At 43.1% G+C, this 288,358-nt stretch overlaps 4 protein-coding genes across 11 annotated transcripts; 1 reads left to right on the top strand and 3 right to left on the bottom strand.

The window, feature by feature from the left end:
- Positions 1-53,817: 53,817 nt before the first annotated feature.
- CBY2 (chibby family member 2) lies at positions 53,818-54,777 on the bottom strand. Its single transcript, XM_030551209.1, has one exon. The coding sequence runs from the start codon at positions 54,775-54,777 to the stop codon at positions 53,818-53,820; it is 960 nt and encodes a 319-aa protein (XP_030407069.1).
- A 46,637-nt stretch (positions 54,778-101,414) lies between these two features.
- ERICH6B (glutamate rich 6B) lies at positions 101,415-167,533 on the top strand. Its single transcript, XM_030544853.1, has 14 exons — positions 101,415-101,796; positions 109,353-109,410; positions 113,719-113,828; positions 115,943-116,020; positions 123,764-123,862; positions 131,352-131,419; positions 146,936-147,037; positions 148,112-148,266; positions 150,348-150,412; positions 151,059-151,174; positions 154,823-154,911; positions 155,224-155,376; positions 165,597-165,825; positions 167,309-167,533. Exons 1-14 carry the CDS (start codon positions 101,415-101,417, stop codon positions 167,531-167,533), a joined length of 1,929 nt encoding a protein of 642 aa, XP_030400713.1.
- A 2,210-nt stretch (positions 167,534-169,743) lies between these two features.
- COG3 (component of oligomeric golgi complex 3) lies at positions 169,744-217,419 on the bottom strand. 4 transcript variants are annotated; one of them, XM_030565405.1, is made up of 23 exons: positions 217,174-217,419; positions 211,234-211,380; positions 208,495-208,556; positions 207,180-207,345; positions 204,880-204,954; positions 204,671-204,763; positions 204,236-204,361; positions 203,439-203,519; positions 202,444-202,487; positions 202,053-202,179; positions 201,507-201,598; positions 200,569-200,708; positions 198,261-198,418; positions 192,240-192,345; positions 190,108-190,232; positions 187,478-187,567; positions 182,981-183,101; positions 179,888-179,976; positions 179,643-179,777; positions 176,145-176,220; positions 174,424-174,551; positions 173,409-173,507; positions 169,744-171,997 (listed from the first exon to the last, which is right to left on the bottom strand). In XM_030565405.1, the coding sequence occupies exons 1-23, from the start codon at positions 217,330-217,332 to the stop codon at positions 171,968-171,970; spliced, it is 2,469 nt and encodes an 822-aa protein (XP_030421265.1). In that variant the 5' UTR covers positions 217,333-217,419; the 3' UTR covers positions 169,744-171,967. The 4 variants fall into 4 exon arrangements, with proteins under 4 accessions (XP_030421265.1, XP_030421254.1, XP_030421275.1 ...); XM_030565394.1 differs by having other exon boundaries at positions 198,261-198,421; positions 217,174-217,418; XM_030565415.1 differs by lacking the exon at positions 204,880-204,954 and having other exon boundaries at positions 198,261-198,421; positions 217,174-217,418.
- Positions 217,420-225,812: 8,393 nt separating this feature from the next.
- On the bottom strand, positions 225,813-251,312 carry SLC25A30 (solute carrier family 25 member 30). Of its 5 annotated transcripts, none has more exons than XM_030565443.1 (11): positions 251,194-251,312; positions 250,504-250,575; positions 249,287-249,368; positions 247,702-247,849; positions 246,153-246,247; positions 245,734-245,819; positions 242,759-242,854; positions 238,894-239,018; positions 235,232-235,370; positions 229,887-229,967; positions 225,813-228,904 (listed from the first exon to the last, which is right to left on the bottom strand). In XM_030565443.1, exons 3-11 carry the CDS (start codon positions 249,348-249,350, stop codon positions 228,863-228,865), a joined length of 876 nt encoding a protein of 291 aa, XP_030421303.1. In that variant the 5' UTR covers positions 249,351-249,368; positions 250,504-250,575; positions 251,194-251,312; the 3' UTR covers positions 225,813-228,862. The 5 variants fall into 5 exon arrangements, with proteins under 5 accessions (XP_030421303.1, XP_030421321.1, XP_030421312.1 ...); XM_030565461.1 differs by having other exon boundaries at positions 249,287-249,387; XM_030565452.1 differs by having other exon boundaries at positions 250,464-250,575.
- Positions 251,313-288,358: the final 37,046 nt, after the last annotated feature.

Genomic DNA, 288,358 nt, shown 5'->3' on the forward strand with positions numbered 1-288,358 from the left:
TCTGTTCCTGGTAGTAAGGTGAAATATTTTCTTTGGGACAGAGGCTCCTGCTTGGCCCATTTGTGGATGTCACTCATTAGCAACTTCATAGGAAGTGGGGGACTGAAGTTAGTATCCTTAAAATGGACCAACTTGCAGCTGTCCAAAGCTTTAAGACACTACACAAGAAGATGGCAAGCTCCAGCATGCAATACTCCATCAGACCTCAGCAGATGGTCTGTATAGAACATTGCATCATATGACTCACCACCTCTAGGAGCCATTATCACTATTTAAAGGCAGGGGGGAATCATAGACCTAATATCAAATGGCAGATCATATTTATCCCACAGTTATTGTTTATTAACAACAATAACAGCCATGATCATTTAACACTGATAATGAGGTGGAGACTAAAGCCCACAAACAAGTTGGGCCACATTGTGCTAGACACTATAAAAACATATAACAAATGGCAGTCCTTTACTCCAAAAGCTTATAGTCTAAGGGCATGTCGACATGCAGCTGGGAGCTTGCCCCCCAGCCTGGATAAACTATGGTCGCTCAAGCTAGCGCACTGGAAATAGTAGCGTGGACATTGTGGCACAGGTGGTGGTGTGTGTTAGCCACCTGAGTACAGACCCAGTGAGTTGGGTGGGCTTGTACTAGGGCAGCTGCAAGCTGCTATTTTTATTGTGTTCGCTCAAGCAGAGCTAGCACATACCATCTACCTGGATTGGAAGGCATGCAGGCAGCTGCAATGTAGACACACTCTAGAAGACATGCTTTGGCCTCTCATTATATAGAACAGGCACCGATGAGCCATTCATCCCTTAGATTACTCCGTCCACTGAAGAAAAACTCACTACCTCTACAGAGTATTCACTCCTCACTGATCCAGGGCCTGGAAATCTAACCTTTTAAATCAGATACCACCACCCAGCTGGATGTCATATTGAACCAAATTAAGTTATATTCTCATATCGCTCTCGAGAGTGACTGGCTTGCTAGAGGAAAACCAATCTGTCTCTAAAATCAAGGTATCTATAATTTATAATGAGGGCTTTCATTGTTTAACATTTATTTTCTCAAATATTCAAAGGGCATTTTTCAGAAAAGAAATCTAAAGCCCACAAAAGTTTCCAGGAGAAGTGTTGCAGTGTGATTGTGCTGTTGTGTTCCTGGCCCTCAGCTTCATGGCTTTCACTCATTAATACAGATTTTAAAGTGACAGCTGGAATATCTACCTGCAATATGAATATTTTTTCCTCCTACTTTACATTCCCCCCCCTTTTTCTATATAGCCTCCCTGCTCAAAAGTGTTCATAGGAAACCAAATGAGAGTAGTGTCATGAAAATTTGTGGGTTTTTCATAGAGCTATTATTCTGTGATAGCTCTTGATTCTGACCCATTTCTGGTACTGAATCAGCTCCAATACCCTGGACCTGAGGATCCCCAAATTTAAGGCAAGTTCAGATACAGATGTGGAGTTGAACTTTGTGTCTGACCACTGTTTATAGAAGGATAAACTAAAGGTACATCTTCACTTTGAAAAAAGATGTGTTCTTAGCTTGAGTGCACTAAGATTTTACCTCATGTTAGTTAAGACAAGGTAGTTTGTAATTTTCACATGTATTAGGTTGAGTGGGAGAACCTAGGGTTTACTTTGACCTACTAAGTCACATGAAAACTACAAACTGCCTTGTCATCACTAGCTGTTTACTCATGTTAGTTACCATGTGTCAATTAACTCAAGTTAAGAACACGCCTTGTTTCCTAGTAAAAACAATGCCAAAATCTCCAGATCCAAGTGCCCCTCTACCGATGGGAAAGTCTGGATTTGAACAGTCTGGCTCAGGCCCCACTCTGCTCATCCATAAAAATCAGTGGTGGAACCTTGCCTTTAATTTTTTCCTAATTCTGAGGTGAATACCAGGAAAATAATACTGAGCTACAGACATTCATTGACTCTTTACCTAGGATTTTATCCCAGCTAGTGGCACTGAAAATCAAAGAGAAGTCAAGATTTCCTCAACAGGCTCGGGCCTGCCATTCATAAGTGGATAGAAATGAAGTATGACTTCTAAAAAGGAAGTGTCAGTCTCAGTAATGGGGTCACAGTGGTACAGTGTAAACCGTAGCGTAGTTCTCTGCTTTAAGTGAATTCCGGTTGGAATGTGCTGGTTATATTTTAATGCACTAAAATGAAAGGAATTTCAGAGCAGCTTATTTTTTCTATGCACAGTTAAATATTCAGAACTGGAAACTGCTGCACATTTTCTTAAATAACAGTAATAAATAAATCATTGGCATATTGTGGATTTAAACTGGAGTCTCTAGCTCCTCAGGCAAATGATCTTTTACTGAACTTAAATATATCTATCTATCTATTTAGATAGATAGATAGCTCCACTAGCTTAAACCAGCCCAGACCTTTGTATGCTAAGGTAAAAGCATATGAACCTGATAATGAAATAGCTTTCTATTCTGGGCGGGGATGACAGAACGCAGAACAGGAGAGGTATAGCTGCTCCCCAAATTAATCATGGTTAATCTAAGTGGCTCCCTTTACATGGCTTCTTTTGGAGTAACCTGCTAAATAAAACTCAAATGTTTTCAGATTTGTATAGTATTCCCTGACATAGAAGGCATTCTAATTGATTCATTGTTCAAAATGTATGACCAACCCTTTGTGCCACAAAGTGAAGGTGAAGTGGACTATTTCAGTGGGAAAACAATGCTGCAGAAATCAGAAAATGTTGGCAAATAGAATCAGTGAAATTTGGTTTGCATGCATCCTTGAAATGGCCTTACTATAGGTTTTTATACCTCTCCTGTCATGGCTGAAAGGCAACCAGGGCTTGGTTTCACAAATGAGAACCTGGATTTTTCACTTCTGGAACTAATATTATACTAGAACACTCAGTGCTTCTAGCATACGTTCCATCCAAGGATCTCAAAACCCTTTGGAAGCTTTGATGAATTAAGCCTTACATATCTGAGAGGTAGATAACTATCCTTGTTTTAGTAATGAGTAAATTGAGGCTGAGCTAAGTCAGCCTTGTAAAATTCTATTTCCTCACTTGCCTAGGGTGAGAATATTTTTTTGACAAATGAGAAAAACAGCATTAGTGCCGCCCCCCCCATTATCGTGAGCCTTCATGGTGAAGGGTATTGTGATGGGTTGGATCACAGAAACCCCCTTGGGAGCTACCAACTGATGTGCCAGGACTACCTCTGCTCCTGTTTTCCCTGCCAGCTCAGGACCCCAACACCCTGTCTTGCTGAGTCAGACACTCCCATCTGCTCCAGCAAGGACCCAGGGTCTGACTTACTTGCCCCAAAGCTGCAGGCTTCACTGGAAGCAGCTCACAGAAGTGTGCTTGTCTTTAATACTCAGATGTCCAACTCCCAATGGGGTCTAAACCCAAATAAATCCGTTTTGCCCTGTATAAAGCTTATGCACAGTAAACTCATAATTTGCTCACCCTCTAGAACACTGATAGAGAGAGATACATGGCTGTTTGTTCCCCCAGGTATTAATGCATACTTTGAGTTAATTAATAAGTAAGAAGTCATTTTATTAAATACAGAAAGTAGGATTTAAGTGGTTCCAAGTAGTAACAGAGAGAACAAAGTAAGTTACCAAGCAAAATAAAATAAAATGTGCAAATCTATGTCTAATCAAACTGAATACAGATAAGATCCTCACCAGTTCCAGAATGCTCCCTTTTATAGACTAATCTCCTTTTAGCCTGGGTCCAGTAATCACTCACACATCTTTGTTCCAGTTTCTTCCAAGTATCCAGGGGCAGCTCCAGGCCCCAGCATACCAAGCGCGTGCTTGGGGCGGCATGCCACAGGGGGTGCTCTGCCAGTTGCCAGTCCACCAGTTCAGATCCGGTGGACCTCCCGCAGGCTTGCCTGCGGAGGATCCGCTGGTCCTGCGGCTTCGGTGGAGCAGCGGGACCAGAGGACCCTCCGCAGGCACGCCTGCGGGAGGTCCACCGAAGCCACGGGACCAGTGGACCCTCCGCAGACAGGCCTGCGGGAGGTCCACTGGAGCCATGGGACCAGCGACCAGCAGAGGGCCCCCCACGGCATGCTGCCCTGCTTGGGGCGGCGAAATGTCTAGAGCCGCCCCTGCAAGTATCCTGAGGGGGTGAAGAGGCTCCTTCTTTAGCCAGTTGAAGACAAAACGGAGGGGTCTCCCAGGGGTTTAAATAGACTTTCCCTTGTGGGTGAAGACCCCCTCCTCACTCTTATGCAAAGTCCAGCTCCAAGATGGAATTCTGGAGTCACTTGGGCAAGTCACATGTGCATGCATGACTCACAGAAGCCATTGTCCACATGCTATCCTGTATGTCTCCAGGAAGACTTTTTATGTGGATTGGAGCATTCCAAGATCCATTGCTCCCCAAGTGCTTCCTGATTGGGTATTTAACCCTGTGAATTCCTCCCTAAAGAAGCTGACCAAATGCCTCGCAAATCTTGCTTGATTTCTAAGCAAGTACACATCCAATATTTTTAATCTTAAGTACAAAGTGATATATGTGTACAAATAGGATGAATAGATACAGTAGACCATAACTTTTACAGAGATATGTTACATGGCACAGGCAGCACAAAACATATTCCAGTTATGTCATATTCCCATAAAGCATTATGGGGTACAGCGTCACAGGTACATGAGTAGAATTTGGGCCTAGCCTAGTAAATTTTCATGATACTCCTGTAAGGCTGGGCCAAATGAATTGCCCACAGTCAGATTAGAAAATGTAACTTCCTTTCCCTGCTCTAACCAACAGAATGCTACCTTAGGGTCTTCAGTAAGAGGACACTAGTCCTTTTAGCTCATCCCAACCCCCCATCCAGAATTAAGCCCACACCATATATATATATAGATGACTCTTTATAAGTCAATTAAGTCTCATCAGCCATTCATCTTGCTTTCAGAATAATGGGGGATCCTGCTCTGGGTGGCAAAATGTAGGATAGTTTTCTTCCTGTTGGAACATTACTTCGTAACATTACATTCCCTCCAAAATAAACACACAGAGAGCAATAAACAAACCAACAAAACCAGGAAAGAATATGAACTCTGGAATAAAATTTCTAATGATTTGCTTCAAAAAAAAAAGATAGATATCACTGCAGAGTGCCTCGCTCGTCATTTCTAAGGAGTGAAGCCTTGAGGGCCAGTATTGCAGCACTGGTTACCTTTCTGTGCATGTCATTCATGCTACAACACGCATACCATAAGAGCATGCATTGGCATCTGACAGCTTGTGTTAATGTGGGTTCTACTCCCAAAAATGACTGTCAAAATGACATCTCCTTACACAAGAGATCTGCTGCCTGTGTGTATTCAGAGACAGAGCTGTTTAATTTAGACACAAACAGAAGTTCTTACTACTTTTTAATCCAGTGAGCAGTACATACGCACCTCAGATAGGAGAAAGAGACCTGGCTCTCATATTCTGACACATGCATTGTTGAAAGAGTTGTTAGGGCAAAAGCCTGTCTTCAGTTATCATTGAAGACAACGGGGTACCACAGATGAAAGAAAGGCAACAATTTGAAGACATTAGGGATGCACACATATATCCAAAGGCATGATCTAACCTTCAGAAAGAATTGTTACATGACAGTAACTGTTCTCTGAATGTATTTGCTTCTGCAGAGGCACACAGTGGAAGCTGTGTTCTGTTGTATTAATTTTGATGTAATATGTGAGTTATAGACATTGGAGCTTGGGCTGGGGTTTACGTCTACATCATTATTGAACAGTCCAAACCCAAGCCCTGCAAGCCCAAGTCAGCGGCCTCAGGCCAGCCACAGGTGTCTAATTGTGGAGTAGACATACTCGAGGGAGCCAGCATCATGTTCTGCAAGCATCACCAGTAAGCACCCAGCCCACCATGAGTGATCCAGACTCCATAGACAATAGTTTGGGGGTCTCTATTCTAGAGCTTACCTCAAAGGAGAAAGATCTGAAAAACTCAGAACCTCAGACTTAGGAGCCCTTGAACCTGAGCCTCAAACCCATGCCTCCATGAGCCTTTCTTCCCTAACAGATCAGATTCCTTGTTTACAGACAAAAGGCTTGTCTTCACTGCCAAGTTAACTTGACTTACAACTTTGGTGTTACCCCTATCTTGAGTCCTGTTCACGCATAAAAATCCTTAAATTGAGTGTGATGGTACCTTTAATTCAATTTGACAGACTCATTAGAGAATGCAAGCTACAGCCTGAGTTAGCACAACTCATCAACTAATGTGACCATTCTGCAATATGGATGCAGCCTAGTGTCACTAGTTAGCCAGTAAAAACAGCAAAGAGTCCTGTGGCACCTTATAGACTAATAGACGTTTTGGAGCATGAGCTTTCGTGGGTGAATACCCACTTCGTATTCACCCACAAAAGCTCATGCTCCAAAACGTCTGTTAGTCTATAAGGTGCCACAGGACTCTTTGCTGCTTTTACAGATCCAGACTAACACGGCTACCCCTCTGATAGTTAGCCAGTGCCTTTTCACCATTCCCCCTGTGTGTCCAGAAGGGACGGACAAATTCTCTCACAATTCACTGAGGAAGAATTCATTGAGAGGCTTAGCTTACGCAGTGCAAAAAACCTTGGAATGTGCCCCCAAATGTCATAGTGCAACTCACAAGCGAGTGCAGTGCCACTGTGAACATAGCAGCTCAGGTGTGCCAATCTCAATTGAACTAGGCTAACTCGAAAGAAGTAACAAGCATATGTAACAGTGAAGACATAGTCACAGAAAAATTTAAGCACTGGTTCTAAGTAACTTGAATCCTGGATATATGCCAGGGGAATGCTCCATTTGCATCTTGGATTCTCCAAAACCTCTTCTTTATTAATGGGTGTGAGTCTCAGATGCCTTTCTTTGGTCCTGGATATAAAAGCACAACCATTAGATGAGTAAGTGCCCTTTAACCGAGCACTTTAAGCACTGGGCTGTTAGTCTGAAATGTACATTATAGTGGGATAAGAGGAACACCTATTAAACCTCTTAAATTTATGCTGTCTCTCAACCATGTCATGGGCTTGATGCTGGAATCACTTGGTGACATTCTGTGGCCTATGTTATGCACAAAGTCAGATTAGATTAACATAATGAACTCTAAAAACATAAACACTGTACACCTTAATAATGAAATTAAGGACTATACAACACATTATAAAAGGCAACATATTTTAGCAGAAAAGGCTAAAAAACCAAATCACCTAACCTTAACTGATGCAGGGAGAGATTTGGTTGTGTGGCTGCATAGGCTGGCAGAAAGAGAGAAAATGAAGATACTGAAATGTGAGACATGCATCCGACGAAGTGGGTATTCACCCACGAAAGCTTGTGCTCCAATACAGGACTCTTTGCTGCTTTTACAGATTCAGACTAACATGGTTACCCCTCTGATACTTGAGATGCAAGAGGCATTTTACACCCTCATTTCCAGAATGTGGTATTCCAAGGAGATGCACGCACACACACCCTTATCTATTTACAACTTTCAATGTGTTCTGTGGTCACATAGCAGGACAATAGACTCCTATATTGCAGATCAGGAGAGGTAACATCTTCAAGCAAATTCTTCATTACTGGTGATAATGCACAAGCAGGAACAACCACAGCCTGACTCTCAGATCCCAGTTTGAGTTTGCAGGGCTGGCAATTAAGCAAATCATCTTTTTACTACTCATCAGCTGAGCAAATTTATTAATGAAGAATGTCAATAAACATGGAACCCCATAGCTTCATTTTTACTATGTCACCTTTCACTTTAAATGATAAAGCATGATAGTGTCTGATGAAAGATTCACAGACTGAGCCAGCTCTGATATTTAATTTTTCTGAAGAAGGAATGATTCCTAAAAACATCTTGTAGGCTCCCATTTACATCACAGTTGGCCTGTAGATAACCACAGGCCTTCTGACCCCTCAACTGCATAAATGTTTGTCCGAAACTCCTCTCAGAAAAGACGGAATTCATTGTGGTGGACGAAGCATGCGATCATTTCTATTGCCACTAACATGTCTATTACTTGTTTCCCTACTATTTTCTCATAGTTAAAGATAGTGTTATTAGTCCTTCACTGAGGCATCAATTTTGTTTCTATTTTTATTGTGGACGGTTGGGATCTGAAAAGAGTCTTGGTGTTTCAGCCATTCTAACCTATCCCAGAGCAGTTTTATTTTAAGTATCTTCTAATTATTAGGTCCCCAATCCTAGCTCAGAACAGGTTTCCATTTCTATATTATAATTAGAGATGAATTAACTCTATAGAAGAACCAGCCCCAAATGTTCCCATTCCCTCAACCTAAACATCTGTCTTATGTTCAAATATGAGCATAGATGTTTCCTCTTCAGCGCCTCTCCGTTACCACATCCACTCCCTGACCCTATGTCCAGTCCCATTTCACCTGCATCCAATCCCTGGCCCACTTCCCAAGACCCTCTTTGGACCCCATCCCTAAAATACCAAGGTGCCCTAGTACAACCTCTTACCAGCTGTAAACAATCTCCTCATTGTTCCATCACAAGCAACTCTGGCCCCCAGACCAAGTCTCTCCCAGTTGCCAACCCAAACTTTTCTAATTTATCTATGAAAAGTACCCCACTGGTCATCCCTGACAGGCACTCCCAGCCTCCTTTCTTCTCCCAGTGGCTGAAACCCACTTGATTTGATTCCTCTAAGAAATGGACAGTCTGGTGTCCTCTCAGCTGCCAAAGGGCTTCCCATGTCAGAGGAATAGATCTCCAGTAATGAGGAAGCCTTAAAGGGCTTTCGTTTGTCTACCATGGGAAATGACATTGTGTTATAACACAGGGTAACTAACATGATATTAAACACTTTACCATCCGCTGTAGACAAGGACTGATGGATTTAAAATCAGCTGGTCATGGTTAGCCCTAGGCTTCGCTGTAGAAACAGCCCTTGTCTACATTGAGTGCTAACATATATTTAACAAAATCTCATTTCCCACTGGGCATACCAGTGCAGGGAATTCAAAAGCATGTGGCAATCTGAACACCTACGAAGTGGCCATGAGGCATGCTAGGACCTTCTCCTAATTCTTCAAAGGTAGAAAGAAAAGAGCCTTAATAACAGTAACAAAGGGCGTTTGGGCCTGGATCTGCAAAGGGCATTGGCAGTAGTGGATCAAAAGGGAATGGTTTGTAAAACAGGCACAAAGGATTCTGCAGTTTGCTTATGGTTCAGATAATAATTCAAATGCTTAGTTCGACCTCCAGATCTTCTGCAGTTTCTTCATCACTAAACATAATGAAGATATTTTCTGCACTCTACATTTTTTTTCCTTTCCAAGAATCATGAAATCATAAAAGATTAGGGTTGGAAGAGACCTCAGGAGGTCATCTAGTCCAACCCACTGCTCAAAGCAGAACCAACCCCAACTAAATCATCCCAGCCAGGGATTTGTAAAGCCAGGCCTTAAAAACCTCTAAGGATGGAGATTCCACCACCTCCCTAGGTAACCCATTCCAGTGCTTCATCACTCTCCAAGTGAAATAGTTTTTTTCTAATATCCAACCTAGACCTTCCCCACTGCAACTTGAGACCATTGCTTCTTGTTCTGTCATCTGCCACCACGGAGAACAGCCTAGTTCCATCCTCTTTGGAAACTCCCTTCAGATAGCTGAAGGCTGCTATCAAATCCCCCTTCACTCTTCTTTTCTGCAGACTAAATAAGATCAGTTCCCTCAGCCTCTCCTCATAAGTCATGTGTTCCACTCCCTAATAATTTTTGTTGCCCTCCGCTGGAATCTCTCCAATTTGTCCATATCCTTTCTGAAGTGGGGGCCATAAAACTAGGTGCCATACTCCAGATATGGCCTCATCAGTGTCAAATAAAGGAAAATAATCACTTCCCTCAATCTGTTGGCAATGCTCCTTCTAATGCAGCCCAATATGTTGTTAGCCTTCTTGGCAACAAGGGCACGCTGCTGACTCATAGCCAGCTTCTTGTTCACTGTAATCCCCAGGTCCTTTTCAGAAGAACTTCTGATTAGCCAGAGGGTCCCTAGTTTGTAGCAGTGCTTGCGATTCTTCCATCCTAAGTGCAGGACTCTGCACTTGTCCTTGTTGAACCTTATCAGATTTCTTTTGGCCCAGTCCTCCAATATATCTAGGTCACTCTGATCCTATTCCTACCCTCTAGCATATCTACCTCTCCCCCCCAGCTTAGTGCCATCCATGAACTTGCTGAGGCTGCAATCCATCCCATCATCTAGATCATTAATGAATATGTTGAACAAAATCAGCCCCAGGACCGACCCTTAGGGCACTCTGCTTAATACTGGCTGCCAACTAGACATTGAGACATTGATCACTACCCATTGAGCCCGAAGATCTAGCCAGCTTTCTATCCACCTTGTCGTCCATTCATCCAATCCATACTTTTTAAACTTGCTGTCAAGAATTCTTGGGAGACAAAATCAAAAGCTTTGCTAAAGTCAAGATATATCACATCCATCGCTTTCCCCATATCCACAGATCCAGTTTTCTCATCATAGAAGGCAATCAGGTTGGTCAGGCATGACTTGCCCTTGGTGAATCCATGTTGACTGTTCCTGATCATCTTCCTCTCCTCCAAGTGCTTCAAAATGGATTCCTTGAGGACCTGCTCCATGTTTTTTTCTGGGGACTGAGGTGAGGCTGTAGTTCCCCAGATTCTCCTTCTTCCCTTTTTTAAAGCTAGGCATCATATTTACCTTTTTCCAATTGTCCAAGACCTCCCCCAATTGCCATGAGTTTTCAAAGATAATGACTAATGGCTCTGCAATCACATCAGCCAATTCTCTCAGCACCCTCTGATGAATTGCATCAAGCACCATGGAACTGTGCATGTCCAGCTTTTCTAAATAGTTCTTAACCTGTTCTTTCACCACTGAGGACTGCTCAGTAAAGCAGTCTGAGCTGACCTTGTCTGGGAAGACCGAGACAAAAAAAAGCATTGAATACTTCAGTTTTTTTCACATCATCTGTCACTAGGTTTCCTCCCCCATTCAGTAAGGGTCCAATACTTTCCCTGACTTACTTCTTGTTACTAATATACCTGTAGAAACCCTTCTTGTCACTCTTTACATCCCTTGCTAGCTGCAACTCCATTTGTGCTTTGGCCTTCCTGATTACATCCCTGCATGCTCAAGCAATATCTTTATACTCCTCCCTAGCCATCTGTCCAAGTTTCCACTTCTTGTAAGCTTCCTTTTTGTGTTTAAGCTCACTGAAGATTTTTCTGTTAAGCCAAGCTGGTCGCCTGCCGTATTTTCTATTCTTTCTGCATTTTGGGATAGTTTGTTCCTGGCCCTCAATAAGGCTTCTTTAAAATACAGCCAGCTCTCCTGGACTCATCACCCCTACTCATATTAACCTCCCAGGGGATCCTGCCCATCCGTTCCCTGAGGGAGTCAAAGTCTGCTTTTCTGAAGTCCAGGGTCCATATCTGCTGCTCTCTTTTCTTCCTTTTGTCAGGATCCTGAACTTGACCATCTCATGGTCACTGCTGCCCAGATTGCCACCCACTTCTACTTCCCCTACCAATTCTTCCCTGTTTGTGAGCAGTAGGTCAAGAGGAGCATGGCCCCTACTTGGTTCCTCCAGCACTTGCACCAGGAAGTTGTCCCCAACACTCTCCAAAAACTTCCTGGGTTGTCTGTGCACAGCTGTATTGCTCTCCCAGCAGATGTTAGGGTGATTGAAGTCCCCCATGAGAACCAAGGCCTGGGATCTGTAAACTTCTGTTAGTTGTCTGAAGAAAGCCTCATCTACCTCATCCTCCTGGTCTGGTGGTCTATAGCAGATGCCCACCACGACATTATACTTGTTGCTTTCACCTCTAAACTTAACCGAAGTGAGCCTTTATTGCTATAGGATAGGAAAATAGCTATGGACCTGAATCCTTTTCTCTTTACACTGCCTAAAAATGGGCATGTTGTCAAAGACACTTATATAGCAAAGCACATAAGCACCTTAAGATATGCTTAAGAATTATTGATTTCAGTGGCACTTTAATGGGATTTAAGCAGGTGCTTAAGCCCGTTGCTGAATAGAGATGGACTTAAGCACATGCTTATAGTTAAGTATGGCCTTAATTAACCCCTGAGTTAGAAGTTCTGGGTCAGATCCTGAGGAGAATAAATGACATAGGAAAATATTAGAGATTTATTATATCTACATGAGTTCTAATATACACTAGGTTTAAAAGAAACAAAAGGAAGTATTTCTTCACACAACACACAGTCAACCTGTGGATCTCCTTGCCAGAGTATGTTGTGAAGGCCAAACTATAACAGGGTTCAAAAAAGAACTAGATAAATTCATAGAGGGTAGGTCCCTCAATGGGTATTAGCCAGGATGGGCAGGGATGGTGTCCATAGCCTCTGTTTGCCAGAAGCTGGGAATGGGTGATGGGATGGATCACTTGATGATTACCTGTTCTGTTCATTCCCTCTGGGGCACCTGGCATGGGCCATTGTTGGAAGACAGGATTCTGAGCTAGATGGACCTTTGGTCTGACCCAGTATGGCCAGTCTTATGTTCTTACATACTGTTTTCTCTCTACCAATGTCTGGAATATGCTTGTATTTGTTCAATTTTCTACTACCATCTTAAAATATTTTGTATTAATCTAATGTATTGTATTGTGAAAAACACTTTTTTCAGGATGCTATGATATTTCAGAGAGAGAATTGCTTAATCTGAACTGGGGTATATAATTTTCTAGAAATCCTTATAATGATGTATTACATGTAAGAGCAGTAATAAACCTTTCTATCTGTATCTGTAAAACATTTCACAATATCTGCCATGAAAAATAGCATTAAACCCTATTTGGTATTCTTTCCTTGTAACACTAGCTTGCATTGGAGGGCTATTTTTACGAACAGTGCATTGCATCACGAGATGGTGGGAATGAAATACTACGACAAAAAGAACAATTGCAACAGTGCACTGGCTGCAGAGCTTGACTTATGGTTCATTGTCCCCCACCTTTAATCTTCCCCTCATTTACTATCAGAATTAGATCTAAGAGAAAAGGGTCACCATCACCACTACAATAGATACAACCAAATCCCAGGTCCAAACACCCCCAAACTTTGGCTCATCCCTGTCGCTCTATCTCAGGCTGAACCAAAGCCTCTGATCCAACACCACATTCCCCACTTTTGGTGCAAGGGATTTCAAATTCCAGCTAGGGACCTCCGCTTTGCAGCTTGGGCCCTTTGGTAGCCAGATGCTAATTTTGGCTGAGTGTGTGGAAACAAAGAGAAAGGCAATACAATTCCTTAGCATTACAGAGCTTTTCCACATTTGATTATGAAGAAAGAAAAGGAGGCTGATCATTGTGGCTTGCTTGGTGTTCTTTCTGTCTCCCTGGGGCTGACAGGAGAATGCCCCTGGAATAGACTTCTGAAGCTATCAGATCAGTTGTCAAGAAAACCTTCATGGTTTAATTCTTTAATTTCAGGCTACTGTTAGTTATTTGCAAGATCAGGATTGGGCAGGAGTTCTAATCCTATTGCCTGTCAATTCACTTTAACCTCAATCTTTTTTTTACTTTCTTATTCCCAGAACCTGTTTCCTGCTTTCATGATGGCTGATAGAAATTGCCTTCAGTAGCCCTGAATGATCAAAACTGACCAGATTTGCACTGTGAATATTTATAATTTAGTGGTGCAGCCTCAGCTCACTCTTTAACCTAGGGTCCATGCTATAGTCCCAGCCACCATATGAATTACCAGGTCGTTACTACTTAATCCTAATAGAACCCGTCTTGGAGATGCACCGAGGGTATTTTACATAATTCAGCAAAACAGAGGAAGAAAATGTAGTTGCTTTGTACTGGAGGCACATTTAATTCGCTCACACACATACTCATGAAAATGGCACTAAAAGAGCACGAAGGGCCAAATTCTCTCCTTGAACATGTACATGAAGCGCACCCATTGATGTGAGTAACTGCAGATGGAACTGATCAATTGACATAGAACACAATAAAACAGAGGTGCCAGTCTTTACGATACTGAGGGTTACTTAGGCAACATGCTGAGAGTTTGATGGCCAGACCTAATTTGTACACATAGATATTTACATACAGGTTTTAATAAAAAATAAACATGCACAACCATGATGTTTGCTTTGCACTCATATCTTCTTTGGCAGACAAATAACAATTGTTTGTTGGTTCAATTAATCCATAATTAAACAAAACCAAATAAAACAAAGCTATTACAGAGAATTAGCTGACTTGGGCTATGGCTGGCTAGAATCCTTAGACTTATAGGCTATACCTCTATATGCAGGGCTTCTGATTTTTGTTTTAACCAGTAAATAAATTGGTTGTTTAGCCAATAAACATCAGCAAAACACCAGAAAAGGTTAATTATATTTAAGGGCTTGTCTACATGGAGCAGTAATGCAGACTATGTGGGTGTGATTTCTGAAGTTCACTAATGTGTTGTAGAATAATTGGTCCATGTAGATCCTGCTGGTATGCACCAAAGGTTACCTAGTGCGCTTTAACAGAGTGCTGTTTCAAGCAGTACTATGTTAATGTGCACTAGGGACATTACAAAGAGATTACTCATTACAGTATATACTACTGTAATGAGTAATAGATATATTATAGATATAATTCATTACCATATATACAAAAAGACAGACCTGAAAAAAACTGATTTTTGGACATCTACATAAAAGTAAAAAATTGCTAAAAATACCCCTCCATAACATTAATAAACCCTGAAAGACAAAAGTCCTATCTATACTGTAACAAATTAATGGCTGCCTAGAACGTCACAGGTGTCACTATGCTACACAGCATCGCTACCCAGACTTCAGAGTGATAACAGGGATGAAACTGAGATCCTTCCACTTATATAGCAGTCTTCTATCACTTCAGAGTCTCTGTTAGCTATGGAACCCACATCACTGGAGGTTTTTAAGAACAGGTCAGACAAACACCTGTTAGGGATGGTCTTGGTTTCCTCAACTCTGCCTCACTGCAGGGGGCTGGAGCTGATGACCTCTTGAGGCCCCTTCCAGCCCTACATTTCTGTGAGTTCTATGATTAACAGTATAGGGTATATTGCTAACACAGAGAAAGACCGGGGTATCATACAGGAAGATCTAGATGACCTTGTAAACTGGAGTAATAGTAATAGGATGAAATTTAATAGTGAAAAGTGCAAGGTCATGCATTTAGGGATTAATAACAAGAATTTTGGTTATAAATTGGGGACACATCAGTTGGAAGTAACAGAAGAGAAGGACCTCGGAGTATTGGTTGATCGCAGGATGACTATGAGCAGCCAATATGATATGGTCGTTAAAAAAGCTAGTGCAGTTTTGGGATGCATCAGGTGAGCTATTTCCAGTAAAGATAGGGAGATGTTAGTACCATTATACAAGGCGCTGGTGAGACCTCATCTGGAATATGATGTGCAGTTCTGGTATCCCATATTTAAGAAGGATGAATTCAAACTGGAACAGATACAGAGAAGGGCTACTACGATGATCTGAGGAATGGAAAACCTGTCTTATGAAAGGAGACTCAAAGAGCTTGACTTGTTTAGCCTAATCAAAAGAAGGCTGAGGGGAGATACGATTGCTCTTTATAAATATATCACAGGGATAAATATCAGGGAAGGAGAGGAATTATTTAAGCTTAGTACCAATGTGGACACAAGAACAAATGGATATAAACTGGACATTAGGAAGTTTAGACTTGAAATTAGACGAAGGTTTCTAACCATTAGAGGAGTGAAGTTCTGGAACAGCCTTCCAAGGGGAGTAGTGGGAGCAAAAGACATATCTTGCTTCAAGACTAAGCTTGATAAGTTTATGGAGAGGATGGTATGATGGGATAGCCTAATTTTGGCAATTTAATTCATCTTTGAATATTATCAGGTAAATATGCCCAATGGTCTGTGATGGGATGTTAGATGGGGTGGGATCTGAGTTACTACAGAGAATTCTTTCTTGGGTGCTGGCTGGTGAGTCTTGCCCACGTGCTCAGGGTTTAACTCATCACCATATTTGGAGTTGGGAAGGAATTTTCCTCCAGGGCAGATTGGCAGAAGCCCTGGAGATTTTTTGCCTTCCTCTGCAGCATGGGTCGGGTCACTTGCTGGAGAATTCTCTGCACCTTGAGGTCTTTAAACCACAATTTAAGGACTTCAATAACTCAGACGTAGGTTAGGGATTTGTTACAGGGGTGGGTGGGTGAGATTCTGTGGCCTGCATTGTGCAGGGGGTCAGACTAGATGGTCGTAATGGTCCCTTCTGACCTTAAAGTCTACGAGTCTATGCATAGTTGAGCAGGTCTGCTTCTGTCCAATAGAGGTCAGTGGTGCACATACACACTAGGCAGTTTCTGCCCATACTGTCTAAGATACAGCATGATAGAGGGTGTCTGTTGGCTGCATTATTGGACTCCAGGAACCTTTTGGTCTCTGTTCCATGAAGCAGGGAGTTAAGAGTTAAACTTATGAGCTGTCCTGGTAGATGAATGGGAGCATCATAACTGGAACGGAGGCTAACGTGGGGTGAGTAAAGAAATGTGATGAACCTCAGTTCTCTGATAGGGATGCAAATCTCTAGGAAAAACAAAGCATAAAACTTGAACCCCAGACACATCAGCCATGAAGTTGCTATCCCCTTGTGCCTACACGTGAGTTTCATGCTAAGGGAATTAACCGCTCATTGAACAAGGGGATTCATGCCTGTAACAGCTGACACTGATGGAGGAGTTACCATGTGAACTCCCTGTGCAGCATTGGTGGGAGTTAGTGTAACCCTCCCATGAAGCACTGGGTGGAGAGGATTTCACATGAAGGCCCTTGCTTTACGTTTTCTAGCATAACCTTAGGCCCAGTCCAGCAAGGTTGCACCTTGCAGGATTGATCAATCCTGTAATGGCAAGTAGGAGGAATGAATTGATTTTTGTTGGTTGGTTGGCTGGTTTTCCCCCACTTCCCCCTCTAATTAATACACAGATGGCTGTGGAGCAATTGTCAGTTTGCAAATGAAAATGTAGTGCCATAGAACGCTGAGGCAGTACTAAAAATGTACTTTGTGGATTGAAATGCTGCCAGGGGACTAAAAGGCAGCATGCACTTACTATAATACAGTCTCTCCACATGCACAGTGAGACCATGGGCTAAAAATAACCAGGAATGCTAATGAAAGTAGCTACAAAGGCGCTGTGTGGCCCACTTTTAGAACCATCTTTTTAAAAAAATGTGACGGTTTAAAAGGTTGTTTCATTTTCTTTTTTCTACTGTTTAACGTGTCCAGCAACTTGATGGAGTTTTTTTAGAAAAAAAAGTGTTAATGGAGGAAGGAAAGTACCTACAAACAGGAAGGTTTTTTATTATTACTACTTTAATGTGATTAGTAGAATCTGGGCCCAGTCTGTTTGCTAATGATACTGGGATAGCACATTATAAATATTAAGGGTAAGATTTCAACACTGCCAAAGACTAGAGCTCTGGACAGCCATTTCTCATTCAAAATGAATGGGAATGAGATGGCCAAATCCCCAAGGCAGTTTTCCCACCCAGTTAATCCTCAAAAACCTGTGAGGTAGGTTTTGTTATTTCCATTTTACAGATGTGGATACTGAGGCTATGTGTACATTATGGGGGTTCTCTCATTTCTATAAGGTAATCCACCCTTTGACCTAGCACTGTGTATACCAGCGGTTAAGTTAGCATAGCTATGTCTGTCAAGGATGTGGGTTTTTTCACATCCATGAGGGCTGTAGGTAAGTTTTCAGCGTAGACAAACCCTGAGATGTTATGGGCTGACATTTGCAAGGTAGGATTACTAAAGTTAGGGGCTTGTGCAACTGGCTCTGGCCCACCGTTTTAGCAGACATATAAAAAAATAATTTAAAATAAAAATTATCTTCTTGGCTGAGGTCTTGTAAGGCATATTTCAGCCAGGAGAGAAGTTTGCACTGGATCCCATTTACATTGAAGTCAGTGGCAAAACTCCCATTAGCTTCCGTGGTACAGGATGGGGCCTTTCCAATGACAATGATGAAATGGGTAGGTTCTACTGGAATAGGACTGGCACAACCTTAGCTATAAATTATAGATGTCAGTGTCTGCAATCAAGATTTTTCTCTCCGCTCTAAACAAAAAGGCTACATTTTGTAGTTTTTCCCCTTTAAAAGAAAGCCAACTACCTGCCTATTAGCAGCCTCTAACTATGGACCTTAAAGTATACAACAAACCATAGTTCTCACACACGTACTTGTGCCCTGGAAATGCTGCTCAAGGATGTAATGAATCAGGTATTGTCTCCTAATGCTCCCATAAGCAAAGCCACACAAATGGTAATTAATGCATCAGATCATGCCATGACTAAACTGTGAAAAGAAAGCACTGCAACAGCAGCAGGAGTCAGATTTGTGTTCGCTTTGAGATCAACTTTTTTTGTTTTGTTTTTTGTTACCTTAAGAACTGGAGACCAACTATTCCACATTATAAAAGATTTATTTGCCTCCTTTCCTGAGTTTCAGGTCATAATGGAGCTTTGTTATCTTTAATAGATTCATGTAGTCCTTCCCTAGTGCCTTGTCAAATAATAATACATACAAAGCAATAAAAGGAAAAAGAGAAAAAAAACCAAACCAAAATATCTCATAAGTCCAGACTGGAGTGGATGTGTGAAGGGGGAAAGTGTTTATTGCCCTGTCCTGAGCAGAATGAAATAATGTATGTACCATCTACATGCAAATGCATTTTTCATTTATGTAATAAACTGCATCCTTGTATAATTTAGCCAGACACTGGAGCTGGAAGGACAACACTGCTAATCTTCAAAAATCAACCATGCCTTTTCAAAAGGGATTTTGTCTTTCTACGAATTGATCAAACTTGACAAGTAATTTCAACCTAATGTTCACGGCTACCCTCCTCCCTCCTAGCCATCTGTAGGTGAGAAATCCTATTTTCTGGTAGTGACAAGGTAATAGGGAAGGCTTCAGACATCTGTAAAAGAGGGAAGAAGTGGTTTTTTCCGTAGCTACAGACAAAAACGAAATGTATTCAGAAGGAAATGAGTGGGTTTCTTTTCAAAGGAATGATACATTCCTTCTTTCTGTGTCTGTCCATTTGGTCTCTGACTTTTGAAGCTGTCAGGCTAATGAAAAGTAGTTAGAAATTAAAATGTCTCTGGATTTAAAATACAATGGTAGAAATGCTCCTCCAATGGCATTTCCTTGTTCTCATTAACAAATACAGTAAAGTTCAGAATACGTCCATTCTAACAACTTACTGCATCAATGAAAACTGAATTACAGGCAAAGAGACTGAATTTAAACTCAATTTAATTCAAGACTTATTATAAAAACTGCTTTAACTGAATGTGATTCAGTCCTATACCAAACAATAGCAGAGAAATTGGAAAAAGGAGACTTATCGCCTTTCATCCAGGGTCACAAACATGAGTGAGATTAAGCAAAAGCAATTGCACAGTTGCAAGGCTATCTAGTGAATTCTGTTTTCTTTGAGAAAGTATAATGCTAATATGCTAGGGACCAGAGACACCCACTTCTCTCAGGCTGCTGTCAATTGTTCTAGTGCTGCAAAGCAGCCAATGTATCTGGTCCCTAACATTCACTGGCCGGGGTTATGCAGTATTCAATGTGTACAATCAATATAAATAATTAAATCTTGATGTCTTTACTCCCTCTTTACTTGAAACCCCTATGTGGATGCTGTGGCCTCTTCCTGGCCCACCCCACCTCTTCTTTCCAGAGATCTGGCACAGGGATTTTTTCCATGGGAAGTAGGGATTGCACAGACAGACTAACAGAATCACTAGAGGTGAATGAATAGTTTAGTCTCCTATGTCCATTCTGTGTATGGAGTATGGAGAGACTGAAATCTGGGCTGCTGATCAGGAGCCAGGGGGCTGAGAGGTTGCTTTTCTGTATAACTTCGGCCCTTTTGATTTTGCAATCTCATTACATATTATTATTTAATATCCTTTAGGCAAAAGGTACTAATGTATTGCATGTCAAGTTGCCTGATGAAATGCATCCTAGAACACTCAAGGAACTGGCTGAGAAGATATCTGAGCCATTAGTGATTATCTTTGAAAAGCCACGGAAGATGGGAGAGATTCCAGAGGACTGGAAAATGGCACATATAGGGCCAATCTATAAAAAGGGGAATAAGGACAACCCAGAGAATTACAGATCAGTCAGCTTAACTTCAGTCCCTGGAAAGACAATGGAGCAAATAATCAGGCAATCAATTTGCAAAAACCTAGAAGATAATACGGTGAAAAGTAACAGTCAGCATGGATTTATCAAGAACAAATCATGTCACACCATCCTAATAGGAACCTGCCTGGTTCCAAAATCTGCTACTGCTCAGCAAAGGGGCAACAATGCATATACTAGAGTAGCTCCCAGGGGCTATCCTCAGGCTAAGTGCCTCACAGTGTTAGGTGCAGTACAAACACATAGGAAAACGCAGTCCCTTTGTGTTAGGTCACAGCTTTCGATGCATTTCTACATAACCTCAGATGTGTATCAGGGATGCATTCTTGCCTTGGCACTATTCTGTCAAGCTATCAACTGGATATTAGGACTTGTCACTCCACACATTGGAATCAAGGTTGGTGAACAAGTGTTTTCCAAACAAGACTACACTGATGATGCTGCCCTGTTTGTGGAGAAATTAGAGAAATTCAGCCCCGCTCTCCAAGGTCTCCAAGACACTGAGGTGGAATGTCTCATGGCAGAAATCCAAGGTCCAGCACCTCAGAGCTGGGGCACCAGAATGCTCACTGCAAGTGGGGTCATGTACCATGAAGAGCACTGACCATTTCATCTACCTAGGCTGCAAGCACTGCTCAAGTGGTCACAGCAAACTGGACATTCTTCGATGAACAGGTCTCACCACCTCCTGCATGAAGTCCATGTCTTGCTAATGGATGCAAAAATGTCTTTGTGCTGGGACAAAGTTCAGGCTCTATCAAACCTGTGTACTACCTGTATTGCTATAAGGATCAGAAACCTGGACTCTCTTGTAGACTGGCTTAGAGCAGCTAGAGACATTCCATATGTACTGTTAGCACCAAATCCTGAGCACAAAGTGGTTTGACTTTGCAAGATACGTCACCGTCTTGCAGAGATGTGTCTTTCTTTCAGTTGCACACTGTATTCAAAAGCAGCATTGCAGGCTCTTCGGCCATGTTGCCAGGATGGACAAGACACACCAGCACATTGTGCTCTCAAACCTCCATCGATGCGTGAAGGGGTTCACGCCTTGACCCCTACCTCCCACAAGGTCATCCCAGAGATTCGTGGAGTTGAGGGATTGAGCTAGATCTGGGACCTTAACTGCATGATGCCCGTGGCAATACCATTAACCATGGTTACTCTTGCTGGTGCAACAGTCTCCAGTAGACCATGCATGTATGATGATGATGTTCCAAACAGCTTATAATCAAAGGCCCAGATTCTCAAATGTACAACATTTGAGTGCAACCTGCATGTGCACAGAGCCTCATCTACATGGGGACTGACCACACATTGTAAATTGTAGGATCCAGGCCTAAGAAATGAATGGTAAGTCTGCCTTTTGGGGTGTGATCCTGCGAAGTGGTGAGCATGCACAATTCTCACTGAGGTGACTGGGAGTACTCTGTTATAAAGCAAAATAAAGGGGCAACAGAAATTACTAGAAATATGTTTCTGCCTTATGATCTACCTCCCTTTCCTCTTTAATCAGAGTGGGGCAGGTTGGAGCCGCACATGTTTTGTGATGCTCCAGGCTTAGGGGGGTTTTATAGCTAGAAACTGGTTTCTGCTGTTATATGAGGACAGCTGGTTTCAGTGGGAACTTGTTCAGGCTTGGAGCTGAGGCCTGGCCCAACATGAGTAATTAACACATGGAGGGAGGCCTCATTTTCTGGAAGATAGAATTAGGGATGTAAATGAATCAAGTTGAAAACAGAATGTTTGTGCTAAATAAGATAAGTAAATAGGTCAGTAGGCTAAGAAGACAGAATGTCTGAGCCAACTAAGACAAGAAGGAGAACACGCAGGGAACTATTTGCTATGAACTAGATAACAAGGAACAAAATAGGTTAGGAATGTAGAAATGAGGTAAAGAGGAAGTCGAATCATGGACAGTGCATGGACAGTGCTTGCTGCATGGGATTGGTTCCTGCAAAGTAACCAAGCCAATCCAAAAATGTGTGATACAATGTATAGTAAAAGCAATGAGATGTTTAGTATAACTTTGGAGGTGTGATGTACCCTGCAGCCATCTCCACTGCATTTGAGTCTGATCAACTCAGTATAGCACTGCCATATGCCAAATAAAGATACCTGAGTGTGAAGGCTGGAGTCACACTGAATTCTTGGGCGGCTGAGTAAAAAGAGGGCTCAGAGGAAATCCCAACAAGACTTTCATCCTTGGACCAGATGGACTGAAATTTCTTTGATACCGTAGTGTCTAGGACAAGATCATTCCATGATATTTTCTGGTCACTAGAACAGGAATTGAAACAGGAGTGCAATCTTTATTATTTGGATCAGATTAGATGGGAACAGCCGTCCCAATGGTCCACAGAAAATGTTCCTTAATTAAATTTCCAAATCTTCTGGAAAATTGTGAGGGGAAACTTTATTATGTTCTGAACTGAGAGACACCAGCTGAAATTACTACAAATTTTCATAAAGTCATAAAAGCCTGGAAGTATCAGTGAGATGGGATTCAATCAAATGCTCATCATTATTCTGAGGAATAGGGGTACATGGAGTGGCCAGAATAATCCAAACTAGATAATGAAATTTCCTTTGGCTCTTCTGATTAAACTGCAAATCCATAACTCTAACCCTAATCCCTCTGTGCAAAGTGAAGATTAGATGGGGTCTCAGCATCGATAACTCTGTCTTCCTCTTAGGTTACATGTTAAATTTCCGTCTCCTCCCAGGAGACAGAACACGTGGATTTTGCTTTTTCTCTCATACTATTTAGAAAGGTATAAGAAAGTGAACATTACTGATTGCATAATAATTTGAATAATAGTGCAGGCTTCCTCTGTGTTCCTGGATTACTGTATTTGTTTACAGGATGCACATACACATCTTGAAAGGATGGATGAATGAAGGTATTTCAAGTCCTCAGGGTCACTATATTTTTCATTATGTTAAGGCAGAAAGTGAAGTCCTGCTTTTATTTATACCAATGTAAGTCTCCATGTAACTCCACTGACCACACTAGATTAGCTCCAGATTTACATCAGCGTTGGTGCAAATGGAGTTTGGCTCAATAACGCCCTGCATTTTGCAACATTTCTCCACCCTCCCACCAATCTTTGATCATTGGGAGCATCTTTAAAATGGAATTGCTTCTTTCATGAGCTAAACACTCTGGGCCTGATTCTGATGCTGTTCCAGCCCTGATGTAGCAAGACATTTAAGCATGCGAGAAGCCCCACTAATTGCAGAGTGAGTGCTGCCTTGCTTCAAGTTCAGTACATGCTTAAATTCTTTGCTTGCCTGGAGCCTTACAGTGGTTTTCCATTGGTGTAACTCCATTAAACCCCTACTGAAATTACTCCTGGATTGCACTGGACTGAGATCAGAATCGGGCCTGTCAGGGTTCTTCAGGCAGCCAACAACATAATCACATAATTCAATTAACAAATTGACTCAACTTCCACCTATGTCAATGAGTTTTCCCATTGACTTTTCCAGGAGTCGAATCATACCCTTTAAGATGTGTACTGAGGGTACATTTCCCCCGTTTAGCATTTCAAACTGTTTCATTTGCTTTGTGGTATCGGAGGAAGGGGCTGTTATTATGAAGAGAGAGACTGAGTTTCAGAGGGGTAAACTGGGATTTGGGAGGGAGCCCACTCATCAAGTGGAGGATTGTATGTCACAGAGTTGATGTAATCAGTGTGTAGGGGCAGAGGGTCTTAGCTGCATTGCCCTTGTAGAAACTTCTGCTGACAGGTCTAACAAGCAAGTTCCAAAGAGAGTCATTCACATGAATGCTTGTCCTACCAGCTGGTGAAAGGGTGCTGCAATGGGGCAGCTCCCAGTGGAACTGAGAGACGAAGAGAAAAGAAAACAAAGAAGAGAGAAAGAATTGGCCATTTGACTGCATCCACTTAACACATTTTTTGTCAGCCAGATACTGATTTTGCTCAGTAATAATATTTTAGTGCCATTTTGTTTCTAAATATATGACAACTTTGAAAACAGGTCGGAACCCTGCTGATGTCTTTACTGTATGTTCCTGGGAAGAATACAAAGCATAATAATTATTATTTATTTTGCACAGCATAGCTGTGTTTCTGGATTTTTTTCTCATTAAGAGCACAGACATACGAGTGCATATTTCAGAGCTATTAATATGATGGGTGATGTTAATGGAAATATAATAGAGTGAGATGCTTTTAAAAATACCAGATTTCGCAGAGTCAGAAAAAAGACATTAATGAAATTTTAATGAGAAAGTCAGCTTGCAGGATTTTTACAAGTAACGATTAGTCTTATTCCATATTCAGTCTGAATAATTTTGTCACTCGTGTCTTGTGTTTGACAGATGTTTATTAATAGGATGAACAATGCACTAGAGACTGGACGGTGATTTTTCTGAAAGAGAAACAAAAATTATGGGTTATTAAATGTCTGCTTTGACTAAGATATTACATACACACGCATGCATGGGCACACAAATACCCATACACACATTTCAGTAGGTTCCTAGCTTGCTATCAGATGATCTATACCTTTTCCATTAAATCTCTGGCATGTGACACAAGCAAGGGGGATTTTCATAGCTTTTAAAAAGTAAGGGGCTGAACTATAATGATAAAACTTACCTGGAGTTTTTCAAGGTGCTTTACAGACATTAACTGACAAATTCAGGCAAGTATTGCAATGAACCAGCTCTCTGTGTGTACATATCACTTCTCTCTACTGGACAGCTGGAAAGAGCTGGCAAGCTCTCCTTTAACTCAACTGATAAAGGGAGATGGTTTTAGAGTAGGACGATCTGAGTTTTATCCTTACAGTTGCTGTGAAGTTCTCAGTATCCAAACCATACAGCGTAACGAAAAGCTAAATAATTTGCTATCACATTATTACCCCCATGTTATATGGGGGTAACTGAGGCAGAGAGGTTTCACTGACCCAAGATGAAAGAGGGAGCCAGTGTTACTGTGTGGAACTTAAGTTCTAAAGGTCTTGCTGCCAGTCCTCTATCAGACCACACCTCCCTCTAGCCCCCTATACTACTTTTTAAATCAATTGGTCAAAAAGCTGTATGACAATAGTTAAAAGTAGTGAAAACAATGGAAATCTTATGTCAGCTTGAAAAGAGACAGATTTCTAGATATTCCTTGAGCACAATGCCCAGAAGATCTTCCCACATGGCCCCCGTCCTGCAGCCCTTATACCAATGTAATTTCTACTGAAGTCAGTAAGGGCCAGATTCTCTGGTCTGTTAATGATAGTTTGCACTACTGGAGAAAGCCAGTAGAGAATTCCCCTTGTGTGAGAGAACTCTCTGCTGACATAAAGCCTCCTGCACCAGCCACCCCGTCACCCCTGTATCGGATTAATAGATTAGTAAATTTTAAGGCCAGAAGGGACCAGCATAATCATCTAGTCTGAGCTCCTGCGGGGGAAAAAGGCCCATGCAATTTCACCCAGTAATTCTTGCATCGAGCCCCAAATTCGTTGCTGAGCTGGAGCATATCTTTCAGAAAGACATCCAATCACTCAGAGTTTTGCCGGCGAGACGATGAAGTACTCAGGTGTGATGTTGCTATGGGGATCTGCTTTCGGCATAGGTCATTCTTGCTAGCATTCATAAGCTCTGTCAAACTTTAATGTGTTAATTTCATGCTCAGTATTCTCCCAAATTGCTACTGTTTATTCAGAGAAATGATACAGGTTTAAGTATATTTTGCTCGTGTACTTGGCAGGCCAGAGCCCAGATAATAAGCTTACATTTTATCTCTGTTTTTACTTGACTTTTTCTTTTTTATGTTTTTCCATTTTGGATTTCAAAGGGTTAATGTGAAAATTGGAAGCCAGTCTTCATGCCTGCACTGCAATGACTATAATACACCAAGATAGGTCTGGCCACGTTGAGACTGTAACACACACGAAATCAAGTAGACACCCCTGACGTGTGGAAGTCGGGACAGTGGCTAGCTGTCATTTTATTTCCCCACCCCCTATTTATTTAGTCATTTGTTTTTGTTTGTTTTCCAACATACTGTGAAATTTAAACTTAAAGTTCCATTCTGAGGGGAAAGGGAGAGATGCTATAATGTAGCCAAGCTGCTGGGGCAGCAGGGAAACCCATAGCAAGGATATAGTTTGGCATCTGCCCTTTAAACTAGACTATATTATTCCAAAAGGTGTGCAGTATTGTAAGTAACCTCTAGTGCCATTTCCAATATTGCTTCAGGCTTGGTTGCTTGCAGCTTAATTTCACCAGCTAACTTCTAGCATATTAGGAAATAACACTGCAGACATGGATCACAAAGAAAATATTTTCCTTGTCAGCAGTAGCCTCAGACATGAAAGTTGATTAAAATTGTGGGGTCCTCACGGGCCCCTAATTTTCAGTGCATGCAGAATCAAAAGCTGATTAAACACACATCCTTGAAACACAATGATGTTCATGTTGTTTTCCTGTTAGAGTTTTGTTTTTTACTAAATCTCATAGGATTTCATTTTAGCCAAATAATATCATTCTCTTAGGTAACACAGATGAAATGGACTAATTTAAATCCTCATTACATTATATTACATTTCCCTAGCTGAGTTCTTTGTGGTGCTTAGACTGGTTTGCTTTGGGGTCCGATTCAGCAAAGCACTCAAATATTTGCGCAGTAGATTTGGAAGAGTAGTATGGGCTGAGCATAAGGCATGAAGCCAGGAACACGTATATGTTTATATCAGCTGTTACCTGTAACAGTTTTCAACACTGATTCTAAGATATTTTCAAGATAGGGCATATTTTGCTGATGTAAAGCCAATTACTCTTTTCTGCAGGCTTCTGCAAGGCATAGAAATAGTGATGACTAGACATTTTCTGACAATTTTTAACAGAAGATTGGGGTTTTCAACTAAACAGAAAAGCCCAGGAAGTATCTGCTCTCCTCAAACATTTCAACCAAAACCCAAAATGTTTTCATTTTTTTTAATTAAAAATAAAAATTTTCCTCAAATTAAAAAAACAAGCAAACCATTTTCTGACCAGCTCTATACACAACCTCATTACTTCTCTACTCCCCTAAAAATTGAGGATAATAATACTAACTTGGCTATTTCACAGGATTAACTAGTGTTTGTAACATGCTGTGCAGACGAAAAGTTCGGTGTCAGTGTTATTAAGCACAATTTTTAAAAGACTGTTCTTTATCAGAAGCCTAATGGCTGCACTATGGCTAAAAGCAATCACATAAATGAGTCATGGTATTTTTCTGTCTTGTGTAACCTCCATGAAAATTACTCTTTAGGAAGGCATACATTGATCACTCCAAGAGACCTTAAACAAGGAATTTCACGCTGGAATAAACTTGGGGAAAGTTAAGCAAGAGCAATTAACTTGAGTATTAATTGTCCCTCTTCCCCTTCCTATTACTTCAGATATCTGTGTTTGAATAAGAAGATTTTTGTGTCAATTTCTCCACCCTGATCCAACAATGAAGTCATAAACCCGTGTTTGTGGAATTACAATCTATTACCATGTAAGTGATTTGATGTCACAGAAGTTATCATTAAGTTCATTGTCAGGGCAGGGAGGAAAGGGACAACCCCTGATTTTAATCAAATATATGTGTATCGTCATTATAAGCTGATCTTGGAAGGGATATGTTAGCGGCCTAAGCATCAGGTGGCTGATCTGTAATGTATGAATACTGTGTGTGACCTGGTTATTGGGCTAGTTACTTGTATGGTTATATTGCGTTATTGAAATGTTTACTGCACACACATGTTGATTTAGTTATTAGCAGGACTGTTAGGAAACTAGTAGGAAGGCAACATAACAATTCCAGATAAGCAACCTCCCGGTAAACATGGTGGGGGGAGAGGGCCACATAGTTCCTGAACTATTAACTGGGAGGATGATCCTTCCAGGCTCCAGCCTAAGGGCTTGTCTACATCAGAAAGTTGCAGCGCTGGTGAGGGAGTTACAGCGCTGCAACTTTGAGAGTGTCCACATCTGCAGGGCATCACCAGCGCTGCAACTCCCTGTTTGCAGCGCTGGCCGTACTCCCGTTTTGTCTCGGGTGTAGAGGATCCAGCGCTGGTGATCCAGCGCTGGTAATGCAATGTAGACACTCACCAGCGCTTTTCTTGACCTCCGTGGAAGGAGGAAGCCTCTGGTAATCAAGCTGGTTTCCTTTCCCGGTTTGCTCTCTCGGTCCCGGAGCCAGCCAGCAAACCGCGGGGAAGGAGACCTGCTTGCTCGGGGTTCCGGGACCGAGAGAGCAAACCGGGAACGCCGCGGTTTGCTCTCTCGGTCCCGGAGCCAGCCAGCAAACCGCGGGGAAGGAGACCTGCTTGCTCGGGGTTCCGGGACCGAGAGAGCAAACCGGGAACGCCGCGGTTTGCTCTCTCGGTCCCGGAGCCAGCCAGCAAACCGCGGGGAAGGAGACCTGCTTGCTCGGGGTTCCGGGACCGAGAGAGCAAACCGGGAAAGGAAACCAGCTTCGCCGCGGTTTGCTCTCTCGGTCCCGGAACCCCGAGCAAGCAGGTCTCCTTCCCCGCGGTTTGCTGGCTGGCTCCGGGACCGAGAGAGCAAACCGCGGCGTTCCCGGTTTGCTCTCTCGGTCCCGGAACCCCGAGCAAGCAGGTCTCCTTCCCCGCGGTTTGCTGGCTGGCTCCGGGACCGAGAGAGCAAACCGCGGCGTTCCCAGTTTGCTCTCTCGGTCCCGGAACCCCGAGCAAGCAGGTCTCCTTCCCCGCGGTTTGCTGGCTGGCTCCGGGACCGAGAGAGCAAACCGCGGCGAAGCTGGTTTCCTTTCCCGGTTTGCTCTCTCGGTCCCGGAACCCCCCTTGAAGCCGCCCAACAGCGCTGCAGTGTGGCCACATCTAACACCACTTGCAGCGCTGGTTGCTGTAAGTGTGGCCACTCTGCAGCGCTGGCCCTATACAGCTGTACTAATACAGCTGTAACAACCAGCGCTGCAAAATTTTAGATGTAGACATGGCCTAAGTTACAGGACTTATTTTACCAAAGCTGTGAGCCAGATGCTCAAAAGGATACTAATCAGTGAAAAAGCTACTCTCTAGAGAGAGGGGAGAAGCAGTCACCAGGGAGCTGTTTGCAGAGAACAGTCTGAAGAGAGACAGACACTGCCAGTCTGTCTAAATGCATCTGTTGTCTCTTGTCATGTACTTCAGTTGTACATGATAACATGACAAGTTATCTCTAGCTTGCCTGCATATATATACCTGCCCCTGGAAATTTCCACTACATGCATCTGACGAAGTGGGTATTCACCCATGAAAGCTTATGCTCCAAAACGTCTGTTAGTCTATAAGGTGCCACAGGATTATTTGCTGTTTTTACAGATCTAGACTAATACGGCTACCCTTTTAAAACTTCAGTTGTAAGCTCTTTTGGCAGGGACCATCTTTTGTTCTGTGTTTGTATGGCACCCAGTAGAGTGTGGTCCTGGTCCATGAACTGGGATCTCTAGGTGCTATTGTACTAATAATTCTTTGCATTGGTTTTACTGCAGAGGACATGAGGGATTGTACCACACTGGAGCCATTCTGTTTAGGTGACTGAGGTGAGGAACTGTCCCCAACTGAGGTGTCAATAGAGGAGGGTTAGGAACAAACTGATAAATTCAACAATAAGAAGTCACCTGGATGACATGCTATTCACCCGAGAGTTCTGAAGATACTCAAATATGAAATTGTAGAACTACTAACTGTCTATGTAACCTATTGCTTAAATCAGCCTCTGTATCAGGTGACTGGTTGTCAGGGTTCCCTCCCCACTCTGAATTCTGGGATACAGATGTGGAGACCTGCATGAAAGACCCCCTAAGCTTATTTCTACCAGCTTAGGTAAAAAACTTCCCCAAGGCACAAATCCTTCCTTGCCCTTGGATGAGTACTGCTGCCACTACCAAGTGAGTTAGACAAAGATTCAGGAAAAGGATCATTTGGAGCTCCTTTTCCCCCAAAATATCCCCCCAACCCCTTCACTCCTTTTCCTGGGGAGGCTTGAGAATAATCTACCCACCAGATAGGTAAACAAGGTGAGCACAGACCAGACCCCTGGGTTTTTAGGACACTAAAAACCAGTCAGATTCTTAAAAAACAGAACTTTATTATGAAGAAAAAAAAGTAAAAGAAGTACCTCTGTAAAATGAGGATGGAAGGTAATTTTACAGGGTAATAATATTTAAAACACTGAGAGTTCCCCTCTAAGCAAAACTTCAAAGTTACAAAAACAAGGATAAACCTCCCTCTTAGCACAGGGAAAATTCACAAGCTAAAACAAAAGATAATCTAACACATTTTCTTGCTATTTCTGTAATATTAGAGGTATAATTTCATTAGGACCTGGATTACTTGCTTCGTCTCTCTCTTTGTCTCAGAGAGCACCCACACAGAGCACAAAGCAAAAACCTTCCCCCTTAGATTTGAAAGTATCTTCTCCCCTTATTGGTCCTTTTGGTCAGGTGTCAACCAGGTTATTTAAGCTTCTTAACCCTTTACAGGTAAAGGAGGGATTTTATGTTACCCTTAGCTGTATGTTCATGACACTGGTGTATACCTAAGGTGATTCCGATTTTTGAAAAAGGTTCCACAGGTGATCCAGAAGTCATAGGCTGGTAAGCCTGACTTCAGTACTGGGCAAATTGGTTGAAACTATACAAAAGAACAGAATTATCAGAGACATAGATGAACATGATATGTTGGGCAAGAGTTAACACAGCTTTTGTAAAGGGAAATCATGCCTCACCTGGTTCTTTGAGAGGGTCAACAAACATGGACAAGAGTGATCCAGTGGGTATAGTGTACTTAGACTTTCAGAAAGCCTTTGACAAAGTCACTCACCAAAGGCTTTTAAGCAAAATAGGCAATTATGGGAAGAGAGAAAGTCCTCTCATCAATCAGTAACTGGTTAAAATATTGGACACAAGGGTAGGAATAAATGGTCAGTTTTCACAGTGGAGAGAGGTCAATAGTGGGGTCCTCCAAGGATCTGTACAGAGAGCAGCATTATACAAAATATTCATAAATGATCTGGGAAAAGGGATAAACAGGGAGATGGCGTAGTTTGCAGACAACACAAAATTACTCAAAATAGTTAAGTCCAAAGCTGATTACAAAGAGTTACAAAGGGATCTCACAAAACTGGGTGACTGGCAGATGAAATTCAGTGTTGATAAATGCAAAGTAATGCACATTGTAAGCCATAACCCCAACTATACATACAAAATGATGATATCTCAATTAGCTATTGGAACTCATGAAAGATCTTGGAGTCATTGTGGATAGTTCTCTGAAAACATTCCCTCAACATGCAGTAGCAGTCAAAAAGCTAATTGAATGTTAGGAACCATTAGGAAAGGAATAGATAATAAGATAGAAAATATCATAATGTCACTGTATAAATCCATGGTATGTCCACTCCTGGAACATTGCATGCAGTTCTGGTTGCCCCATCTCAAAAAAGATACATTAGAATTGGAAAAAGTACAGAGCAACAAAAATTATTAGGAATATAGAACAGCTTCAATATGAGGAGAGATTAAAAAGACTGTGTTCACCTTGGAAAAGAAACAAATAAAGTGGAATATGATAACAGTCGATCATAAATGGTGTGCAGAAAGTGAATGAGGAAGTGTTATTTACCCTTTCACAAAACACATGAACCAGAGGTCACCCAATTAAATTAATAGGCGTCAGCATTAAAAGCAAACATAAGGAGGTACTTCACACAATGCAGTTAACTTGTGGAACTGATTGCCAGGGGATGTTGTGAAGGCCAAGAGTATAACAGGGTTCAAAAAATTGTTAAATAAGTTCGTGGAGGATATGTCCATCCCTGGCTATTAGCCAAGATAGTCATGGATGCAGCCCCATACTCTGGGTATCCTAAAACTCTGACTGCAAGAAGCTGTAAGTGGACATCAAGGGATGGATTACTTAACAACTGCTCTGTTCTGTTATTTCCCTGTGAACCATCTGGCAGTGGCCACTGTCAGAAGGTCCAGTATGGCTATTCTTATGTTCTTAAGAGGGGACAAAGATAGAGCTAGCCCTGTAACAGTGACCTTGACCTCCTTGAAACCATAGCCTCTCATCATAATTGGATTAAATCAGAAGTTCCTTCTGAAGAAATAGATAATGTGAGTATTGTGTATGAGACTTCTGTATGTGATCTTAATAAGGGCCTGTCTGCACAATGTGTGATTTCAACAATAGGGGCTCTCACCATGTCCTTGACCAACACTTTTCCTCCCTGCAGCATCCTGTGACTTGATGTTGCTTTTTACTTGAGAGAGAGCTGCAGGCCAGTGGTTCCCAATCTTGCTTTCCTTGAGGTCAACAGGTAATCTCATATAGAAATCAAAAGGTGTAGGATCAGAGGTATGGCATTCTTAGGATTCAGAAAGAAAGGCACTTAAATGTTATATAAAGGACTTACGTTTAAGTGTGATGTACTTCAAGGGTTTCCCTATAATATGGAGATATACCTATCTCATTGAACTGAATCCAGTCCCCTGCCTTCACTAGCAGGACCAAGTACTGATTTTGCCCCAGATTCCTTAATGGCCCCTTCAAGGATTGAACTCACAAACCTGGGTTTAGTAGACCATTGCTCAAAGCATTGAGCTATCCCTCTTCCACAAGAAAGCCCACGCTTCCTAAATGAAATTCTTCTTTAAATGGAAAAGTAAGTCTACTACATGTTACAATAGCAAAAATCAAGGGTTAAAATTTCTAAAGGGCTGAACTCTGGCCTCTCTTTTTGCAGGTGTAATTTTTGCCTGCAAAATTTGAACTTGCAAAATGAACTGTGGGTGCCTGTCTCAATATTTGCACCTCGAACTATGCAATTTACTCTTTCAACTAGTTAGAGGCTTCATTGCTCTGATTTGTGCCTGCAATTCAATTCCAGATGCAAAGTGTATGTGCAAAATGAGAGGCTGACCTTCTGAATATTAGGCCCTAAATTACTCCCAGCTTCTCTTGCATTTAATTTCACATTTAGGATAAAATAGATATGGAACTCTGCTCATTACCATAATATATAATCATGGATAACTCACCCCTTTAGATCTCTGAATGAGCTGACATGTAGTCTTTCTGCATTCCAACGAAATGGCATCTCCATCATAATACAAGGAGAGGAAGGGAGAGATGAGTGGAGTAGCCAACCAAATCAGGAAAAGCAAGCTGCTAAATTGAGTGCTTTCTCATCTAATGCATTTAAGTCATTCTCAATAAAGCTTGCCAACGATCCCTGTCCTTTGTGCTGAAAGACTACAGCAGCATCCAGTTAGAATAATGTGCATCTCCTGAAATCCTAGTTTAGAAAGATGTTCATTCTAAACAACCGGGATCATGTTATGGCTTTTGAAAGGTGCCGTGGGATGTCAATGGCCTCACAGCTGCCCAGGGGGTGTCTCCAAAAATAATCTATCAGTCTAGAAAACTTAGCAAAGTGGCACAGGCAAAAAAACAAAAACAAAAAACAGCAACAAAAAAATCCTGATAATTCCCTTATTTTGATTTGTTTTTGAGACATTTTGGAAGCAATCTTTGAAATCTCAATGATATGTTGTAAAGAAGACCCAACTCCTGCAACACATACTCCGATGTGTAATCCTTACTCACACTAGTAGTTCTACTTGCCTCAACAAGACTGTTTGCCTGAGTAAGTATGAACCACTGACTGCAGGTATTAAATTGTATTTATTTCCAAGAAGAACCTGGTTTTCTTACTGACTTTAGTAGCTAGTGTCTGTGTCAGCTAGCAATATTCTGTATTTACAGCTTGGACAGAGCTAAAATTGCAGAAGCTGTCTGGCAAGATTGCGTGAGTGGCTTAGTCCTTTGCTCTCTTTCCCCATGGCTCATCAACTCCAATATTGGGGCAAATGAGGTGAGTGGAATCTAGAATAAGGGTTTTGCTCACGTGTTGTATTTTACATATCGTGTGTCATGCTGCTAGAAAGGCCAGGAAACTCAGGTCCTTTCAGTCTATGGGAGAAAGTGAGTTCTGGAGTCAAGGGCCCTCCATTGAACAGACCCCATCCACAGCTCCAGATATGCAAACCTAGGGACAATCAGATCAGGCACCCCAGCTGACAACAACTGCTGAGCACAGCCTTCTTTACTGTAGCGTTCTATTAATTTTAATAAATGGGCCCAGAGAATCAAAGGTGTTAACATGACCATGTCACTGCACAACAGTAACAGTTTTAAACCAGATTTGGGGTTCCAATTGCAGAGACTCAGCCTGCTTAGTACTATAGCAAACACCTTTAAAAATCCTTTTAACCTTTTATTAAAGATGCAGAAAGAGAAGGAAAACCAGTTAAAACATTTGAAATGTCAAGTATTAACTCAGGCTTCCATTTTAACAATATCTGTTGCCGTTAGCTGTACAATATTTTTAGAAGATACAAGCCCTTTTGACTGGTGTTTAGATGGTATTAAAGACGGTAATAACTCTCCTTTTTCAGTGGGGGCAGAAGAGAAAGAGTTAGTTGAGCTGGGCTGGAGCTGTTGTTGTTAAAGTCTCAGCCCACTTTCCTTAAAGACAAAACAACAAACACACAAAAGTGAAGACAAAAAGAACAGCAAAGAGAGAAAATGCAGTTTCTGTCTCTGGTGTTGACTCTGTCTACACTGCAGAGTTAGGTCGACGTAAGACAGCTTATGTCGGCCTAACTCTGTAAGAATCTACAGTGCAACGTTACTCCCGCCAATGTAAGTTGCCCATTACACCGACCTAATAACGTCACCTTTGCAAGAAGCACAGCAATTAAGTCGATGTAGTTAGGGCAATGCAGTGTCTGTGTAGACACTGTGTTACTCACATTGCCTGTTGGCTGTCAGCTCCCGCACGTAGCGGGGCTGACAGCTCAGGGCAAGGGGCTCCAGCTATGAGGGGATGACAGCTCAGGGGTGGGGCGGCTCCAGATGTGACCCCCTCCCCCTCCATGCATGGCTGACAGTTCCAGCTGTCAGCTCCAGGGCAGGGGTAGGTCCCAGCTGTGAGCCCTGTGTGCGGCTGACAGCTCAGGCTGTCAGCCCTCCCCCTTAAGTCGGTGCAAGCACTCGTAGTGTGGACACACACTACCAGCAGAAGGAGAATAGTGAACATGAACAGCAGCTGTAGGTTGACCTAACTTAGGTTGACTCAATTTTGTAGTGTAGACAAGGCCTTACTTGCAGCCTCCCTGCTGGAGAAATGCAGGCACAGCATCAGGCAGTTTAGGGCATTGCTTTGTGCTACCTTTCTGGTCACAGGCTTACAGCAGTGTTGCAAAATATATAGTCTTGGCTGGCTAGACCCGAGTTTGATTAGACAGAAGGCAAAAGGAGAAGAAAGAGAAGTGATAAGGTGGGGAAAGATAAGGGGACACATAGGGATGATGGTGACAGAAACCAAAGTTTCACATCCCAGGTGATGTTCAGGATTCAGCAGAGGATAGTGGAGAATTTTTATGCAGTCAGAACTGTTTTTTGTTTAGAAAATGTCAAAACAACTATTTGACTTTTCCTTTCAAAGCAATATTTCATTTAAAATGTAGCTACATCTTGTTGATTACTGATTACTCTCGCCCCTTGCTCCACCAATATGGCCACCAGGTGCCCGTTATCTACCGGGTAATGAGCGTTGGGGTAGGGCGGAGGTTCGATCACTGGATGCCCTGGGGGGGGTGTCAAGTCCCCACGGGTAGCGACGGAGAGCACGCAAGCAATCACTCTTAGTGTTTAAGAGTATAAGGGTTTATTAAATGAATCACAGATAATGATAAGGGAAAACACGATCAGTTACATCTGGGGCTTACAACACACTACCAAAGCAAATAATACAAATACTGCAATTACAAATAAAAGCTGGCCCTGGTATTTTTCTAAATCCCAATAGTTATCTAAATCATTCCAGGGGTTAGTAGGAGTAATATTGGTGCTATTAGTAATCATAAGTGCAGCAACTAATTTCCCTAAACAAATTGTGAGGCTCAACTGATCCCCCTTGCTTTTGAGATTTCCTGGTCAACGGGTTTCCCCTAGCAGGAGTCTCAGGGCGGCTAGAATCAGTCTTTGCCTCTTATCTATCAGTACAGAATACTTAACAGCTAATTATACTTACACATACAAACCACGAAAGTTTCATTACGGCCAGCAACCGGTTAGGCTTCAGGAAACGCGTGAGCCGAGAGAGCGTCCAAGGTGATCAGGCCTGGATACGGTTTCGACAGGAATTCGGGGGCTCTCTGCCCGTCCCCGGGAGGGGACCGGCAATATATAGTAAATTTGTCGTCATAGTTTGTGATAAGCCAATTGAGGGGTTGCGAGTGACATATGCCCATACAAGGGAGGCAGACGGGCTTTAACATCTTTACTCAGGAAGCAACCGTCGCGAGGGGAACTGTGTCTCTTCAGGCTGGCTAACCACAAGGCTGCTTTTCCTGTTGCAAGTTCTGCTTTCAGAGCAGCTATATGACAGTTCTGAGGGCTGGGGGAAAAATCCGTTGGGGGGTGGAGGCCGGAGCACCCGTAGTCTGGCCCTGGGGCCCCACTTGGGGGTCAAACACATCTGTTTAAAAAACAAATTTAACACGGTTAAAAAAAAACCACCCAAAACCATAAAAAACCCAAATGTATTTCAAATCAAACAAATTGTTTGGTTCAAAATTATTTTTCTTAAAATGTGTGTGTGTGGAAACTGAAAAGCGACAGTTTTGGTTTGACTCAAAAAAGACTTTTTTTTTCAATTCAACCTCAGAACCAAAAACTCAGTTATTTGCTCAACTCTAATCCTGAATTCTAACCCAATTATGAAAATGACTTTTATGTGTCCTGGGGCAAATCATTTAACCCTTTTTATGCCTCAGTTTCCTCATCTGCAAAATCGGGACAATATTTGTTAGGAATAGTTCATTAATATTTTCAAAGCATTGTACAAACATTAGGAGCTAAATACACCATCTAGATTTACTCTATAATTACTGGGGATCAGAATCTAAAACACAGTGTGACATACACTCTTTTGGACCAACAATTATACCCTATAATGCACACACTTAGTCCTGAAATTGGCCTATTTCAAGTGGTGCTGGTTTGCACAAAGGGCACAGATTTCAAAAAGGGCATGTTCACTATGATTTAAGAGGTTTATATTGAATAGCAGAGCATGGCAAAATTGTAGGAAAGTCTGATGATAGCTGAAAGAGCTAACAGCTGAAAGAGTCAAAATTCCTTTCCTGGATTGCTCCATCACAGCTATGGATTGCCTTTCAGGCCTTGTCTATACTACAGAGTTTTGTCAACAAAACTGTGGAGGTGTATAAACTACAATGTCACTTTTGGTGACAAAATAAAACCACCCCCATGGGAGACATAAGGCATTTTGAGCAAAACTTTGGTTGACAAAGTACCAGTGTAGACACCGCGCTTGATTTTATTGCTTTAATTGGCCTCCCAGAGGTGCCCCACGATGCCCATCCTGACTGCTCTGGTCAGCAGTTTGAATTCCACTGCCCCGCAGCCAGATAAACAACCATCCGCCCCTCCCATTTTAAAGCCTCAGGAATTTTAAAAATTCCATTTCCTGTGTGCTGGGTGTGGAGAGGTCTCGTCACATCTTACCAGGTGACCACGGTGGCTTCATGCAGCAAATGCTCTCACGCTTAGACCGCTGCGGATCTGCTGGATCTGCTGAGTATTGGGGAGAGGAGGCTGTGCAGTCCCAGTGGCACTTGAGCCATAGGAATTTGGATACCTACGGGCAGGTTTCTCGAGGCTTGTGTGAAAAGGGCTATAATTGGAACATGCTGCAGCGCAGAGCGAAGATAAAGGAGCTGAAGCAGGTGTACCATAAGGGAAGGGAGACAAACTTGGTGCTGCGCCCAAGACTTGCCGGTTCTATAAGAAGCTGGATGCTATCCTCATTGGAGACCCCACTTCCACTGCCAAGAGCCCTGTGGATACTTCGGTGGTCCTGGAAGCAGCAGAAAGACGACCTGACCCAGAGGACAAAGTCATTGATGAAGAGGTGGAGTTAGATGACGATGTTGAGTCCACAGCTGGGTCGCCCGGTGAGGCAGGCAGCCAGGAACTCTTCACCACTCCAAAGGTACCTAGCCAGTCTCAGCAGTTACTCTCCAGTGAGCAAAAAGCAGTAGAGGGGACACCTGGTAAGTGGCTGTGGTTTGTGTAGTGCGGAGTTGGGTTCAGGGTATAGAAATGTATAGGACTGGCTGTGTTTCTGTGTATCAGACATTTCTCTGTGCAGTTAATCAGTACGGTGGAACAGGGTGTTGATGCACGCTGAAATCACATGGGAATCCTCCAGAGAGATCTTTAGGAAACGTTCCTCTGCCGAAGGTTCCTTAGCAGAACTGCTTTGTTCCTCCCACCATTGTAGGAAACTTTCCCGTGCCACTCAGCAATCACTTGTGCAGGGACTAAAGCAGCACACAGGCGAGCAGCATAAGGACCAGAGTGGAATGCACAAGTGTGTAGTAGATGTGCCCTGGCTTCCCTGCTTACCCTTAGCAGTGAGAGATCTGCTGCAATGACCCTCGACTGTGGAAAAGTGTGGGTAAATTTTAGAATTTTTTCCCTAGTCAGCAGTACTGTAACCCTTACAGCATGCTCTTTTCCACATGTAGAGCACCCCCACCCCCCCGAAGCCAACACTCACTATGCTTTGGATGTTCACCAAGATGTGCGCTTGCCAAGGGTCAGTGAGAAAGTGATGTTATGCTACCAGAAGTGTATTTTACTGAAATGTTTCAATGCTGTGCGTGAACTTAACAATCATGCTTCTGTACATTGTTTCTTGTGCTTCTGCAGATGTGATCTTGAGAGACACCGTACATGCACTGGAAGAGTGTCTCTGTCAGATAAAAAAGTGCCCAAGCAAAGAAGACATGTTCTGGGAGGTACTGGAGTTCTCCAGTGCAGAGAAAAGGGAACGTAGAAAGTGGAGAAAAGCCAAAAGGCAGGACAGAAAAGAAAATCAGAAGTTCATTAAGGATGCTACTGTGCAGATGATTAAAGTCATGGAGGAGCAAACGCAGATGCTGAAGTCCTTAATAATGCTGCAGACTGAGCAGATGCATGCCCTCCCTCCCCTGAAGCACATTCAGAACTCTTTTCTGTGCCCCCCTTCCTCAAACTCCAAACGCACATTCCTTTCCATTTTCCGGAAGTTCTCGGTTTCCTGTTCACTCCACCCGTCTTTGACAACTTTCAAAATGATAGCTGGCCCCACACACAGTTGTGAAAGTCTGCTCTTCCCTGGTATCTCCTTTCCCACCAAGCATGTTTGTGTGTGTGTGTGTGTGTTGTTTTTTCTGAAATAAAAGTAACATTTTTGAACGATAACTAATCTTCATTTGTGTCCTACAAATTGAGATAGCAGGCACTACCAAGACAGGCAGTTTAATCATTTGCTAACTGGAATTTAAGGCCCTGAATGTCATCATTATTTCCCAGGAAAACTACATGTACTGTAACATTGCAGCACCAATCACAGAGATATACATTACTGGTTCTCATTTTCAAAGTGTTGCCTCAAAGCATCCTTGATTCAAATTGCCCCCCTCTGGGCTCCTGTAATATCCCTGATATCTGGCTGCTCAAAAGGAGCAGCCAGATGGTCTACCTCAGCATTCCACCTCTAAGCAAACCTTTCACCTTTAGCTTCGCAAAGATTATGCAACATACAACACACAACTATGGCCATGGGTATATCACCCTCATTGAGGTCTAACCTGCCATAAAGGCATCACCAGCGCACCTTTAATCTTCCAAAGGCACATTCCATGGTTGTTGAACCGCTACTTACTGCTGTCCAGGTGTCCCGTGTAAGGATTCATGAGCCATGGTTGTAAGGGGAATGCCAGGTCTCCCAGGATCACTATGGGCATTTCAACATCCCTCACTGTAATCTTCTGGTCTGGAAAGAAAGTCCCTGCTTGCAGCTTTCTATACAGACCGGTGTTCCTGAAGATGCATGTGTCATGCACCTTCCTAGACCACTCCGCATTAATGTCAGTGAAATGCCCATAGTGATCCACAAGCACCTGCAACATCATGGAGAAGTACCCCTTCCTATTGATGTACTCCATCGCAAGGTGGTCTGATGCCAAAATTGGAATGTGTGCGCCATCTATCACCCCTCACAGTTAGGGAAACCTAATTCTGCAAAGCCATCCGCTATTTCATGCACATTTCCCAGGCATGGTCCTCCATCACAGGATGCAATTAATTGCCCTGCAGATTTGTATTAATGCAGCCCAATGGTTGACTTCCCAACTTGAAACTGATTCATGACCGACCAGTAGCAGTCTGGAGCCGCAAGCTTCCACACTGCGATTGCTACACACTTCTCTACTGATAGAGCAGCTCTCATTCTGTTACCCTTGAGCCACAGTGCTGGATCGAGCTCCACACACTGTTCAAGGAAGGTGGCTTTCCACTTCCAAAAGTTCTGTTGCCACTCCTAGTCATCTCAAACCTGCATGACAATGCAATCCCACCATTCAGTGCTTGTTTCCTGAGCCCAAAAGCGACTTGTGCAGCTGTTCAGTGACTGCAAAAAGCAATCTAAAGTTGCGCCTATCCATATCACACACCAGGTCAGGCAACTGGGTGTCTTGTTCATTTAGGAACTTGGTGATTTACTGCACTGCCATTCACAATGTGCTAATGACAGTTATCAGAGCACAAGAGAGCAGTGCAGGATCCATCCCTCCAGATGCTGGGATGCACAGCAAACAAGGGCCATTGAAATACATTGCAAAAGAAAGACAGAAGCCCATGGAATGCTGGGACAGAAAACAATGCATCAAGGGTCACTGAGCCTGGTCCCAAGATGCGCTGTGATCTGCTCTACCTTCCCACAACACCTAGTGGCAGAAGGTGTCAAGCTGCATTGTGGGATAGGTACAATCGATGATAGTGCCCCAACTGAGGATGCACTCTGAAGACAGAGGGAGCGAATGTGAACATGCAATACCAATTTTTATTATAGTGCTTTTTGAGTGTCAACATAACTTTTGCTGACAAAACTCTGTAGTGCAAACAAGGCCTTACTGTGGGCTAGGAGAAATGTCCCAATGTAGGATGTAGCCCTTGGTAATATCTCTTCTACATTGTATTGGGAACTAAAATAGTACCACTAGATCTTCCCTCATGACATTAAAGTAAATTTAAGAGCTTGTTTCTGATTTCTGTTTCTGATGTAAATTCAGAGTAACTCCACTAAATCAGCATAAATGAAATCCAGTCTAGCCCAGATGAGCTCCTTTGTCAAATGCTCATTTGTGGTGCCCATGAACTCCTTTGTTATTTAAAATTAAGACAAGAATAGCTTTGGGTTACGAGTACTTGAACCTTTTTTCTTCTCCAAGAGTAGTTTAGGAAACACAACTTGTTCTCATCATTTTATTCCTGATCTCTGTAATCTTTTACAATTTTGGCAGTGGAAAGCAAAATAGACCAGAAAAAGATTACTATTCAGAAATAAGCTGTTGAAATAAAATGCCATTAAGCAAAAAAGCTTGCAGATAATTTAGTGCTGACCTCCTCATCAGCTGAAGGGCTTTTTTTATTTTTAAGTGAATTCATGAACTATAATTATTGATCTGTGACAGCAATCAGAGAACGCATTTTGTGCTATACAAACAGCAAAGCCACAAATGGAATCATTGCCTGTCTTAAAAAATCAGAAAGCTTTTTGTTCAAAATAAATATTATAGCCTTCTTGCTATTTTAAGAATTTGTTCCACACTTTGTACTTTAACAATCTAATACCACCCCCCTTTCACTATTTGTGGTATATTCACATCTGCCACAACAATGTAGTTTTTGAAAATGTCTTACCTGACTTTTAACAGATGGATGTTAATGGGATATTTATTTACAGAATAAAATTAAATCAAAGCTGAATCTTAATGTGTAATTTACATAATCAGCTTTGTTCTGAGCTGATGAGCTGTTTTCCCCAACACTTGGGACCCTTCAGTCACAGCTGCATCAAAGAAACAGCCACTGAGAATGGAGATTAAACAATTTCCTAAAGCTAGAAGTCTTGATGAGAATCTATTATTCCATATTAGAATCCCATAATTTCTCCAGACACTGCCACAGGATCAAAGATGTATGTTAGAGCTCTGGCATAGCCCAGAATCAAAAGAAAGAGATGTTCAATTTGCATTTTGAAAACATTTCTGTCATTTATAATGTTGTAAAAATGGATAGTTCTGAGTGTTTGCATTATAACATCTTTGCCCCAACACCAAAACCTCCACCCCCTATTAACCCAGAGGCATGGAAGCTTTAAAAGAGCAAACATGAATATGTTTGCAATTATTTTGACAGGTTTGGTTACGATATTTAGGCATATACAAACATGCAGCCCAATCTGTTACCATTGAAGTCAGAGGGAATTTTGTGATTGCTTTCAATGGGAGCAAGATCAGACCAATAGGTCTGAATATGGAATGGGTTTCACACAGGCATATCTATAATCCCACAGGTATAGTGGAAGAAATGAGTATATGCAACTTCTATAAACATTTAGAACCAGATTTTTATCTAAATGTGTGGTAACTTCATTAGCTACAGTACGGTTATTCTGAATTTGCACTAGAGTATCTGATATCAGAATCATCAGCCTGTCTGAGGCACACTGAATGCTTGAAGTTCTGGTAAGTTATCTACTAGGGTGGGAAGGATGGTCTACTGGGGTGGGCCTTGGCTTAATCACCATTGAGTCTCAATTCCCCATCTGTAAAATAAGGTTAGTACTTCCCTTCCTCGCAGGGGTTTTGAGAGGCTAAATATTTTAAAGATTGTCAGGTGCTCAAATGCTATGGTAATGGGGCACACATAAGTAGATAGACATCTGTTTAAAACGGTCTCTCTATGTAAATTTTTATACAAATAATTCATAGTTAAGAATTCCTGACTCACCTTCTCTGCATTTCTCTGGACATTACCTATGTATGAGAATAATATCATGAATACCATGGAATAGGGAAGTCTGCTTTAGAACCAGAATCTCACAGACAGAGGAAAGTTACTAGTTACACCCCGCAGTTCAGCAAGGTACTTACGCACATGCATAGCTTTACGATTATTATGCATAGCTTTATGCATTGAGTCCACTGAACTCAATGGGACTATTCACGTGCTCAAGTATCTTATGGGTGGCTCAGATTCTGAGAGCCCCTACAATGGAAGGAGATAGTGAATAGTGACCTAACAACAGAATTTATTTCATATGGCCTGATCCTGCTCCCACTGAAATTAATGACAAAACTCTCAGTTACTTAAAAGAGAGCAGAAGCAGGCCGGTCTAAAGGGAGGGCCAAAGAGCCTTGAACATACTTTTAGCTGTCATTTCCCCTCTGCTGTGAGGCAGCTGGAAAGAAGATGTATGTGTGTTTTCAGGGAGATGCATAAAAAGACGATCTGAGTAACATCTGAATGAAGAATCCATAGCAGACCATCCTATAAGAACACGAAACTCAGGACTCATACCTAGCCCTGCTATTGTCAATAATCTAGTTTACAAAAAGTTAGCCTTTCAAACAGCTAAGAGAGTGATGGTGACCTACTGTCTCCTGGCTTTCCAAAAGTGTTACACAAGATGAACAGTGGAAAAAATAAGGTGCTAATCAGCTACAATATGAACAGGCAAACAGATATATTTTCTCTCTGTAAAGAGTAAATTGCACAGATAAGTATCATATCAGCACACTTCAGAAAAGGACAGCTATTATATCAGCTTCCAGGAACATTCAAATCAATAAGCAACTTAGGCACCATTAAAATGAAAAAAAATAAAAATACCCACAATTTTCCCCAAGCCTGCTTTAGTCTTATCAATGAGCTGTTCCTACAAATATCTGTCTTTACGTGGACCGTTACATCATTCTTCCATTCACATGATTAGCAAACTAAAGGCATTGCAGCTCCTGCATTCTCCTCAGCCTTCCCTACCTTATGGTAAACAAGAAGGGAGACAAGATGGAGCCCTGAGGAACACATGTTAGCACCACTAGGTGAAGAACAATTGTTTAGCATCACTAGCTGTGAACATTCACCATGGCAGGAATGGGTGCCATCCAAGAGTTGCCTCACCCACTCCTGTAAGTCAGCAAAACCACACAATTAACAAAATTGACTACAGCTGATTGACTTACTGACATGAACACTGATCTTTGTCCATCAGCAGGAAGAGACACTCTGTTAAATGTCTGTCAAGGTGTAACGATGTGGTTCTGGCGAGACCCAATTGAGAGTGCCAATTCAAAACACATTGCTTAAAACAGGGCAGTTACAGCCCAAGGCTGGGGCTTTTCCACCTCTAAGGCAAACCAAACCAGCCAGACAAAGAGGACTTTGGTCTCACCCCGCTGGCTAACCACAAGTCACACAAGCAATTCCCTTAGACACTCCAGTTTCACCACCGGTGCCACTCATTATGGGAGGAAATGGTTATGAAAACCAATACTCCAGTAAAAGAAAGAAGGTTCTCTTGATCCCAAAGGACCAAGCCCCAGACCCAGGTCAATATACAAATCTGATTTTACCCACAAATCACACTGTTGCCAATCCTTTAGAATCTAAAATCTAAAGGTTTATTCATAAAGGAAAAAAGATATAGATGAGAGCAAGAATTGGTTAAATGGAATCAATTACATACAATAATGGCAAAGTCTTGGTTCAGGCTTGTAGCAGAGATAGAATAAACTGCAGTTTCAAATCAAGTCTCTGGAGTACATCCACAGCTGGGATGGGTCATTCAGTCCTTTGTGTAGAGCTTCCGTTTGTAGCAAAGTCCCTCCAGAGGTAAGCAGGACTGAAGACCAGATGGAGATGAGGCATCAGCCTTTTATAATCTTTTCCAGGTGTAAGAACACCTCTTTGTTCTTACTGTGGACAATTACAGCCAAATGGAGTCTGGAGTCACATGGGCAAGTCCCTGCATACTTTGCTGAGTTACAAGGCATATCTGCCTTCTGTCAATGGGTCAATTGTATAGTTTATGGTTCTTAACGGGCCCTCAAGCAGGCTAGACAAAGCTGACACCAACTTGCCAGGGATGTCACCCAGAAGCATAGCATAAGTTTGAAATACAGACAGTATAGAGCTAATATGCATAACTTCAACTACAAAAATGATATATACATACAGAGAGCATAATCATAACCAGCCACCCATAACCTTGTCTTAGACACCTCATTTGACCCCCTTTATACAAGATTTGGTGCCACTACAGGACCTTGGTTGCAATCATGTTCTATATGGTCCCAGTTCAAGTCAATAATGTGACACCAGGTTTTTACCTTGATAGCTGAGGATCAAAGGGTCTTGAGACATCTTGGTACTTGGGGAGCTAGTGCACCACAAACTTCTCTGTAATCTTAACCAAAGAGAGAAGAATAGTCACTGAACAATAGTTATTCAGACTGTCAGAAGCAAGCACTGGTTCCGAGAGCAAAGGCTGCACAACAGCTTCCTTAAAACAAGCTGCCCTCCCTCTTCCCCTGAGTCCCGCCCCACCCGCACCTATTTTCAAAATACACAAATGATTTCCACCAGCAATGGACACAGTCATTCCCGACAGGCCTTCATCAGCCAAGCAGGACACAGAGCCAAAGAACTGGTCATGGGATGAAAGGGTTCAACACCTCTAATACCTCCTGTAGTAAGAGGAGGCCCTGAGATATAAACCTTGGTATCAGAGGCCAGGTATGAGGCCTAAGGCCTGAACTAAAGTAATGATCAAGACTTTGCTAACATAAAGCAAAGTTAAGCTGTGAGCCAGAGGCAGGCCCTGCTCACAGAAGCTGGCAAGGAAAGGGCTGATGCTGCAAGAAGATACGTACCTAAAAGGTACTGAACACTAGAGATCAGAACATTCACATACTTGTACATTCACACAGATAACTGTCCCTGCCTGCAGGTATATGGGATCTTGGGGAGCAATTACCACACAGGTGGGGTGCAAAATAAACTTTATTAAGAAAATGCAAAAACAGGGAAAATTTAATAGTGAGGGGTATGGGGTTTGTTAAGGTAGGCAATTGGGGAGGGAGTTCTTTTAGTATAGTATAGGGGGTTTCAATAGTGGGGTACAATACAGTTGGTAACCAACTAACACTGAAGTATAAATGTAAGAGGTAGCTAACAATTTCTAGGTAAAGGGTGTGTCACAGCAGCATATAACCAACTAACAGTTATGGGTAAAATGTGTTAAATAACCAACAACTCTAGGTAAAAATGTGTCACAGTGGTGTAAATATAAAATGTGAGGTGTGTGAGAGAGAAAAAGGGTAACCAATGGGGTTTTATGCTAGACTTCAGTAATACAATTGAGGTTTGGCAGCAGTAGGAGCGGGGTGAACACGTGGGGGAAGGGATTAAAAGAGGGAGAGAGAGAGAGAAAGGCAGTGGTAGAGGAATGAGGTTAGGTGATGGGGGAAGAGGAGCACGTGGTGGAGCAGAAACCAAAGATAGAGGCGCTACAGAGGGAGATTTAAGCTCAGGGAGACACAGAGAGCAGACAGGCTGCAAGTTTAAACAGCAGAGAGACTGCAATGAGTGACTGGGGAGCTTGGGGGGGGGATTGGGGCAGTGGGAAGACAAATTCAAATAGTAAAAACCTTATCTATCCCCTAACTTAATCAAACTTATATAAAATGACAAGCAGCTACAGAATACAACCAGGCAATGATTTTCTAAACTTATCTTAACCAACAATTAGGCAACACAACAAATATCACAGAAACTTACAAGCTCTACAATCTTAACAAACTATGACTTATTAAATTTAAAAAAAAAAACAAGACCTATGGTGCACCTTATGCTATGGGGAGGTTACAGAGGGCAGAGCGGTATGTATCCAGGACCCAGCTCCCAAGGAAGCCAAGGGATGGTGGCTACAGCGGTGGATACAGCTGAAAGCAGAGAGCCCCAAGGCAAAGCCCACAGGAGCAGAGCTTAGCAGTGGCAAAGAGCCCTGTAGTTTAAGAGAGGTTTTAAGACACAGACCAAGGTTTAGCTTGAGTCTGTGTGCTGGGAAAACAGAGCCAGCAGCTAAAATAATAAAATAAAAATATAGAAAGTTTTACAGAGGGATTCTTACCAGTCCCCAAGGCAGCAGCAAAGGCAGAAGCAGCAGCAACATCAGAAGAGGCAAGGAGGGTTCGGTACAGTCTCAATAATCAGGAGATCTCTCAGGTAGCAATTCGTTCTTCGTGGGGGGGGGGGTTCAAAAACGGGGGTACGCTCAAAAATAAAACGAGAGCGGAGAAAGGACCCCCCAGAACCCCTGGCTGATCAGACCAGGCAGCAATGCAGGAACCTTTCTGAGGTGTGTTTCAAAAATGTCTGGTTTTAAAGGCAAACTTGGGCAGTTTCCCACCAGTAATCCTGATAGGCTTCCTCTGTCACAGGGGAGCGGGCACAGGGGAAAAACTGAAGGTAAGCCCAGAGACATGCCTGGACATAGTTCTGTGCAATACGTGACTCAAGAGCACATGAGACTATGACTCATGCCCAGGATCTTAAAACCACAATAGGCCTTGCAGCTCTGGACATTGCCTACCCTACACCAAGCCCAGGTTCAACGAGGTGATAACAGGACTAACCCTTTGAAAAGGGCAGTGGTCCCACTTAGCATGCAGCACAAGTGGCCATCCCTTTGAGAAGGGCAATGGCTCTTGTTAAACAACTTAAGGGGCCCTCCCTTTGAGAAGGGCAGTGGCCCTGGTAAACAACTTAACAGCCAGGGAAGGGCGGCCACAGGAGAACAGAAAACAAAATGGAGTCTGGGGAAACAAAATGGAATAGGGGAATAGCTGTAACGGACAATAACAAGGAACAGACTGACCCATCCCAATGACAGGGGCAAAAGGGTAATATGATGGATAGAGTTGTTTTGTTCAAGCCACGAGGCACTTTCTCGTAGTATGCCCTGAGCTAGAGTAAAAATCTACAGGGAACTGCCATTGTGTCCATACGACAATGGGCTCAGCTCAGTCAGTGGCGGGACTTTCCACTGCCCCCTCGGCTGGACAAAGACACTGCCCCAAGGATGCATTCTTATACACAGGTACAAACAAGTTATACATCACTCCTGACGTATTGAGGTGCAACCCTTCTACATAGCAAGGTACAACCCCTCTACATAGTAAGGTGCCGCCTCTCACCTTGTACATGTTGGTTTGAACAAAACAACTCTATCCATCATATTACCCTTTTGCCCTTGTCATTGGGTTGGGTCAGCCTGTTCCTTGTTATCTGTGTGGAATGTACAAGTATGTGAATGTTCTGATCTCTAGTGTTCAGTACCTTTTAAGTACGTATCTTCTTGCAGCATCAGCCCTTTCCTTGCCAGCTTCTGTGAGCAGGGCCTGCCTCTGGCTCACAGCTTAACTTTGCTTTATGTTAGCAAAGTCTTTTCCATTACTTTAGTTCAGGCCTTAGGCCTCATACCAGGCCTCTGATACCAAAATTTATATCTCATGGCCTCCTCTTACTACACCTCCATGTAATGGACCAGGGTATAAGCAGTCTAGCCTAGCAGTCACAGCTGGGCTGAAGCCCACAAGTCAAGGAGGGCCTTGAGGCAGTAGTCAGTAAGCAGGAATTGGAGTAATCACTAGAGCCAGGATCACTAAGCAAGAGTCAGACTCAGGTCAAGGTCAGAGAGCAGAGAAGTAGTTACCAGGCTGGAATCAAGAGGCAAGGGTCAGAGTCAGACTGGGGTCACAGACTGGAGATCAGAAAGCAAGGTGCAGTCTGGAGTCACAGCAGGCCAGAAATCTGTGTTGTTGCCAAGACAACTTCGTGGGGTAGCCTCCTGGGTGAAATAATGTGGCTGTCACTCTGGACCCTTCAGGTGGTACTTCCTGCAGTGCCTAATCTCCTTAGATACAACTCTGCATGGGCTCAGGCTGGTGATGTGGGAATGTCAGTTGTCTCAGGTTCTAGTTCCATGGATCTTTACACTCAGAGCATTGCCAACCTAAACTACCATTTTTCCCTCCTGGTCCTGCCCTGCATCAATGAGTACTGACATTCCTGCCTGAATCCACTGTAAAGCAAAGGAATAACCTTTTTTCACAATGGAGGAACTTGACTCAGCCACAGAATGAAGTTAGATTAGATCAACCAAGCTGTTCACCACAAAAAACAAATCCACTGCCTGAGATTTATTACGTAAGGTAACAAGCTGACCTGCAATCTCCCGCTCCTTGTGTTAAGTTTCCTTGCATTTCAGAATCTGATAAAGAAATCCTTCCACTCAAGTCTTTCCATGGACTTATCAAACTAAAAATCTTATGGATATCTGAACTTCAGCATTTTCTTTTCCTTCTGTTTGTTCTGTTTCAGAATGAGTCAGTTTCTGACACCTTGGTGTGAGACACATATATGAGAAACTGGTAAAGAATCACAGAAAAAGAGTCATTTTTTTTCTAACACTGAACAAAGAACTTTATAAAAATATGAAAAAAAATATTAACTTTAAAACTTCTCTGTCTCCGCTTCACTCTAGAGCTTCTGCCTTCAACCTTCCCCAGCCCCCGCTGTGACCTGGCTTCCTGCTAGAGTTTTAAAAAACATTATTCATACTCAGAGACACCAAAATATAAATAATAAAGAAAGAAATAAGGCGCGAGAGAAAGAACGAGCAAGCAGAGAGTGAGTGTCTCTGAGGAGACATAGACATAAACATGATCCTCAGTGTGCAAATGAGGTGTTTAGCTACATGCTCCCCTTTTTAGATATGCTACTGTCACTAGGCAGGAGCAACCTGGTGGCTCATCCTCATTAAAACTGGATGATTTCCCAGTCCCTCCCCTCACTTTTTACCTGGCAATTATATGTGTAAAACTGCATACAGGATTTGGCTCTGCAAAATGCAGGTATCTTCAACCATGAGGTAATTTTCCTCTCAACATTTAGATGTCCTAAAAGAGAAAGCTGATGCTCTATCCTTAGTACTTTGAAATAAACAGTTATTACTGGTATTTGGCCAGGTGTTATCTGAGCAGAATATGAGGTGAAAGATCATTCATCCTTTCAGTAATTTGATGGTTAATCATTTAGAGACTTATAAACTGTAGTGACAAGATGTTTCTCAGGCCACCCTGCAAGATGTAACTCTTGCTGTGACCTTTCCTTTTCTCTATAATGACGCTACCTTCAATTACATTGCAGAAACCCTCTTGCTGCTGTCTTGTTAGATTATCTAAAGGTTTCAATGTTCTGTCTGAAAGATTTTGCCAAATTGCTGTGCATCACAGGAGTCCGAGAGAGAGAGAGAAATACATTTCCAGGTTTTCTAGTCATGCCAGTTGTGAGACTAGGTCCAGTTTTCAAACATGGAGGTTTTGTTTGGATGCCCAAATCCTGTATGTCAATAACTCAAATTGGCAATTGGATACATAAAATGGGCATTTACACACCAAAGTGCTAGTTTGAGATGTGGGATTTGAAATCCAGCTAAACATATTCTGAAGACTTGGGGTGAAGGAGTTCACACTCCTTGTGGCTGTTCTAGGGCTCAGCTCTTGGCAGGTCTGGCACCCTTTTCTATCAGTTACTCAAACTGTGACCCCTCTCTTTCGCTTCATAATTCAGGGTGTTTCCTCTTTGTGACTCAACCATATTGTTAGTTCACTCTATAGTCCTCCCCTTCAGGGGTTACAAAGTCTCTCTGGACCAGCTCTCTGGTAGGATCTCCAGTGCTCCTATGCCATTTCCCAGTGGCTGCCAGGGGAACCAAGGCCTGTCCTCTACACTAGGCTCAAGCCCACAGACCCTATAACAAGCAGCCAAGGTCTGCACAGGCCTACCCCTTGCTGCTGTTTCCTTGGGCTTCTTCCTACCTAGCCCTCTCGGGCTTCCTTTCCCCACAACTCCTCTGGGGTTGACCTTTCTTCCAGGGCTAGAATCCCAGGGCTTATTCTCCCTCTTAGGTTTTCTCCTCCTGTCCTCTCTGGTCTCAGAGAGAGACTACAGACACTCCCCCTGCAGCCCCTTTCTGCAGCAAACTTCCTGGCTTTATAATCCCCGCCCCTCAGGGACTTCTGCAGCTGGCAGGTGTGATGGACCCCAGGGCTGCCTGATCTTAGGCAGCGCTGGAGCCAGCAGCACCCCCCTCCAACAACAGTGGTGGTCCTGGATCATCCCCCTCACCAGCTGTGGTAGAAGTCCCGGGCCACCCCCCACCAACAGCAGCAGCGCAGTCCCAAGCTGCCCCTCGACAGCAGCAGCTGCCACGATCCCAGGCTGACAGGGCTGCTTCCTGCCAGTAGCAGCTGCAGCTGCTGCAGTTCTGGGCTGGCAGGGCAGTCCCTTGTCAGCAACAATGGTGGCAGTCCCATGCCATCCTCCCAATCCATCCCCAGCACCAGCCGGACTCCCAGAGCCCCAAGAAAGAATGGGCACCTTGAAGCCCCCATCTTGATCACCAGCGGGCACCCTGGAACCCTCCACCCCCAGTACCAGCAGGTGCCCCAGAGGGTCTCGCTACCATACCAGCCGGTGCCCCAGAACTTCCCCTTCAGAACAGCAGCTGCATCCCCGAAGTCCTGCAGAACACCAAAGACTTCGGAGTATATAGTACAAGTCATGGACAGGTGACTGGGCCGTGAATTTTTGTTTATTGCCTGTGACCTGATCATGACTTTTACTAAAAATACTCATGACTAAATCTTAGCCTTAATGATAAGAGATAGAAATGGCATCCTTGTCATTACAATTGTCATGGCACTTCTCACAAGAAAAGGAATATTAGGTGTGAAGGCTAATTGTATTCCGAATACCTAGATCTCTCTTGCCTCTGTTTGTATATGGGAAGAGGCGGAGAAGAATGACTGAAACTTTTCTGCAAACATATAATTGAATTCTGAATAATTTTTGACTTTATGCATTTGCCAGTCTTTTCTTCACTTCTCCACAAATGTGCGAGTTTTCTGATTTTTTGTTGTTGTTGCATAATTTGCTTAAATGTGATGCCTAGCTTGTACACAATGAACAGCTCAGTCAGCTTTAGATATAGATCTTCTTCACTTCTTGTCCTGAACTATTAGGATAGTTTGAGAGCCCTTCTCCTCTTGCTCCTCACAGAAGATTGCATCAGAGACAAGGTTCATTTACCATATCAGTTCTTATAAAACTTTTTCCTCTAAAGAATCATATCATCCTGATATACTTTGGATATAGCACTGTTAGTCATTCAGGAACAGAATTATCCATTATCTGTACCTGCTGCTTTTAAAATGTCTAACTTTAGTAGCTGCTGTTTAACATCCTCCCAAGATACTAATGGACTGAAAAGAGTGTTATCATCATTATATATTAAGACTATAACATCTATTTTTTCCTAAAAACAGAACAGAAATATTTATTGGATACTTGTGCCTTTTCTGCATTATTTATAATTCTGCCACTTCCATTAAGTAATGAACCAATATCATTGTCAGGATTCTTTTTGCTCCTAATACACTTTAAAAATGCCTTCTGGTTGTCCTTAAATCTGCACTTGTCCTTAAATCTGCTTGCCACTGATTTCTCCTAGCGTCCCTTTGCTTCCCTTATCAATATTTTATCATTCCTAGGTTCTGATATATATTCATTACTATCATCGTCCTTTTTTTTCATTTTTTTAGCTGCCTTTCCTTCCCCTCTAAACCAGATTTTTTATTTTTTTTTTTATCAGTACAAACTACTTCCTTGATTATGAGATTGTGACTTTTGGGGTATCTAGAAAAGTGTTGTTAAACAATTCTCAATTATAATTCACATTTTTCTGATTAATTTTTTCCTCCCAGCTGATTTGGCTCATAATTGTTTTATATATATATATTTACTGGTTTTGACTTTATTCTGTTAGAATATTATAAATATGATCAAGTCATAATCACTTGTACCTATGTTACCATTAATTTTTAGTTCTGTGACCCATTCTTCAATCAATCAAGATGAGGTCTTAGATAGAATTCCTTTGTGTTGGATGGAACTTGAGTTAGGAAATCATCATCTATAATATATAGAAATTCTTGGAAGGGCCCTGATTTTCAGAAAGTGTTGAGCAGTCATCTTCTATAAAACAAGACTCTTTAAGGCATCTCATGTTAGACACCCAGAATCATAAGCCACGTTTAGGCCTTATTATTTATCCTTAGAATTACAGTTTTTTTTAAAAAAAATCACTTGGTTAGTAATCCTATGATCTCCTAAGAGTTAAAATCTATCAATCCTTAGCGAATGAAATTTTTGCTTATGTGAGGCTAGGAAATATGGCTGACACAGCAACTCCATGACACACACCAATAGGCATGTTATCACAGGAGGAAACAAGAAGATAAAATAAAGCAATACATGCAAGTCTCAGAATAAAGCAATATTCCCCCAATCTGTTTTTTTCTGAATCTCCACCAGGACTTTATTAGAAATGAGGAGACAGCTTTTTCATCAAATGCGATCTAGCAAGTCTTTAGCACCAAGCTGCACATTTCTTCTTGCTGATACTCATTTACCAGCACCTGTCTGGCTTCCTCATCTCATTACACTGCACAGGAGAAAAGGCATTGAGCTCCTTTTGCAGTATTTCCATCCTGGTCATAATCTCTGACACTGTGCCTTTCACTACAGTTAGCTGCAGTTTCAACTTATTGTTCTCTTCCCAGAAGACTTTGTTCTCTTCCTGAAGAACCTGGATTGCCTTTTTCTCTTCCAGAAGAGTCTGGTTCTCTTTTAGCAGGGCCTGGAGGGTTTGGTTTAGCTTTTGGACAGCCTGGAGAACCACATTTTCCTCCTGGATGCCTGGGGCAGCCTTATTCTCCTCCTGAACTGGGACAGCTTTGCTTTCTTCCCAGATGTCCTGGACAGAATTACTCTTTTTCTGGAGGGCTGAGCCAGCTTTGCTCTCCTCTTGGATTGGGTTGGCTTTGCTGTCCTCCTGTAAGGCAGGGACATCATCCTTGCTCTCCTCGATTGGAGTGGCTTTGGTCTCCTTCTGGAAGACTGGGACAGCTTGGGTCTCCTCCCGGAGTACCTGTAAAGCCATATTCTTTTCGCGAACAACCTGAAGGGCCTTGTTCTCTTGGCTGACCTGAAAGCCTATGTTCCTTTCTCGGAAGATGGGGAAGGGCTTGTTCTCCTGGAGAACCTGCTGGAGGGTCTCATCATAAATGACCTGGATAGCTTTGTTCTGTGTCCGGAGGCACTGGAGAGTTTTGTTCTCCTCCCGGAGGGCCTTGTTTTCAATCCGGAGGGCCTTGTTCTCTTCCCAGAGTGCTTTGTTCTCCTCCCAGAGAGTCCAGGCATTCTGCATCTTCTTGTTGTAATGTTTCTGTTGGGAAGCAAAAGGTGGCTGATTATAGGTCTCACTCACCCATTTGCCATCTACAAAGACAAATGTCTCATCACTTAGCTTGACCCGTGGGGGAATGTGATCCATATCTGGTTCTACCCGTTGCATCTGGTGATTCATCAGATCAAAAGTAAACGTGGGCTGACTTAGCGAAGTGAAGAAGTCTGCGTGAAAAGATTTTCTTCAATAATTATATAGTAGACTGTTTTCCTTAGCAAGGAGTAGATAGAACGAGGTCTGTGGAAAGGCTCAGTCAGGACTGCTGGAATATGGAATATAAATAAACAAGATTAGTTACGAAGTTCAAAGACAGAACTGAACTCAATTGACAAGAAATAAGTGAATTCTCAAAGTCTGTTCATTGATCAGCCTCTATCAGAATGGGTGTGTTGTCTGAAAACAATTTTTCAGACACTGGCAAAACTAACACTACTATATCTACCAGCTTTTTTGTGCACAATACAGCTTCATCCTGAGCATAGTTAAGGGGCTAAAAGACAAGTCTCTAGCTCCTTATGCTATTTCATCCCCAGCCTATTCACAAGCAAATGCGTTATCAGATGTTATAGGTTTAGGTCCAATTTTCAAAAGTACCTTAGCGGGTTAGATGTCTGACTTCTATTGATATCGGTGGGAGTCAGGCACCTAACTTGCTCAGTGGGCTTTTCAAAAGCAGCTGTCTGCATTTTTATGCACCTAAATACCTTTGAAAATTCAGTCCTTGGTGCAGAAATTACTAGGTGAATTTCTGTGGCCTGTATTATGCAGGAGGTGAGACTGAATAAAAAAAATGTATAAATCTCTGAAGATTTAGAGCACAGAATGATACAACATGCACACACAAAATGACAAAAAAACGAACAAAAAACACAGCACTGAACCACAGCACTGGCTTCTGGTTTTTCATAGATGATCCTCTTGCATGTTCTGCCACCATCTCAAAAATAGTCATTCTAAAAAAGAATTCCTTATGTTTCCTTCCGATCCCTCTTCATTCTGTTCCTTTGTCTGGATCCATTGGCAGTGCTACCGGTCTTCCTGTCCCCCAGACTTACAGTTTCGGTATTATATTTGACTCTTTAGCTTCCCCTCTCCCCAATTCTTGTTTTTTGCTAATAAGTCCTATTGCTTCTTTCTTTTTCACATAACCAAAACCCGTTTCCTTACTGCTCCCACTGCTTGACCACAACTTAAGCACAGAAACTTCAGACAGTCTTCTCCACCTCTTACTTTTCCTCCTTCACTTGGATCAAATTTTGCTGCTCATGTCACCTTCCTCTTGCAACCCTCCTTGTATCCATCAGCTGGCTTCCTGTCAGTTACTGCATCCAATTCAGCCTATTCAGCTCATGTGCAGGACCCTTGTCTGCCTCTAAGGTGCTACGAACACTTTTGGCAAAAGATACTTAACTATATTAATAAACTCTTTCTCCTCACCTTCAAACCCATATAATATCTCACCTCCCCACACCTCTGTCCTCATTTTCAACTTTGACTCCTCCATCTGTGCACTCTTCCCAGTCTGCTCAGTCCTTCTCTTCTACTCTCCTTTGCATCTTCTAGCAGGTTGTCTCATGTGTTGCCAGACAGCTTCTCTCTTGATTCCTTCAAATTCCTCTGTGAAACCCACTTCTTCTAGGGACACTCCCTACCTTCTTCTAGTCTCCAAAACCTCAGCACCTCCTCCTGAGGAACTTTTCATCTTATCTTATAAGCCATTTGGAGCAGGGAACATCTCTGTGTATGTTTGTAAGCAACATATGGAGCAAGGACTCACCCAGTCTGGCTTAAGGCCCATCTGCTGTATCAGTTTACCTTCCATTTCACAAGTGGAGCTCTGTATTAACGCAGATTTCACAAAGCACTCTGGCCAAGATTTTCAAAAGTGAAAGCCTAGAATTAGGTGTTTAGCTCCATATTTAGGCATCAGATATATAAATGGCCTCATTTTCAGAACTGCTCTACTCTCACAAATGCCATCAAAGTCAATAGGAGCTAGGGCTGCTCGGCACCTCTGAAATCCTGGCTCATTTCTATTTCAGTGCCTGCATGTGGATTCAGGACCTAATGTTAAGCATCCAAGTTTGAAAATGTTGGCCCTGGCTGTGTCCCTTTCCAGGAAGTTTCTAAAAATCACACCTACCGCACTGAGTTCTCTTTGCAATCCAGAAAAAGAAAATATGCTCATTTCTAGCTTTTCAGTGGTCCATACTGCTGCTTCCAGTGGGAATTGAGATCAGCAAAATTACTCCTCCAGCAGCAATACAAACTTGGCATAATTTTTGAGAAAGAGCCCAGAGCGTGTCACCCTGGTCAAACCTGAGCTGTGGGACTAGTCATGTCTGGGTATTGCCAAGAAAATTCCCAGCACAACTTTTCATCATTTTGACTTATGTCTGGGAAGAGTGAGTTAACCCACTTTTTATGGAGAGGTGTTATTGTAGGCTTTAAAAACTGTACTTCAGCTAATTCTGACATAATTCTACTAGGCTTTACATTGTTGTTAACTGAAGCAATATAACTGCTCGTGATACTGTCTGGGAATCAAAAGATCATAATAATTTAGCTTCTTTCACATAATCTCTGTTAACTCTTTCCCCTCCCCCCCACTTGTTTCTCCTTCACTAAGACTATTTACAATTACCTCATAAATTACTGGAGTTCCTTTGACTTCTGAGGCTGCACCCTCTTTTTTCCAATAAGTTCCTGAATCTATTACTAATTCATGTCTTTTCTATATATTACTTAATTTTCTTAACTTTGTACACGCCTCGATTTTCTTACTTAACCTCTTGTGTGCCTCAGCTAAGAGTTGAGTCTCTGCTTTTTGTCTAACTGATCATTTAATAAGAATGCAGTGATCTCAATATCAGAGAGCAAAGATGGGGTCATTGATTCATGGCTAATTATCTCTAGTGTAGCATAAACACGTTATCAAAGTCCAGGGTGGATTCTCCATCTCTGACCATTTTTAAATCATGATCAGATCTTTTTCTAAAAGATCTGATCTAGGAATTATTTGGGGTAAATTCTATGGCCTGTATTATACAGGAGGGCATCTTAGATTACAATGATCCATCCTGGCCTTGGAATCTAAGAATCTGCTATATATACTAAGCCTCCAAGTCAAATTCACTGTTATTCTCTCTGTCTCTCTCTGTGTCATTGATTGAGATTTGAAAAGAGATTGACATTTTCCAATCAGTGATATCCAATCAGTAACTCCATGGAAATCAAGGTAAAACTGGAGTAACACAGTGGTAAATCAGTCCTATGTAAAATGAGATTTGAAAAGAGATTGACAGAGAAGAGATTGAACAGAAAAATGAGTAATGACCAAAAAAAGAGATTGACCAGAGTAATGTCAAGTGATGAACCACACCCATCTTTTCTCTCTTGCAGAGGCCTTTTAATTTCTCTTAATCTCAGTTATTATTTTCATTTAGGTCTAGATTAAACAATCCTGTAAGCAGTTTGGGGGTACAGTTTGCATGAGCAAAGCTATCTAAAATCAAGTTGAATAGTATTCTTCAGTAGTAGTAGGTACATCTGCTCACCTCTGTTTAAAAGATAATAAGTTTAGCAATGTCCTGTTTCTTTTCTCTTTATCTTCTCCAAACACACAGTTGGTTTATAACTATAGTGCATCCAATGCTGAGGCCCAATGCCAGAAGCTGCCTCAGCCTCTCCCTCCTCAAAACTGATTTTCAACATGGCCAGAGACAGGACCATGGTTTTCAAACTGAGGCATGTAACATGAAGGAAATGTGTCAGCCCCATTATGACATAGACACAGTATCCAAGCACATCCAGAGTAACAGCACAATTGATGTAAGTGAAAAGCATCTGCTCCCCACGCTTGTTAGACTTCAGTAGGATCTCAAGTGTTTCCCATCAAAAGTTTCCCAATACTGTACTGTATTCCCACAACTTAATCTCCATTGTTCCCACTACAATCTCTGAAGATTATGGTTTTTTTTCCCAGATCTGTATGTGGATTTTTTTTAAATAGAAGATACCTCTTTTTCCTTATAACAAGTAGCTCATTCTCAAGCTCCTTCCTGAATCAAGTCCTTCTTCTGTCTTCCATCCTCACGTATGATCTTAGAAGCAGTTCAAATGAATTCTTTTTCCAGTACTTTGTTTTTAGAGAACATGATTTGTTCCATCCCAGAAATTAGGTTCCCTGCTGAACTGATACTGAAATTAACAAAATAACTTCCTCTTATCCGGTATGAGACCTGGAGTAATTTTCCAAAACTAATGTTGAGGTTGGTGGGTTTTGAGTTGTTGGTTTTTTTACTACAAATTAAAAGAGCTAGGATATCACCGAATCCTGTTAATAAGACAATAGACCGCAGAGAGTATCTGGGCAATAAAGTTAATGTCATTATCCAAAGCAGCTATTCGCACTTTCACATCTTTCCATTATTAATGATCTCTTCCTACTTCTTATTTGCTGCATCTTTAAAAGTAGAATAAAGTGTTTTCTAATTCGAATGTTCCTAAATCACAAACACTACAGTTAATTTCTTCTCAGGTGACAATATTAAACTTAACCTTAGCTCTAAGGTAATTGTGATTCTTTTGGGAAGTTCGAGGTAAACCCATTCAGCTATTTTTGAGTTATGCAAGGATGATAAACCTAGGCATACAAATTCTCACTGTAATTTTTTCCCCCATTTCTATTTAATCTCAGACAACACTAAAGCATTACTAGTCACTATGGCAACTCCCTTGAGAGCATTCTGTTTACTTTCTAATTCAAGTATTCTACAATGGAGAGCAGGAAAATCAGTTTCTTGCAGGGAGTTTGTCCTCTGATAGAAGGGGATTGAAGTTTGGTTACTGGTGGAAGGGAGCTTTAGGAAAGGTGATTGTTGAACTGGTGATCCTCCTCAACTCCTGGAGAACCAAGGGGGTGCAATATACTAAAGCAGACCTGGGTAGAAAAGCTTAAGGGCTCAGTAATTTATTGGAGCCAAAGTTAGTGAAGATCAGACCAATCCAGTAATAAATACTGATCAAAAGAGAAAAATCTGATTATTCCAGAGTAAAGTCTGTGGTTTATGTTTATTTTTCTATATCATATTTTCCTGCCTTTATTAATATCTGTACAAACTGGTGTGAATGAATCGTTCTTTATGCTACCCCAGGATTTAAGGCTTGATCCACACCAGACAAAAGTCCGCGGAAAGACTGATACATACTTCAATGGGCTTTGCATCAGCTCCAGAACTGGTTAATTGGGGGAGGTACAGCAAGGTATTTGTAGCGTATTTTGTCTGTGTTCATGGCATGCTAATTGATCAGAAAGAGTTACCGGGGATATCAAAGAATTCCTTCTGCTCTGAAAAAGACACAAGTGAATTGGGATGGCAGTGTATAAATTAGGGCTGTAAATTCATTGCAGTTAACTCAGTAATTATCTCAAAACAAATTAATCACAATTAAAAAAATCAATCAAGATTACTCTCAGTTTTGATTGCACAGTTAGTACTAAATGTTGTTACCTTTTCTTGAATATTCCATTATTTTGCAACATCCAAGAAATCCTCTACACGTTTCAGCATACAGTCTCTCTTCAAAATGCTTTACTGTTAAAGCAAACGACTGCAGTGTCCATGTAGTATCAGTCAGGTGTGCTGTGACTCCAAGATAGCTGTGATCGCTCAAAGATGTCCAGTCAAAGCATCAGCTAGTGCATTTTTCAGAAGCTCCAACTTTGTACTCTTCTCATTGTGAGCATAGGTGCTGATTTTTGATTTTGCCAATGGGTACCCCATCCCAGCTCCACCCCCTCCCTTGAGGCCCTGCCGAACTTTGCCGCCCAGGTTCTGCACCCATTGTGCCACCTCCCCCTAGGCCCTGTCCCCTGAGCACCTCCTACCCTTCTCTTGCTCCCTTCTGCCTCTTCCTGCCTTAAGGGCAAGATGTGTGTGTTTGGGGATGGGGGGGGGACTCTGCCTGTTTGGAGGGGCTGCCCACCTGCCCAGTCCCAGCCCCATGACTAGCCCAAAGCTGCCCACCCAGACTGTCTCCCCGCAGCTCCCTGCAGCCAGTCCAGAAGCTGCCTGCCTGCCTTGTTTCCCCCAGCCCCCTGTGATCAGCTGAGAAGCTGCCTATGCCTCTGCTTGCCCACCCCTCATCAACCGGGCTCCCTCTTCCCTGGAAAAAGAATCACCTGCTTGCAGTGGGAGCTGAGTTGGGAGATGGAGTAGCCACACACACTGGGAAACAACTGATTGGCTGGATGGGAAACAGCTGATTGGCTTCAGTGCAGCAAATAGCTGATAGGGGCTGTTTAAGCAATATATATGATTGGTAGCTGAGCACACATTTTTTTTTCCAGGGGTGCTCCAGCTCCAAAGCACCCATGGAGTCAGCACCTATGGTTGTGATGGTTTAGTCTTCCTGTATAGGCTCCCCCTTTACCAAAAGTTTCCCCAGTTCTGAATAAATCTAAACTCCTCCTCCCTACACTATTGTCTCATCCACGCATTGAGACCCTGTAGTTCTGTCTGTCTAACTGGCCCTGTGTGTGGAGCTGGAAGTATTTCAGAGAATGCTACCATGGAGGTCCTGGACTTCAGTCTCTTATCTAGCAGCCTAAATTTGGCCTCCAGGACATCTCTCCTATCCTTCCCCATATCAGTGGTACCTACATGTACCATAACCACCAGCTCCTCCCCAGCACTACCCATAAGTCTATCTAGATGTCATAGGAGATGCATAACCTTCACACGAGGCAGGCAAGTCACCATGTGTTTCTCCCAGTCATCGCAAACCCAGCTATCTATGTTTCTAATAATCGAATCCCCCATAACTATTACTTGTCTCTTCCTAATAACTGGAGTTCCCTCCCTCAGAGAGGTATCCTCAGAGTGAAAAGATACCACATCATCATCTGGAAGGAGGGTCCCAACTCTGTGATAATTTCCCTCCGCTCCTGGTGGATGTTCTTCTACCTGAGACTTTCATCCTCTGCAAAAGCACAGAGGCTGAAAGATGAGACTTTCCAGGACACTCCCAGTCTATGTACTTCTCTGTCTCCCTTATCTCCTCCAGTTCAACCACTTTGGTCTCCAAAGCCTGTACATGATCTCTGAGGGCCAGGAGCTCCTTGCCCCAAATGCACACATACACCATCTGCCCATAGGCCAGGCAATCATACATACTGCAGTGGGTCCAACAAACTGGATAGCCCCCACGCTGTTGCTGGACATCTGCCTGTATCCTCATTTTACTCCTGCAGCTGGTTCCTTTGTTGATGTTTTGTTTGCATCAGAGAGTGTTTTTGGATTTTATGATTGTCATAACATTTCTTCCCAGATCTGGACCTTAGCGTCCAAAATATGGATGTTAGCAAGAAAACCTCCAAGCTTAGTTACCAGCTTGGGCCTGGTAATTGCTGCCACCAGCCAGGAATTATACAGTGCCTAGCTCACTGTGGTCTCCCCAAAACCTTCCCTGGGGGACCCCAAGTCTCAGATTCCTTGAGTCTCACAACAAAGGGGAATAAACCATTTCCCTTCCCCCTCTTCCCCTCCAGGTGTTCCCTCCCTAGGTTCCTGGAGAGATATACAGAAGCAAGCTCCGTGAATCTAAACAAAGGGATTCCACCCTCCCTGCTTCAAGTCCTTGAACCACCAGTACCGAGAGATCTAATCTCTCTTCCCCCTCACCCAGAGGGTATGCAAAGTCAGGCTTAGTAAATCTAACACAAAGAGATTTTCCCCCTGACTTCTTCCTCCCACCAATCCCCTGGTGAGCTGCAGACTCAATTCCCTGGAGTCCCCACTAAAGAAAAACTCCAACAGGTCTTAAAAAGAAAGCTTTATATAAAAAAGAAAGCAAAAGGACATAAAATGGTTTCTGTATTAAGGTGACAATATACAGGGTCAATTGCTTAAAAGAAAAATGAATAAACGACCTTATCCAAAAAGAATACACTCCAGCAACTACACACATGTAAATACAAAAAAAAAACAATATAAACCTTTTGTCTTACTATCCTTGTACTTACAACTTGGAAACAGAAGATTAGAAAGCCTGGAGATAGAAAAATCACTCTCAGAGCCGAGAGGGCACAGACCCAAGACAAAGAACAAAGAACTCACACCCAAAACTTCCCTCCACCCAGATTTGAAAAAGTCTTGTTTCCTGATTGGTCCTCTGGTCAAGTGTTGTTTGTTACCCCTTTCCAGGTGAAAGAGACATTAACCCTTAGCTATCTGTTTATGACAATGATCAAGTACTGTTAAGTGTACTCAACTTCCCCGCAAACACCCCCTCTACAAACTCCCTTGCAAAACTCCCCTGTTTGCTAGCTCCTCTGGTCACTTAGGGGTGCCTGCTTTAAAGCCCTGACTCCTGGTTAAGGGTTGATGGGTGCTAAAGGACATAGGGATCAAAGCCTCTTTAAGAAGCTTTTAGCCTTCCCTAGCACTCCGCTAGGCTCAGCACATGGTACCCCAAACAAACAGACCACACGATCTATTTCAGTCAAGCAGCAAGCACACCACAAACACACGCATTGCTGACAACAAACATACCCCAAGGGTCAAGTCATCATTCCTCCTTCACCTTGAGAACTCCTCGTAAAACTCAGAGCTCCTCTCTCTCCCTCGCATTTATCTCTCTGAAGTATTTATAGAGAACAATCATACCCCCACCCCAGCCTTCATTTGCTTATCCTAAACAAGCCAAGATACTTATGTCTCCTCCTGTAAGGCTACGTCCAGACTACCCGCCGTATCGGCGGGTTAAAATCGATTGCTCGGGGATCGATATATCGCATCTCATCTAGACGCGATATATCGATCCTCGAGCGCGCTTATATCGATTCTGGAACTCCATCAACCCCAACGGAGTTCCGGAATCGACAGGGAGAGCCGCAAACATCGATCCCGCACGGTGAGGATGGGTGAGTAATCCGATCTTAGATATTCGACTTCAGCTATGTTATTCACGTAGCTGAAGTTGCGTATCTAAGATCGATTTCCCCCCGTAGTGTGGACCAGCCCTAAGACAATTTTTCCATTCCTCTGATGATCCTTGCAGCTCTTCTCTAACCTGCTCCAATTTCAAATCATCTTTGTTAAACTTGGGAGATCAGAATTGCTCGCGGTATTGCAGATGAGGTGTGGTAATAACACTTCCCCATCTCTGGGAGAAATATCATAGCTGATGCATCCTATTAGTCAATTAGACTTTTTCAGAGCTGTATCACATTGGCAGCTTATAGTCATCAACCAGTACATCCAGGTTTCACTCAATCTATGTCACTCGCAAATGAGAACTCCCCATGACCTCTCCCTTTCCACTAGCACTATAAATAGAGGATTAAATCACAGAACAATTGACGTGTTATAATTTAAATGAGCTAATCCCACTCCAAAACACCAGGAAACTAGAATCCTGAACCCAAAACCATCTCGGTGGCAGAAAAGTGGGAAACCCAAAGACAGAGTTGAATAGGTTTTATTTTAAGTGCAGATATGTTAAAAAAAATGAAAAACTCCATTTCTAAGTAAGGTACCTTCCTGTCTTTTGTAAAGGGGTTGGGGTCAGATGACTGAGTTACTGCTCTGGGCCTTTTCTGCTGCTCCCAGGCACCAATGCAAGAGAAGGACCTGACACGGCCACGGGCCCAGCAGGTTTGCGCCAGCCAGGACTCAAACGCAGCTCGCAGGAATGGGAATCCTGCATGATGCCTCTACACCACTGGCAGCCTACTTTTCCTAAGGCGTCTCATCCTGTGTCAGGCGGCCAGCATCAGCCGATCAAAGGAGAGCTGGTGCCTAGGGCTGGCCTTTGAGGTGGCTGAGCAGTTAAGGCAATAGACTGCTAATCCATTGTGCTCTGCAAGTGTGGGTTTGAGTCCCACCTTTGTCATCACCCTTCCCTTCCCATTTTGGCTACAGAGTCCTTCCTCCCAGCAACTTCTGCCCGTTGCCGCCCAGGAGACTCCTATAACAAAGAAGAGAAGCCCACCTGCCAGGAAAGTGGATCCTTGTGCCAAAAGAGAAGGGGCTCACTGGTCTGAGGACACAAGTTCCAGACCAGTTCAGCATAGCCTGACGCACTATACTTTCGATCTGGATCTTAACGGTGTCCCGGAACGTTTCCTTGAAAAACTGAGACCTCCCCTATCCTTGCTATTCTTGCCCGCTGCTGTACGCCCCCAGTGTGTATGAAGAGTTCTGGCTAGAGGCTGGAATGGTGACTGCAACGTCTTGAAGCCAGGTGTGTCATGGGGAGACAGGAAAAGAGGTCTGCCCTAGGCAAAGGAAACTGTTTGCATCTCTGAGCAGCCCGCTCGTCAGGCAGAGAGAATCAAGGGTCACTGACGTAGGAGGTAGAGAAAGCTCTCAAGCTAACAAGCAGAAGAAGAGAAGAGAGCGTGGTGTCTCCACCCAGCAGGAGCGAGAAGCTTTGGGTCTGGGTTTCGCTTTACATTGCCAAGACTGACTGGTCTAGAAAGACGGGGGTCTGAACGTCAAGTCACAAAGAATTGACTCAACTGATTGTATCAGATAGTACTGAGGGTATTGCGCAAGGACTTTTCTGGAAGCCTCTCACACACACTGGTGATGAATATCCTGGTGAAATGGAGGTCTTAACACTAGCTGAGGAATTAGGAAGACTCCCTGATCTTCTGCTTTACAGTCTGGGAGCAAAGCAAGGGAGAAGCAGGCTTTCCCCCAAACAGGAGGGAAGGCAGCTAGCTCCCTGTCTCCAAAGAAATGGAGTAAGGGGGGAGCAAAAGCCAGGGAAGCCTTATTTCCATAGAAATCAGCAGGGGTGTGTGAAAATGTTTTATGTGTACTATGGCTTTACACATCTTTTGGAAATTTCAGTGTTTGTGTTGTTACATCCCAGATCTTATACTCAAAGCAACAAATACACAACTGCGCTATCAGGTGTATGTAAATCAGACATGAAAATTAAACTCCTTAGAGTTTCTTTCTCTTTAGTCTTCAGGTGGGAATGACTTTTACTTCCTAGCAAGTTGGCCTTGGTTAATATTCCCTTCAGTCATTGATCTTTATTTTAATCATGAGTGGGGAAAATAGATAATATATTCATGTTTATTATCTTTCTATGCCCTCAGCATCTCTTGAGTGATGACTTGTCTCACCTTCTGCCTGCTGCACCACAGCCTCTTTTGAGGGCTGGGTGCCCCCAGGAGACTAGAGTTGGAGCAGCCCCTGTACATCCTCAGGTAGGGGTTGCAGTTCTGTCTGGACTGCACAAAGGCTGCACAAGTTGTCTGACATTTAAATGCTGTTCTTTGTTACTTAAATGGGGTCCTCTGACCAGAACTGTGAAAACTGTGATCAGAAGGAAGTAGCTGAGATTCTCAGAGTTCAAGGCACACAATGCATATATAGGGTCTAACTGAGACATGCCTGAACCTCACTGAAGCACACCCACTTACAGCAGTTCTGAATTTGGCCCACATTCTGAATACAAGGATCCTTCCTAAGAAGCAACCAGGGCTGGCAGAACAGGTATCAGTGGGTTGATGAGGAATGTCATCAGTTCCAGTTTTGATTGACGTTGAGAAAATTGAGGTTTCAGCTTATTAAAAAACCCCTAATAGTGATTTATGTGAGCCTCGACATTCTAAATTTTAAAATCATCCATCCTCTCTATTAATTATCCATTAGCTACTTCTTAATTAAAATGGAACACTTATCAAACAACATGTGATGGCCACACAATACTAATTTAATTCATTATCAAACCAATTCCAGAAATAATAAGGACCAGGTTTACTAAAATCTAACAATTTAGTTTTATCCAAGCGATAAAGCTGACTGAGCTAAAGAGGCCTTAAAATTTAGTCTCAGTAGAATTTACTAGACAACATACTATAAACAGTGCTACTCTAATATTGTTAAGCAAAGAAACATGAAGAGAAACATTACAAACCTATGGAAGTACTGAAATAGCACAATTAAATGAGAACACATGATGGAAACCTCTCAAAAAAGAGACACCTGTTATTTAGATGAACAAGCACTTTTAATTCTAGTATCTCCTGATTTTTGAGTTTAACTTTGCAACCTTAACATGCTTTTAAAGTAGGGTTTGTTTTGGTTTTTTAAATGTAATTTCCTACATTTTGGGAAAAGCAAAATGAAAAAACAGATATTCCATCATATGACACCCACATAGGTTTAGACCCTTTAGAACCACAGCCAGACCTCTACCACGTCAGGTAACAGGGTAGCTGGTAGCAATAGTAGACTGTTGTCCTTTATATGAAATAGCATAATAGAGGAAGGAGATGACAGTTTACCAATGGGTTTCACAGCTATTTGCTAACCGCAGAGGAATGTTCAGAGTCAGGAATCAATTGGGTTCAATTCCAAGTTCTGGAAGGGAGTGTTATCCAGTAGATATAGACCCTGCTGCTCTGTCCCCATGGCCTGTCCCCTTCATCACCACCACCACCCCACTGCCTATCCTCATTCTCTCCCTCCAGCTTCTGTCCCCTTTGATGCTATCTACTCATCTTCCATCCCCTACTCCTGTTCTGTCACCTCACCTCTCTGCTCTTCACCCCTCTACATTTGAGTCGGGCCACATGGAGTGCCTGGCATGCCTGCTGTGCAGACGGAGCAGTTAGAACATCAGAGAAACAGCCTCCCTACTCTCAGTTGCAGTGACTGGTACCGCAGCTTGAGTATTCTGCCTCCCAGAGGAACAACTGCAGGGGCAATCCTGCTCAGTGCCTGCAGCTCCAGGATGGAGCATGCTTGGAAGCTCTATGGGGATGGTACATGCCAAATCTAGTCAGTATGTAGGAGCTGTGTGGGGCTGGAGCATCCTCTGTATAGACGGAATTTACCATGTGCTGAATGAGAGTTGGACAGATTTTCACACACCTAATAAAAATTACATCTCTGACACTAGGGCAACCCCCTACCAAATTATAAATTTCTGCTCCAGGGTATGGAGATGCTAGAGCATCTCAATGGAACAACTGAAATTTTTTTAGCACGGTCAAACAACATATTGTTCTCTAACATCACACTTGGAAATGGCTGAGCTATTTTAGTTGATATGGAAAAAAAAATCAGCCTGAGGCAAACTTCAGGCCTGGTAAATCTCAGCCCAAACGATTAAAGTTTTTGGCAAAGTTTCAAGCAACTGAACACAGAGAGTTATGATGGAAATTGTTAGGCAATCTGATCTATAAGCAATCTGATCTACATCTGATCTACCAGCTCCACCTACACTGAAATGAATTGGCCACGATTTCAGTTCTCTTTAACTTACATGAGAATATGAACGTATCTCCCTAATCTCATGTGATGCTTTGGTTTTTGTTCTGTGTCCATCCCCTTTTTGAAATAAATTGCCAAAATGGAGGTATATTAATTTCTTACAGGTATTGTTATTAAAGTATGCGGAGTGATACATGCTCACCAGTGCCTTTTGAAACACTGTTGTATCGTGCCAATACTGAAAAACATGGTGTTTCTTCCATAGTTCACAAGATACTGGTACATTTCATGGCCATAATCATTTCCAATGTCTGGGGCACTCCATATTATGGGGTATATGTGGAGGAGGGTCCCTCTTTCTCTGTTTTCATCTCCTTCAACCTCTGCCTTAGGATCTAACCTATGTAGGATCTGATTCCTCGTTGCCTCATTTATCACCTTGTCCTTCCTCTGACTCCACGTTTCTCTCCATGCTGTCTCCTACTCCTCGAATAGCTTATTTATACTGCACAGGCCAAATGGCCACTATCTTATCCTTCAGCAAATTACTGAACAGACTCTTATTCTGAGACGCATTCATGCTGCAATGGGCACATCCCATTCTGTAATATTCCATTCTGTTTTGTAAAGTGCTTGTAACAGCATCATTATCAAAGTATCTGAGAGAATTTCCCCATCTGTTTTTCACTATACTAGTATAGGCCAGATATTCAGAAGACCTCAAGTGCCATATAAGCAGGGAAATCTCTAATAAGAGGTCACAGATAATCCTGGCAGTGCCAACAGTGTGTAGTAGAGCAACAGGTGGCATTGCTGCCTCTATAAAATGCTACAGATGCCTAAAGACATGGTAAATGTAAGCCTCCATCAAAAAAGCCTGTGCCCAACTACAAGCTATAGAGGCATGCAGTTGCCCTTACAGAAGTAACTCTGGAAAGGCAGAGAAACTATTCCATTCCATCCACATCTGTTGCCCTCTCATTGCAATTTCTGCACTGAATGTAGCACATGGTTTTCCTGGATGATAGGGTAGGACTGGAACCATACACATCTTTCCTACTAATTCAATCACGGTGCAGGTGATTCAGCAATGCAACATGTGTACAGTTGGCCCTGATCCTTAACTGAGGCTGCTAGCTGCTAGTACGATATAAATTAATCATTAATAATAAGAGTATAGGTCTTTTGGGGCAGATAACTATTGCCTACTGCTAGATGGTATCATGTATGTTTGCAGTGCCAGATACGTGAATAACAACACAGTCAAAATGAATATAGAATCACAACAAAAATCAAATTATGGGGTAGAGCTAATGTGAGATGATTCCAAACTCTTCAGCTGTCATGGGTTTACCCCCTGATTGCCTTTTTAATACTTGCATTGGTTTGATGAGGCCAAAGTATACCTTGTTCCAATGAATGCAGTTCTAACGCCTGTTCAGCCCATGCTTCAGACTGCTTGAAAATTCTTTCTTGAGTCCCATGGTGATGCTTTTTTAATGGCATGCAGGAAAAATAGAGAGATTTCAACAATATGAGAATAAACATTTGGGCCCCAGTTACCATTGTCAGCAGTCGCACCAGCAATTTTGGACATATTATCTAATCCTGAAGAAGGCTTTGCAGCCAGAAAAGCTGCAGTTCTTAGTCATTTCCTTCGATCTTTAATTTATTAAGTTTAACTATTGACACCTATGGCCCAGATCCCCAAAGGTATATATGCTCCTAACTTCCATTGATTTCATCTTTCATTCACCTTTGAGGATCTTGCCCTACGTAACTAGAGGTTGCAAAAGGAATATTTTATAAATGGAATGTAGTAATTGCAACTCCTACTAAACTACTTATAGAACATCGATACAAAATACCCACCCCACTTGGGTGACACTCAGAAAAAAAACTGGAGCTCGAATAACAGGAGGCAAACTATACAATGAGCTAGAAATAGGTTAAATAGTTTTCACATGCAGCAGGAGGAAATCATTAACATTAATGTAGTTATAAAGCAACATCTGCTGGCATAATCTAGCAAACCTTCACTTACTACCAATTAACACTCAAATAATAAAAAATTTCCCACTTCCCTCCCCACAAGCAATAACGTATTCTGATAAGCATTATTAATTATAATGGACCTGATTCTGCTATCCTTTCTCACCTTACTCCATGAGCAGCCTCACCAGTGGCACTTTTTACATAGTCAGATATATCTCAACGTACGTAAAGGTGGAAGAAGTGACCCCTATAATCTATTGTCCTTGTTGTTTCTTACCCCTCCAATAGAGAAACTGCACATACAACATCTACAAAACCAAAATCTCATTGTGATAAATAAAAACAATTCATTGAAGAAGTTTCATTATTTTTTCCTTTGATGACTCAGGCCCAAATTCCTGACCAGGCAAGCAAAGGTTAAGGAAAAGAGTTTGCATGAGGAAACTATGTGAGGGGTTGGAAGAGAAAGAATCCTCACTCCACCAGCTAGTGTGAGCAGATAGCAAGTGTGAAAAATCGGGACAGGGGCTAATAGGCATCTATATAAGATAAAGCCCTAAATATCGGGAGTGTCCCTGTAAAATTAGGACATCTGGTTACCCTCCCCGCAGCTAACAATATAACTTCTCTTTCACTTGTCCGGTTATGAAGCTGGGATGTGAAAGCTACTAGAGTATATGGAGTGAGTAATAGAGCTGACCTGCTGTAGCTCCTAAGCTCTGTGGCCAAATGGATTCATGCTGTGCAGGACCCACTGGCCCCCCCTGACATTCCCACATTGTTTCCTCTGCACAAACTATGGAGTCCCATCATGGTGATCTTCTCCACAGCATGAAAGCTCTGCCAAGAGACCCTGTGCAGTGATTTCTCTTGCTTTGACCCTAGGGTGACCAGATGTCCTGAATTTACAGGGACAGTCCCTATTTTGGAGTCTTTTTCTTATATAGGCTCCTATTACCCCCCACCCCCATCCCAATTTTTCACAGATTCTGTCTGGTCACCCTATTTGGCCCCCTAGTGCAGCAGACCCATAACTGTGAAGCTCCTTTTAGCCATGGAAGTGTGCTCAGGATTTGGACTTTAGCTTTAGTGTGCAATGGAAAGAGACAGTGCTGTGATCAAATGTACCATGTATTCACACCCTACACACTATTGTAATAATCTTTGTACAAAATATGCCTTGTGAGGTATCATTTGAAAACCAATATCTTACTTGTCAATAATAGAATGATGAAATGTGTGTAGTAACATGATATGTAAAATTATAAATGTAAGCGAAAATTAGGTCTGAAATGTACTAACCAGATAAGTCAGGGTAAACTAGTTTCTCAAAGACAAAGGACTAGTTGATGCCTCTATCAGGTGTCATCAAGCTGATGGGCAATCACCTCTCAAATGGCCATTCTTTTTGGCAAGGAAGGGGAGCAGGAACAGATCTGCATCTTAGCAAAGTATTGTGAGGCACTACAGGTTGCAGGGCAAGACTGATACAGCCCCTCACTGGCCCGGAGTGCACCCCGGAAGCTCTACCAAGTCCCTCTCTGCAGGGGCCTCCATTGCTTTGGTCCCCTACTATAACTCTGAAGCTGCTTTTAGCCACATAAGTGTCCTCAGGATTTGGACTTTTGTATGCAATGGAAAGAGACAGTGCTATGTGGATTACAGTGCTACACGGATTTAAAAAGTGGCCCTTAAATGTCTGGAATATCAAAGCAAAGTGTGTTTGTAGCCTCAACACAGATACTAGCAGATTGTCCACATTAGAAACTATCAGACATTACTTATCAACAACATTAGTAACCTGTAACAGTCAGAACAGGGCATGATAGAAATAGACCTAATCACCTTTCACCTGAAAAAAATGCTACTTTATCTCATACAGTTTGTAGGAAGAAGCAAAGCAATAGGAATATATTGGGTCACAGTGGTTATGAAAATAATGTAAATGATCATTCTTATTACTATTTAACATTGATATTGTGATAGTGCCTAAAGGCCAGCCAGGTCAGGGACCCACTGTGGCAGACGTTGTATAAACATATAGTAAATGATAGTTTTTCATGATCCACGTGGAATTTTGCCATTTCCTATCTTGTAACTGGAAAATTATGTCTGCACAAACATATATTTTTGTATGAACAGTTTATTATTGATGGACTATTTTTATTGCAGTAGTTCCTGGGAGCCTCTGCATGGACCAGGACCCTATTGTGCTAGATGGTGGATAACACAGAGAAAAAAGACAGTCCCTGTCCCAGAGAGCTTACACAGAATAATAAGTTAGCATCCAAAGTCACACAGAATGCATTGTTACCAACATTTTTCTTCTGAAAGGATGTTCAGCTACTTACATGTGTGCATTACTTTCATATTTATAGACATGGTTAAACTGATTCACAAATAGTGGTTGCCAAAACTTCAGCAGTTTTGGCAGGGCACCTTCATCTTTGTTGCCATGCCTGATAGATCAAAAATATCATTATCATCTGTACTGTACAGTCTCATTGTCAGAGTTCAGTATTGCTGACCCTAAGCATAGTCATGAGTCAGCCTGCCCCAAAATCATGAAATTGTGATAAATGAATAAATAATTGTTTCTTTTTTTTTGTCTTCTGGTTTCTGAGTCATATTTTTGCTTTTCTTCACAACCATGAAGGGTAGTAACTTACTTTTTTTATGGTTTTCTTAAAACCACATGATTCCAGGATCTGGGGCTTCAAATAAATCACCATGAGAGTTGTTGAGAGATAAAGTCAGAAGAGTTGACAGTACTGAAAGTTGTACTAGAAGGTATGTGAAGATGTAGAAAATGATTGCCTCTGTCTTGCATGTCAGATTTATAACTTTGGTATGAATTGATGAGCCTGTTTTCTGTAACTTTCCTTCTAAAATGGTACTTTACTTTATAAGCGAGCTAAAAGCCATTGATATATTAATGGAAAATTCCTTCCAGCAAGAAAGCAAAGGGCTGTCCTGTTTTGAAAGGGACTCTGTAAAAATGTCACCATGGACTTCCACATTTCCTGTGTCTCAATGGGTCATGTATTAAAGTTGCTCCATTTGCAAGTAAAAGAGAAAAAAATCAATTTTTTTTCTTTTGAAAAACATTTATTTTTATTTTCTCTATTTCATCAGGAATAAAAATATGACTGGTTAAATGACAAGCTTCTGGGAATACAAACAAGCATTTGGGAAGAGTTGTAACAGAGGAGAGAAATTGGTGAGCAATCAGAATTTTGTTAACAGTTCTGTTGATGAGCCAGAATGGAACACACCTCACTCTTCCCAACTCCACACTCTCAGGAAAAGGGACTGACAGCTGTCTGTATGCCAGCTCTGTGTATGGAAGACGGGTGCAGATGCGTTCTGGAACAGTGGTAAAGAGTGGCTGGGGAGAACTATCATGGCAAGGCCTGATTGGCAGATACAAAGTGGTTCACAGTGTCTTTTGACCAGCCCCCAAATTAGAGTCTATTCAGCTAGGTGCTGAGCCCCTTCACCTCCCATTAAAGTGACCAGAAGTTGAAGGTGTTCTGCACTTCAAAGGATCAGCCCCCCTGAGTAATTTGCAGACATGAAGGAAAGCAACTCAAGCTGATGCTCAGGGGCATACATCAAGGAAAAGGATTAGGCCCTTGTAGTGAGGCCTGGAGGACATTTTCCAAGAGGAAATAAATTGGTGAAATCTGGCACATTCCAAAACAAACAAATTGCACAAAGGAAAATGCTTCACAAGTATCTTTAAGGCAGATTCTCTTCCTTCTTCTCTTCCTGCCTTGAAAACTCTCACCACCAAAATTCCATATTATTCATCATCCTCCCAAAAGTCCACCTTCCCCTCCTCACAAAAACGTCAGTCTTTCATTCTCCTTCCCCCAAATCCCACCACTACACCTTTCAGCTCTCAAATGTCACTCACTTTCTCTCTTCCCCAAGAAAGATTTTGTCTGTCTCACCTCCCAGAGCTCGCTCTCTCTCTCTTTCGCGCGCTCTCTCTCACACACACACACACACACATTGTAATATTTCCTTTTCGTTGACTCTTTCATATATATTTGAAAATAAAGCAACAAGCATTTATATATATATGTGTGTATATATATATGTGTATGTATATATATGTGTGTATATATGTGTGTGTGTATATATATATATATATTGCTAACAGTATATATAATTCCCAGATAGCTGTGAATTGCCATGAAGAAAATAGTGCAGTTTTAACTGCACAGCTTCCGAACTCTTCTTTCACCATCAATGAAGTTGAGAAAGTTTCCTTGCTAAAACTTCTAAACGGCTCCCTTACAAAGTGGGGAGGGATAGCTCAGTGGTTTGAGCATCGGCTTGCTAAACCCAGGCTCGTGAGTGCAATCTCTGAGGGGGCCATCTGGGACAAAATCAGTACTTGGTCCTGCTTGTAAAGGCGGGGGCCTGGACTTGATGACCCTTCAGAGTCCCTTCCAGCTCTATGAGATAGGTATACGTCCATATAGTAGATCTCATATTCCCATTTAAAAACAGCAACATTCTCTGCTTAGGAAGTCTGTCTACAACAAATATAAAAAATCATGCCTTTCTCACAAGGGCCTGTGTGATTTGCTGTAATATTATGACATAAGATCAGTGAGCTCCTTTTTTTGAGTTTGATTTCTTTCTTTTTTCCTTGCTGACATTTCTGTCATCTGCAGGCTAGCTAGTTTGGAGCGGGTTGGTCATCTGGGAGGCTGGGACTGTAAATATGTCTGAAATGAAATCCGATGGTTCTAGGCCAACATGTCTAACTTCAGTAACCATTCAACCCAAGGATCTAGAGTAGAAACAGCTGAGTGCTCTGAGATGGGATTTTCATCCAGTTTTGCCCAAGTGAGACTGTCTGTACTGTGTGTAAGAGTAAGTATAAAGTTATTTGTACGACAGGATGTAACATTAGCATGGGACTGATTATGCTAATATTATGCCAGTGCAAACTAGAGGTTTTAGAAGTCTGAGCAAGTTCAGACTGAGCTGGGTGCTTCTGACATTAATAAAAGTGCTCTGCCTTCCCTCCTGACAAACCTGCCTCCTCCTGGGTGCTTATTAAATCCACTTGATTTGCAAGGAACCATGACAGAAACACAGAGGCTGAGGAGACATTTTTAAAGTGCATGTTGAGAAATTTCTGTGTGGCTGTCCCAGCAGTATCTTAAGTCTGTAAGGCTTTTACATGGAGCAGAAGGAAGTTAAAGAGGATTTGGTACAGATGATAGATCAATTGTAACTGGACTGCAACACCAGAAAATACATTACTTACTCAGGAGAGACTTTTGGGTTTTATGTGTAACCAGGGGCAATAGGAACCAATTTATGTCTATCTGACTTAAAACTCAAAAGTGAATTTGAGGTACAACTTCTTAACAAAATAATAGGCAGATAGATGGAATAGGAAATCACTGTATCAAGTGCAAAGTACTCTATGAAGCTGATTTAATTTAACATGAGCCATAGGCACTAGTGGAGCCAGTGAACAAAGTGCAATGCAGTTTTGATTTTAAGGGCTAGAGTCAAAGCCCACTGAAATCAACTGGGTTATTTCCATTGACTTCAATGAGTGTACAATCAAGCCCTAAATGACTCAATATCAAATGAGCATCTATTTCATGTGGTACCATTTCCAAAAGAGAAAATTAGAAACTGGCGAGGCTGACTGCCACCTATGACTTCTATGGTTGAGACTATTAAATTGTGCAAATAGACTCTCTTTTCAGTTACCTGACCCCGTCTCCATTTTTCTCTTGAGGCTTGTCCTCTCTTGCACCTGCCCCTGTTTTACTCATGTGTACAACACCTAGCAAAACGGGACCCTGCTCCCCAATGGGGGGCCTGTAGGTGCTACTGCAAAGAAGAAGAGGAAATGAAAGAAAACAAAATCGTTTCTAACAGGCAGCATTTCCTGTGTAATAAATGTGCTTGAGAAGGTGAGCCAAGAAATTGCTCAGAATTTGGCCAGATGTACCATTTACGATACACAGTTGAAGCCAAGAGCATTCGTGTACTCTTTGATCACCAAGGCCGTGATGCAGATCTCTTGGTAGGCACAGTGATTGAAAAGGAAACTGCTTCCAATTGGAAAATACAAGTAAACATTCATGGCAAGCAAAATTGTTTTCTTTCAACTCCAAACTTGAATCTAGTTTGTTTAAAGGGAAATACTTAATACTGTAACTAAGGCCACTTACAGTAACCTAAACCAAACCTTGGTTCATGTTCAACATATGTAATATCAGTAAATAGCAAGGGACACAACTTTTTCTTAAAAACAATAGTATCACTAAGGAACTTTCCAGATATGAAAGGCAGATGTGCCACCTGTGGTTGAACTGAATCCCTGCCTAGCCATAAGGTTTGTTAAAAAATGCTTTAATGTAAATACCCATAGTAGCATACATATATAAAATAACTGGTACACATAGTTATATTTCATTATAAAGACACTTATTCATATGATTTTATGGAAAACATCGATAGAACATTGTACAACTATATCTGGGCAAACTACATCGTGCTAATTGTTTTCACCGGGAAGAAATGAAGCACCTGCAGCATCTCATATTTTATGTCAGAACTTGTGGTAATGCCCACATCAATCAGGTTGTCAAAGCCTTTTATTGCCCTTTCAGGGATAATTCTAACTTGAGACCTCTGTTATCTCAAGGAGAAACAGAATCCTTGATACATAATTTTGTCATCCTCTTTCTCAACTACTGCTCTTTTCTCGTCTTTGATCTTCCCACTAACTATATCATTTTCAGCTGCTTCAGAATCCCACAGCAGGGCTACTCATTAGAGGTGTCAAGATTACATTATACCTCTTCTGAGAGATTTCCACTGGTTTCCAAATGATCTTTAAAAACTTTAAGGTGGTTTACCTACAAGTTTCCTCTTAGTTAGGTGTCACCAGTATCTTTGTATGCCCTACATCAAGCTCCATACATTTTTGTCTCATTCAGAGAACATACCAGTCTGATCTTTGCATTTAACACTTGAACATTTGAGGAGCCCTCTTTTGCTATTTATGTTCATTGTCTCTTCTGAGTCTCTGGCAACAAGCCTAACATTTATTAATTATTTTTGGGAGAGGAGAGAGACAAGGGCTGCCATATTACAAGGATTTTTAGTTTTATTTTCGTGACAATACACAATGGCTGGAGTTTAAAGTTAACACTATATTGCCAACTCCATATGGCAGAAAGTCACCGGACCAACCGTGAAAAGTCGCTACATGTAACTATTTAAGCACTCAAGAGGAGCAAAAAATGTCACTAAAAAAAATTTCCAGAGAATTCAACAAAGAATTATATATACATATGTTTGTGCATGCGCCCAGGCAAGTTTAGTCACAAAATCGTTCACAAGGAGCTCAATAGTGCTAATAAAATATTTTCCCTGCTCTTCTTTTTTTTTTAAATAAAAACTGATATAAAAATTTTATTAAAGCTAACGTTAAAAAAATTATATAATACGTAGGTTGGGGAAAGAGTGTCTGTATATCTGGGCATAGGAGAGGAAAAGAAGTTCATGGAGGCTAATTAAATACCTTGCTAAAGCCAGGTGCACTTTGGAGACAGCAGCACATTAGCCAGGGCTTGTTCTTTCTCACTACTCTGTAGTAGTTAGCACACCCTATGATGCAGGGAAAGATGGCTAATGAAATGGGCAGGGCCGGGGAGGCAGGTTAGCCAGCGAGGAGAGCTGCACGGATGAAAGGTGGGGTGGGATGAGACAGGGCCATGTGCCTCCATGGGGAAGGGACACTGTGCCTCCATGGGGAAGGGACACTGTGCCTCCAGGGAGGAAGCCCAAAGTGTTCCTGGTGTTAGCAAAGTATTTAATTAGACTCCGCTAACTTATTTTTCTCACCTGCAGATTATAGTGATCTCAGCCTAAGAAGCCCTGGAATGTGATTCCTTTCCAAGACATGCTCAGTTGAGACGTAATGACATTGACTTGGTGTGCAAAAGAAAGTAGTAAGAAATGGAATGGATTTTATTAACACTATCAAGCTGCACATGCATGATTTTGTGACTGCACATATTGGTGACTTCTTTCTCTGAATGTCCTTGTAATTGGCAGTGAAAGTTGCTAGATTTGCCACTGGTCACTTTGACACTTATTTTCTCACTAGGGAAACCAAAAAGTCTCCAAATCTAATAGCTAAACTGGCAACGCAATTTTTAAATTCAACTATAATTTGGATTGCATTGAATAAGGACAGAAGTTAACTGAGAAAGAGAAACTGGTGGAGTCTACTGCCCCTCAAAAGATCATTATCCACGATATAAGTTCTACAGATTCATTTGAAAGAGATGCGATGGCCTTGCCTACACTGAAATTTGTAAGGAAACTTCCAACCATTTCTTTGAGCAGGATTACATGACCTGAGGACTAAAAAATTAGCGGTCAGTTTAAGCAGTGCCCCTATTACTGCAATGGTGGGAGATGTCCCTAAAATTCTCAGCGGTCTAGACAATGCTGTAGATGATGGAGTGCTGTCTGTACTGACATAAAGTGAGATATCAGGCTGTGACATGTTGTGGAATATTTACGTCTTGTAAGAATTTTGTAGAACTTTGAATTATGAAATACCTGCGGTGTTTGTATGAAGGACATTATGTACACAACAGATATTGTATAAAGATGACCATAACCCACTTTAAGTTTAGTTTCAGCAAAAGCTACAAAAAGAGATTCCAATGTCTTCTGAATCTCACTGCAAACAGGCTCCCAGAGCAGTTGTAAAGGGACAAAAATTATATGAATTCCAACATATTTGTTCAGTCAATGTAGTGAATTTTTGATATGCCTCATCATTTTTTTCCCTATGCAAACTGCAGGCCTGTCAGTTCTCACACTCTTTACTGTATTCTGTATCTGTTCTTCACAATCATCACTAGAGTTTTCTGTTCATACTAGAAAGATTAAAAGGAAAACCACACAAGAATATAGGAAGGAACTGTCAGCTGTGTAATATGATTGATTAGTTGTTATATAATTAACAGAAAAGAATACTGCTTTAAACTGTATAATGACAGGTTTCAGAGTAGCAGCCGTGTTAGTCTGTATCCACAAAAAGAACAGGAGTACTTGTGGCACCTTAGAGACTAACACATTCATTTGAGCATGAGCTTTTGTGGGCTACAGCCCACTTCATTGGATGCATAGACTGGAACATACAGCTGACTTGAAGGTATATATCGTCCCCAAATGTGAAATAGTTGTGGATGAGGACAAAGTCAGCGGCACTGCTATGGGTACCCACATGGCCCCACAGTATGCCAACATTTTTATGGCTGACTTAGAACAACGCTTCCTTAGCTCTCGACTCCTAACGTCTCTACTCTACTTGCACTACATTGATGACATCATCATCTGGGCCCATGGAAAAGAAGCCCTCAAAGAATTCCACCACGATTTTAACAATTTCCATCCGACCATCAACCTCAGCCTAGACCAATCCATACAAGTGGTCCATTTCCTAGACAATACTGTGCTTATAAGCAATGGTTACATAAACACCACCCTATAATGGAAACCTACTGACCGCTATACTTACCTACATGCCTCCAACTTCTATCCAGGACACACCACACAATCCATTGTCTACAGCCAAGCTCTAAGATACAACCGCATTTGCTCCAATTCCTCAGACAGAGACAAACACCTACAAGATCTCTGTCAAGTATTCTTAAAACTACAATACCCACCTGGGAAAGTGAGGAAGCAGATTGACAGAGCAAGATGGGTACCCAGAAATCACCTACTACAGGACTGGCCTAATAAGGAAAATAACATAACGCCACTAGCCATCACTTACAGCCCTCAACTAAAACCTCTCCTGCGCATCATCAAAGATCTACAACCTATCCTGAAAGATGATCCCTCACTCTCAAAGATCTTGGGAGACAGACCAGTCCTCACTTACACACCGCCCCACAACCTGAAGCAAATACTCACTAGCAGCCGCACACCATACAACATAAACACTAACTCAGGAACCTATCCTTGCAACAGAGCCCAATGCCAACTCTGTCCACATATCTATTCAAATGACACCATCATAGGACCTAATCACATCAGCCACACTATCAGGGGCTTGTTCACCTGCACATCTACCAATGTGATATATGTCATCATGTGCTAGTAATGCCCCTCTGCCATATACATTGGCCAAACCAGACAGTCTCTATTCAAAATAATAAATGGACACAAATCTGACATCAGGAATCATCACATTCAAAAGCCAGTGGGAGAACACTTCAACCTCTCTAACCACTCAGTGACAGACTTGAAGGTGGCAATTTTACAACAAAAAAACTTCAAAAACAGACTCCAAAGAGAGACTGCTGAACTTGAATTAATATGCAAATTAAATACAATTAACTTAGGTTTGAACAGAAACTGGGAATGGTTGGGCCATTACACTAATTGAATCTATTTCCCTATGTTAAATATCCTCACACCTTCTATGGGCCATCTTGATTAACACTTGATTATCACTTTTTCTCCTGCTGATGATAGCTCATCTCAATTGATTGGCCTCTTACAGTTGGTATGGCTACTTCCACTTTTCATGTCCTCTGTATGTATAAATATCTCCCGTCTGTGTGTTCCAGTCTTTGCATCTGATGAAGTAGGCTGTAGCCCATGAAAGCTTATGCTTAAATAAATCTGTTAGCCTCTATGGTGCCAGTACTCCTGTTCTTTAATCTGTATATGTAGTGTGCTAATAAAAATACTCTAGTTCATTTGTCTCTTTGAATGAATCCAGCTTAAGTTTTTGATTCAATTTCATGTTCTGAATCTGTGGTAGCTAAGTAATATGCGACCCCTGATTTCTTCCTTCCACATATTCATGAGCTGTTTGGTTCTTCTGAATGATTGAATCACAAATTGTTACTATTCATTAGAGATAGCCAGAATTTTTTTTAAGGGTTTGACATTTCAGTGAAATATAGAAAGAAATTCTGGAGAATTTTTTTCTAGGATTTTTTATAACAGCTCAGTAGCTCAAAGTTTCAGAAAGTTATGAGCAACTGGGAATCAGGTATTAGGTAAAATCCTGGCCCCATTGCAGTCAATGACAAAACTCCTATTGACTTCAATGGAGCCAGGATTTCACAGAGTGGAAACATTTTGGTAACCTCTACTATATTTGTTACTATGCATTCAAAGAAATGCAAAGAGGCTTTCACTTGTGTGCAGTCTAATGATCAGAGGCGAAATTCTGCTGTCCATTATGCAGCAGTGTAAATCCCGAGTAAATCCATAAACAGCTCCAGTGCAGTTACTCTAGACTTCCCTGGTGTTCATGAGAACCAAATTTTGCCCAAGAAATTATATTTGACTACATTTTGCAATAAATTCCATCCTGATTTAGAGTCCAATTCTTCACTCAAGCTAAACTCCCTCGTGAATGAGCAATGACAAGATTTCAGAGGTAATCTGCTGTTCAGTACTTAAGCAACATTATTTTCACCTCTGAGGTTTCAAAAGCCACAGGGGTTATTTTCAGGGCCTCGTATATTAAAAAAATGCTAAACCAAAAGTTCTGCCAGCCATGGAACTTGATTGGATTTGGACAAATAATGTAGCTTTTTGGAGTCATCCAGACTGTAGATCATTTTTTCCCCATGTAATCATGACTGTGGGGATGTAAATCATGAGAATTACAATAGAAAGACGATGAATGTGCACCACAGGAACTCACACTTCAATCCACTCTTGGATCATCACTGCAGAAAGTCATTTCCCTTAGTTGTGTTTCCCTTTTTACAGACCCACTGGAGTGTGTTGTCTGTGATGAGATGCTAATGTGCCCCATTTTTCTTTGTTTTGTATCAAAAAATGCTTTTTTTCCTTTTAACTGTAAAATAATGCCTTCTAATTGTCTTTGCTTTAAAGTTTTCCTATCAGTTTTCTATTCACTTAAGATCGTGTTCTTAATAATTGGATGTGAAGCAAGATCTGGTATGTAAGTATAAAGTCTACAAGGGTTTGGGATTTCAATTCTCTCAATATTTATGTTTAGCATTAAACACTTCATGCAAAAATAATGACTTTGGCTCCAGGGGTTTCCCTCCATTATCTCAAAAACTGTCCTTACATATGCTCCAGGACCTCTATCTAAATATAAAAGGGGATTAGGGTGTAAGTGCAGTAAACTCTGTTTTAGATCAAATAGGAGAAGCTGAGATCTCTCTGATCTCTTTGCCTGCTTACTGAATACTCTTAAGGTTTCCTCCTTTCAGTTATCATTGGAAGATAACAACTGACCTTTTTCTAAAGGGAAATTGAAGTCAATTATACATATTTTTAAAAAACCTACATCAGGGAGCCCTAAATTCTTCTCTCCCCAAAACCACATCTTGAACTGAAATTCCAAGCCCTCTCAACCTTGTTAAAAGTGCATCATAATCTTTTCTAACAATTTTGCTATACATAACTTGATGGTCTAGAAGTTTGACTTTAACAAGTCCTCCATGATGTCAGATTAAAATCTTCAACTGGCATGGGGGAAGAAGTCCTGGGTGCTGGAGTAGGTAAAGGGATGCAAGCTACTCCAGTACTACACTGTCTCCAACTGTCCTCTTATCAATTTTAACTCCTTCAGACTTGCAAAGGTCAAATCCACTGACATTTTGTTCAATTTCTATTGCTATTTCACAAAGAGAAAAGCAAGGATGTGCTGGCAAGCCGAAGGGCACGTAGAGCACTGGGCTTTGCTGCAAACATGGCATTATGGCCATTGACCTTATCACATTTAGTTATTGTCATTTTTCTCATTTCAACACCCAGAATAACAGAAAATAAGAAAAATTTTTCCTCGTAAATTACTTAAGGTCACCCTATTGGGCCACCCCATAAGAATAATAGCAAAGATGAAAAATACCCTTCTAAGTAACATATAGGGCTCAGGACCAATGAAAAGCCAGAACTGCCAGTGAGATCTATGAAGCAAAAAACTCCAGGAAAGTGCAACAGAGTTCTTAGTCACACCTGTCCACATAAGCACTAGACTCTAAAACAGCTGTCTCTTTCAATGCAGTTTATAGAATCATAGAATATCAGGGTTGGAAGAGACCTCAGGAGGTCATCTAGTCCAACCCCCTACTCAAAGCAGGACCAACCCCAGCTAAATCATCCTACCAGGGCTTTGTCAAGCCGAGCCTTAAAAACCTCTAAGGATGGAGATTCCACCACCTCCCTAGGTAACCCATTCCAGTGCTTCACCACCCTCCTAGTGAAATAGTGTTTCCTGATATCCAACCTAGGCCTTCCCCACTTCAACTTGAGACCATTGCTCCTTGTTCTATCTGCCACCACTCCAAACAGCCTAGTTCCATCCTCTTGGGAGCTCCCCTTCAGGTAGTTGAAGGTTGCTGTTGTCAGATGCTACCGGTGTGGTGCTCTGCTCTGTTCAATGTTGATATCACTTGGCTGCATTCGTGTGTTCCCTCTGTGTGCTATCCCAGCTCTTCAAAGATAGCTGACACAGGAGACCCGAAGAGAACCCCCAATGACCACAGAGTCTAATAAGGTACGAAGGCACGTCAGCCAGGTTTATTGCTGTATTGGACACAATGATAGTTCCCCCTAGATTGTTACTCTACAGGGCATACTACGAGAAAGTGCCCTTTGGCAATGGACTTGGCTCAGTCAGTGGCGGGACTTTCCACTGCCCCCTCGGCCGGACAAAGACACCTCCCCAGGCATGCATTCTTATACACAGCTACAAACAAGCTACACATCACTCCTGATGTATGAGGTGCAACCCCTCTACATAGTAAGGTGCTGCCTCTCACCTTGTACATGTTGGTTCGAACAAAACAACTCTATCCATCACATTAGCCTTTTGCCCCTGTGGTAGAATATTAGGGTTGGAAGGGACCTCAAGAAGTCATCTAATACAACCCCCTGCTCAAAGCAGGACCAATCCCCAGATTTTTTACCCTAGTTCCCCAAATGGCCCCCTCAAGGATTGAATTCACAACCTTGGGTTTAGCAGGCCATTGCTCAAACCACTGGGTTATCCCTCCCCCTTGTGATTGGGATGGGTTAGCCTGTTCCTTGTTATCTGTATGGAGTGTACAAGTATGCAAATGTTCTGATATCTAGTGTTCAGTACCTTTAGATACTTCTCTTTCTGCAGCATCAGCCCTTTCCTTGCCAGCTTCTGTGAGCAGGGCCCGCCTCTGGCTCACAGCTTAACTTTGCTTTATGCTAGCAAAATCTTGACCATTACTTTAGTTCAGGCCTCATACCGGGCCTTTGATACCAAGGTTTATATCTCAGGGCCTCCTCTTACTACAGTTGCTATCAAATCCTCTTTCACTCTTCTCTTCTGCAAACTAAATAAGCCCAGTTCTCTCAGCCTCTCCTCATAAGTCATGTGTCCCAGCCCCCTAATCATTTTTGTTGCCCTTCACTGGACTCTCTCCAATTTGTCCACACCTCTTCTGTAGTGGGGGACCCAAAACTAGATGCAATACTCCAGGTGTGGCCTCACCAGTGCTGAATAGAGGGGAATAATCACTTCCCTCAATCTGCTGGCAATGCTCCTACTAATACAACTCAATATGCTATTGGCCTTCTTGGCAGCAAGGGCACACTGTTGACTCATATCCAGCTTCCTGTCCACTGTAATCCCCAGGTCCTTTTCTGCAGAACTTCCGCTTAGTCTGTAGCGGTGCATGGGATTCTTCCATCCTAAGTGCAGAACTCTGCACTTGTCCTTGTTGAACCTCATCAGATTTCTTTTGGCCAAATCCTCCAATTTGTCTAGGTCACTCTCAACCCTATTCCTACCTTCCAGTGTATCTGTTTCTCCCCCCAGCTCCGTATCATCTGCAAACTTGCTGAGGGTGCAATCCCTCCTGCCATCCAGATCATTAATGAAGATGTTGAACAAAACCAGCCCCAGGACCAATCCCTGGGGCACTTCGCTTGATACCAGCTGCCAACTAGAGAGTTTCTCTCTTCTTTATGAAGAAACATCTGAGTGATGCTGTGATGATGCGGTTCTGGAGGGACCTAACTGAGAGTGCCAATTCAGGATCAATTGCTCAAACAGGGCAGTCACAGCCTAAGGCTGGGGTTTTTCCACCTCTAAGGTAAACCAAACCAGCCAGACAAAAATGACTTCGGTTTCACCCCACTGGCCAACCACAAGTCACACAAGCAATTTCCTTAGACATTCCAGTCTCCCAGCATCACCACCAGTCCCACATGTCCTGGGGAAGAATGGTTATGAAAACCAACACCCCAATGAAAGAAAAAGGTTCTCTCAATCCCAAAGAATCAAGCCTCAGACCCAGGTCAATATACACATCAGATCTTATCCACAAATCATGCTGTTGCCAATCCTTTAGAATCTAAAATCTAAAGGTTTATTCATAAAGGGAAAAAGGTAGAGGTGAGAGCTAGAATTGGTTAAATAGTATCAATTACATACAGTAATGGCAAAGTTCTTAGTTCAGGCAGGTAGCAGTGATGGAGTAAACTGCAGGTTCAAATCGAGTGTCTGGAGTACATCCCCAGCTGGGATGGGTCATCAGTCTCTTGTGTAGAGCTTCAGCTTGTAGCAAAGTCCCTCCAGAGGTAAGAAGCAGGATTGAAGACAAGATGGAGATGAGGCATCAGCCTTATATAGGCTCTTCCAGGTGTAAGAACACTTCTTTGCTCTTTCTGTGGAAAATTACAGCCAAATGGAGTCTGCAGTCACATGGGCAAGTTTCTGCACACTCTGCTGAGTTACAAGGCATATCTGCCTCCTCTCAATGGGTCAATTGTGTAGCTGATGGTCCTTAATGGGCCATCAAGCAGGCTAGGCGGAGCTAACACCAACTTGTCTGGGGTGTCACCCAGAACTACAGCACCAATTTGAAATACAGACAGTATACAGCCAATACTTATAACTTCAACTACAAAATGTTACAGACATACAGACAGCATAATCATAACCAGCAACCCATAACCTGGTCTTAGACACCTTATATGACCCTCTTTACATAAGATTTGGTGCCACTACAGGACTTTGGTTGCAAACCATGTTCTATATGGTCTCAGTTTATATCAATAATGTCACAGATGCACAGAACCAGCCTTTGCCTATTTCCAAGACTTTCCAAACACAGAGGCACTATACACTCAGCTGCTCAGATGCCATGCTAATGGGCAACCCTGGATCGATAAATAGATCTGCAAGAGGGATGTGGCATGTCAAGGATATATGGGAACATATCACTCACCACTGAATTGTAGCACTCTTTTGTGTGGAAACAGAGCTACTGGTTAACAGTGCAGAACAACAAAGCACCCCAGAAATTTTTCACATGGTACTTTCCACTGCCTCTCTCCCAGCAGGCTCTCCGGTGCAGACATTTACTGCAGCTCCCTATACTTGCAGCAGGTCTTCAGGCTGTTGCTGAGTGAGTCCTGCAGCCCGGGCACAACAAAGGGGATAGGGGCTGCTGTCAGCAGGCAAGGTTAGGCTGGACCAGGGGGAAGCCCTAGTGCAGGAACCAGCCCCACAGCAACAGCAAGGAGAAGCAGCATTGTCCATCACACCACCCACCCCACATTTGGCCCTGCTGTCCCACTATCATGACAACTGGTGGTAGGGCCAAAACTGAGTGAGTGGCACTACAACCTGGTGCCTGGGGGTTGCAGTGTTGCTCCCCTCTGTCATGATGAAGGGGGCACAAGGCAAAACTTGCTCCTCCTTACCACTGCTGTTGGGAGTGGCCAACACTGATATGTTGGTATCCCTGCCAGGGAGTATGTACCACGAGTAAAGTGTATGGCTGGGGGCGCCACTGCACTGCACAACAGTTTAGGACAGAAAGGGAAGTGGGATTCCTTGTTCTGGGGAAAACCAGGGGGCAGAAAGTCATACTTAGTTGGAAATGGACCAGGATATAGGCGCTAACATCTTGACTCTGAAGAAAGGTGTTGCTGAACTCTTCCTCACCAGACGACTTTAGCTTCCAGGAACACAGCATTTCCCAAGACCCCATCCCTCTCCAGTGTATGCCTATTTCAGTCCAGGTAATGTTCCAGGTATATAAAGGAATGAGATTTAAGTCTGTGCCAGGCCATTAGCACAGGATGCCTAAGGAATTTCCCTAGCCAGAAAGAAGATGAGTAAGCTGCAAGCAATCACCCATGCAGGGTATCTGCTCTCTTGGCCGAGCATCCCTCAGGGCAAGACAGTGGTACTCAGGGTGCCCCGGGAGTAGAAAGCGAAACGCACTAACAGCTGTGGACCAGCTGAGGGTGGGGCAAGCTTAAACTGGGTTTGAGGCAAGCTCTGGGCTTGTGGGGGCTTGCTAGTCCCGGCGGCTGAGAGAACTTTAGGACAATGTTTTCCGAACGTTGGAGGTGCCAGGATTCGAAAGGAAGGTCTGAATGTAGGGGTGCAGAATGCTGAGCGCTGTGATGGTATCTGGGCCAAAAATTGATCAGGAGCAGGACTGGCTGGTCAGGAGAGGTGGGACAGAAGAGAGGAATGAATTGCAGACCGAGTGCATTTCATTTCTCACAAGCACTAATTAGTTCTTGTTGTCACTGAAAGGCAAAACATGTCGCAAAACTAGGGAAGTAAGTTTCCAGGGTGGGAGACAGAGAAAGAAAAATCTGGTTGTGCAGGGAGAGAGATTTTTTTGGTGTTAGGCTTTTTGTCTGTTTTGGTTTTGAGCTATTGCTAAGGTGACCATATTTCCCAAAGGGAAAATGGAACACCACAGTGAGCTGGCCCAAGCCCTCCATCCCCCAGGTGAGGCTGGCCCAAGTCCCCCTCCTCACGTGGGGGGCAAGCAGGACTGGTGAGCATAGATGCACATGCTAGGCTTACTTTGTTGAGGGGTCTGTGTGTGTGGCAAGTCTTTGAGGGGTTTGACTCAGGAAGAGGGTGGTTCTCACTCACTCAAATGTTTCTTCAAAAAGCAGAGGTAAAAATTGCACTTTCTTGAGACAGCTCTCTGAGATTTTATTACTGGAAGGTTTAGGAGAATCTAGCTGTGAATATTAAACACTGTGGCTGCCTTAATATTGCTTAATATAATATACCTTTTCTAGTTTGTATTGACCTCCAAATTTTCCCCTCTGCAATCTGGATTATAAACAAACAAAACCTTCCCAAAATACTGGCAGTAGGCCTGAAAAAAGGTGAGGGTTTCTCTAAGGGCAAACCATTTTTGAAGCAGGTATACAGATGAGAACATAGGTACTGGAGTGCTAGTGATTTCTGGATGTGTTTCCTGCTCTCTGGAGAGCTACCCATAATGCTAGAATTCTAGATGCTTATTTATGAATAATTCGGTGACTCATTTAGTCCAGAGTAAATCTGGAATAACAATATTTATGTCTTTGGTGTTACTGCAGATTTGCCCAGTATAAATGAGACTGGAATCTGGTGTCTTAAATTTGGTCCTTATCCTGGTATATGTTAGCTTAGCACCTAAATTATGTCCCGGCCCTTTACAAGGTACATGGTGAAATTTACTTTTAGCCCTATGTTTAGGGCCCCTAGGGCCTCTATGTGGACCTAAGGGACTAATGTCTCATTTGCCATGTGTGAAGGTTGCAGAACTGGGCCCTCTTGGAATACTTTCCCTCTGCAAAGAAAAGGGCCTCCTGCACTGTTCCATGGACTTGATTCTTCTCTCACATGGGTGAATCAGGAGTCACTCCACTGAAGTCAATGGAGTGACACTGGCTTGAAACACACAGAAGTGACTAGAGAACCGGGTCCTGTATACAGAAATGGATCAAAAATATTTCTGCCTGAAACCTGCTGCCATGCTGGAAATCAAAACTCTGCCACTGTTTCAGACTCAAACGAGAAATATTACTTAAAGCTAAATATAATGATTCTTCTGTGGTATCATCAGAACAATCATTTCTACTTTCAAAGCACGAAGGAGCCAGTATAACTGGAAATATTATGTTCTGGGAATTCTTTGCATTCAGGCTATCTAGCAACACTTTCTCTCTGTTCTTTTATGACAAGAATCCATAAATGCTCCCCAATAACTGCAATTTATGGACTGACCCATTCTTTTTTATTATGTCGTATAACCGCTTTCCTGTTGAACGATGAAGCTTTTTAGAGAGTATTTCAGAAATGTACGTTCCTCAACTGTTAATAGAATATGTGCCCAGCCTGCCCTGGGATGCACTGGTGCAACTTGCCATTTAAATACCAATATGATAGATGAGTTGAAAACACCAAAAACAAAGACTTATGGCCTTATTCTTACCTCCTCTGAACCTGGAATAGCCAGTTACACCTGTGCAACATGAATGCAGAGAAGTAACTGTTCTCCTTTACTAGCATTTTACACATACTTTGCAGAGCTGTAAATGACTGCACAAGGTGCCAGGTGATGGAGAATCAGGCCCAGAGATAGAAACTTCCACTGAGCTAAGGTCTTCTCTGAGTAACACTCATCTTATTTTTGTACAGAGGCCTGATTCTGATACCTTTACTCATACTGAATGCACCTGATTCCATGTATGGTGCGTGTCATTGACTTGGGTAGGAATGATCATGAAGTCAGGTGCCACTCAGTATGAGTAATGCTATGAGAATCTGGTCCAGAAGGGATCAAGACACTATGGGTTAGATGGGCTGCTAAGCAAGGCAATGGCAGAGTAGCTGGCTGGGTGCCTAGACAAGAGTAAATTGCTGCACTAAAGGGAATGAAGGAGTCTATTCCCCCAACCCACAGCATGGGGGAGAGCAGAGAAGGTATTTTGGCTGAGAGTCATAGTTAGCTCTGCCATCCTAAGAGCAGACCAGAGCACAATGCTGCCCCCTTACGCAGAGCAGATTGTAACTGTCCAGTCTAACCCAGTTCTGCCACCCTTTACTTTACACTGAGGTGCACTACCATGAGTACTGCTATTGACTCCGATAGAGCTATTGGTACTTATCTGAGTAAGTGCTACTCAGCGCCAGTAAGGATGTCAGAATTGGACCCTGTGTCGAATTGTGTATTACTTGCAATAGTTGATAATTGGACAAACACCTAGAGCTGTGCCGAATGGAGCTATTTTCGCTGGTTGCCATAACATCAGCTGTGGTAGGGAAAGTGCAGATCTGGGCAGGAATGTGATGGAGGAACTGTGTGGGATTGTTTTGTTTTAAAATGCGTCTGCAATTTTTAAGCCTGCATACTAGGGCTTGATGCTCCAATCTGTTACACCACCTCTGTATTGCTGTACCTCACTTGATATCAATGGGAGTACACAGGTCTAAAATTAGTGTCACGGAGGGAAGAACTGGCCTGCATACGTGAATGGTTTCGAATTTTTTCAGCCCTTTTATATTTTTTCTTTACAAAAGCTTTTCTGATTACTTCTACCAGGTATGCCACCCCCATGAGAAGTGTGGGGTCCCTGTCTGTGGGTATTGATGACAAGGGTGTTGATTAGGATAGCGGCCTGAAAGTGCTGCATTACAGAGAGAGGTCCCCATGGGTTATACTGGCTTCCTGAACTGCTTGACCTCTCAAGCAAGAGACAAAAAGGACCAGCTATACATCTGTTGATTTTTCCCCTTCCCTCACCCCTTCTGGCATTTTGTCCTTTGGTGGCAAAATGTAGCACTGCATCCTATTCTCAATGGAGAGAGGAAACAAACCCAATGAAGGATGGGGCCTGAAAGGGAGCAGAATAACATACTGGGATTTGCCCTCGTGACTGAACTCTTAAGGGGCTTGCCTACACAAGCATTTAGTTTGTGGCAATCTGAGATGTGAATCTACACTCCACTAACCTGCCACATGCTAACTGGCCACGTATACTCTGATGCCTTGATCTACCCTGCTTTAGAACAGGAGTAGATTAAAGTGCTCTAACAAACTGTTAATGCACATCAGCAGGGCCCACCCAGACACTTAGTGTGTGGTGGGCTAGTGCAGGGTAGATTCACACTGCAGATTGCTGCAAACTAAGTGCTCATGTAGACAAGCCCTTATTCTTCAACTAACTTTCTTCAAGAAGGCCTTACACACAGGGAAATTTACCAACAAGCTGAGCAGAAATCAAGTGTGTCCAAACGATTAATTGATTTATTAATTCGTCTTATCAATTTTGTTAATTGTCAAATATATTAGGGCCTGATTTCCCTCTTGCACCAGTGTAACTTTGCTATGCTCAATCCTGCTGTCATTACTCCAGTGAATCTCAGGAAACTCCATTGAAGCCAGTTTAATTACTCCAGATTTACACCTGAGTGCAGAACCTGGCCTGGTGGAATACACTTTGATTCATACCAGTGTCCGTTAGAGGAGAAGTGGGCCCATTTGCTGTTTGCTCCCTCACAGCAAATCCTGCCTCTCTGCCTGTTTTTCAGTAAAATCACAATTCTGCATTTGAGGTCCTTCCTCTGGGTCTCTCAATGCATTTTGTATTGTCCACCTGTTGTAGTCTGTAAGCTCCTCCGAGCAGGGACAGTGCCTTCGTGATCAGATCTGTACTGTCAGGGCTTTCCAAATAGCAATCACCATTATATGCATTTCCATAGCAATAGGCTATGGAAGCAGAGGATTATGAATACTGTGAGATCAAGCAGTCACTCCTTGGAAGGAACGATCACCTATGCAAGCACAACTATCTTTAAATATAACAAAGGAAAATGCAGGCTGAGTAAAATTCTTTTGAAAGAGTATTATTTCCAGGCTTACTGCTGTGTGAAAATTCTCCTTCAGTGCCTAAGTTGCTGAATACAAAAGTCTCTTTAGCGTTGCATATATATTAGTTCTCTATCTTATGGGACATGTATAGGGAGTTTACAATTAGAAATAATTCTGCTGGCAGTTCTCAGTATGATACTTTGTGTTTAACCTCATTTAAAAGGATTAAATTTTCCTCCTGCAACTGGCTTGGGATGTGCAGTAATGCAAATAATAAACATCAAATAATAAGATTCTCTCCCCTGCCCTTGGTTAATCCCAGAGGGAGGGAGTCTTCTCTGTGTACTCACAGCGTGCACTGGATCCTGATGCATTTCATTCAGCTCTGATGCCTGCTAGGGATTCTATCTGAGAAATGCTTCCAAGTGCTTTCATTACCTGCAAACAACACACAAGGTTCCCAGGGGTGGCACCCGGGCTCAACTCACTACAGAGCTTATTGCCAGCGACTCTGGGCCTGATTATTCTCCCCAACTGGTGTAAATCAGGAATATCTTAGAGAAGGTTGGTGGGGGATAGCTCAGTGGTTTGAGCATTGGCCTATTAAAGCCAATCCTTGAGGGGGCCATTTAGGGATCTGGGGCAAAAATCTGACAGGGATGGTACTTGGTCCTGCTAGTGAAGGCAGAGGGCTGGACTTGATGATCTTTCAAGGTCCCTTCCAGCTCTCTGAGATAGGTATATATCAATATAAGACTGCTGTGAGGGGAGAATCAGGCCTTATCTAAAGTCAGGAATAGCTCTGATTCAGCAATCAGTGGTCAACAATCTGTGTAGCTACATCACTGCTGACCCCTATGTGTAAGAAAAGGAAGCTGGAGTTTTTCAAATGACTTAATCAGAGTTTATCCTGGTTGCACCAAGGGGTAAATCTCAATTAGCTCAGTCAGAGTAAACCCCAGGCATAATGTTGTCTCTAGGGGTCAGTGCTAGTGCCAAATCAAAGCTATGCCTGAGTATACACAAGGCCTCAGGGACTCTTCACTTATCCCTCCATGCAAGCTAAGGTAGGAAGGTCATCGGGGGAGCATCAGCACATGTGAGAGAGCCAGGCACTCAGCTCATCCCTGAACATAAAGACCCACTTTCAGCCTTCCTTCTTGGATCATTCTCTAAGTCCCATAGCACTTACCCCCACTGTAAGCTGAAAGTTTCTGATTCACAAATGATGACTTCCTCCAAGCCCAAATCATGAAGATGTATGAACTGGAATGAATACAGCTTGATTTTTATGAGCTATGATTGAAGTGCTCAGAGTAAGGGAAACATGTTTTTAATCGTGAACCAAGCGGATGTGACCAGAATGTGTATTATGCCAACAGTAGGCCATGCTAAGTCACTTGCTTCACCAGGGGCACTCCGAGCTCACTTGAGTGGTCAATTTTATCTGGGCAAGATTGTCAGTGACCAGATGTTTTGTTTTTAATGAGGGAAGGCTGCTATGACACTCACTTCACTGCCTGGAGGCCCTGCATCAAACAAGGTCCTCCTGCTGCTTCCAGTAAATATGTCAGTTCTGATTGCCACGGAGAATTGAAGTGCACTGGTGGTGAGACAGAAGATGAAACTAAGGAAGAAATTAATGCAAGGGGCAACTATGCCAGCTAGATGAGTCCTCTTTTATTAAAATGAATATAATCATCTCTTTTCCTATGTCCCCTGATGAATCAAAGGAGATTGCCTCATAAGCCTGCAATCTTCAGTCCACTTCAGATGTGTTTATTTCCTTAAGATTCAAGTGTTTGGACTAGATTTCAGCATAGAAGAGCTGCAAGGAATGTGAAGCTGTGTAAAGGAAATAGCAGATAAGCATCACTTTTGCTTACTTTTCTAAATACAACTGTGATGTCTGGGTGCCCTGGCACTGCTTGATTTGGTTCAGCTTAGAGCGTTGCAGGAGAGGAATAGCTGCATGCAAACATTTGTATATTCTAAACAGGTGATCCCTTGTGATATTTTTAATGGCAATTTAACATTCTGTAGTTTATTTTCTAGGCTATAATTTTAATGTGACTGGATTATTATTTGATATTTTATTTCATGGCTTCCTAGTATATGAGATCTGTAGGGCAGAGACTGTCTTATATGTTCATAGGGAACAACAGGCACTAGATCCTTTATTGGGCCCCCTAGAAACTACTGCAATATAAATTGTATTAATAGCAGTACTGTCCAGATACTTGGATCAGGATGAAAGCCCCATTATGGCAGATGTTGTACAAACACAGAAGTAGACACAGTCCCCTGCCCTACAGTCTAGGATGTGAGATTTGTACAGAGTTCGTACTTTGCACTTGTGCGACAGGGGGAAAAATACATTGGAAATGATTTCTCACCATTAGTTCTTTGTGAAAGTGTGGCACTTTGTCCAGTTCTAGTAGTCGGTAAGTCAACTAGAAATTGATGAGTCAGCTGCAGCGCCAGCTAACAGAGAGGGTTGTGTTAGTTCAGGTAGTAAAAGCTCATGTACTAGGTTCCAGGTGTGAGCTCTGCTGCCAACAACCCACCAAAGGGCGCTGGTGTTACATTTGCACCTGGTTTGTAAGCTAATTTTGACATTTCATTTTAAGAACATCAGGGTATGGAGAGTGAGAGGTCAGACTAAACACGCTGTATATTAGGGAGTGGATACTGCCACGAAGCTCTGCTATTGTACAGAGCTAGTCAAAAAAAAGAAAATCTGCTTTGTATGAAAATTAAGAACTGTCTCTATTTTGCAGGGTTCAAAATGGGCCTATTTCACTAAAGTTTCTGTGCATTTTTTTATTTTTTTAATGATTTTTTAAACACACGCAAACATATTCAGTAAAAAATGGATGATAAATATCAGTAAGAATGTCACTGAAACATTCAAGAAGAAAAATATTCAATTTTTTTTTGTGAAAAGTCCCATAGGTTGAAAAAAGGCCATTTTTAATCAGAAAAAAACATTGATTAGCTCTAGTGTAGTAGCCTTGGTCAGAGCTGCAGAAGGGCAGGGATGGGTTGGTTAGAAGAATCCTCTTCCTCTCCAACAAACGAAAGAAAAATTATTTGTATTGTGGTAGGCCCCAATCAAGGTTGGGGTCACAGGTGTTGCACAGTGCACATTATAGAAAGTAAGAGACAGTCCCTGCCCTGCAGAGTTTATTTTCTAAAGGCTAGATGAGATCTGTCAAATGGATCTGCCTGGGCTCGCGCCTGAGTCTGTATAGAGCCCACTGGCAGGATCCAGTCCTATTATGAGAAAAGACATAACAGGGTGTAACAAATGGATGGAAGGGATGAAGGAGGGAGAAAGAAGGGATAGGAAATGTATGGTTACAAAGCCTAGCCATATATAATGCTTAGATGGTTTTGAGACTTAATATTTTAAATAAATAATACAATATCAATAAGCAACTAAATAAAATAGCAGAAGTCCCAACAGACTCTTTATCTCACTCTTGTCTCACACACAAAACTTCTCAACTTCCTCCACAATAACTGGCACTGGGAACTCCTTGAAGAGAAAGTGAGCTGGAAACTCCTCTTCTTGGCCCAGCTAGGGGCCGCAGCAGCAGTTCTAGTAAATTTGAGCAGCAATATGCGCTGGTGGACTGGTACCAAGCTGGAAGTCAGAAAGCCTGATTTCTAGTCCCTGTTGGGCACAGACATACTGTGTGACCCTGGGTAAGTCACTTCAGATCGCTGCCTGTGTTTGTCCTCCCACCCTTAGTTTGTCTTGTCTATTTAGATTGTAAGCTCTCTGGGGCACAGATATTCTCTTACTGTGTAAGTAAGTACAACATCTAGCACAATGGGACACTTTACAAAAGATGTTACCGTAATCATTACTATTAATTTTCCTCTTCTTCCACTTGTTTTTATTTATTTTATATTTATCATATAATATAAAATATTACCTATATCTATCTAAAGAGATAATAAAAACAAGTGGAAGAAGGGGAAAATTAATAGTAATGATTATGAATCAGGTTAAGAATTGTAGAAAATTGATAAGGGAAGCAAAGGGATACAAACAGAAATCTATGGCCAACAGAGTTAAGGACAGTAAAAAAGAGTTTTAAAATATATTAGGAACAAAAAGAATCCTGACAATTGTATCAATCTATCACTATGTGGAAATGCTAGCCTTATCAATAATAATAATGCAGAAAAGGCAGAAGTGTTCAATAAATATTTCTGATCTATATTTGCAGATAAAAGAGATGATATAGTCTCATCATATGGCAATTCCGGTATTATCTCTGGAGGATGTTAAACAGAAACTATGAAAGTTAGATTCTTTAAAATCAGCAGATCCAGATAACTTGCATCCAAGAGTTTTAAAAGAGCAGGCAGAGCAGCTCTCTGGACTTTTAATGTTGATTTTCAATCAACATTACTGGGAAAGTTCCAGAAGAAAGCTACTGTTGTACCTATATTTTAAAAGGGTAAATGGTATGATATTGATCCTGGGCAATATAATGAAGCGGCTGATATAGGACTCAATTAATAAAGAATTAAAGAAGGGTAATGTAATTAATGAAAATCAACATAGGTTTATGGAAAATAGATCCTGTCAAACTAACTTGATATACATATTTTGGATAAATTACAAGTTTGGTTGATAAAGGTAATAGTGTTGATATAATATACATGGACTTCTCTAAGGCATTTGATTTGGTACCACATGATATTTTGTATAAAAAATTAGTGACACAAAATTAATATGGCACCTATTAAAAGGATTAAAAACTGGCTAACTGATAGGTCTCACAATGTAATTGTAAAGGGAGAATCATCACTGTGCAGGTGCTTTTCTAGTTGGGTCCTGCAAGGATCAGTTCTTGGCCCTATGTTATTTAACATTTTGATCAATGACCTGGAAGAAAACCTAAAATCATCACTGATAAAGTTTGTAGATGATACAAAAATTGGGGGAGTGGTAAACAATAAAGAGAACAGGTCACTGATTCAGAGTGATCTGAATTGCTAGATAAACTGGGTGCATTTCAATATGGCTAAATGTAAAACATATACATCTAGGAACAAAGAATGTGTGCCATACTTACAGGATGGGGGACTGTCCAGGGAAACAGTGACTGTGAAAAAGATTTTGGGGTTATGGTTTATAATCAAGTGAACAGGAGCTCTTAGTGTGCTGCTGTGGCCAAAAAAGCTAATGCAATCCTAGGGTACATAAACAGGAAGGTCTCTGTTAGGAGTAGAGAGGTATTTTACCTCTATATTTGGCACTGGTGTGACCACTGCTGGAATAGCGTGTCAAGTTCTGGTTTCCATCACTCAAGAAGGATGTTAATAAACTGGAAAGAGTTTAGAGAAAAGCCACAAGGATGGTTAAAAGTTATAAAACATGCCTTATTGAGATAGATTGAACCCCTTGAGTCTATTTAGCTCAACAAAGAGAAGGTTAATTGATGACTTGATCACGGTGTATAAGTATCTGCATGGCGAACAAATACTTAATAATGTGCTCTTCAATCTAGCAGTGACAGGTGTAACACAATCCAATGGCTGGAGGATGAAGCTAGACAAATTCAGACTGGAAATAAGGTCTAAATTTTTAACAGTGATGGTAATTAATCACTGGAACAATTAGCCAAGGGTCATGGTGGATTCTCCATTGCTGACAATTATTTTAAAATCAAGATTGGATGTTTTTTTGCTAAAAGATCTGCTCTAGGAATTACGTTGGGGAAGTTCTATGGCCTGTGTTACACAAGAGGTCAGCCTCGATCATCATCATGGTAAATGGTCCCTTCTAGCCTTGGAATCTATGGATCAATGAATCTATTCTCTAGTGCTTATTATTATTAATTAGTAGCCACTACTGGACCAAATTGTGATCAGACCTCACTTATATTAATAGATTTTAATAATGGACCATAACATTCATCTAATTTAACCTCCAACATAACACAGGCCATAGAATTTCACCAATTGATTTCCAGAATCATACCCATAAACTTCTTCTAGAGCTACAACGTATCTTTTAAAAAGACATTCACTCTTGATTTAAAGCCTTCAAGTGACAGTGTCCATCGCAACCTTAGGTAAGTTGTTCCAATGGTTAAATTCCCTCATTGTTAAGAGTTTGCTCCTTGTTTCTAGCATGAATTTGTCTAGCTTCAGCTTCCACCCATTGGATCTTGTTGCCTACGTCTGCTAGATTAAAGAGTCCTCTACTATAAACATTTCTTCCCCTCAAGGTACTTGTAGATGTTGAGCCAAGTCACCTTTTAACCCTCTCTTGGATAAATTAAATAGACTGAGTTTTTTCAGTGTCAATGCACGGCAGGTTTTCTAGATCTTAAATCATACTTGTAGCTCATTTCTAAACCCTTTCCAATATGTCCACATATATATCGATATATTACTTTTTATAGCTGCCTTCTCTTCTCATCCAAACCAGTTGTTTTTTTAATTAGCACAGATTTCTTCATCAATTGTGGGATTGTGGCTTTTGGGGCATTTAATAAGGTGTTCTTAAATGACTCCCAATTATCATTCACATTTTTTTATTAAATTCTTCTTTCCAGTTGATTTAGCTCATAAATTGTTTTCAGCTTTTTGAAACTGGCCATATTAAAGCATCGAGTATCTATATTATGGGCTTGGACTTTATTCTGTTTGCACTTTATAAATATGATCACTTGCACGTAAACTATCGTTAATTTTTAGTTCTGTGTTCAATTCCTCCTTATCCATTACGACAAGATATATAAAAAATTCCCCCATGCTGACTGCAACACTCCTTGGGTTGGGAAAATGTCATCTCTGATGTTTTTTAGAAATTCAATGATGTTTTAGTATTGACAGCATGTGTCCTCCAGTATATATCACTCAAATTGAAATCCCCCATGATCGCTCAGTATTTTTTCTTCACATTATAGGTAGGTGCATAAGGAGGTGGTCATACTGTTCCCTAGTGTGATCTGTAACAGAGACTAACTAATACTCCAGTTTATGCTTTATCTGTTAGGACAGTAATTCATAAGCATTCCAGATTATTTTCTTCCAAGTTATCAGTGACTCGGAAACAGGTAATGCCATTTTTTACATAGAGTGCTACTCCCTCTCCCCCTTTATGCACTTGATCCTTCCTAAATAGATTATAACCATTTATTTTAACATTCTAGTTGTGCACATCATCCCACCAGGGTTCAATAACACCAGCTAGATCTAATTTATCCTCATAAATGAGCAATTCCAATTCCTCTTGTGTGTTACTCTGGCTACTAGCATTGGTGTTGAGGCAATTCATGAATTTTTTCTCTTCATGCCCTTTGATTCCTTGATTAATTTTGTTCTCATCTTAATTCTGTGCTGAGTGCTCAGATCTTCCCTCTTTTTAAACTCCTGTTTTGCTATTGGTTTACCCCCTCCTGACTACTCTAGCCAGTCTGTCCCTGGGTAGATTGATCCCCCTTCTTCTGAGGTGAAGGCCATCCAAACTAAACAGCCAGCTCTCTGTCAAAAGGTGGATCAGTGTTCTACAAAGCTGAAACTCTCCAGAACTTGTAGAGATGTAATGTAGGGCCCCCAAAAAACTATCTGAGACTATAGCAGAGCTACAGCAAGGATAATATTTGGCACCAGTGTGATCACTGCTGCAATACTGTGTCCAGTTCTGGTGTCCACAGTTCAAGAAGAAAGTAAATAAATTTGAGTGGGCTCAGAGAAGAGCCAGGAGAATGACCAAAGGATTAGAAAACATGCTTATAGGTACAGACTCATGGAGCTTAATCTATTTAGCCCAACAAAGAGAAGGTTAAGGGGTGACTTAATCACAAGCTGCAAGTATCTACATGAGGAACAAACATTGGGCTCTCAATCTAGAAAAGAAAGGTATAACATGATCCAGTGGCTGGAAGATGAAGCTAGACAAATTTAGACAGGAAATAATATGTTAATTTTTTTATTAGTGATGGTAATTAACCATTGGAACAATTTGCCATGGTTCATGATCAATGTTCCCTATAATTTTTTACATCCATGTGCGGAATGAATTTTGTTATGTGTACCAATATGGAGGTGATGCGTGGTGGGGATGAGGCCGAGGGGTTTGGAGTGTGGGAGGAGGCTCAGGGCTGGGGCAAAGGGTTGGGGTGCAGGCTCTGACTGGGGCCAGGAATGAGGGGTTTGGGGTGTGGGAGAGGGCTCAGGGCTAGGGCAGAGGGTTGAGGTGGGAGGGATGAGGGCTCTGGCTGGGGATGCGGGCTTTGGGTAGGGTCAGGGATGATGGGTTTGAGGTTTGGGAGGGGCTCAGGGCTGGGGCAAAGGGTTGGGGTGCCAGGGGGTGAGTGCTCTGGCTGGGGGTGCGGGCTCTGGGGTGGGGTCGGGAACGAGGGGTTTGGAGTGCAGGCTGCCCCAGGACTGCGTCGGGGAGAAAAGACTCCCCCCAACCCTCTTTCACCGCAGCAGCCTGGGTCTGGGGGAGAGGCACCTCTCCCCATTGTGTGCCAGTGCAGTCCTTGATAGCCTGCTGCGTGGCTGCACAGCTTTGAGGAAGCTTAGGTCATGATAGATTCTCCATCACTGACAATTTTAAAATCAGGATTGGATGTTATACTAAAAGATCTGCTCTAGGAATTATGTTGGGGAAGTTCTATGGCCTGTGTTATACGTGAGGTCTGACTAGATGATCACAATGGTCCCTTCTGACCTTGGAATCTATGGTAATCAGGTGAGTTTTCCAATCACTGGAAGAAGCTGAATGTTCCTCCAATCTTTAAAAAGGTAAAGGAGAGTCTCCAAACTATTGATCTGATGTTTAATGTAGGTAAAATGAGTGTTAATGACAATATTGGTAAGCAACTAGAGTAGAGGAAAACAATGCATGATTATCCAAGGTGGCTTTGTGAAGCACAGGGGCCATCAAGTTATCTTTAGTCCACTCCCACCCCCCTTTTCTTTTTTTCTTTGCATAAAATGGATTGGGTGGATCAGAGGAAGAAGATATTGTCAGCCAGATATTCATAAGAGCAGGGCAGGTCGCTCTGCTTGACTAGTGTATGTTTCACCAAGAGTTGTATAAAACTAAAAATATCAACTCCATACAGGATTTTCAAAGGCTAATATTTGTATTCGTTTCAAGTCTTTCTTGGGCTGTCCTGTTTGTCATCTCTTAATTGGCATGTTAAATGGACCACCAGCTGGGCCAGTTAAACAGACTCCTCTGGATATTTGTGTTCTTTGCCAGCACGTAGCATAAAATGCCTAAAACAATTTGTTTGGATGCTGGTAATGAATATAAAGTGCACTTGGATCCAGGTTTCATATGATAAGTTTCAAGCATTCAGTGTTTTGTCGCCAACGACAACGCCCCTGGAAAAGTGGATTAATAATGAAATCGCCGGTGCAATCTTTAGTGGGTACCACGGTAACGTTGTGTATTATGAGGCAAGGTATTTGATTCTAGTGAGTTTGGGCCTATGAATATGGAGTTCTCTGAGGTATTTTGGTGTTTCACTTTTTTAAGCTGTCCCAGGGCCAGTTCAGCAAAACACTTAAGCACACGCTTAACAAAGTCCTGCTGACCTCCATGGGATTTGAGCATATGCTTAATATTAAGGACATGCTTAAGTGCTTTGTTGGATTGGAGCCGTAGCAGACCCGCCTGAAAAGAGAGTGATTTTCAATCTAATAAGGTTATCTCCGTGTGAATATTTTAACTACATAAATCAATGTACACAGCAGTAGCAAATGACTAATGGGATTATTCTTTCTTTCTTTGTTACCAGAATGATGAATTGACTTTGCCTGTTGCTGAAGATTTTCATCTCCTTAATGCATTGCAGATATGTCGAAAGGACACAAGCTGTCAGGGGCTGGCAGTAACCAGCCCCAATCGAGAACATCCCCGTCTCCCTCTGGGTGTATTTCATCAGATTCCCAATCTGCTATTTTGCTCCTCACCGTAGAAAATGTTCAAAAGCTAGAAAAAGAGTATTTGACTGCAAAAGGAGTCCTTGGTAAGCAATCTGTGGAGGAGTACATTAAGCAGAGTAATCTCTGTTTGCTAGAGAGAGAGAGGAGTGAGGAAGTCAGCGGAGAGCATGTCCCAGATAAAAAAGATCCAGAAGGTGCCGTCTCCTTCCTTCCAAGAGAGCCGGCTAAAAAGTCCAGGGAAACTCACTTGGAAAAGGCTGAAGAAAAGTCACACAAAGGCAGCTTATTGGCAGGTATTTTGGCGGACAGGGGGATTTCTTTTTGTCCTTTTAAAATGTGTTCAGACAAGGAGAACATGGTTATCAAACTTGGGTGCCTACAATGGGTATTCGGGGAGGGCTTTTCAAAGATGCTCAGTGCTGATCTAAATGCTCTCGGTGCAGGCAACAGTAAAACTCCCACCGACTTTGGTGGGAGCAGAGTTAGGCCAATACTGAGTGCTTTAGAAAATCCCACCCATGGACACCTACATCCAGATTTAGGCACCTCATTTTAGGTATCCAACTTTGGGAAATGGACCCGCAGTTGCTACATAAACTGATGGATATTTTGCAGCAGATATATTAGGTAGAGAAGGGTGTTGATCTTCAGTGGTGGAGTCAGAACCCAAATCTGAATTTCAAATACAGACTCTCTGGGAGGGATTCTCTATAGTGCTGCACTCTGGCCTAGATACTCCCATTGAAGTCGGTGGGAATTTTACCAATGATGGGAACAGAGTTAGGGCAAGGCTGGGTGCAAATCCCATCCTATCCATCCGAGGAGCCAAAACAACACCTTGGAACTTTGAGGCTGCTTGAAATCCAGATGTGAATTTTGCGGCTTATGCCTATCTGGAACTTAACAAGTCATTCTGCTGCATGCAACCACCAGCAAATTAATAAAAGACAATGTCAGGTGATGATATCTTAAATCTGTTTGATTGCAACTCTTTTGCTTTATATCCAGCCTTTAGCAGTATTTTATTGCTTGTCAGGCAATCCAGCCAACCATACAAAGCAGAAAACTGAGGGACGAAGAGGTTGTTAAAGTACCTCTTAAGTCACAAAAATCATATTTTTTTATACTCACTACGATTTTGCTTCATCACCTGTGTAGCGCTGTTTTCAACACCTTTTATTTCACTGTAGTCCCCAATATTCTGGAGTCACTTAGCTATATGTGATTGTCTTTAAAACTGGTAGTAAGAAATACCCAATTCTCCACTCCCTTGTACCAGTGTAAATCAGAAGCCAATCCATTGAAGTCATTGGTGTTCCACTGGAGTAAACCCAGAGAGTGAGTGAAAAACCAGGTCCTGTTCTATAGATGCACTAGTTCACATGAAATAATGTCTTGTGGACAAAGGATTAAAATTCCAAATTTATTTTGCAATGAGTTGCTCACATGTGATCAATAGCCACTCTTAGATTTAATTAAACACACAAAATCTATGTTAAAAGAACACGATTAAGATTGCAATGTCAAGCACTCAAAAGTTAGAAAATGTGGCAAAAATAGTATATGATTGTGTAATTAAAGACTGAGTCATTATACATATGCATAAGGATGCTGAATTAAGGTTTCAGAGGCAACCTTGATTCTGGTATTTTGTAATTTTTGAGAGTTTGATTTTGCAGTATTTATAAAGTTCTTTACACACAGGTTTGGGAGAAGGGGTATATAATTTTCTAAATTATGTTTTTTAAGCAATTGAAAAATACAAATTCAACACTCACATTGGTCAATAGCAGGGTTGGAACTTTCAGATCCACTGCACTGATCTCTTTGATTGGAGCAGAGGGACGGTGAAACTTAGGAACTGTGGGTTCAATTCCAGGCTCTGGAGGGCAGTGTTGTCTCATGAGCCCAGTGAATTCTTTCTGTTCTGTCTTTCACCTTCAACCTGTCCATGTTCTGTCCTTTCTTGTCTCTTCTCCACCCTTGACTCCTCATCCCAGTCAATTCTCGACTAGCCAGTCCTAGTCTTTACTCCTCAGGCTGCTCATCCAAGCCCCAGTCTCCTTGCCCAGCCAATCCCAGTTTCTCTTCTACCCCCAGTCCCAGTCTCACTCACTTCTTGTACAAATCTCTCCTTTCCTTCACCCAGTCCAGCTTTTGTCCCCTCTGCTTTAGAATCAGATGGCTTCCTCCTCTATACTGTGTGAATACCAGCAAGATAGGTCATTGAGCACTCAGAGGAGACAGGCTTCCTGTTCTGAGTTCCAGTGACCACTCATGCTCCCCTCCAAGCCCAGAGCAGCTGAGAGTGGCCACTAGGGGGAAGTCTGGGCTGGAGCATGCTCTGTAGCTGTGTGGGGACTTCACACTAGGAGCTGTGAGAGGCTTGAGCATGCTCAGGGAGGACAAACTTTGGCTTTTAGTTTCTAAAATTGAAGAGGTCTCTACTGAGCATGTAGAAACCATAATTTTCAAAGGCTTTGTACCAGCGGTGGGCAAATTTACTGACTCTCTGAGCCACATACAACAATCTTAAGAAGTTTGAAGGCTGAAACCCCAAGACCCCTCTACCTGCTGAGCAGAAGCCAGAGGCGACGTGTATGCGAGGCATGTGGGGTCATGCGTGTCGTCCCCCCCTAGATTTTTGCCAGGGTGTGCTGGCCCCACTCCATTACATGATGCTGCAAGGCCCCCTCCCTACACAGCAGTTGCTGGAGCCAGCAAGCTGGAAGCTGCTGCTGTGGGGACAGGCAGCGGCAAACAGCTGGGCGCTGCAGGGACAGTCACTGCTTTTGCAGTTGCCTCTCCCTGCGGAGCTAAAGCTGCAGCATTGTGTCTTCTGGAGATGTAGGGGAGATAGGTGTTTCCCCCTCAAGTCTATATTTTCAATGCATGCCTTACTCACTTCCTTAGAATTACAATAGTCATCTCTGCTCAGATACTAGGTTTATTTTCTAAATGCATAAAAGTCATTTAAAGTCTCTCTTCTCCACAATGAAATCAAATATTCTTAGCATGCACTCACATGAGCCACATCCTTGCAAGTAAATCCCCCACTGGAATAGGTCAAAGATTTGAAACAATGCTGTCAGCTAACTAGAACTGAATGCATATAGTAACCTCAACAAATGCCATTCTGATAAAGGAAGCTTGGAACTAAAATGTTGGATCACAAACTTTTGACTTGCAATTTAAAATGCAAGTAAAATGATATTCTGTCTATGGCTTCCTTGGCATAGAATGGTACATGGATGGATGGCAGGTAAAAAATCAAATATGGGTTTTGGGAACTCCTCGTTTTGGACCCAGAAAGCACAGTCAATAATACAAATGTATACAGACTCTTATCACTACAAAAATTGTCAAAAAGGGGAAATTTCAATGTAATTTTATCTTCTTTATTCATTGATCATTAGATTTATTTTTTCTTTTTGAAAAAAATAAAATATTTCTGTGGGGAAAAATCTCAAAAGAAAGGGAAAAAGCAGGAAAAACTGTGAAAGCTGGTAAAATAATCTGTAGCAAAAAAAAGGAGGAATTTTTGCCTTATTCTCTTCATGTGCTGGCTGAACAACCTCGAGGTTTCTCAATGTTTTTCCAGTTTTTAACATTGTTCGATTAAATAATTGTCACAAATAATTCTTGGTCTGTAGATTGTGAGTAATTTGTGGGAGAATTCAATATTTGAAATTTGAACTGGTGTGGTTAGATTTGATTGGACACGTTGATCACATGGTATGCTATACTGTTTCTGTTCTCTGATTGGATGAGAGTAACTCTAGAAGTGTAAAGGGGCCTAAAAGTGGGTATACATTTGCATCAGATACCCACTTTTAGGCTTCTTCATGCTGCCAGAGCAACATAAAGGGGTCCCAGGGTGAATGGCCCATGAAGCATGGGCATTAACATGGCATACAGGAAGCTTTGTTTTGAGACTTTCAGTTACCTGTCCAGTTACTGTCAGCACTTCTCTCTTGTGCTTTCTTCTCCTCAGGTATCTTCTGCCTCTTCCCTTTCTTATCCTCAACCTCCTCCTGTCACCTCAGTGTAAAAATCTCTCTCTCTGTCCCCTTGCTGTCCATGTGTCTCTTTCTTCCCCCAATCCCTAATGGTCTCATATCTCTCTTCCATCTCCTACTCATTTCTGAATGTGTCTGTCTTCCTTCCCTCTATTTGAGTTCTTTTGTTTTAGAGCACACATATGCTCGAGGTTTTTGCACTGATGCTAGTGTGATGGCCTTGGCCACCACGTTGGTCAACATCAGGAATTGAACCAAGAATCTTTAAAGCAGAGTGTCTACAGCTTGAGCTAAAGAGCCAGACTGTCTAGCTGAAAGCTGTAACTGACCCATAGTCTCTGTGGAGTGGGTACAGAGGGGGATGTGTAACACAGAGGGGGATGTGTAACACACAGTGACCAGTGGTTACAGCAGCACCTAGTATAGATGTGCTGCACACGTGTGAAAAATGGCTTGCATTGATGCAGCTTGCCCTGGTTGCAGGGCCGGCTGTAGGCACCAGCGCTCCAAGCATGTGCTTGGGGCAGCACTTTCCAAGGGGCGGCACTCCATCTCCCTTTTTTTTTTCGCATGGGGCGCAAAAAGCCTGGAGCCTGGCATAAGCAGAGGTGAGCTGCGGTGGTGGGAGGCGCGGGGAGGGCCGCTGGAAGTAATCTGGGGGGGAAAGAGGAACCACTCCCCCCCCAGTTCACCTCCGCTCCACTGCCACCTGCTCGCCCAAGCATGCCACTGCTCTGCTTCTCCCCCCTCTCTCCCAGGCTTGCTGCACGAATCAGCTGTTTTGCGGCAAGCCTGGGAGGGAGAGGGGGAGAAGCAGAGCAGTGGCGTGCGATCAGGGAAGCAGGCAGAGTAGAGGTGAGCTGCAGCAGTGGGGGGCATTGGGAGGGCTGCAGGAAGTAACCGGGGGGGGGCAAAGCCTGGGAGGGAGGGGGAAGGGGGAAAATACGGCACGGCCAGGGGAGGAGGTGGGGTCGGGGATTTGGGGAAGGGGTTGGAAAGGGGCGAGGAAGGGGCAAAGTTGGGGTGAGGTTGAGGGGGTGAGGGAAATTTTTTTGCTTGGGGCAGCAAAAAACTTGGAGCAAGCCCTACCTGGTTGTGAACCAGGGTAAACCACACCAGTGCAAACTACCTCTTACACTGGTGAAGCATGTTTACACTAAGAGTTTGCACTGGTGTAAGAGGTAGTCCCAACTGCAGACCAGCTCTTAAGGTGTGTCTGTAGTGCAGATAAAGATGGGATTGTAGCACAGGGAGGCATATCCAGATCTAGATCACCTAGGTAACAACAGCAGTGCAGATATGGTGGCCCTCGTTCCAGTACAGGATAGCAGCCTGAGTACAAGTCCTCCAGGGACCCTGGGCACATACTTGGGTTGCTTGCCCATGCTGAAGCCCATGTCACCATGACCACACTGCTATTGTAACCCATGCTAGCTAAGTTAAAGCTAGCACAGGCACGTGTACCCGTGCTAAAATCTCACCTTTTGCTTGCATTGTAGGCATATTCTTGGACAACATCTATGCTCCGAGCTAGCGTGCTGATTTCTCTGCTCACATATGTATACACAGTAGCTGTCATCCAACTAGCGTGAGTGTAAGTACCAGTGTAGCTGTGGTAACATGGGTAGCAGAAGCAGAGGCCTGGCTTAGACATGCCATGTACCCACCCAGTTTCAGGTGGTTTGTACTCGGCACAGCTCAGTCATGGCTCGACTGCTGCTACCCATGCTACTGTAGCTACTCTGCTATTTATACTCTCACTAGCTCTCACTGAGCAGCATCAGGGGACACTCAATCTTAGCCTCTCTGTGCTCCTCACAATATCACATGTAACGCCATTGACAGTTGTTAGACCCCCAAGTGGGGCCCCAGGGCCAGACTACGGGTGCTCCGGCCTCCATCCCCCAACGGATTTCTCCCCCACCCCTCAGAACTGCCACTGGTCACGTAGTTGCTCAGAAAGCAGAACTTGCAACAGGAAAAGCAGCCTTGTGGTCAGCCAGCCTGGAGGGACAAAGTTCCCCTGACAACAGTCGCTTCCTGGGTAGGGACGTTGGGGCCCACTGCCTCCCTTGTATGGGCATTTGCCACTCGCGACCCCCCAATTGGCTTATCACAAACTATGACGACAAATTTACTATATATTGCCGGTCCCCTCCCGGGGACGGGCGGAGAGCCCCCGAATTCCTGTCGAAACCGTATCCAGGCCTGATCACCCTGCAGGCTCTCTCGGCTCACGCGTTTCCTGAAGCCTAACCGGTTGCCGGCCGTAATGAAACTTTTGTGGTTTGTATGTGTAAGTATAATTAGCTGTTAAGTATTCTGTACTGGTAGATAAGAGGCAAAGACTGATTCTAGCCGCCCCGAGACTCCTGCTAGGGGAAACCTGCTGACCAGGAAATCTCGAAAGCAAGGGGGATCAGTTAAGCCTCACAATTTATTTAGGGAAATTAGTTGCTGCACTTATGATTACTAATAGCACCAATATCACTTCTACTAACCCCTGGAATGATTTAGATAACTATTGGGACTTAGAAAAATACCAGGGCCAGCTTTTATTTGTAATTGCAGTATTTGTATTATTTGCTTTGGTAGTGTGTTGTAAGCCCCAGATGTAACTGATCGTGTTCTCCCTTATCATTATCTGTGATTCATTTAATAAACCCTTATTCTCCTAAACACTAAGAGTGATTGCTTGCGTGCTCTCCGTCGCTACCCGTGGGCACTTGACACCCCCCCCCCCAGGGCATCCAGTGATCGAACCTCCGCCCTACCCCAACGCTCATTACCCGGTAGATAACGGGCACCTGGTGGCCATATTGGTGGAGCAAGGGGCGAGAGTAATCAGTAATCAACAACAGTCAACTGGCTGTTAGCTAGGGCTGTAGAGCAGACTCATTTTCTCTCTCTCTAAGTGGTCTTGGTGCCAGTAGATGGGACAGAACAACACACCTAGGAGGTGTGTGGGTTACACACACTCTCAGTCTCAGCACCACTAACAATTGTTTTCAACTAGAAAGAATTGTGCAATTCTAGAAGTTTCAGATTAGTGACACACACACACGCACACCCCTGAGAGCACACTATCTGTGCAGAAACACAAGCATGATTAGGTGGAGTGACAAATTCACAAGAGTCCACTATTTTGATAAGTGGGCAAAATGTGCAGTTCCTGCCAAACTCTAGCCAATTTAACTCCCCATATACAAAATTTTACATGGCACTTTGGGAGGTTTGAACAAAAGTTTTCAAAACATATTGGTTTATACTGTATGCAAGGAATTCATTTGGCATGCTGGCAGTGATAGTCTAAAAGGCATATTGCTGTAGGTTGGTGTTTGTGTGTGTGTATGTATTATTGGAATTTACATAACATTGCTAACTGTGTATACATGGCATATTGCTAGGTTTGTAGAGTAATTTACATGGCACACTGTCATGGCTTTATCTCTTTAAAAAGTACTTGGAGTCTTCGGAACAGCATACGGTACAGTCTGCAGAGTATGACATGTTATAGGCAGTTATAATCATAACTGAATAGGAAGGCAAAGTAAATTTGCTTGTAAAACTTATCATTTTCTGAAAATTCTGTCCTCAGACTCCAAGGGCTTTTTTTATAACTAATTTTAAAGGCTTTCTTCCCCCTTCTTCCTCATACAATTTATTGGATCATTAAAATACAAAAAGCTTTCAATTAAGGCAGCAACTCTGGCAAAGTGTTGTCTGAAATACAAAATAGCAGAACAGCAAGAAAATTCGTACTGAAAAGCCCCATAGTTCCAGAGGGCAAAACATGTTTAAAGAAAACTTTTCTCTCCCCTCCCCTTTAGAATTTCAGGCAGTTTCTCTATCAACTCCGCATGCTGGTTCTAAGTCAAAGGAGTCAAAGTAAGGAGAGTATTTTGTAACATTTTTCAGTACAATTCAGTTAGGTTACAGTATATTTGTACAATACCAAGGCTAGTACTGTGAACATCTAATAACTGGAGATATATAGTATGTCTTCGTCATCTACAATCTGGCAGGATCTGCTGTATCTGTGCTATTAATAATCTGGAAGTTACTTCTAAGTAATTGTCTCATAGCCCGCATCTCTTGCTATATTAAAAAGAACATTGTCAGCCTGTCCAGACATCAATATGATTGTTTGTTTCTTAAAGGAAAATGCATTCTGCACAGCAGCTCTGGATGTTGTGTGTGTATTTATATGATTTTATTTGACAAAATGTTTGTATAGTTTGGGTGAAACAATGGGCCAGATCCTCTGCTGATGTAAATCAGTGCAGTTCCATTGTTCACTTCATTGACTTCAGTGGAGCTATGCTCATTTACATGATCTGAGGATCTGGTCCATTTTTTATGCCCACCTCTATAAATGTTAGACCTATTTAATCTCAGAGAAAGGGAGAAATAACAGGGCTGTTGCAAAAGAAGGTACAATTTTGGCCCAGAATGAATTGGACCAAATTAATCTCTGGTGTACTTGACTTGTCACAAAGGGTGAATGTGGCCCACCGATGTTATTCCTTTAACTATTAATATTTGAGCAATATTTTCCCATAGTAAAAAGATGGGCCCGTACGCCTAAGGGTCTGTGTGTAACACTGGTCAAAATAGATACAATAGTCTGTTTATAGAAAGAGCATTTATTGTATTGCTACATGTAGGCACAGTGAAATGTCTCCTTCTGGGGTATCAACAAAGATTGTAATTTACAACTTGGAAGAACTGAGGCATCATTCATTTCAAAATTATGAAAAATTGGGAAAACAGTACACTGTGATTGGTTGCGGGCCCCCCCCCCCACTTCTGGGGAACCATCTGATGTATTGGGGTACCACTGAGCCCACCTGTTCCACCAGACTGGGATCCCTCACCCAGTCCTGCTAAGCCAGGCCCTCAAGCCTCTTCTAATGCATACACACAGGTAGAGGGACACCCAGCTGGAGAAAGACACAGATACTGAGATCAATATTGCATAGGAAGGCTCTCAACTAAAGAATTGCTCAGCACTCAAGTGCACTCCCCCCTCTGGAGAGTAAACCCAAAATTGTATTGTCCTACGCTGCACAGAGAACTGTACAGTGTAAGCTAATTGAAATTAGCCCTCTCCCTCACTGTGGAGAGAGATATGCACAGATTTCGTCCCTATGCCCCAGTTTTGAATTACACAAACTGGGTTTAAAACAAAAACAAGTTTATTAAGTACAAGAGATTGATCTTGGGATAGCCAACAGACCAAAGCAGATTACCTTAGTAAATAAACAAAAACCACAAACTGAGCTTAACACACTAGAGAGGTAGGATATAAATTAACAAATTATCACAAGTTACTTTGGCTTTCCCAAATTTTCATACACAGGCTAATGGTTCTTCTAGATTGGGATCATCATTTTCCACAGTTCAATCCTTGCCCCTCCGGTGTTTCCAGGTGTGTTCTTGCACAAAGAGTGAGGACCCCCTATGATTTTCCCTCTTTTATAACTTCTTTCCACTTGCTGGAAGCTCTTTTGCTGTGCCCTGGGTCAAACAGTCTCCTTTCTGTAGTGCTATATCTGAGAGGTTTCTACTGTACACAGTTCCTGGGGTAATCTTTGTGTTTGTGTGCAGTTCCTCAATAAGCCATTAACATTGTTTGGCCTTTTTACTGTTGCACTTGAGAGGCTGTTCATGGGTGTTTTCAATCTCACAACACATTTCAGGAGCGCATACATAGCCAAACTTCATAACTTCACCTATGATGATAACACATATAATCCAACAAGATATTAATGTCTAGCAGATCAAGACATAAGAACATAAGAACGGCCATACTAGGTCAGACCAAAGGTCCATCCAGCCCAGTATCCTGTCTACCAACAGTGGCCAATGCCAGGTATCCCAGAGGGAGTGAACCTAACAGGTAATGATCAAGTGCTCTCTCTCCTGTCATCCATCTCCACCCTCTGACAAACAGAGGCCAGGGATACCATTCCTTACCCATCCTGGTTAATAGCCATTAATGGACTTAACCTCCATGAATTTATCTAGTTCTCTTTTAAACGCTGTTATAGTCCTAACCTTCACAACCTCCTCAGGTAAGGAGTTCCACAGGTTGACTGTGCGCTGTGTGAAGAAGAACTTCCTTTTATTTGTTTTAAACCTCCTGCACATTAACTTCATTTGGTAGGCCCTAGTTCTTATATTATGGGAATAAGTAAATAACAAGTAGGTAAATAAAAGACTTTTAGAATGATACCTCGCAAGACATACTTTGTGCAAAACATATCCTACTTACATGACAGTGGTGAATAGTGGGGCGCCAGAGTGTTACATACCCATCCCGGGGTAAATTCTTCACTGTGATATGAGGAGACATTAATTACACAACTCTGAAGAGGACTAATGGGAAATCACAAGAATAAGCAAATGGTCTCTGCAAATGCAAGAAAAATGTTATTGGCAACCTAGAAAGTAGAAGAGTGGGGGGGAGGGCTTTATTCCTTCCCTGGGGGGGCTCCTGGGTCCTAGGTGAGGTAGGATCTAAGCCAGTGATTAGGGCACTAGCCTGGGACTTAGAAGACTTGGGTGCAATTTCCTACTCTGCAGCAGGCTTTGTGTGACCCTGAGCACGTTATTTCATTTCTCTGTGCTTCTGTGTCTCCTCTATAAGCTGAGAATGCTAGCATTTTGCTACCTCACAGGGTGTTGTGAGGGCAAAAATGGTAAAAGATTGTGAGGCACTCGGATACTACAGTAATGGGGCCATATAAGTAACTTAGATTGATCATTCCTGTGGGGTTTTCATCAGTTAATATGTAAATTTCAGTGTATACAGTGCCCAGAATCTTTTAAAAATCTTAACCATAAGACACCTAATATGAAGGCAGTGATGTGTAACAGCCTCGCTGAATCACTAATGCTATGGGAAAAAAATCCACTGGCTTTCTGGGGGTACCATTCAATCAGTCCCTGGTGGCACTTTGCTCAGCCTTGTTTCTCCTATGCAGGAGGATACTCATAAAGGCCTTGAACACCTTTAAATGACCATTTAGCAGGCAAACTAAATTAACTGTCTATCTCACAGGGATGTCAGGTAGAGATGGCTGGACAGGAACCATGTCAGCTCGTCAACACTAGTTCAAAATGATTTCGCTGCTTGCCAGTCAATTTTAGGTGAAAAAAAAGTGCAGAATATGACAGGCCAATCCCTCAAACCTCATTGGTTGCTAATCATGCTGAGGTCCAAGAGACCCACCTCCTTCTCCTCACCAATACACTCGGCCCCTCTGTCAGACTGTGGCGCACACACAATGCAGAGTGAATGCTACGCTGAGAAGTGGAGCTGAGCTGCATGGTCAGAAGATGAAATAAGCAGAGCATTAATCACTCCAAACTGAGGTTAGGCTTGATGAGCATGTGCCAGTCATGCTTAGGTTAGAAATCCCCAGGGAACAGCGATAATGAAAGTGACAAGGCTGGAGGCTTGCTCTTATATACTGGATCCCCACTAATATTTTTGGGTGCCTGAGGCTGATAGTTGCCCACATGTTTTCATTCATTTTAGAGTGTGCTTTCTTCTGAAAAATTCTGTGTGAAGACATCAGTCTCTTATGCAACAGATCTGTTCCCTTTGTGAGTCCAAAGTGACTGGTGATTGTGGGTGCCAACCATGAGACACCTTAAAGGGGTCTGGGTTTCAGAAAGTGAAGCCCCCCCCACACACACACATTGAAAATCAGGGCCCTTTAAGGTGTCTCAGGTTGGAGGCACTCAAAATCCAGGGTGGCTTGCACAGGTAATAGCCACTCCAAACTTTGCCTTGGCCTCCCAGTAGCCACCCCTCCTCATGCAAAGGCCAAACATTATGCAGAAGTAAGGATGTCATGGTATGGTATTGCCATCCTTATGCTGCTGCTGCTGGCAGCGGTGCTGCCTTCAGAGCTGGGCAGCTGGAAAGCGGCAGCTGCTGGCTGGGAGCCCAGCTGTGACGACAGCAGCAGCACCAGCAGCAGCAGCTCAGAACTGCAGAAGGCATGTGCCCACAAGATGTATAGTCCTAGCCACTGGGAAGAGGCTGGCACTGCCCCTGCTGTAATCACTTGTCATTTCTGAAAAATTTGGCTTGTGCATTACTTCAGTGTACATTTCTGATGCTTTTTCCGCCCTGGTCACTCGTAGTAACGTAAAAGCCAGTCTGCTGTGGCCTCTTTGCAGGAAGTCTGCTGATGGATCTTCCGCCACTCACAGAAGATGTGAAGCTGAGGATTTGGGGACCCAGACAGAATGGAGTTATTCAGACAAATCCCTGGCCTCCGTTGAGAATGGTGAGCTCATCAAACACCAGCACCGTATTTAATGTCCAAAACACTCTGCTTTCCAAAGAGTGCACTTTGGAAAAACGAAACAGTCAGTTTGCTTTCAAAAATGGCTTTGTGGCATCAGGTAAAAAAACATGCACAATTTTATTCAGCATGAACTTTGATGCATTTGAAGCATTTTGACAGGAGGATAAATGTCTCTCATTCCTGATTTGCTAATGTGTGCTGCCCTCCTGTTATTCAGTGCAGTGCATCTACACTTGAACAGCTGGTTTTCTGCAGCCAGGTTTGTTTTGCCTTGTATTTTAGTAGGGTTTTATGCAAAGATTGGCTTAGGTAGCAGTGCTCAGATCCACCTCTAGCTTGGCATTAGACATAGGCTAGAGTTCAGATCTGAGGCTAAATCAGAGCCAGGGTTACACTTGAGAACTTCTTTTGAGCAGCAGCAACAGTGCCTTGAGTCATAATGACTCCCTACATATAAAGTCAAATCCCCATAGGTTCAGAGAGCCTATTTGCAACGGGTCAAGGCCCCAGCACTGAGTAGTGCTCCCTGAGAGACCTCACAGGAGTCAGAAGGCAGGCTTGCAACAGAAGAAAGTCCTTAGTGGGAGCTGATCCTTGAGGTGCGTACAGTGCTTAGCCAGACTGCTGTCAGTTTCACTGCCTCTGTTGGCTGATGGCTCCCTCATGTGGCCAGCCTGCAGAGATGTCTGGAAACCCAGACAAAACCAATGAGGACACTTGGGATATGTCTACACTGCAATTAAAAACCTGCAGCTGGCTCAGGCTCAAGGGGCTTGGACTAAGAGGATGTTTAATTGAAGTGTAGATGTTCCGGGGCAGGCTGGAGCCTGAGCTCTGGAATCCTCGTGCTCACAGGGACCTAGCATCTAGGCTGCAGCCTGAGCCTGAACATCTACACTGCAATTAAACGGCCCCAGGAGCCCGAGTCTGCTGGCATGGGCCAGCCACGGGTGTCTAATTCCAGTGTAGACATACCCTACAGCAGACCTCGCACCTAGAAACAGTCTAGTTATGGGGAGCTCCTTTCTGCTCACATTCCCATCCTATCCCCATGACCATTACAGGTCTCTTCAGGCTAATGGGCCCCTTCTCCCTCACTGATAGCTCCTGCTTCATAATGGAGTTGTTGGCTGGGAAAGTCCACTTCATGTGTGAGTGCCTTAAAACTTCTACCATAATCAGGGCCGGCTCCAGGGTTTTTACTACCCCAAGCAGAGGAAAAAAAACAAAACAGACAAGATTGCGATCAGCGGCAATTCAGCGGCAGGGCCTTCCATCTGAGAGGGACCCGCCGCAGAATTGCCTCTGGAGAGACAGACGTGCCGCCTCTTTCCAAGGGCCGCCCCAAGCACCAGCTTGCCGCGCTGGTGCCTGGAGCAGGCCCTGACCATAAGGGACTCTTAGTCAGCTGGTTCAAAAATGGCCCCACTGTTGTCTTGCAGAAGGAGATGGTTTCTCCTGGATGCCCAGGAACAGGATAGGTCTCTGTGATGGTGTAAAATCACCTTTAAGGGCTTGCTTGTCCTCTTACACTAGTGTAACTCCAGTAGTTTCAGTGGAGTTACTCTGGGACACTGGTGAGAGAGCATAATCAGGCCCTATGTATCTGCCTTTGAGCGGAATGGCCCCCCTCAAAGGAGGATGTTCCCTCTTCTGTTGCAGAGCCTGTGGAAAAAATTCAGACTGCATTGGGCCCCAGCTGAGCGAGGTTGTCTGTCATGCCACTGGGAGCGGATGGTGTAATATTTTCATGGCTATGTAACAGAAAATGCATTACCGCCAACCTATCACAGCCCACTTCTGAATCTATTAAATGCTTAGCAAGCAAAACAAAGGACATTAACTTATTAACAGTAGACTTTGCCAAAAGATGTGCAGGTTGTGCTTCGAAAATGTACAGGACCCCAGAACCGGGATTCATAGAATTATTATGCTCATTTCTCATAGTTTATTAATAATTTAAAACCAGTCTTGGTGTTATTGATCTATCATTGAATCTGAGATTTATTTCATATCTCTAGTCACAAAAGCAGTAAATTTAATTTCCCTCCTACTTCCTAAGCTTACTTCATAACTAAAACATGATCTTTAAGCTATATCAGTAATCAGAGAGAAGAGGAGCAGAGAAGATGCGGATGGCAAGGACAGTCCTGAGTCCATACCAAGTCAAGGTGAGGAGTGCTAAGGGTCAGATTCCGATACACTTTCTTATGTTATTTCTTACTCCACAAATAGCCACAGTAAAGCCAATGTGATCACAGAGAGAGTAAAATGCTACTGAACAGGAGTCAGTATCAGAATTAGGCTCTAAGGATCAGATCCTCAAAGGCATTTAAGCACCTAAATCCCACTGATTTTCCTGGGATTTCGGTGTCTAAAGTACTCCTGGGAGCATTCTGTTCCAAACAATTAAAAATTCTGCACACAATATTTTAAAATTCTGCAAATTTTATTTGTCAAAATAACACTACATAATCACACCGGTTTCAATTATTTTGGGAATTTATTTCAAAATGCCTGTCAGCAAGTATGTCTGTAACAACATGGACACACACAAAAAATTCCCCCAGGAGTAGTGTGTTAAAGAAACCCCTATGACAACCCAGTTCCTGTTTCTCTGTGCCCTTCCCACCTCCCCAGAGCCCAGATGGGGGGTCAGACACGCAAAACTCCTCCCCACAGAGCCCAACCACGCCCCCCCCAGCCAATACACCCAAACCCCCTTCTTCCCCCAGAGCCCAGCCTGGTGATTTAAGTGAGGCTCAGGAAATCCAAAGGAACAGGATCCTACAGCAATATTAATGTGACCATGTTGCATATCCAGCGTATTTATTGTATACATTTAACAACATAAGCAGCAATGTAGTAAGACCTACCTTCAATAATAAACCAAGGATAGACACTACCACTTAAGAACGGTCATACTGGGTCAGACCCAGTATCCTGTCTTCTGACAGTGGCCAATGCCAGGTGCCCCAGAGAGAATAAACAGAACAGGTAATCATCAAGTAATCCATGTCGCCCATACCCAGCTTCTGGCAAACAGAAGTTAAGGACACTTCAGAGCATGGTTTTGCATCCCTGCCCATCCTGGCTAATAGCCTTTGATGGACATATCCTCCATGAACTTATCTAGTTCTGTTTTTAACAGTAATATAGTCTTGGCCTTCACAACATCCTCTGGCAAAGAGTTCCACAGGTTGACTGTGTGTTGTGTGAAGAACCTTTTGTTTTAAACCTGCTGCCTAATAATTTCATTTGGTGACCCCTAGTTCTTGTGTTATGAGAAGGAATAAATAACACTCTTATTTACTTTCTTCACATCAGTCATGATTTTATAGACCTCTATCATATCCCCCCTTAGTCGTCTCTTTTCCAAGCTGAAAAGTTCCAGTCTTATTCAGCTCTCCTCATATGGAGGCTGTTCCATACCCCTAATTATTTTTGTTGCCCTTTTCTGTACTTTTTCCAATTCCAATATATCTTTCTTGAGATGGGGCAAAACGTGAGTATTCAAGATGTGGGCTTACCATGGATTTATATAGAGGCAATATGATATTTCCTGTCTCATTACCTATCCCTTTCCTAATGATTCCCAGCATTCTGTAAGCCTTTCTGACTGCCACTGCACATTGAGTGGATGTTTTCAAAGAACTATCCACAATTACTCCAAGATCTCTTTCTTGAGTGGTAACAACTAATTTAGACCCCATCATTTTATATGTATCCTGTAGCTGAAATTATGTTTTCCAAATATGCATTACTTTGCATTTATCATCAAATTTCATCTGCCATTTCATTGCCCACACACCCAGTTTTGGGACAGTTCGTCACATTTGTCACCTAAAAATAATGGCTCAGGGTTGGGACTCTCCCTCACCTGCTGAGCCCTAAAGACCAATACAAAGAATGCATTTAGTTTCTCCACAATAGCCTTATCTTCCTTGAGTGCTCCTTTAGCATCTCGATCGTCCAGTGACCCCACTGGTTGTTTAGCTGGCTTCCTGCTTCTGATGTACTTTAAAAAAAAAGTTCTGTTACTTTTTGAGTCGTTGGCTAGCTGTTCTTCAAATTCTTTTTTGGCCTGCCTAATTATATTTTTATACATAACTTGCCCGAGTTTATGCTCCTTTCTATTTTCCTCACTAGGATTTAACTTCCACTTTTTTAAGCATGCTTTTTTACCTCTCACTGCTTCTTTTACTTTGTTGTTTAGCCACGGTGGCACTTTTTAGGTGCTGTAATTATTTTTTTTAATTTGGGGTATACATTTAAATTGAGCCTCTATTATGGTGTCTTTAACAAGTTTCCATGCAGCTTGCAGGGATTTCACTTTTTGACGCTGTACCTTTTAATTTCTGTTTAACTAACTTCCTCATTTTTGTGTAGTTCCCCTTTCTGACATTAAATGCTACTGTGGTGAGCTGCTTTGGTGTTTTCCTGTGCATAGGGATGTTACAGTCACTATTACCAAGTGGTTCAGCTAACACTTAATTCTTTGTACAGTGCCTAGCACAATGGGATCCTCGTGCAGAACCGAGGCCTACTTGCTATGGCAATGCACATAACGTATGATGAGGCCAAGTTAACACAGAAATGTCAGCTTTTGGGGATGGATTCACCAGCAGGATCCAGCTGCTTTACATCATCCTAATGCTACAAACTCAGTGTAACCAGCCGATGAAGCTGGGTTTATTATGCTTTGCCTTTCTAGCATGGTGTAAAGCACTGGAGCATACCAGTGAATTTGGATAGCGTGGAAAACATTCTGTGAGGTAAGAATAAAAAAACCTGTGAGCTTAGAACTAAAATGTCCGGAAATATAAACTGGTGATTCTTAATAAAATAAACTCTTTAATCATTCTTTGTTCCAGATTAAATTTTTTAAGCACTGATATTTGTTAATCTCTTAGGGCATCAGAAATTTTAATCAATAACACATCAGGAGGTAACACATGTGACAGGGTGTTGGATGGCCTAGGGGTTGGGGAGGTCCAGGACTAAAAGCCAGAGGACTCCTAAATTATAAACCCAGCTCAACTGTGCTCTCGCTATGGGACACTGATTCATAGATTTTTTTTTTTAAGGCCAGAAGGGACCACTATGATAATCTAGTGTGACCTCCTGCAAAACACAGGCCACTAAGTGGTTCCTGCATCAAGTCCATAACTTCTGGCTGAGCTGAAACCTAAGAGGGTCAGGTAATAACCAAATTTACCCAAGAGGGAAAACGACAGTAAATTCCCAGATGCTGCAGCTTTCCCGGGTAAATAAATTATACAACAGAGAGTCCCTGGTTCGTCGATCGTAGGCAGATGTTCAAAAATAGGTGCCCGTGAAACAGGTGTGCCTGCAAAATGGGTGACCACATGCACAAGAACCAGATGCCGTATACATATGTATATCTGTATATAATGAGCTCAGCTTAGGTGCCTATCTTTTAACAGTTGGCCAATAATATTGTGTGTCCCAGAGCCCCCCAGAGTTAAGTGCCAGACTGAAAAAAGAAAACCTGTGTAGAGGAAGGAATGTCCTTATTAGCTGATTGAGAGGCCATAACAAATTCCTGTAACTCTTCAAAGAGGGCAGTTCAGTCTTATTCCTACAGCAGGTGCTTGACCAGCATATGAGAGCACCTCTCACTCTTTAATGTATTTTTCCTCGCAGCACCCTTGGGAGGTAGGGAAGGACTTTTGAAGATGAGGAACTGAGGCACACAGAGACTAAGTGACTTGCCCAAGTTCACACAGGAAGTCTGTGGCAGAGAAGGAAGTTGACCCTAGGTGTCCTGAATCACCTTAACCCCTAGACCATCCTTCCTCTGTAAGTTATGGACAACTGTGACTATGAAGGGATTAGAACCAACCACTTTATGATTTCTGCCCTTTAATGCTTATAAACCTCTTGCTTTCACAAGCAAGTAGGACCCAAACTGCCTCACCAGATGACTCTTCCACCTCTAAGGCATGATGCCAGTTTTGATAAGTAACAAAGCAGAAGGATAGGGGTTTTTTTAGTACTTTTGTGCCATCCCTATTGGCCTCTGTTTGGAATCATGTCTTTCCAGCTCTGTGGAATGCTGGACAAAAAGAGTGTGGTCAGACTGACAGCCAAACTCACTGCCATGGGGAGTTCCAGGGCCTATTGTCTAGCAAGATAGTATCAGTGTGACACTTCCTGGGTGTACCAAGGTTGTGACCCGAGGGCCTTGTATGTCCCTGCCATGGCTCAGCTCGCCAACCCCACCAGCCAAGGGCAATGAAAGCACACCCCTCCAGGCCTATGCATGCCCTGCTCTCTGCAAGTTAGCGATAGACACACACCCCAACTCCTGAGCACTCTGAGCGTCTCCCTGGAGTGCCCAGCCCCTGGTCCACTGGACAGACATTTACAGTATTCACAGATTTACTGCTTCCAAATAAGCAGTACACCCCAGCTTATCAGCTCCACCTCAGATCACCACTCTGCTTATCCCACATCCCAGAGGCACGTGTATGCTAAAAACCAGAGTGATCTTATTTAACAAAGCATAGCAATTCAGCGAGGAGAAGTACTGGAAACAAAGGTTCATGTATCAAATAAAATCATCACACACAATCTAAAACGTAGACTTAATTAACTAGATGCTCTCATGTCTTAGACCTGGTCTACACTACGCGTTTAAACCGATTTTAGCAGCGTTAAACCGATTTACAGGCGCACCCATCCACACTACGAGGCCCTTTATAGCGATATAAAGGGCTCTTTAAATCGGTTTCTGTACTCCTCCCCAACGAGAGGAGTAGCGCTAAAATCGGTATTACCATATCGAACTAGGGTTAGTGTGGCCGCAAATCGATGGTATTGGCCTCCAGGCGGTATCCCACAGAGCACCACTTTGACCGCTCTGGACAGCAATCTGAACTCGGATGCAGTGGCCAGGTAACCAGGAAAAGCCCTGCGAACTTTTGAATTACATTTCCTGTTTGCCCAGCTTGGAGCTCTGATCAGCACGGGTAGCGATGCAGTCCCAAATCCAAAAAGAGCTCCAGCATGGACCGTACGGGAGATACTGGATCTGATCGCTGTATAGGGAGACAAATCTGTTCTATCAGAGCTCTGTTACAGAAGACGAAATGCCAAAGTGTTTGAAAAAAATCTCCAGGCTACACAGTGCTGCGTGACAAGCATAACGGAAAGCCAAAGAATCAAATGGACACTCATGGAGAGAGGGAGCCAGTACTGAGGACTCCAGCTATCCCACAGTCCACAGGAGTATCCGAAAACTATTTGCATTCTTGGCTGACCTCCCAGTGCCTGTAGGTTCAAACACATTGTCCTGTGTGGTTCAGGGTATAGCTCATCAATTTACTCCCTCCCCCCACCACGTGAAAGAAAAGGGAAAGAAATCATTTCTTGACTTTTTTCAATGTCACCCTATGTCTATTGAATGCTGGTGGTAGACACGATGCTGCAGCAGTGAAGAGCAGTATCTGCTCTTCTCTCCTTCCTGGTGGCAGATGGTGCAACATGACTGCGATCTGTTGTCACCATCAGCCCATGAGTGCTCCTGGCTGGCCTCAGGTGAGGCTGGCTGGGGGCGCCTGGGTAAAAATAGGAATGATTCCTAGTCATTCCCAGTAGACAGTACAGAATGGCTGGTAACCCTTCTCATCATAGCAAATGGGGGCTGAGCTCCATCAGCCCCCTTCCTTTCCTGTCCTGCCTGGACTGTCATAGTAGTGAGATGGCTGGGTTCTTCTCCTCCGCACCGCTTAATGTCCTGCCTGGACTGTCATAGCAGCAGGAGGCTGCCTCCCCCCTCATCTTATCTCACTAACAAGTCACTGTTTCTTATTCCTGCATTCTTTATAACTTCATCACACAAATGGGGGAGACACTGCAACAGTAGCCCAGGAAGGTTGGAGGAGGAGGGAAGCAAAGGGTGGGATTGTTGCAGGGGTACCCCCCGTGAATGGCATGCAGCTCATCATTTTTGCGGGATCTGACACAGAGCCACTGTGCTCTCTGATATACTGGTTCTCTAGTACACTTGCCCCATATTCTAGGCAGGACTGACTCTATTTTTAGAAACCATAAAGGAGGGATTGACTTAGGAAGTCATTCCCAGTTTTGCCTTTGCGCCCCCAGCCGACCTCAGCCAGGGGCATCCATGATAGCAGCAGACAGTACAGAATGACAGATAATCGTCATCTTACTGCTAATTTACAATGGCAGCAGACAGTACAGAACAACTGATAACCTTCTCTGCTATCAAGCAAAAGCAAACAAATGCTGCTGTGTAGCGCTGCAGTAACGCCTCTGTTAGCGGCATCCAGTACACATACGATGACAGTAAAAAAAAAGCTGAACGGGCTCCATGGTTGCCGTGCTATGGCATCTGCCAGGGCAATCCAGGGAAAAAGGGCACAAAATGATTGTCTGCCGTTGTTTTCCCGGAGGAAGGAATGAGTGACTACATTTACCCAGAACCACCCGCGACAATGATTTTTGCCCCGTCAGGCACTGGGATCTCAACCCAGAATTCCAAGGGGTGGTGGAGACTGCGGGAACTATGGGATAGCTACAGAATAGCTACCCACAGTGCTACGCTCCGGAAATCGACGCTAGCCTCGGACCATGCACGCACACCGCCGAATTAATGTGCTTAGTGTGGCCATGTGCACTCGACTTTATACAATCTGTTTTACAAAACCGGTTTATGTAAAATCGGAATAATCCTGTATTGTAGACATACCCTTATAGAGCGAGGCTCACCCAAAATTCTTCTAGCATTTTACAGCCAGGCTAGGCCGGGATTGTCCATTCGTGAGTCAAGCTTCAGGGTGTCTATTAGCAGTCCCAGATATATCAGAACAATCCATTGTCCTTTTTCATAAGCAGGACAGCCCCCCTGCTGGTTGTTTTTTTCCTGTGTACTCTTTACTTGTAGATTTCCCAATCTCTTAATCAGCGTCTGGCTCAATATGCAAATAGGCCTAAATTGTTATGAGCACAATGCACAATGGCCAGACAGGGAGATAAGCTTCGGTTACCCACTGCCTCAAAAGGGACTGTCTGAGACATGTCACTGCCTTAAGAACATAACTTTTAATATAGAAATAGAACTCCCTAAATATTACCTGTACATACATTTTGCAATGATTATGGCAACCAATCATTTATGGCAACCAATTATGAGCAACTGGCTCTCAGTAGAGACCAAACATGCCAAACTTTGGTGAATTAATATGCATCTGTCCAACCCAGGGGATCCCTGTAAAACTCTGTGCATCGTCTCTGTCCTCTAACAGTTGGCACCAACAGATGCATGAGTCACAATCCGATTTTATACTAACAAAGCTATGTTATCCATTTTTATGCTTAGGGACATAAATGATCCCCAGCTGAGATTGGGAAGTAACTTCCACCCATGGTACCTAATGATTCATGGTTACCCAGGTAGTGGTGCTGGGGGGTGCAGAAAGCCAGCTAAAGAAACTGTAAATGACGTGTGTTCAAAAGCAGTGTGAAAAAGCATGATTCCCGCTCACACCACACAGGTGCAGCACATCTCCAGGATTCTCAAGAATCGCGAAATAACACTAGCTCCATTCTGAGCACCAGCAAACTTTTCACAGTGAAACCTGGGGATGCTGCCTGCAGCATCTGCCATGCCCCTAGTTCCCGAGCCTATGTTACCCAGGTACAAAGTTGGGGATTTTCTCCTTCCCCTGAAGCACCCAACCCAATTCAAACATTTCTAGGGCTGGGAAACCAAACTAGATGGATCATCATCCTATTCCAATATAATGTTTGTATGTGGGACAAGAGTTCTGGCCACATACCACATGGCTCTGGTTAAGGATTAGCTTCATCTATTCAGCACAGCCAGTCCACCAACTCATAACACGAACTCTGCTTTTATGTTTCAGGCGTTGTGGTACTCTTTACTGACATAGGTGAAGAAATTGAGACACAAGAGTCTGAAGAAGGCAGCGAAGAAACTAAACAAACAAAATCCAAAGATGAAGGTAGGGTGTGCTTGTGGAGACTCCATCAGGGGCAGTTTTTAAATCAAGATTGGATCTTTTTCTAAAAGAGAGGCTCTAGTTCAAAAGAAACTATGTTGGGGAAGTTCTATGGCCTGTGTTATACAGGAGGTCGGACTGGCCTGGGAGTCTATGAATAATCCTGGTCACTGTAAATTAAAGTGGGATTTTTAAGGCTGTTGAGTGCCCAACGCCTGTTGAACTAGTCTCCTTTGAAAATCCCAGCTTTGTTGCTATAAAGGAGAGATGCCTAACGCTCCGTAGTAATGGGGGATAAATCACCCTGCCCAGGAATATTGTCCAGGGCAGCAACCAAAGGGAGAGGGGGGTTGGCACTTTGGCAGGAGGGTGCTGGCTCATGGGTGGGGATTTGAATGAGGTAGATGTTACTTTGGGCTTGCCCATTTGATGATATAACATTTCGCCCTTTCCCTTCTAACCACACAGTCATCTTTCAGCTTCCCTCATCTCCCATCTGTACCTGTCCCATCAGCCTCCGTACTCCCAGGCCTTTTCCACAATACAGCCACATGGGATGCTCCATGGAATTAAAAGGATAACAGGAAATACTTTTAACTAGAAAGTATAAGGAACATATGGAACTCACTGCTGTAGGAGGCTATTGAGGCAACTAAAGTAGCAAGAGTCAAAATGTATTAGACCTTCCAGGCAGACCTGTCTCTGTGAGAAGCATCAAGAGGCCCTGCATCCCTGCACAGCATGGACCATCTCTCTAGTCTGTTTGAGAGGGTCAGTCCACAGACAGCTGCTGTCCATTCACAGTCTCAGACTGTGGCTTCCATCTGGGCACTGGATCACGCCACCTCCCCTGATCCTGTCTGAATGTTTGAAGGAGGCAGCCTACCATGCCCTGCCCCAATCTCACCATGAAACACTTAGCAACATGTGGCCTCCCTCCCCAATTTCACCAGTGAGTCCCACATTCCCATCCTATGGGAGGGTGCGGGAGTCCTATTGGAGGAGTAGAAATCTGCAGTCGCCATGAAAGGTGAGAAAAAGCTTGGACTGGGGGGAGGAGAAAACTGAAAAGGAGAATGTGGGGGAGTCAGAAAGTAGACAATAAATCTGAGCGGAGAGGGGATGAAAGAAAAACAGTGGGAAGGAAAGACTATGTGGGGAGGGAGGAGGAGCCATTGGGCATGAGGGGAAGAGGAAAAGGAGAATGAAAAGAGAGTAATAAGGGCCTGGCTACACTGGAGAGTTGCAGCGCTGGTGATGGGGTTACAGCGCTGCAACTCACTCTGTGTCCACACTTGCAAAGCACGGCCAGCTTTGCAGCGCTGGCTGTACACCTGGTCTGCCTGGGGTGTAGCGATTCCAGCGCTGGTGATGCAGCGCTGGTCATCAAGTGTGGACACCAAAAGTGCTTTTATTGGCCTCCAGGGTATTAGGAGGTATCCCAGAATTCTTGTCCACAACAAACCGGAAGAATGGCTGAACTCCGATCTCCCGTAGCTACTTAGCTAAAAAACAAACACAGCTGCTCTTTGCTCCAGCAAACGAGCGAGCAGAGGCAGGGGAATTGCTTTGAAATGTTCACAGCTGTTTGCTTGAGGAGAGGGGGGAGGGGGGAGTCCGTGTTGAGCAGCTGCTTATATGGTCTAAAGACTATTTACGAGTGCATAATTTGCATTTAGTGAATAAGAAACAGGTGGGGGAAAGGTCAGAACTTTTTAAATGATTGAAGGTAGGCACTGATGTGTTGGAGGGGTTTTAGCTGGGGGCTGTATGTGATGGCCAGTGGAGTCCTGTTGGTTTCTTTCTTGGGTTTGTCTTGCAGTAGGAGGCTTCTGGGTACACGTCTGGCTCTGTTGATCTGTTTCCTTATTTCCTCATGTGGGTATTGTAGTTTTGAGAATGCTTGGTGGAGATTTTGTAGGTGTTGGTCTCTGTCTGAGGGGTTAGACAGAGACCAACCAGGGGTTTCCCTGGCCACACGATAGCAGACCTTAAGGTGGCCATCCTGCAGCAAAAAAACTTCAGGACCAGACTTCAAAGAGAAACTGCTGAGCTTCAGTTCATCTGCAAATTTGACACCATCAGCTCAGGATTGAACAAAGACTGTGAATGGCTTGCCAACTACAGAACCAGTTTCTCCTCCCTTGGTTTTCACACCTCAACTGCTAGAACAGGGCCTCATCCTCCCTGATTGAACTGACCTCGTTATCTCTAGCTTGCTTGCTAGCATATATATACCTGCCCCTGGAAATTTCCACTACATGCATCTGAGGAAGTGAGTATTCACCCACGAAAGCTCATGCTCCAAAACGTCTGTTAGTCTATAAGGTGCCACAGGATTCTTTGCTGCTTTTACAGATCCAGACTAACACGGCTACCCCTCTGATACTTGAAAGACTCTGATGTTGCCTTGGTGACAGCCCATAGGCAGCTAACTGGGCCCTTGCATTTTAAGGCAAAAATTTAGTGTGTGACTTTTCCCTCCCTCTCTTGCCCCAAACTGCTCTGCTTGCCAGGTGGAAGAGCAGGGGAGAGGGGGAGACAACAAGGCTCGTGTCCAGTACTGGTGTTGAGAGGTTTGGGGACTTGTGGGTGGAAGCTTCCTTCTAGCCCAAAGGAGATGGAAACCCTGTGCTGTGTCTCAGTAAAAGCCAAGGAACCAGGGCAGGGCATGGGACTCTTGTTAGCGTCACAGCACAATCAGTCAGCAGAGAGAAGCTGTTACTCCATACCTAGAGCCCTACCAAATTCATGGCCATGACAAATGCATCACAGACCTTAAAAATCTGGTCTCCTCCTGCGACATCTGGTATTTTGTGTGCTTTTAACTATACTATACTTGATTGCCATCTATGACGAGATAACTGGCTCTGTGGATATGGGGAAAAGTGGTGAACATGATATATCTTGACTTTAGCAAAGCTTTTGATATGATATCCCACAGTATTCTTGCGAGCAAGTTAAAGAAGTATGGATTGGATGAATGGACTATAAGGTGGATAGAAAGCTGGCTAGATTGTTGGGCTCAATGGGTAGTGATCAATGGCTCGATGTCTAGTTGGCAGCTGGTACCAAGCGGAGTGCCCCAGGGGTCTGTCCTGGGGCCAGTTTTGTTCAACATCTTCATTAATGAGCTGGATGAGGGGATGGACTGCACCCTCAGCAAGTTCACAGATTATAATAAACTGTGGAGAGAGATAGATACACTGGAGGGTAGGGATAGGGTCCAGAGTGACCTAGACAAATTGGAGGATTGAGCTAAAAGAAATCTGATGAGGTTCAACAAGGACAAGTGCAGAGTCCATATTGGGTTGCATTTGTAGGAGCACTGCCAGCAGATTGAGGGAAGTGATTATTCCCCTCTATTCGGCACTGGTGAGGGCACATCTGGAGTATTGCGTCCAGTTTTGGGCCATCCACTACAGAAAGAATGTGGACAAACTGGAGAGAGTCCAGTGAAGGGCAAAAAAAATGATTAGAGGGCTAGGACACAAGACTTATGAGGAGAGGCTGAGGAAACTGGGCATATTTAGTCTGCAGAAGAGACTAGTGAGGAGGGATTTGATAGCAGCCTTCAACTACCTGAAGGCGGGGTCCAAAGAAGATGGAGCTTGGCTGTTCTCGGTCGTGGCAGATGACAGAACAAGGAGCAATGGTCTCAAATTGCAGTGGGGGAGATCTAAGTTGGATATTAGGAAAAACTTTTTCACTAGGAGGTTGGTGAAGCACTGGAATGGGTTACCTAGGAGGTGGTGGAATCTCCATCCTTAGAGGTTTTTTTAAGGCCCAGCTTGACAAAGCCCTGGCTAGGATTATTTAGCTGTGGTTGGTCCTGCTTTGAGCAGGGGGTTTGACTATAACCTTCTGTGATCTCTTCCAACTCTAATCTTCTATGATTCTATACAGATTTTAGGGGGAAGGCCAACCTTTCTCAAATTGGGGGTCCTGACCCAAAAGTGAGTTGCAGAGGGGTAACAAGGTTATTGTAAGAGGGTCAGAGTATTGCCGCCCTTACCTCTGTGCTGCCTTCAGAGCTGGGCAATTGGAGAGCGGCGACTGTTGGCCAGGCACTCGGCTCAGAAGGCAGCGCCCTGCCAGCAGCAACTCAGAAGTAAGGGTAGCAGTACCGCAAACCCCCTTACAATAACCTTACAACCCCCCCACAACTCCTTTTTGAGTCAGAACCCCTACAATTACAACACCATGAAATTTACAAATTTTAAACTCCTATGACCATGAAATTGACCAAAATGAACCATGAATTTGGTGAGGCCCTATCCATACCACATGGTGCTGGAATACGAGGAGTAACCAGACCACTGGTATGTCAATTTGGCTCTCGTGGGCTCAGAAGGAACCCCCCCTCAAGATTCATCATTATTATGGATTATTAATTTGACAGTGATGCTTAGGAGCCTTTGTCATGGACCAGGACCCCATTGTGCTAGGCTCTGTGCAAACACAGAACGAAAAAACTAGTCCCTGCCCTAAAGAGCCAATAATCAAGGTTTGTAGGGGGATTGTTTGACTTTTGTGGGGGGGTTATATTGCTTTAATCTTTGCCATCTCTTTCCTTCTTCTCTTACACACCATATCTGAGTTGTACAGAAGGACAACACATTGGGACAGCAGGCTGGCTGTGGCACCTGGAGAGAGGGAGGGGGAAGGTTTGTAACTAACAAGGCATGTACCTAGCAGCACAAGACATCATCCCAGACACGTTGTTTGAACTTTGTATATTGGTTTTCTCTGTCTTGTCTATTTGCATAGTAAGGTCTTCAGGAGAGAACCCTGTCTTCCTCTGCGATTATATAGCGCCTAGCACACAGGAGACCTGATCTTGATTGGAGCCTTTGGGCTCTTCCATAATAGAAATAATTACTAATAATAGGTGCAGGGAGGAAAGATTCATTCTGTTTTTCACAAGTCACTACTTGTTTTTTCTCTGTATACACATTATACCCTGCAGAGATCCCTTCTTTGTGGGATCAGTCAGTCTTAAAGAGCGCCTGATTCTTCTCCTGCATCCATGTAAATCAGCAGTAACTCCAGTGAAATCAGTTCAGAATGGCACTGGTGCAAATAAGAACAGGATTGGGTCTCACATTCTTTAAATTATTACATTTTTTTAGATTAAAAATTATAGATTTTAGGAGATAAACATGGTGTCTGTGTTATAAACCTTGGTGCAAAATGCCAACTGAGGAAGTTCATGGGACTCAGAGAGCCTTATAAACTAGGACAGCCTGGTAAGCATTCTGAATGACAAGGACTTGACAAGCCATGCTGCTTTAACAAGCTTTCCTGGTGGCTAACCGACCCCAATGAGATTATCATGATCTGTGGAACATAGATACATGGGCCCAGTAATTTCCCCAGGGATGTGATTATCTTGTAATAGCCGGATCCCTGATGCTCATTTCTTATACCATGAAGAAAATGAGGTCTGACGTAGGAATGCTAGTGTGTACTGCTCAGATTGGCTACGCAGCCAAGACATATGGTTTTAAACCAATTCTACAAAAAGCACCCAGGTAAATAGGTACAGGTTCCTCCAGTGAAGAAGTTGAGCCTTTGTCCCAAAAGAGGTCCTTGCACGTTGGATGGTTAGAGCCTGTGCATGCATGTTTGTTTTAATTTACTAGGGGAAAAGCTGCTGTGAATAATATAGGTTCAAATAACCTAGTGAAGCCAATTTTATTTATGTTCTTTCCGCCTCCTACGCCATTATTCATGTAACCATGAATAATAAGCTGGTCAGGAGCTGGTTCTATCTGAACACTACTTTGCAATGATGGTAAACAGGATGATATAAGCAAGGTTGAGGGTATACAACTTGATTTCCATAAAATGTGCTCTTTCCGAAATACAGGCACTGCCAGGGCATGCATCCACTCACAAAGGATATACATATAAAATGTCTGCATATAGCGTAACATGTATGCTCCTGGATTACACCAGTAGGTGTGTTTCAGAGTTATTTTACCTCTAATATAGGTATTTAGGGAGGCCACTGTTTCTGAGAGGGGGATTTGGCTTTTATGGATTTCCTCTGATCCCCTAGGTTTGTTTGGATATTGTCTTTTTAATGCATTACTTGCTGAAGCTACAGGGAGCATGCAGAACATACAGGAGTTTGACACTTTATTCAGAGAACCCAAAGTCTGCTCAGGGGCTCCCATTAATTACCGTAGTATAAAAACACCGCACTGTTGCCCTCCTCATCTTCAATACAAAGATGTGGCCCCAACAGATTGCATGGCCCAGTATGAAGTAGTATACTGGGAGTAAGTGATGCTGTTCTTTAGTGGCTGGCCTAGAGTGAAGCTAGGTGACATGCTGCCCATAGCAGTTCCCAGAGTTTTCCTTTGGTAGAGGCCTTTTGGGAAGAGTTAAAGGAAAACGAGTTCTAGTCCCAGGTTCCTCTGTCTGTGGGTGGGATGTGTTCATATCATCCTGTCTGCTGTCTCTACCTATGGATTCACTGCAATGGAACTCTCCATCTGGATCTGAGAAGCCACATTTCCTTAATCTGGGATGTTGTATTAAAGATGATGGTGGTGATAGGCAGTAGTGTAAGGTTTCATGGGCCACACTTGAACTACTCTGCCTTAATGTGGGAAATTATGTCTTGAAATTAGCTGAGAATGCATATAAAGTATCCACCCTCTCTCCAGTTTCTAAAAGCCTGGCAGAGAGGCACTAGTGAGTGACATTTGGATGTTATCATAGCTATTTAATAATCTGGGTAAAGTTGCTTCTAAATTATTTTTGTTCTTGACACAGATTTTATAGTTCTTATTTTTCTGTGCATCATCGTGCTCTTAAAAATTATAATATAGAGAGGTTTATAACCTGCCATAATGAGACATTTTTATTATACTGTAATAAGTCATTTTCATTAATTCTTGCAGTCTAATATACAGTTTATTACTATGAAACACTTTTATAATCCCTCTTCTATATTATACACCAAAATTCATAAGTGCATATAAATTATTACACCCTCTTTGCAATGTTTCCTTATATGTTACTCACCAAGGTCAAAATGTCCACACCTGGGTTCCTAAAAATTAGGCTTCTAAATCCATGTGACAAGGGACTTTGTTAAAGTGGGGGAGGGATGATTTTTCAAAAGGACGGTGTTCTCCACTTTTTGAAAATCAGGCCCAGTTAACATGCCTGGAGTTGGACACCATAGCTGAAAACCAAAGCACTTACATTTAGGTGGCTACATATGGATTTAAATGAGCTGAAGCACCAAGCACCGACAGGCTATAGAAATCAACAGAAGCTCTTCAGCACCATCAAAATTTAGGCCGCTTATGTTGAGCTGCCTAAGAATAGATGTGGGAGCCTACTGTAGGTAGTCAGGTTTGAAATTTTTGATTCCAGCACCTCTGTGGGTGAATTGACAGTTGATGCAAATGTCAAAACATTTCTACACAGTCAGTGAAGGCTAATTCACGTCTTTGTTTGTTCATACAAAAAGCCCAGGGGCTTGATTCAGAAGAGGCCATTCGTGATGACCTGAAAATAACTACCCTGTTCCTACATGAGGTAAGGCCCATGGAGAAATTAAATGAATACACCAGTCATTCATAAAGAGAAAGCTGCATGGCTCAAGGGAGTGGTACTGGACAATGGAACCTTTCGCCTGTAGATCACCATTCCACACCCAACATGTGCTGGTAGAGACTCACAGCCAACTGGTGTAAACTGGTGTCAATTGGCGAGTTTTCACTTGGTGGAGCTCTGCCAATTTACATCAGCCGAGGATGGGGCTGTGACAACATTACATCAACTGAGGATGGAGCTGTGGCCTGTGTGAAGTGGGTGGGTGGAGCTCAGTCCAGTCTGTGCTGGATACATATTTATGTAAAAAAACCTTCTCTCACTCGGGCAACTTTTTTATCAGTCTCACCTCAGAGGGGAGCTGACAACTGAATGAGCATTAAAACTGAATGATCTCCACCCACACAGAGGTTCTGTCCCTTCCGGTTAAGGTCAAGGCATGCTTATTTTTGCTTTCTTTTGTGGGTAGGCTTTGAGGGTAGGTTGCAGTGTTGTTTGTGGATAAATAGTGTCCTGTGAGGCATCACTTTACCACCTTTGACAAGTACTAAATTCTCTCAGAGCAAAGAGGGACAAAGGAAGGCAGCTCCTCGATGAAAACTGGAGGGAAGCTCGTGGAAAATTCCTTGCTCCTGACACATAGAAACAGAGGGCCAAATTCATCACTGGTATAACTCCATTGATCTCCATGGAGTTACACCAAAAGTAGGTCTATTCTAAGGAATCTTCAGTAACAGAGAGGATTTTAGGCAGGGCTTGTTTTCCCTAACCCCACTAATACCATGTGGTTATATTTCCAGTCAGGTAGTGTAAGATTTGTCAGGTCTGTGATGAGATGCCTTTCAGAAAAGACATCTAGCTTCTGGAAAAGTGCTCTCTTGGGATGTTTTGACACTCCTGAAACTGAGAGTAGTGTCCAGGGGAAAGGAAGTTAGCTTTGCTTTCCTGCCAATAGACCAAAAATTGCTGAAGAGGCAAATGCTATTCCCTTTAAGAGAGATTTACATTTGACCATCAAAACAACAGGAGCAGTTTGACAAGAAAAGGAAAGAGTAGATGTTACTGACTCAGATAGCAGATGGCTCTTGAGCCATGGTGACCTGATGCAAAACATGTGGGTGTGTAATGTGTCAAATTGTCTTCCTTATCCTCCTGCTGGTTTTGCAGCTTCTCAGAGTGAAGCCACGCTTAAAAGGAGACGGATGTCAGACCCTCTGGTATTTCAGCCTTTCAAACAATCTTATTTTCCTCCTTTGCAGTGTTATGTGCTTAGCCATCACTCAGTTAAAAATAAAGACAAGAAAGAGGGCTAGTTGGTTATCTCTCTGGCCTGGTCTACACTACGCATTTAAACCAAATTTAGCAGCATTAAACTGATTTAACCCTGCACCCGTCCACACAACGAGGCCCTTTATATCGATATAAAGGGCTCTTTAAATCGGTTTCTGTACTTCTCCCCGACAAGAGTAGCGCTGAAATCAGTATTGCCATGTCGGATTAGGGTTAGTGTGGCCGCAAATTGATGGTATTGGCCTCTGGGCAGTATCCCACAGTGCACCATTTTGACTACTCTGGAAAGCAATCTGAACTCGGATGCACTGGCCAAGTAGACAGGAAAAGCCCCGCGAACTTTTGAATTTCATTTCCTATTTGCCCAGCTTGGAGCTCTGATCAGCACGGGTGGCGATGCAGTCCCAAATCCAAAAAGAGCTCCAGCATAGACCGTACGGGAGATACTGGATCTGATCACCATATGGGGAGACAAATGAGTTCTATCAGAGCTCCATTACAAAAGACAAAATGACAAAGCATTTGAAAAAAATCTCCAGGCTATGAACAGAGTCCACAGCACAGTGCTGTGTGACAAGCATAACTGAAAGCCAAAGAATCAAATGGACACTCATGGAGGGGTGGGGGTACTGAGGACTCCAGCTATCCCACAGTCCCCGCAGTCTCCGAAAATTATTTGCACTCTTGGCTGAGCTCCCAATGCCTGTAGGGTCAAACACATTGTCCGGGGTAGTTCAGGGTATATCTCATCAATTTACCCCCCCTCCTCTTTCGTGAAAGAAAAGGGAAAAACTCTTTTCTTGACTTTTTTCAATGTCACCGTATGACTACTGCATGCTGCTGGTAGACGCGGTGCTGCGGCACTGAACAGCAGCATCCTCTCCTCTCCCTTCCCCAGTGGCAGATGGTACAGTGCAGAATGACTGATAGCCATCCTCATCATCATCCCGTGAGTGCTCCTGGCTGGCCTCAGGTGACTCCCAGCAGATGGTACAGAACGGCTGGTAACCGTCCTCATCATAGCAACTGGGGGCTGAGTTCCATCAGCCCCCTTCCTTTCATGTCTAAAGAAAAGATTCTGTACTGCCTGGACTATCACAGCAGTGGAATGCTGGGCTCCTCTCTCCCCCACCGTTTAATGTCCTGCCTGGACTATCATAGCAGCTGGAGGCTGCCTCCCCCTCATTTTATCTCACTAAAAAGTCAGTGTTTCTTATGTGGCAAATTCAGGACACTTACCTACCAAGAGTGGGGTAGTAATTAGTCCCAGAAGGCTCAACCATGGAGGAATAAGGTTCAGCTGGAACAGGGGTTACCAGGGAGCTAATTAGTTTCAGCTGGCCCCAATGGCTGGAGACCTTTTTAAACCCTCCCTGGCAGGGAAGCGGGGGGGGGGGGGAGGAGAGAAGTAGAGTAGCTGCCAGTGAGTAGAGGCAGCTGAACTCTAAAAACTTTTCTTGCAAGGCAGGTTGCACTCTGCCCAGAAGGAGAGGAAAACAGAACAAGGGCCTGACTGAGAAGGGATCAGCCAGACCCTGCGCGACTGTGAAGGGCTTTTGCTTTGCCCAAGCCTGTGTCTCCAAGGCTGAGGAGAACTGAGCTAGGAGAGGAGAGACAGGTACTTTGCCACACGTGGTGTCAGGAGTGGGATGTACTAATGAGTGTGGCTCGGTGGCAAGCCATCACAGGGCAAGGTAAAATTTAAAAAAAAAAAAAAAAAAAAGGGAGAGAAATTTTTTTTTTGGGGGGGAGGAAATGGAGGTTGTGCTGAAGGCGTTGATGCAGGCCACCGCGGCTCAGCAGGAGGCTACCTGAGTACAGGTGGCGGCCCAGCGAGATTCCGTGCGGGTGCAACAGGAGACCAACCAGCTGCTGATGAGCCAGGCGGCCCAGGATCGAGCCACCCTGACCGAGGTAGTGAACCAGTTGAAGGTCCTGACTACGATGACACACGCGGCCCAGGGGACCCGGCCGCTACAGGCAAGCAACTACTTACAGAAGATGACAACGGATGACGATATAGAGGCGTATCTCCTCGCGTTCGAGAGGACGGCACTGCGGGAGGCCTGGCCCCAAGACCAGTGGGCAGGTCTGCTGGCTCCATTCCTGTGTGGGGAGGCCCAGAAAGCCTACTTCGACATGACCGCAGAAGCAGCTATGGATTACCCTCGGCTGAAGGTGGAAATCCTGGCGAGGGCAGGCGTGACGCCAGCCATAAGGGCCCAGCGCTTCCACGAGTGGAAGTACTGGGAGGACAAACCACCGAGGTCCCAGCTATTTGATTTGATACACCTTGCGCGGAAGTGGCTCCGCCCCGAGTCCCATGGGCCGGAGAAGGTAGTAGAAACCCTAGTATTGGACAGGTACATAAGAGAGTTGCCGTCGGACATACGGGGGTGGGTCCGCCAAAATGATCCCTCCTCTTATGAGGATCTAGTTGCTCTTGTGGAGGGGCATTTGGCAGCCCAAGAACTTTCTCAGACCCCCGAGGGAGGAAGGCGCCAGTATCGGAGACCAGCCTCTGCACCGAGGCCCCGGTTTGCCCCAGCTCCAGGCCGGAAAATGGAGGGGAGGCAGGAGGCGGAAGAGCCGCCGGCGGTCCCGGAGAGACTGGAGAAGAAAGGCTCAGGGGATAAAGCCCAGCAGCCCGAAAAATAGGGGGCTGCCCCGAGGTGGGTACCGCTGTCATGCCTGTGGTGAATTAGGGCATATTGCTGCCCAATGCCCTAATCTAGGAGAGCCCATGCAGTGTGAACTGGGAGATATAGGGGGACAATGCGAGCTAATAAGTCTAGTCGGGGTTGCGATGGTCCCCCATAGGTACACTAGGCCCGTTAAGCTGAATGGTATATAGACCACAGCTTTAATAGACTCGGGAAGTGCAGTCACACTGGTCTCAGGGAAGCTGGTCAGGCCGGGCCAACTATCCCAGGCCAAGCGCTTGGGAATATCCTGTGTACATAGGGATATCAGCTATTACCCGACCATCCCCGTACGCATAGAAGTTCTAGGGAACCCCGCTGAGTTGACAGTGGGAGTCGTCCCGAAACTCCCTTACCCTGTCCTTATCGGACGAGACTTCCCGGGGTTTGATGGCCTACTCCCCGGGGACGAGAGAGAAGGAAAGAAGGACTCTGGGACTCAAAGGGTGGCCCAGACTGGGGACCCTCTCCCCACCTTCCACGAGTTTAGCCAGGATGTGTTCTCCCCACCGGGGAAGTCCAGGAAGACTCGGAGGGAACAGAGGGCAGATAAAAGGAGGGGGACGAGGATCCTGACACGGTACCTGATGCCTACACTAGCAGGAGAAAGAGGAAACTCGACTGACAGTGGGACAGTTCCAGGTGGGGGACCGGGTGATGGTGCTCATACCCACGGCGGAGAGCAAGCTCCTGGCCAGACGGCAGGGGCCCTATGAGGTAATCGAAGCCGTAGGAGAAGTTGACTATAAGGTCCGGCAGCCAGGTCGCCGGAAGCAGGAGCAGATCTACCATATAAATCTGCTGAAACCTTGGCGGGATAGAGAAGCTCTGGTAGCTGCGCTGGAGGCACCATCCCCTAAAGGCGATCAGTCCAACCTGGTAGGAATATCCCCGGAGCTGATCCCGGAACAATGATCCGAAGTGGTCAGCCTGATCAAACGCAACCAAGATGTGTTCTCAGAAAAGCTAGGCAGGACTACTGAGGTTCACCATCACATCTTCACAGAACCTGGAGTGAAGGTGCACGTTAAGCCATACCAGCTCCCGGAGGCCAAGAGAGAAGAGATTACGAAAGAGGTCAGGAAGATGCTGGCCTTAGGAGTCATTGAAGAGTCTCAGAGTCAATGGTCAGTCCCGTGGTTTTAGTGCCTAAGCCAGACAGCAGTATGAGGTTCTGCGATGACTTCCGCAAGCTAAACGAGGTGTCCCGATTTGACGCCTACCCTTTACCCAGGATAGATGAGCTGATTGACAAACTGGGAAAAGCCCGTTTCATGTCTACCCTTGATCTTACTAAGGGCTATTGGCAGATCCCCCTGGCTAAAGCCGACAAGGAGAAGATGGCCTTTGCAACCCCAGAAGGTCTATATCAGTATACTGTTCTTCCTTTTGGATTGCATGGGGCCCCCGCTATCTTCCAGCGGCTGATGGACAAACTGTTACGGTCCCATGGGGAGTACGCTGCTGCCTATCTTGATGACGTCATCATATATAGCCCCGACTGGGAGACGCACCTAAGAAAGGTAGAGGCAGTCCTGGATACCCTGAGAAAGGCCGGACTGACTGCGAATCCCTCCAAATGTTCGATCGGATTGGCTGAGGCCAAATACCTTGGATATATTGTGGGGAGGGGCGTGGTGAGCCCCCAACTCAACAAGCTAGACGCCATACAGAAATGGCCCCGACCACTCCGGAAAAAACAGGTCCGAGCATTCCTGGGACTCGTGGGGTACTATAGACGTTTCATTCCCCACTTCGCCACCAGGGCATGCCCACTAACGGACCTGACCAGGGCTCGGGGCCCAGATATAGTAAAATGGTCTGCTGAGGCCGAAGCCGCTTTTGCAGATCTGCGAACGGCCCTCTGCACAGACCCCGTACTGATAGCCCCAGACTGGAGGGAGGAGTTTATCCTGCAAACAGATGCCTCTGAAGTAGGGCTGGTGGCGGTGCTTTCACAAATGGTCGGAGATGACGAACACCACGTCCTCTTCCTCAGTAGAAAGCTCCTGCCTAGTGGAAAAGGAATGCTTGGCAGTAAAATGGGCCGTTGAAAGCCTCCACTACTTTCTACTCAGACGGAGGTTTACCCTGGTCACGGACCATGCCCCGTTGCAGTGGATGCACCAAAACAAGGACAAAAATGCGAGAGTAACGAGATGGTTCCTATCGCTTCAACCATTCCACTTCACGGTACGACACAGGTCGGGAGCCCAACATGGCAATGCGGATGGCCTGTCGAGGGTGCACTGCTTTCCGACCCAAGTAGCCCAACCCCATAGTGTTGAGCGGGGGGGGGGATATGTGGCAAACTCAGGACACTTAGCTACCAAGAGTGGGGTAGTAATTAGTCCCAGAAGGCTCAACCATGGAGGAATAAGGTTCAGCTGGAACAGGGGTTACCAGGGAGCTAATTAGTTTCAGCTGGCCCCAATGGCTGGAGACCTTTTTAAACCCTCCCTGGAAGGGAAGCGGGGGGGGGGGGGGGAGGAGAGAAGTAGAGTAGGGTCGGCCAACTACAACCCAATTGTTGGACCGGGTTCCCCATACTACAATCGTCAAGCATGGTCCCGGAAGTTCCAGAAGGAGAGGAAAACAGAACAAGGGCCTGACTGAGAAGGGATCAGCCAGACCCTGCGCGACTGTGAAGGGCTTTTGCTTTGCCCAAGCCTGTGTCTCCAAGGCTGAGGAGGACTGAGCTAGGAGAGGAGAGACAGGTACTTTGCCACACTTATTACTGCATTCTTTATTACTTCATCACACAAATGGGGGGACACTGCAACGGTAGCCCAGGAGGGTTGGGGGAGGAGGGAAGCAACGGGTGGGGTTGTTGCTGGGGCACCCCCTAGAATGGCATGCAGTTCATCATTTCTGCGGGATCTGACATGGAACGGCTGTGTTCTCCGGTACTCTAGTACACTTGCCCCATATTTTAGGCAGGACTGACTCTATTTTTAGATAAAACATAAAGGAGGGAATGACTCTGGGAGTCACTCCCATTTTTGTCTTTGTGCCCCCGGCTGACCTCAGCAAAGGCCAGCCAGGAGCATCCATGACAGCAGCAGACAGTACAGAACAACTGATAACCGTCATCTCATCACCAATTTACACTGGCACGGCAGACTGTACAGAACGACTGGTAACCGTCTCTGCTACCTTGCAAAGGCAAATGAATGCTGCTGTGTAGCGCTGCAGTACCGCCTCTGTCAGCGGCATCCAGTACACATACGGTGACAATGACAAAAGGCAAAACAGGCTCCATGGTTGCCATGCTATGGCATCTGCCAGTGCAATTCAGGGAAAAAGGGCCCGAAATGGTTGTATGCCGTTGCTTTTACGGAGGAAGGAATGAGTGATGACATTTACCCAGAATCACCCATGACACTGTTTTTGCACCATCATGCACTGGGATCTCAACACAGAATTCCAATGGGCGGGGGAGACTGCGGGAACTATGGGATAGCTAAGGCATAGCTACCCACAGTGCAATGCTCCAGAAATCGACTCTAGCCTCGGTACATGGATGCACACCGCTGAATTATTGTGCTTTGTGTGGCCGCGTGAACTCAACTTTATACAATCTGTTTTACAAAACCGGTTTATGTAAAATCGGAATAACACCATAGTGTAGACATACCCTCTGTTTCTACTTCCACCAGCATTTCAATTGGGGCCCGGGGGGTGGGGAGGGGATTGTGTTTGGATGTTTACATTGTGTCTAAATGTTTACGTTGTGTCTAGTTCAGAGGTGGCCGAGGAGGGAACCCGAGAAGGCCCACACAGTGCAAGGAAGCCTCATCATTAATATGGAGGTTCTGGTCTCAGCATGCAATGCTGCATCTTAAACAGTAGCCTCTGTGCTATGTAGTTTACTGTAGCTGTGGCCTTCACTCTTCTGTCAGCTTCCCGTTACAGCCCTCCGCTGGGCAAAGTTGGGCTCCCCTGCTGTAATGATAGTGATTCCTTCCAATTTGTGATATATCAACTCTCTCTTCACCCCCTTACTTTCAGGATCTTATAGTTCCAACTTGGCTGTTAAAAAGAGCTGTGAGATTAAAGCTCAACAAAGAAATACACAGACCAAAAGGGAATGTCCATTTATGATGTGTATATATGAAAATCATTTTTGAAAGCTGTCTCCTGTTCATGGCAGTAACTTATTTCAACAAATAATTTTGAAAAGATTTATTACATGGGTTGTGTTTGCCTGCAGAGCAGACACATTAACATTATAGACCATAATGGCAATACACTAATAATAATAATACTTCATTAACATATTCATCTAAAGGTCAAGACTTGTAAGATAGATGATAACAACTCTTCCAGAGCCGTGCACAGTCTGTCTTGTCAGTTCTAATTTCTTGAAAGACTATTCTTTCTAGGAACAAAGAATGTAGACCATACTTACAGGATGGGGGACATGATCTTGGGAAGTAGTGACTCCAAAAAAGATTTGGGTATCGTGGTGGGTAATCAGCTGAGCATGAGGTCCTAGTGTGATGCTGTAACCAAAAAGACTAATGCACTCCTTGGATGTATAAGCAGAGGAATCTCAAGTAGGAATAGAGAAGTTAATTTACCTCTATATTTTGCACTGATGTGTTCACTGCTGGAATATCATGTCCAGTTCTGGTGTCCACAATTCAAGAATGATGTTGATAATTTGAAGAGGGTCAGAGAAGAGCCAGGAGAATGATAAATGGTTTAGAAAACATGTCTGATAGTGACAGATTCAATTAGCTCAATCTATTTAGCTGAACAAATAGAAGGTTAAAGGACTTGATCATAGTTTATAAGTACCTATAAAATATTTTGGGAACACATATTTAATAATGGGCTCTTCAACTGAGCAGAGAAAAGACGGTTACTCACCTTTGTAACTGTTGTTCTTCGAGATGTGTTGCTCATATCCATTCCAGTTAGGTGTGTGCGCCGCGCGTGCACATTCGTCGGAAAACTTTTACCCTAGCAACTCAGTGGGCCGGCAGGTCGCCCCCTAGAGTGGCGCCACCATGGCGCTTGATATATACTCCTGCCGGCCCACCCGCTCCTCAGTTCCTTCTTGCCGGCTACTCCGACAGTGGGGAAGGAGGGCGGGTGTGGAATGGATATGAGCAACACATCTCGAAGAACAACAGTTACAAAGGTGAGTAACCGTCTTTTCTTCTTCGAGTGATTGCTCATATCCATTCCAGTTAGGTGAATCCCAAGCCTTACAAAGGCGGTGGGGTCGGAGTGAAATGTGGCAGAATGAAAACTGCTGAGCCAGAGGCTACAGCCTCTCTTGACTGTTGAACCAGGGCATACTGCGAAGCAAAGGTATGGACCGAGGACCAATGGAGCTTCGCGACAGATCTCGTGGGTAGAAACACGAGCCAGCAAGGCGGCAGATGAAGCCTGAGCCCTGGTAGAATGCACGGTGATGTGGCTTGGGGAAATATGAGCCAAATCATAACAAGTGGGGATGTCCGCCATCACCCAAGATGAGATCCTCTGAGAGGAAAACAAGCAAGCCCTTCCTGTGGCCCGCTACCGGGACAGAGCTGGGGCACCTTAGGAAATGGTTCTGTCAGCACAATATAATGCGAGCACTCCACAGATGTCCAAGGAGTGCAATGGTTGTGCCCATTGCGTTGAGCTGTGGGTAACATGAAAGGCCGAAACCACCTTAGGGAGGAAAGCCGGGTGCGGTCATAACTGCACCTTGTCTTTGTGAAACCTAATGTACGGCGGAACCACCGTAAGAGCTCTGAGCTCGGAGACCCGTCTGGCCAAGACTAGGTCGAGGTCCCAGGTTGGGGGTGGGCGGCGCACCCGAGGGTGCAAGCGCTCCAAGCCCTTGAGGGGCCTCGAACCCATAGAGCGTGAGTACACGGAACGTCCACCTTAGCCTGCTGGAAGGTAGAGATGGCTGCTGAGCGTATCCTCAGCGATGATACCGCCAGGTCCTGCCGCTGAAGGCCAGAGGCAGGCCAAATAGAGGGGGATCGAGACCTCAGCAGGAGCAAGATCGAGCGTATTGCAGCTGTAGAAGAAACGCTTCCACCTGGCCCGGTACGTTGACCAGGTGGAAGGCTGCCTGTCACCCCCGACTCAGGTACGCAGCAGCCACTGTGAGGCGAAGAGGCTGCAGGTCCGAGTGACAAAGCCTGTCGTTGCCCTGAATGATGAGGTCTGGGTGGGGTGGAAGGGTAATTGGGTCTGTTACTAACAGGCCGAGCAACATGGTATATCAGTGCTGCCTGGACCACTCTGTAGTGATCATGATGATGCGCGCTCTGCCCCTGCGGAGTTTGAGCAGGACCTAATGAACCAGTGGAAACAGTGGGAAGGCATAATGCAGTTGGCCTTTCCACGGCATAAGGAACGCGTCCAAGATCGATTCCGAGGAGAGACCTTGGAAGGAGCAGAACACCTGGCATTTCCTGCTCTCGCGGTGAGCGAACAGGTCTGTGTGAGGAAACATCTCCACTTCCGGAAAGCAGGACGCCTCACATGGGGCAGAGTGATCACTCGTAAGACAGGAAAGACCTGCTGAGTCAAAGAGTTAAGACGTTCCGAACGCCTGGGAGAAAGGACGTCGCCAGCTCCATCGAGTGTGCCATGCAAAAGACCCAGAAATGGATGGCCTCCTGACAAAAAAGGGGGGAGGACTATGTCCCTCCCTGGATACTTATGAAGCACATGGCCGTTGTGTTGGCTGTAAACACCGAGATACAACGGCCTCGCATCTGCCGCTGGAACCCCTGGCACGCCAGGCGGACTACTCTCATTTTTGGGGCCTTAAGCTCGGAGGTGACCATGAGCACTCGAGCAGAGAGATGATGCGTCCGTCATCAGGGACAGTGAGGGCTGGGGCGGATGAAACCGCATCCCTGTCCACACCAAGGAGGGAGTTAGCCACCACTCTAGGGAGCCTAAGGTGTTCGAGGGAACGGTGACTACCATGACCATTGGCTCCCTGTCCGGGCGGTACACCGAGGTGGGCCGGACTTGGAGAGGACGGAGGCGGAGCTTGGCGTGTTTGGTTACAAACTTGCAGGCAACCATGGACCCAGGAGACTGAGACAAGAACGAGCCAGGTCGTTGGGAAAGCCTTCAGACCTCAGATGATTGTTGCCATCGCCTAAAACCGCAGTTGTGATAAGCAGGCTCCGGCTAGGTAGGAGACCAGGATAGCCCCTAGGAAGCCCAACCTCTGCGTGGGAACCAGAGTGGATTGCTCTATAGTAATCATCAGGCCTTGACCTGTGTATAAGACCGTGACGATGCCCACGCGCTGAGTGGTTTGTGTCTCAGAGTCTCCTCGGATAAGCGAATCGTCCAGATATGGAAAAGCGCATATCCGACATCAGCGACGGTAGGCGGCGACTATGGCCGCAAACCAGGAGTATTGACAGTTGGCTATAAAGCAGAGGCATCTCCTGTGCGGAGGGAAGATGGCATTGCGAAAGTACGCGTCCTTCATATCCAGGGCGGCATAGTAGCCCCCAGGAGGCAAGGATGGAATAATGGTTCCCAGGGATACCATGCAGAACTTCAACCTTATCCTAAACCGGTTGAGTCCGTGCAGGACCAGGAAGGTCTGAGACCTGCGTTCGAGTGGGGGACTAGGGCATAACGGGAGTAAAACCCCTTGCCCCTTTCGTCCGCTGAAGGGGGACAGGGCTGGAGCAAATTAAAGGTGGTACCTATGCTCCATCGTGCGCAGGACCCAGCGATCTGAAAGTAACTGGGGCCACGCCAGGAGAAAGCGGGATCGGGATCCCGGCCTGCGACTGGTACACCGCCCTCAGGCGAACCTTGGAAGGTTCGTCTTCGGTCCCAGTGGTAATTGCGAGGGACCTTGACTTTGGCTCTTTAGGGGTCCTGACGTTCGTCTGCGACCACCTTGGCCTTGCCGTTTGCCAGAGTTCTGCCTCTGGCTAGGTACAGAGTATGGCAGCTGGGGCCAGAAAGGCCTGCGTTTGGTCGCTGGCGTATGCATGCTGAGAGAGCGCATTAGGACCCTATTGTCCATCAGGCTTCGCAGCCTGGGGCTGTCTCTGCCGCGAAGAGGCCTTTACCAGCAAAGGGTAAATCCTGAATGGCATACTGCAGCTCCGGCCGGAGGTATGAAACCTGAAGCCATGAAATGCACCTCATGGCGACACCCAAGGCCAGAGTCCTGGCCGCAGAGTCTGCTGCGTCCAACGAGGCCTGGAGGGACGCTCTGGGAACCTTCTTTCCCCCGTCCTCCAAGACGGCAGCGAACTCCTGGTGGGAGTTCTGAGGGAGAAACTCCTTCACCCAGGTGCTATAATTATCGCAGCTAAGCAAGGCTTGTTGCTTTGCTACCCAGAGCTGCAGGGCCTCTGCAGAGTACACCTGGCGGCCAAGCAGGTTCATTCGCCAAGCCTCTTTCGGCTTTGGGGCTGGCGCCCGCTGGCCATCATATGAGAATCGTGGTCCTGAGCATAAAATCTGCGCATATGGGATGACACGGATGCGTGTCCGGACGGCCATGGAGATACTAAAAGAAGGCACAGGCAGAGTCTCTGACTCATTCGGACCTTGCCCAACTCGGCACCGGGGACCGGCACCGGGAGGCGTATCGGTACCTGGAACGAGATCCAGACCCGCAACCAGAACGGTGCCGGGAGGTCGACCGAGATCTCGAGGCTCGGGGAGAGGCTACAGGAGTCAAGGCACCTGCCGCGGTGCCGGGAGTTGGAACGGTGCCGATAGCGGGTCGGCGAACGGGATACCGACCGGTGCAGCAAGTGCGACCAGTACCGATGAGGAAAACAGCACCGGGACTGCCAGTGGTGTCCGGCGTGCCGACAGGACTTGGAGTGTCTGCGGGACCGTGATCATGAACGGTGCCGCTCTGCTGTGCTGACAGAGGACGGTCACCTGAAGAGACTGTATTACCCGCACCGGCGGTGCCGGGGTCAGGCAGCATCGACTCTGTCATGGCACTGAGAGCCCTCGCCGTTGGTAACGTCTCCGGCGTGGAGGGAACAGCAGGCTCAACCACAGTGCATACTGGGGAGCTGTCAGGCACCGGATTCGACGGCCCTCGTGGGACCGGGATCAATGGTACCGAGGTCGTCAGAGCTTCGGTAGGTGTCGGTGCCGGGCGATCCGAGTTAGATAAGCTGTCTGGCTGCGGTGCCATCAGCACGGAAGCAGCAGGAGCAATAAGCTCAACCACGGCGCGTGCCGGGGAGCCGTCGGGCACCGGATTCGATAGCCCTTGTGGGACTGGAATCGACGGTGCCGACGTTGTCGGTGCCTCAGAGGCGTTGGTGCCGGGCAATCCGACTTAGACTAGCCCTCTGGCTGCGGTGCCGTTGGCACGGAAGCAGCAGGAGCAGTAGCTCAACCACGGCGCGTGCCGGGGAGCCGTCAGGCACTGGATTCTACGGCCCTTGTGGGACCGGGATCGACGGTGCCGACGTCGTCGGTGCCGTAGCAGGTGTCGGTGCCGGGCGATCCGACTTAGACGAGCTCTCTGGCTGCGGTGCCGTTGGCACGGAAGCAGCAGGAGCAGTAGCTCAACCACGGCACGTGCCGGGGAGCCGTCAGGCACCGGATTCTACGGCCCTTGTGGGACCGGGATCGACGGTGCCGACGTCATCGGTGCCGTAGCAGGTGTCAGTGCCGGGTGATCCGACTTAGACGAGCTCTCTGGCTGCGGTGCCGCTGGCACGGAAGCAGCAGGAGCAGTAGCTCAACCACGGCGCGTGCCGGGGAGCCGTCAGGCACCGGATTCTACGGCCCTCGTGGGACCGGGATCGACGGTGCCGACGTCGTCGGTGCCGGGCGATCCGTCTTAGACGAGCTCTCTGGCTGCAGTGCAGTTGGCACGGAAGCAGCAGGAGCAGTAAGCTCTACCACGGAGCATGCCGGGGAGCTGCCAGGCACCGGATTCAGTGGCCCTGGGGGACTGGAATCGACGGTGCCGATGTCATCGGTGCCTCTGCAGGTGTTGGTGCCGGGTAATCCAACTTAGACGAGCTCTCTGGCTGCGATGCAGGTGGCACGGAAGCAGCAGGAGCAGGGGGCTCAACCACGGCACGTGCCGGGGAGCCGTCAGGCACCAGCAGGAATCGTAGGCTTTCTCGACCTCGGAAGAAGGGAGCGGTGCCGAGTCGACATCGGTGCCGGCGACGGCCGGTGCCGAAAGGCCTTGGTAGTACCGGCGGGGTCCGGTGCCGAGGAGGTGCTTCTGCCCACCGCTTGAACATCGCTCGGCGCCCAAGGTGGAGGGGTAAGTGAAAGTCCCGCACCTTTTTGTTCTCGGCTTAAAAGCCTTGCAAATGGGGCACTTAGCTGTCAGGTGTGATTCCCTGAGGCACTTCAAACAGGAGTCGTGTAGATCTCCCTTCGGCCGCGGCTTCTGGCAGGCCGGGCCCATTTTAAAACCCGGTGAGCCATGCATGGGCTCCGGCACCGGGTTCATGGAAGGGGCTACTTCCTGAACCCCGCTAACTAAACTAACCATGTTAGCAAAGAAAACACGTATAACTATACAATATATATATATAAAAGGGTTATAACTGCATAACTATATACGAGAAATACGAGTAGCTAGGGAAGTGGAGGTCAGCTAAGCCGCGCTCCACTGTTCCAACGACCGACACGGGCGGTAAGAAGGAACTGAGGAGCGGGTGGGCCGGCAGGAGTATATATCAAGCGCCATGGTGGCGCCACTCTAGGGGGCGACCTGCCGGCCCACTGAGTTGCTAGGGTAAAAGTTTTCCGACGAATGTGCACGCGCGGCGCACACACCTAACTGGAATGGATATGAGCAATCACTCGAAGAAGAAAGGTATAATGTGATCCAATGGCTGGAATATGAAGCTAGACAAATTCAGACAGGAAAGAGGGTGTAAATTTTTAACAATGAAGGTAATGAACCATTAGAACAATTTACCTAGTGTTATGGTGGATTCTCCATCACTGACAATTTTTAAATCAAGACTGGATGTTTTTTCTAAAAAAATCTGCTCTAGGAATTGTGTTGGGGAAGTTTTCTGGTCTGTGTCATCCAGGAGATCAGACTAGAGGATCACACTGGTCACTTCTGGTCTTGGAATCTACGAATCTGTTCTTTGTAGAAATTGCCTTCAAAACTTCAGGAATTTTCTTTTCTTTTTTTTCTTTTAATCTGTTTTTCATTTTTTTCATGAAAACCTTAAAAAAAAAAAGAAACTTTTTTAGAAAAAAAAACTATTTTTTTTCAAAATTTCCCATGAAACACAATTAACACTTTTCATCCAGCTCTGATGAAGGAGTAAAGATCAGCAATTCACTTGGGAATACAGATTGTTACACATAACCTAGAACTTCCTGGATAGCCTCATGACATCACCTTACTGATAGTGGTAGTTATGGAGTGGTGCAAACTTGACTCTTTTTAGATAAATGTGATTTTCTCATGTGAGCAGCTAGGCTTTAAGTACAATTAATTTTTTTTTAAAAAGCTAATGTTCTTCACCATTTTCCTTTGTGCTCTGAGGAAAATCACTTCACTGAAGTACATGAAAACTGTGAGTTTTGTATGGCTGTTGCAAGGCCCATCCCAACAGCAGAAGACCTGGACACAGAGCCACTGGAAACTGTGAGTAGCTGTGCTACTTACACAATTAAGCTATCTTGTCCTGGTAATTTTCCAGCAGCAAAGCCAATAGGTTACCACACCCTCGCAGTTTCTGATAACTAGTACCAAACATAGGTGATTAGACCAGGACTCCGGAGGTGAGGGAACTGCTAAGTCTTTTGTAACATATTCAGGATTATATTTTGCTCAAGCAGTACCATGGAAGGAAGAAAATTTGGCATCCCAGCATCCCCAAGAATTCCTGCTGCCATCAGCAATTGGACACAAGACAGGGTCACCCAAAAATCATTGTGAATTATACCAATGGAGGGAAAATCCACAACAAAAAATGGGAATAGTTAGGTCCAGTGACCAGGGTGCAAGATCTGAGATTCAGGACTCTTGTGATTTGCTCCTATTTCTACTATAGACTTGAGATGTGACCATAAGCAAGTCACCTTTTTAATCTGAGCCTGAGTATCCATAAATGTAGGCTGATACATTATGGAAAGGTGAGGGAGACAAATGAAGAAAGCTCCTGTCATATGCTGTAGTGATCATTGTTATTTGGGAAGCAGGGCAACAATTAGACATCAGAGTTGGGGAGGAAGGCAGAAGCAGGGCTAAGGGGGCAGTATGGAGAGGGTTGAAAGGAGCTGGATGACAGGCAGTTTGGAGCAGATAGGAAATTGGATTAAGAAGGCAAGGGGGAGAAAAGAGGATCACCTTTGGGGAATGGGTGTTGAGGGGGGAATAGGAAGAGATCACTGAAGGAATGGATGGTCAGAGAAGCAAAGTTGGAGGGAGACAGTCTGGCTTCAGTCAAGAGGAAGAGCTGTAGCTTGTGGTACAGAAGTGTTGGGTTCTTAGAAATGGAGCAGTGGTGAGTCAATGGACCAGAGAACCTGGCTTGCTGGCATTAATAAAGCCATATGAAGTGGGAAAATCCTGCATCACTCATGCGATGATCTTGCCTGATCTCAGACTGCTTGCCTGTTGGGAGGAATGTGAAGCCATGTGTGGAAAAGGTTACACTTTCTGCCAGTTCCCTGTAGGCTGGTCCCACTGTGTTCCCACGTCTGGCGTATTTTGTAGTTTTTGTGCTGCAGGACATACAAGGAGGTGTTTGAGTGTGTGATCAAGGAACTGATGGAAAGCACCTCATCTGATGACGAGATTGACATTGCTCCTCATCCTCACCTTTCGCAAGCAGTGCTGGAGAGTGAAACCAGAAAGAAACTTGAGCAACAGTAGGTGTCTCTGTGAGGGGGTGCATAGACCCCATGCTGATGAGGAAGGTGCCAGAGAGGCCCTAGCGACAGGGCTAGCCCTGCCCCTCCGGCCTTGTCAATCATGTATGATAGAGGAGAAGGCATTTAAAAAGGAGATAACTGCAGTCAGCTCAGGGTGGGGAGGAACAGGAGTCCCCTATGCAGGAGACTGCTCTGGGGAGTCCTGAAGCCACAAAGAGAACCCCCATCTAGGATATCTTCACCCCGACCCTACAGGGTGCAGTGAACAATCAGGGTAAGCCAGACAGAGTAAGCCCGACTCAGCAGCCTAGCCAGAGAGATTTCTCAAAACCCACTCTGCAGGTGCTGTATTGTTGGCTGCATTGTGGACTTCTCACCCCCCCAACCCTGTGAGAGACTCTAGAAAGAGGGTACTCCCGAGTGCATTGGGTCATTTAACTTTCGTTCTGATCCCCCATCAAAAGGCAGGACCTCCTTGCGTAAGTTCCCTATTGCGGGGAACTTTCCTGGCTTCTGCACTACCCTGGTGAAATGGGTTAGTGAAAGAATCTGAGTCCTCGCTCCCATTTCCTTTACCCAGAGGACTCCCCTTCCACTCTCCTGTCTGGCAGAACCCTTTTAACACCAACAAGGGTGGGCCTAGGATTCCTGGGGGGCTCAACCGCCAACCCTGCTGTGGTCACCTAGGACATGGGCTAGGGTGTCCCCACTCCAGGGTACTCTCTCTGCACTAGGCACCTCCCTAACCCACTGATCATTTCGTACAATGTAAAGCAAATACAAGTTGTTTAATTAACAATTAATTTAAAAAAAAAGAATAAGGAAAAATGGGAAAGGTTAAAGGAAAACACATAACCCCGCTCTTTGGCAGGGAACATTACAAACAGTGTCTCTAGACATCAGGGCACTTCACAGTCTGTTCCTGGTAGGTCCCAGGTCTCCTTCTCAGGCCCTGGCTGTGCTGCAGAGATGCTGTGGGTTGGACACTTGCAGTGGTGGCGGCCACACACCTCCGGTCTTTGGGTGGTGGGACCCTTCTTCTCAGCGTCATCCCCCCGTAAGGTTAAGATCTCCCTCCCAGCCTGGCCTGCAAGGATCCTTGGCTGGGGGTGTCTTTTTGCACTGGGCCCTTTGCCCAAGGTCCCCTCTTGGCTGGCCCCAGTTGCTCACCACACCTGGCTCTGTGGCTGCAGCTCTGCTCCCAGCAAAGGATCTGCTCTGCCTGGGCTGTGTCTCTGGCCCCCTTGGATCCAGCACGGCTCTGCTTCCCAGCTCAGCTTGGGCCCCTGCTTTCTCCTTAGGTCGGCCCCACTCTGTCTGACCCAGGTAATTCCATTTCACACACAGGATAGGATCCACCCCATCCCCCGGCCTCCTGACTCCCTGATTAGCCTGCCCGCCCTGTCCATCAGGCTCAGAGGCTGAGGCTGACCTGGAGCATTGGCCTCTCCCCAATCTTCTAGTGCTGTGAGCTAGCCAACCAAAACACCTCCACTGAATGTTAGTAAGGAGGCAACAGTTCCCTTATACTTGCAAAGAGTAAGGCACTAGGGTCTGTGCTGGAGCCATCCAGTGTAAATAACTGGGCATGGTCAGGTTCTCCTACCATCTGGGAGAAAAACCTCAGGTGACTCCTTTACCCTCTCCCATTATCCAGAACCCTTTGCAGGAGTCAGGACTCCCTCTCTACTACATTTCTTGACGAATACACTAGAGTGTAACTGATGGAGCTTTGCATGTAGAATTCCATGTTCCCCTCAGTTTTGTATGTGGTCATGTACATGGACAAGCAATAAAACCTCTTCTTTTGGACCCAGAGACAGTGGCTTCTGGAGGGGGCAGAGGGGTCCCATAGCCCTGCTGGACCCCAACTCAGTGTTGCCTCTTAGAGAAGGCCCTGCTGGGCAGACAGCAAAGTTGACATGACTTGGGTTGTTCAGGTGGAGTAATTATTTATATATGTAAATATGCAGGTAGAACATCATGACCTAATGTCACATGTTTTTCTGAAATGGTTTAGGTTGTCTTTAGCCAAAAACAAATGTGTGATTTTAAAATATATTGTTTGTTGTCCTTAGGTTGAAAGAGGGAAGTTTTGATAAATATAGGGAACTATATGAGCGGCATATCAAGTTTGGTACCTGTAAGTACAGTTACCTTGGTACTGTTTTAGTCATTGTGTTTGATATAGAATCATATCGGACAGGGATGGAAGAGATCTATTAGGTCACATGTAATCCATCTTCTGGTCAGTGCAGGATTGTTCCCTACATGACATTTGATAGCATATTGCCCATTTAGTTTAACTACCCTAAGCAATGAGGCTTTCCTCACTTCCCTTGGGAAACTCTCCCACAGGCTCATGGGGTATTTCTACACTGCATCTGGGAGTGCGTTCATAGACAGATTTGTGTTAGTAGGACTCACCCTGGCGTGCTAAACATTGCTGTATGGACACTGCAGCTCAGGCTGGAGCTCAGTCTCTCAGTGCCCGCCCTCCCCCCATGCTTGGAAGCCAGGTCTACACAGCTATTTTTAGCGCACTAGCACAAGCTCCACTAGCACAAATCTGCGGCCCTGGTCTGGGAGGCTTACTCCCAGATGCGGTGTAGACAAACCTATAGACCACATTATCAGGTTTTCCGTGATGTTTAGACTAAAGTTTCCTTGCAGTTGAGTTACCCTTAAACAAATGCTCCATGATATCGATGAGATTAGGCTAACTCTGAGCTTTGAGAGGCAGAGCTGCACTGAATTCCCTGAACACCTTCATCTTAAAATTGTTTCAGTGACCAAAATTTCATTTAAATTCTCGCAACCCCAAGAAGAGGTCCCAGTTGTTGGTCCAGCGCTGCCTCAGACTCTTGAAGACCTGGACACAGAGGTCAGAGCAGAGCACGAAAAGGTGTGTGATGATAACCTGATGGCTCTATTGTCTTTTGATGATAGTACCTATCTCTCCACATAGGTAAGTTGTCTGAATGTTCACGAGATTTGATCTATTCAGCAACCTCTCTTGACAGCGCTGTTATAAAGGCAGCAACATCTGTGACAGTAAATCTCAATGGGACTTAGAAAAGTGGGATGGTGACACAAAACCCTTCACTCGAACGGTGGGAAGAATATGCTGAGCCTCTGCTTTAAAGAGAACACCCCTCTCTGGGAGTTGGCACAACTCTCCAGCCCTCTCACCACTGTGTACTCCACTTTACATGTCTACTCAGGGGCTTGTCCCAGAGCAGGGCCGGCAAGGTGAGTACACTGCAAGTATCTGTGGATCCTGTAACTAGCATACAGAGCCCTCCTCCCTGTGGAAAGTACAACCCCAAAAGAGAGATTCAGGAGGATGCAGTCTGTTCTATGAACTGCCCAGAGACATGGTTTATTATTATTAATTTATTTGTGCTGTACTAGCCCTTAGTGGTCCCAACAGAACTCAGGCCTCCATTGTGCAAGATACTGTACAAACCCATTAAGAGAGAGTCCCTGCTCCGAAAGACCTTACAGTCAAAATAGACAGACAACAACTGAGAAAAAGGAATTATTATTATCCCCATTTTACATAAGGGCAACTGAGTTACAGCAAAATTATGTGACTTGCCCCTGAGACAAGGTGGGTGAGGTAATATCTTCTATTGGCCAATTTCTGTTGGTGAGAGAGACAAGCTTTCAAGCTACACAGAGCTCCTCTTCAGGTCTATGCAGAGCTCGACTTCACCTAGACCTGAAGAAGAGCTCTGTCCAGCTCGAAAGCTTTAGAGAGCCAACTTCAAATCCCAGCATTGCTCATCAGTGAGCATGGAACTAGTGTCTGAGTCTTGTCTCCAGTTCTACCCAAGTGGCTATTCACAATTTGACTCCGGTAGTGGTGTCTCTCACTAGAGAGCCAGACAGGGAATAGTATGGATGTTGCATGTTAGTACTGAGAAGCACTGGCAGGGAAGGGTGGGAGGTGGATAAAAGCAGGCACAGTAGCTGTTCTTAGGCAGCATGCTTGTTTGAGACCAGTGCTCTCATACTCTTAATTTCTCTTCTGAATTCTTAAAATAGGTGGTGGGGGGAAACAATTTTACATGCAAAGTAGCTAATTTTTCAGAGTTACAAAGGACTTTTTATTTTGTCCATCCATGGTAAGAGGCCCATCCATTTTACCAAAAGAGACAGGTAACAGAGCTCTTCATCTGGCAGGGGCCAAATATGTGACATGGACCTAATACAAAACCATCACGGCGAAACAGCAGAGGAGGGAGCCAGAGATATGCAGGATCCATCCTTCAGCATCTCTCTGGTTTCTTGTAGAGTGTTTCCCCACTGTTTCACATTGCTGGTGTCAGTAATATAAACAGCAAGATAACAGCATAGTTATCAATTGTGATAAAGTTCCTCCTCTACCTTGGGGGGGGGTCCTGTGCTTATTGGCAGATTTGCTCACCTCAGTGATCTTCCCCTCTGGTGGAACCCCATCTATCTCAGCCACCTCTTTTCTGACATTATCATATCTAGGGTCCTTTTCCCCCTAGTCCTTGGGTCTCCTCCTCCTCCACCTTAGCCATGCAATCTCTTGCCTTTCCCTAGGGTCTCCCAAGCCCTTGAGTATCTGCCTCGTCTAGCTACTGCATCTCTCTTTCCATCACTACTCTCTGAGGGTGTCATGGTCTTTACCACGCACTCAAATTCTTGTGAGCATCAAGCCACCAAGAGAGGGTTGGAGGGCTGATATACTCCACTATTTGTTGGTTCTTTTGCTCCTGGTCTACAGCGAGTCACAGACTCTGGACAGGGGTGAATTTGAAGCTGAATTGAGTGTGGTGCTTCATAAGCCAGCACAGCTGAAGGTTATGCAGGAAGCCAGTACATTTACACCAGGATATGCCTCTAGACTGGGATATGTTTTGCTGGAAGTGTTCAACTGCTTTTATAACAGATGTATACTGTGTAGACGTAGGTATTAGCAAAGACCAATGATTTATATTGGACTGGAAACCAGGTTATATACAGGAGAGTAGCAATATGATATGTTGGCTTTACCCTCCTGACTCCACACCTCTGCTCTTTCATTCACTCCCTGAAAGGGTTTCTTCAGATCCATGTCACTGAACTACAGCCAATAATCTAGGGCCTTGCTCCTGTTGAGTAGCCCCTTATTCCACAAGGAGTTTCAATCCTATTGTCTCTAGTATGCCACACTCCCCGTTAGTACCCGGCCAGAGCTGGGGAAGCTAATGATCCAACCAGCGAACCAAATTCGGTGATGAATCTTGGTCACGTGCCACCTGAGGCACATTGGGTATTGCCACTTCTTTGTGTATGCGCAAAGAGTATGTTACTACTCCACAGGCCTGAGGCTCTCCTGGGTGGAACACAATGGGAGTAGAAGGCGTTCGGCACCAAACCTGCATTGTGAACAAGGGCTGGGCTGTTATGTTGAAATCCATCCTGCTTTCCAAAGCAGAAAATGTTACAGTGCCCACACATTTACATGAAAATTACCTTGATTTACATCACAAGCGGTGGGATTTTTTTATTGTAGATCTAGAAATCCATTACACTACTTTCCCCTGTGAGCTATGTGCATGACAAAGCCTCCTATCAAGAACCGCCTGCTTTTGCGCTTCATAAAAAGTCTTTGAAACATGGAAGCGAGAGCAACATTTATTTCTCCCTGCCCATCCGCTCACAACCAGAAGATCATTTTTAGCTAGTTTGAAGAGCCAAAATATACATCCTCGGGTTATAAATTAGGGCGCTTGTTATGGCCAGAATCAGTCACTTCACACAGGAGAAATGCATAAGCCTAGAAGCTACTGAGGTGGACCTCTAATCTCCTGGAGAAAGAGATGGCGGGGAAGGCCTCTTTCTGCATTTCTGAATTAGCTGTTGCTTTAATAATGCTAAAATGCTGGACTGTAAAGTTGCTCCCGCTGCCCCCCTTTCCCTCCCAAAGCAAACTATTCAGCATTCTTCTAGGAGAAGCAAGTGGCTCTGCTGTTCATTCCTACAAGGAAGCATGGAGCTCAACCTCATGCTGTGCTTGGAGCCAATCCCTCAGTAAAGGCATGTTTATATTTGCTCTGCAATCATCTGTCAGTACATGGCAGGGTAAATTAACTTATGTGTCTGATGGAAAGAAAGCCTCTTGGCAAAATATTATTGGGGAAAGGCTACCAATATAAATTAAAGAACTGAGTTTTGTACATAAGACATGTAAAATATAAACTGTGGAGGGTGTTGTCTCCTGTGTCAGTCAGCAGACTTTTAATTAAAAACAAACAAAACAAACTTCAACGGTAAAATGGGAGATACAGCATCTATAGATTTATATTATTGGGCCAAATCCTTTGGTCCCAGTTGGAGATGAGCAAATATCGGAGGCGAAATTGTTCATGAATATCGTATTTGGAATCTAAGCCTCTCTGTCACGTTGTTACGGATTTTTAGTTGGGGTGCATGTGCTGCATACACAATCGCAAAACATTCCTGATGGGTCTTAGGCCTGGAACTCCTCCCCTCGCCCCACACTTTTTCACTTCAACAAATCATTGTATTTCTACAGAATTGTCATGCGCGTGACCCTGTAAGAAGATATTATCCTGATGGACAGAAATTCTTTCTTCTTTTTCCAGATGGGACAGGTCAGGTTTTGTATCCTGCAAAGACATATCCCTTTAAATAGTGGGCCAAATTTCAGAATGGTCTGAGGATTTTTCTGGCTAGGAGTTTCCTCCTGTACTAACAGATAAACTATGTCTCAACATTGTGAGCCAAATCTGCAGCTGGTGTAAAGCAGCTTAGCTTCAGTAACTGCAGTGTTGCTACACTGATTAAAACCACCCAAGAAACTGAGCCTTTGCGTCTACCGGGGGTGGTATTCCACCGAAATCTGCCTTATTGCAGGAGCTGTGGGAGAGTGTGGGTTTGTTTTGGGGGGGAGGGTTTTCCTTAACTATCTCCCAGTTATCCATCAGGTAACATTGCCATCCTGATCGTGTATGTCAAGGAAGTACAGTTTATATACGTCATCCTAGAGGATCACACATACTCAGGGATTCGAGCATTCTTCACAAATCGCGGCTATGCCGCATGCTACCATAGGAATGGGATCATCTGGTGAGCACAAGTACTGTTAGACAGTCTTCCAGCTAGTACTAATGATTGCAGCCAGGAAGCCCGGGTCTAATGATCAGTGACTGGGGACACCACCTTGGCTTTTGGGGTAGAGAAGTCTCAGCGGTGAGGATAGCTAAGCAGGCAGGAGTGGCTGGAGATTTGGCACACTTCCACCAGCTGCAGTAGTGCCAACTCTCCTAGGCCTCGTCCAGACTAGGGGAGGAAAATCGATCTTAGATACGCAACTTCAGCTACGTGAATAACGTAGCTGAAGTCGAATATCTAAGATCGAATTACTCACCCGTCCAGACGGTGCGGGATCGATGTCCGCGGCTCTCCGTGTCGATTCCGGAACTCCGTTCAGGTTGATGGAGTTCCGGAATCGACGTAAGCGCGCTCGGGGATCGATATATCGCGTCTAGACTAGACGCGATATATCGATCCCCGAGCAATCTATTTTAACCCACTGATACGGCTGGGTAGTCTGGACGTGGGCCTAGGGAAAGAGCTGAGCCACTTCCTAGCTGGTCATAGAGGAGAAGCGATGTGCCACTGGGACTTGGGCGCCCAGCTCTGGAGGTGAAGAGGGGGTCGCAGAGTGACAGAAGCCCTGCTGTCCTTTGGCCTGCTCCTGGTGCATACAATAGCTAAGAATATGGAGGATGAGTGTATTTACTTTCTAAAACCTATGGGTGCTCTTTTGACCAGTCCAGCCTTGATTGATTATTGCAGCAGCACCTATGAGCCCCAGTCACAGACTAGGGCCCTGTGCTAGGTGCTGTACAACACAGGACAAAAGGTGGCCCCTGTCCTGAGGAGCTTGCAATGTGTGCATACGACAGGAGCCAACAATTCATACAACAAACAAACAGGGGAGCACAAGGTAACTCTGAGCCAAAACCGATCAGCATACTCCACTTAAGAGATAGCGACAGTGAACCAAAGGCAACCCACTACCCTCAGACTTAATCCAGAGGTATGGTACTCCATTGTGAGCTGAGGTCAGGGCATTCAGCCCAAGACATGCTGGTATTTGTAGTGAGAGTGCCACACTTCTTCTTTAAAGAGGGCAGTAGCTGCTGTCTGCTCCATTTTATATACGTTAATTGTAGACCAAAGTCTTTGGGCCAGTTGCCAGTAATTCTGAGCATTCAGCAGAGTTTGATTATCTCAGTTACACATCTCAGTCTATTGCAACCCCCTTGCTATCAGTTGGCTTAAACCCAGTTATGCCAACATTCCTGGCGGTTACCTCCCAGTCTGTTTTGCCAAGACTCTGTACATTAGTCTGTGCATCAGAATGGCAGTTACAAGGGCCGGTATCATTTGGCTTCATGGCAACCTTGCATTTGGTTTGTTTCTCATATCCAGTGAATGCTCCAGGCCATAAAGAATTACTCAGGTGACCAATTTCTTCCATAGACTAAACCCTAATATCTATAGATAGATAATTTGAAACAGGAATCCCTGCTTTTTAAGTCATAACATCCTGATTTCCAATTCCCCGCCCCCAGAAAGTTTACCTCAAAAAGCCAGGGAATGAAAGGCAGCAATGCAGCACATAAATATCAGTTTTTCATTTTAATCTCTTACACTGGGAAGCAAGTGTGTGCTGATTTAAATTTTACAAGTCCTCTCTGTGTTGAAACTAATTATTGGATACATTAAATGTCTTACTGGATATTACAAATCATTGCAAATAGCTTTTGTAATAACACGTCCATAAAGGCCACTACACTCCCAGTATTTGTCTCCAGACACATTGCTCTTTCATCCATCATGAAGCAGTATGATTTTTACAACACTCTAACACAGCAATTCCTAGCAGCAGTAAAATACCACTGACCCCTTAGACTTGAACCTCTGTTTTCCACCTCTCTCTCCTGCTGTCTTTCCATTACTCCTTTGTCTCTCTGGTCTGGAAATGCCTGTGCATTCATTTTAAGAACACAATGGTGGCTCCTCTTGTTTTCAGAAGTATTCCAGCCATTTGTTTCCCTTATTTCATTCCTTCTCTCAGCCTACAGTTGTGATTATAGACCATGTTCCCTCATTTTTAATGTTTTCACCAGCTGGAGTCAGATCACACCACCTACACTTGTTCATATTCCGATGGCAATTGGGCCACAGCAGTAATCATGGATCCGAAAGAGAAATATTATAGTGCAGCAGCAAATAGCAAGTCCCAGAGGGAAGCAAGCATCATAGTCACAATCCTATTTTCACCATGAGAATGAGATTATGGAAATGCACTGTTGCTGAGTAATCTTAGCATTTCAGATTACTTAACCATGTGCTTCTCCTTCCATAATCACAACTAACAGTGCACTTAGTTGATCTGCCTCTGCCTTTCTTCAGTTCTTTAAGTTAACACATAATCACTCCAGGTTTCTTTTGGGATTGGTACAAGTTTTTTGGGAGGAACATTAGGGTCAAGATCTTGAGTTGGTGTAAATGGTGTAGCTGATTTACACTAGTCAAGGACCTGCTCCTTGATTTATAGCTGTACTGTTGTGAGAGGGGATACTGGTGCTTCACTTTAGAGAAATTAAGGGCTATATAGAATAAAAAGACGGTTACTCACCTTTGTAACTGTTGTTCTTCGAGTTGTGTTGCTCATATCCATTCCAGTTAGGTGTGCACGCACCGCGTGCACGTTTGTCGGAGAAACTTTTACCCTAGCAACACTCGGCGGGTGGCTGGGCGCCCCCTGGAGTGGCACTGCTATGGCGCCGGATATATACCCCAGCCGACCTGGCCACCCTTCAGTTCCTTCTTGCCGGCTACTCCGACAGTGGGGAAGGAGGGTGGGGTTGGAATGGATATGAGCAACACATCTCAAAGAACAACAGTTACAAAGGTGAGTAACTGTCTTTTCTTCTTCGAGTGATTGCTCATATCCATTCCAGTCAGGTGATTCCCAAGCCTTACCTAGGCGGAGGGGTCTGAGTGAGATGTGGCAGTATGCAGAAACGCTGCGACAAAGGCTGCATCATCTCTAGATTGCTGGACCAGTGCGTAGTGCGAGGTGAAGGTGTGGACCAGGTCGCTGCACGGCATATCTCCTGGATAGGCACGCGCGCCAGGAAGGCGGCTGATGACGCTTGAGCTCTGGTAGAGTGCGCTGTAAGGTGGCCCAAAGGGACATGAGCTAGGTCATAGCATGTGCAGATGTATGCAGTCACCCAGGAGGAGATCCTCTGGGAGAAGACTGGCAGACCTTTTATCCGTTCCGCGACCGCCACGAACAGTTGGGGAGACTTCCGGAACGGCTTCGTCCGCTCAATATAGAAAGCGAGTGCCCTGCGTACATCTAAGGAGTGTAGCTGCTGCTCTCGCCGAGAAGAGTGGGGCTTCAGAAAGAAGACCGGGAGGAAGATGTCCTGGTTGGTATGGAAGGCAGACACAACCTTAGGGAGAAATGCCGGATGAGGTCACAGTTGTAACTTGTCTTTATGAAAAACAGTGTAAGGCGGGTCCACCGTGAGTGCTCTCAGCTCAGAGACCCGCCTGGCCAATGTAATGACCACCAGGAACACTGTATTCCACGATAGGTACAGGAGCGAGCAAGTCGCTAGCGGCTCAAATGGCGGGAGCATGAGCCTGGTTAGGACCAAATTGAGATCCCAGGTAGGGGCAGGGCGACGTACGGGGGGATAGAGGAGCTCTAGGCCCTTAATGAACCGAGAGACCAAGGGGTGGGAGAACACGGAGTGACCACCCTCGCCTGGCCAGAAAGTGGATATAGCCGCTAAGTGCACCTTCAGAGAGGATGTCGCCAGGCCCTGTTGCTTAAGGTACCAGAGGTAGTCTAGGACCATGGGAATCGAGGCCTCCGAAGGAGTAACGCCTTGAGCTGCACACCAGCAAGAGAAGCGTTTCCACTTCGCCAAATACGTGGAGCGGGTGGAAGGCTTCTTGCTGCTGAGGAGAATATGCTGAACCGGAGCGGAACAGCACAACTCTGCTGTGTTTAGCCATGCAGAAGCCACGCCGTGAGGTGGAGGGCTCGCAGGTCTGGGTGACGAAGCCTGCCGTGGTCTTGTGTGATCAGGTCTGGGAGGAGGGGGAGGGAAACTGGGGTGTCCATGGACAGATCTAGCAGGGTGGTGTACCAGTGCTGTCTGGGCCACACAGGCGCAATCAGGATCAGATGCGCTTTGTCCCTGCGGAGCTTTAATAAGACCTTGTGCACCAGAGGCAACGGAGGGAAGGCATACAGCAGGTGGTGCCTCCAAGACAGGAGGAATGCGTCTGTGATCGACCCCGGAGAGAGACCCTGAAAGGAGCAGAACTCCTGGCACTTCCTGTTCAAGCGGGAGGCGAACAGATCTATGAGGGGAAATCCCCACCTCTGGAAGATCGAATGGATGACGTCAGGTCTTATTGACCATTTGTGACATAGGAAGGACTGGCTGAGCCGATCCGCCAGAGCTTTCTGGACCCCCGGCAGGAAGGATGCCACTAGGTCTATCAAGTGGGCTATATAGAAGTCCCAGAGTCGAATGGCCTCTTGACACAGGGGAGACAAGCGGGTCCCCCCCGTTTGTTGATGTAGTACATGGCCGTTGTGTTGTCCGTGAATACAGAAACACAATGGCAGTGAAGATGTTGCTGGAATGCCTGGCACACAAGGCAGACTGCTCTCAACTCCCGGACGTTTATGTGGAGTGTCAGCTCCTGGGATGACCAGAGGCCCTGGGTACGCAGGTGACCTAGATGGGCCCCCCAACCGAGGGATGACTCATCCGTCATTAAGGTCATCGACGGCGGCTGTGGATGGAACGGCATCCCTGCACATACCAGGGATGGAGTTAGCCACCAATCGAGGGAGCAGAGGGGGCTGGGGGGAACTGTCACCAGGACGTCTATAGGGTCCCTGCCCGGGCGGAAGACCAAATGGAGCCACGTTTGAAAGGGTCGCATGCGGAGTCTGGCATACTTAGTCACATAAGTACATGCGGCCATATGCCCCAGGAGGCCGAGGCAGGTGCGAGCTGAGGTGATTGGGGAGGCCTGTAAACCTCATATGATCGATACGATCGCTTTGAAGCAGGGCTGAGACAAGCAGGCCCTGGCTTGAGTGGAGTCCAGCGTTGCCCCTATGAAGTCCAGCCTTTGTTTGGGGACCAGAGTGGATTTCTTGGTGTTGAGGAGTAGGCACAACCGGGAGAATAGGTCCGTGATTATGCCGACATACTGCCGGACCTGAATTTGAGAGGTCCCCTTGATGAGCCAGTCATCCAGATATGGGAACACATGTATCTGTTGCCGGCGGAGGTGGGTGGCGACGACGGCCATGCACTTCGTGAACACCCTCGGGGCCATGGAGAGGCCAAAGGGGAGGACTGTGAATTGGAAGTGCTGGTGGTTGGCCATAAAGCAAAGGTACTTCCTGTGCGGTGGAAAGATGGCAATGTGGAAGTACGCATCCTTCATGTCGAGGGCGGCATACCAGTCTCCAGGATCCAGGGATGGGATAATCGTTCCCAGGGACACCATGCAGAACTTCAACTTGAGCATCCATTTGTTGAGTCCGCGCAGGTCTAGGATAGGTCTGATGCCTCCCTTGGACTTGGGAATCAGAAAATAGCGGGAGTAAAACCCCTTCCCCCTCTCGTCTAAAGGTACCTCCTCTATAGCTCCCGCAGCGAGGAGAGACTGGACCTCTTGTAGGACTTGCTCGTGAGAGGGGTCCCTGAAGAGGGACCGGGATGGGGGGCAGGAGGGCGGGGATGAAGCAAATTGGAGGTGGTATCCTTGCTTCACTGTGCGTAGAACCCAAAGATCCAAAGTCAATTGGGACCATGCCGGGAGGAAGTAGGAGAGACGGTTGGAGAAAAGAGGGGAAGGATCCTGTCCTGAGGCTGGTACGCCGTCCCCAGGCGCACCTTCAAAAGTTGGACTTAGGGCCCGGTGGTGCTTTAGAGGGCCCGTGGTTTTGGGCCCCCTGGGGACTGGACTGGCGTCTGCGGCCACCCCGCCCGCGCCTTCCACTGAGGTCCTGCCTCTGCCAAGGCATAAAGTACGGGCAGTGTGTTTGGGGTCTGAGGGGTCTACCCTGGGTTACGGGGGTATGCATTCCCAACGAGCGCACGATGAACTATTATCCTTCAGGCTCTGCAGCCTGGGATCAGTCTTCTCCAAGAACAAACCCTTGCCATCAAAGGGTAGGTCCTGGATGGTGTACTGCAGCTCAGGAGGCAGGTTAGAGACCTGGAGCCAGGAGATACGCCTCATGGTGATGCCCAAGGCCAAAGTTCTGGTCGCTGAGTCGGCCGCGTCTAGGGAGGAAGGAAGGAAAGTTTCTCCGACGAACGTCCGACGAACATGCACGCGGCGCGTACACACCTAACTGGAATGCATATGAGCAATCACTCGAAGAACTACTACTATTACGGTACATATTTTTAAAAAACCCTTGGTTTCAAAATAAAACTAACTCACTTTTGTGCCATCTAATTTTAACATAGACCAGTTCAAACATGTCTTCAATTTGTGCTCCAGAGCAGCTTAGCTGGGATGTATTATTGTTTTTGCATTTCTTTTAATACTTGACACACAGTGTAACATGGCTGCTGAGCCATTCACCGGCCACTGCTGTTCTGGTCAGTTTTGTGTAGCAGTGAGGTAAGAACCAATTTCTTTATATTTAAACTAGACAAATTCAGACTGGCATATAGGCTAAATTATAAAAACTATCCAAACTCCTTATTGGGGGGCCATTTATCAGCTCTCGGAGCAATCTCCCTGATTCTCTCTCTGCCAGCATTGTATCTCATGAATTTGTGCTGATTTTCTATTTCATTTCAGCTGTCTTTATCCAGCAAGTCAGCTCTCTCATATACACACAAAAATACAGAGAACATGTATTAAGTTTTAATTGAAATGCTGCACATGTATAAGGTACAAATACATTCTGATTTGTTTGGCAATGAAGAAGAAATGATCAGAGAGAGATACAAAGATGTAGGTGCTAACTTGCATGACTTGATTCTACAACTACTCAGGTCAATGATTTCACTAGCTCGGGAACAGAGCCTTTTAACATATAGGTAAAAAAGTAATGAAAATATGAGGCCATCAACTGTTGTCATTTACACAGAGGCAACCTTATAGTTGCAAGGGGGTAGGCATTGCCAGTGGAAATGATGGCAGAGTTTGAGCCACAGCATCAGCATTGAGCAAGTGAGGTGAGTTACATTAAAGCAAGGAGAACCCAGCGGCACAGCCTCAATTCACATTCATTTCTCCTCGTCCAAGCTGTCAGGATACAGTGTTTGCTCCAAGGGCTTCAGCCCCAGGTGTGCACCCTGTAACCAAGGCTGAAGGCTTTGGGCTTTGGCTTTGACCCTAGGCAGCAAGCCTAATGCCGGCCCTGGCGACCCCATTAAAGCGGGGTCACGGCCCACAGTTTGAGTACAGCTCTTCTAGCCATAGAGTGAAATCCAATGAACCTTTGGACTCTCACTGTAACAAAAGTGTGTCAAACAGCATGTTCTAGACAGCATCAGGGCCTGTTTGGGGGACCCTGAAAGGGTTTTCTCTTTGATTCCACTATGAGAAGAAATGGCTAGGGCAGGGGTGGCCAACCTGAGCCGGAGAAGGAGCCAGCATTTACCAATGTACATTGCCAAAGAGCCACAGTAATATGTCAGCAGCCCCCCATCAGTTCCCCACCCCGTCTCCCAGTGCCTCTGGCAGCCCTACCAGTCAGCTCCTCCCATCCCTTCCTGCATCTCCTGATAGCTGTTTTGTGGCATGCAGGAGGCTCTGGGGGAGGAGCAAGGGCATGGAAGGCTCAGGAGAGGGGGCGGGAAGGGGTGGAGTGGGAGCAGGGCCTAAGCCATGAGCACCCCCCCCCCCCGCACACACACATTGGAAAGTTGGCAGCTGTAGTTCCAGCCCTGGAGTCGGTGCCTATACAAGGAGCCGCACATTAAACTTCTGAAGACCTGCATATGGCTCCGGCGCCACAGGTTGGCCACTCCTGAACTAGGGCCTGACATCACCATTCAGAATGGAAAACAGGTCACAAAGCACTATGGGCCGAAACGGCTTGCACTGCTAAGCCAAACCAGAATATATGAACCCCACCCTGCCCATCCCACACAGGACCTTCTCAGCATTCCTGCTGAATAAACACAGCAGAATGAAATACAGTCCTGGGCACAGGAGCAGAACTAGGCCGAGATGCCACTTACACCCTTAAAATAGGGCTTATGTGGTGCATCAACCTAGTGCAGCTGGCCCTCTGCTCTGGGGTGACCATCACCCACCAGGGCATGTAATGTAGCAACACAGCACACAGAATTAGTGCCTAACCACTCACTGTCAAAGTGGCTATACTTAAACTCTCAGGAACAGCTGCATGGGGAGTGCCGTTTTACTCTGTTAGTGGGAATTAGGAAACAAAAAGCATCATGAAAATCATTTTCTGGGTGTGTGTCAGCCCACAAAGTAAGAAAAGGAATTAAGTTCCACTCAGATAGGTAGTTTTTCATGTAACTGTATGTACCATGTGCTCATCCCCATAATATGTGAGTGCCTCACACTTACGATCAAAACACAGTAGAAAGACCCTCTTAAGGCCTCTTACGGCCTAGTCCAGTTTCTTTTCCTACGGGCAGCTGGAGTGGGCAATTGTGATGCTACTTTAATAGATTTTTGGGGAGTAAGTGTGTGACATTGCCACTCAGCTTTGGCATTTGCGATGTTCAGTTAAATAATCCCCTTTTGAGGCCATTGAAAATTATACTCAGAAAACGGATGTTGAAGAACAGCAGGTGAGAGATGGCCTTCTGCTTGGAAGTGGTTAATCTTATAGCCAGAAATGCTTCCGAGAGGCTATGTAGGGACATTCTTCTTCCACAGCTAGCCATAAGCACCCATTGGGAGCAGCATATATGCACCTACCCTGCTCCAACTGCTTTTAGAAGTATTCCAGTTATCTCTGTTGCATTTTGGATACCGACAGTCAGGAGTTCAATGGTAAGTGTGTATATTGAGGGGCAAAGACTGCAGCCCAGCTCCGTGCCACTTTGTAAAAGAAAAGTACCAAAGGGATACATACGAATGGTGAGAGCTCCCTTAGCTCAGGAATATAGATCAGAGGTGGGAAACACTTGTACAGTTTTAGCATCAAATACTTGCTCAGCAGTGGGAGATGCACCATACACACTGGCTTCCCCTTAATTTGACAGGCCACACCCATGAAGTGTCTGACGGCTGTAAAATAGCTATTTGCCTAGGATGAAGCCGGTATGGTCTAAGTGAATCAAGTGGACGTCAGTTAAGTTGGATCAGATGGAATGGGGTCAAAAAAAAGCTCATCAGCCACACTCTGGGGCCGATTTTCAAGAACTTGACTCCCATTCAGGTAGCAGATGAAGAGCCCTGCAGGTTGAGCACTGAACTTTTTTTAAAACCTGGCCATAAGTATTATCACAGAAGCTAGGGTCTTTTGAAACTCTGGCTGCAACTGTGGGATAGAGCCCTTGAATATCTGTTTCCTAGAGCCCCATCCACCTTTCCCACTTCCCCTTCATTATGGAAACTGGGATAAGTAGGGCTGGTCAGGAACATACCAAAACTGTTTGAGGGAATAGGTCATTTTCAACAAATTTCGGGGTTTAAAAATTTTTTTGAAAACTTGTTTTGAAATTGTCTAAACATCCCATTTTGACATTTCTAAACAAAAGTCCATTTTGTTTTCAATCTGAACCAACCTTTCCTTTAGAAATTTAAGCTAATTATACTAACAATTTTAATAAAAAAGTCAAAGTTGAAACCAAACTTTACGATTGACCTGACCAGATTTGATTTATTCTTTTTCTGATGGTCAGTTCCCAAGAACTTTTGAGTGTGGCTTTTCATCCTGATTGACACTGGGAACATTTTTTCAAAAAGCTAAAAAAATGTTCCTAGGATGAGAAAACCATTTCCTACTCAGCTCTGTTTACAAGCGCATCCATCACTTGATAGGGTGTAAATGATGCTTTTGTGTTTGGCTGAGTTCACAAACAAAACATGCTTGGCGTGATTCTGATCGCATTCATACTGCAGAACATCAGAAGAAATTACGCTGATGGCAACAATTATACCAGTGAGAGGAGAATGGGTCCTAAGAGGCCAAAGAGAGACATTCTTCATTATATATATTCCCTATATTCCCCAGGCAGTGTGCGCTTTTGTCTTCTTAACTCAGACTTTTTCTCTAGGCTGAATCTGGATCGCCTCACTGGCTCCTACTTTGATAAGAAAGGAAGAAGACAGAAGCACTGGAGTTGGCATGACTTCAGCCATCATGTTCATGCGCCTCCTTTCCAGCCCATCTGCATTAAACTAAACATTTATATCAGGATTAAAATTGTAGCTCAGGAGCAAATTTACTTATCATTTACTAAACAACAAAACTGCATCCATTTCAACATGGGGGCAAGGCTAAAGGTAAGTTCTCAGGATTAAGCATCAGCACTACAAATCCATTTCCTATTCACCAATTAATAGGACTAAATTGTCCCAATGGACAGGGCATTAACTTCTTCATAGAAATGCCTTTCGACTGAGATGTGACATTTTCTGGAGTCCTGTTAGTGTCCTTTGTTAAAAATCCTTACTGGCTATTTAGAAAGTTTATTCCACATCTGCAATTGCTGCTGAATAGAGCAAGCTGAAAATTGTATATTGGAGCATTTTTCTGACAGAAAATGCTGTTTTGGCAAAATTGAAACTTCCTACAGGACTGATTCTGATGAAATTTCAATTCAGAAAAGAAATAAAAAGCATTTTGATAAAGGTTAAGACATTCCATTTTAACATTTTCAGAACAGAATGTTTTGATCTTGTTTCAAAATTACTTTCATTTTGAAATGTATTATAGAAAATAAGTCAATTGAAACAAAAGTTTTGATTTTCTCTAAACAAAATGTTTCAATTACCCTGGAACTAATCCCTCCCCTCCTCCGAAATCCTGTTTTGCAGGAAACTTAAATGGTTTTTGTTCCAATTCAGAACTAATCCTGTGAAATGGAAATTCTGGTTCCTGCCCAGCTAGCTCTCCTGCTGAACTTGGCTTAATAATAGGGTAGTGAACTTGCAGGCATACATGTATATATCAGGGCCCTCTGCTGGATGAAAACAGAACTACTCAGCTCTTTACCATTGTTCCTATATTGCAAGCAGCTATGGAAATCTCTTAGCTCAAGTGGCGGGGCTCCTGCGGCTTTGAAGAGAGAAGATCCAAGTTCACGCCCATAAACAGTAAGCTGGAGACCACAAGTCCCAAGACTTATCTTCAGCTGCTGTATTGTTTACAGCACAGCTGAAAGTTCCACTACACAACCTCCCCACACATCTTTTTAAAAATTTAGCTTGTGGGAGAAAGACAAATTGGAGATGGAAAGATTAGTTCCACCTATGTTCACTCAACTTTACTCAGTTCCTGTTTGAAGGACCCAGGGACACTGTTGGTGCTTCCTTAGACTTTTAATGAGGTTTACTTGGCTTTGTAGAAATTACTCCAGAATGTGACATCCAATAAAATCAAAATGGGTTTCTTGTGGCATGCCTAGATAACAAGGGTGTCTCAGAACGATGCATTGTGGGGTTATTTTCGGTGAACAAAAGATGCACCAGGAGGATTTCACAGTAAACAAGTGTGAAAAGTTTAATTGACTTTCTATGGCAAATAACTCCTATCTCCCTTGGGCTACTAGAGACACAGCTTCAAGGTGTATTTAACTATTTTAGGTTTTCCCGTTTACAGGTGAAGATTTAATATGGTTTAAATAAAAGCTCACTGTAAACACTTTGCATAGACTGATAGTGCAGCATTTTCTGATATTCTGCAATGGGATTATAAGTATTAATCATGCAGCCTTTTCGGTTGACTCAGAAGACTAAGTTCTCTTTATGTTGGCTTTTTTTGCAGTTGAAAGACACAGCCACACTCCACTTACTTAAACCAGCAGAAAACCAACTGGGGCTACTCCTGCACTCCAAAAGCATTCAGATCAACAGCCTCCTAGCCAAAATGAAGAAAGTATTACAAGACTTGCAGCGCACACCATTAAACAAAATTCAGGCACTGCCTCTTGTTCTAGCACAGCTGCGTAAACTGCTGAAATGGAGAGGTAGAAAGACTCTTGCCCAGTAGACACTCTGGGTGTTGCAAAGTTAGATTTCCCTCTAGTCAAGTAAGGTTATGTGAGCAGTTCATGGTGAAAAAAAAATAAAACTCATTTTCAAGCATGTCCTAAGTGTTTAGCTGTATTCCAATGTAGAGCATCTATGGCAGTAAACAGCACATTTGAAAATATGCAGTGGATTGTATATTCCTATGGATAGACCAAAACATGTGCACTTGTTTGATAGAATGAGAAGGTGGTTCTTGTAAGTAGGAGAAAGGACAATAGGGTAACCTTAAGTTTGGCGGGAGTCTATGTTAAACAGTGCCTGTTGCGTGACCCAGTGAGCATGCCTTGCCCAACATTTCTGCCCACAAATTCATTGTGGGACGAATAAGCAGCATGTGTATACTGCAACAAAACACCCCCCTTGGTTACTAAAGGGGAAGGGTATGAATATGAATGAAAGAAAAAGACTGTGGACGAAGAGCCTTGTGTGGTATGAACTCTCTCCAATTCTTATCACAGTGATCATCCCAGAGGGTTAACACAGTGAAGTAGCCTGAGCGACAAGGGTTGGTGTTGAACAAGCCTCCACCTGTGTCTGTCAGTGAGACAGGGTGAAGAGAACGGGGCTCTGCCACAGATCCTAACCAAAACGACAAGTTAATCAAAGAAATGGAGCTAAGAATTTTTTTCCTCTCTGAACTGGTTTTCTTAAATGAAACAGTTGGACACCACTATTATTTCAGCCTGTCCTTGTAAGTCACTCTCACAAGTCTTCATGATTCTTTTGCTCTTCTCTGAAAACCCTTCAGTTTGTCTACAATTTTCTTGAAGTGCCCAGACCTGAATGGAGTATATTCTAGGAGTGGTCTGACTGGTACTGAATGAAAAGGGACTATATGTTCACTGCTCTCCATAACATATGGTCTCTGTGCATATAGCCTAAGCATTTTTCCCCCCTACCATTTCACAGAACCAACTCATACCTAATTCACTATTATCAAACTTGGGCCTCTATGTTACTGCATGCCAGATTTCTCTCCCCTTGAATACCTGGGTTTCATATTTCCCCCAGCTACAGTAGCTTGCACTTTAACAAGTTCAGATTCATTTTATTATTTCCTGATGATATTTCTACCTCTCTAGGTCCCTTTATTAGTCATCACTACTTCTTCAGTCTTCCAGCTAGCTTTCCATCCACATGGCAGCACTCATAACCAAACCAATTTCAATTTGTTTTTCCAACTAAAATTTCAAGATGCTATCAAATGATGTACCAGATTTCAGATCGTAGATGTACTTCATTCACTAGTTTAGTAAATGTATTAAAAGGCGATCATGTTCACGTGGCATGACGTTCTTTATAAACTCATTCTGCTTATTCTTTGTGGCTGTTATAAATGTTTACATCCAGTGTAACTAGGAAGGCATGACGTTACAGAATTTTAGAAACTTCGAAAAAAAATTACTTATCTAATGAATATTCCTTCCATAAACTGAGTGTGTTCTGAAGTGTTTTATATTGTCCCCACATCGTTCCTCCTGTTTGAAACTTCTTGGCTTGGACACAAAGGGAGCCCCTACGATTTTCACTATTGTATTAGCAATTGGGATGGATGTGGAAACTGGACCGAGACTCAAAACAAATCAATAATAATGTCCAAAAGACTTCTTTGGGTGCCATATAGTTATTCACTCAATTTAGTTTTGAATGGTATAATTCAAACAGGTGTTAGGACCCTGCCTCTTCATTATATTGTGTGTGTTCAGGAGAGTGATTAGGAAACAACTGCTATGAGGCACCACCATAGGCGTGACAATGAAACCACTTGAATTCTACAAATGCGATTAGAGAAAACAGGTTTTTTTAAAAAATAGTGAATTCAAATGCCACTGTCAAAGCCAAGGGATAAATGGGAAGTTTATATTGCCATTACAAGGAAAAAACCACAACATTCTGGGAGGAACATTCCTACAGGACTGAACACCAGAAGAACAACACATTCAATACGTAACGACGAAGGATAGACAGATGAACCAGCAAGTAACTAGGCAACAAGCAAAGTCATCATATAAAACCAGGGCTGAATAATATTGGTGCGTTCTGCCATCAGCTCCCAAGTTTACTCTTAGCTAAAGCCAATTAGTTAAAATATTACAACCTTGGTGTCTTCCCTATAATAAAATTGCAGTGAAGAGACCATTTAGTCACACAAGATCCTTCATGAGTAAAGAAAATACAAATTTACTTTTATTATGACTATAAAGAGATGAATTCAACACAATTAGCTGCACACTCAGTACTCTGTGATGCATCTGTCTGTGCCAGATAAAGCCAGTGCTCTTACTGCTAACAACAAAATAGATCTTGTCTTTCTTAATGAAGCACCGTACATGCCTGCAGGATATTTATTGGTTTGCCATTACAGTTATCTTGTCAGACAAGTCTCAAATACACACAAAGCTTTACTCAGGGACGGAAATAGGAAGCAAAATTTTTATTTTAAAAAAACATTAAAAACAGCAAATGTCTAGTCAGATCATATAAAGCACTTTAAATTAATCTTTTGAAATTATTTACACTATTATATATGTAAATATCGGAAACTGTACATGTTTAAACAAATCTTCATTTAGCAAACAGGCTGAATAAACTGATTGCTCTTGGAATCTTTTAAATCAGCTGTGCTAGAGCTCTGAGTATTTTAGAAGTGAAAAGATTCAAAACACAAGACTAATGTAATATTTTACCCTTCAGACCATTTCTGTACAATTAATTCAGCCATAACTCCGTACAGCACTCATGCACTCTTTTGTAAAACACTATAAAAAGACCAAATGTACATATATTACAAGGCATTGGACATTATTTTACAGCCTATGTTCTTGAATAGGTAAAGGGAAGGGATATGTTCTCTTCCTTGTTAGTTCCTTAGTTAATTTCAAAAAGTTACATGAGATCCTGTAAGTACCATTTTCATACCCCAGAGTGTCTGCTATAATGCTGCTCATGGTGGCTTTAAAACTTGCCATTTTAGTATCCAGTCAAGCTGATCTGTAACAGCAAAACTGTTAAATCAAGTTATCAAAAATATGTCAAATTTCTACAACATGCAAGCTAGAGAATAAGTAAAAATCTGCCATTTAAGTCGCTATCTTGCCTTCCATATATCTATACAATAAGGTCAGTAAAGACACTCTAAAGCCATTTTCAGTGTTTCATTCAGTTTATGGACAAGTGTTTAAGCACTTAACCTTCTGAAATGGAACATGGCAACGTTGTGTATCAATCATTCATTGCACACTGACCATAATCAGATGTTACACATATGCATAGCTTACTGATCAGCAGGTACTTCTCTCATGACCCTAACTTACAAAGGTACTTTTGTATTCACTCATGATCACTTCTCTTTACACATCTTTACTCCATCGCACCAGTACTGCACAAGTTCCACAGTCACTACTTTGCCACAAGGAGCTGCTCTTCGAGCCCCTTTCCCTGGCCTACAGCATCTTAGCACTCACTTCTGACAATGCGGCAGCACTGCTCAACCTTAAATCAGAAAAAACCCCTTAACCCGAAACCTTAAGTACCTGAAAACTTTAATGCTAAGCTTCACCTTTGCCATAAAGCCTTTAGTACATGGGTAGTTCCCCATCACAAATATTAACAATTATATTGCACAGCTTTCCACTGCAAACCCCACATATTCATTTCATAACATGGTCAGAACTCTTTAAAGATTCTTCACTTAGAGCACTCCAGAATAACAGAGTACAAGTGTCAGTGCTAACTTCTACTAATCATTACAGGGCACCCAAAATACATGGCGTCAAATATTGCAGAACGTTCTGAAATTCAAGGGAAACAAGACAGTTTTCACAAACTAATATACTTTGAACTATGTTCTTCAAATGTATTGTGGACTAAAAGGATTCTTCGAAGGGTTGAGAAAAATGAGTGTGCCTGTCAAAACGAAGTTGCAGCAACATTTGACACTCAGATCACCACCCCATTCAAACACAGTGCACACTGACTTTTTTCAACTTTGATTTCCTGTCATTTATCTTCAGTGTGTGTCATGAAATTGCTAGTTCTTTTACTGCACACACATCTTCTCCATAAAAGGAAAAGAGGTGAGGTCTTAAATATATTTAAGTCTTAGCATTTCAATCTGAGACATGTTTACAGCTGATGGCAAGGCAGAAACTGAGCTTGGATAAAAATCTTCAGCGAGTTTGTTCCCTTAAGTTTTAGGAAAGAAAAAACTGCCATACAATGTGTAGAACTCAATTCTTCTGTAAATCAGTATTAAGCAGCCCGGGGAGTATTAAAGCTGATGCCTTGACAGATCCCAGTGTAAATCCTTTATTTACTTCTGGCATATGATTGCATGTCCCCTTCACTGCCTGGCATACCACTGAGATTTACCTCAAATGGCCTGACTGTTGGCCTATTTAGACAGTGACAAAAGTAGGTTCACCTGAAAGGCAAAATGAAATACACGTTAGCTATTGTGTTGTTACCATTATTCAAGGTCAGGAGCAGACTTATGCTGTTTGAGCATCTAAACAAACATTCTACAAATCTCCAAGGATTTAGAGGAACCAAGAGAACAATTATAAGAATATTGGTCAAAATGTGCAATCACCAGTTCTAGCTAAGTTGCGTACTAAGAGTCCATAATCAATGACTTGACAAACTAGCTCTTTCAGCTGTTACAATCTATTGTACCAACACAGCTTCTAATAAAACCGAGGGGAGGAATAGCTCAGTGGTTTGAGCATTGGCCTGTTAAATCCAGGGTTATGAGTTCAATTCTTGAGGGGGCCATTTAGGGATCTGAGGCAAAAATCTGTCTGGGGATTGGTGCTGCTTTGAGCAGGGGGTTGGACTAGGTGACCTCCTGAGGTCCCTTCCAACCCTAATATTCTATGATCCGCATGCAATTTTAAAAGGAATTTATGTGCAGTAGCCATCTGATAGATAATTAAGTAAATTTAAAATAGCCAAGAGGCACATTCTGAATCATTTACATTATTAATAACCCAGAAAACTTTAGCTTACATAAACCAGAAGGGGGAGAATAAGAGAGATCCAAAATACTGGTGCACCATTGACCCTCACTAAAAGAACAGAAATCTGACTACTATGGGAAAAATTCACCTTATCCCAGTAGATTATTCCTGCTCCATCTTCAGAGGAAGTTAATATTCTTCTCCCACTTCATTTTCCCTATCAAAATACCTTGTGGGGAAATTCCTCCTGTCCACATATTTGATTAACAGTTTAATACTGTGTGAACAAGAATCACCAGTTGATCCCCTATACTCAAGATACCACGGACATCCAATACATTTTTTTTTAAAGCTATGGGATCACTAAGAGTGTGGCTTATGCAGGGTCTCCTGGTGCAGAGTTCCTTACACTGACTATCTTTGAGGATAAACGCCCTCCTTAAACCTAAAATTCTGTTTAAGTTTCCATGATTAGCCACATTTTTCCAGTTGTTCGTTAGTTCAAATGGATCCTTGCAATTCCTTCAGAATTTTTACACACCGAGCACATCTGATCACTTCTCCAAAGAGGAAAGGTGTCCGAAGCGGGTGTAGTTCACCAGAACAGTCCTTGCCATGACCTTGTACTATAAAATCCCAACGCTGCATGTCTTAATCACTAATCTCAGTTTTAAAACAGTTCAACAGATACTTGTAAAAACTAAACAACTGCATTTGCTCAGGGTTTAGCGTTCAAATTAATTCTGGATTTTCAAAGAATCAGAAAAGAGGAATATGAATAAATATTAGGCAAAATGGACAAGCAGGTTAATTAAAAAGTGTGAGCTAGTCATGCGAAAATGAGTAATCTGTAAAATAAGGAGCTTCACTTTATACCTGTTCCATTGAAGGACAAGCTATGATCTGGAGATCTTCACTGCTAAATTCTTCCTTTAACAAAGCATGGAGTTTCTGGAACACGTGCTGAATATTAGTCTTTATAAAGGAAATAAAAATATTTAGTGTTGGAATATCACAAGATTTGTCTCAAATATGAAACAAACTGAACATCCTGTGTATCAAACAGCCTCTGAAGTGAATAGAGAAGTGTGTGTGGTAGAACTCTGTGCTCTTAAGTGTGGTTCTCCTCTAAAAAGTAACTCTAAAAACAGCATGGAGAGGTTTCCTTGTCTATTATATGACTACTCCAGATCATATGTACTATGTTAACAATTAAAAGATTGGGGGGGCGGGGGGTTCTTAACACTTAGCCTTGTATACTTAACCTGGCATCTAAGAACCATGCTGGGTTTTCTTGTGTGTGCACATTCACCAGTAACAGGTCCTCTGTTAAACCTGGGCAACCCTCATTGGCTTTGATCGGTCTACACAGGTGTACTTGACTGGACTTACCAAACTTTGGTGATACACAAGAAGAAACAGAATCCAGACAATGCTCTCAATACAATGTTTGCTGTGCACACTGGGTAGGAGTAAAAGCAATATACCTTTATTTTCTTTACTCTGAACACTTACATCAGGTCTGTGGAATAAGGTTCCATTTTTACACGGTCTCTTTTCAGAGCAAAGCCACACTATGATTTATGATACCCTAGACTGCTTACTTACTACATGCATGGTGTCTTTCATACGATTACTGTCTGGATTTCTAATGTACAATAACGCACAAACAAGAATATGTAATGGACAAAAGCAACAGAAATTCAGAAAATCCTGTAGAAGTTAAGAAAAATAAATAATCGTCTAATAAAGAAACTTAGAAACAGCTACATTAATTCATTCCTACAAAAAATAAATGAGCTTACAAAGCACATTTTCACAATGTATTCAACTACATTAAGGTTGGCCAATCTATGGAAAGTATGCTGATGTATACACTAATGATACTTACCCTAATTGGCTTAAACAAAATGAATTCAGTGTCCTTATTGGCCAAGTATAATGACATGCTTCGTAATACTGATGGCAGCTTTGTTTTTATTGTCTTATAAGTGGAAGACACTAAATCATTGACCTTTGCTGGAAATAAAATTTAAAATGATTAGACACAAATATTTGCTCCTGCTAATTGAAAGTCTATATTTCAAATGATTCCCTCTATTTTTTCCCTACTTTATGCACATCACCACCCACACCCTTCTGAACCCCCAAAATCACACTCACTACCCTTCAGTGGTCAAAAGCCTTGACAAGACTCCTCCCTTCAAGGTTGCTTATTTAGTTGTAGATGTGACTGTTGGGCAATACTCAGCTCAAGAAAAGAAAATAGTACTTCGCAAGATTTCTTTAAAGCGCTTGTCCCCGGTCTTCATGGAGACAGCGCACCTAGAACTAACCGTATGCTTGAGACAGCTATGCAGCCTACCATCACAGGAATGCTGTGCTGGATTAAAACGTGTTTTTTATATTGTTGCTACCATTTTCAAAGAGGCTTGAAAAAAAACATTGGGAAATATTCACAAAAACTTTAGGGGGAAAAAAGGTTACAGTCTTTATTTTTTTACTCTTGCAGCTTTTGTATTTTCCTTTCCCTTCTCTGGCCTCTGAGAAATCTGACAGCATGGCAAATAGCTCATTGGGATTGTCCTACATACCAGGTGCTTCTTGAAATTTCATTTAAAATAAACAGGTTCTCATTTGCAAACATACTATGTTCACATTTGCAATTACGTACAGAATCACAAAGCAAATGTTAAGACATAGGCTAGAAACTATAGCCAAGAGTTCCAATTAGCAACAAGACTCTTTGACCTGCAATGAGGCAGCACTGAATTATGAAGAAACATGTCAGGCCTTGCATTTTAAGAACTTAGTTGCACAAATATTAGCTCCTCAAACCCAACAAAGCTTCCTAGGAAGTGTTCTCATGTGAGCTCATAATATGAAGGAATTTGTAGTCTGCTTCTCACTTTGCATATTCTCAAGAGTTGAAAATGTAATGTATTTACAAAACTAAAAACAATAAGCCTCAAAGTAATATTCAGTAATCCCTTTGGTATAGAAGCAGGAGCTTTACCTTAATCTAATCAAGGTAACTTTCAAGTACACTGTGCATTAAATGGTCATCACATGAAAAGTGCATTTCAACTGTCACATCTTCAACACTGTTTAATGCACCCACACACTGCACAAATTAAACTCATGTTTTGAAGTTTTTCAGATATTTAAAGTCACCTACAGGATATGGAAGATGAAGCTCTCTGGCATTAGATACTGAAACTAATACAATTGTTGAAAATACTTTGGCCAAGATTTTAAAAAACTAAAGCGATGGAGAGCTGTTGTGTGCTTGGCACTTTGAAAATCAGAAAAGTTCCTAAATACAGAGTAAGGAACCTAACATTGTAGGCTAATTTTGAAAGTCACGGTCTAGTAGAACAGAAAACAAATTACTTCCTGAAATGGTCTAGCCCAGAATGCATTTTGTATTGCTTTAATGTTCTCAAAAGTGATAACTAGAAAGGTTGTTTGGCTAAGTGGAATAGTTTTCAAAACAAGTTCTAGAAAAGTGGGAACTAATACAAACTGTCATCTATTAGTCAATATACTACCCTACAAGAGCCTCAGTAAAACTATTCTGAATAAAATGAAAAATGTAAAGCAAAGGAATACCTGGCTGTGCCCAAGGCTGCTGTGAAAGGTTGTATTTGGGACCTCCTTGACTGGCCATTGCTTTTAATGCAGCAACCTAAAACAATAAGAAATTTTTGTTTCCATTGGTATCAAAAAGTGAAATCATATCAAACAAATTTCTAGTCTGAGACAGTTTTTTTCCTTTCTTGTTGTCATAATTCTCAATCTGAACCTTAGCGTCCAAAAGATGGGATACCAGCATGAATTCCTCTAAGCTTAATTACCCGCTTAGAACCTGTAGCGCTGCCACCAACCCGGAATTCCAGTGCCTGGTACACTCTGGTCCCCCCAAAACCTGGCCCAGGGACCCCCAAGACCCAGATCCTCTGGATCTTAACACAAGGAAAGTAAACCCTTTCCCCTACCGTTGCCTCTCCCAGGCTAGGGAAGATCACTGTGATTCAAAACTCCTTGAATCTTTAAACAGAGAGGACAATTCACCTTCCTCCCTCCTTCTCGTTCCCCCTCCCAGACTCTTCCTGAGAGAGAAAGTAATCCTGACACAGAGAGAAATTAGCCTCTCTCTCCCCCTTCCCTCCTTTCTCCCCATCAATTCCCTGGTGAATCCAGACCCTGTCCCCTGGGGTCTCATACCAGAATACAAAAACAATCAGGTTCTTAAACAATGGAATAGGTACAGGGTCTTTCAGCTGTAGACACTGGGAACACCCTCCCAGCCTAAGTATACAAGTACAAATTAAAATCTTTTCAGCAAAATACCAATTTGAACTCCTTTCAGCGAAATACACATTTGTACTCCTTCCAACTAAATACACATTTGCAAATAAAGAAAACAACCATAAGCCTAACTCGCCTTATCTATCTAGTACTCACTAGTCTGAACTTATAAGAGCCTGTGTTGGAGAGACTGGAGAGAAACCTGGTTGCACATCTGATCCCTCTGAGCCCCCAGAGCGAACAATAATCAAAATCTAACAGCACAGCACAAAAACTTCCCTCCCTCAAGATCTGAAAGAATCCTGTCCTCTGATTGGTCCTTGGGTCAGGTGACAGCCAGGCTCACTGTTCTTGTTAACCCTTTCCAGGCAAAGAGATATGAAGCACTTCTGTTCTATTAACTCTTACGTATCTGTTTATGACACTTGTATATTTTGATTGAGGATATAAATAGAAGGAAAGTCAAGTCATGACAAATGCAATTCCAAAAACAATAGTGTAAGATTTCTGTTCCATATTTATTTATACAATTAATAGGAGGCTAATTTAATCTTGATAATACTTATGCCTGACAAATGAAAGGGAAGCAAATCGAGATACATTAACCATTTCAAAAGAATCTGTAGCTACATAAAAGATAACAGAGTAAGCCCTTAAAAGGAACAGTGTACCTAGCCAATCTTGGCCAAAAAAAATGCAAATGCAGCAGTCAAACCCACATAGGCATCTTAACATGCTGAGTTGTCAGAATGTCTTACTGTACAATATAAAAACTCTTCTCACAACTGAAATTAGAAAAGGGGCCAGATTTACAAATATATTTAGACGCCTACAGATAGGCACTTTAGTATATCCCACCGGGGGCCTAAGTAAGCTAGGTGCGTAAATCCTATAGAAAATCATAGGAATTATGCACCTAACTCATTTAGGCATGTTTGTAAATCTCACTAGGCACCTACCTCCATCTTTACGCATCTAAATAATTCATTTAGTCCATGGACAAAGGCACTTTTTAAAAGTAAATTCACTGTTGTAATTTTCTGAACTCCCACAAGCAAGGAAATAGGATAACTTTGGTGTTACTGCAACCACCAGTCTTGAGGTGTCACGATCCTCATGATAAACCTGTTTATGTGCAGTTATACTAAAGATGTTACAAATACAAGGACTCAACAATGCTCAGCATGTCCAGTGCTTTTCCTCTTCAAAGCACTTTACAAACATCATTTCTATTGCATGATCTTTCCACACTGAACTTGCATAAAAAGAGAGAACAAACTCAGCATTAATACTGCTTCAGAGATGTCCACTGAACAGAAAATATGCTTTGCTGCACCCTCCTTCAAACAGACACATTTACTGCTTAAAGTATACCATACAGAAAGTGTTACTATAAAAAAAAAAAACTGACAAAAGTTACCTCCATGGATCTCTTGCCTTCATCTCAACAGTATACATCAGGAGAAAAAAGTTATTTAATATAGACTACTTCTATCTGCCAAGGATAAGAACACTATTCTTCCATGAAAAACAGTGCCCTAAATGAACTGTATTACAATCTCTCACACTGCAAATAAAGCTTATATTGCCATTCTAAGCAAGACCATTAGGGTTTATTCCCAGGTATGTTCACTTGGTTGGTTTTAGTTCATGTTCACAACTTAAAATGTGACATGATAATTCTGTTATTAAAGTTTTCAATGCCATATTCATAAAAATTGTGCAAAAACTATGTTAAGAAAATAAAATGGTTGCAAAGTCAATCATGTAGAAGTTAGGAAATTAGAAACTATTGTAATGCATTTGAACATGCAGCCTTAATTCTGGCATTTCCTAACTTTTCAGTGCTTTACTTTATACATAAAAAACTGCTAAATTAACATTATGATGTCTGCAATATCCTGGGTTTTTAAAAAAGCAAACTGAAAACAAATTCCATCATGTGGCACCATATTAATACCCACATGGTTCATCAGCATGATCGGAACCTTAATATCCACTGCAGAGATCTCTGCCACTTGAACTGAGAATAACTGGCAGCACTAGTAGAGTGTCATCCTCCATGTGGACAAATACGAGAGGGGGATGAGACGTATTTGCTAGTGTATAGTTAATGATAGCGGAAGAATGACCAAACTCAAGAATCTTGGGTTCTATTCCAAGTTATTGTTTATAGACCTTTCTGCCTCAGTCTCCCCACCCTACCACCTCATTCATCCGAATCCTCTCTTCCTCTCCTCCCGTGGCAGGAGCAGCACTTGCAAAGAAAAGCCCTGCTCGCCCCGTATGTTCACAGGCTTGGGCATTCCAAATACTGACAGACTCTTTCAAGAATGTAACTAATTTAATTAACTACCACACTCTAAGCCTCTAAGCACATGATATCTGTGATTATACACTCAGGAAAATTTGGCTGGCTTTTCATGAAACAGCAAAACATAAATCCCTGGCACCAAAGAGACCCCCTTCTCCCCCTTGGCTAAATTTCATGTCCCTGCTCTAAACCACTGAGGCAATGCAGCTTCTCAATGAAACAGCATGAGAATTAATTTTAACGTGGGCAAAATATATGTTTCCCTAATCTCATTCTCAGCAATGGCGGAACAATTTCTGCCGAGGTTACAAGCAACTGAAAACGAAGTCTTATCATGGGAAGTGTCAGGCAGCCTTAAGCATAGGCTGCTTTACCAGCCCCGCCTATTATAAAATGAACATTAAACAAATTTAAATACAAATTAATCCTGCCATTTCAGAAAAAAATATTTCAGTCAACACAGTGAATACATAGCCTCTTTGTACCTTTGACATGAACTCCTCCAGCTGCTCTATAAACTGTTTGGTATGCTGCTGAATAAACAGCTCACAAGCTGATTTCAGGTGGTGGTCTACATCTTTCTTAGAGTCAATATAATGTTCTCTGATCTCTGGAGTACCCTTGAACACAAGACAATTATCTTCTTTTTATTTGCCCAGAAATCACCACACATTTAAACGAAATGAGATTTTTTTTCCTACGCGGAGTTAACAAAAAGACTCCATATTACCTCCAATAAGAACTGTATCAGTGCGTTGTTGCTGTTTAGTCTAAAAAATCTTGGAACAGTCTTTGGGTTCAGGATTTTAAATGCTGCATCTGTGAAGCAGAAAGTCAACCAGACTGTAAATGTACAGGATTCAGCCAGAGTAATTTAAACAGAAATACTTAATTTCTTCATTACAATGGCATGGCTTGATTACTACTATTTGTTATTAAAGTAACACCCAAGGCTCCAATCAGATGAGCGTGCCTCGTGCTAGCCCCAATACAACTTGCAAATAAGTAGTCCACACACTGAGGAGCTTACAATGACCTCACTGCACATTAAGCAGTGGTGCCCCTTGTTTGGCTTGTCAGAGAAGGGGTGTTTCCCCTTTAAGGAGTAGAGAGCCAGTGAGATATGTGCTAAGTACAGGCTGCTCCAGGTCAGGTCAGCGTGGGGATGCAGACCCATTTCCCTCTGCCCTCAGGTGATCGGAAGAGAAGGGGACTATTTACACCCACATTTGTGCAGTACAAACCCTCTTTTTCACTTGGACCAGGCTGAGCAGCACTCACCCTCCCATCCATGGGAATAGTTGAAATACTAGATTTCATCATGATCTGCGGTGGGCAGTACACTAGTCAAGCCTTTCTCGGGGGGGCAAGGAGGGAGGCAGGAGGGGCAGCTGGGAAGGAATATTTCCCTCACCTCCAGATTGGCCAAAGAGAGGTGGTTCTTTTCACCTTCCCCCAGGAAGTTGGGGGCTTAGTAGGATGAACAAGTGAAAGGGGGGAGTTAGGCTGTGATGTCACAACTCATGATGTAAGCTTGGGGCGGATGTCCACTGCAGCTCTTTTGTAGGGAAGGGATACAGTGATCAGATAAAATGGATTGGACAATTATTTAAAGGAGGTATTTTTTAAAGGAGTAGAAATTGAGGGCTTGGGGCTCCAATGACTGGTATGGCAGGGAGTCAACCACCCTCCTTTACAGATCCTTTTAATACTCATTCGGGGTGGGGGGTGGGGGGAAGCAGCAGCAGGTTGGGTGAGGACTGATAGGAAAGAGGGAGGCCTGGGTATATGGAAGTACCTGCCCTGTACACTTATCTGCCAGCTACTCTCAGATAATTAGGAATACAATTGCAGGCTAATTAAACCACATCCAGAGTCTCCTGTCCTCCTCGTGGTATAGCCAGACAACCTAATATTTGCTAGGGCCAGCAATGTAAATGGGCTGTACAAGACCAAACCTGTTCTTACAAAGGTACACTTCAGATAGACAAATTCACTATACACCAAAATGTACTCAGCCATGCAGAGAATGGTGATAGTTTAGGGACCATTCTGCAAACCCCGAGTTATATGTGAGTAGTCCTACCGATGTCAGTGGGATTATTCACAGAACTAGGGAAAGTTAGTCACCTGAGTAAAGGTTTATAGCATTAGACCCACACAGCATCCCAAACCAGTGACTGATGTGTTAGACGCATGGTGTCTGTTTTGTTTTTTAATAAGGGGAAGGTGAAAAAATTTCAGTACTGCAGAGGGTGTGTGTTTATGGGATTCGTGGAAGTAGTGAGAAGAAAAGTAGTAATACTGATACCTGTAGTAAGTGTACCGACACATAAGTGCCAAAGAAAATGAACCCATTTCCAAAGGTGTGAGAGATTAAAGAGATACCATCAGCCTGAAATCTAGTCAATTTTTAAAAAATTAATAGGAAGTAGTTTCAGGTACTGCCTGTGTTCCAGAGTCCATTTGCCAATTTGTTGTATATACCCGTATCTTTCTTTTATTTTTAAAAAGTGTTTCTCTCCTGTGCTGCTTTATAAAAGGCCCACACAAACAGGAGAAACTGGACTATTGCAAGACTAGCTATCTTGGAAGTGCTGTTAAATGCACAAAAACAAACAAAAAATATCATATCTCCCCCCATCTCTTTCAGTTATAATAATCTTAATGTTATAAGTAATACTTAGAAGTACCTCTTTTTCATACTGGAGCATGATTTTTAAGTTGATGATGTCTCGAACTTTAAATCCACATTTGATTTAAGTTAAGTCAATATGCAGAAAGCTTGGTCCAACCAAACCTCTTTTCCTGTTACTTACCACCTTCATAAGGCACTGGCTGGTACAAAAATTTATTCATTTTAAAAAAAAGATACAGAACAAACTTTTATGTCAGCCGAGACAAGACACCATAAGGACATATTTACCCTTTAACCTTCAACCAACTAGAAACCACTTAACAGGAGGGAGATCTCATTCACGTTCAAATGCAATAGATGAAACTGTTAGTAATAAGATTCAGTAACTTCAAAGCAAAGATAACAGTGTATTAGATGACAGAAACGAAAGGTTATTTCTTCAACTTACTCTTCTGTAATGGAAGGAGATGTTCCAGCTCCTTTTTCTCAGGTTTATGAACAGCACTGAGTCTCTCCCACCCTTCCCTTTTTTCCTCAAGATTTTTTTCCTCTGTGCGTCATAATGCACTCTCAGGAAAACATTAACAACTACTGCCTCTTCTGGATGGCCTCTGCTCTTTATTTTTCCTTCTTACTAGATGTATATATGCTTCATGAAACAACTCTCACCGTGACAAATAGAAAAGTATTGACTAACTTTACAGAGTAAGGAATACTTCTATAGTCAAACTTCTACAGAAAAGATTGGGGCAATTTTAATTTTGGCCTAGACAAGTAAGTTTCATGTTCTTAAAATCAATCTGCTAAGTAGCAGAAACAAGAAACTGCTCTGTAGAGTACAGCTAAGGATGAAAGATATTTCAGCACAATACAAACGTGAAGTTCATTTAACAATAGTTTTTTGGTTTTGTTTTTAAACAGCATGTATGAATTAGACAGGTCTGTGGCTAAAGCACAGATACAGCACTTAATATAAATCAAAAGTATAGCAGAGTTTGTTAGAAGCATTCTGAGCAGCTCTTCTTAGTAGGTAAAACCTGTATTAGAAAGGATTAGACCAAAGCAAGACAATGTAGCAAGCATGCAGATCATTGCAGGTGAACATAAAATAAACCCACCACCTTTGCTAGCATATCAGGGGGAGGGCAAGCCCACCCAGCTCTGTCTGCCAGCACTGTGAAGTACCTCTAGTTTTCTTAAGGTCCAGGGAAATTTCCTTAATGGTGAATTCAGTGTGGAAAGGAGCAATTTGTTCACGAAGAATCAAAAGGTGTTTTATTAAGAAAAGCTGTCCATCAACCTGGGTCTAAATTACAATGAGAAAAAGAATGTCAAAAACTTAAAGATAAATATTAATATAAGAGCACAAGTGTAAGTTCTCCTAATTATGACCAGTGTCTGACACGCTACTTTTCTATATTATTTCTGATAATTCATTCAACAGAAATAGATCATTTGCATGCTCCTTAATAAACCCTGAGTACATGCTTTCTGCATTAGTGTGCAAAGCAAGCATAACTCCCACAATCTGACAAAGGCAGCCTACTCTCTTACATAGAGGATCTTTTGTTTCACATTTTATTATATTCCATACGCATTGAGAGTATGTCAATAGCCGTGCAGCTGTAGCACCATAGGGTAAACACTTCCCACACCAGAAAAAGGGTTTGTTTTTTTCCACTGATATAGTTAATCCACCGCTCTGAGAGGCGGCAGCTAGGTTGAAGGGAAAATTCTTCCACTGACCTAGCTGCATCTACACCGGGGTTAGGTTGACTTAACTATAGCACTCAAGGCGCAAAACTTTTCATAGCCCAGAACAACACAGCTAGCTCGATCTACTTTTTAAGTGCAGACCAGGTCTAACATATTGTTTAATAAAATAAGGAAGTGCAAAGAGTTAAAACACAAATACTACAATCTGACAGAGCTATTGCTATTCTGTTTTTATTAGGGTTGTCAAGTGATTAATTGTGCGATACAATAATAGAATACCATTTATTTAAATATTTTGGATGTTTTCTACATTTTCAAATATATTGATTTCAATTACAACACAATACGAAGTGTACAGTGCTCACTCTATAGGCATTTTTGATTAAATATTTGCACTGTAAAAACCCAAAAGTAATAATATTTTTCAATTCACCTAATACAACTCTATCATGAAAGTTGAACAGACAAATGTAGTTATGTACAAAAAAATAACTGCATTCAAAAATACAACAAAGTCCACTCAGTCTTATTTTTTGTTCAGCCAGTCGGGAAGACAAACAAGTTTACAGGAGATAATGCTGCCTGCTTGTTTACAATGTCACTTGAAAGTGAGAACAGGCGTTCTTCTGGCACTGTTGTAGCCGGCATCAGAAGATATTTCTGTGCCAGATGCGCTAAAGATTCATGTGCCCCTTCACGCTTCAACCACCATTCCAGAGGACATGAGTCCATGCTGATGAGGGCTTCTGCTTGATAACAATCCAAAGCAGAGTGGACCAACACGTGTTCATTTTCATCATCTGAGTCAGATGCCACTAGCAGAAGGTTGATTTTCTTTTTTGGTGGTTCGGGTTCTGTAGTTTCCACTTTGGAGTGTTGCTATTGCAAGACTTCTGAAAGCATGCTCCATACCTCGTCCCACTCATATTTTGGAGGGCACTTCAGATTCTTAAACCTTTGCTCAAGTGCTGTAGCTATTTTTAGAAATATCACATTGGTACTTTCTTTGCGTTTTGTCAAATCTGAAGTGAAAGTGTTCTTAGAATGAACATGTGCTGTGTCATCATTCGAGTCTGCTATAACATGAAATATATGGCAGAATGAGGGTAAAACAGAACAGGAGACATACGATACTCCCCCAAGGAGTTCAGTCACAAATTTAGTTAAACCATTATTTTTTTTAATGAGCATCATCAGCACGGAAGCATGTCCTCTGGAATGGTGGCCAAAGCATGAAGGAGCATACAAATGTTTAGCATATCTGGCACGCAAATCCCTTGAAACACTGGCTACAAAAGTGCCAATACAAATGCCTAGTCTCACTTTCAGGTGACATATTAAATAAGAAGCAGGCAGTCTTATCTTCCGGAAATGTAAACAAACGTGTTTGTCTTAGAGACTGGCTGAAAAAGTAGGACTGAGTAGACTTGCAGGCTAGTCTAAAGTTTTATATTGTTATGTTTTTGAATGCAGTTACGTAACAAAAAAAAAAACCCTACATTTCTAAGTTACATTTTCACAATAAAGACTTGTATGAGGTGAATTGAAAAATACTTTCTTTTATCACTTTACAGTGCAAATATTTGTAATCAAAAACAAATATAAAGTGAGCACTGTACACTTTGTATTCTGTGTTGCAATAAGAAATCAATATATTTGAAACTGTAGAAAAGCATCCAAAAATATTTAATAAATTTCAATTGGCATTCTATTGTTTAACAGTGCTATTAATCACAATTAATTTTTTTGCGTTAATCGCATGAGTTAAATATGATTGACTGCCCTAGTTTTTATCATTAAATGTAAAGCTTAGTTAATTTCTAAGCAGTACAACAAAAACACAGAGCGTAGAAGGCCAGAGTTCACCATACTGTAGGAACCTTAACTCTTGCCTTCTTTACTATTTCAGCTGTGGACTTTTAATGCTGCATACATTTTTAAATCTTGAAGATCATGCCTCATTAAGGTAAAGGAAATAAGACTCAAGATTACACCTCTGCTGTTGCTATTGCTAGGTAGGAGAGATTTTTCTCCAGGTTTAAGTTAACAAAGCAGCAACATTTGTTTACATTACAGGCTGTACTTTGGCATTAAAAAAGAAAATAATTTAAAAGAAAAAACAATGAACAAAACTGGTGAAAAGTAAAATCAGATGAACATTTTTAATAAACCAAGACATTACTAACAATATAATATAGGAATCTGCCTCTTTTTTTTTTTTTAAATTAATGCATGACTTAATCTGACAGTGCTCTAGTGTTAAATTAACATGGCCCAGGAGCGAAGTGCCTTAAACTCTGATAGCAGGAAGTGGCGTGCCTGCACAGAACTCACTGCAGGATCAAGGCCTCAGTCTCTACAACACTTTCTATCAAGGTTGATGTAATAAAGGATATTGAGACAATACCACAGTGTTTCTCAAACTGGGGTCGCCGCTTGTGTAGGGAAAGCCCCTGGTGGGCTGGGCCAGTTTGTTTATCTGCCCCGTCCGCAGGTCCAGCCAATCGTGGCTCCCACTGACCGTGGTTCGCTGCTACAGGCCAATGGGAGCTGCTGGAAGTGGCATGGGCTGAGGGACTTACTGGCTGCTGCTTCCAGCAGCCCCCATTGGCCTGCAGCGGCGAAACGCAGCCACTGGGCGCCGCGATTGGCCGGACCTGCGGATGGGGCAGGTAAACAAATCGGCCCAGCACGCCAGGGGCTTTCCCTACACAAGCGACGACCCCAATCTGAGAAACACTGCAATACCAAATAACTGCAGAACTCTGAACAAGCTGCATATAAAAGATAATTTACAGAAATTTTAAGGAAAATTTTCCCATATCATTGGATTCCCCTAAATCTATCAATTATTTTCATGAATTATGCTTTTAAAATGACACCTGAAAAAAAGTAGGTGTATTTCAAACCAATTCCTGATCTGTGCAAATACAACTAGCTTGGGCAACTGAAACAAAGGGACTTTTTTTAACAAATTCTAAATACTTTCTGCCATTTATACAATCCACTAAGTTTGGTCTATTATTATAGCTCACAAAAAAAAATTTGTGTGTAGCAATTTATCTTCTGGCTTTTCTGAATTAGCAACAACACTCCAATATTTGTGTTCAATAAACTGGAGAGAAACATTTACATTAAAACATATTTTCAATGAAATTTAAGAAAGCGTTTTCACAAATATTTTTATTATAGAGAACACCAACTAAATTGATAGTGTCAAGTATCAGAGTGTAGCCGTGTTAGTCTGGATCTGTAAAAGCAGCAAAGAATCCTGTGGCACCTTATAGACTAACAGATGTTTTGGAGCATGAGCTTTCGTGGGTGAATACCCACTTCCTCAGATGCATGAGCTTTCGTGGGTGAATACCCACTTCCTCATGCATCTGAGGAAGTGGGTATTCACCCACGAAAGCTCAAGCTCCAAAACTTCTGTTAGTCTATAAGGTGCCACAGGATTCTTTGCTGCTTTTTCTTAAATTGATAGTGTCCCATTAAAAAGGAATGATAGATAAGAGCACCTCTTTTCATTGTACAGACCAATATTTGCAAGGAACAATCTTATCAACTAGCCCAGTAGGGGACTTAATATCAGTATAACACATGTAAGTCCAGTAAACAAGATATAAGACACACAGAAATATTAGGTGCAGAGATTAGAGGAATCTCACTTTAGTCCATTGTTTCGCTGAGTCATACGAGTTACAATAGCCTATAACCTTTATCTCTACGATTTTTAAGTTTAGTTTTTCAGCATGATTTGTGTATGCATCATTTTCTCTGCTTTACCACATCTTATATCACAGTGGAATGCACGCAATTCCCATGGATCTCTGGGGACAGAGACAGACAATGTATTTTAATGAGATTTCAACACAATTCTGGACAACTCTTTGAGGGCCTTCATTAGATATGAAAGAATCTTTCCTAATGAACACACTACATTCTAGAAAGATAACTTTGCCTGACCTTATTTTTGGAAATTGAATTCGCAGCTCCCAGCAGTGAGTGAATACAGGCAGATAAAGCCTCTTGTGATAATCCTTGGAATACTGCCCTCTAGAGGGAGGAAAAAAATGTTTGTCAACCTTCTACATAGCTTGAAGAACATCCAGGACAGTGGCTCCGATTCTGAAGTCAATGGTTCCGCTCACAATGCATAAAGCTAAGCACATACGTAAGTGTACTGGGTTGAAGCCACATTAGCAGGGAACCCACAAATATAAAAGCTTTTAATAACAAGTAAACCGACTGGATATGGTGGGTACAAAATTAAGCAACTAAAATAAGGAATATACTACATATACTACAAATTTTAACATCGTTTGTAACCAGTTAGTGACATGATTGCTCTGAATATCGTTTGTGTCCTTATACACCACATGGTTAACCCTCTATTAGTAACCATGGCACTTAAACAGTGTTTTGCCCTTGCCAGTCGCCTAGGCTAGAACATGCCTGTCTTCCTGTAATTATTCAGAACACTACTTTTGCAGTGTAGATGTCACCACCTGACTGAGCTGGAAAACCAGTTTGGCTCGTCCTCCTTTTTCACAGCTCTCTTGGGTAGTAGGACATCTCATATTGCATTACTCCACATGCTGCTGGTGCCATTCTGTGTGCATACTTCTGAGCACTCTACTCCTGCTTAGGTAATATAGGATAGTTACCCAGATTTTCCCAGAATACACTGACACAGAGTAAGGTGTGGACACACAAGACACACTGTTGCGTCATGGAAAAAAGTTGTGTGAACTTGGCTCCACTGTGTTAGCCAAATGAGTGTGTCACAAAAACTGGTTACAAAGACACTTTTGTACATGTAGTATAGCCAAGGCTTTAGATACTCAATAATATATGTAAAGTGTCAGATTTTCAAAAGGTTCACTGAAAACTGTATGCTGATCAGTGATCCCTGCTTCTTCATATACACACTCTCTTATAATTGGGCTATGTAAATAATTCCAAACTGCATTTTCTTTCTTTCAAACAGTGGGCTCCAACCAAAAACATTACCATTTTTACTGAGATTAACATCAAAGTGTTAATTATTTTAATGATTATATTTTTCCATATTCCATTTGACACCTCCCACACTTTCACAAATTATGCCTCTCAAATAAGGATTTCTTCAAAAGTGTTTAAGTAGCCCCATGTGTTCCCTGGGTTTCTCAGAGATTTACCAGACTTTTCGTAGTTATGTTAAATGGCAAGCTAATTATGGAACTTTCCCTTTAAGAGTAGGTTATCTGAATAAGTATTTCTTGAATCTCCATGAACAGAGTATTTTACTGTATCCGCTATTATTAGATGTGTTTTACACAGATTCACGCTGTTGCATACTTTCATATACTTTAAGGAAGGGGTTCTCAGGAAACAAATTTGGTGGCCTCAGAGTGCGGCCACCAACTCTTGCTGGTGGCCGCTCTCACGCTTTTTCCTAAAATACTTGATTATTTAGGAAAAACAAATAAATATGCACATAAACACATCCAAATCATTGTAACTTATTTACTGCTAACTAATAAGTCTGTTGTGAAAAGTGATATTAACAAACGTACAAGTATTGCTTTTCACAGCAGAATTACTCAGCCCTGCCAAGCCTGGGGATAAACGAAGCCCTGGATGGGGGCTCAGAGGAGGCAGCAGGGGGCTGGAGCCTGAAGCCCCATAGCTGGAACCTGGACCCTGCTGCTGAGCAGCTACAGCCCGGGGCTGGAGCCCGAAGCCCCCTGCAGAGCCTGCTGCCCCACCACTCCAGGGCTGAAGCCCAAAGCCTGAGCCCCTCTGCCCTTGGGAAGGTGGGGAATTCACGGGCTGGCTGCTCCTTCAGCACTGTACTCCAGGTGTCTCCAGAGGGGGGAAGGGCCCAACCGCTGCTGGCAACTCCAGCAATGAACACCAAGGCAGTGCATCCAGGAGCAACAGGGAGTCAAAGGGGCTGCCATATTGCGTCCCCACCCATCACAACCCAGGAGACTGTGGCCACAAGAAAAGTCCCTGGTGGCCACATTTGAGAAACGCTGCTTAAATTAGTCTTCTTTTCTGTAAATTTGTCAGTTTCTCGCAGCTGTACTTTTAAAGCTACTAAAAATGTGGGGCAAAAGATTTAAACCATTTTCTAAGGTAACTATAGATTATTCAGTTTTAAGGCCAGAAGGGACCATTAGGATCATCTAGTTTGATCGCATACATATCACAGACCACAGAAATTCTACCCAATAAATTCTACATGAATCCCATAACTTGACTGAGCTGGAGCATTTTTATTTTATTTTTTTGGTCTGTGAGGTACATGACTTTTTAAACATTACCTGTTGAAAAATCTTAGTAAGATGACAAATGCAATTTTGGACCTGATTTGGTACTTAATTTCTAAATTTACATGTGCAAAATCACTTGCCTTTGACCAATCAGCAATTTTCCAATTCACTTATTTTATATGAAGAGACCAGTAAAAAAGGCAACAGCTAACAAAAGATAAATATTAACGTTTTATAGTTATTTTTACACAAAAATATCTAGAATTTGTAGTATATTCTTTTCTACTTTAAATTAAAATGGTACAGTAAGATAAAAGAGGTGAAGTTTGTGCATACATCTATACATCTGTAAAGTTTAGAGAGACACACTAGAGTCCTTCTGACTGTGGGATACCACATTCCATGTAGATCTGCTGGTGAAATCATTGTCTGCGGTCTGGGATTAAGGGATTCTGCTGTACCTATTTAAAGGTAGAAAACACACATTAAAAAAAGTTATTACTCTTTCCTTCCATCTGAAAACAATACGTAGTGAGTGTTACTTAATGCTGACCTCCATAGGAATGTCACACATTACAAAATTACTTTGTTTTCAACCTCCTCAGAGGGAAGAAACCTGACTTCCAGTATATACATGCAGAGTATGCAGGCAGCTGTGTAGAGTTTGAATTCATCTTGAAAATGTACTGGGTAATCTTGAATTGGTGTATATCCTCTGAAACATGTATGTAAGGAGAGGGCATACGTGGTTATCAGAAAAACAAAAGCTTGCCCTCCTAAATTAAAAAATTGCTAAAAGACATTTGAAAATAACTTTGCTACCACACTCAATCTTCAGGCCATCAGGTGCAGTCAGTGACCCATCCCTGAGACAACGTATCTTCCTTCACCCAATGACAATCATCTAATTCTTCACCCCTGGCCAATTTAACATGTACTACTGACTGCCCAAAGTAGGTCTAGTTCATCCTTTGTTAAATGTATTACTTTTATAGGCATTTCTCTGGAAGTCACTGTAGTATCCTAGCTGCTAAAAGGATGTGATGTGTAACTACTGAAGAGAGTTATGGGGGAGAAAAGACAGTGGACAAAATATAGGAGGGTTGCTCACAAGGCTTTAACAGGAACCCAGAGGGAGGGGAGAAAAGGAACAATATTGAATGAGTTTACTTTGCTATTCTTTCCTTGCTGTACACTAGATGACCTGAGGGGATTTAACATAGTTGAAATATAGAATTAGAACCCATGCTAATATGACATTGTCAGCTGTTAGGACAGAGAACAATGATTTTGTCATACAGATTTTATTAGAAGTCACAGTCCTGTTACAAGAGCATCCTTAATGGCAGAGGAGGTACAAAATCATCTGTGCACATTCAGATTGGGTTTCCCTAATAATTGGTGGTGGAGAGCCTCACAGAACTCATCTTTCCCCTAGATTTTGGGGCAACTACTAGTTAACCACAGTGACAATGATTTTAAAAAAATAAAGGAAGTCAACAGAACCAGTCATGGAACAAAAGCCTACAATGTCCAGGTGTGGGGATAATCCAACAATCTCTTACATTTGTGCAGTTCCTACCATTTGCTCAAGTCTAGACTTGTGTGTTCTAGTCTAAGTCTTTGGTATGTCAGCCTGGTATGTCCACAGTAGGAAACCATGATAAATTCATGGAATAGTGAAGACAACTGCCAGAGCTAGAAAGATACAACTGGGAAGCAGAACATTAATAAGTGAGTAAACTGTAGTAAGATGGAGGGGAAAAAAGTCATCTAGGGATTCCAGGCACATTTGAAGGCATGTAAGCAGTACTCAGGTGGAGTTCTAGTGTTAACAAAATCAAATGTCATAGAATTAATTCTTTATAAATGTGTAAAAACATGGATCCCTAAATAAGGTTTTTTAATTCATAGACTAAATAATGAATTATTGCAATAACTAGACTACAAGTTATTGAAATCAGTTAAGAAAAACATTAAAGGAAGCAATCACTGTCTGATTCTATGTTTTAAACAGGAAAACGTTCTTGAACTACAACTTTCAAAGCGCTCACGTAACACACATGCCAGAATCATATAAAACCCATTCTTCTCATGTGAGCCCAGCTCTTTATTATACGTCATATAAAAAAAAGCTATGCTCCTTGACAACAGGAGTAAGTATTTCACAGAATGAATATATCTGTAGTACAGACGTGCCACAATCACCATCACAGGATTAAGGCAGATAATAAACACACTGAAAATCCAGTTCCTGAGGTTTTCCAGGAAGACAAATTTTAAACGTTTAAATAAAAATTCTTGAGTCAAAGTTCCTTTTATGCAAGCTCTTCCCAAAATTCTCCAAATACTTTAAAATATGTTTTTATTAAAGTAAATATAATTTTCTCATTATTTGCTTATCTTAATGCCCAGTATGCCCATTTTACTACTTCATTTGATAATATAAAATATATTCCCAGGCATACCAGATTTAATTAGGTTGCAGGACTCTGGATCTTCTAGCCGCACATCCGAAAATGAAGCATCAGAAGGCAACTTCTTCTGTTCGTCTTTTAAACTTTGTGCAATTTGCTGCAGGGGAAGATATATCATGCAACTATTACATTAAACAATTTTTTTTTTAAAGAAGAACCTGTAACTTATGTTTACAATGTAGAAAAAAGTTGCATTAATGTGTCCAGCCTACCTGGATTTTCATGGCAAAAACAGATAACTGAACAAATGTTGCTGCTGCTAAATGGAGCTGGTCAGGAATTTTTTCCACAATTTTTTTTTTTGATCAGAAAATGCTAATTCATCAAAACCTAAACTGCTTGTGGGAAAGGGCTGATTCTGAATTTTCCATTGTGAAAAAAATTTGAAAATTCAGAGAAGCGCTCAGCAGATGGAGTAACGTTGATTTAACACTATATTATATGAGGACTGCAAGATATTCATTTTTTCCTGCTGCTATTTGCTGTGCTGGGTTCAGCTACAACCTTAAAACAGAGATCAAGATTGTCTAAATGTGTCATTTTGACACTTTCCAAATGAAAAAGTTCCTTTGTAAGTCTAAAACTAACTGAAGTGTTTGGACAGATCCAATCCAAAAAATTCAGATTTGGGCTAGTGAAAATCTGAATTTGTCTTTTTGTCTTGATTCAGGATGAGAAAAATTTTCAAAATCTCAAAAATTCTGCCAGACCTACAAACTAAACCTGAACTCAGTCAAGCTGGGTTTGTTTCTTCTCACGCTCCAGCACCAGTAATCAAGGTTCTGTAGGTCAGTTTAGGCCCTCTGTTACACCAGGGCAGCACTAAAGCCTTCTAATATTGGCTCAGTGACCCATGTGATCTTATTGCCTTTAATCGGTTTGCACAAGTGTAAATAACTGAATCTCAAGTAAACAACTCTGCTGATGAGCCAGATGGAACAGAAACTGGGCTCACTTTGTTAGCTGTCTTACCTTTGTTAGGGCTAACAGAAGTAAAAGACAAAAATATGTCCCTAAAGTAAATATAATTGCATACAAATGCATAACAGATCTATCCAGTAAAGAGATGCCATTTCGACAGTTACTTGCCACATTTTAAGTCATTTTTCCTTGATTTAAAAAATGGCATCTCCAGTATGTAAAAAATATTCAAAGAAAGACCGAAGACAGTAGTTAATGTAAAGTGATATACCGTATATACTCATTCATAAGCCGAATATGTTTGGTAAAAAGTGACGCATCAAAGAGTGGGGTCAGTTTATAGATGGGTCTACACCAAAATCTGATGACTTTAAACTCTACGGAATCATTGAATTGAATATCTAATACACTGTCGTTTTGTTTACCTGGAGCATCTGCAGGCATGGAGCCCCTCAGCTCCCTGTGGCCGCGATTCACTGTTCCCAGCCAATGGTGTGCCACTTCCCGCAGCTCCCATTGGCTGGGAACGGCAAACCGCGGACACTGGAAGCTGAAGGGCTCCGTGCCTGCAGGCGCTCCAAGTAAACAAAACATCCTGACCCATCAGCAGCTTACTCCAACAGGCCAGGAGCCAAAGTTTGCCAACTCCTGAAATATAGGGTCGGCTTATGAAAGGGTCATACAGTTTTTGCTATTTTTACCTAACCATCTTGGGGGGTCGGCTTATAAATGAACGGGCTAATGAACGAGTATGTATGGTATGTTTTAATGTGAGGGTGGTTTCATTAAGCAAAGTTACTGTAATTGTTACTGTTGGGCCAAAATACATAAATATATTCATGTACTGCGAAGGAAATATTCTTTATATTTTTTAAATATGAAAAGCAACACAACATGGAGAATGAAAAATCTATTCATAAATGCATTGGGCAAATAGAGCAACTCTGACTTAATATTGTATTATATGAAGATTGTGAGATATTCATTTTTTTCATTGCTGTTTACTGTGCTGGGTTCAGGTAAGACCTTAAAATAGAGGTTAACATCTACATTTAACAGAATGCAAGCTCTGAGGTGTGGTGAATCTATTTGTTTACACAGTCTGGAAGGTGCCACAGAATCATAGAAATATAGCGCTGAAAGGGACCCTGGCAGAGACAGGACCTAGACTTTCCCTGACAGGCTTGTCTAACCTTTTCTTAAAAATCTCCACTGACAGGGATTCTACAACCTCTCTTCATAACCTGTTCCAGTGCTTAACTAGCCTTATAGTTAGAAAGCTTTTCCTAATATCCAACCTAAATCTCCTTTGCTTCAGATTAAGCCGATCACTTCTTTTCCTACCTTCAGTGGACATGGAGAACAATTGATCACGGTCCTCTCTGTAACAGTAACATATTTGAAGGCTTATTGGGTACCTCTTAGTCTTTTCTTCTCAAGACTGAACATCCCCCATTTTTTAACCTTTCCTCATAGGTCAGGCTTTCTAAAACTTTTATCATTTTTGTTACTCTGCTCTTGACTTCCAATTTGTCCACATCTTTCTTAAAGTGTGCCCTCCAAAACTGGACACAATACTCCAGTTGAGGCCTCGCCAATGCTGAGTGGAGCAGAACGAATACCTCCAAGTCTTACATATGACACTCCTGTTAACACACTACACAATGATATTTGCTTTTTCTTGTAACAGCATCACATTGTTGGCTCATATTCAATTTGTGATCCATCATAACACACATTCACTCCAATCCTTTTATGCAGTACAATTACCTTCCAGTTACTCCTCACCTTGTATTTGGATATTTGATTTTTCCTTTTTAAGTGTAGAACTTTGCACTTGTCTGTATTGAATTTTACTGCATTGATTTCAGACCAAGTCTCTAATTTATCAATTTTGAATTATCATCTTGTCCTCCAAAGTGCTTGCAAGCCCTCTCAGCTTGCTGTCATAAGCAGATTTTATTTGCATACCCTCCATCCATTATTCAAGTCATTCATGAAGATGTTGAATAGTACTGGAAATGGGACAGACTCCAGTGGGAGTCCATTAGACATATCTTCCCACTGTAATAGTGAACCATCAATTACTGACTATGGTTTTTCAAATAGTTATGCATGCATTTTAAAGTAATTTCATTTAGACTACATGTCTCTAGTTTGCTTATGAGAATGTCTTATGGACTGTGTCCTTACTGCTTCCTTGTAACCCTATTGGCCTGTAGGTGCTTACAAATTAATTGTTTGAGGATTTCTTCCAGCATCTTTTCAGGTATCTAAGCGAGGCTGACTGGTCTATAATTTCCCAGGTTCTCTTTGTTTCTCCTTTTAAAGATAAGTACTACATTTGCCCTTCTCAAGTCCTCTGGGACCTCACTGTCCTCCATGAGTTCTCGAAAATAATCCCTAATGGTTCCAAGATTGCTTCATCTATTCCTTAAGAACCCTAGGGTGAACTTCATGAAGTCCTGCCAACATGAATACAACTAACTTATCTAAATATTCTTTAACCTATTCTTTTCCTATTTTGGTTTGTGTTTCCTCACCCCTTCTATTAAAATTGTGTTAAGCAGAACTCTGGTACTGTAGAAGAGTATATAATTAATGATATAATGTCAACTAAAAATGGAGGTTGTGGAGAACCAAGTAAGTGAAACCTTTTTTTATTTTAATCTTCAGATTTGTACGTGGAAAAAGGGCAAAAGTGAGGATAGCAAAATTTGATTTTTGTTTAGCACTTTTTAACTAAATACAATTTTTAAGGTGCTTTGTTTATCAAGATTTTTTAACTGAATACTTTCCAGTTTGCCAATATTCATCTATTACAGAGATTTGGACAATTGGTCCAATTAGGAACCAGCTGTTCAAATTTGACCCATGGAACCTGATTCAACATTTCAGTAGATTCCATGCAGACCATAATTTATGGGATGGGTTTGTTCAGCTTTAGTTAAGTTTGGGCACTGCTTTCTGTTTAAAGGCAGACAATTCTCAGTATTCTAAAATCCACATGCTGATTTAGATTGTTTACTTCTAGAAATGTTATCAGTGGGTGGCATCAAAGAAGTATCTTTAGCTCATTCTTCACAAGAAATCAGCAAAAGAATCTCCAGACTCTGCTTAGCACTTTGAAGTCCTGTTACAGTGCTGCACTTTAGTACTTCAAACTATTTGTCAGATTGGCAGCAGCCATTTGAAAATGGAAGAAGGACATTTGAGCAAAGAGCTTAAAACATGCTCTTTGACTGCATTTTAAGCATTACATTTGAATAATTCATTTACTCAGACTTAATCATTGCTCTCCAAATATTCAAAGTTTGAGGTTTCAAAGTGATTAGAATCACAATGACAAACACATCAGGACATGTAAGAAGTGTAAACTTTATACTATCAGTGGAATTAAGTGTAAACCTCTTCTTCTCTATAAATGATCAGCCACAGAATATTAATCAGCATATTATCAGTAAGACAGACCTTGGCTACACCAGAAAGCTGTACTGTTTTAGTTACACTGCTATAGTTAGAGTGGTAAAAAATACCCTCCCCGCCAAGCGTGATGGCAGTTATATCAGTATAAAGGTATCTTATACTGGTATAGCTCTATCCATGCATAGGAAGAGGAATAACTATACTGGTTTAAAAGTCACCTGTATTCCCGCATACCTTTATAACTGCATCCACTAGGGCTTACAGTATAATAATTTCGGTTAAAAAAGACAGCTAACTAAAATCGTTATATCGGTAAAACTTGAGTGTAGATTAGGCTTGAATGGATGCATCACATTTAACAATGTTTTTTTTAAAAAGGCATTATACTTTATGGGAAGGCATAATGATACTACATGTATAAGGATAATATGTTCACAAATATGAACATCATAACTACTTTTATACAATCGTGGGCATTTTGTGTTTACTACTTATGCTTGAACAATAATATTGTAAGACGTTTTATACTGGTGAGGAAACATTCAAGATTATAGGAACATGGATAGGGCATTGAACAGGACACTTCTTATAAAGCTTTGCCAGTTTCAAGAACAGAGTTGTAAAAAAAATTACATACAGCTTTAATAAATTTATTTCTCCTGTCCAAGGCAAGCATTTGTACAACTTAAACCTATAGTAATATGCGTCAACCCAGTGTTCACAAAAAACTGTTTCTGAGGATGTTTCAGTAGCAGTAAGTCTGATGATGCCATCTGTGCTGTTAGGTCAGTTGGAAAATAAAATGGATGAAAAGTTACAATCTTACAAACACAATGGCCAAGTAAGGCAAGGGTCCAGTCAAATCCTTTAACATTCTGAGCTCTCATTGCCAAATTAGCATCAGCAATCGCTCTTTTTACTATGACTTACCCCTTTAATGAAATATCAATTTTTAATATGCCTTAAATTATGTATCAAGTTCACTGTTTTCTTCATATCCAAAAGATTTTTTAACCATTCTTGACAAGATATTGACACTATGAGTCATTTACCTGAGATCTTGCATTAATTATACTAATTTATTTTAAATTATAAGTAAAAATATCTTTTTAATTCTTTCCGGCAGGACCCGTGTGAAGAGCATGAACTTATCCGGCAGGGAGCTGGGAATGGCTGTTATGAATAGCTAGAGACAGTAGCTACTTGAAAGAGAAAGTTATTGGGAACTACTACTGACCTAACAAATTAATCTTTGAAGCTTTTTTAAAGCCCAGCAACTTTGAAAACAAAATATCAGCCAACTGTGTTCATTCATAGAATTTATCCTACAATTCAGTACATTTAACTCCAACTTTCCATTGACAAAAACAAAAATCAAGAACATCTAAATAAACAAACAAATTGTTTAAAGAGAAGTTAGATGCACCACGATGCACACTACCGCGGTGTTGAAAATTGTGGCCAGATTCACTTAACTTGATCTAAGATACGTTATAATATCTGATTTCAGGGCCAAAGATTAATAAATGGATGCCACGCTGATGGCGTCAATGGTTTTAAATACATATATAAACAGAAAAATCCTGTTTGCCGTGCTCTTCACTATATAATTGCATATGATGTATAACTAGGAAAACAAATTAAGCAAACTGATACTATATATACCTCCATCATTTCCAATTTATCCGGATACGCAAGATCCCCAGGAGCAGGCTTGTAGCCTATGATGTCTGTCTGAATGTAGATGAATGTCCTGTAGACAAGACGTTCTTGTACATCCTCTAACATCTGCTGGACACCAGCAGCAAATGCACCCAGTTGTTCTGCTGACAAAAGAACATCAATACAATTGCTCATTAATTACATCTAGAAAAGTAATGTTTAAAAAGAACTTTTGAATTTCATACTTTGTCACAAATTAATTTATTTGCTGCAAAGGAAGTCAGGCCCAAATAACATTTGAAGAGCTGCATGCTGAGTGGTTTGTTACAAACCATGAATTCTTGTGCTCTTAACTACAGCGCGGCCAGTGACTTGCTATGTGGTGTGGGGCCAGTCACTTTCAGCTCTCTCTCTCTGTCTAAGATTGCCCCATACGCAAACTGGGAAGATGACAGAACATATCATATTTTAGTTTAAGTATGCTGATGTTTCGGGAGATGCTAAAAGTATGTCAAAATGAAGTTTTTGCCTATATACTAAAAATATGCCCTAGATTAGTTTTGTCATATACACAGTACAGTATTACCACATGGACTGAAAAGAGCTACATGTAATTTAGCCCACCTACCTCAATAAGACATTTGTATGTACTTATTGATCCAAGTAGAAGCAGCTTAAATCAAAATATCAGCTCTATGTTTAAATGGTAAAACCAGTAAGTAAAAGTTATCCCAGAGGCTACTCTGCAAAGTTATTGTGTTTTGGTTTTGACAGTGTGAGGGATCAGGGTCACAATTCTGCTCTTCGGAAAGTAAATTAACTTATCTTCACAACCCCAGAGATGGATAGCCACTCTGCTTTGTACTTAATTTGTGCTGTGGTGAAAAAAAAAATCTTTATTACAGGTTCGACACCTGCTCTTTCAGCATACGTGAGACAGCTCACAATACACACATCTAAGGTTCTCAAATCAGGAAAAAAACAGATTTGACATTACTGATATTTCTAAAGTAAAACAGTCTGCATATTTTTTCATATGCAATTATATACTACAAGACAATGGAAATCTGAAAAGGTCCTGAAGGCATATGACCCAGAGTTCATAAGTTTCACAGTGAGCCACAAATGAAGAACTAGTCCCTAACAGGAATGGCTTGATATTTACCAGAAGTGGTTTTACCAGGTAAAATCATGATTTTTACCACCCCAATTTAAGGCATTTTCTATTATGAAAATGGGTTAATTATTTCACACCTTACACTTTGTTTTAGTTACATAAGACAATAGGATTCATAGCTTAATTTAGGATTATACAAATAAAAAGTAAAACTGCAGTGGGTGTAATATTAATATATATAAAATTATAATACTGAACATCAGAATGTCTGTACACATTTTGGGCTCAGTATCTTCTCAAGGAAGCTATATGTGTCATGATTCATTTCAGTTTTCAATATTACATAAACAAAAGTCAAAAACATTTCAATATATGAAAACAACAACAATGCAGAGTTCTAGGCTTGAAGCATTAAGCAATCACAAGCATGAAGAGTTGCAGACCACCAGTCCAGGTCCATCTGACCTTGCAGCAGCCTACAGCAGAAGACCAACTTTGATGTTGTGGATAGACTGAGCTCATTCCTCGGTTTTGAATGGATATATCCAAAGTTGAAAAGATTCATTCTATGTTGCTGAACTTGCTGGACATTGATGCAATTATTTTTCCCAGTTTAAATTGGGTTTAAGTGGAATTTACCAGCACCATGTCCTAAGCTAGTTTTTTTCCCCAGGAAATTGCCAACCCCGATTCCTACATGAATAATAAGCCTTCAACAACAACAAAAAAAAAACAACAACAACAACAAAAAAACCACACACACCACTGGAATCCCTGACTAGATATAAAGTATAACATACACTATTCCTTTCACTGCACTCTATGGCACTAGTCCTGTACCCCACAAGTGCACAAACTGATCTGCGTAATTCCATTGACATCAACATGGTTAGCTGTTAAGAGTAAAGTTATACACATGTATAAGCATTTGCAGGATCAAGTCCTGTTAGTAAAATCAAAATGTAGCAAGAACCTCTAGAATATCCCTTGTATACTCATTTCAATGAAGAAATGTTTTTAAATAAATTGTTTACCATAATGTAACCAAACAGGACAAAGTTCATTTAAAATAATCATGTGTCACCTTTGACATGTTTAGCACATAAGAAACATCCACATCCGGTCTCCTATGACGTTCAGTAGTTTCTAAGACTGATTAACACCACAATCACGCATTTTTCACCTATGTATTACCATTGTTCTGTACATGGTCTTCAAGCATCTCATTTTTGAGAATTCCACAGAGTTCAGACAAAGTTTCTAAGTGAATAACATGGATGATCAATGGCCTGAAGACATCATATAATGAGACACACAATTTCTCCAAAAGTTCACTAGAAGAAAGATAAAATGTATAATATTGTAAAAAAAACATTTCCAGGATACCAAAATATGACACTAAAATCATGTTACATAAAGGACTAGTTCCTGTATGCCAGCACCAATAAACTGTTTTCAGCATAACGTATCCTAATTTTAATCCAACTGACGTTACCATTCATAACAGAATTATATAAAGTCTACACTGAAGATAGCTAATCTTAGACCAATTTACAACAATCTGGCCTCTTTTCTCCTTAGAACTGATGTGTTGCTGTTGACAGCACAGTTCTATAATTAAGCCCTACTTAAGAGTATTGAAGCCGCAGCCACCACATTCCTCAGCCCGCAGCGCTTCCCACAGCCCCCATTGGCCCGGGACGGCGAACCGCAGCCCACCAAACCTGCCAACACGGCAGGTAAACAAACTGGCCCAGCCCACCAGACTGCTTACCCTGGCAAGCTGCGTGTCAGATGTTGCTGACCCCTGCGTTACACAATAAGTATCATCAGAGGTCAGATTAGGCAGTGTTGAGGTGGCACAGACTAATATTTTTTCCCGATGGTTCCTGTTCTGTGCTCTAAAATCAAAGCCTGAATTTAATTGTTTTTAAGTCTCTAGCCCTTATGATTCTGAAGATAATCTTAAACTCTGCGGTCCGCCAAACCTGCCGAAGTGGCATATAAACAAACTGGCCCAGCCTATCAGGGTGCTTACCCTGGCGAGCAGCGTGCCAAAGGTTGTCGACCCCTGGTATAACACTACAGTAGGCATGGTATGCAATAAAACAAGAACAGTATGTACTACCTACTCCAGTTTTGGTGTTGGTTTTGTGAAAAACTCATTGTAAAGCTGGTGTTCATCCTGGCATACATGGACCATAAAGGCACAGCCACTTCGTACCTGCATTTAATAAAAACAAATATTTAATTAACAAATTGTATCTTTCTTGCATTTACATTGAAAGGGATGTTCATGCTATAGATAAGACTAATCTGGAGCTTACTCTCTCAGCTGTTCAAAACTACACTATGTTAAAAACGAGGTATTAGATCTCTAGCACAGATTTTGCCAAACAAGGCTCCTTCAGAAACTTTTTGGTTTTGCATGCACTGGACAAAGTTTAAAAGACAATCACTTTTTTCCGTGTCACTTTGTGAGGAGCAGCAGAGATTTTACAAGGGGAAAAACAAAACAAAACAAAAAAAACTTCTCTGAAAACTGGACAAAGTTTCATACTAATAAAATTTCTGGAAACTGGTCATTTTATCCAAGACTGGTTGGATCTAGAAAGGAATTTGAGTTTTGCTAAAGAAATCTGAAAACACACAAAAAAACCCACCACTAAGATTCTTACCAGCGCACAATGATCTCTGTTGTTCTGACTGGTTAATTCCGTTACAGTATTAGTAATACTAGGGCCTAGCAAGTGTTCCCGCTGAGCAAGGTAACATTGATGGATTTCATTCAGAAGTTGCTGGTACCTAGCCAAAAACAAAAACAAAAAAAACCCAAACAACCATGTACAAGAGATTTAGGTTTTCAGGTCATCATTGCCAGTATTCTAACTTTCCTGCTACACAGTCTCAAAACAAATCCAAGTTATTAGTTGTCGTCCGTCCCCTCCTCAGTCCCCCCCACCCCAAAAAAGCAGTATTTTTTTAACTCAATATTTTTAACTGAGGTAAAATATTCCAAGCTTCCAGAATTTCAAACACTTGAAAATAACTGTATTACATTATACTCACTCTGGCATCTTCTCAGCTCTTTGCTCTATTTGCTCAATAAGAGTCTATATTAAAAAAGAAGAAAAAAACCCATGAACTCCAAGCACATTAAGGATGGACAAAAATTACTTTCAAATTAAAAAAAAAATCTCTCTTTAATTTAAATACTTTTCTTTTTAAAAATACACCTATTTAAAATTACTTTTGAAATCATGACAACCTACAGTAAGGTTTAAGATGACTATAATCTATTAAAATCAATTAAACCACAAAATATTAGAGCAGTATGTTTTTTCCTGAAGTTTTTAAAAAAGTCAAACTACTGAACTGCTGGAAGACACTGGCTAAGCACTTGGAACAAGAGTTTGTTGAAGTGCTAAACCAACTTTTGACACAGCAGTAGGCTCTTCTGCAGATGGAGAGAGAATATTTTCTTCATTCTGGTTTATTCAACTCATTCATTTCAATGTTTAGTTTGTTCAAAGTTGAGAAAAATTAAGAATTGGAAAAACAAAAACAGAAAAGCTTGTTTCCCTCTCCCAATCTATCAAAAATGAGGTGAGAGTCTGAGATCCACTAATTCTAAAGTCTTGAAAGATGTGGTGACCAGAAGCAATCACATTAAGTTCCCAGATACAAATAATATTTCCCTTGTTTAATAATTCAGTTTTAAATGCAAAACATACTTTGATACTTACACAAGAAAAAAAGTCTAAAAACATTTAAAGGTGATTTTATTTAACTAATAAACAATTTTAAAATGCTGTTGGTGTATTTTTAATTTAATTCCAATTTCCATCCAAAACACGGCTTGACACAAATAATGGGTAAAAAAATTAATGTTCATCATCCAGTAAATAAGAAACGTATCATTCACCATCTTCTAACATACAAAGGTAGATCTGAACACTATCTTTAAAACAGATATAAAATGCAGTCCACATATTAACACTAACAATGAATTTAAAACTCATTTTATGGCTTCACTCTCAGCTATTAATTACCAAGCTACTTACTCTAACTTTGGGAGCAGCAGCTCTGAATTTTACGTAAAATAGTGTAAAGGCATTGTCAGAATTTGGCACAGATGAAGGATCCTGAAAAGAGAAAAAACAAATTGATAAATAAAATTCCTCTATATTTAGCTGATAGTATTAATTGGCTGAAACATTTAAGCTTTCGAGGAACTGTTCTGTGAAATTTTTGCACTTTTATGACCTTTTTATTCTTTTTTATTCAGTGTGCCAAAGACTGGCGCTCTCTAAAAGCTCAGATAAACCCAGTTGGGAGAACAATATTCAAGACCAGAGCAGCAATGGTTACAATATCTATTGCACACTTTCATTTTTACTTCTCTCCCTTCTTCTCCACTAAAAAACAGTCACAATGCCATTTCCTCTGAAACCTGCCAATGCTGTTCCACTGATTCACCAGCAATGATAAATGGAAACCTAACTTCTATCCTGGAAAACCTGGAACTGAAAGGTTGAGTTAACATTCAACTCTCTCTCACCCAAGCCTGAACTGGGCTGCCTTGAGTCTCAGGCATCAGGGACGGTGCAACCATTTAGACGAACTAGGCGGTTGCCTAGGGCGCCAAGATTTGAGGGCGCCAAAAAGCGGCGCACTCAAAAATTTTGTTATAAATTCTGGAGGTGAAGCGGGCCTCAGGGTGGAGGCTGCAGCTCTCACTCCCCAAGTAATAACCTTGTGACCCCCTGAGGAGTCACAATCCCCAATTTGAGATCCCCTGGTCTAGGGTTACGACAAATACATCAGACTAATTAAGTCAATACCTGCTTACCCAACTTACCCTTTTTATCAACTGGCTTGTGAGGTTCTGTAGTGTGTTCACAGTGTATGTTTTCATAAGGTGCATAGCTTTAGAAAGACATTGTTTAAACTTAACCAAATACACGGGATAATCTTTAAAATTAGGCTGCAAAGAACAAAGAAAAACATTTTAAATGTGGCAGTAATGGTAGACATAAAAAAAATACTTTTAAAAGAAAAAGCAATAGGCAAAAAGTATCTAATGGAAGCTAACTGTTGTAGGTTTATAAGCTTAAGCAAAAGTGGATTAAAAGTATGCAGATGAGATACATTTTAAGGAGCAGACAGTGTCATCCTTGCCTTTTTTCCCCCTCTGTAAAAATAAACACATTCATAAAAATCCAAAATAGCTAGAATATGTATCTCTAAAGTGTTAAGATTTAAATTTAAAAATACAAAATGTTAAGTTACTTACGTGTGATGAAATATATGTAATACAATCATCAAGCTTAGCCAGCATAGGTATAAATCCTTCACTGTTCACAGATAACGTGGGGGAATTTAATTTCTTTAAAAAACAAAATACATCAATCAGAAGAAATAACTAATTTTGGTCACAGAACTGAGGTGATTAATATAGTCTACTAGACTTTCTAAGATTATAAGAAATAAAACAACACTTACTGTGTTAATATTTTCTAGTTCATTAAAATAAGAGAGTTTCTGTTGGATATTTTCAGCCAGATCAACGAGTTCTGACTATTCAAACAGAGCAAATAAAAGATTGTAAGTAACTTAATGAACAATTTAGGTTTCAAATAAGACATGTTCAAAAAATTAGATCATATTTTGCTAGCTACACAATAGACCACCAAAAAATTTGCCAAAGGCAGAAATCTTGTCATGTTCTAAACTCTGAATTAGAAAAAGAAATGTTACCACTAAATGCTGTTCTCAAGTGTATTGTCTTTACAGACGCACAACATAGGAGTCTTGCAGTATTCTGAAGGAGCCACAGAATCTTTTCAAATAGTAAAGATATTAAATACTATTCTGAAGCACTTCAGGATCCCAACATTCTTTAAAAATAAACCATGCATACATTCCTATCTTCAGTTCCTTTATCCCTCAAAAGCATCCAAAGAAAGGACTCAGAAGAAGTCATTGAAGATCAGCAGAAGCAGCAGGTTTGGAGAATATCATTTACTTTTATATAATCTTGCTTCCTTCAACATCAGAATTGTTTACTGATTTCTAAGCAGTTGCACTTGTGCAAAGCCACAGAATGCAAGGGGGTGTTTACACAAGGGTCACTGAGGGCATAAATTTTAACAATGGGTGGATGGTGCTCATTGAGAGCATATTTTGCTCTGCAGAACCCTATTACTGGCGGTGATGTGGGATAAGGAATGAAAGCAGTTTGACTAACATCTCAGAGTTAGCATTGCTGACAAAAAAAATTTGTATGCAGTGTTGTTGCAGCAATGGTGTAGCTATGTTGGCGGGTGAAGTAATATCTTTTATTGGACCAACTTCTGCTGGTGAGACAGACTGTTTTTTAGAGTCTGTGTAAGCTTAAAAGCTTGTCTCTCTTACCAACAGAAGTTGGTCCAATAAAAGATATTACCTGACCTTTACTCTTATTCTGAGCACTTGCTCTTGAAGTCAGCTGGATATCAAACAAACACAGAACCCCTCATAATGCTGTTTATGTGGCATTACTTTTCAGAGTAGTATCAGTTTAGCTATAACAACCTTTAACAATTTTGGTTAATGTTTCATGACCATTTTGTCTGAGAGGAACATGGTGTAGGATGAGAATCAGTTATAATAGCTTACAACTCATTTAGTTTTCTGGCTGCTTTCAAACAGAGGAAGTTTAAACAACATTTCCATTAATGTTCAAACAGTAATTTCATCAGTCTGCTGACAACTAAATTGAAACTTGAATGACTTGTGGGTTTATGAATAAGCAAGAAGAGTTTACGAGACCTTTTAAAAACCTTTTACTACAGGAGTGCAAAACATTAAGGGTAGACCCCAGCTGGGAAATGGTTGGCAGAAATAGCTGCTAAATAAACCTGTATAACTGACAAACCTTAAGCCAAATTTTTCACAGGTAAAACAGTCCAAAAAAGAGGAATGAAAAAAAGTCTTAGGATGTTCCTTTAATTAGGTGGTTACTGAAGAAAATATTTCCACATTAAAATATATGACTTTCTAGTGAATGGTTCAATTCCAACATTACCTTTCTAATTTCAGAAAAGTGTTTTCACTAGGGACTCTCGTCTACAACTCCCAGGGACCACAGTGAAGAGACTAGAGAATGCTAATCTTGTTCTGTTTCTTCCTCTGAACCAAGGACCCCCTGAAAGTCCCCCACACTCATCCCCCCCCGCCGAGCCCCATCCCTCACTCCCACATTCCCCTCCGCTGAGCCCTAACTACCTTCAACTGGACCCCTCTGCAGAGTCCCATTGCCCCTGCACCCAGAACTGCCCCAACAAAACCCTATACATCCAGATGCCCCCACACCCAAGCCCCCCACTGAGCCACCTGAACCTAGATTGACCCACACAGAACTCTCTCACCACACACCTGGATCCACCCTCACTGAGCCCCTCCATACTTGGATCCTGCTGGGCTGAGCCTGCCTACCCACATCTGCTGTACCTGGCGTGGAGAGGCAGAGCCCTGGTGTGTTTCTCAGGCAGGTCTGACCCTTGTGCTGTGTCAGGGTCAGGTGCAGCCTCATTACTGAGTCTGTGTCCCAGGGCAAGGGAGTGCTGCGGGGTGATCTTCCACCTCCATGCAGCCACTGGGCTGTGCTCCTCACTGCTACATTGGAGCCTCTACAATTCCTTCAGGAGTAAATCATGCACTGCCATTACTGCCCACCAGATGCCTGGTCTGTAAACAGAAGACTTTATTTTTTGGTACCTTTAAATTTAAAAATCGTCAGTAACTACCATATCACAAATTACCTGCTCTTTCAAAAGCTGCTCACAGGCTTCGTGCAGTGTTCCTGTCTTGGTGGACACAAAGAGATACTGTTTTTGCAAAGACTCCAAATGTTGAAGAGCACTGTTCACGTCATTCAGTATAGCATCACATTGCTCCTGAAATCCAGACAAATAATCCCTCATCTGTCTAGAAAAGAGAACCACAATGAAAAAGGGTAACGCTTTTCTTTACATATTTAAATACATAACGAACACATAGCACTATTTACTCCATTTTCCTGGGGACACAGAAACCTCGCTAGAAAAAGGTAGATCTCTTACAGGAAGGAAATGCACAGAACAAAAAACAATGTATAATAAAATCTTACATCACAAACTGACCTGATATTTAAGCTCACGGGTCATAGATTCTGTTTTAAAACTGATGAAGACATCAATTTTCAAGCACTATTAAGCATAAATTAAAATGTTAAGTGTCCAATTTAAATAAAAAAGGAACTTCAAAACTAATGACTCTTGGGCGTCAACTACTGTGCACATATACAACAGGATGTAAAATCGCAAACTCTCTTCAGACTTATGTAATCCCCAGAATAGTAAGGGCAGAGAATTAATTAACACTCTTCTCTAGACTCCTCCAACTAAAACAGACACAGTATAGCCATCTAACAGACCACTTTTCCACCTGTGATCTACAAACACTACTGCCATGCATCAGAAACACATTGTAGGAGAGAGAACAGGGGCGTTACTCTCCAACTTTGTGATAGTTCACAGGGATGGGCTCAGAATAAGCCCAAGCCTTACCATTTTCCAGATACAACACAAAACTCTTCCCACAATAAAGGCCAGAGAACAAGCAGACTAAAAAAACCCAGGAGACAGGGAAAAGAGCAGGTTACTTTACAGTAAAATTTAATGCACACTCTTAATTTTGGATGTAACAACTCAAAATTGTGGCACTAGCCACAGTAGAAATATCTAAGACCATTAGCCGCTCCAGAAGTCTTTCAGACACAACTCCTTATGAATTGTTGATAAACAGCTAAGGTCAGTTGAAAGTAGTCCTTCCTAGACTGAAGAAAGAAAGTCAGTCAGGTGAAAATAGATACAAATTAAACATAACTGGGAAAAGTGTCATAGGATGCTGAAAAATTACATGCATGTATATTAGTGGACAGGATAAAATCTTACATATCATATGCTGCAATATGTTTAAAGGGGAATTGATATATACATAAAAGCAAAATTTCACTTCTAGTTTAGAAGCTGTTGCTGGGTGAAGAGACTAAAAATATACAGTGATAAAATTCAACAAATGGAAGAAGGATCATACCTGTACTTAGCACCTTCATCTTGATCCATCTGGGCCTGCAGCTGAGCAAACCATGAGAAGAACTAGAACAAAGATTTTTAGATTGTCAACAACCAGACATTACAAGGAACCAATGTAAGAAACCATCATATCTGGAGCTCCAAAGCAATCAACAGGATACAGAAGATGAACTGCACCACAACATGAGCATCTTTCATTATTAAAGGGAAAAAAACCTTAAACAGTCAACAATGATTCAAATAGTCCAGAATGTAGCAGAGCTCAATTCTATCACCTAACTAAAGGAAAAAGGTAGAATGCTATCTCCATGGTTTCTAGGAGCACAACATTAGCACTGTCTATCTCAGGGGTTTGCAACCTTTCAGAAGTGGTGTGCCGATCCTTCATTTATTCACTCTAACTTAAGGTTTCACATGCCGGTCATACATTTTAATGTTTTTTAGAAGGTCTCTCTCTACAAGTCTATATATTATATAACCAACCTAGTGCTGTATTGTAAAACAAACAAGGTTTTCAAAATGTTTAAGAAGCTTCATTTAAAATTAAATTAAAATGTTGATCTTACGCCACCAACCCACTCAGCCCACTGCTGGTCTAGGGTTCTGTTCACCTAGGCCAGCAGTAGGCTGAGTGGGGTCTGCGGCCGGGACCCCAGCTGGGAAGGGTCTGGCAGCCAGAACCCCAGACCGGCAGTGGGTCGTGTGGGGCTGGTGGCTGGGACTCCAGACCGGCAGTGGGCTGAGCGGCTCAGCTCACTGCCGCTCAGGGGTTCCATCCTCCTCCTCAGGGGATCCTGGCTGCCAGACCCACTCAGCCCAGTGCCGGTCTGGGGTCCCAGCCCTGCCCACATACAGTGGGTACCTATCTTCTCCCTGGTTCTGGCCCATTCTCTTCCTCTCTCTGCACTGAGCTGAGCGTTGGAGTGGACCGAGCACAGGGCTAGGGGTGAAGGGTTTGGCCAGGAGCCAAAATGAAGGAGGGGGCTCAGGGTTGAGGCAGGAGGTTTGGGTGTGGGGGCACTTACCTGGGCAGCTCTCATGTGGCGTGAGGGGTGCAGGTGGGAATGTGAGTGAGGGTGCAGGGGCTCCCGTTTGGTGCTCAGGGTGAGGGTGGGGATGTGCAAGGTGCATGGGATGTGTGGGGGGGGCTGGGGACGTGGGGGGTGCAAGAGTTAAGGCAGAGGGCTGGGGGCATGTGAGGAGGGTGCAGGTGTCAGGGTAGGTGGGCTGGGTATGTGTGGGGGTGCCAGTCAGGGTTGGGGTCATGGGGGCGGGGTCAAGGAGTCAACAGAGGGCTGGGTGGTACAGGGCTCAGGGCAGGGGTCTGGGGGTGTGTAAGGGTGCAGGGCTCAGGGCTGGGTGTGTGGGGGGGGAGATGAGGGCTCAGGGCAGAGGGCTGGATGACTGCACCCCCCAGAACCCCCCCCCGCTCCTTGCCCCGACCACCCCCTCCTGGGACCCCACCCCCTATCTAAGCCTCCCTGCCCCTTATCTCCTGACTGCCTCCCCAGGACCCTACCCCCTACCTGTCCCTTGACTGCCCCAACCCTTATCCACACCCCCATACCCAGACAGACCCCCTGGACTCCCATGCCTATCTAATCGCTCCCCGCCCCCTGACAGGATACCCAGAACTCTGGACCCATATAACCTCCCCACCTGCTACCTGCCTGCCCCAACCCCTCTCCACACTCCTACCTCCTGGCAGTCCCCCCAGAACTCCTGAAGCAGCCAACCCCCCCAACTCCTTGTCCCCTGACCACCCCCTCCAGAGACCCCCCCTACCCTAACTGCTCCCCCAGGACCCTCTTTGCTCCCTGTCCCCTGACTGCCCTGACCCCTTATCCACCCCCCAAACAGACCCCAGGACTCATATGCCCCATCCAACCCCCCCTGCTCCCTGACTGCCCCCTCCAGAGACCCTCACCCCTAACCACCCCCCAGTATACCACCCCCGCATCCAACCCACCCTGCTCCCTGTCCCTTGACTGCCCCCACCCCTTACTCAACCCCCCCCAGCCCCGAGCCAGCCCCCTTACCATGAGGCTCCTCGCTCATCCAGAGCCCTGCCGCCCCCCCACCCCCGCGCGCAGCCCTGCTCCACCCCACCCCGCCCCTCAGAGCACTGTGTGCGCGGCAGCAGGGCTCCAGGCGAGCTGAGAGCGTCTTTCCCTCCCCACGGAGCCAAACGCTGCCCCGCGGGAGCGCGCAGCCCCAGCCACCAGCACGCTGCGCAGGCGGTGGCAGGGCTCGGGGGGAAGGCAGGGGAGGGGCCGGCGGCTTGCTGCGCTCGGCCAATGCTCCGGCGCTGGACCACGGACCCCGCAGCCTGCGGCGTCGGCAGGATTTTTAATGACACGCGGAGTCCCAGAAGGTAGCCGCATGCCACTGAAAATTGGCTCGCATGCCATCTTTGGCACATGTGCCATAGGTTGCCGACCCCTGGTCTATCTCATTGCAAACATTATGGGGTTGACATGCGACATTCTGCAGGCAGCACCACTTTTCTTTGGAGATGCTTTAGCCTCTCAATACAGGGAAAAAATCTACTATTGCACAACTAAGATGTTAAAGTTTTGTTTTCTTCAATTTTTTTTGAATGTCTCTTAAATGCTAACAAAATAATTTTATAAAAACATAAGAAAGGCACACAGTACTAAAAGCTCCACAAATTCACTGGGAAGAATTTTAGCACTAAAGTGATGCCTCTAGGATTGTAAAGCAACTTCGTGTGATTTACCTGCTGTGCAGTTTCAATTCTTTCATCTTCCATTCCCAAAGTGGTAAAGCCTTTCAAGAGGATATCTTCTGTTGATTCAGGTATTGCTGCAGCCAGTGTGACACTTAGTGACTGTGATGTTAAACTGCATAAATCTTCAATTGGAAGCTGTACATAAAAATCCCATCAGTTTAAATTACTTTTTAAAAATTAATGTTTAATTTTAAATTAATATGCAATAGTGTAAACAATATCTCAATCACATCAAACTTATTTCTTAAGTTCCCATTTGTTTAAATTTGAAGGACTAATCAGTGTGGACATTTTAAAAATTATTTCAATAATATAATTAAACACGAGAGTATCAGTATTCAGAAATATTTAAAATATTCACTTAATTATCACAGGACAAAAAATTAAATGAATACTTTCTACTAAAGAAGAATAACTGAAAATGAATTAATACAACCCTCTTGGATATGATCTCCTATACTATTGAAAAACTTTACAAACCTCCAGTTTAGCTAGCTAAACAGCAAGACAAATTAATATTTGTGGACTTAATATCAGAAGACGTGGGACAGGTATACACTATGGGGAAAAGTCGATCTAAGCAATTTGAGTTACGTTCGCAGCTCAAGTAACTCAAGTAGACGTAGCTTAGATCTACTTACAGTGGGGTACGCATAGTGCTGGGTCGACGGCAGAAACGCTCACATCATATCCCCTTACTCTTCTCATTCTGGTGGAGTACCGAGTCGATAGGAGAGCGATCGGCAGTCGATTTAGCAGGTCTTCACTAGACCCACTAAATCGAGTCCCAGTGGATGGGTCACTGTAGCATTGATCCCACAGGTAGTAGAGACAAGACCGTGATGATTCATATTTCCAAGTGCAAGGGAAAATAACAATGGTTTGCAGTATCTGCCCAGCACAAAAACCTTTTGATTGGCATACAAGCTAAACAAACTTTCATTAGATTTTTCTGCCATATGACCAAAGGAAATTCCAAACCCAACATTGCCACAACCTGAAATTCCAATAATCTCAGAATAACATTGTAAATAATACTTCCAAATAGATACTCCAGATGATTATATAGGAAGATTTCTTTAGAGGATCATTCCTATTTTTCACAATTTTCGTTTATTAAATATCTTTTACTAAACATGAAAAAAAATCAAAGTAATTTGGAATAATTTAAGTATTTTTAGATTGGAGACTGCCTTGGAATTAGATGCTGTATGTTATCCTTGAATAAAATTTTACAGCTAATGAGAATGTTCTCACTAACTATTCTAACATAACATCCTCTTTGACACATTTGCACAATTAAAGCTTACAACTACGAAGAACATAACAAAAGAGCACTGCACACAATTAAAAAAAAATCACATTACAACTCTACACAAAACAAGTTATCTGTGGCAACAAAAGTCACTGTCTGAAAATATTAACCTGGTAAAAAGCCCAGTCTAGGTTTTAAAAGTCTGATAACTAATGAATCTAGCAGAACTTCCTATCTTTTTTATTTTTGTTACGGTTTGGGGATGGGGGTGGGTTTCCAATAGGCAGTTTTAGTAGTCATAAAAGCAGAGACTGATAATGTCAGGTTCCTCAGATAGCTTTGTCAATGCACCTTAATTTTGACATTCAACACCTCTACTGTGTAGAGGTCTGAGCAGGACCTGCCCAGAGCCCAAGAGGGTTGAGTCATTTTCATACCAGACCTTGGTCAGCATGCCACTGCTTGGGGCTCAGCCTGGTGGGGCTTCCCATAACCAATGCCCATAATCCATCTCCGGCCACCTGTGGAGTTGGCACCGTGGCAGCTGTATGGCTCACTCCTGCCAGTTACCACCAGCTGCTGCACTGTGGAGTGAAAGGCACTGCAACCCACTGACACAAACACACTTTAGCACATACAGTCCAACAAGGTTGTGATGGCTGGCAGGAGCAGGGCCCGAAGCCGATGAGGACCCCCAAACAAGACAAGGTGAACAGGGACAACCCAACCAAACAGGTTAAGGTTGTTTTCTGATCGGACATAAACCTGACCTTTGTAGTGGGGTCTCGTCGGGATTGGGTTACGGTCTCTGCCACCATTTAATCCTGATCCTTGCTTGGGCAGCGTTTGCCATGCCAAACAATCTGGCAGTTTTGTAATGTGGACAAACTGGGTCTAAGAATGGGGAAGTGTCATAAACAGATAAGTAAGAGTTAATAGCACAGAAGTACTTTATATCTCTTTGACTGTAAAGGGTTAACAAGTTCAGTAAGCCTGGCTGTCACCTGACCAGAGGACCAATCAGGAGACAGGATACTTTCAAATCTTGAGGGAGGGAAGTTTCTGTGTGTGCTGTTAGAATTTGTTGTTGTTCACTCTGGGGGCTCAGAGGGACCAGACGTGCAACCAGGTTTCTCTCCAATCTCTCTGATACAGGTTCTTATAGATTCCAAATAGTGAGTACTAGATAGAAAAAGCGAGTTAGGCTTATGGTTGTTTTCTTTATTTGCAAATGTGTATTTGGCTGGGAGGAGTTCAAATTGGTATTTGGCTGAAAAGATTTTAATTTGTCCTTATATACTTAGGCTGGGAGGGCATTCCCAGTGTCTATAGCTGAAAGACCCTGTACGTATTCCATTTTAAATTTACAAAGATAATTTTTACTGTTTTTCCTTATTTAATTAAAAGCTTTTCTTGTTTAAGAACCTGATTGTTTTTTTTTTATTCTGGTGAGACCCCAGGAGCCTGGGTCTGGATCCACCAGGGAATTGGTGGGGAGAAAGGAGGGAAGGGGGAGAGAAAGGTTAATTTCTCTCTGTGTTAGGATTACTGTCTCTCTCAGGGAGAACCTGGGAGAGGAAGAGAGAAGGAGGGGGAAAGGTGCATTTTCCTCTCTGTTTTAAGATTCAAGGAGTTTGAATCACAGTGATCTTCCAGGTTAACCCAGGGAGGGGAAGCCTGGGAGAGGCAACGGTGAGGGAAAGGGTTCACTTTCCTTGTGTTAAGATCCAGAGGGACTGGGTCTTGGGGGTCCACGGGTAAGGTTTTGGGGGGACCAGAGTGTACCAGGCACTGGAATTCCTGGTTGGTGGCAGCGCTACAGGTACTAAGCTGGTAATTGAGCTTAGGGGAATTCATGCTGGTACCCCATCTTTTGGACGCTAAGGTTCAGAGTGGGGAATTGTACCATGACAGGAAGCCATTGACTTGAGGTGGAATTTTAACTTAGATTTCCAGAAGTGAAAGGCTAATGGATAGGACACAGGACTGAGAGCTAAGGGACCTGACTTCTATTCGACTAGCTGTGTGACCTCAGACAAGTCAGCTAGAGCCGAATTTTCAGAGATGCTGAAGACCCACAATTTCAATTTATTTCAATGGGAGCTAAGAGTGCTCAGCATCTGTGAAGATCAAGCCCATAACTTCTCTGCTCCTCAGTTTTCCGACCTTCTTTTGTAAGACAAATTTAGATCTATGATAGAACAGCATTATAAAAGTGCTAAGTATTATCGTGTGCAGTAACTCTTTCGGTCACTATGCTGTCCAAGAATGAGCAACCCTTTTACAAACATCTGGACTATTAGACTGCTGACAGCTTATTGCGTTTCAATTAAATACAAGTTAAGGAATAGGGAAGTTGGCCATTCATAAATAAGAATTTGTTGTAAAATTCAGCTAGAACACCTAGCATTTCTGAGTAGCAACATTTTTGTTCCTTTTTTAAATTCACCTTTTTTCTTCATAGTTCTGTCCATACAATAGCATTAAAGAAATACTAGGATTGGTAACACGTACTATAATTCTATTCAACTATAAAATCTTTTCTCATTCAAAGGGAAAATTTGAAGAGAGTAACAACAAGTTTTACAGTTTCTTCGTGTATACCCCAATTGCCCATCTTAAGGAAACCCCAATTGCCCATTAAGGAAACCCCACTACCACATATCTGCTGCTATGTATGTTTTTCCTTCTAGCAAACAAATGAGAAAACTGATTGTGAGACTCCGATTTTCACACAAAGAAATTAAATATACTCAGGGTGTTGAATAAACGGACCTATACTAACAAAAGGTATTGACAAGATACAGACAGGCCTGTCTTCTTAGCAGAAATACGTATTCGGAATGCTAACAACACTATTTATCACAGTAATCTTAACAGTTTCAAACAATTATATGCAATGGGCAGCATTACAATTTGCAAGTAAGACAAACAAGAGTGATAATGTGCAGAGCTACTAAACCGAAAACCAATACTACCCTACTGTGTTATTGACTACCTTCTGATTAAAATACTTGAATTCCATTGCTTCTTGTTAAAAATCAATAGGGCATAAACTTTTATGAAGGTAAAGAGTAGAAATACTTCATTTTTAACTGATAGCTCTACACCAGCACATTTGCTGTCTAAATAATGTGTTCATAACTCAAGTATTCCATATTTGTTGCAGTTCACAACTCCTCAGATATCACATGAGAGCAGAATCAACTTATGTTTTTTAGTGTTTAATATTTTGTGACATCATGGAAGGTTGAGTTCACATAGTTGTATTTAATGAATATTCTCCCTTCCAGTGCTGATTTTAAATTATGTGGCAACAAAGCATCCTAAAGTCCTTTACAAAATGAAAGAGATATGCAAAGTTTGTATCTGTTAGGATTATTATATTGAAAACACTGAGTTTATTTAGGAGAAAAGAATACGGAGGAGGAACATAATCTTCAAGAACAAAAAAGACTTATCAAGAGGAGGGTGATAAACTGGTCTTATCCACTGAGAAAGGACAAGCAGTAATGGGCTTAAATTGCAGCAAGGGTGATTTAGGTTTTTCCATGAGGAAAATCTTCTAACTGTAAGGGTAGTTAAGCAGTGGAACAAATGAGCTAGAAGGTTATGGAATGTCCATTGTTAAAGAATTTTAAGAACAGGTTAAACAAACACCTTTCAGGGAGGGACTAGATTCAGGAGTGGCCAAACTTTCAGATCCTCTGAGTTTCATATGATAATCTTCAGAAGTTTGAGAGTCAGGCACACCTGTCAGTGCTCGGGACTTCAGCAAGAGCAGGGCCGAAGTTCTGACCCGGCAGGTATCTCCCATGGGGCAGAAGCCCCTAGACCCACCACTCCCCTGCACTGCAGAAGCCACAAGCTTCTCTCCCTTCTCCATCTGGTAGGAGGAGAATGGTGGAGAGTTGGGGTTCCATGAGCCACATTTTAACTGTAAAAGAGTTACTTTGTTACTTGCGAGCCGCAGTTTGGCCATCACTAGAAGATAATAGTCCTGCATCAGTGCAAGGGACTGGACTAGATGACCTATCGAGGTCCCTCTGATTCCAGAATTACTAGAATGGAACCATCTCTGGGGTGGAACAGCACCGCTATTAACGGCGCCCTGCATCAGTTTAGTACAGGAAGTGGATAGTGAATCCAGGTAAAACCAGAGCAGCACGTTAGGATAGCTAGAATATAGTTATTTGCATGGAGAATGGGGCAGGTACTGGAGCTCACTCTTAGGGAAGATGCCAGAGAGAGGCCCTCTTAACCACATAACTCCTCAAGACTTCGCTCATTTCGTCTCCAGAACAGCACTGCGCTGCCTCACCACCGCCCTGCGGGCCCCCTCCCGTACCACCAGCGAGGTCCCTGCTTGCCAGACCCGGGTCCTCCTCCCACCGGGGGCAGCTCCGCACGGGATCGATGCGCCCCGGGGCAAAGCACCACCCGGACCAAGGGCCAGTCCTGGGCAGCAAGAGGTGGCCCGATAGGCCCCCAGCGGGCCCCGGGGAGCAGCCTCCGGCCAGCCCAGACCACGATTCCCAGCCTGGCGACGTGGCAGCTGCTCCCGTAACAGGAACGGGGAGGTCCCGGCGCCCGCCAGACGCCCCCTGCCTCCGGCCCCGCCACAGGCTCCGGCCGCGGCCGCGCCGCGCCACCTGCTGCCCCTCCCCGCTCACCTCGGCCGGGACGGGCGGGTTCTCGGCCGCCGCTTTGAGCTCCAGCACCGAGTCCGTCTGTCGGTCGGTGAGAGGCGCCAGGGGCCGCGGCCTGCGGTCCCACAGGCCGAGCTTGTCCCGGATCTCCCTGTCGCCCAGCTCCGGGGGCGGCTCCGCCATCCTCACGGCCAGCAGCAGCCGGAGCGGGCAGGAGGGGCCACTTCCGGGATCCGGGAGAGTCCGACGCAGCGAGAGGCAGAGAGAGGAGCGGAACCATCTGAACCCGGAAACGCCTCCGGAGGGAACGCGGCACGGTTCCACGAGTACACAAGCAGGGGGAGGAACTGATCGGGGACGGAAACTTCCGGTGCCTGGAAGGGATTCTTCGAATCCGATAGGGCGGAAGCGCCTTCTCCCTCGTGACGTCGTTGCGATGCGTGATGGGGAACGGGGGCGGGGCCTGTTTGCCCGGGCCGTTGTGACCAATGAGCGCAGGATTCTACAGCTATTGCCCCTGAGAAAAGCCAGCACTGAGAGCAACAGCCCTTCTCGGCTCGAGGCATCGCAGCCCGCTGCTCAGCTGCGCTAGGAGCCCTGAGACACCTGTTCTAATCCTGCTTAGGTAGGGTGACCAGACAGGAAATGCAAAAAATCAGGATGGCAGGGGGACCCTATATTTATTTTTTTTTAAAAAAAAAACCAAAAATCAGGACTGTCCCTATAAAATCAGGACATCTGATCATCCTAGTGGCAGGTTGCTTCCTGCTTTGTAACAACAACGCTTCAGGCAGAGTTAGTGGCACTGCTTGGCCAATTGTATCCATCCCTGCAATCCTCCTGCAGCAAAAGTCTGGAAGCCACACACCCCTGATTTTAAAAATAAAGCTTAGCTCTACCCTGATGACAATTAAAATGATGAAACATGATGTGCGTGTAACTATGGCCAGGGCATATGCCCAAATCTTCAGCCAGCCTGGAACAAGAAAGTGCTGACTGGCCAGAGACTGAGCACTCAGACCCATCTAGTCAGCTTCAAGGGGTATTAACGCTGAAACCAGCTAATGAGGGAAAATTGGAGCACCATCACTACCCTAAAAGAGGCCACTGGGTGGAACCCCTCACAGCTATCACCCCTTCATGGCTAGGGGACATACCTGCAGGTGTCCTCGCACAATTGTGTAGGACCTGCCTTTTCCCTTCACTCAGACAAAGAACGTATTTGTCATCATGTTTTGACACCTAGAATTATGTATGTTCTCATGGATATTAAAATTAGTTGTCTTTATTCATTGTATAATCTCTCAAGGAGCCCTGCAATATTTGTCTTTTTCCTCAATTTGGTTTATTCAGTATTGGACCTTACTATTCAATATTGCCACAAGACACATTAAACTCCATAATCTTTACTTGTATTTACTCTTCTCATAGAATCATAGACTATCAGGGTTGGAAGGGACCTCAGGAGGTCATCTAGTCCAACCCCCTGCTCAAAGCAGGACCTAATTCCCAACTAAATCATCACAGCTAGGGCTTTGTCAAAGCTGACCTTAAAAACCTCTAAGGAAGGACATTCCACCACCTTCCTAGATAACCCATTCCAGTGCTTCACCACCCTCCTAGTGAAAACGTTTTTCCTAATATCCAATCTAAACCTCCCCCACTGCGACTTGAGACCTCTACTCCTTGTTCTATCATCTGGTACCACTGAGAACACTCTAGATCCATCCTCTTTGGAACCCCCGTTCAGGTAAATGAAAGCAGCTATCAAATCCCCCCTCTTTTTTCTCTTCTGCTGTCTAAATAATCCCAGTTCCCTCAGCCTCTCCTCATAAATCATGTGCTCCAGCCCCCTAATCATTTTTATTGCCCTCTACTGGACTCTTTCCAATTTTTCCACATCCTTCTTGTAGTGTGGGGCCCAAAACTGGATACAGTACTCCAGATGAGGCCTCACCAATGCCAAATAGACGAGAATGATCACATCCCTTGATCTGCTAGCAATACTTCTACTTATACAGCCCAAAATGCCATTAGCCTTCTTGGCAACAAGGACACACTGTTGACTCATATCCAGCTTCTTGTCCACCATAACCCCTAGGTTCTTTTCTGCAGGACTGCTGCCTAGCCCCTTGGTCCCTAGTCTGAAGAAGTGCATAGGATTCTTCCTTCTTAAGTGCAGGACTCTGCGCTCATCCTTATAGACTCATAGACTCTAGGACTGGAAGGGACCTCGAGAGGTCATCGAGTCCAGTCCCCTGCCCTCATGGCAGGACATGTTGAACCTCATCAGATTTCTTTTGGCCCAATCCTCTAATTTGTCTAAGTCCCTCTGTATCCTGTATCACCTCCACCCATACTTTGCTGCCCAGTGCAATAGTCTAGGAGCTGACCTTGTTTGTGAAGACAGGTGAAAAAAGCATTGAGTACTTTAGCTTTTTCCACAACCTCTGTCACTAGGATGCCTCCTCCATTCAGTAAGGGGCCCACAATTTCCCTGACCTTCTTCTTGTTGCTAACATACCTGTAGAAACCTTTCCTGTTACTCTTAACGTCCTGTGCTAGCTGCAACTCCCAAGTGTGATTTGGCCTTCCTGATTTCACTCTTGCATGCCTGAGCAATATTTTTATACTCCTCCCTGGTCATTTGTCCAATCTTCCACTTCTTGTAAGCTTCTTTTTTGTGTTTAAGATCAGCAAGGATTTCACTGTTAAGCCAAGCTGGTCACCTGCCATATTTACTATTCTTTTTACACATTGGGATAGTTTGTTCCTGCAACCTCAACAAGGATTCTTTAAAATACAGCCTGCTTTCCTGGACTTCTTTCCCTCTCTTGTTATTCTCCCAGAGGATCCTGTCCATCAGTTTCCTGAGGGAGTCAGTCTGGTTTTCTGAAGTACAGCGTCCATATTCTCCTGCTCTCCTTTCTTCCTTGTGTCAGGATCCTGAACTCAACCATCTCATGATCACTGCCTCCCAGATTCCCATCCACTTTTGCTTCCCCTACTAATTTTTCCCTGTTTGTGAGCAGCACATCAAGAACAGCTCTGCCCCTAGTTGATTCCTCCAGCACTTGCACCAGGAAATTGTCCCCTACACTTTCCAAAAACTTCCTGGATTGTCTGTGCACCGCTGTATTGCTCTCCCAGCAGATATCAGGGTGATTGAAGTCTCCCATGAGAAACAGGGCCTGTGATCTGGTAACTTGTTAGTTGCCTGAAGAAAGTCTTGTCCACCTTATTCCCCTGGTCTAGTGTCTATAGTAAATTCCCACCACACCACCTCCCTTGTTGCTCACGCTTCTACACATAATCCAGAGACTCTGAGATTTTTTTTGTGGTTTCACTAGCAAAGAACTTCAGACTTGCTCTGTGTTAAATGTAGCTTTATTTGCTTATGCAGTAATAAAAGATGCTACATTTTGAACATTAAAGCAATCTTGCAATTATTTCCCAGTTTATCTTTTAGCTTTGAAACTAACATCCTGACTCATTTATATAGTACTTTTTCTGCTAAGCACCTTTCTTGCATTAAAAAATTACTTTTCCATATTACTTTATGAAGAAAATATAGCACTTATCCAGTTAGTTGATTAATTTGGACTTTCTGAAAAGTCAGTCTAACACATGTGCCTAATAAGGAGATAGCTCTTTAAGAGGCCCATTGTGCGGGAGGTAGGAGAGTTGTGTCTGGATCATTGTTGCTAGGCAGATTAATCACTCCACATCTCAAAGCTTCTGGCATTGGGAGTGGTAGTTTTGTGTATGGTCCAATAGGTTCCCTGTTGCCCGGGTCAGACTCCATGAGGACAAGCAGTCAGGCAGCTGCTTTTCAGAGGGCTGTATGTGCTGGGTGAGTTAGGAGCTCAGCCCAGAAGCATTCTGCAGCAGGATTCTCTTTAACCAATCCTTCAGTTAAGTGTATAGATTTAATCAGTTAGCTGACTGGCTAGTAGTTATTTCAGCAGAGGAAGAGTCTGCATAGATTCCAACTGAAGATTCCTACAAGCAAGTGGAGGGAAGATGTTATTTTAGACTCATCAGACTATAAATTTGATGATCAAAGACTGACTGCAACTTAGGTGAACGTTTTTGGGGATGACTTCTTCTTTGTTTCTGTGGGGAGTGAACATTTCAGATTTATTAAGTTTGTTTTTCTCTGTTTATGTATAACTGAAGGTAATGGCTGTGGATTATAAAACAGCCATGTCATGCTGTTACAGCTGCACATATTACTGCAAGCAGTACAAAAAGCTATGTAACACTTCAGTTTTATGGCAATTATAACTACAGCTAACTATAAACATAAGATCTTGATATAAAAAAGCATGGTTAATACTGTTTTACAAAACAAATTATACTTTAAATTTAATCCCTAGTAATGTATAGCAAAATGATCAAGTCACTAAACATTCCTAAATTGTCTGAGTCCTGGTTTTGTGATCAAGTTTAATCCAGATTGAAAAAACTGAAGACTTTTTTTAAAATATTATCTGTATTGAATCACACTATACCGAGGCTTTGTCTACTTATATTGTGATGGAATATGCTGCAGATTTGACTCCTTGGTATGGAGTTGTACTCTATCATCTGAGCTCTTGCTCTTAAAGAAATGTTTCTAGCCCTTGTAGGTATGGAGACAACCTTGAAAATGTAACCATAGTACAAACTGATGCAGCGGTGCCTGCCAGAGCCTGGCAAGAACGTGAAAATAAGTGAGTTGAGTCTGCATTATCTATCTTGGGAAGCTCTGCAATCTGATTCCACACTCAGAGTTGAACTTTTCTAAAATATAGATTTGGCATTTTTGGCTATGACATTATCATGTTGCTGTAACTAGGCACACTATAATTGGTTTTTGCCCTTCCTCTCCTGCATCTTGCACTCTAGCTTTCCCTACAAGGTGTGGTTAATCTGATTACAGTGCATACTTCCTTCTGAGCTGTTCCATGGAACCAAGAAGCAAAGGTGCAGGGAATGAGCTAGAGTTTAGGCCAAGTCTACATCTAAAATTTTGCAGCGCTGGTTGTTACAGCTGTATTAGTACAGCTGTATAGGGCCAGCGCTGCAGAGTGGCCACACTTACAGCAACCAGCGCTGCAAGTGGTGTTAGATGTGGCCACACTGCAGCGCTGTTGGGCGGCTTCAAGGGGGGTTCGGGGAACGCGAGAGCAAACTGGGAAAGGAGACCAGCTTCGCCGCGGTTTGCTCTCGCGTTCCCCGAACCACCCTGCAAACCGCAGGGAAGGAGACCTGCTTGCTCGGGGAACACGGCGAAGCTGGTCTCCTTTCCCGGTTTGCTCTCGCGTTCCCCGAACCCCCGAGCAAGCAGGTCTCCTTCCCTGCGGTTTGCAGGGTGGTTCGGGGAACGCGAGAGCAAACCGCGGCGAAGCTGGTCTCCTTTCCCGGTTTGCTCTCTCGTTCCCCGAACCCCCGAGCAAGCAGGTCTCCTTCCCTGCGGTTTGCAGGGTGGTTCGGGAAACGCGAGAGCAAACCGCGGCGAAGCTGGTCTCCTTTCCCGGTTTGCTCTCTCGTTCCCCGAACCCCCGAGCAAGCAGGTCTCCTTCCCTGCGGTTTGCAGGGTGGTTCGGGAAACGCGAGAGCAAACCGCGGCGAAGCTGGTCTCCTTTCCCGGTTTGCTCTCTATCATAACCTTAGTCCCAGATCTGGACCTTAGCGTCCAAAATATGGGGGTTAGCATGAAAACCTCCAAGCTTAGTCACCAGCTTGGACCTGGTACCTGCTGCCACCACCCAAAAAATTAGAGTGTTTTGGGGCACTCTGGTCCCACTGAAAAACCTTCCCTGGGGACCCCAAGACCCAAATCCCTTGAGTCTCACAACAAAGGGAAATAATCCTTTTTCCCTCCCCCCCCTCCAGGTGCTCCTGGAGAGATACACAGACACAAGCTCTGTGAATCCAAACAGAGTGACTCCCCCTCTCCGTTCCCGGTCCTGGAACAAAAAGGACTTTCCTATTCCCCCAGAGGGAATGCAAAATCAGGCTAGCCAATTCAACACACACCGATCTCCCCTGATTTCTTCCTCCCACCAATTCCCTGGTGAGTACAGACTCAATTTCCCTGAAGTAAAGAAAAACTCCAACAGGTCTTAAAAGAAAGCTTTATATAGAAAAAGAAAGAAAAAAATACAAATAGTCTCTCTGTATTAAGATGACACAATACAGGGCAATTTCTTAAAAGAATATTGAATAAACAGCCTTATTCAAAAAGAATACAAATCAAAGCACTCCAGCACTTATATTCATGCAAATACCAAAGAAAAGAAACCATATAACTTACTATCTGATCTCTTTGTCCTTACACTTAGAAACAGAAGATTAGAAAACAGAACTACTTCTCCAAAGCTCAGAGAAAGCAGGCAGCCAGAAAACAAAGACCTCAGACACACAATTCCCTCCACCCAAAAGTTGAAAAAATCCGGTTTCCTGATTGGTCCTCTGGTCAGGTGCTTTAGGTGAAAGAGACATTAACCCTTAGCTATCTGTTTATGACACTCTCGCGTTCCCCGAATCCCCGAGCAAGCAGGTCTCCTTCCCTGCGGTTTGCAGGGGGGTTCGGGGAACGCGAGAGCAAACCGCGGCGAAGCTGGTCTCCTTTCCCGGTTTGCTCTCGCGTTCCCCGAACCCCCGAGCAAGCAGGTCTCCTTCCCTGCGGTTTGCAGGGGGGTTCGGGGAACGCGAGAGCAAGCTGGGGAAGGAGACCAGTTTGATTACCAGAGGCTTCCTCAGGTATGCTGGGATATCTGCTTATTCCACGGAGGTCAAGAAAAGCGCTGGTAAGTGTCTATACTTGATTACCAGCGCTGGATCACCAGCGCTGGATCCTCTACACCCGAGACAAAACGGGAGTACGGCCAGCGCTGCAAACAGGGAGTTGCAGCGCTGGTGGTGCCCTGCAGATGTGTACACCTCCTAAGTTGCAGCACTGTAACTCCCTCACCAGCGCTGCAACTTTCTGATGTAGACAAGCCCTTAGTTTGCAGCCAGGGAACAACAGAAACCAGAAGTGCAGGCTAGCAGTTTAGGCTGTCTGAAGGAGATACTTCTTTGGAATATACAACAGGAATGAGATTATGGGGCAGGTTGCTTGGACAGTATCCAAGGAGTATGGCAAAAAACCCTAATCCTCAAAGATGGTCCAAAAATTGCTACATTTTACACTCCACTAAGCATGACAGCTGTGTGGCAGTGCAAAATTTGTGACAGAATTAACACTGCTACAGAATGTGCTCTGATTATGCCTGACCTCTAGGTGCTTAAAAAGGTAGCATTTCAGACAGATGCTGGATGAAGTATTTTATTATGGCTTGAGTCTCTCACAAGCACAATGCAAGTTGCCACTAGTCCCTAACTTTTGATTGTGCCCACCTGCCCCAACTTTATCTTTGAGAGCCCAATTTATAAAAATCCAAAATAACTGGTATTTGATGCTTTAGGACAGTGATTTTCAAACTTTTTTCTAGCAACCCAATTGAAGAATATTATTGATGCCAGTGACCTAATGGAGCTAGAGATGATGGGCGCAGGGCTAGGGCAGAGGGTTTGGTTGCAAGGTTCAGGGTGTGGGAGGAGGCTCTGGGATGGGGTGCAGGCTCTGGGGTAGAGCCATGGATGTGGGGTTTGGGGTGCAAAGGGGCTCTGGGTTTGGGGGAGCTAAGGCAGGGGATTAGGGCACAGGGTTGGGGTGTGGGCTTACCATGGGCAGCTCCCAGTCAGCAGTCCAGTAGGGGTGCTAAGGCAGCCTTCCTGCCTGTCCTGGCACCGCGGACCACATTGTGCCCCAGAAGCAGCGAGCAACAGGTCCAGCTCCTAGCAGAGGCATGCAAGTGGCACCACCCCTCCTCACCCCCAGCTCCCATTGGCCAGGAGTGCAGCCAATGTGAGCGCAGAGCTGGTGCTCAGAGCCCCATGGCCTGTCCACCTAGGAGCTGGACTCTCTGCTGGCCACTGCTGTGGCACAGTGTGGTGTCAGAACAGGTAGGGACTTTTAACTGCCCAGTTGGTGGTGCTGATCAGAGTCATCATGACCCAGTGCCTTACCTTCCATGACCCAGTACTTGGTTGTGACCCACAGTTTGAAAACCACTGCCTTATGGGGAAGGAACACGCTGTGCAGCTGAAGAGAAGCCAGCTGAGGGCAGGAACTACAAGAATAGGCTGTCTTACTGAACTGCTTCAGAATTGACATCTAGCCTCTCAGGTCATATCCCCTTTCTCTTCCATCCTAATTGAGAGGTCTCTGCTCCCATCAAAGTCTGCAGCAGGTTTGTGGTCCTCCTAGAAGGTATTTACCTTCAGCTGCTGGAGTCTCCCAGCAGAGATGAGAGGGGACACTAAAGTCCAGCTTTTTAAAGGTATTTAGGTGCCTAAATATGCAGATTGGCATCCAAGTACATTTAAAAATATAGCCCTACATGCCTGCTTTTTTCTCTCCCAGCCAGTAGAGCAGCATCTCCCTACTTCAAGCAGAGTTAGGACATATAAAAACAACTAAGACAAAAAATGGTTAAACTTTCACAATATTAGTAGGTTGGTAGAATTAAATCAGTGTTTTACTTAGATCTAGGGGTGAAGAGAAATTACAGTCTTGATCGTTAATTGGGCAATAAGCATTGTTGAAATGGGAAAATCAAGTTAAGTGAGTTTAGTTAAAAATTTATTTTAGATCCCCACCGGCCAAAGCATCTTACATTCTCCCCCCACATGTATTTATTATGCTGAAATAAGACACGTTTTCCCATGCAGATAAAGCATGTGAATACAATGCATAAAAACATTTAGTTTCCCTGTAACATTCCATATGAATAAATACTTCACTAGCACAATAAATCTATGAGCAGCAGTAACAAATTGGGCTGAATGAAACATATGTTCAATATTTCAGCACACACTGATATGATCTAATATGAAAACAAAGTGATGCAATTCTATAAGTTGATTTTTGGCACACTAAAGATAATTGCTTTGGTGATTTTCTTAATATTTGCATATCCCTTTCAATGTGATAAGTTGCAGCATGAAAGGTTAGTAATGTCATTTGACAGGTGGTACATATTGCTGCAAATGGAACAATATACTTGCATTACACTGCCCACAAACTCAACTTCATGGTACAGTGGATTGGAGTAACCTGCCCATTCTGCACATCAAGCAGCATCGAGAATTCAGTTATACCAAGAAAATAGAACATTTCTGCAAGAGGCTCATATTAGTGAAAGTACAATTACAACTGATAATTTCAAACATTTAACTTATCTTAAATGTCTTTTTCCCCCCCACACTGACTTCTCCTTAAGAGAAGTTGTTTAAGAGCCCTGGCACTGCTGGGCAAGGCTATTTTGATGCCTTCATGCCATTTATGATTGTAGGGCAGTGTTTTCAATATCTGTGGCATGCGATCTCACTCTGGGAAATTGCAAACATTCCTTTTCTCTATAGTTAGATGGGAATGTGGTCCCAAGACTTTTCTGTTGTAACATGGAGTCATGGTTTGGAAAAGGTTGGAGAACACTAACGTCAGGGCAGCATAAGAGACAGTGAGAACTGCTAGGACTTCTAAACACTTGTAATTACTGTTAGGATTTCCATTTTACCCACAGCAACCCTTTACAAACAAAGGCATTCCAACTGGGATCAAAGATTGTGGTGTTAAGCAGTGGGGGGTACCGAACATCTAAAGGACAGTCTGATCCTGTATACCATCATGGAGCCCTTGAGTCTACAAGCCTGCCAAACTGGAAGTGAATTAGCTCAGACTTCCCACATGATTTGTTACTATTAGCCTATTGAGACTGTCTGACATATACATTTTTAGTTATAGAACCCCATTTTAATTAGCTAAATGATGAATTACAACATACAGTTTGCAGTAACAGAAAATTCTTATTGACCATCCTAATTACACTCTAACCAAATGCCTCAGAACGATCCCTAGGTTCCATTTGTAAGCAAATGTCCCTCAACTTAGCAGCAATGCATTTTACTCATTCTAAAAAGTGTTTTAAGTTCTAAAAAAGTTTAAATGATATATCCTTAATTGTTTTACATTCTGTACAAAACATATTTTAGAGATTTCTACAAAAAAGTAGAATTGCAGTAATACAGACAGCACACACAAGCATAACTATGCATTATAATTTTTACCTTAAAAATATTCAAACACTTTGAAAAGTAATGCTTTTACCTTAACGCTTGGTATTTTCAGAAAAGTGCCTTGTGCATTTAAAAATACCTACTTTGTGCATCTTGAAACCAACCATTTAAACAATGAAATATTAAGAGTGAAATCCACACTAGAACATGAATTGCTTTTAAGTGGAATGTATGAATATGCAGCTATTGTAATGAATGTTTCAAGATGAAATCTCCATACATCACAACTAACTGTACACTTAGTGATCCTACGCTGCAAGCCGCAGTGGATCTAGAATAGGCATTTTTCACTCACATCCATGTTTTTGTAACTGAATAAAATTGCATTCACACAGTAATCCTGATACTAAATTTTCTATAGTTTATGGCAGAACATTTTGTTGCACAATTCAAAGAAAAAGTAGAACCTACACAGAAGTCAACTCGTACTGCTCTTAAAAGAAGTTCTATTTTGATCTGAACTCATTTTGCTGAATGAAAAGGATCAACACTGATGAGCACAATTCTCCTATAATTCTTGTTTAGGAAGGCAGCAATACATTAGATTGCCTCTTTTGGATGTAGGCTCCCTGTACCTAAACATCTGCATTTCTTGAGCTTTCTAGTGGTTCAAATTGCCTCAATGTGTAGCATTCAACTTTCAAGTGATGTGTGACAGCCACTAAGTGCTTAAAGCAGATCTTCTTCATAGGAATCAAACAACTATTGGAAAATTAATTCCCTCTTGCACAAGACGCAGATGGGAGAGTGAATGCTCTATTTTTACTAGATTTTAAAAAGTCTATAGATATTAATTTCTTGATGAAACATGTTAGAATCCCTTCTATTGAAGGCCAAGAATAAAGTATCTTAAAAAATGCCAGACTTTTCTCAAACATGCAAAATGGTGACAGTAACAAGTTATGTTAAACTGAAGCTTCATTGCTCCCAATGCAAGTTACATATACATGATAGAAGGCAGACGTGTTCTGAATCCAGAAGTTCATTTAACAAATATTTTACAAAGACCTGGAGTTACTAGGAATAAAATTTTCAGTGTCCTGCACTTGAACTCTAAGGCATCGAAAATTTCAGAAGTGTAATCAGCTATTTATGACCACATTAATGTATCAAGTTTCATGAGCATGGACAAAAGAGTGAAGTTCTTCTATTATCTATTTACCTCTGGACAAACAGATGTAGCTCTTTTCCTATTAAAATTTCATCCAGAAGTACAACATTTCACCAGAAAAACCTTTGGAGTTGTACCATACATTATGTCTAACAGCATTTTAACAGTTGATAGAGGAGTATTGCCAGCTTTAAGTTCTATTTCAATAATTGATGCATAGCATTTGGCATATCAGTTAAGCATCCACAGTTCTGAGATGATTTTATGTATTGTCTTGATTTACGATGTTCTTCCAATGAACTTCCTGCGTTTTGCCAGCAAGTCCTATGCTCCGATGAGAAAACACTGAAGAGCATCTTTAAAAAGATGCCTTGAGTTCAAATACCACGTCAGCACAGTTTACTGATTTATTACACAATCTAGCATCTTTCAGAAATCCAATTTCTTCAGCTGTTCATATGTCAAAAAGAACTAGTGCAATTAGTCAAGGAAAACAATTGCAGATATCAGCATTTTTTGTTTAACACATTTGGGATGCATAATACCTACCCCATTCATTTAACTACTGATTGCAGGCATGTGGAACTTTGGTCTCCCATTAAGTGTCTCCTAACAGTCCACCACAAGACAAGTCACTCCTCTCCATCAGTTGGTATAATGTTCCCTATAGTCCTGGGCACAGAACTCTAGGGAACATTGTAGCAAACTGGTAATGGGGAAACTTGTTTCAGTGCATATTACTCTCATCAACAGGCTCCTCCTCCTAGTGCAGCCTAATCCTTCCCTAGATTCTATCCCAAGCACCTTAAACATGCACGTTAGAATTGGGGAAAGGTCAGAGAGGCCACAATAGGAAAGGAACTCAGCCTTTTTGCCTTCTGTCTTCTTAGTGGATGAAACTATGAAGGTATGTAGATTCTTGTTTGTGGGAAGAGAGAAAGGATTATTACAGCTACCTCTTCGCTTCTCACAAAACAATGAGAATTTAAGGATAAATAGATGGCAAATGGTCTACTGTACAAGTTGTATAATAGGGTAGAAAATGGTGTGTGAAAAGATCTTGTGACAATCTGCAAACAGTTATTTTTAAAATGCAGGAAACTGTCTCAAACAGCAATAAACCCCAAATTGCTAATTGACCTGGTCACTAGTGTATTTCAACTAAACTGCAATCTAAAAACAAGCAAATAGGAAGTTGGGGGCTAAAGGAAAATGTGTTTTGAAAAAAGATTATATTCAGAGGCTCAACTTTGTATAAATCTTAGGGAATATTAATACAATAGGTGCTGGTAATACTCCATATATAAAGAGATGGAGAATAAATTTACTTATGCTGACAAGTTACAAACGTTTTATATGAAGCACAATTCACTAGGTCTCTCTACTCAATGCCCACTGCTCATCACAAAAAAAGAGTTTAATAAATATTTCCAAACACTTCTGAAAAGGATACGATAATATTCCAAGGACCGAGTCTCAACCAGTTTGGCCAGAATCCTTTATATAAAGCAAAAAAGCCTTCATACCTCCATGTCTGAAACAAATAAAACCACATATGAGAAAAGAGTGACAAAACTTTCATTGAAAGATTACATCCAAAGAACAGCTAATACTTTACATAATGAATGCCATTACAAGGTGCTCTGTGCTACCACAGGAGGAAGACCCTTGGTTCAATTCACAGTAATAGTCTCTTGCCTCATAGCAACTCAGACTAGAAATGTTGCAGACTTACTGCCCATCCAGTTTTTGGACAAAGACAAGAATCATGACTACTTCTCCAAAACCTTTCAGGGGGAGTTTGGCATTTAAACCTGCTCATCAGTGACCTTGTGGAATCAGCAATAGGACAGCAGGAGTTTCCAACATCAGACTGAGTAAGTTAAGATCTTACTTTAACCACAACAATTTATATTTATATTTAAATTAAATCCACATTGACAGCAACATTATAGAACTAATTTAACTTTACTAGAATAGAGGTATTCAAAACTAAATTTAAGCCCAGTGAGGGTTATTTTTGTCCAGTAACGGAATATGAAATATTAGACATAATATTAAGAATCTGACCTAGTCAAAAAAGTTTGAGATAAATCTTTCTCCACATTTTTGAAGTCTGAAAAGTTTCAGCTGCTCTCATAAGAAGCATTTAACATACAACTTTCATTTAGACTCAAACAGAGCATGTTAATATTAGACTATAGGCAAAAACAAGTCTTGAAGAAATAATTTCCATTTTCAAAGACAATTTTATGTAGTGTTGTTTTAAAAAGGGATCTTTCATTTACACCAGGCCCACAATTTTTCTTTCCCAGTCATCCACTACATACAAAGTATTAGGTTTTATGAATTATGGGGAAAGATTAGTATATTTTTAAAACAGCTTGTACTGCAAAGTTTTTGGAAGGAAATTTAACTTCCCCTGCTGCATTGTGAACCCAAACAGCAAGTTGGCTCCCCATTGCTCTGTTTAAGCTTCCTCGGTGAAGACTGAAGATCCACACCTGAAATCTGTAACACACAGGGTATGTCCACATCACAAATTAAGGAATAATTGTAGCAGGACTAGGCACACCCACAGTGGCTTTGATTTAGCTAGTGAGGGTAATAGTAAAGATGTGATAGTATGGGTTAGCCATCCCAACACAAGCCCACTGGGGAGCCTAGGTACAGGTCTCTCGCAACTTACACGCATTTAACATGCTCGATTTCAACTTTACGCAGACCACTGGAGTGGGGGGGCGTGGCCTCAAGCGGGAGTGTATGGTCTCAAGATTTAAAGGTCCTGGGGCACCAGCTGTGGCTGGGAGTCTCAGGGCCTTTAAATCACTCAGGGGGCTCCCAGCTGCAAAGGTGGCTGGCAGCCCCTGCAGCTAGCTAAAGGGCCCGAGGCTCCAGCGACCATGGAGCTCCAGGCCCTTTAAATGCCAACCCTAGCCCGGCTGCCAAAGCTGCGAGTGTAATTTAAAGGGCTCCTCCGGGCTCCCCGCCGCGGTGGAGCCCCTTAAACCCCGCCCGCAGCTCCGGCAGCCAGGTCAGGGGGCATTTAAAGGGCAACAGGGAGCCTGGTGGAGCCCTTTAAATGCCCCCCCCCAGCCACCAGAGCTGGAGGCAGGGTTTAAAGGGCTTGGGGATATAATTTTGGCTATATGCGGTTTTTGCTTTACGCGATAACTGCGGAACAGAACCCCCGCCTAAGATAAGACTTGCCTGTATGTATTCCAGCAGCTAGCCCACACCATGCTACCATGTCTTCATTGCCACTGTTACTAGTACTAAATTAAAGTTACAGCATAGATAGGCATACCAACACTAATTGCCCCTTAATTTGCAGCACAAACATATCCACGTTTCCTGTTGCTATTTGGGCTACATAAAGGTGATTTTTTTATTTTTTTTTTTAGCATAAACCTTTACAAATACATTTTAAAATCACAAAGCAACATTTAATGACAAGACATCAGACCCTAAGAACAGCCATATTGGGTCAGACCAACAGCCCATCCAACCCAGCATCCGGTCTCTGACAATGGCCAGTGCTAGACTCTTCAGAGGGAATGAAGACAACAGGGCAATTTTAAGTGATCCAGCCTGTAGTCCAGTCCCAGGCTCTGGCAGCTGCACGCTTAGGGACACCCAGAGCATGTCGTTACATCCCTGATCATCTTGGCTAACAACCACTGATGGACCTACTCTCCATGACCTTATTGAATTCTTTTTGAACTCAGTTTTACTTTTTGCCTTCACAACATCCGCTGGCAATGAGTTCCACAGATTGACTGTGCACTGTGTGAAGTACTTATGTTTGTTTTAATCCTGCTGCCTATGAATTTCATTGGGAGACTTCTAGTTTTTGTGTTATGTGAAGGGGTAAATCACACTTCCCTATTCATCATCTCCATACCATTTATGATTTTAGACCTCTATCATATCCCCCTTAGTTGTCTCTTTTCTAAGCTGACTAGTCCCTGCCTTTTTAATGTCTCCTTGTATGGAAACTGTTCCATACTCATTTTTATTACATTAGAATTGGAAGCAGTGTGGTGAAAATCTTTTTTGAAGTACCGTAACACAACCAGAGCTGTATGTAATACTCCATGTGGGCATACCATGCATTTATATAGTGGCATTCTAGATATTTTCTGTCTTATCTCCTTCTTAAAAGTTCCTAACATTGTTAGCTTTTTTTGACTGCTGCTGTATATTTAGCAGGTATTTTCAGGGAACTATTCACTATGACTCCAAAAATCTCGTCCTTGAATGGTTAACACCTAATTTAATGTGCATCACAGTGTGTGCACAATTGGGATTATCTTTTATAATGTGTATTACTTTGCAGTTATCAACACTGAATTATATCTGCCATTTTGTTTCCTGGTCACTCAGTTCAGTGAGACACCTCTGTAATTCTTCTTAGTCAGCTTTCGACTTAACTACCTTGAGTAATTTTATATTATCTGCAAATTTTGCCACCTCACTGTTTACCCCTTTTTTCACATCAGTTATGAATACGTTGAATAGGACTGGTCCCAGTACAGACCCCTAGGGGACACCGCTATTTACCTCTCTCCAGTCTGAAAACTGACCATGTATCCCACCCTTTGTCTCCTACTTTTTAACCAGTTACTGATCCATGAAAGGACCTTCCCTCTTATCCCATGACTACACTTTGCTTAAAAGCCTCTGGTGAGGAAAAAGTCCAAGTATATTATATCCTTCGAATCACCGTTACCCACATGCTTGTTGATCCCCTCAAAGAATTCTAATAGATTGGTGAGGCATGACTTCCCTTTACAAAAGCCATGTTGACTCTCCAACATATTGTTTTCATTTATGTGTCTGATAATTTTGTTCTTTCCTAGCTGCAACCAGTTTGACTGGTACTGAAGTTAGGCTTACCAGCCTGTAATTCCCAAGATCACCTCTGAAGCTTTAATAAATAAAAAATAAAAATAGGCATTACATTTGCTGCCCTCCTGTCTGGTAGAGAGGCTGATTTAAGCAATAGGTTATATAGCACAGTAGTAGTTATGCAATTTCATATTTGAGTTTTCAGGACTCTTGGCATCTGACAATATAACTTGGCTGGAATAGTTAGGTAAATTTAAGGATTTCCTACAGTTCACAGTTAAGAGTGTTTCTGAAGCATGGATATCAGTCTCCTTCCACAATTTCACTTTGCTTTTTAGCTAAACATCCTATTTCTAACTTTAAATAATTCAAAAGGTATCAAAAGTTTGAACTAGTGTCTCAAATCCTTGGTTCTGTTCCTCGTTAATGAAAGGCAGAGGTGTGCTTTGACCTGCGACATAAAGGAGCTATCAGACCTATCCAATACGCTGAGATATTACAATGAGTAACATTTAGCCCTATGCTGCTTCCTCTACACTGGCATGTCAGACACAGAGGGGCCAGGGTTCTGATTGTCTTTAACAGTGATTTAGGCACAGGTGGGAGTTGCCTAAAAACCTGCAACTGAAACAAATGGCCAGGCTGTATTTATTTCATGTTAGTTTCCAAGACAGCCTCCCCAAGAGACCTTGTAGGAGGTAATGACCCATAATCCTCTTACAGCAAAGTAATGTTCAGCATCTTTAGCCACCAATCACCAAAATCAGTCTTTCTACTGGCCCAAGCAGCTTCTTCTGGTACCATTTCCCTCCTTCACCAGCAGGTGGACCTGTGTTATATGTTCCCCAAGTAGCCTGTAATACAGTGGTCTCCAATCTTTTCACACACAAGATCACTTTTTGAATTTAAGATCAACGGAGGATCTACCCCATCCCTTCCCCAAGGCCTGGCCCTGCCCTGCTCACTCCATTCCCCACTCTCTGCAGCGCTTGCTCTTCCCCATCCTCACTCACTTTCATCAGGCTAGGGTAGGGAACTGGGATGTGGTGCAGGCTCTGGGCTGGGGCCAAGGGGTTCAGAATATGGGAGGGGATTCCAGGCTGAGCCTGGGGCAGAGAGGTGGGGTGCAAGAGTGAAGGGTGCAAGTTCTGAGAGAGAGCTGCAGGCTGGTGCAAGGGCTGTAGAGACATGCCAGCAGCCAGCTACTTACGGGAGCAACATGGGGCCACAGCAGGCAAGCAGGCCTGCCTGAGCCCAGCTGCACCCCTGGACTTTTAGCAGCCCCGAGACTGATCAACTGGCAGAAGCTGACCACTGCTGTAAGAAGTGGGTTAAGAAGATACAGTAGCCACCACAGGGCGAAGCTGCCAGTCTTAAGCCATAGACTACGGGCACTACAGTGGCAATGCTTCAGCACCATAGCTGTGCTGCTGTAGCATAGATACTTCTATAGCAACAGAAGCTGTCAACCTTGGGAGATCCCTACATTCAGGGGACTTGAAAAATTCTCCTTTCTCCTTGTCCCCAAAATTTAAAAAGGTAATGAAAAACTTAACATGAAAATATTTATTGAAAAAGTGTGCTCATACCAGCAGAATTACCCGTTAGTATACCTGACCTAAATACCAGAAGGAACAAACGCATACATGTTCCTCCATGCTGCAGACAGACCTCCTTGCTTTCCATCAACACACAATAGTTTTTAAACAGCAGAAGGTGAGGCATGATTTGAGTCCAAAATTTTAAAAGACGCACATGGCACAGCAAGTTCAAAAGTTAAAATGGATTATTCCCAGAGTTCTCTCTACAATAATTCCTACACCACAGAAGTGGTTTTCTATAACAGCTAACAATTTCTACCCACAATGCAGAAAACCCTTTAATTCATGTTTGTTATCACAAGATTGTAGAAAAGTTATCACTAGTTGCTATACACTTTGTACGTACTTGTAACAAGCAATCCAAAGTACCCTTGTACCCTGAATGTGTGCCATCTTGAAATCTTCTCTGATTCATCATCCGTGTCCTCACAACATCAACTGGATTTGATGCAAGTGCTCCAGCTAATCCACAGGTGAAGCTTGAGCTAATCAAAGATAAACCATTATAAAAATATGACCTACTCCCAACAATTTAGAAGTATACAGAAACACCCCCTCTCATGGAAAATTAAAAACATTTATGCTATAGCTAAAAGTTGTTTGCATTTTTATTAATAAACTACTTTTGCAGTTCGTTTACCTAAAAAAAATATCACAAGCTAAGACTGTGTGTGCGCGCGCGCACGCACGCACACACACTAACAATCAGGAAGAAGTTTCACACTTTAAAAATCCATCCTGATATTTTCAAAGTAGTAAACACATTTTAGTTTCAGCCTTTAGATACACATCTAATTTAGGCATTTTTAATAATAAAAATATCTACACATCAAAAAATACATAAATAGCACAAAAAACTATTCGCTTCCATGGTATGAAATACTATGAGTAAACATTTAAATAGACTAGAAGTATATTTACATCTCAACTGACAGTGAGAAAAAAACAAAGATCTAATTATATTCTCTGAAGAGTCCAACATTAAGGCCTGGTCTACACTACGTGTTTAAACCGATGTAACGCTGCACCCGTCCACACGAGGCCCTTTATATTGATATAAAGGGCTCTTTAAGCCAGTTTCTGTACTCCTCCCCGACAAGAGAAGTAGCGCTGAAATTGGTATTACGATATCGGATTAGGGTTAGTGTGACTGCAAATCGATGGTATTGGCCTCTGGGCGGTATCCCACAGTGCACCATTGTGACCGCTCTGGACAGCAATCTGAACTCTGATGCAGTAGCCAAGTAGACAGGAAAAGCCCCGCGAACTTTTGAATTGCATTTCCTGTTTGCCCAGCATGGAGCTCTGATCAGCACGGGTGGCGATGCAGTCCCAAATCCAAAGACAGCTCCAGCATGGACCGTGCAGTAGATACTGGATCTGACCGCTGCATGGGGAGACAAATCTGTTCTATCAGAGCTCCGTTACAGAAGACGAAATGTCAAAGCATTTGAAAAAAGTCTCCACGCTATGATACAGAGTCCACAGCACAGTTCTGCATAACAAGCGTAACGGAAAGCCAAAGAATCAAATGGATGTTCATGGAGGGAGGGAGGGAGGGGGGACTGAACACTCCAGCTATCCCACAGTCCCCAGCAGTCTCCAATAAGTATTTGCATTCTTGGCTGAGCTCCCAGTGCCTGTAGGGTCAAACACATTGTCCGGGGTGGTTCAGGGTATAGCTCGTTAATTTACCCCCCTCCTGCCCCGTGAAAGAAAAGGGAAAAAAATTGTTTGACAACTTTTTTCAATGTCACCCTATGTCTACTGCATGCTGCTGGTAGACGCAATCCTGCGGCACTGAACAGCAGTAACCTCTCCCCTCCCCGGTGGCAGACGGTACAATATGACTGCTATTCGTTGTCGTCATCAGCCCGTGAGTGCTCCTGGCTGGCTGCAAGGGAGGTCGGCCGGGGGCGCCTGGTAAAAATAGGAATGACTCCCGGTCATTCCCAGTAGATGGTACAGATCAGCTGGTAACCGTCTTCATCATAGCAACTGGGGGCTGAGCTCCATCAGCCCCCTCCCTTTCATGTGTAAAGAAAAGATTCTGTACTGCCTAGACCATCATAGCAGCAGGATGCTGGGCTCCTCTCCACTGCACCGTTTAATGTCCTGCCTGGACTATCATAGCAGCTGGAGGCTGCCTCCCCTTCATTTTATCTCACTAACAAGTCAGTGTTTCTTATTCCTGCATTCTTTATTACTTCATCACACAAATGAGGGGACACTGCAACTGTAGCCCAGGAGGGTTGGGGGAGCAGGGAAGCAACGGGTGAGGTTGTTGCAGGGGCACCCCCTAGAATGGAATGTAGCTCATCATTTCTGTGGGATCTGACACGGAGCGGCTGAGCTCTCTGGTACACTGGTTCTCTAGTACACTTGCACTATATTCTAGGCAGGACTGACTATTTTTAGATACCATAAAGGAGGGATTGACTTGGGGAGTCATTCCCATTTTTGTCTTTGCACCCCCGGCCGACCTCAGCCAGGGGCACCCATGACAGCAGCAGACAGTACAGAACGACTGATAACAGTCATCTCATCGCCAATTTACAATGGCATGACAGACAGTACAGCACAACTGATAACCGTCTCTGCTATCTTGCAAAGGCAAATGAATACTGCTATGTAGAGCTGCAGTACCATGTCTGTTAGCAACATCCAGTAGACATACGGTGACAGTAAAAAAAGCTGAATGGGCTCCATGGTTGCCATGCTATGGCATCTGCCAGGGCAATCCAGGGAAAAAGGGCGCGAAATGATTGTCTGCCGTTGCTTTCCCGGAGGAATGAGTGATGATGATTACTCAGAATCACCCACGACACTATTTTTGCACCATCATGCATTGGGGCCTCAAACCAGAATTCCAATGGGCAGGGGAGACTGCGGGAATTATGGGATAGCTACGGGATAGCTACACACAGTGCAACGCTCCAGAAATCGACACTAGCCTCTGACCATGGACACATACCACCGAATTAATGTGCTTAGTGTGGCCGCGTGCATTCGACTTTATACAATCTGTTTTTCAAAACCGGTTTATGTAAAATCAGAATAATCCCGAAGTGTAGACATACCCTGTCATAAACAGATAAATAAGGGTTAATGTCTTTTACCTGTTAACAAGCTCAGTGAACCTGGCTGACACCTGACCAAAGGACCAATCGAGGGACAAGATATTTTCAAATCTTGGTGGAGGGAAGTCTTTGTTTGTGCTGTTTGTTTTGTTTTTTGTTGTCTCTTGGAGCTAAGAGGGGCCAGGCATGCAACCAGATCTGTCTCCGTTCTTTCTAACACAGTCTCTCATGTTCATAATAGTAAGTACTAACTAGTTAAAAGACTGGTTAGTTTTATGTTTGTTTTCTTTATTTACAAATGTGCATTTTGCTGGAAGAATATTTTACCTGTTTGCTGTAACTTGTATCTTAGGCTAGTGGGGAGGGAATCCCTCTAGTCTATATAAGCTGAAGACCCTGTAAACACATTTTCCATCTTGATTTTACAGAGATAATTTTTATTTTTTCTTTCTTTAATTAAAAGCTTTCTTTTTTCAGAACCTGATTGATTTTTTCCTTGTGTAAAACTCAAGGGGATTGGGTCTGAACTCACCGGGGAGAGAAGTGTGGGGGGGGGGGAGGTTAATTCCTCTCTTTCAGGATCCAAGGAGTTTGGATCAGTGTATCTCAGGGAAAGTCTGGGAGGGGGAATGGTTTATTTCTCTGTTTTAAGACCCAAGGGATTTGGGTCTTGGGTCCCCCAGGGAAGGTTTTGGGGGACAGAAAGTGTACCAAAACACTATATTTTTGGTTGGTGGCAGCGCTATCAGATCTAAGCTAGGAATTAAGTTTAGAGGGGTACATGCAGGTCCCAACTTTCTGGACACTAAAGTTCAAAGTGGGAATAATACCTTGACATACACTAAGAGATTAATGTGTAACCTCTGAAAGGGGATTTAATCATACAAATAAATCTTTGTAAACTTAACTTATGCCTGTTCAAACTTACAGAAAGTGAGTATACACAGTGTCCCCCATGAGTCCAGACATAATTATGTGCTTCTTGGTGAGATCATAGACTGGCAGCTCCACTCCCACAACAATAGCAGCTCTCTGAGCTGTTAGGGACACCCCCTGGCAAAACAAATGTAAAACATTTGAGTTTTTAAAAACTGCATCATTTATACGTCTGGTTGAAGATAACTCAGAAATACCATTACATTTTAGATTAAAAGCACCTAGAAAATATTCATAAAACAAGTTTTGTATACTGAGAAAATACACTCTATAAAGATTTAAAAAAAATAAAGTGGTGTATGGTATAACGGTGTGTAAATGTACTGCTTGTAAAAGATCCCAGACAGACTACCCTAGTGACTGAGTTAATTTGCGGAACAGATAAAGCACAGCGGCAATACAAGCTTCCCTATACTGCCCCACCACGATTTCAGCCATGACCTACATCAGATGTTCTCAAACTGAGGTCTATGGACTGCTGCTGGTAGTTTGCTGACAGCTGGCAGGCTGGTGCTGGCTCCTCGTGCAGTCAGCTGAGAGAAACCAAGAATATTAAGGGGGGGAAATGAAATGGAAAGCAAAAGTAGACGGACTGCATTTTTCAAAGGTTAACCACTAACTGTTCTCAACAGGTGGAAATGCAAATATTTTTCATGCATAGAATTTCAGTAGTGGCCACAGATTTTCTGTAATCATGAATGGCTTACGAGGCAGCCCATGACATGCTAAGATACAATCCATACTGAAAATTTGAAAACCCCTAATCATAGTTACAGGTGAGAAGGTAAGTTCATTAAATCTTGTTTAATGCCAAGTACAGTTTATTTTAACCACTGTAGTGCTTTTCATCAGCAGATCGTAAAATGCTTTACAAAGGACTTCCCACACCATTTAAATGGCTAATACCCAATTCCTCTAAACTGCAGAAATTATTCCAATTTTGCAGATGGGAAAGATGTCCACAGCTTAACTACTTCAAGTTCACATGGTTCTCAGTAGAACTTGGAATAAAATCCGATTCTTCCAGGTCCCATTCTCCTAGACCCATTCCTTAAACCACTGGATCACAATGGACCACTGAACAACACCTTTACCACCCTGGGCTAAGTTTGAACCAGAAAACCATAAATCAAGAGACTATTCAAATTACCAATCCCCAGAACCATCTGGTTCCTGCTTTCACAGATATTCATCGAACGACATGAGCTGCGCTATACTGAAGCAGCTCAGCAAAACCAGCCTTGCTCTTGAACCAGGCTATATTAGATTTAAAGATGGCTTTCAATTTTAGGTCAGCTAGTAAAGGTATATACAGTTAAAATAAATTCTATACACAGTTAAGAGACTTAGATAAATTCATGGAGGTTAAGTCCATTAATGGTAAGGTAAGGAATGATGTCCCTAGCCTGCCTGTCTGTCAGAGCGTGGAGATGGATGGCAGGAGAGAGATCACTTGATTATTATCTATTAGGTTCACTCCCTCTGCGGCACCTTGGTATTGGCCACTGTCGGCCGACAGGATACTGGGCTGGATGGACCTTTGGTCTGACCCAGTATGGCCACTCTTATGTTCTTATTGTTGCAATACTCCTTGTAAGTGTTATAACTTGGTTAATTTGCGAGAGTTAATGGAAGAGTTCTATTCCCTGTGCCAAGGAAATATTCTACTGTCACCAATATAAATAACAGTTTTCAGCTGGAGAGAGCATAACTTTTGTCAATAACTTACAGCAGAGCTAAGGCTGAGAAGCCCCATTTAAAGGCTAACTCCAAGTGTTCTAATATCCACATGCTTATTCAGATTGCCTTGAAATTAGCTGTACTTCAAAGGGTGAGCTCAGTTAAGTATCCAAATTTGGGGACATCTGAGCAAAGGAGTCCCTGAGAAAAAAAGGAGATCCTTAAAAAAAACAGCGTTTAATGTTAACACATTCTATTAATGTGTTTTGTGCAGATATGGAGCTCTGATCATGGCTCTGACCATACTCCCAGATTTATCCCAGGTAGTGCATGGCAAGCACTACCTCTTTGGGAAAGTTATATTGAAAACGTTGATCAAAAAAGAGTTAAACTTTCTAAAGAGGCCTGCACTCAATGTTCATGTGTCAAACAGATTACAAAGTACACACGCAGATCTAGCCAAGAAGTTTTTAGTCAGCCAGTTTCCACATGACTTACGTGGCTCATGGGGACATGCTACGGTCAATGAACTTGAGCTACAGACAGGCAATAAGTTTGAAACCTACACTTGGCAGAAATCTTTGAAATATCTATTTGTATATTTTGTACAATCCCCTTGTACCAGGGTATTTGGGGGGGGGGGGTATATAATCTGAGTACAGTAGGTAATCCAGAAGGTGCTCAAACTATTTTGAGGAGAAAAGTTACGCATGCAAACAATTGCTGGGAGGATTAGAGGCAGAGGAGTAAGGGAGGAGCTGAGGTAAGGGAAGGGGAAAGGAGGCGGTTGGGGGCTCAAGTCTGAGGGAGTGGGAGGCAGGGAGCCTGTCAGCTCCCCATTTTCCCCTCCTGTGTGCCAGGATTTGGGAAAGTTCTACCCATTTGGGGATAGGAGCCCCCTCTGCTTTCCATGTGAGCTAGGATCAAGGTAAAGCAAAGTGAAACCTCTAAAAACCAAGAAATGAGTCAAGATGACTCCTCTGCATGGGGTGGACCTGATAGGTTTGGGCAAAGCTGGGGAAACCTGCCTGAAACAGGGGCAAAGGGCCCCAGTCTATCTAACCAAGGAAGCATGCAATCCTCCAGTACGCTGCTGCCCATCACATGTATGCAGCAGAAGGTGCCACATTATATTTATGCAGTAAGGAACAACCTTTTATGTGCTAATGGTTAACGGGACTGGAAAGGGAGGGTGAGCTAGATGCTGGGTTGGGGCTAGATGTTGCAAGGAATGGTGGGGAAAGAGTTGTGAAGGACAGAGACACCCAGTCTTCTCTCACTTGCTTAGTTACTGAAAATGGCATGTAATAGAGTTTTTGTCCCAAACTCTTGATAGTTTTGAGTCCTCTCACCAGTCCTGTCAGCAGTTATACCCTCCAAAACATTTGAAAGCATGACCACTGTCCCCATTCCACTATAACAAAGGGCACAGGAAGGTGGAAGCGTAAACAGGAATCACATAACCATGTGGCCTAGTAGACAGAGCATGGAACTGGGACCCATTTCTGGCTACGTCACTGACCCACTGGGTGAATATAATTATGTTAACCTCCTTTGTAAAGTGTTCCATGATCTACTGATGAAAAATGATATGAGCTAGGCATCACCACTAGCCATGGTAGCATCTCAACTGCAAACCTATGAAATAACTACAACTGCATAAATGACCACTAACTCCTACAAAAAATACTAAAACTAGGAAGCTCACTGACAAGAAACTTCATTAACTGGAGTTAACTTTGCTCAGTGATGTCTTGAACCCTTCCAGAATGTCAAGTTTAATGACATTCAAACCTCTGAAAACCAGGAATTGAAGAGGTAAGGGTCACACCAATGTAACCTGAACTCTGCTCTAGTATGTCCATAACAAACCCTCACTCTTGTACACTACACTCTTTTTGTAAAATGGAGATAATACTTCAAAGAGGTGATGAGTCTATCTACATACATTAATACTTCTCAAGTGCTTTTGAAATACTCAAATGGCAAGCGATGTAGCAGTAAAAAATATACATATACAACTTTAGGTACATATTACACCAATATTTTGGCCAACATTGCAGAACTACATGCAACTATGTACAATAGTAAATGGATTTTATTTATTTATTTATTTATTTTAAACACTATTGCAAGAACAACCTCAGAAGAGAGAGTGTAAGAATTGAAGAACTTACTTTCCATAGTCCTCTAGTGCCTTCTTTTTGGTAAATTTGTATGAAATTGCCCATCATTCCTCCTTGAATCACACTGCCTTGGGCCTGCATTCTGATCTAAGGCAGCCCAAAACAAAAAGCAGTTATCAGTTTTCAAACACTAAAAATCATAACTTAGCTGAGTTTCTCAACCTTATGAAGAGGCGCTGCAAAATAACACCGTTTAAAACATTTTCAAAATACGATCTCTGCTTCTTAACTATACAAGTATGGACTGACTGCATCATGATAGTACCAGCTATCCGTCAGCTACAGCTGCTATATTTGGAACAACTGATTTTTAAATAGTACTTGGTGTAGCTTTTAAATTAGTTACCACAAATCACTACTATTTTTGAATTGGTGCACTAACATGTAGATTAGATTGACAGAAGACTTCTGCATGGTGTCTGTTACAACGTTCTCCCTTGAACTCACCAGCTGCATCTTAACACAAAAGGTCAACAGGATGAGAGTTTCAGCTGGGAAGAGCTATGTACTTGACTTTTTGGATTTGAAATGAAAGACTGATTTTTCAAGGACAAACTGCTGGATTCATGGCAAGTGTGACAAGCAAATGAGTATTCACCTCTAATTTTGGGAGTTAGTGTCAGCCAGCCCAGCATGCATACCATCACTACAGACTGAAGCCTGTCACAAGTTCAGGGCAACTGCAGCTGTATTCCTCCTTTATGGTCCAGCAAGGGCACCCCCCTCTAGGCTTCCAACTCCACAACCATTGCCTCTTCGGTGGAGACATGCATCTCTGTCCCTTCTGACTGGGGTACTTACAGGCTGCGCACGCTCCTGACCATGTGATTTTCCCAGCAAGAGACACTGAGCAGGCATGATTCAAGTCTCTCCTCTGAGACAATACACAGTGTGATTGTCAGTTATGAGTTACCACACTGCTATTTCTAAGCAAGCAGACTTATTTTTAAGATACAAAGCATTACAGAGAAAACACTAAAAAACATTAAAACCTACATACATGCTCATAAGCTTGCCAGAGATCACCCCCACACTACAACAAGGACTCTGATTGGTGAATAGTCCTTCAAACCCCATCCACATAGCAGTGCTCCCTATGGTCACAAGTTCATCACACCTTCAACTCAGAACAAATGCTCAGTCTTATGTGTCCTCAGTAGGCCACAGTCCTTCCAACCCTTCCCTAAAGATTGGGGCCCACCTTGGACCAGAAGTCCTGTCCATTTGCAGATTAGAAAGGCCCTGAACCTGTTTAAAACCAGGCTATTTATCCCAAAATCCTTTTTGTCCACTGGTTCCTGGAGAAACCAATCAGACTTAGTATATACGAAGCTCTGCAGAGGTAGCTTCAAAGGGCCAATAACCAGAGGAATTATGTTAGCATCACCCTTCTAAAAAAAAGTTATACACAATCTCATCACACACACAATTGCATTTTTAATACAATGAACTCCAGTGACATTTAACTTAATTCATTAAAGCCTGTCCAGGGTATTGTCCTCTGTCAGACAGTATACTATAATTCCAGAATGGAGCCAGTAAAGGCTTACTTGTGTTGATACTTCCACTACCCCTTCTATGAAATGGGAAGCTGTAAACAATTTGTTTTTATTCTATTTTATTTGAGGGAAAGGAGGACTAAAATTAGGCACTATGTAGAAAGAAAGATTTCCTCCCCCTCAATTCTCAGGAAACTACAGCATGTGCAGAAGCAGTCAAGTAATCTCAGGCCATGATCTTGTAACTTAAATAGGATTAGCCTTACCAGTACTTGGACAGGAGACACCCACAAATTTTAAAACAGTTGCTGAAAATGTGATGTTGGTGATGTCACTAGGTGGCACTCTGCTCAAGGTCATTAATGCACCATGCAGAGGCATTGTTTCAAAGGGGCACTATGCTACTAGTTTTTCATAGGAGACAACAGAGATCCTAACCTACTGGATTTTTTTTCTAGAACCCCAATACTTCTTCCAACCTAGAGATTTCTAGATGTCAGTGATGGGTAAGTGGTCCTTTACATACTTCCAACGAACAGCATTGTAAGCAGTATAGGTCCACTCACATGGATTTTTTAAATTTAAGAATACAGCTTCAGCATGTGTCAAGTTTGGGGCCAGGGGGGGCCAAGAGCAACTTTAGTAGTTCATTGTGCTCTGAAGCAAGAAAAGGTACAGGAACGCCTCCCTTAACGTTGTAGTATGTTCCTGAAAAATGCGATTTTAAGCGAAACAATGTTAAGCGAATCCAATTTCCCCATAAGAATTCATGTAAATGAGGGGGTTAGGTTCCAGGGAAATTTTTTCACCAGACAAAAGACTATTTTATATATGTATACACAGAATAATTTTTAAACAAACAATTAAATACTGTACACAGCAATGATTGTGAAGCTTGGTTGAGGTGGAGAAGTCAGAGGATGGGATATTTTCCAGGGAATGCCTTCCTGCTAAATGAACTAGCAATTGACTGAGCCCTCAAGGGTTAACTCTCACTACACTACAAGACAGCAGGAAAGAAGGGAGGGCAGACAGACACACTCTGTGTGTGAGTGAAAAAAATGCATTTCCCCTTTAAGTACCTGACTTCAGGCTTAAGTACACTGTTAATTAAATCAGCTTGCTGGGACCTAAGATGGCAGTTACTGCCTAGAAGCTCCCTCCCTCTGTCATGTATCCCCCCTACTCTATGGAAGATGGGGTAAGCAAGGTGCAGGAACAGGGAGGAGGGGGAAGACACCCTGACATTAGCACCCTTCTCCCCTCACCCCCCAGCACAGCAAGGAGTCATCTCTGGAAGCAGCTCCAAGGCAGAGGGCAGGAGCAGCTCTGAACTATTAAGTAATTTTCAAAAAGTTAGTATATTTAAAGAAACAACATGCAATGATCACCAGTAGACTGTTCTCATCTCAAGAATACAAAGGAACCTATGCTGAAAATAGAAACTTGATAAAAAACACCACTTACCTTCAAAACATCTGTAGGGTTGGCAATAGATGATGAAATCACCCCCGAAAGAATGCCACATAATACATTTATCACCAGGGTTTCATCTATTCCAGAAGCAAAAACAAATTCTCAGCCACAGGCTTTTACACTGTGATAAGACATTAAGTGCAAGTCAATGCTTTACCTTCTTTAATGAAAGAGTCAGTTGAAAATAAGGAGCTAAACGCTCGAAGTTAACTTTTTTTTAGATGCTCAATTTTTATTTGAATTTCATCTGCAGAACCATTTTTAAAATGAACAAATATGAAGCTGATGCATATATACATTTCATTGATACAATACAATGTACATATGCATCATATGATAAGGAAACAATACAAACAACTAGATGAACTATATTAACAAGCAATAGTAACAAAGCTGAAAAACCCACTCACTTTCTGGTTGCTCAACAAACACTCTCTTCAAGCTTTGGTAAGTGCCTATTTTTATTGTTCCATATGAAGCCTGGCGTAACATTGCAGGGGCAATCCTATAAAAATAGGAAGAAGCAGATAATGTATACATTCGAAGCTTCCTGAAGTCTCGGTAAACACAAATAAAGTTTATTCAACAAATCTTTAGAGTAGAATAGGCTGAACTCAGGTTATGCACAAAAAGTGAAAGGTTTGTTCATTTAAACCAGATGTTTTCAGAACCAGTACAGATAGGGAGAAGGCTTTCAGTAAAGATGATATTCACATATGAAAGAAATGAAGTTGTGGCGGTACTACCAACCTTTCTAAAAGGGCTGAGGAAAAATCCTTACCCCGGTAACTGCCATAATGAATACTGATACTGATTTAGCAATCATTTCCTACTTGGCCACTAGCTGAAAATCTAAAAATCGATGTATACAGAACAAAAAATATTCTTTGAATAATGTTTTAAAACAGTAGTTAAAATTTCCTGTAACTTGATGTGGTACTTTGAAAGTATCGCCTGACATTAACAGTGGGAGTTTAAAACTTGATGTCACTAAAGTATAAAAACTACATTTGAATACAAATATGCACAGCACTTGTACGTTTCAATATTATGTCAGCTACAATGTGAGAATACCAGTTTTTCACTTGTGTAGGAAAACAAATCTCAAAAATATGGTCATCACTGATTTCATAAGAAACAGGATTTTTTAATCTAATGACCTATAAAAATCACAACGGTGAAAGTAAAATGGATTTTTACTGCTATTGTTATAGCTGACGCATTGCATGTGCAACCATATACTTGACATAAGATGATTTTGCTACTACAAGTTTACTACACCTAAGCTCTAATACACGCATATCACACTCATTCTTCATTTCTGTGCTAGCTCATGCTTGTATTAATCATCAGTTCAGCAGAGATGTTAACCCTACAAATGGACTGCCAAGGACACACACAAACTGAGTTGGTTATCACTTGGTAAATGAAGTTGGGATTTAAATTTACTTTTGCCATCACTAATGTGAAATAAGATACCGACTTACATTAGCTGATGGAGGGTTTATCATATGATAGAGTAGTAAAAATGACTTCTCAATAACATATGGAAGTTATGTGGTATTTTATTGGTATATTTATTTGGATGCATTTTCCAAAAGTATAATGCATTGTGAAGTACAGTTACAACTGTACACCTACAATCTCAAAGCAAACTATGAAAAACCTCCCTTCTACTACAGTGGATAAGTTTTAATAAAAAATAATACTCCATTCACATGTAGAAATTACCATGATGTAAAAATATTGTATTTTGAAATTATGCACCATATTCTGAACCATTTCTATTCAAATACTTTTTCTGATGTGGCCTGCCTCTCCCTCACAATCTTTAAGTGGGGCTAACTAAAAAAATCATTTATAAAATTCAATACTATTGTATGCGACAGTATTTTTTCATAAACTGTCCCAAAATTCACAAAAGCAAACTGGTTACATAAAGTATATATTTTATTTTACCCAGAATACAGTGCTTTCAACCCTTCTTCTCTCCATATCCTCACTAGTGCATGCACCATTCCTCTGTAACGAATCTCCTTAAATTTGGCATCACTAGTTTGACCTTGAACCTGGAGACGTGTTTTGGTCAGATCAATTGGGAAAGTACCTTAAAGTCAGGAGAGGAAAAAGTATATTAATTTAACATGAAACATTTGTCTTGCCAAAGCAGATACATAATAAACGAAAATGTTAACATAATGTAGAACCTCAGTGTTTTCTAAAGACAAAAGAAAATGTATAATTAGTTGCAGGCTAACAAAGCTACTCATTTGTATTCAAATGAAGAACCATAATAGATGGCTTTATAGACAGCTCTACAGTAGCAGCCAGTGATTTAATATCAAGCTAGAGACTCAAAACAGGAACTTCTGCTACAACCCACATAAGAAGCTGAAGGCCTGGACCAACAAATCCCCTTGATCATGTGACTAGTTCCACTGACATCAGTGCAACTACGGACATGAACAAGAATTACTTATACGAGAAAAAGTCTTCAGAATTTGGTTCTAAATGGGTGCAGCTTAAAAGACTCAAAGTTCATTTTCTGTGAGATTATACATCCATAGCTATACTGTGTTACTTGTAGTTAGTGAAAAATTTGATTCAGACAATCTAGACTGCGTGCGCTAAATTATACTCATGATGTTAAGTGAATTGAAAGACTATCATGATTTTACTTTGCTGTTAGATGTTTCAAGCTGTACACGAGGGCAAAAATTTGGGGAATCAAACTGTACAGGCACTTATTGTCTACAAATTTTAAGAAAATTATTTCTTCCCAAAAAAGAATTGCTCCTGATGTGTTTTACACAAATTCTCTCAAGGCCTCAGGAGGAAATGGCTGCTTCTTCACATCTACCCCCTATAATGTCTATTTACATTTTAACCCGTTATGAGATCACTACCATATTTTATCATAATACTCTATTGGACAGTTATAAATAACCATGAAAATTCTCATATAAATAAATGTAGATGCAGTACTCTAGTTCACCATTTACTTGACTGCTGTTATTTCTATTTTCTGTATCTCTACCATCTGTAAAATTCTGTTAAAAAATTCAGACTAAATTGAAACTGCTTGTCACATGAGATCTAAGCCGATAAGATCAGTACTACTTCCAGTACCACATTTCCAGATCTCAATGCCACAAATTCATACAAAAAAATCTAGCATTCAAGGCTTCCCCATTTAACAAAAATTTAAGAAGCACTCAAGGATATCTTGGAGCAAACAATTCCTCAATTCCTTTTTCTTTAAAAAACCAAGTTAACGTGACAAACTTGTTAGGCAATATGAAAACACTTGAGTACCAATTGGGTTGGTGACTATTTTTCTCCTTTACTTCAAAAATACACATTTTAGACAAAAAGCAACAATAGCCCTTCAAAATTGAAGTTCTTCTGGAAGCACTTTTAAATGTAAGTTAGTAATCTATTGCAGTAGCTATTTTATTTTTCATACTAGATAAATTTGTGAGTTGAAACTGAACCTCCTAATGCAGAATAAGTCATGCAAACAGTTAGAAGATTAACTGCTTACCACATTCTGCAGTGATTGAAGCTAAGCCTCCGTAAACAAATGGCTTCCAGTTCAGTGCCGACATTCTTCTGGATTCTTCTTTCTATAAGAGGCAGCAATGGCTTTTAATAGGTATTCGAAAGATACAAAATATTAGTATTTTTAGAATTATATTGCCCAAAATTCTGAACTTGTTACTAATATTCCTCCCTCAAATGCATTTTTTTTTTTTTTACTACAGAAGCAAGAGATCTAGACTATAATGTGTGTCACAGTACAGTAAACTGATACAGCAAAGCACTGTATTACACATTAGGAAGCTTAGCACACTCAGAACATTTCAAAACAAACTCAAACGCATTATCAGTTAAAACATTAACCTTCAGAAAATTTAAAAGAATAATGTGATATTTAATTGACTTTCTGGTTACCACAAAGACAGTTAACAATGCTGTCACACATCTGGATTTGAATCAGAATATTCAACAAGTGTTTTTACTACCAATATCTTGATTGTAAAACACTGGGACAAATATTTATCAGGGATAATTTTAGGAACACATAACTCAATACTATTATGATTGATTATTAAGATAAAAAAGTGCCACCCATGTTCCTACAATTCTAGGTGAGCTAATATTAATCTGACTATGTCTTCGTATCCAGTGTGATTTTTAAGTTAATCATTACTGAATTTTTCAGGTCTGTTCTTTTGCGATGAAAAAGTTAACTGTACAATCAAGAAGCAGGTTAGCATTGGCTTACTACCATATTTGCATACAAATATCTAAATATCTGCATTTTCGTTTCACTGAATGTCCTTGTTCTTTTATTATGAGAAACGTTGGGTACAATACATGACCTATCTTCTCTATAGACAACATTTACTTTATAAATCTGACCGCGGGGGGGGGGGGGGGCCATAGCCACTAATGTTGGTATCTTCTATATTGCCAAAGCAAAAAAAAAAACCTGAAGCCTTCTTAATCTTGGGCCTTATGTTTAGAAGTGCAGAGAATCCAGAACCCCAAATGAAGTTAATGGAAGGAGCAGACCCTCAGCAAATCTGAAGGCAGACCCAAAGTAACTCAATTTCCCTCCTATCACATTATTTTATGCAGGAATTATTTGTGACACCAGTTTTCCAACTGTCACAGTACAAGAAAAAGCTACCAGACACAGATTTCAAATATTTTACCCAATGCCCAAATCCACACTGGAATTCATCCCGTTCTCACCACTCTGGCTGTAGATTTTAATAGAGCTGACAGCACACGTTGGTAGTTTTCCAAAGATGCCAAGTGTTATTTCTGTGGTACAAAATTAAGCCATCTTTGTTCCCTATACTTATACTTGTCAGCCTATAGCCCGTCCTAGTCCTCTCCCTCGAAGAGCCGGGAAGGCACTGGAGAGATCGCTGCTGCCAAAAGCAAGGCCGAGCAGCAGCAGCGGCTTTTTGACGCACGCCATGAAGCGGGGCACCGAGGCAAGGACACATCCCTCGGAGGCAGTTTTCACTTTCACCCAAGAAAGCCGAGCTGAGGGCATGGGGGGAGCGGCACCAACAGGAATGTCAGTCACCCCGCTTCCCACGCGGGCGTCACGGGGCCGCCGGGCTCGGGAGAGGAAATCAGGCCGGCTGGAGGGAGCCGCGCACCGGGCACTGTCCAGCACCCGGCTCTCCGGCCAGTGGCCATTACGCGCTGTGGCTGCGCCCCAGTAACGGAACTTAACGAGTCGCCCCCCCGGTAAAAGCCCCCTCGGGCGGGTTTCGCTCGCTCGCACGGGCGGCGCTTTAGACCCGGGCTCCAGCACCAGGAGACGCTGGCGCAGCGGCCCCCGCGGGCAGCCGGGAGCGATGCCCACAGCAGGGCCCCGCCGGCCACACGCGGGCAGGGACCGCAGGGACACCCCCCGCCCGCACTTACCGGCAACGCCTCGCTACCGCGCGGATGGATTCCGAGGCCTTGGCGGCGCTTTGCGCCGGGGATTTATAACCGCCGGCCCAGCTCTCGCCCTGCGTAGGCAGCCCTGCGCGCCACCGCCAACCCCGAGCCTCCGCGAGCCACGCCCCCTCCCTCCATTGGTGGAGCGGAGCGGGGCGGGGCGGTGCTGGCCGTCAGTGCAGGCTCACGCTGAGGGGCGGAGCGTGGCTGAGCTGTTGCGGCCTTCTGCCCTTGGGGTTATGTACAGGGGCTGCTGCGGTAACTTTAGACCTATCCCTGTCCATCCCGGACATGCCTGTCTACTCTCAGCCATGTGCACATTAGGCTGTTCCGGGGGACCTCTGCCCCTGTGTTTCCAAGCACATGATGCCCTTCAGGAGAGCTGGGGTCTATGGCACTGGGAAACCTTGGACAAGATCTAGTGCCTCTGTGTGTGCCTCAGTTTTCCCATCTGTAGAATGGGGATAATGGTACTGCCCTTTGTAAAACACTTTAAGATTTACTGATGAAAAGCACTGGGCTCCTGCAGCTGAACCCTCTATGATGCACACAGCTGGGCTGTACCCACCAGCAAACCCCAAGTGAAACCTGGTTCATAAAGTGAGGACCAAGCCCACCCCTTTGTGCTGACACCCAATGACGATGGGTGCTGACTGAACACTTAGGGCACTGGTGTTAGCTCCTGGACTCAGGACCACTTAGACCACTAACCCCAGGAGCCAATAGGTCCCAAAACAGGTAATTGGCCAGGCTACAAGCTAGTTTTCAGAACAGTTTTAAATAAGTCCTGCCCCATCCACTCCAGCCATCATAGCTGCATGCACACAGATGATTTTTGAGAAGCAGGAGGAATGGTAGTGATGACAGAGCCCTACCCTTTCTACTGCTAGAAACCACCTTCATTCAAGTTGCTCTTCATTATTACAGGCAGGGCTAGAACCTCTTTGGTACCAAACAAAAACTGTTTGGGCTGAAATTTTCCATGTGGAGATCTGTCCCAAGATGAAATTTTTGGATATTCAGGCAGAACAGTGTTGCCATTTCCAAGAATCAGTAGGGAACACGGGTGGTGGTGAAACCCCACTTCAGGGAGGCTAGCACCCCAGCCCTGCCCACCCCCACCTGCTGGAGCTCCGAGAGTCCCTAACCACTGTTCCCTCTAAGCTGTGTGCGTGTGCACACATGGCACACACAGCAAAACATTGCAAGCACAAAAAATGAAATACCATAACAGAGCCAGGCCAAAATATCATTTACAGGCAACTTTTGACATTGTTCACAACTACGGCCAGGCATTTTGACTTATTCGCACATACTTGAGTTTGTACACAGCCAAATGAACAGACTACAAGGAGATGTGTGAGTCCTGACCATCCCGATGTGACGTGGTCAAGTTTCCATGTTCGAAATGCTGACAGTCGGGACCCACACATCTCCTTGTAGTCTGTTCATTTGGCTGTGTTCAAACTCAAGGACGTGCAAATAAGTCAAAATGCCTGGCTGTAGTTGCTAAGGAACTGCAAAGATTTCCCAGAAATGAACAAAGGTAAGTGTTGTTTTCGTGATTGAAATCTTTCAAAGACATTGAACTTCATACATTTACTCGGGATGTTTTACCATTTTCCCGTGTTTTTTTGCCATTTTTTTTGCTATGCACAAAATTCCAGTTTCCTGATCTGAATGATCTCCCGTTTGCCGTTTTGCCGAGTCACACTGTTAAGCGCATTGAAATAGTAGCCATATAATAAAAGTGTTCATGCTAAATAAACCAATCTGGTAAAAAATCAATCCCAAAATGTCACTGTCTAGAGATCTCAAGCGTAAAAGAACAGCGACTTCACTTAAATCTGGATGGCTGGATGAGACTATAGAGATGGTTACACTGAAGTCAGATAGTGTAATACTTGTTAAACTTCACAAAATATTCACATATGATAAGGACAACAGAGTGGTTTGTGTATATTGTCGAGATGCCAGAGCTTCAGGAGAATTTTCAACGGGAAGAATGTGTAACGATGTATGGAAGTTGGATTTCTTAAAGCGTCATCTGTCAAGTAAGTCTCATATAGATGGTGTAACAAGACTTAGAAACAAAAACCCTTCTTTAAGGAGTGGATTGCTTAGCACAATTCTTGAAAGTCCAACTGAAAAGCAGAGGAGGCAAATTAATCTTGAACACAAGTACTCAAACCCAGAAGAAATCAAGGTACTTATTGACAGTGTGTTGTTGGCTATTAAAATGAAGAGCTCAATGCTTTCTGTTCAAGATATTAATGACCATATGGAAAAGTATGTGCACATACCAGCGAGCTGGAGAAATAAAAATTATGCTTTTGAATTTCTTGAAATTATCAACTGCATTGTCCAAAATGACCTCATACATGAAATAGCATTGGCAATGTTTCATGTTCTAGCTGTTGATGAAAGCACTGATATATCCATTAAATATAGATCCATAATTCTGTAGACTATAAAACTTTGTTTGGTGGACTATTACAATTGCAAGAATGTGACGCTGTTTCAATAGTGTCTGCAATCAAAGAGTTTTCTAGAAAACACCAACTTGATCTAATGAAAATCGTGATGTTCACATCTGATGGTGCCTCCGTGATGTTGGGCAAACTCAGTGGTGTGGCAGCTCAGATAAAACATGATATTCCACACTTAGTCCAGCAAACATTGCGTTACACACCGGGAAGACTTGGGATTTCTGATGCATGGAAAGAGGTCAAGCTGATAAGAGACATCGAAACCTTAATGAGAACTGTCTATACAGCGTTCTGTCAGTCATCCAAGAGAAAATGCAAATTTCAGGAAATAGTGGATGCTTCTGAATGTGAGTCAGTGGCTTTCAGGCCACTCAATGAAGTGCACTGGTTATGTAGGCACTTTGCACTTTGAGCAATTATTCGCAACTATAATCCTGTTCTGGAATATTTTGAGCAAGACGAAAGTACTGATTCAGTTTCTAAATACTGCCACAAAAAGCTGAATACCATGGCATACCGAATAACATTAGAAGTTTTGAATGATGTTTTGTCAGAGCTGGCGTCACTATCCACACTGCTCCAGAAACGGGGCCTTACACCTCTTGAAGCATTTCACCTTGCCCAAGGTAAACTGAACAAGATCAGAAGACAGTACCTTGGAGATTCAGTCTTATGGAGTGACAAAGTTAAGGCTTTCTTAGATATGAGCTCTCAAGAAAATAATGAAATTGATACCAGTTCCATAATAACGTTCATAAACATCTTGTGTGCACGTTTGGCAGACAGGTTTCCAGAAGATGAAGTCCAGGAGTGGTCCACTTTTGCATGTGCAGTAATAGTTAAGTATAACTTCAATTTTGGAATTCATTAGGTCAAATCCCTATGTTCAAAATACAAAGGCTTTCTTGCTGAAGAGATTGTTATAGTCAGTCAGTATAATGACTTCAAGTTTGCAGTAGCCGAAAGAATCAAAAGCCAATTGGTTTTAAGTTTCCCGGATATGCAGGGCCGGTGCAACCATTTAGGCCACCTAGGCGGTCGCCTAGGGTGCTAGGATTTGGGGGCAGCATTTTCTTCAGCAGCGACCGTGGCAGCCGGATCTTCGGCCACCCTGGTCGCCTCCAGCATTTAGGTGGAGGGAACTGGGGCAGGGGAGCGCGGGGAGGGCCTCCTGCAGCAAGTGGGGGGCGGGGGACACGCAGAGGAACTCCCTGTCCCAGCTCACCCCTGCCCCGCCTCCTCCCCGAACACGCCATGGCTGCTTCACTTCTCCCGCCTCCCAGGCTTGCGGCGCCTAAGCTGATTGGCACCCCAAGCCTGGGAGGTGGGAGAAGTGAAGCAGCCAGGGCGTGCTCGGGGTGGAGACGGAACAGGGGTGAGTTGGGGTGGGGGGGCTGCCGCAGGGGGCGGGCGTTTCGGGGGGGGGAGCTGCCACAGGAGGAGGAGCGCCTCAGGGCGGGGGCTCGGGGACGGAGGAGGGAGCAAGGTGGAAGTTTTGCCTAGGGCGCGAAACATCCTTGCACCAGCCCTGCGGATATGATGACATTTGCTCACCAGAACGAACAATTTCAGGATCTTGCAAAGTTGATGGATATTGGAGGAATATTCCTAGCATTAAATGCAGACTGTGAGCATGGCTTTAGCTTAATGAACACTCTGAAAAACAAACCACGGAATCATTTACAAGTAGATCATTTGGACATGCTGATGTGTATTAAGAGTTATTAGCTGGATGGACGACTGATAGATCTGGACAGAGTTTATATTCAGTGGGCAAATGAAAAAGATCGCAGGGAAAAACAGTAAGGTTAGTTTAGCAGTCTTTGACATTTCAACCAATAAGGAAATTAAAATGCATTTGTAATTACATATATTATTCTTGGCTGATAATCATTGATTGATATTTTTTAAGAAAATTTTAAATTTAAAACACAAACTCTTGTTTTTCTTTTTTTACTTATGATGTCCATAAATTGACATAATGGCATACTTATTAAATTGTCTTTATTATATGTTTATCAAAATCTTTTCGGACATGGGTATAGGATGAAAGGTGAAAGTGAACACCAACGGGCAGAAGCCTATGGACTGGTAATGAGCATGATTAATATGTGCTTCATATATGATTGTGATTGTTTATAAAAAAGATCATAAAGTATAATGCTTACAACTAACTTCTGCTTCACGAAGAATGGTTAAATTTCCTTTTTCTAAGTATTTTAAAATAACTTTTATAAAATAACATGGTGTAAAACTATTATTATCACAAATTGCAAATTAAAACTTTTTAAATGTATAAGCATTTTACTCACTTGGGCGCGTTTGCCTTATGGCGCACAAATTTAAATTCTGCTTCAAAAATTTGCACAGAAGAAATTTTTTCCCAAACGGCATGTCAAAAATTAGAGGGAACATTGTCCCTAACAGCCAGAGGAGCCCCCGCCACCCTCCCGCAGGGTGGGGCCTTGGGGCAGAGCGTGGGCTGCAACACAGCCTGGGTTAGGGGAGGCTTAGCCTCTCCTGACCTTTTATATCCACCGCCCATGGTAGGGAAAAAGCATTTGGCCCAAGTTAAAAAACTCTGGTGACCATTTCTTTGAACAGCTCTAGCACTCCCATGCTCTGGAGTAGGGACTTGACATTTGGAAGTGGGGTGGCCTTTGTGTCAGTGATGTGCCTTTTGGCATCCCCATGAAAATCCACCTACATTTGGCCAAAAATCTGAGCAGAGACAGAGCTAAAAATCATCTAAACCTCTGACGATTCAGTCCTTACTGAGCATCCTCAAGCTTGGCTCTGCGCAAGAGTGAAAACTAAAACAGACCTGGCTGAGTAAGAAATGTACCATTGAAAACCTTAAAGCTTGTGTCAAGAATCCATGGAACAGAGGTCAAATGAAATTCATTCCTATACTACCTTGGACAAAAATTAACCTCCCAGTCTCAGCAGCAGGCTTGTCTCAGTGTACTCCTCCCTCTCCTCCCCCAGCTTTAGTCCCCTCTGCATTTGAATGGGGAAGCTTCCTCCAAATCGAGGGGGTCATTGAGAGCACAAGAAAGATAGGTTCCCTTCTCTCAGTTCCAGTTCCTGCTTGCCCCACCCTACTCCAGAGCAGCCATTACAGGGAAAATCTGGTTTTGCTCCTGTGTAATCTGGGGAAAGGAGGGAGCATGCGCCAGTCTCTCTGTGGGGATGGTGTATGTGCAGTCAGTGCACATATAGAAGCATGTTCAGTCACTCTGAGGATGGCACATGCACAGTCCTGTCTCATGCACAAGTTGTGAGGGGATGGCATATGCAGTTTGGTCAGTACTGAGACTGGGAATGGAGTAGAGAGGAAAAAACTGGGACTGGCTGGTCAAGGAGGCTGTGACTGGGAGCCTGGAAGAGACCGAGATCCGATGAGGAGCTGTGGAGCTTGTGACTACCTGGACAAGGACACTGGGAGTAGGAACCATGTGGACTGAATGAGTCACGGTTCCTATGGAAAAAAATCAGTATGTGATCATATAGTTATTGTATCCTAATGCATATGCACAAGGGGGCTGAAATAAGGTTGCACAGCCAACCTGAATTCTGGCATTTGACTGCTTGACTTTGCAACCTCAGTAATGTCCTTGTAGTGTAGTTTTTTGGGTGTATTATTTATTAAGGGTCAGCAATGTACTTGGCCCTGCGCAAGAGCGAAAACTAAAACAGACCTGGCTGAGTAAAGAAATGTACAACTGAAAGCCTTACAGCTTGTGTCAAGAATCCCTGGAGCAGAGGTCAAATGAAATTCATTCCTATATTACCTTGGACAAAAATTAACCTCCCATGTCACTATTGCAAGAGGTCTATTTCAAGATGTTACTAGACTGGCATTTTACCCTGCGCATTTAAGATTTGTTTTCTGATACTGTTCCACGTGATGGAAGCAGGTCTGTCAGGTATTTAAACTCTACCCTGTTAAGGAGCAGATCTCTCTCCTCCTTCCTCCTCCAGCTCCATCCCCACCACCATAGGGACATAGATTCTGTTCCACATATTAAAGTTGGATGACCATGATCCCTGCAGCCCCCCCCCCCCGAACTGCACTGTACATAATGATATGTGTTCTGTTTCTTTAAATCTGTCACAGGAAGCCAGACGTGTGGGCTGGGGAAGGTTCTACACAGATGATTTACACACAGTGAAGCTGTGAGTTAGAGAGAGAGAGAGAGAGAGAGAGAGAGAGAGCAGCTTTAGGGATTAAAAATGTTTTGTTTTTTTTAATTCTAGTAAAGAACCTTTTTCAGTGTTATAACAAAGCAACTCTTTGTATGATTCTTTACCACTGTCACATGACACTGATTCCAAATAAATATGCTTCTTTGCATATGGCCACTGACATTATGGCATGCAACATATTAGCTATATATGGCATTAAGCAACAGTACATATAGTGCCTTCATCCTGAAGGATCTCAGCATGTTTTACAAATAGAAATTACTTTAGCACAACTCAAAAGCAGCGACAACTGGGGAGGAATTCAGAAGTTATTTAGAAACACTGCACAGCAGTTTAGGACAGGAAGTTAAGTAGCTTAATATAGCCAACTGAATCTGCTGGCGTAATGTAGGGAGGCAGGCTGTAATTACTTGAACTGGAATTTGGTAAGGACACAGGTTAACAGCTCACCTCCCATGGAAAGGGCAAAGTGATATTTAATGACTCCAAGTGGTAGGAGATTGGTTTTACATCTCTAAAGAAAGGGGCTTTTACAGCATTCAGAGGAAATTAAATTACATTAAATTGTACTCCATGTGAATCTACAATAATTACCTAATCTTCCCAAAGAAACCTCAAGCAATCAGAACCCTCCACCTGTAGTCTGTACACAAATACGTTGCATACAGAGAAATTCTTCCAACTGTGGCAATAGGTCATTCAACCTTTATCCCATTTTAGGCCATGCCTGTACTGCAAAACCTAAGTTACATTGGCATACAGCTGCCGCAGCTGTTACACGGCTCATGCCCATCCACACTGCGGTCCTTGTGACAATGGGGCGCATTCTCACCAGGAGCACTGGTATTGATGCAGAGAGCAGTGCACCATGGATAGCTGTCCCACTGTGCAACTCGCCTCTACTCTGCACAGAGTGTTTTGGAAATTTTTGCAATGCCTCATGGGACTAAAAAGAGTCACTTATGGGTGATCGGAGCATGGGTTCACAGGTGCTGGGGGGAGAGGGAGGAGTGAGGATGGGAAGAGGCAGAGCAAGGGTGGGGCATGCTCAGGGGAGGGGGCAGAAGAGGGGGATAGGAGTGGGGGTGGAGCCTTCGGGGAAGAGGCAGAGTGGGGCAGGGCCAAGTGGGGGTGGAGCACCCCCGGGGAAAGCTAAAAGTCTGCACCTGTGATTCCAAGTTGCTGTTGGCATCCATGGAGCAGGTGCAGACGGTGGAGCGCTGGTTCTGGACTCAAGAAACAAGCACTGACTGGTGGGATCACATTGTTATGCGGGTATGGGATAACTAGTAGTGGCTGTAGAACTTTTGGATTGCAAGGCCACATTTCTGGATCTGTAAAAAGCGACAAAGAGCCCCGACTGGGGTTATTCTATCTACTATCCAAGATCCACAAACCTGGAAATCCTGGACACGTACCAGACGCCTCCTGCTGCAACACAAGCCCAAGAAAGAAACCAACAGAACTCCAGTGGCCATCACCTACAGTACTCAGCTAAAACCTCTCCAGTGATCTACACCCCATCCTGAACAATAATCCCTCACTTTCACAGGCCTTGGGAGGCAGCCCAGTCCTCGCTCACAGACAACCCACCAACCTTAAGCATTTTCTCACCAGCAATCACACACTGCACCATAGTAACTCTACTCAGGAACCAATCCATGCAACAAACCTCAATGCCAACTCTGCCCACTTATCTATACCACAGACACCATCACAGGACCTAACCAGATCAGCCACAACATCACCAGTTCACTCACCTGCAAGTCCACCAATCTAATATACGCCATCACGTGCCAGCAATGCCCCTCTGCTATGTACATCGGCCAAACTGGACAGTTCCTACATAAAAGGATAAATGGACACAAGTCAGATATTAGGAATGGCCATATACGAAAACCTGTAGGAGAACACTGCAATCTCCCTGGATGCACAATAGCAGATTTAAAGGTAGCCATCCTGCAGGAAAAAAACTTCAGGACCAGACTTCAAGGAGAAACTGCTGAGCTTCAGTTCATTTGTAAATTTAACACCATCAGCTCGGGATTAAACAAAGACTGTGAATGGCTTGCCAACTACAAAAGCAGTTTCTCCTCCCTTGGTGTTCACACCTCAAATGCTAGAACAGGGCCTCATCCTCTCTGATTGAACTAACCTTGTTATCTCTAGATTGATTCTTGCCTGCATATTTATACCTGCCTCTGGAAACTTCCACTACATGCATCTGACGAAGTGGGTATTCACCCATGAAAACTTATGCTCCAATAAATATGTTAGTCTATAAGGTGCCACAGGACTCTTTGTCACTTTTTACAGATCCAGACTAACACAGCTACCCCTCTGATACTATTCCTGGATATATGTGCAGAGCTCATCCAACCCTCCAATGCAACAATACCAAAATGAGTTCCACACTGACAATTGAGAAGTGAGTAGCAATTGCACTGTGGAAACTTGCAACACTAGATTGCTCCTGTCAGTCAGGAATCAATTTGGAGTTGTGATATTCACCGCAGGATTGGGTGACCATATGTCCCATTTTGGCCAGGACAGTCCCTTTTTTAAGCTCTGTCCTGGCTGTCCTGACTTTTTTTGGCAAAAGTGGGCATTTGTCCCATTTGCTCTTGCTAACTTGATTGGTTGGCAAAAGCAAATGGGACAAATGCCCACTTTTGCCAAAATGTGCGGTACAACGAGGAGGAACATGGGGGGGGTGAGCAGAGATGCCAGCCCCATGAAAGGGGGGAGGCAGGGCTCTGGTGGGGGAAGAGGAAGGAAGAGTTTCAGTGTGCAGGGGGCAGGTAGGGTTTGAGTGACCAGCAAAAGCCTAAAAAGCACAGTTTGAGTGACCAGCGACAGCCTTGTGGGGGGAGGAGGAGCACACTCAAGCGACCAACAACAGTCCTACTCAGGGGAGGGGGTCAGGCGAGCAGCTGGGGCCAGCTCTGAAGGGTCGAGGGCTTGGGCAAGCGGCTGGAGCCACACCTGCCAGGAGGGGGCTTGGCCAAGTGGCTGAGGGATGGGACTCAGGCCAGCCCCATACAGTGTCCCATTTTCCCTTTGGGACATATGGTCACCCTACTGTGATGCAAGTGTACACAACCATTAATCACCTCCGCTACAAAGGACTGTATTCTGGGCAAGACTTAGTGGATGGTTTTGCAGCAATGGGCTTCCTGAACTGGGGGGTGGGGGTGGGGGGCGATAGATGGCATGCATAACCCTATGTTAGCACCAGACTATCTTGCCACAGAGTTCATGAACAGAAAGGGCTACTTATCTATGGTAATGCAAGCACTGGTGAATCACCAAGGATGCCTTACTGACATCATTGTGGGCTGGTCAAGGAAGGTGCGTGATGTGTGCATCTTTAAGAACACAGGACTGTTCAGAAAGCTGCAATAGGGACTTTCTTTCCCAACCAGTGGATTACCATTGGGGATAGTGAAATGCCAATAGTGATCTTGGGAGACCGCGCCTACATCTTGCTCCCCTGGCTCATGAAGCCATACACTGGCCACCATGGCAGTACCAAGGAGTTCAACTACAGGGTCAGCAGGTGTAGAATGGCAGTTGAATGTGCCTTTGGTCATTTGAAGAGTCGCTGATGATGCTTAATTCAAGAGATTGGACCGTAGTGAAAAGAATATCCCAGTGGTTAAAGTTGCCTGCTGTAACCTGCATAATATCTGTGAATCATAGAACTAGAAGGGACCTCAAGAGATCATCTAGTCCAGTCCCCTGCACTCAAGGCAGGACTAAGTATTATCTAGATCATCCCGACAGGTGTTTGTCCAACCTGCTCTTAAAATTCCCAAAGGATGGAAATTACACAACCTCCCTAGGCAATTTATTCCAGTGCTTAATCACCCTGACAGGAAGTTTTTCCTAACGTCCAGCTTAAATCTCTCTTGCTGCAATTTAAGCCCATTGCTTCTTGTCCTATCCTCAGAGGTTAAGAAGAACAATTTTTCTCCCTCCTCCTTGTAACAACCTTTTACTTGAAAACTGTTATCATGTCCTCTCTCAGTCTCCTCTTCTCCAGACTAAACAAACACAATTTTTTCAATCTTCCCTCATAGGCCATGTTTTCTAGACCTTTAATCATTTTTGTTGCTCTTCTCTGGACTTTCTCCAGTTTGTCCACATCTTTCCTGAAATGTGGAGCCCAGAACTAGACACAATACTCCAGCTGAGGCCTAATCAGCACGGAGTACAGTGAAAGAATTACTTCTCATGTCTTGCTTACAATACTCCTGCTAATACATCCCAGAATGATATTTGTTGTTGACTCATATTTAGCCTGTGATCCACTATACCCCAGATCCCTTTCTGCAGTACTCCTTCCTAGGCAGTCATTTCCCATTTTGTATGTGTGCAACTGACTGTTCCTTCCTAAGTGGAGTACTTAGCATTTGTCCTTGTTGAATTTCATCCTATTTACATCAGACCATTTCTCCAGTTTGTCCAGATCATTTTGAATTTTAATCCTATCCTCCAAAGCACTTGCAACTCCTCCCACCTTGGTATTATCCACAAACTTTATCAGTGTACTCTCTATGCCATTATCTAAATAATTGGTGAATATATTGAACAGAACCAGACCCAGAACCGATCCCTGCGGGACCCCACTCGTTATGCCCTTCCAGCGTGACTGTGAACCACTGATAACTACTCTCTCAGAATGATTTTCCAGCCAGTTATGCACCCACCTTATAGTAGCTCCATCTAGATTGTATTTTCCTAGTTTGTTTATGAGAACGTCATGCAAGACGGTATCAAAAGCCTTACTAAAGTCAAGATATACCATGCCTACCGCTTCCTCCCTATCCACAAGGCTTGTTAGCCTGTCAAAGAAAGCTGTCAGGTTGGTTTGACATGATTTGTTCTTGACAAGTCCATGCTGATTATTATTTATCACCTTATTATCATCCAGGTTTTTGCAAATTGATTGCTTAGTTATTTGCTCCATTATCTTTCCGAGTACAGAAGTTAAGCTGACTGGTCTTGTTATGTAAAGCCTCTGCTCAGCTGTGATTGTAGGATCTGTAACTTTTACCATTAAGTTCTGCAACCTTTTTGCAGACTTTGTAACTTCAGTTATTGTTAGCATAGCCTTTTAAGTTTTGTAACCTTTACAAGCTCTGTAACCTTTTCAAGTTACCACTTGTATGAATTTCCAAGCTGCAGGGTAGGCAGTCGCTACGCGCAGCTCATGCGACGTCTAATGGTCTTGGACACTATCCGGTGGTCCTGGGACATTTATACAGAGCACATCACCGGCCACCACCAATACCAAGAGTGAGCTGGCATGACTTCGTGCACCCACAATGAGGATGAGACCTGAAGTCTTCCTCTGTTGGACCTTATCCCCTGAACCCTGAACCCACCGAACTGAACTGAACTCCATCCTATGAGGGTCATCTATCCTCATTACCCAGCCCACTTATTTATAGCTATGATTGCCTGTAATTCCTGTATGAGTGGTACCCTCACTGCTTGCTGACTGTACCTTGATTCATCCACCTTAAACCCCCCCATTGGGGATACTGCAGACTATGTGTGTTATGGGCTATCCAATATCAAAATACTAACATCCCCCTATACTCTGCATGGTACCCTCGATGACTAATAACTGAATTTTCAACATTCTGTATCACCTATTTTTAAAAAATTTTTAATAAAATTTTAAATCTCATCTCGCAATCAGAGAGAGTGTGAACAAGGGAATGTGTGGGGAAGATGAGGGAGTGTGAACAAGAAAGCGTACGTGGGACTGGGCAGAGTAGAACTGCAAGGAGAGATGAGCCAGGTGTGTGTAATATAATCTGCCCTGAGAAGGCAATCATGAACTGCTGTAAATAAAAGAAGAACCTGGTATGCATGAAAGGAACTGGTCTGGGAATGCTTCTCGGTGACGGACACAGAAGGAAAATTCAGTGTGCATGACAGGACAGCAAATCCAGTTCCAGCAAAAGGAAGCAGCCATGCACCCAAGCAGCTGCTGCTCCTTGACCTGCTCAGCAGCCTGGATTCGTGACCGCGGGCGGACACACCAGATCTACCACACTTCGGCTTCTCGGCTTCCATGCTGTCTCCAGTAATTCTCCGCCTGTGTAAGTATGTGGGGGTATGAATGCAGTGAATGTGTGCGTGTATGAATAAGCTCCATCTCTTTTCTATCTGATCCAACAGTAGCATCATAATAAAACTAACACAAGTGTGACCCCGGGTTGGTTTTTAGGGGAACAGAGATAACAGGTCTGTGGAGCAAAGGGGGAAAAGTTTCTACCAGCGTGCAGGGTAGAGGTGGAGTGGCTGTCTGCTGAATTTGAACACCTAGATACAAGGGCTATAAGAAGAGCTCAATGTGGAGCTATAAAGCTCATGGAGGCACAGTATGAATCTTATAGTGAATGCCGTGTGTTTAGGAATATAACATTGCCAAGGCACCTATTAATATTATGGGTTCTGAGACAAAATGAAGTAACAAGAAAATTGGTGGTTGTCAGATATGCTGGCTGGTTCTGAGCATATGTTGTGAATTAGTAAAGATGAATTATGTTTCAAAAAATAGAATTTTATTCTGTAACCATGTAATAAAAGAAATGTATAACATAATAAAACTTAACAAATTAAGGGAACAGAACTTACAAAGGGGAAAGAACTGTCATTTCTATTTCAGATATACCTACACCAACCATGTCTTTCACAAGTCAGTGCATATGCTGCTGTGATCATATTTAATGTCCCCTGGGGTGCACTGGTAGGGGTAGTGGATTGCAGAGTACCTCCTTGAAAGCTTCATTGAGATCTCTATGGAGAATTCACAGGACATCCTAGCTTACATAAACAAACTGCTCTGGGTAACCCCCTGCCTAACTCTAGAGGGGAATGAAAAGCAGACAGCAACTCTACCACCATTGGTTGTTTTACTACCTTTCTAGCCAAGGCCGGCTCCAGGCCCCAGCACGCCAAGCGTGTTCTTGGGGCGGCATGCCACGAGGGCCGCTCTGCCGGTTGCCAGAAGGGCAGCAGGCGTCCCTGCGGAGGGTCCACTGGTCCTGCGGCTCCAGTGGAGCATCCTCAGGCACGCCTGCGGGAGGTCCACCGGAGCCGCGGGTCCAGCAGACCCTCCGCAGCCATCTCTGCGGGAGGTCCACTGGAGCCGCAGGACCGGCGAGCGTCAGAGCGCCCCCCGTGGCGTGCTGCCGTGCTTGGGGAGGCAAAATGGCTAGAGCCGGTCCTATTTCTAGCACAAGTAAAAAAGAGTAAATCAACATATGCGCTACTTTGGGGGTAACATCCCTGTAATTTCAAAGCAAACTGCACATTTACCAGAGGTTCCTTCCCTTGCATCAGGCTCACCTGTGCTCAGCTGTAGGACTGAGCTGGAGTCAAAAAATATATCCTGGCTCACTGCGCAGCTGGATCCCCTGGTCACCTGTCCCACAAAATGCTCCTCCTCTTCCTCGTCCAACACCTCCTCCTCGCTGTTTGTGGCAGGGACTTCTGACTCTGACTTCTCCAAGTATCCCCGGGGTGAGGATGGGGCCTCCTCCAAGGCTTTTTGTAAAAGCAGCAGGTCTGTGGCTCTGCACCAGATCAATTGTTGGCCTCTCTGGCCTTCTGGTGTGCCACAGCTCCTTGGCTTTCACATAGTATTGCTGCTGGTCCCTCATTCTCCCTCATACCCCAAGCAATCTGCTTTTAGATGTTGACGTTTCTACAGCTAGATCAGAGCTGGGAGATCCACCACCTTCTGTGTACTCCAGACAGGAGTGTGTCTGCAGTGTATAGCTGGCATGGGCAGCTGGACAGTTGCTAGGCGTGCTCAAGAGTTGCTAGGTATTCTTGACAAGTCGGGCAACCAGGAAAAGGAATTAAAAAAAAATCATGGGTCTTTAAAGGGGATGGCAGTTCCCTCACCACCTGGGCAGAAGAGTTCAAAATGGTGACCAGAGCAGTCAGGATGGGGCATTATGGGAAAGCTCCTGGAGGCCAATAACAGTTGATGTAAGTAATGCAGTGTCTACAGTAACACTGCGTTGTCTTGACTTTATTGACCTTGACTCTATGCTGCTCAGGGAGGTGGTGTTATTAAGTCAGCATAGCAAAGCAGTTACATCAACAAGAGCGAAATTTAAGTGTTGGCACATCCATAGCTAGGTCGACATAAGCTGCCTTGTGTTGACTTAACCGTGTAGTGTAGACCAGGCCTTAGCAAAAGCAGCACTTCCTCTGCCACAAAGCACTAGAAGTTTAAAACTAAAAACTCACCAAAACCGCACTCCACTCGTACATAGCATAGCTAAAGCCTGAGGGAACTACTAACCTCCAGAACAATAGGGTAAATAACTTCAGCAAAAATCTAACAGCAGTCAAAATGCTGGCCAAAAACCAAAGAATACAATAAAAGCTCTGAGAAGAACAGATAAAAGTAACCATCTGCAGACTACTTTGCCATAGTGAAATATGCAAAACCCAAGCAGCGCCTCTTCAGATATTGAAACAGAAAATAGAAACTGAGAGACACAAAGCACAATGGCAACCCAGAGAGGAACAACCGTAAAATCAGTGGGGACACAGGTGAGATTGAATCCAAGAGATATTTTCCTCCCCAAAATGTCCTGTGATGCTTGCAATAGCATTACCAGTATACAATGCTGATTTGCCTTCCCCAGGGGACCCCTTGGGCCATTGGGGTGTGACACTGATATCTGAGGGTATTTCCTGATATTATCAGATTTAGTAAAAGATTGAATTGTACAGCACTCCAGGGAGAAAGGAAAGAGACAGCAGAAACAGCATCATGTAACAAACCCACCTCCAAGGAAATGGAATATATTGCCAAATGGATACAGACTAAAATCCTGCATATTTATTATTATGAAGCTCTAGTCTGGGCTGATGTTTGATGTGTTGAGTTACTTCCTGACAGACACTCAATATAACTGCATAGCTTTTTATGCGAATACGTATTTTGATTATTTGATCTCATCCATGAGACTTGTGTTGGAGAAGTTCTTATCAAGTACTAGTTTTGTAGTTATAGCATTAGAATAATCATGGTGCTCAGAAAATGTTCTTTTGTATTGTTTATGGAGAGAAAGGTAGGATAGTGTTGTGTTCAGAGTGCAGAAGTGAGAGTCAAAAGTCCTGGATTCTTTTTGAGTTAGCCTCAGTCAATGTAAATCTGTAATCTAAAAGAACCATTTCTGGCAATGTCTCAGCTTTCCTACATAGATTTAGGCTAATCACTTCCCTCTGTTTCCTCATTGCTAAATACCAATATTAATTCCTACCGAGTTCGCAGGGTGCTGGATTTATGAGGTTTAATGAATGAATGTATGAAAGACTTCTAAGAATCTCAGATGCAGGGTGCTATAGCAGTACTATGTACTGTATAATACTTTTCAACAATGACAAGAGATTTGAAAAGTAGACGGTTATCTTTTGACTGTCTGCCAAATATGCATAACAATTGCATCACAGAAGCTGTCATTCAACATGGTATTTCGGATAAATGTGTAGCAGTTGGAGGAGAAAAAGCCAACGTCAGTCCTGGTAGACTGTAAACAAAGAAAAGCAGTCATGTGTTTCTGCATTTGCTAACTTTATTAAAGGCTAGAGAGCATGTGATAGGTAGTGGGCGCTCTCATGACATGCTGCATAATACTAAATGATTGTATGCAATATTTTAACAATATATTCAGAAGTTAATGTTACTCAGAAAAGTTTAGGTGGTAGATATCCTCAGCCTCTTGGCAAATCTAAGGACACCTGATTTCTTCTTACTCAACAGTACTCAATAGTGTGTGCCATAAGACAAAGCTTCTGCTGGGTAAGATACTTATTTGTGATTGACAGTCCACTTCCCCATTAAAGCAGTTTTACAGGTGAGGAAGTTCTGTAATTGGGGTAATGCTGCTCTTATAGTGAAGTCAAATGTTAAGCATGTAGGGGTCACAACACAAAGCTACGTTGTCCACAACATAGGCCTTGACAAGATCCAAAAAAGGAACACGTTTGTGAAACATTTGAAAATTCAAAGTTGTTTTCATTTAAAAGTGCCCGAAAAGCACCAATTTTTTATTTTTCCCCAAGTTGTTAAAGATCATCCACGATTATCAATTGATTTTGTTTGCTGAAAACCTGATTTGAATAATGTATTTGATAATGATTTGTGATTAAAAATGTATTTAAAAAATTAAAATATTTTTTAAAAAAGTTTGTTTTTGAAAACAAGGTTATTTTTCAACAGAAAAAAACCTTTTCTTTCAAAAAAGATATTGACCTACTGTACATCTGACAAAATCACTGTCACAAAACTAACCCAGTGCTTGCCCAACATGAGCTCATGGATGAGGAACAGCTACCTGAAGTTTAACCTGAGCAAGCATGGTATGCTGGATAGCTGAAGAAAACATTTGGTGGAGTTTGCCACCACAATAAAGTCACCTGTGATCGAAGAGGCACACGTATTATGGGGCAAGTCATCCAGCAGTTTAGGATTGCTCCTGGATTCCTCAATGATGCCAGACTCACATAGCAGCATCCCAAGTAGCACTTGATAGCATCTGTGCCTGGCTAAGTGACTGCACTTCTTCATCATGGTGGATGATGACCAGGCCTCAGTGATACATGCCTTTTTTACCTCCTTACTGAACTACAGCAGTGGACTCGACCTGGGTGCGAAACTGTCAGAGCTCAGGAAATTAAACTAGTACAGAATGCCACAGCACACCTCCTCAGTGACATGGGCTACCATGAGCACATCAGAACTGACCAACTTTCTCAAAACTCTTTACACTTTCCACAGAATAGTATGTCAGATTCAAGGTTTCAGTCCTCATTTGCAAGACGCCCAATGGTCTGATCCTGGAATTTCTAAAAAAAGAAAAATCACATAAAGGTCTGGGACAAGGACCATTGTTGACAATTCTACTTCTGTGGAACAATGGGATATCTACAGCAAGAATAAAGTTCATTTGTGCAGGAGATACAGCTTTCTCTGGGGCCAGTCCAAGGCTATTGTGACAAAGTTCCTCCTCTACCTTGGTGGGTCCTGCACTTATTGGCAGATTTGCTCACTTCAGTGATCCTCCCCACAGTCTGGGTCTACTCCTCCTGTGTCTGATCAGGAGTTGGGAGGTTTGGGGGGGAACCCAGGCCCACCCTCTACTCTGGGTTCCAGCCCAGGGCCCTGTGGACTGCAGCTGTCTATAGTGCCTCCTGTAACAGCTGCATGACAGCTACAACTCCCTGGGCTACTTCCCCATGGCCTCCTCCAAACACCTTCTTTATTCTCACCGCAGGACCTTCCTCCTGGTGTCTGATAACACTTGTACTCTTCAATCCTCCAGCACCACACTCACACTCCTCTGGCTCCTCCATGCCTGACTGGAGTGAGCTCCTTTTTAAACCCAGGTACCCTGATTAGCCTGCCTTGATTGGCTGCAGGTGTTCTAATTAAAGTAGCTATCTCCACTGCCTTCTAGAAAGATCTTAATTGGCCCCAAGTGCCTTGATTAACCTGGAGCAACTGCCATTTGGTCACCAGGTTACTAGGGATTTGTTTAGCCTGGGGCTAACATACCTGTTTCTCAGTACTTTACTGTAGCCATCTGACTTGTCCCATCACACTATGTAATGAACTCCTGCAGGATCAAAGAATGAGTACAAACTAGGGCTGTCAAGCAATTAAAATAATTAATTGTGATTAATCGCACAATTAAAAACATCAATTGCAATTAATCATGTGATTAATTGCACTGTTAGACAATAATAGAATACATTTAAATATTTTGGGTGTTTTCTACATTTTCAAATATATTGATTTCAATTACAACACAGAATACAAAGTGGACAGTGCTCGGTTTATATTTTTATTACAAATATTTGCACTGTAATAAACAAAAGAAATAATATTTTTCAATTCCCCCAGTGCAAGTACTGTAGTGCAATCACTTTATCATGAAAGTTTAATTTACAAAAGTAGAATTATGTTTAAAAAAACCTGCATTCAAAAATAAAATAATGTAAAACTTTAGAGCAGAGTTTTTCAAACAGGGGTCACCGCTTGTGTTGCGAAAGCCCCTGGCGGGCCGGGCCAGTGTGTTTAGCTGCCCAGTCCGCAGGTCCAGCCGATCCCAGCACCCACTGGCCACGGATCACTGCTCCAGGCCAATGGCAGTTGCTGGAAGCGGCGGCCAATAAGTCCCTCGGCCTGCACCGCTTGCAGCAGCTCCCATTGGCCCAGAGCAGCGATCCATGACCACTAGGAGCTGCGATCAGCCGGGCCTGCAGACGGGGCAGGTAAACACACTGGCCTGGTCCGCCAGGGGCTTTCCCTACACAAGCAGTGACCCCTGTTTGAGAAACCCTGCTTTAGAGCCTAAAAGTCCAGTCAGTCCTACTTCTTATTCAGCCAATTGGGAAGACAAACAAGTTTGTTTACATTTATGGGACGTAATGCTGACTGCTTATTATGCACAATGTCACCTGAAAGTGAGAACAGGCATTCACATGGCACTATTGTAGCCAGTGTCATAAGATATTTATGTGCCAAATGCCCTAAAGATTTTATGTCCATTCATAGATTCAGAGATCTAGGGGTCATAGTGGACCACAAGCTTAATATGAGTCAACAGTGTGATACTGTTGCAAAAAAAGCAAACGTGATTCTGGGATGCATTAACAGGTGTGTTGTAAACAAGACACGAGAAGTCATTCTTCCGCTTTACTCTGCGCTGGTTAGGCCTCAACTGAAGTATTGTGTCCAGTTCTGGGCACCGCATTTCAAGAAAGATGTGGAGAAATTGGAGAGCGTCCAGAGAAGAGCAACAAGAATGATTAAAGGTCTTGAGAACATGACCTATGAAGGAAGGCTGAAGGAATTGGGTTTGTTTAGTTTGGAAAAGAGAAGACTGAGAGGGGACATGATAGCAGTTTTCAGGTATCTAAAAGGGTGTCATCAGGAGGAGGGAGAAAACTTGTTCACCTTAGCCTCCAATGATAGAACAAGAAGCAATGGTCTTAAACTGCAGCAAGGGAGATTTAGGTTGGACATTAGGAAAAAGTTCCTAACTGTCAGGGTAGTTAAACACTGGAATAGATTGCCTAGGGAAGTTGTGGAATCTCCATCTCTGGAGATATTTAAGAGTAGGTTAGATAAATGTCTTTTAGGGATGGTCTAGACAGTATTTGGTCCTGCCATGAGGGCAGGGGACTGGACTCGATGACCTCTCGAGGTCCCTTCCAGTCCTAGAGTCTATGAGTCTATGCTTCAACCACCATTCCAAAGGACATGCGTCCATGCTGATGACAGGTTCTGCTTGATAATGATCCAAAACAGTGCAGACCAGCGCATGTTCATTTTAATCATCTGAGTCAGATGCCACCAGCAGAAGGTTGATTTTCCTTTTTCTTGGTTTGGGTTCTGTAGTTTCCACATCAGAGTGTTGCTCTTTTAAGACTTCTGAAAGCATGCTCCACACCTCATTCCTCTCAGATTTTGGAAGGCACTTCAGATTCTTAAACCTTGAGTTGAGTGCTGTAGCTATCTTTAGAAATCTCACACTGATATCTTCTTTGCACTAATCACTTTGTCAAATCTGCAGTGAAAGTGTTCTTTAAGCAAACAACATGTGCTGGGTCATCATCTGAGATTGCTATAACATGAAATATATGGCAGAATGCGGGTAAAACCAAACGGGATACATACAATTCTCCCCCCAAGAAGTTCAGTCATAAATTTAATTAACACATTATTTTTTTAATGAGCATTATCAGCATGGAAGCATGTCCTCTGGAATGGTGGCCGAAGCATGAAGGGGCATCTGAAGGTTTAGTATATCTGGCACGTAAATACCTTGCAATGCTGGCTACAAACGTGCAAACTCCTGTTCTCACTTACAGGTAACATTGTATATAATAAGCAGGCAGCATTATGTCCTCTAAATGTAAACAAACTTCTTTGTCTTCCTGATTGACTGAACAAGTAGGACTAACTGGACTTTTAGGCTCTACATTTTTACATTGTTGGTTTTTTTTGACTGCAGTTAAGTAACAAAAAAATCTACATGCACCTTACACCTCCATATGTGCGCCAATATGGAGGTGTAAGTTGCACTTCCATGATAAAGAGATTGCACTACAGTACTTATATGAGGTGAATTGAAAAATACTATTTCTTTTGTTTATCATTTTTAGAGTGCAAATATTAGTAATCAAAAATAAATATAAAGTGAGCACTGTACACTTTGTATTCTGTGTTGTAATTGAAATCAATATATTTGAAAATGAAGAACATCCAAAAATATTTAATAAATTTTGCTTGATATTCTATTGCTTAACAGTGTGATTAAAACTGTGATTAATCACTATTCATTTTTTTCAGTTAATTGCATGAGTTAACTGCAATTAATCAACGGCCCTAGTACAAACCTCACCACTTTCCATTCTGAGTATAAAGCAAGGATAGGAAACAACGGGGGAAGAGAGACAAGAAAACCAATGAGGAGAGACAGAGAAACTAATGAAAGGAGATGATGCGAGTGAGGGAGAGGACAGAAAAACAGATATGTAGTTGCAGCAGCTCCTTCTCTGCTAGACTGGCCGATACAACAAAATAAGAATCTTTTTAAATGAAAAGAAATCTCTTCAGTAGTGAGTCTCCTTTTAAGAGGCAGGAGAGCTGTTGGTTCCATAGTAGCTGATGTGAGAATGAAGGCATTTGGAAAAGCCTGTTCCATTCTCACCATCTCTGGGGCTTGGCCAGAAGAACAGGCACAGGCAGCCAAAGGAAACTGCTGCAGTTGAGAATTGCTTCCACTAACACAGTGGTTCTCAACCTTTTTTTACTCAAGAACCTCTAAACTTAAATAGACTAACCTGCACACCAGCACCACAGGGGGGTGCGGCACCCCAGAAGCAGTGGTGTGTTTCCTTGGCTAGCTGTGCCTGTTCATGGAGTCAATGGCTTTGAGGCAACCTCCTCTCATGGCAGGGAGAGATCTCTCCTCTGCAGTGATGCTGCAACTTTTGGTTGTGTCCCACTCACCCCTATACCAGTGTTCCCTTTCATTTTTCCCACTGTGTAGAATGAATGTTGTCACGTGCACCAATATGGAGGTGATGTGTGACTGTGGGGGTGAGGGGTTCGGAGTGTGGGAGGGAGCTCAGGGCTGGGGCAGAGGGTTAGGGTGCAGGGATGTGAGGGCTATGGCTGGGGGTGCAGGCTCTGGGGTGGGGCTGGGGATGAGGGGCTCAGGGCTGAGGCAGAGGGTTGAGCTGCAGGCTCTGGGGTGGGGCTGGGGATGAGGGGCTCAGGGCTGGGACAGAGGTTTGGGGTACTGGGGGTGAGGGCTCTGGCTGGGAGTGTGGGCTTTGGGGTGGGGCTGGGAATGAGGAGTTTTGGGTTCAGGCTGCTCGGGGCTATGGCGGGGAGAGAAGACTCCCCCTAGCCCTCTCTTGCCGCAGCAGCACCTGGGCTGGGGGGAAGAGGTGCTCCGGCACAGCAGGTCTGGGCTGGGGCTAGGTTTGGGCTAGTGGAGGGGCGCCTCTCCCCCAGATGCGGCAGGTCTCAGCCAGGCAGGTTTCTTGAGTGCCTGCGCGGCGCTCAATAGGCTGCTGTGTGGCTGCACAGCTTACCGGGAACTTAGCCCCCATCCCAGACAGGCTGGGTGGCCTGAGATGAGTCAGGGGATGGAGGTGGCACTCCCTCCCACAGCACCATGTAGCAGGGCTGAAGCCCAAGCCCTGCCACCTGGGGCTTAAGCTTGGCCCTTAGCAGACCCCCTGAAGTCTGCTCGCAATCCCCCAGGTGGCCCTGGACCCCAAGTTAAGAACCAGGGCACTAATACCTCTGGCAGCCTTAAAATCAAAATGTTGTTGATTCTGCAAACTGCTTAGGAAGGTGATTGGAGGCCAAGCTGAAATTCCTAAAGAAATTCCAGATGCAGAGAAGGAGACCAAGCCAGAGAGGGAAGGAGAGCAATCCTGGCAGTCATTAATGACCAAGAATGCAAAGACCACAAAGGTATGGTCTTCAGTGCAGCTGGGAGCAAGCCTCCCAGCCCAGGCACACAGACTCACACTAGCTCAGCTCGAGTTAGTGTGCTAAAAATAGCAGCGTGGACTTTGCAGCTCCGGTGGAGATTCAGGCTAGCCACTTAAGCTCAGAGTCCAAGCTTCTACCTGAGCCACAGCATTCACACTGCTTTTTTTAGCATGCTAGTGCAATCTGAGCTAACATGAGCTTGTCTACCTGGGCTGGGAGACTCACTGTGCGCTGCAGCGTAGACATACCTCAGCTTGCTACACTATGTGTGGGGGGGAGCGACAGTCACCAGCCTGCCATGGGATCAAAAATTGGGAAATGGAGCCTGACATCCCAACCTGATTATACCAAGCAAACTGGGATTGTAGAAACTCTGTGATGCCATCTCTCAAGAGACCCAGTATCACAGTTGGAGTGTGGGCAGACAGGCCTTATGGGTGGAACCAGAGTCAGGGGCCTAGGACCAGACCCAAGGGTCAGAGCCAGAGGCTCAGGAACCATAGCTGAGGGTTAGAAGCCAGGAACCAGCAGCAAAGCAAAGGAGCAGGATCCATCACAGCAGCCTGTTGCAATAGACAACTTCCTGGTGTTCACTCCAGGCTTAAGTAGTGTGCCTGGACCAATCAGGGACCCCAGGAGCACTGCCAATCAGGCCATTTATGGCCAACACATCCAGTGGCTCTTGGGCCTACAGCCCATTGATCAGTGCTTTACCAGGTGGAGCATGGATACAACAGTCACCATGGAGCCAGCAGACCTAGGTCCTAGCCCTGTAGATTCTCATTCCCAGTATGATCATCAGACCCCCTGTGCACTCATTTGGAGAACAGGAGATAGCAGATGCTATGACACCTCCTTGAGGGTGTTCAACTTTTGGTTTTTGCAGTATCTGTAACTTTTATGGGAGACTGGACCAAACTTGGAGTCTCTAACACAAGCTGAACTTCTGCTGGATTCTGCACAGCCTTTGAGTTCACTGCTTTTATTATGTTTATGTGCTAAGTGCTCTGCTCTCTGCAAAACACAACACCTGCCCTGAAGAGCTTATCAAAATAGATAGGCTACATAAAACATAGGGAGAGGCCCAGAGATTCTGTCTAAGAGCATCTTTTTTCCCTCTATCTTCTTAATAATGGGTTGATGACAGCACTTTTGCTGATGTGGGTATTTGTTGGCTTCATAGTTGAATTTTGAAAGGGGATTTTAAAGAATAGACTGTGTATCTGGAATACTGGAATAGGGAGGGAATTTTGGGTGTAGGGGAAGTGTAGAAGAAGGCACAAAGATAGGACCATGAGTAGGAGGATATGAAGGGAGTTTGTTAGCAGAGAGAGTCAGTGACTGATAAGGAATTAGAGTAGTGATATATGCAGAGTAATTTGGTTTTGCCCCCTCTATAGTGAAGAACAAGGAGAGCACATAGGTCTACATTGCATGACTAACGCCAAATTAAGAAAAGCCACATGGGACCATATCTTGACACAAGGATGAGAGGATATAGTCTTAGCAGCTCCAGATCTGAACTTGGCTGATTTTAGACAATCAGCTCAACAAGTCTTTAATCAATTAAGCAGAATCTAATCTAAAAATCATCTAGTTTACAGCTGGGGGGGGTGGCTGGGGATGGGAAAGCTAGGCTAGGAATCCCTAAGATGAACTGCATTTCATAGGTCTTTGACAGCATGTTACCTAACAGGCAATCCAGATTTTTTATCCGAGCGCTATCTTCCCTAAGGTCAAGGGATTTGTCACGTGGTACACTCATTGCTAGCAGCGCCTCCTGCTGGCCACCCTGGGAATTAGCTCCACCAAGCTTGCGCTCTCCCTCTGGTGGTATCTTCCCCACCCCATTTCTCTCTGCAGTCCCACTCACTCCCAGCTCTGTAATCTCTTTGTGGCTTGCCACTACGGCCAGGTCACTAATGTCCTCCCCTTGTGGGGAATTCACAATCTTTCCAGACCCGATATCTGGCTGGCGTCACCAATGCCTTTGCCACTTCCCAGCAGCTGGTAGGGGAACTCAGGCCACCCTCTACTTTGTGTTCCAGTCTATAACAAGCAGCCAAGGTCTCTGTACCATCCTACCCCTTGCTGCTGTTTCCCTATGCTTCTTCCTATCTATCTGTCTGTCTTCCCAACCCACCCCAGGTTTGCCAGCCTACCAACTCCCTCTATTCAGGGAGTGACTGCAACCTACTTCCCTGCAGTCTTTGCCTGCAGCCAGCTACCTGGCTTTATAAAGGCCTCGCCGGTTCCTTTAATTAGGACTTTCCCCTCAGCATTCAGTCTACCAGGTTAACTGGCCCATCTGGCCTCTATTAACCCCTTCTACTTCTGTGAGGGGTGGACACCAGATCACAAGATGCCACTTGTCAGATGAGTTCAGCATGAAAGACCTATAAACGTAGTCCAAAGATTGTATTGGACACTAGCCATGAAATGTTTTAAAGAATTTACTTAACCTAATGTAGCCCCTCTAGCAATCCCACTTTGTGCTGTGATTCCCGTCAGATTGCGCAAGAAAAGTAAGGCAAGGCAAAGTTTGGAATAGTAATTGTATCTCCCCAAAGCAAAACTCCTAGGTTTAGCAGGAAGACCCTGTTAAAGATTAAGTAGATGGAACTCTAGTATTAATGTAGTTTTGCTTCTCCTTTACAGGAAAGGTTTGACACATGTCCAAATCAGAATACACGCCAATAATAGATGAACATTATGGCCTAGGTCATTCTGCCCTCCAGTGCCACAGGTTTTTAGTTTGCTCTTTTGCATAAGCAGCAATCAAAATATTCTCACACTTTTATAGAACAAAGTTCCCTTCCAAAATCTGTTTAATCGTACTGAAGAACTATACTAGCTTTCTCTTCTACTTCCTATGAAACAACCTCCAGTTTCTTCTCCCTGCATCCACTATCTTCTCTATTTTTCTAGCAAGTCCAAAGTGAAGTTATCAAGTTCTGAAGTATTTACATTGTCCTGTACATGTACAATAATGGTGAAATCAGACTCTGGATTCTGCTAATTTAGACACTAGCTTCATTAAATAGTTGTTTCCCCTTCCCCTCTGTTCTTTGTTTGACGGAAACAGCCATCACCATTTTATTTATTACGACTGCATCTACACTGGCAAAATTGGAACCTGCAATTCACTACTCTCAGGTTTTATGTAGAGTAGGATTTAAAGGTGTTTTCTATAAGATGTTAGCTATCACCATTCTAACAAACATGTTCTGAAAGTCTGGAGATGACAGGCAATGTAAACAGTAACATGTACTAAGCTGATCAAGTTAAAGCGTAGGCTTGCCTCTAGGCTCTAAGATATGCTAAGATGGTTGAGTGAAGTATAAACTGCCTTGTCTACACTAGAATTTTAGAACACATTAGCTACCACAACCCAACACACCTTTTATCCTAGGCAATCTAGACAAAGACTAAATTACATTAGAAGACATAGTGTAAAACTCACAGAGTTGCACCAATGTTGAATTATGTGGCCAATTTGTACAGCAGGCCTAAGTATGGATCAATTTTAAAATCTTCTCAAGCTTACATGGAAATTTTTGCCATTGGCCCTATAATTCTTCCAGTCTCTTAAACTCTTTTTATCAGATATAGCTGAATGTTTCACATAGAGAGCCCTAAGACTTGAAAAAGTGCTTCAGAACATTAAAGTTGAAAGGTTCAGGACTCAAGGGACAGTCAACAGCTCTGTGGGACAGGTATAAAATGAAACGTACAATAATTCTCATCTCTCAAGAGTAAATCTAAGTTCTGCTGTTCCCTTGCGTTTCAAAATCATGTTTAAAACTTGAACTTTTCCCTGTGTAGCACATGACAGATCGACTTTGTGCCAATTCTAAAACCTGATTCCAAAACGCCTCTCCTGACCAGAGACTGAAGCCAGCTCAAATAGTTTGACTTTATTTTGGCACACTCTGTACTGGTATGTTCAAAGTAAGCTTGTTTTCTGCTTTACACCTCAGTGCTTACATTAATTGATTAATGTGTTGGTTATTGCTGATAATAACCAAACAAAAAATACAAACAAAGGCCACAAGAAATTTGTGGAAAGTATTAGTGAAGTTTACAAAGATTTTTGCCTCTGTTTGCAGAACAAATATAGGATTCTGTAAAGATGTTTGTGTGTTTGTCTCTCATTTTAATTTGTTTCATTTCAAGTTAACTGTGTAATTCCCACACACAACTTTGTTAACTTAGACCTTGTCTATACAGTAAAAATTTACAGTGTCTTAACAGGTATCAGAGGGGTAGTCGTGTTAGTCTGTATCCACAAAAACAGAGAGGAGTTTTTAGTGTCTTAACAGATCAGCTGAAACAATGCTGAACAGGATTTTGCTGTCAATACTGACCAACACAAGCCATATTTAGCATTACATCAGCTAATGCAGTTGTTACAGTTCAGAGACAGTAAGATGTCATATAGTAGTAGACCATGCTTAGTGTTAAGCAAGCTCAAGTGTGTTTCCTTACAAAGCAAACATGGACAAGCTAGGAAATCATACATTAAAACAACATTTACACAGAATGAAATGAGAATCCTCAACCATTAGTTTGTTAAGCATTAGTCCAAAAGTATAGAGAAGGGCAACAAAAATGATTAGGGATATGGAACAGCTGCTATAAGGAGAGATTTAAAAATCTGGGACTGTTCAGCTTAGAACAAAGACAACTAAAGGAGATACAGTAGAGGGCTAAACAATCATGAATGGTGTGGAGAAAGTGGTCATCTCTTTTCCAAGCTGAACAGTCCCAGTCTTTTCAACCTCTTCATATGGAAGCTCATGGGTGGAGTATAATGGAGGCGGCAGGAGACTAAGCTTCCCCAAACCTCACATTGCTGAGGGGGGGGCATATTTGGGGGCAGCAGAAAAATCTCCTCCTGCCATGGGTTCGGGAGCACAGAACCACAGCAGGTGGTGGGATCTCAGGGGGAAGAGAGGTGGGGCTGCAGGGAAAAGGGCAGAATAGGGGAGGGGCTCCAGGCTGAGAGCTCCAGCCAAGGCTGAGAACTTCACCACAGTTCTGGCCAAGGCTGAGAACTTGACTCGGGCCGGGGCTGAGCTCTCAAACCTCTCCTCCCTTGGCCCCAACCAAGCTCTCAGGCTCCCCCACCCTGGCCATGAGGGGAAGGGGCCGAGCTCCCAGACCCACCCCGCCCTGGCAAGAGCCACTGGGGGGCTGAGAGCAGCAAGTGGAGGTGAGGCCTTGGCCTAGCCTCCCCAAGGGGAAGCTTCACTCACCACCCATGTGGAAGCTCTTCCATACCCATAATCATTTTTGTTGCTCTTCTCTGTACCTTTTCCATTTCTAATACCTTTTTTTTGAGATGAGGTGACCAGAATTGCATTCAGTATTCCAGGTGTGAAAGTACCATCCATTTATATAATGGCATTCTGATATTTTCTGACTTATTATCTATCCCTTTCCTAATGGTTCCTAGCATTCTATTAGCTTTTTTGACTGCTGCTGCACACTGAACAGATGTTTTCTGAGAACTATCCTCAGTGACTCCAAGATCTCTTTCTTGAGTGGTAAAGGCTAATTTTAGACCCCATCGTTTTGTATGTTCACTTGAGATTATGTTTTCCACTGTGCATTACTTTGCATTTATAAATATTGAATTTCATCTACCATTTTGTTGCCTAGTCACCAAGTTTTGCAAGATCCCTTTGTAACTCTTTATCATCTGCTTTCAACTTAACTATCTTGAGTAATTTTGTATCTGCAAATTTTGCCACTTCACTTTTTATCCCCTTTTCCAGATCATTTATGAATATATTGAACTGTGCTGGTCCCAGACACATCTCTGTGCTATTTACCTCTCTGCATTCTGAAAACTGACCATTTATTCCTACTCCTTGATTCCAGTCTTTTAACCAGTTACTGATCCATGAGAGGATTTTGCCTCTTATCCCATGACTGCTTAGTTTGCTTAAGAGCCTTTGGTGAGGGACCTTGTCAAAGGCTTTCTGAAAATCCAAGTACACTATATCTACTGGATCACCCTTGTCCACGCTTGTTGACCCTCCTCAAAGAATTCTAATAGATTGGTGAGGCATGATTTCCCTTTACAAAAGTCATGTTGACTCTTCCCCAACAAATCATGTTCATCTATATGTCTCATAATTCTGTTCTTCACTAAAGTTTCAACCAAGTTGCCTGATACTGAAGTTAGGCTTTCTGGACTGTAATTGCCGTGGTTGTCTCTGGAGCCTTTTTAAAAAATTGGTGTCACATTAGCTATCCTACAGCCATCTGGTACAAAGCTGATTTAAGTGATAGGTTACATACCACAATTATTAGTTCTGCAATTTCAATTTGAACTCCTTCAGAACTCTTGGGTGAATACCATCTGGTCCTGGTGACTTATTATTGTTTAATTTATCAATTTGTTCCAAAACCTCAGTTCCTCAGGTTTGTAACCTGAAAAAAAATGGCTCAGTTGTGGGAATCTCCCTCACATCCTTTGCAACGAAGACTGATGCAAAGAATTCATTCAACTTTTCCTCAGTGGTCTTATTTTCCTTAAGTGCTTCTTTAGCATCTCAACCATCCAGTGGCCCACCAATTGTTTGGTAGGCTTCCTGGATTTTACGTATTTAAACAAATGTTGCTGTTAGTATGACATTATCTGATTAGCGTATGACCATGCAAATCATTGTTGCTACCGCGGTTATATAATTGCAACAACCTGTATACAAAGTGTGATGCATGGCTAGACAAGTTTAAGCATACTGCAGAATAAATGACCCAGATTCAACCTTTAGGGACATACTGGTAGATAAAGTTTGTGTTTTGTGTGTTTACACATATATGGTTAGAGGTTAACAATGTAATAGAGCAGTCCCTATCTATGCTTTATTCTGTTAATTCAGAGCTCAAAAGGAAATATTAACATTTAAATGAACTGTAAACATAGTGATATTGTATTAATCTCTCTTTGAAATGTATAGCAAATCACCTGAGAATGGTGGAAAACAGGCAATTACCTTATGTTAATCCCTGTAGCTAATTACTGGTGATGCTTTGGAAATAGGTCTATTTCAAAGTCTCCTTGATTGCCTATTGTTCGCCTAAGAACTCTGAGCTGTCAAAAGAAGGCCTGGAACAATGCAACGATGTCTTGGGTCCTGATCCTTTTTATCTCAGATCTGCTTGATGCTTCATGCAGAGGAAGCTTAAGTCATAAAACTGAGATCTCCAGACCTATCTGGATCACCCTGAATATGGACATTGAACTATAACCTATGGAGTAATTCTGAAAGGACTTTTTGCAGCTACAAAGCTCACCATCTCCACTATGAATCCAATTTCAGAACTGTTCTCACATCTGTATGTATATTGATCTTTTAACCAGTACTCTCTCTCTTTTCTTTTTTAATAAATTTTAGTTTAGTTAATAAGGATTGGCTGTAAGCATGTATTTGAGTAAAATCCGGAATATTCATTAATCTGGGAGGTAATGTGTCTGATCCTTTGGGATTGGCAGAACTTTCTTATATGATGAATAAGATTTTCAGTAATTCTTATCATGTTTGACTTGAGTGTCTGGGTGGAGGCTTGAGACTGGGTTGTTTTAAGGGAACTGTGTTGTAGGCTTCTGGGTAAGGTATTATAGAACCTTTTTGTGCTGGCTTGGTAAATCTAAGTATTGGAATATCCACCAGCATTCGGATTGTCTGCCCCATTCTTTGCAGTTCACCCTAATTGACTAACCTCAGTGTGGCTCCCCTGGGATCCCGGTCACATTTAGCTTTTGTGTCTTTTGCTAGTTGTTCTTTACATTCTTTTTTGGCCTGCCTAATTATACTTCTAAACTTGACCTGCCACAGTTTATGCTCCTTTCTATCTTCTTCAGTAGGATTTGACTTCCATTTTTTTAACAGCTGCCTTTTTGTTTCTAACCCCTTCTTTTACTAGAGTGACCAGACAGCAAATGTGAAAAATCGGGACAGTGAGTAGGGAGTAATAGGTGCCTCTATAAGAAAAAGCCCCCCAAATCAGGACTGTCCCTATAAAATCAGGACATCTGGTCACCCTATCTTTTACTCTGTTTAGCCACAGTGGCATTTTTTTGGTCCACTCACTATTCTTTTTAATTTGGGGGTATACATTTAATTTGACACTCTGTTATGGTGTTTGTAAAAAGTTACCATGCAGCTTGCAGGCATTTCACTCTTGTGACTTATCACTTGATAAATTGCCCTGTTATGTTCATTCTCTCTCAAACATCTGGCACCAGCCACTGTTGGAAGACAGGATACTGGGCTAGATGGACAATTGGTCTGACCCAGTGTGGCCATTCTTATGTTCTTATATTATCATCTTAATTAAAATTAAGTAATACTGTTACCTCCCATTGAACATATTAAGCAACTGAGAAATCATCTGGTTTGCACAATCTTAACTCTTACCTTGCAAGCTACAATACTTAATAATTTAACAGTATATCTAATCTTAATATTACAATTATACCATATACAGACAGGAAAACAATACAGAGCTAATTACATACTCAACATTCCTTACTGTATCAGGTAGACAAATGTCTAAGATATATTTTCATTAAAACTTTAAAGTAATCAGATCAAGTATACAATGCACATTGCTACAGAACACAATATACAAATACAGTTCATATGTACATTTATAATATGCTATATAGCAAAACAAGAAATTAACATATTGGAGTTAAGATTGTGCATTTCAATGTCATTTTTAGTTCGTTTATGTGTGCAATGAGGATGACAGCACTGAAGTGAATAAACTGAGCATATCATAGTTAAAGTTTTTTCTAGTGGATGCTGTATATTAATGAATGGCATAGGACAGTGAAAAAAGCCTTTAGTACAGAGGTGAAAGTAAGCCAGTACAGGCCGGTACGGAGGATCGGTAAGAAAAGGAGACTGGCTGAGGGAGGGAGAAGCCTGCCCCCTGCATAAGAATAGTTTAAACTCAGCTGTTCCCTGAGTGGTTCAGCCCTCCGGATTAGGAGTGGTTTCTGGCATCCTTGTTAATTTCACTCACAGTAGCTGGGGGGAGTGGGGAGGGTGTGTTTGACCATGGCAGGGGCAGTCCTTGTCTGCCCCCGGGATGAGGGATCTTGTCTCCAATACTAATATACTCAACAAATACAAGCATTTGGCTCCACCGCTTAAATCCAGAGCTAATAAAAGCAGGCAGAAGGGGAAAACTCACTGTCACATTGGTTTCTCATCTCCTCCCTCCCCTTCCTCCAGCCAGGCTGCAGACAAGGCTCTGAATTCCTCCCTCCCAGCAGGAATTCTCCTCTAGGCTCTAGCTTGCAGTAGGGACATTGGCTGAGATGCCTGCTGCTGCTGCCTGCATAAGAACAGTGTGTGACCATGGCAGGGGCAATTCTTTTCTGCCCCCAGGATGAGGGGATCTCCTATACACAAAAAACACAGTCAAAATCAGGAACCATTTCCAATTTCAAATCTATCCCATTCCATCCCCAGCAAAGGATCATGGTTGTGATGTCCAATCTGCTTGCAGATCCTCTTTGAAATGTTACTGAACCGCGCAGGGAACAGCTGAGTTTAAACTGTTCTTATGCAGGAGGCAGGCTTCTCCTTCCCTCAGCCAGTCTCCCTGCTCCCTGCTGCAAGCTAGAGGGAAGCCCTTGCAGCTGCTGCTCAGTGCCAGGCAGGGAGAAAGCATGGAGCCTAGTGTCCATAGCCTGGCTGGAGGAGGAGGGAAGACACGGAGAAAAATGTGACAGTGAGTTTTCACTTTTTCAGGCTTATTCCAATAGTAAAGTTTTATTACAGACAGTACTGGTAGTAGTAATAGTAGCTTTATTTTCTCTATACATGTCATGCAATGGGAGGGATCCATGAAGTACGTAGGAGAGGTGGGTTGCTTGCGACTGGAACATATGGGTAAGAAATGTAAATTACTTTCACCCCTGCCCAAACCCCAGGGCTCCCAGCAGCCTCTGCAGCTGGTAGCTCTGGGGGTGATTTAAAGGGCCCAGCTCCTAGCTTTTGCTGAATCCCCGAGCCCTTTAAATCCTGATTTAAAAGCCCCAGGATTTAAAGGCCCCAACTCTTCTGACAGAGGCCACGCCTCTTCCGGTCAAGCCCCTCCCCCTCTGCAGGACTCTGGAGTACTGGCAAGTCCTTTAAATTACTTTCACCCCTGCTTTAGTATTAAGTTAAAGAGAGGAATCATGTTAGATTTTTATCATACTTTTGAGGGTTAGACTCTGAGCTGACAAACACTTTCAAAGGAACTACTCACTGTAGTAAAATTAAGCACAGGAATAAGTATCCAGTCTGTCTTCAATTGTTCAGGCTAGAATTTGGCTGAGGTAAAGTCCTGAAAAACACATGTGGTTCTATTTTACATGACTCATAAATTGCCTAGATAATGAAAAGAAACTACAGTATTTTCAGAGGTGTCTGCTCTCCTTCACATCTCTATGGTTGAGTTCAAGTCTGGAGAAACAGAAGTCTTGCTTCCTTTATAACCACTCACTCGTCTTCCTCAATGCTTTAAGAATATGGTTCTGCTTATATTGTATTTCTGAATTGTTAATAATGAGTCCTCACCATATTCCTGTGAGGGAGGGAAGAATTGTTGTCCTCATTTTGCAAGTGTGGAAACTGATACAAAATGATGAAAGCCAAAATTTCCAAGCTTGGGTGCTTTAAGTTTGACTAGGTGACATTAGTGGAAGCTGCAGCTGCTCAACACTTCTGAAAATCAGGCCACTTTCATTTAGGTACCTAAATAGAAATGTAGGAGCCAAGCTTTAGGCACCCAAGGTCATAGAGAAAAGACAACATTAGAGAAGGAACTATAACACAGGAGTTGCTGGTTCTGAGGTCCATGCACTGACTACTAACCCATGCCCCTCTTTTCTTTTGGGGAAGAGGAACAAAATTTTCAAACCTGAGTGCCTGGGTTCAATATCGAGATTGGCGTTTTGGTAGGAAGTGAGCCAGGGGATGTGTTAGGAGCTGTTCTCTGAATCCTTAACTAGGAATTTACTGGCTTCAGAGGGCCCTCGGTCAGAACCCAGTGGAGTAGGGTGGGCCTGGTTCCCCTCCCCCACTTGCCACTAGGCGTAGCTACTGAGGATCCCAGCTATAGACTGAGCATTTGCTCTGTCCCACCCCAGGGGTTACAGATGTTTATTTGCATTGGGGAAGCCTACAAAGCATCAGAGGCTCCTGTCCCAGAAGCGATCAAGGTGTACTCCAGAAAAGCCCTAGCTACCTCATGGGCTGAATGAGCAGGTGTGTCCACTTCAGCAATTTGCAAAGTGGCAACTTGGTCTACAGCTAACACCTTCATTAAGCAGTGTAAGGTGAACTGCCCAGAGGGTGAGCCTCCAAACTTCTTTTGTTTGCCCCAGCCTAGAAGGTTACAGACTGAGCATTTGCTCTGCCCTTCCCCAGGGGCTATGGACTGCTCAGTTACTCAGTCCTGCAGGGGCCTGAGTTCCCTGATCCCAATCATTTGACTCAACAGGGAATCCCGACGACTGTGTGACAGGGTGTCTCAACCCTGCACTGCCAACGGGGGTGGCCCCACTCAACACGATGAGCCCCCATGACAAAGAGATAATGAGTAATCTGCTGAAATTAGGGGTTACTATGGTAACCCACTAGAAGTCACCATGAGTTATGTGCTTTGGGTCTTTTTCTTGTATAGGCCCCTATTACCTCCAGCCCCTGTCCTGATTTTTCACATTTGCTGTCTGGTCACCTTATCTGATCCCCAAAAGGCCAGCCACATTACTAGATCAATATTAGTTTGGATTTTATCCAAAATACCACACTGCCAGCCAATCCTTTACTATATAAGACTAAAGGTTTTATTATAAAAGAAAAGAAAGAGAAGAGGTCAAAGCAATCAGGTCCATATATAACCATTCTGCCCCTCTGAGTTGGCAGCAACAAGGGCCGGGTTCAGTATCCAGGGGTTCTGTTTCAATAACACCATGCATAACCGGCTCGAGCCCCCACCCAGTAACCTAGGACACATACATACCACCACCTGGGCGCCTCTAGGAGGCAATACTTCCCCTCTCGCAAGCACGGAGTCTGAGTGTAACAAATTCCTTTTAATAAAGGAGGGAAACAATGCGGCATCACATTGGAGAAACACAACAAACAGGATTATAACACAAACCATAAGCAAAAGACCCACCTTCAAGTACATTTGGCAATGTCCTTTCTCCCTTAGGATCTTAAGTCCAATCACCCCAAAGTCCAACAAACCAAAAGCCTCTGGTCAGTGCCACTCCAGAGTTCAAAAGTTTATCTGCAGAGTTTTATCCCTCTCAGCCTGGGTGGAAATGTGGGGGGGAGCCCACACAGGGTGTTAAGGGGCACCTTACGTGGGCCAAGGCCAACTGCTCCACCTCTCTGTGGAGTTCTGCTGCAGCCTTCACCACGACCAGCTCCACTTCACCAGCTGTGCCACTCCTCCAGCCAACCCGCGAGCCACTCCAGCCATCCCCGCAAACCGCTCCACTCCACTCACTGTTCCATGGGCTGCTCCAACATGCTGCAAACTGCTCCGCTCTGCCAGCCACTTAGCAATAGGTCTTCAGGCTCCCCCACTAGTTAACACAGCACTCAGTGCTCTCAGCTCAGTAATTCCAGCCCTTTAGTGATTTCAACTCTTAGTGATTTCAGCTCATAGTAGGGGAGCCCCAGTGCTGGTGCACCATTGGCCCAACATGAATTCAGCTCAGCTGCCTTCAGATGGACTCCTAATGGAATCAAAATTAGCTCTACTCTTTAACAGTGGAGAGAGGAGGATATGTAATTGGTGTTCCAGGCCCTCAAAGGGGGCCCATATCACCAGTCCCCAACCTCTCTCAACTCACTGGCTTTTGGAACCCATGTCCCTTGTCTAGCAAGTGCTACTTAATTGAGGTTGAGTCATTTCTGTCATAAAGCAGTCTCATAGTTCCTCATTCACATAGTCAGGGTAACACCACTTTATTCTTCCTGCCCCAATAACAAAGAAATTGGGGATCCCAGAGCTGTCAAAATAACCATCCCAGGCTGCTGTGGGCTATGCTAGGTGGGGTGGGTGTGCCAATGCAAATACTTGAAATTCCTTTCCACAGTCCCTGGAATTCTTTCCACACTCCCCATAATTCACCGCCATATGTCAGGGTAGAGCTCATCCTGACTCTGCTTACACATACATATGACTTCAGAGTCCATATATCAGGTCCTTAGCAGCATTGGTGAGTTTGCTGGCTCGTAGAGTCTCTCTGGAACACATCCAAAGCTTGGAGGGGTCTGTTAGTCTTTTGTTCAAAGCTTCACTTTGTAGAGAAGTTACTCCAGAGGTAAGAAGCTGGATCGAAGACAAAATGGAGAAGATGCAGCTGCCTTTTATATCTTTTCCCTTGTGGCTTTTACATCTTTTGTCCCAAACACAAGCTCACAGTGCATGGGCATGGAAAAGTACTTGGAATCCCCTCTCCACAGGCATGTCCCTACATGTCGTGCTAACTCATAGGTATAGACCCAGGTTTCTTTCAATTGGTTCATTGTACGGGAGATTGCTCTTGATGGGCCATTAAGCCAGAGGAATCTGGCTGGGGATGTCACCCAGAAACTAGGGCTGTCAAGCAATTAAAAAAAATAATCATGCGATTAATCTCACTGTTAAACAATAATAGAATACTCATAGACTCATAGACTCTAGGAGTGGAAGGGACCTCGAGAGGTCATCGAGTCCAGTCCCCTGCCCTCCTGGCAGGACCAAATACTGTCTAGACCTTCCCTAATAGACATTTATCTAACCTACTCTTAAATATCTCCAGAGATGGAGATTTCACAACTTCCCTAGGCAATCTATTCCAGTGTTTAACTACCCTGACAGTTAGGAACTTTTTCCTAATGTCCAGCCTAAATCTCCCTTGCTGCAGTTTAAGCCCATTGCTTCTTGTTCTATCATTGGAGGCTAAGGTGAACAAGTTTTCTCCTTCCTCCTGATGACACCCTTTTAGATACCTGAAAACTGCTATCATGTCCCCTCTCAGTCTTCTCTTTTCTAAACTAAACAAACCCAATTCCTTCAGCCTTCCTTCATAGGTCATGTTCTCAAGACCTTTAATCATTCTTGTTGCTCTTCTCTGGACGCTCTCCAATTTCTCCACATCTTTCTTGAAATGCGGTGCCCAGAAATGGACACAATACTCCAGTTGAGGCCTAACTAGCGCAGAGTAAAGCGGAAGAATGTCTTCTTGTGTCTTGTTTACAACACACCTGTAAATGCATCCCAGAATCACGTTTGCTTTTTTAGCAACAGTATCACACTGTTGACTCATATTAAGCTTGTGGTCTACTATGACCCCTAGATCTCTTTCTGC

The sequence above is a fragment of the Gopherus evgoodei genome, chromosome 1 (genome assembly GCF_007399415.2).
Source record: "Gopherus evgoodei ecotype Sinaloan lineage chromosome 1, rGopEvg1_v1.p, whole genome shotgun sequence".
Lineage (NCBI taxonomy): Eukaryota > Metazoa > Chordata > Testudines > Testudinidae > Gopherus > Gopherus evgoodei.

What these genes read in the sequence shown, in the direction of transcription:
- CBY2 (XM_030551209.1), bottom strand. Translation starts at nt 54,777, where the DNA reads ATGAATCACCAGATGCAACGGGTAGAACCAGATATGGATCACATTCCC.
- ERICH6B (XM_030544853.1), top strand. Translation starts at nt 101,415, where the DNA reads ATGTCGAAAGGACACAAGCTGTCAGGGGCTGGCAGTAACCAGCCCCAA. An exon ending in TCAGAGCAGAGCACGAAAAG is followed by an intron (nt 151,175 to 154,822) that starts GTGTGTGATGAT and finishes GTATTTCTACAG; the next exon opens with AATTGTCATGCGCGTGACCC. An exon ending in ACATGGGGGCAAGGCTAAAG is followed by an intron (nt 165,826 to 167,308) that starts GTAAGTTCTCAG and finishes CTTTTTTTGCAG; the next exon opens with TTGAAAGACACAGCCACACT.
- COG3 (XM_030565394.1), bottom strand. Translation starts at nt 217,332, where the DNA reads ATGGCGGAGCCGCCCCCGGAGCTGGGCGACAGGGAGATCCGGGACAAG. An exon ending in AAACCAACACCAAAACTGGA is followed by an intron (nt 200,709 to 201,506) that starts GTAGGTAGTACA and finishes TCTTTCTTCTAG; the next exon opens with TGAACTTTTGGAGAAATTGT. An exon ending in AACTTTACAGATGTATAGAT is followed by an intron (nt 187,568 to 190,107) that starts GTATGCACAAAC and finishes TCCTCCCTCTAG; the next exon opens with AGGGCAGTATTCCAAGGATT.
- SLC25A30 (XM_030565435.1), bottom strand. Translation starts at nt 249,350, where the DNA reads ATGTCGGCACTGAACTGGAAGCCATTTGTTTACGGAGGCTTAGCTTCA. An exon ending in TTGAAAGCACTGTATTCTGG is followed by an intron (nt 246,248 to 247,701) that starts GTAAAATAAAAT and finishes CTATTTTTATAG; the next exon opens with GATTGCCCCTGCAATGTTAC. An exon ending in CTTTGGATTGCTTGTTACAA is followed by an intron (nt 229,968 to 235,231) that starts GTACGTACAAAG and finishes TATTTGTTTCAG; the next exon opens with ACATGGAGGTATGAAGGCTT.